Source organism: Aedes albopictus, chromosome 3 (assembly GCF_035046485.1).
Source record: "Aedes albopictus strain Foshan chromosome 3, AalbF5, whole genome shotgun sequence".
NCBI lineage: Eukaryota > Metazoa > Arthropoda > Insecta > Diptera > Culicidae > Aedes > Aedes albopictus.
The window spans coordinates 228,297,373-228,572,372 of NC_085138.1; the positions used below are offsets into that span (position 1 = coordinate 228,297,373).

The 275,000-nt window shown below is 41.3% G+C and overlaps 2 protein-coding genes across 4 annotated transcripts; one reads left to right on the plus strand and one right to left on the minus strand.

Moving 5' to 3' along the window:
* Window positions 1-48,720: 48,720 nt before the first annotated feature.
* LOC134290642 (uncharacterized) lies at window positions 48,721-50,878 on the plus strand. Its single transcript, XM_062857817.1, has 2 exons — window positions 48,721-49,451; window positions 49,507-50,878. The coding sequence occupies exons 1-2, from the start codon at window positions 48,721-48,723 to the stop codon at window positions 50,876-50,878; spliced, it is 2,103 nt and encodes a 700-aa protein (XP_062713801.1).
* Window positions 50,879-61,965: 11,087 nt separating this feature from the next.
* LOC115267440 (optomotor-blind protein-like) lies at window positions 61,966-207,657 on the minus strand. Of its 3 annotated transcripts, none has more exons than XM_062859294.1 (4): window positions 206,129-207,657; window positions 178,732-182,055; window positions 70,460-70,573; window positions 61,966-70,339 (listed from the first exon to the last, which is right to left on the minus strand). In XM_062859294.1, the coding sequence occupies exons 2-4, from the start codon at window positions 179,283-179,285 to the stop codon at window positions 70,105-70,107; spliced, it is 903 nt and encodes a 300-aa protein (XP_062715278.1). In that variant the 5' UTR covers window positions 179,286-182,055; window positions 206,129-207,657; the 3' UTR covers window positions 61,966-70,104. The 3 variants fall into 3 exon arrangements, with proteins under 3 accessions (XP_062715278.1, XP_062715277.1, XP_062715276.1); XM_062859293.1 differs by having other exon boundaries at window positions 206,079-207,657; XM_062859292.1 differs by having other exon boundaries at window positions 205,937-207,657.
* Window positions 207,658-275,000: the final 67,343 nt, after the last annotated feature.

Genomic DNA, 275,000 nt, shown 5'->3' on the forward strand with positions numbered 1-275,000 from the left:
CTTTAGATGCAAAATTAAATTTCGAAATTTCCCCTTAAACGCCTAAAGTTAGGCAATTTCATTTAAAATAAGTGATTTCTATCACAAAAAATGGCTATTTCTTCATAAAATGAATTTTTTATGACTGTTTCATTTTCTGATTAGCTGCATTACATCCTTACCAAGGCTCCACAAAAATGTTGAAACAGGGAATTCACGGGAAGTCCTATTAGCAATTGATTGTTTAGTAGCAATGATTTAAGCTAAATGAGAAATACATTGCAAATTCCTTGAAAGAATAAGACAAAACTAACATTTTCTAAAAAATTAAAAGTCTAAACTCATCTCTAGACATCTATGAATCAGATGACGTAAAAAGTTTAAGATCATTACGACACTTATGAGTTCCTAGTATGGAATTACAATGTAGTACCCGGGTGATCAAATTCACCCCGCTGATCAATTTGACCCCGGTTTACGGTACTTAAAAACCTCTCCACTTGACTGCAAACTCAATATTGTGGCTTCAGCGCTTAACGTTATTTTACGTATAGTTTAGTATTTTCCTACTTTATTATTCAAGATAATTTCGAAAAAAATTGTGAATTTTCGGTACTTGTAACTTGGTGTTTTCAATTAAATTCAAACTCAAATTCACGATTTTTTAAACTTTGTGGAGAGAATAAGTCATTCGTGTTGCAAAAGGATTTTATCAGTGGCTTCTGCAGTATTTTTTACTGATTCCTTCACATATCTCTGCCCAGAATTAAAAAAAAACCTTCCACATATCCTATAGATCTTTAAAAAGTGTTCATAGTTTTATTCAGAAAATTCTTTTCTTATTTTACTAAGCAGAAATTCTTATAAGCTCAAATATATGCGCTTCTCAGATTTCTCCTGATTTTTTTTTCAGAAATCTTTAAGGTACTTTTTTGAAATATTGTCCGCGAAATGCATGAATCGCTAAGGTATAGCTTGATAATCTGAAATCGTTTTTCAAAATTTGTCAAAAAAGCATCCTGGATTACTTCCGGAATTTCGTATGAGCATTTTCTATGAAGGAATCGGTGGAATGCCCGTATAAAATTCCGGAAGTAATCCAGTAAAAAGTACCTTAAAGGTTTCTGAAAAAATCAAGAGAAATCTCTGAAGATTTTTTTAGTAGAGCAGATATATGAGCTCATACGAATTTCTGCTTAGTGAAATTTTCTGCTTAGTGAAGAATTTTCTGAATAAATAGGAACATTGAAACTAAAAATGTTTTTTACGCCTTCTGAGTTGTTTCTGAAAACATCCTCGCAGAAGTTCAGAAGAGTTTGAATATGAAGGCATCTTTACTGCCGGTGGATTGTCCCATGTGCATTTTTGACAATATTGAGATTTTTCAGCTAATGATAATGAATTATGGTGTGCTATTAGATAGGGAAATAAAAACAGGTCGTTTGTTCCGAGACTTGTTGAAAAAATGCAACGCTGATTTGTCACATTCTAAAAAGCGTACGCATAAGCGTCACATTCTATTAAAAGTTCTATAGAACTATATAATCGCTCTAAAACAAAATTTAGTGTTCTAATTCGAACTTTATTGATGTTAGAACACGATACTTCATAGCTGAGGCAATTCACTTTTTTTAACTTTGGACACGATTTTCTCGATTGTCGGTTTTTGCACATGGGACATATATGCGTCCACCGGCAGTTTAAAGGTATTCTTATAGAAACCTTCAGAATACTTGCTGAAAGAATCCCCAGGTAAGTTTCCTGAGAAATTCTTGGAGGAATGGAAAGCATTTTCGGTAGACGTCCTCCTATGAATACCAAAAAGAATCATTGAATGATATTCTGGAAGATTCATTGGAGAACATTGCTTGAGAGATTTCTAGAAGACACTTGCACGGAATTTGTAAAGGTGCCATTTGTTCATGGCGACGGACTGGAACCTTTCCGATCGGAGATATTTGACAATCTCAGTCTTGCAAGGGAAGCTGTTGTGTCGTTTACTAGACGAGTACGCAAAAGCCTATTTGTTTTTGTGGAATAAGAATTTATTCCAATTGCAATCAAACGTGTGAGAAGTGTTCCGGATTTCAAGAGAAATTGTGTAAGATGGATTAAAGATTTAGGTAATAAGACGAATTTTGTGTGTGTGTGTTTAGATAATAAGATAAATTATATACATTATGTATTATCAAATGAATTAAAAAAAAAACTTTGGGCAGTTTATAATAAACCGTGTGCATTCCAAGACCGAGATTGTCAACTTTCTCAAATCCTCAGGGATACAGGGAAAGTTAGTAGGCTGTAGGAATCCTCAGACGAACTACTGGAAAAAGCTTTTTCAAAGCAAAACAAAGAAATTCTTCTGAGAAATTTATGAATGGTGTTTTTGGAAAAAAATGAGAAGGAATCATAAGAAGCAAACTCAGAGAAATGTTTGGACAAATATTTGATGAAGTATTGGAAGGAATATTTGAAAGAACCATCGGAATAGACTCTAAAAAAACTGATACAGGAATCCTAGTAATATTTTTGGAAATAAGTTTTGGAAGAACTGTCAGCTAAAGTTTCGGAAGAGAAGTTTTCCGAAAAGGAATTCCGAGAGGAATGTCTGAAGATTCAACGAAGAAATATATTGAGGAAGAAACAGTTCTAAGGAAAATCTCGTAGAAATTTTTAATAATTATCCAAGAGAATTTTGAGAGAAATCTTTGGATGAATTTCTGGAGAAATCCTTGGAGTGAATTTTGGAGGAATATTGGAGGCTATTTTTAGAGGAAACCTCTGACGTTTTCATGAAGAACTTTATAAAGAATTCTTCTGATGGGAAAATCTTCGAATGAATTGCTAGAGGAGTCATCGGAAGAACTTCGCATGCAATCCTCGAAAAAAATTTAGCAAGTATTGAAACAATATCTTGAGAAACCCTAAGAGGAACATCTAGACGGTTCACCGATATAATTTGCAGAATTTTCGAAAGCTAACCTCGAATGTATTTCTCAAGAAGAAACGTTCGGAAAAAAATCATTAAAATTGTTTAGAGTAATCCTCAAAAAAAACTGTTGCATTTCTCGAAGAAATTGAGGGAGGTGGCTGACTGGCGTTATGTCAATCTGCTGTGCCATAAATGAATGTGACTGAAGTCGCATTCCAGCTCTTCTTATAGTCTGACAGAACTTTGGAACAATATCTCCAATACGAGGTATTAGCGTTCTGATTAACCTTCCACTATGAAGCAATACTGTGGCGTCATCAGCGATCAGCAATAGAGAGACACAGTCCAGATCTGGAGGCATCTTCAAGGCGAATAGGTAGTAGACCAAGTATACTGTCCTGCGGAACAGCCGATCTGGATAGCTTTTAGGAAATAGAGTTAAAGTAGACCCAAGATCGGCTCAACCATGTGGGAACACACAGGATGATGTAGCTGCCTTTTTTCAGATCCGCGCTTCGTGTCTCGCGTTGAGATCACTAGTCAGCTTGAACTGCTTCCACCGCCGAATGAGCTTGCAAAGATCTTATTTCAGAGCCGCCGATGACCCGTCATTGGGGCTTACGGGCGGTAGTGTTTTCTTCCACACCGATGGCCTCGACGAACTTAAGCTGGGAATTCCGCAGTATATGACTGTTTATGTTAATTCGTAAGGCAATGCATACTCTTACTACATCGGAGCAGCAACAGTCAAGTCTTACGAATCCGAAATCTGCGATGATGAGGATCTTAATTGCGTTGAATTGGTAACGCTTAGACCACCAGCAAAGAAGCCTTTCTAAGAGATTCTATTCTATTCCCACCCAAGTAACATTTCGATGACCAATTAATCATGTAGAGGTTTTGAGAACCGCCATAAAACCTTATATATTTTATTTTGGTATTATGGTGGTTCTAAAATCTTTGACTAGAAAATGTTACTTGGGCATAGTCACTTGCGTAGGGAAGCTAGTGTCGTTCTCAAGTGGATAGAGTGTTGCAACTTTGATTTTCCTAGTCATGAAGTGAAATGGGCGGAGCCGCAGCAGCTACTGAGAGGCGTTGTTGGAGCGAGGGCCTTTTCATTACTGCGGTTCACCTGGTTTACGACATCAGGTACCGGCGAGAAGTGCTCTTCATGCATTGAGACAGCAGGAGCAGTAGCTCAATGTTTGAGGCCACGCTAGTTTTTGCCTTTTCCGGGTTTCGACGAATTTTACCTGTCGAGGACCTGGACACTCAAGTATCATTTTTTAGAAGAGGTTATTAGAACTATCATAAAACCAAAATAAAGGATATTAGGTTTTATGACAGTTTTAAAAATATGTACAAGACTAAATGGCTATCAAAATGTTACTTGGACAGGCTTGGAATATTTGATGGAAATTTGTTGAAAACACGGCAAGCTTAGAGACAGATGAATGCAAGGATGAATGCCTCTGTGACGTACTTTTTCAGGTCATACAGATGTAGCTTCAGTAGCTTACTTCCTGTGTATCTTGGAAGAAGAACCCCTGGCGTTTCCTTTTCAGATACTTGCTGATCTCCTGGTATCCGGCAATAACGAAGTAGTGAAAATTAAAAAAAAAAGCTTTAAAACATTGCCTAATTCTTCTAGTACAATAAAGCTTTAATTTTTTAATGAGCAGGAACGTAAAAATGACTTGCATACATTCCGCAAGGTTGCTGAATTGGGGCTGTCCATAAACCACGTGGTCATTTTTTTGGGACTTTTCAAACCACCCTCCCCCCCCCCACCGCGTGGTCATTAGTCCATACAAAAAATTTTATTTGTCCATACAAGATGGCCATAGGCCGACCCCCCCCCCCCCCCTTATGACCACGTGGTTTATGGACAGCCCCATTGCTGAATGTATTGTAAATGCGCAGCTTACCACAAGTGCTATATGAAAACACATTGAGGCATTTTTTCCCAATTACTTTGTAAGGAAAATAATAATATAAAATATTAAAAAGATGGAGAAAACAAAGCAAAATTCTCAATATTTTGCCTAAGATTTCTTGCACAATAATATTTTTTAACAAGCAGTTTCCAATTACTGACGCCATAATTCGGTTCATAATCTCCACAAACGTCTCTAACCCTCGAGCATCAATCACTGCAAAATCAGATTTCCCGGGAAACACTTTCCGTCGTATCATCAGCAGTTCATAAATATCCCTACACTGAATTAAAAAGTATCAATTACCAAAACCAACCATGAATTTGTCCACCGCACCATCCACGACCCAGCACTAAATAAATCATAACTACCTACTGGGAAGGCAGTTCGGAATTCGGATCCGATTCACGTCGTCGGGGACAAGCAAAATCCATAATCACTTCGAGCGAGCGAGCGAGCAAGCGTTCAACAGTGATCTCTCCAGGGACAACACTTAATACCTATGCTTACCGCGAGTGCAATTCGTGTTAGGCAGCACCGATACGATCGGAGAAGAGCAGGAGGATACGAAAAATGGCTCGCTCCAATGACTCTCGGGGTGATCGCTTTGTGCGCCTTCCAACCCGCGCCTCCGCTGTCCTCCACAGCCCTCGCCCGGATCAGAGGAACATCGAATCCAGCTGCTCGGCGGTGGAGGGTTCCTTCCTTCGGACTGACTGGTGGAAATGTATATTGTTTCATCTCGTCATCGCGCGCCGGTCTCGTATCACCACCCGTGAATCAGGTAAAGATACTCCGGCAGCTCCGATCCTACCACCGCACCGCACGAGGTGGACGATGAAATGGAGAACCTATTTTCAATTGCTGCTAATCCTCTCAAATTAGGAAAAGTGTTTATGAAACCGCCGTCTGATCAGGGAGACGCGATAAGGCGGAACATCGGTGCGTGTAGTGTTGGTGGGTTGGTAATCACCACAGTCGGACCCCGTCGATGCCGAATGCGGACGAGAAAGGTTTTCCCTAGAAGATATGTCTATTGTCCATATTAACATAATGTTGTCCGAAGCTTCATGAAGGTTCGTGTAGAAGTTCCAATGCAAGCACAGAATCTTCTAAAGTTTTTCAAAAAGAAGATGTTCCATTGATTAAAAACCTATTTGAATATCTATAATGGTCTGCCAAACTATTGCCTGAACTTCCCTTTTAAGGATTTATTTTTGTATATCTTGAGTTTTTTTATCCCATTTTTATAATTTGCGCTTTCGTACATCGGTCTCATGCATTATTTTTTTTAAATTTTTATATATAGATTTTTTTTAAATTTTTTATATATTTTTATTTTTTTTTCAATTTTTAAAAATACATCAATTTTTGCTTTTAGTTTATTGTTTTTTTTGCTGCTATTTAGGTACATCGTCAAAGAGAAAAGTTCCTTTTTTTCGCGATAATCAGACCCCACTGTAATAGCAGGGCTGTGTCGCCAACGGTGGTGGTGGTGGCGTCGTCGGTTTCCATCCATCGCAAGCATCGTTGGCTAAAGTGACACAAAAAGGGGTTTATTTCTTTTTCTCTTATTCTAAATATATGAAGCGCATCCAAATCTCTGCGGTGTGCGGATGGCTAATTGGTCTGGTGCCGACCAGGGTTGCTGGCTGGTGATGAGAGTGGTAAAATTGGCTGATACAAGCTGGCTAGGATGCCGCCATCACCATGCCGTTTGCTGTCAGAGCGTTAATGTTGTTGGTGATATAGCCGGTTGGTTTTAATCGGCTTTCCGCCTGGGTGGCTTGCAGCAAGCTAGTCGGTTGGGATGGTGATGGTGGTGGTGTTAATTTGAGATTTCAGGACAAATTTGGAACTTTTGGGAATTGCATCAACTCATTACAGATCTTGATATGTGGACGACGATTAGTAAAGGTTCAGTTCTTTGAAATTCAGGTGTATTTTTGCCTAGTGTTCACTGATGAAGAAAAAGCATTCGAATGTCTCAATCACAAAAAAAATGTGAAATCCTCAGGCGCAAGTATGTCCTTGATCATCGGCCTCATTCAGGCACAGTACAAGGCATTCCCGTGCAGAGTGCCTTTTCCAATCCGATACAGGTCACGGTTCGCTGGAATGAACCAATCATATATCCTTCATCTAGACATATACACACACGTTTAACTCAAAGGTGAAATCTGTGCTGCTGCACGCCTGTGAAACCTGACATGTATCAATGAAGGACATTCCATAATTGTCGAAAAATTAATTAATAAAAACCCAGATTAATCCACCTAGTGGTGATAGTGCCTTTCTCGTCGAATATGTACTCATAAACTTTTCTTCAACGTTAGCCAAAATGTTTCTGAATCCTGAAAACACTTTACACTAGCAACAATTTTAACAAAGCCATCATCGATTTTCGAAACTTATTGATGATACATATTCCGATAATATGTTCAACAACAAACAGAGCAGAAAAAGATCAGACCTCTCAGTTGACTGCTTGACCACCTTAACCCTAGTCGTGTATTGGGGTCATTGTTACCCCATTCCATCCACTACGGTAGCGGGGTGAGCGTCAGCTAATGCTTGAAGAAGGTTAACTTTATTCGCAATCACAGATCACTTTGTGATCTTCGCCAATGTTTATTTCAGCACACTTTAGGCTATATTTTATTATCATTGGTAACACGATTCATGTAAAATTTGACCTTCCTTCGAAAAAAAATGCAGAAAATGTAGATTTTCCATTCAAATTTGAATCGCAATGAGAAGAGTGACCAGTCGCACCCAAATTGTGAGCAGTAATTTTAGAAGCATAAGGAGATTGGAGATTGAAAAACTGTATAAGGTTGATGCGATTAAATTATATTTTTATATAAAACGTTGATCCATCCTACTATACATTTACACCACAGGAATCTGAAATGGTGTGATTTGAAGAGATCGCTTTGGTCACGATTTCGTTCTCTCGCATATATGAAGACTTTGATCATTTCTTCATTTATAATCTTACCCAACGTTTACATGCTATCAAAAAAGCCACAATTTCATTTATCGCTTTGACATTTATTTTGTTAACCTTTATAATTCCGCTATTTGATGTGCAGCTTGCACATTGTTTGCTTAAATTTTACGTTTGACTACTTCCGGCGGGACACCTGGAACTGATTCCGGTTGTCTCAAATATGGTCTTAGACTATGTTTTTGTCAACTGTTCATCACGTGACCTGAAAAGCCGGAAATTGATGTGATTTGAAGCTATTTTCTTGCTAACCGTTCGGCAAATTTTTGAAAATACCGCGATTTTATGTATCGCATGCATGGTTTTGGTTCACTTCTATCAAATCACACCCGCAACCGATTCCGAACTACTGTGGCCTGAGACTATTTTCTTGTTGACCGTTCATCAGATTATCAAAAACGCCGCTATGGTTTAGTTCCTTTCTATATTTTACCACTTCCGACGCGTTACTCGTCTTATCACCAGTTCTGGAACACTACCGGTTCTCCCAAATATGGTCTGAGATAATTTGTTGGTTAACCGTTTATCTTGTTACTGAATAAGTCATCGATATGTCGCATGTATTGGTTCTCTTTTGCATTTGATCATTTCTGGCGGGACACCCGTAATTAGTTCCGTAACACACTGATAGGGCTTGCGTCTATTTTCTTGCAACTGTTCATCATGTTACCTAAAAAGCCGTGATTTGAGGTATCGCATGCATGGGTTTGGTGTCACTTCCGGCCCGGAACCGGTTGGGAAATACTACCGATAGTCTCTTAAATAGTCTGAGCCTATTTGCTTGCTAAAGTTTATAGGTTATCAAAAAAGCCATGGGTTTGGTTCAATTTTATATTTAGCCTCTTTCGGAGGGAACTAGTTTCGGCACTACTGACAGTCCATAATGTGGTCTTAGCCTACTTCCTCAATAACCGGTCATCAAGTTGTCGAAAAAGCCGTGATTTGATTTGCCGCATGCAAGAGTTTTGTCAACTTTTATATACGGCCACTTCCGGCGGAACACCCGGAACCGGTTCTGAAACACTACCGGTTCATATAAGGTCTGAGACTGTTTTCTTGCTAACTGCTCATCAGGTTATCGAAAATGCCGTAGTTTGATGTGCCGCATGCATGGGTTTGAATCACTTTTATATATGACCACTTCCAGCGGGACATCCGGAACCGGCTTCGATACACTGCCGGTTCAGATATGGTCTGAGTCTTTTTTTATGCCAACCTTTCATTGGGTTATCAAAAAAGTCGTGCTTTGATATATCGCATGCATGGATTTGGTTCACTTTTATATTTGGCCACTTCCGGCGGAACTCCCGGAACCGGTTCCGGAACACTACCGGTTCAGATATGGTCTGAGACTGTTTTCTTGCTGACTGTTCATCAGGTTATCCAAAATGCCGCAGTTTGATGTGTCGCATGTATGTGTTTGTTACATTTTTATGTATGGCCCCTTCCAAGGGTACTGGTCCGGAACACGTGAATGGCCATAACTCCGGAACGGCTGGACTGATCCGAACCATTTTCAATAGGAGACAATGGGACCAGATTCCGCGTCGAATGAACCGTCGGTCATTAAAATCGGTTGAGGTTTACTGCCAAAAAGTGATGTGAGTTTATTTGTACACACACACATACACACACACACACACACACACACACACACACACACACACACACACACACACACACACACACACACACACACACACACACACACACACACACACACACACACACACACACACACACACACACACACACACACACACACACACACACACACACACACACACACACACACACACACACACACACACACACACACACACACACACACACACACACACACACACACGCGAAGAAGCACCGGAATTTGGTCGTCGGGGCGCCTGTGAACCGGAAGCCAGTCTCCAACCGGAATCGCAGGAGAGACCTCGGCACCTGTCCGGGAAGAAACGGTTTCGGAAGATGTTCCACTGCCGGGGAACTCTTTGTCGGCGTAGGGTAGATCCACCGTCGGGGACTACACGAGTCGTGCGCGAAAAGCTGGAGTGCTCAATGACACAACGGCGGCATGAGGAGGACACCGTTCGGAGCAAGTTAGGAGCGACAAAAAGTGCATGAGCACAGTAGCAGAAGAGCGCATGAGCGCATTGCCCCCCCTGAAGCAGTCGCATATCAGTGGTACCAGGGGGATCGAGGCATCAAGGTGTAGCAGAGTTTTTCCAATCGGTTTTCTCTGCTGGGGAGGTTGGGAGGAAAAAAAAAACACACACACACAGACATCACCTCAATTCGTCGAGCTGAGTTGATTGGTATATGTGACTTGACCCTCCGAGCCTTCTATCAAAAAGTCGTTTTTGGAGTGAACATATAGCCTTCCCGAGCAAAGTTACATAACAACCGGATAACATACTATGTTATCTGATATCAAAAATAATTAACTAAATTTGTTCTCATTGTGGCTGAATAAGCAGGCAACATAACAAACATGATAACAACCAAGTATACCCGTGATACCAATAAAATATCTCATTATGTTATCATCAAACGCACCCTGATAACAACTCCTGTAAATCTATCAATTTTATCCAACTGAAAACATATTTTGTTATCAGAAAGATATTTGCATCGGTCCTTGATAACTAACTTCCGTTGTTGTTGTCGACGATGATGCCCCCAGTTTGACAGGTAATGGTAACATGAACTAGCAAGTTGATAACACAAAATTGTAAAATTTGTTCTGGAGCGAACACTAGTTATCAGTTTGTTACTGCTCAGTTATTGTACTTTGCTCGGGTTTCCAGTACACTTAGTGTACGAGAAAGGCAAAAACTGATAAACTTTGAAGAAGCACTTTCCTGCTGAAACAGAAAGGAATGATTCTGATATAAATCTCTAAGATTTATCCTCAATAGTTATCCATTTACTCGAGCACTACCTGCAACAAGTGCCAAAAATTTCAACTCTAATTACCCCTTCAATTAAGCACAATTTACAGCGGTAGCTTTCTGTATACTTTCCCATGCTACCCAAAAACCGTGCACCACATTAACTTGCCAATTCGTGACCCGAAATAAATTCACCCGAATTCGAAGCATTACCAACGGCACCGCAGAGCAACACTCTCCACCATTACCGAGCTTGATTGCATTTCATTACAACTAACAATTTAGACACCTCTTGTTTTCGACTACACCGAAAATTGTGATCCCCTCAGAAATAGAGCTAATCCACGGGAAAAGTGGCGCATCCTCTACCACCACCTTGCCACAATGTAGCGTGACGATATTTTCTTGAATTAGCCACCGACCGGCAACGAGCAAAAAGACTGGAATGAATAAGTTGTTCGACCATTTCTTTTCTGTGTTTGGTTCGTTTCGTTGAGACTTGGCCAGAAATGACGCTGTTAGAAACAACGCTAATAGAAGCGTTAATTAAGAATAATAAATGTCTTACAAACAACTGTAACATTCCGCGCATCGTGGACGGTGGATTCGATGTGCGATGTGACTCGAAGCTCCATGGTCAATGCGGAACTTCAACTATTTTAGGGCTTTTTGAGGGTTTAGTAGTGTTAAAAGTGCAAGCGTAGAATATTGTAGTCAAATCTACAGTCAGAACCATCCCAAAGGTGCATCACACACATTCAATGAACGTGTTTCTACGTTACAGTAATTGCAGTTTTACTGTTTAAACTTTAACTACAATTTCTTTTTTAATTTATTTTTAAATTTTTCCTTTTTATTATTTTTTTCCATTGTTTTTTAATTTGTTTTCCAAAGAAGGCGCACTTTATCCCGACCACCCCCTCACCTGTTGGTGTCAAAAAAAAAACTGATGAATAACTAGAAAAAGCTGTGAAAATCATGAAACAATGGCTCGAGCTCACACAACAGTGCGTCATCTACACTTACTTTACGTTCAGTGGCGCAGTTCAATCTGCTTAGTTCAGCAGTGTAGTGGCGGGATGGAGAGACCCCGCCAAGAGGCGCCATAAAAATGTATGAATATCAAGATTGGAGCGGGCGCGTTGATGGCGCAAAACGGTCAGCCAGAGCGTTGGGCAGCTAAATATGCCGGCAGCTAGATTCTAGAATGGTAGATCTGAACGCGGATTGTGGAGCAGTTTCTCTCTCTCTCTCTGACCCTAACATTTATGCGTGACCAGACCAGCTAACCAGCCAGAGTTAGACCCGGCCGGTGAAAGAAATATGCGGATCTATTTGTAAATTATTTATGAGGTGGGCATTGCTGATTAATTATGAGGCGGTGTTTGATGGGAGCTGCGGTGGGCATCGTGCGGAGTCTCGCTTAAAGTGGTAAACAGGTGAATTGTATAGTCGGCGATGGTGACTAATTATAAAAATTTGAAAAATCATCTGACAACTTGTTTGTTTTTTTTTTTTGTTCCTTTCGTTCCACGCGGGAGGTATGAACGCGAGAAAATAATTCAAAAATGCTGGAAGGCAGCAGGAAGATCCGTCGCAGTAAAGATGGATATTTGTGTGGGAATGTTTATGATATTAAGGGAGTTTGGAGGTGGGACAACTGCATTAGAGGAAAAACTAAGACTGATGCGGAAAAGAGCCAAAATAAGATAGGTTTTCTTAAAAAAAATTCGAGAATTATAAATTGCCTCTGAAATACCAACAATAATTCTTTGTTTGCGTATGTAAACCTCTAATATTATTTGGAATTCGCAAAGTGAACAAAACGACTAAATTCGTGTATTCGTTTGCTCGAAGAAAAGTCAGGAAACCATATTACAAATGCTGTATCGGCTGAGGTATCGAAAGACCCGTAGACTGCATCCCAAGTCTCCCGAGAAAATTTATAAATTATTTCTTCTTCTTTCTGGTTTGATGGTTGAATGGGATACCGTTGGATAAGAATAATTAGGAACAGATTGAAATGCGTTTGTCTTTAACTGATGATAATTGCAAAGTTAGATGCAAGGAAAAAGTAACAATACCTAGTAACTAACGCAGGGGCGTATTCAGGGATATCTTGATTACTTCGAATGCTCACTTGATCACACCGGCTCTCAATTTGATACATTATCCGATCATCATTCTCAGAGTTTTCAGCGTTAGTACTCTAGGGCCATTGTCCAAATGTCTACTGGTTGATCCTGTGTTTAGATAGCTTCGATATTTAAAGCCCCACATGCTACAGCTACATTATCACGCACAAAATGATGCTTGGCGTCAATCCCAGACAACCAGGAATCGCATAAGGATACACGCTGTACATCGTATAAGGTACTATTTTAAGTCACTATCGCATATATGTACGGCTGATGGACAATTCTCATCGCATATGATGTTATTTTTTGAACTTACTGCGATGTATCTGATAAAATCATATAAGAGTGCAAATTAACTTCTATAATGTATGACTACATCGTAGTAGACGATATTCTGATGTTTTCTTGCGACGAACTTTGCTTATTCGCAAAAGCGTTCGAGTGAACTCGCAAAATGTCAATTGAATTCGCATAATTGCGTACTGCGATGATTATACGACTTCGCTTGGTACTTTTCTAATTATGTCAGTTTAACCCGTATTGGTGTACAAACTAAATCGCATAAAAGTGAAAATAAACTTGTTCAAATATACATACAAACTCGCATAAGCTGGAATCGTTAAAGTTGGCATATTGCGATGTGACATGTAATACAAAACAAGCTACAAAGTCATCATTTTTGTTTTGTTGACCTTATGATTAACAATAGGTGGTGCTAGCAAGAGAAGAGTAGTGATAACTGTGCGAGAAATCATGCTACATCATTTTAATCTCCAAATAGTCTGCCGAACACGTACAGCGAACGGAAACCAAGTACATTCCAACAAGCACTGAGGTGAGTTAGAATGTCATGACAATTAATCAGTGTGTTTCATAAGTAGTGTTTGGTGTTAAGTGTGAAGTACGGCTCGATAATCCAAAGGTTAGTTCGATACTTAGGAGTCAAGATTTTTTTTATTTCGAATTTTTTTAAGTCGCATAAGATGCTATACTACGTCGCAATAGTGTATACCGTGCATCGCATAAGCAGCGATGCCAGATGGTTTTCTGTATCACTCGTTCAAAAATCTGTATCCCATACAAAATTTAGGTGAAAAATCTGTATTCCATACACATGAAAAATCTGTATTTCATATAAATGCAATCTGTACAGATGCTCAAAAATCTGTATAATACAGATAAATCTGTATATATGGCATCCCTGCGCATAAGATATCGCTTCAAGTCATATAGCGTCATTATTTTTCCGTCAATGCGCTCCACTTTTGTACGCATAAGGCACTTTTACTGCATCTTATGCGGTGTAACTTAACCACATAAAAGTACGTATAACCTGAACATAAACTTCATTATACGTGCAAATTGGTTGTCTGGGATATGTTTTGTGCGCTGCGTCTTCAAATTCTTTGCCATGTGAACACAACTTCTATTTTCCTCTGATATGGAGACGTGCAAGCAGATCTTCAAGAATATCTAGTAGCCATGAGAATTCGGAAACTGCTGAGCATAGTACAGCGTACTACATCTCGCTAGACGAGGTTTCCACCGTGGTCTAATTCTTGCTGCACCAGGTTACCGTACGATTTATGTTACAGGCACTTCTTCAGGAGTTTCTAAAGAAATTTCTCAAAAGACAAATCTTGAAAATGGTTCACGGATATCCTAAGAAATTTCTTCCGAAATTCCTCCTGGGATCCATTAAGTGGTTCTATTAAAAATCCATTCAAAGATTGCTGCATAAATATATGCTTGTATTCCTTCGAGTATTTCTTCTAACATTTATAAAGGAATTCTTCCAGAAAATTTTTCTCAATAAAATCTTGTAGAGTTTTGTCCAGGAATTCCCTCAAATGTTTCTTCAATAGACGCAATTCCGAAAGAAATGTTTTACACAAAGATTCACAGATTTTTCAGAAATGCCTCTACGGATTTCTTTTAGAAATTCAGAAATTATTGCATATTTTTTTCCAGAGATTGGATCAGGTATTCGGGGATTTTCGCAGGCATTCATGTGGAAATTTCTCTAAAAAATTCTCAAAAGTTTCTTCTGGCAGTTCATATGGAAGTTTTCGGGATAGTTCCTTCAGGTATTCCTCCAGGCATTGCTTTGGATTTATTCAAACCTTCCTTCAGGTTTTTTTTTTTCGATTTTTTTTTCCAAAGTTTTTATCGACAATTCCTGCAGAAATAACTTCAGAATTCTTATTCTTTTATGGAATTTTTCAAATATTGTTTAAATGAATACCTGCAGAGGGTTCTCCAGGTATTATTCCAAAGAGTCATTCAAAAACCATTTTATCGCCTTCAGTAGTTCTCTAAAGAATCCCTTCGGAATTTTTGAAATATTTCTGCAGGATTTCCTATAGAAAATTTTCCAAGTAGTAGTTTAGGGATTTTTGTGTACAAATCCCTTAAGAAATTGTGTAATGATTTTTTTTCTGAGAAATCCTCAGAGGATCTACAAAGTTCCTCCAGAAAATCCCCCAGGGATTCATCAAGAATTTATTGAATTGTATTTTGTCTACGATTTCCTCAGTTATTTTAAAAGAGATTCCTTCAGAATTTCCCCAGCGGATTTTCCCAGAAACCGCTCCTGATGTTATTTTTTCCTTGCTAATGATGTTTTATTTTATGAAAAAAGGGGTATCTTAAGGTGTTTCTTTTGGTGTTTTTCTAGATGTTACTCGAGGTATTCAATCTGAAGTTGCTCCGTGGACTGAGTGCAGCGCGTGTCTTCGAAAAAATGACAAACTGGAAAGAATACAAGAAGGGCCAACACATGTTTATAAGCACCAGTATCAGTATGCAAAATTTAGAATCTCTGCAGAGATCTTTGCAAGTATTTTTTGTTGGAGGCTAGTCCACCATGGCCGCGCAGGCCATAGCGAGGCTAGCTCCGTCGATGCCTGTTTCTAAATTACAATGAAAATAGAACGCGAGACATCTTCCATCAAACTAGACAGCTGCCGACTGTTTACGTATCTGAAGGTTCGACGCTACCCGAGCGTTCTACGCTACCTAACTTCCAACACTCCTCCTTAGCGTCGCAACCTTCGAAACACGATCACCTCCTCCTGGCTCGAAGCTCCTCCTCACTCCAACGCGTTGGCAAGTGATCCAACTCCGACGCTTGCACCAGCTCTACACCAGTTTCGAGCTCCGACCAGGTCCATCTCCGAGCTCCACCTTCATGTTGTCCTCCGGATCACTCCTCCTGTCGCCAACCTCTTCGTGCAGATGCGACCACCGAGCTGCATCCGATTCAACAATCCTCGAGCTCTGTCCGGTGACTAGCCAGCAGTCATCCAGTTGATCCGTATCGCCAACATTCCCATGGATCCTGTCCTCCGTTGCAGCCAATCCATCCGCCCAAGGATCCCGTGCTGTGACTCCGCGACTTATGCGGTCGATCCTTCTCCCGGTCGATACGTGCTGTAGAACACGCTCCTGGGCCCATAACCTGTTGGAAGCTAATCCACCATGGCCACGCAGGCCATAGCGAGGCTAGCTCCGTCGATGACTGTCTCTAAATTACAATGAAAATAGAACGCGAGACATCTTCCATCAAACTAGACAGCTGCCGACTGTTAACGTATCTGAAGGTTCGACGCTACCCGAGCGTTCTACGCTACCTAACTTCCAACATTTTTGGATTAATCTCTGGAGGAATATCCACAGAAATCCCAGGGAAATTCTTAACGGAATTCAAGGATAAATACTTTAAGAATTTTTTGATAAATCCTTGGTGGAATTCTCAGAAACAAAAATATTGAGGAATTTATGGGAAAAGAAATCCTTTATTGAAATTGTTGGAGAGTTTCCAGAAAGTATTCTTGAAAAATCTGTGGGCGAGCTTCTCAAAAAAAAAATAAATAAATGCATGAAGAAACTGCATTTTGAAGTGTCTGCAAATATCCCTAAAAAAACCTCTTGACATATTTCCAAAGGAGATTCCGTAGAAACTCTTAGTAAATATTTTTGAATAAATTTGATGAAGAATCCCTGGATATATTATAAATGATATCCTTAAAGGAAATTTCTGGATAAACATCGAGAAATAACTGGAGGAAATCCTGAAAGAATCTCTGTATAAACTTCTGCAAGAATCTCTTCCCGTACGTATTCCTGATAAAATCTATGAAGGATTTTAAAAAAAAAACCATGGAAGCTTTTCTTGAGAAGTTTTTGAGAAATTAAAGAGGATCCTCTAAAGAAAACTCCGAAGAAAATTCTAGAGGACATTCTGAAATGAATGGAAGATCATTTATACAAATTTAAAAATAAATCTGTGAAAGGTTTGCCGAAAGGAATTCTTGGTAGATTTTCTATGGAAATTCATAGAGCAACATCAGAAGGACTCCAGGGAAGGTTTATTTCTGGTAATCTTCAGAATGTTTTGGCGAAAATTGTAAAGAAAACTAAGAGTTTTTTTTTAAGGCATCAAAGCAAGAAATCTCTGAGACATTCTTGACAGTTTTTTTTTAATTTTCTGACAGACTTATAAAGAAATACCTGGAGGATTTTTGGATAAATTTCTGAAAATATGAGAGGGTAAAAGAATATCTGAAAAAAAAAACCCGAATGCAACTTTGATAGATATTTAAAAAAAAATCACAAAGGAAAAGTTTAAGGAGGACTTTGTGTGGTAATCCTTGGAAACAATTCTAAAGAAATCCCGTAACGAAACTGTGAAATCACTACAATATTTCTTTTATTTGTAGGGATTTTACCAAAACACCCGAAAGTTAGACCTCAAGAGTTGGTTACTCTGTGAGTTACTTCGAGTAACCTTGATGACACCACTGCATCAATCTGATGGAAATAGTATCACCGACTGCCGAAACGGTCCTGATAGTAACAAGCCGAGCTACTGGTGCGTAGATTTCTTTGTACAGTCTTCTTTGCTTTTGAAGGTTATCCATTCGCCGTAGCGAACCGATTTGCCGTTTTCATCGTCCAAAGCACCAAAGCACACACTTGGATGTGAGTGGTTTCATCTCTCTATGGCAGGTCATTAGCTGCCAGAAGTCGTTTTTCTAGCTTACACGTTTGCATCCGTTCGTCTCTGTCATCTCGATGGGCGATTTTTCTAAATGTTTCGAGTTCATTTGAGGACAGTGGCACACCAGAAGTTACCGGTAGCTATTCGGCGTGAAGCTCACCATCGCTACTTTTAAACTTTCAGTCAACAATTTCTTTTGTAACTGGCATGGCATACCCACAAAGGCTCTGCATCCAAAGATCCGTAGCTTCTCCAAGTTTGGCTTCACTCCTAGCTACAGCTGTGAAAAAGAGAGCCGTTGGACTCCGGTGTAGCAGGTAAACGCTAGTCAACACAGCCTCTCACCACATCCTTTTCGATAGCTAAGAATCCAGGAACATCGTCCGATCCTTTGGGATGAGCGTACGATTAAACCTTTCTGCCACTCCATTCTGTTGGGCTTAAATCCGGATTCCTTTCACTTTGTACCACTTTTTCTGGTTGTTCGAGCTAAACTTCGCACCTTGATCCACCGAATGCTGCTATCGCCATTGCTTCATATTCGCGGAGGCGGAGTCGTTCAAACACTTGAGATTTCCTCTTCATCACCGTAAATGTGTGTAGTCATCACTTCCAGCTCGACTTCCTTTTAAGTATGCTGTAGCGATGACCACGATCTCTTTCCGCAAAGTAGCTTCATTACCGCAAAACAACACAGAAATTCCAGGTTTGATCAGTTTCTAGACCGATATCTAGGTTATTTCTAAATTCCCGTATGTATAGCACTCCGACTCCGTTGATCTTCATTGGAACACCTCTGTTGCTGACTCATTCGATAAAACCTTTCTCTAAACCTTCCAAGGTCTCGCTGTCTTTGGTCATGTTGATGATGATGGGACTTTCCAACTTGTTCAACGTCGAAGCTACATCAGCATCGTTCAAGATATGGTTGCTTCACCCGGAATCTAATTGGAAAACCAATCGTCCGTCACGGCGTCGTGGGTCACTTGGGCGACCGGCCATAATAGCTTCTCATTTGTACCATCTTCATGCCTGTCGAGTGGCTTCTTCGCCCATAACTGTTGCTTCACCACGTCTAGCGTTAAATCACCAAGGTTCTGCAGAGTAGTTATTAACGGGTTGTATGGCTCTGGAAGGTGATAGGCACTGCACAAAGACGACCTAGGAACGGGTGGTTCGACGAGGAGTGCCAGAGGGTAATGATAACGGACAAGAGGAATGTTTCCTGAAGCTGAACACTGGTGTCAGGGACCCGGCAGAGCAGGGAGCTATATATAAGAAAGCATGAGTAGGCGTCCAGAGCCGACCCGATCAAGTAAACGATTGTTTTGACAGCAGTTGGGGCGGATCCAGGGCGAAATCGACAAAAGTGGCGGAACAAGGTGATGACTGCCTTGTAATTGAGCTTGAGCTTGAGCTTGATTGACCGCCCGCAGTTGCTACTCCAGTATCGCCAGATCAACTACACTCACACAAGGAACCAATGACATAGCTGCTTGGGACTAACAGGCATCTGTGTGAAGATTACTGTGAAGCGGCACAGTCCGCTTGGTTGCATAACTTGTAGGCGTTATATGATAGATTGACACTGTGCTGTGATGAAAGTTGGAAGGAAGGGAAACGGCTTTTTTTTTCAATCAATTTCTGGTTCTAGCGATCGCTACGAACATACGAATATACATGAGATGTGTATGTAGGAGAGAGAGAGAGAGTGAGAGAGAAAGTAGATAGAAAGATACAAAGCAGGAGGAAAGGGACGAGCCAGGGATTGAACCCAGGACCTTCTGCATATGAATCAGAAGCGGTAGCCACTAGACCAGCAAGCTCGTCTAGGTGATGACTGCCTTGTAATTCTAGACAAACTTGGGAAATGGACGCCACAACCTTTGCAAACTTCAGCTTCTCCCGACCTTTCTAGGCGTATTTCTAATTATTGGATTGTTTCCACTTCCAACTAGGGTTCCAATCTACTTAGGCAGTGTTCCAAAAGTTATGTGAATTAATTCAAAATTGGCTGAGTTTACCAGAAAAGTGTCCAAAATATAAGTCCTGCCGAGACGATTCCACTTCCCTATCTTTTTTCACATGTCGGTCTAGAATTGATTTAAATTCTAGAAGATGTGTATGAGCAAATAAAAAATGCTTGCTATTTGGAAATTACGCACTTACTATTCAAATAGGTAGAGAAAGAAAAACACAATAAACGAGTGACAAACTGAAAATGAAATAACAAGTAATTTGGGGGAAGTGGCTCTTCCACGTTATAGGCATTGGCGTATCTAGGATTTTTTCCTAGGGGGTGCCTAGGGGGTGCCAGTTTCAGTGGCTTCCATGTTGCTTTATACCCTTATAAAAATAGTTTTCAAGAAAAATTTTAAGATATATAAATACTTAAAATTTCAAAATCAGGATACGTATTTGCATTTTTGGTTTGGCCACAACATTAATGGCTAAAAAGCGTTTTTTTAATTAGTTAAATATTACCACTTGGACATGGAAATACTTTTACAGAAAAATTGTGAGTATGATTCTCAAAACTACAAAGTTCGCACTCGATTATCCTGAGTTCCGTTCTGAAGCTTCACTAACATATTATCAATCCAGTTGAAACCCGGAATTTGGTGCGAGCAAACTTCGATTTTTCTCATCAGGATTGCTCTTCAGGCAATTCCTTTGGGAATTCTTTTAGTGAAGCCTTTGGTAATCCATTCGACAATGACTCTGGGAACATCCTCACACTTTTTTTGAAAATATCTTCGGCATGTCATTTTTTAGGACTTTTATCATTCATGCTATTTGGTATTCCTTCGTCAACTCCTTCGCCAATTCCTCCGAAAACTGCTTCGGAATTTCTCTCATAAATCACTTCTATAATTTTATTGAAAATTCTTCAGACAATTTCTTCTAGTTTTCTTCAGTTTTTATGTAAGGAATTCCTGCAGCAGATAATTTCGGAAACCTTCGGTTATTCCGATGTTACTTGCATTGAACTTTTTTTTGGGAATTGCATCAGCATTGCATCTACAAGAAAGGGCACAGACTGGAGTGTGCCAATTACAGAGGGATTACCCTTTTAAATTCGGCGTATAAGATACTGTCGCGTGTCCTGTTCAACAGACTGCGACCTCTTGAGGAGTCCTTCGTCGGCGAATACCAGGCTGGTTTTCGTGAGGGCCGATCAACGACGGATCAAATGTTTACCCTGCGGACGATCCTAGATAAATTTCGGGAATATAACTTGCAGACTCACCATCTGTTCATTGATTTTAAAGCAGCGTACGATTCAGTGAAAAGAAATGAGCTTTGGCAGATAATGTCAGAACATGGTTTTCCGGCGAAACTAATAAGGCTGATACGCGCAACGCTGGATGGATCAAAATCAAGTATTCGGATCGCGGACGAAGTGTCTACGTCGTTTGTGACCTTGGATGGATTGAAGCAGGGGGATGCTCTTTCAAATTTATTGTTCAACATTGCACTCGAAGGAGCGATTAGGAGGTCAGGCGTGCAGAGGAATGGCTCTATCATCACACGGTCGCACATGCTCCTCGGTTTTGCGGACGATATTGATCTCATCGGCATCGATCGTAGGGCAGTGGAGGAAGCTTATGCTCCTCTGAAGAGAGAGACAGCGAGGATAGGCTTGACGATTAACTCTACCAAGACGAAGTACATGATAGCGGGTAGAGACAGAAGCAGGCCTAGTGGTGTTAGTGCTAAGGTAGTGATTGATGGGGAAGTGTTTGAAGTTGTTGAAGAATTTGTTTATCTTGGAACACTTGTGACATGTGACAATGACGTTTCCCGTGAAGTGAAAAGGCGTATTGCAGCTGCGAATAGGGCCTTTTACGGATTGCGTAGCCAGCTTAGGTCCCGTAACTTGCAAACGCAAACAAAATTCGCTCTGTATAAGACGCTGATTCTTCCGGTTGCCCTCTACGGTCACGAAGCGTGGACGTTAAAGGAGGTAGACCGAAAAGCTTTTGGAGTTTTTGAGCACAAAGTGCTGCGGACAATTCTCGGTGGGAAACAAGAAAATGGAGTGTGGCGCAGACGCATGAATCACGAGTTGTACCAAGTGTACGAAGATGCGAATATTGTGAAACGTATAAAATACGGCAGACTTCAGTGGGCTGGACACGTAGTGCGCATGTCGGAAGAAAGAATAGCGAAAACAATATTCAGCAGAGAACCCGGTAAAGGTAGGCGACTTCGTGGGCGGCCGCGAACTCGCTGGCTGCACGCGGTTGAAGAAGATCTACGATCCCTACACGTTCGGGGAAACTGGAGGAACATCGCCCAAGACCGACGAAGATGGAGCTCTACTATACGCTCGGCATTGGAGTAAAGTTACTTTGTAGCCAACAAGGTATCAAGGTAGGTATTAGCAATTCATTCGGAAATTTTGAAAACTTCGATTATTGGGAACTTCTTTGGTAATTCCTTTGGAAATTCATTCGGAAAATTTCTTAGAGATTTCCTTAGGGAATTTATTTGAAAAAAAAATCTTTGGCGGTTCTCTAAAAATTCTGTAAAGGTGATTCTTCGGCAATTACTAATGGAGTTCTTTTTAAATTTTCTTCAAAAATTCCTTTGATGGTTTCGGAAAATTATTTGAGAATTTCCTCAAAATTTGTTTTGTTTTTTTTTTTTATTGAATATATTTCGGCAGTTTATTTTGAAATTGGTTTTGGCCAATTTCCTTAAAAAGTCATAATATTTTCTTCAGGAATTCCTCTGATAATCATTGGCGTAGCTAGGGGGGTTCCAGGGGTGCCTGGCACCCCCTAGAACAAATTTGGCACCCCCTAGATTTTTTCCTTGACAGGCACCTAAAATTTAAAACTTCACCCAATTCACAACCCCAGTATTTATTATTGGCACATTTAAACAAAACATAAGCAAACCTAAAATTACTGATATGCTTGTTGTAGGTTTTGGCGTTATGGATATTGGTAAGAACATTGAACAGACTTCTCCATGGATTCCTCCAGAAATACCTCTATCAATTTATACAGTGATTTCTCTATGCCTCCCCAATGGATTCTTCAATAAACTTCCCTCAGGATTCTGCTTCTGGTGGGGTTGTACAATGTACATACAAGAAATTTCTGCAGAGATTGAGCAATTTCTTCGGTGATTCTTCTAGGAATTCCTTTAGAGATTTTATTCAGTGGTTCTTCCAGAATTGTTTCATGGAATTCCCTATGGAGGTTATATTGGCCTTCCTCCGGGAATTGTGGCTAGGATTCCTCAAGCAACTCCTGCTGAGATTCTTCCAGCAATTTCTCTTAGAACTCCTTCAAAAAATCTCACTCTTGGTACCTTCAGGAATTCTACTAGGGATGTTCTTCTGGAAATTTTTCCGGAGAATCTCTCTGGGATTTATCTAAAAATCCCTTCGGTGATTCATCCAGAGATTTTTTCAAGGATTTATCCTCTAGAAATTCCACAGCGGATTTCTCCAAAAACTTCTATTGACCTTCTTCCATGAATTTCAACTGTGGTACTTCAGAAATTCTTCTAGAGCTTTCTCCTGAATTTTGTGCTGGAATCTTACCAGGTAATCTTCCTGGAATTCTTGCAGAAATTCTTTTGGTTGTTCTACCAGAGTTTTCTTCAAGGACTCATCCAGGAATTAGTCTAGAGATTTTATCCGAAGATTTCTCCAGAAATTCCTCATGAAATTCTCTCAGAAACCCCATTTGGCCTTCCTCCAAGAATACCTCAAACAACTCCTCCTACGGTTCTTCCAGAATTTCCTCCAGAAGTTCTTACTATGATATATCCAGAAATTCTTGTAGTGATTCATATATGAATTTATCATAGCATAATGGCTGGAATTCGTCCGGGATATCTTCCTGCGAATCCTTCAGAAATTCTTCCTGCAATTCCTTCAGGGCCTTCCTTATATATTCTTCCAGAACACCTCTACCAGTTCTTGCAGGGACTTCTCTAGGTTTTCGAAGGCTTTTCCCTTAAGATGCCCCCAGGCATTCGTAATGGGGTTTCTCTAGAAATTCATGTATAGTTTACTCCAGCAGTTCCTCACAGGATTTCTGCAGAGTTTTCTACAATGATACATTCTGAGAATACCTCCCGAGATTTTTCTGTGATTTCTTCAGAAGCTCTCCTTCAGGAATTTTTATCCAAGATATTTTATTAAAAGATTCTCTCATAATTTTCTCATGGATTTTTTCCAGGCCTTCTCCAGGAGTGGATGAATTTCTCAAGCTTTTTCTACTGTAATTCTTCCAGCAATTCCTCCTAGGACTCCTCCAGAAATACTTACTATAACACATCCCGGAATTCTCCTAGGGATTCTTCTATGAATTTCACCATTTCCTTCAAAAACTTGCTGGGAATATTCAAGGATATCTTCCTAGGAGCCTTGCAGAAGTATCTTCGGTGTTTCCTCCTGGAAATCCTAAAGGGTTTTTTTTCCTGGGATTTCTCCAAATATCTCTCATTGGATTCCTCCAGGAACTCCTCTTGACTTTAGGATATTTCCAGAAATGACCTTGATTTTTTTAGGGATTTTTCTAAATACTCATCCAAGAATTCCTCTTGAGTTTTTAATCATGGATTACTCTAAAAACTAATCATGGTAATACTTCTGGAACTCCTCCTGGCCTTCTTCAAAGAATTCCAGCTGAAGGAATCCCAATAGAAATCTCTATAGGTATTCCTTAACGAATTTTGAGAAAAGTTGGAATTTTCAGAGAAATCCTAGGAGGTATTACTAGACAAATCACTAGTGATATCCCATAGGAATAAACGGGAAAAACTAATTGATTAGAAGACACCGAATGTTGCTAATTGACAAATTGAGAGATGAATTTGTAAAAAAAACGCTTTCTGGTGGGATTCGAACACAAGACTCCGTATTCGCTAGACCACAGTATGGCAATTTCTTAGAGGGTTCCTTTGGCAAGGTTGTTTTTTTTTTATTTCTGTGGTAGTTGTTAATCAGCAATTTCTTTGGATTGTTTTTCTATAACTTTAATGGCTATTCCTCTGAAAATTATCAGCAATTTCTTTTTCAGTTGTTTTGCAATTTTCTCAGGCAATTTTATCGCGATTACTCTATGATTTAATTGTGATTATATATATTGCTTCTGAAAATTGCTGAACTGGAAATTCCGAAATTCTCAACTGGACTTGCTCAAAGAAACCCCTATGAAATTCACGAATACCTTCCTGACAAATTCCCACAGCGATTGCTGGAAAAATTACCAGAGGAATTCCGGAAGAAAATATTGAGGCTTTTTAAAGAAATTGGCCAAACCCAATCTCAAAATAAATTACCGAAATATATTCTATAAAAATTTCCACATTTACAAAAAAAATCTAAAAAATTCTCAAAGAATTTTCCCACAGCATCAAAGGAATTTCTGAAGAAAATTCGACATATCGTTTTCCAAAGGAATTACCGAAGAAGTTCTCAAAGTAATAATCGAAGTTTCCAAAATTTCCAAAGGAATTGCTGATGAAAATCCCAAATAAAATTTTCAATCCAAGTAACACTGGAATTGCCGAAGATATTCCGAAATCATCTGCTGCAGGAATTCCTTACATACTTACTGAAGAAGTTGTCTTAAGAAAAATTATAGAAGCAATTTATAAAAGAATTTCCGGAGTTTTCGATCGACGAAAATCCCAAAAAAGTAGAATGGCTTGCCGAAAAAAATTATGTAAAAAAATGTGAGGAAGTTTCCATAGTCATTGTTGAATGAATTACCAAAAGCTCTACTAAAATAATTCCCTAAGAAATTGCCTGAGGAGTAATTGGAGAATTTTAAAAAGCAAATATCAATAGAATTGCTGACATTAACAAAACAATGCTTGAAACACTACTAAAAATCGGCGAGCCCGGATAAAAACTAACCATAGGGTGTATGGTGAAAACCATTCCTGCACCATAAAGTGTACCAGCTACAATAAAGTGTATTGTAATGAAATGGTTCGCTATACTATACATTTACATTGGATTTTTATGTAACAATATATTATACTGTTTTTCTTACGTTTGAACCATTCACTTTTCCGAAACATTATTTTTCCGTGAATTTTTAATTATTTCTGGTGTTCGATTTGAATAGATCGTATGTTTGCTGTGATTCCTTTGCAGATTCGACCTATTCAAATCGAATACCAGATTTATTCAGTTTAAGATTTTTTCCGTGCTTTGTTTTGTTGATGTTTGTGACTTTTTTGATGCAAAGGAAAGGAAAGAGAAAAAAGTGAATAAGTTGAAACATCAATTTAACCTTTTGGAATCGATTTTTTTCGCCGCTGTCGACGCAGCCTCGCTGGTGTCGAACACGTTTGTTATGCTCGGTTTCATCACCGGGGTCATATATGACCCCTCCGGCTCCAAGGTTAATGCCAATAACATGTTTAAATCAGTGGTAAACCAGATGCCCTAAGAACTGCAGGTCCAAGCAGAGGTCCAAGAGATATGGCGGACGCGAGGGCGGGCTAGGTGTGTAGAGTGCGATGAGAGAAATACGAATGCAATGTAGGCCAACCCGGAAAGATGCAGGTCAGATTACCGTAAATCAGTAGATGAGTTCAACACAGCCTCCTGTCACCGCAATACTGCCCCACAGGAAAATAACGAGCCAACATCTCTGGTTCCCACTTCCAGCCGCCTCGTTGAACACAATAGCGGCGGCTCGGCGGCTTGGTTCCCCATGATAGCGCAACAACATAATTCCAGGAGCAAAAATCAAAAGCGGCGAAACCAATTTTTTTTACCTTTCAAAATCGTTAGTTTAAGCGAAACATGATTTTTAATTTCGCAATTATTTATTTAAAAATGAAGTCGTAATAGTATCAGCTCGTCTTCGTCACGGGAATAAAGTTTCCATAAAATTTAGAATTGTTATTGACATGATGCAGCCACAGTCAATAACCGATCCTGGATTTTGATGCTGACCTCAAAAACATGGCTGCGTGACAGGAGGCTGGTTCAACACTATTCTTTCTGTATTTGCATTTAGGGGAGTTTTCTCCTCTTCTCTCATGTGAACTTGCCTTCGACCACAATCGAATCAAATGCGGTTGACAAACTTTATCTTTGACGTAGACCATCTTTAACATATGGACTGGACTGAACACTGAATGACTTTTAATATAGGTTCGTCTGCGGGTTCGCTTTTTAACCTAACTTATATTTGAATCGAACTTGACAGTTATCTCATGAGTTGTTATGTATTTCAAACTTTAGTCAAACTGGTGCCTCAATATTGCAATAACGGTTAAGCACGCTGTAATGATACTTATGTACCTCGTCACCCACTTCATGCAACTACATTAGTGGGCTAATAACACTTATCGCGCTCGGCATAGTTCCATCATGCCGCTCAAAGTGTTGCCACAAATAATGCTAAGTTTGCAAAACCCAGTTATCTGGCTGGTGGGGCATGGGAGCCTAAGCTTCAACTGTTAATGCAATCAGAGACTATTCAGACTTAGACCGTGGGCGATCCTATATATGAAGGGTTATCCAAAACGCTCTGGAGAATTCCCAAAGCCCATTCTAATAAATCTAATAAGCCTAAGATGCCATTAACAGGAGGAAAGTGGCAAGATAATATAACAATATATGGTTTATGTAATGTAAAACAATTCAACATAACGTAGGAATTCAACATAACGTAGGAACTATTCCAAAACCATTTGATTAAATGAATAACCAGTAGTGAAATTACAATTAAAAACAATTTATTTACGGTACATTTTATTGTTTGAAACCATTCAAGTACCATACAATGTACGGTATATTTAAATCCACGTATCAGTATTTTGAACAATTCATTAACAATAAAATGTATGGTTTTGCAAAAAAATATATATGGAGAAAAATATTTTTTTATATTGTTACGATACTTAACAACCTGTATAATATATTGTAAAAATTTTATTTACAACTCACGGTATGGTGTCCTACATTACATCTTATTGTTTTTGTATTTTTATTTTTACAGTGGTGTCTATTGTAAAAATATGGTTCTAAATAGTACTGTTACAATATAACGTTCGGTTTTTCTACTGTATTTTTTATTCGGGAGGAACTCCCGAGAAAACATTTTCAATAAAAAAAAAACCAAATAAACTCCTAGAGGAATTCCACGGAGTCATGTCAGTCGATCCTGAGCGACCATTTCAAAAATATCTGAAAAAGTTTCACAGTTTTTCAATTTCATATAAATCGCCATTTTTTGATATTAAACCTTCATATTCACTCACGACTAACTTTTCAAAAGGGTGTATGCGAAAATAGTTCTAAAATATTCTAAAAGCTGTTCAGCAAAAACGGATTGTTCGATTGTTATAAATTTTTCAGCAAAGTTAGATAACTAAATGATGATTCCTTAGAAAATATACACTGTAAAAAATTTCTTTTTCTACTTTGAAAAAAAATGATATTTGTCACAAAAACTCAAATATCTCAAAACCCTATCTTTTTACCAACTTCAATTTTTTAGGGGAAATGGCCCATTATATCAGCTATCTACCATAAAATTTTGGTGATGGTAAACTGATAAACAAAAAAGTTATGATATTTCAAACATTTCACAATTTTTACATTTAGTAACAAAAAAAATTTTTTTCTGTGTAAATTATTTCGAGAATTATATTTTGATGCTGATTTTATTGTAAAGGCTACCGCCTGAATTAAACAAGTTGTTTTCATGATACTTTAGTTTGATTATTCGTAATTACTATAGTATCTATTTGAAACTTAGACGCGATCCAGTGTTGTGATCAAAAATATTGAGATTGTCATACTTTTTATTGTACGTGACTGGTGAAAAAATCCCTTGATAGTGTTGAAAAGCTGTTGATTATAAGAAAAATGGAATTGAATTTATTTTTAAGACAAAAGCTGTATAATAAAAGTTTTATATACGCGTATACGTCTAGTTTATCCGCAAAAAAAATCCCTCTTACACACTTATTTCTGAATTGCCTGTTCGGTACTTTTTTGACGAGATTATAACAGCAGTACGATCTCGGTAGTTTCGGTAATCGATTTTACTGAGGCTCAGTAAAACAACTGTCAAAATCGTATGGAAAAGGTAAACAATGCATTTTTGCTGAACGAGTTCGGTGCTCAGCAGTTTTAATCTCGTCAAAAAATTACCGAACTCGGTGGTAATCAAAATTAAGTGTGTAGAGAACAGACTTTATGATCGGAAGAATGCGAGTAACTTCAACAACAACAAATCCATAAGAGGTACATACCACAGACAAACAGACGAAACGCCTAGAACAATTTTAGTGAAAATTCATCGCCCAGTTCACACTATCACCACCTGGTGGAAATGTTTCACGAAACACTGCGTTGTGCAATATCGTCATCAGAAGGCGCTAGTGTGAAACGTCAAACGCAAAGAAAAACGATGGGCGCTCTTCTTGTTATGAAAGCCACAACCAAGATTCAAAATGATCGTTGAAGGCGTGGTCAATGAAAATTTCGTCAGTGTTACGTTTGTTTGTCTGTATACATACCTGACAATGCTCACGAAAAAACAAAAAAATACTACCGCTATGAATATTAAAAATTGTATAGTATTTTTTTTTCTTCAGCCACCAACACCAAACAAGTAAGTTAAAATTAATAAGTGATTTTGTTTATTATAATCTAACGAACAAGATGAACAGTCGCTTTCTCAAAGGTCTTAAACTCAACGCTCTCTTGTAGACCGTTTGATGAAAAAAAAATGTTCAAAAGAGTTACGAAATCTCACCGAAAGCACCATAGATAAACTGAAAGAGACTGGTTATGCCCAAATGTCCACATTGTGTACAAAATTACGCATTTACACGTCCTGCCGTCTAGAATTTGACAAATGAGCCATCTGTATATCATCGGTAAAGCAGGGCGCAGGAAGTTCGAAAACGACAACAACTGAGAAATTGCCATCAGCGACATCTGTTTAAACAATTTAATTACGCCCCTTTTCAAAAATGCCCTGTAATATTCTTCAACATCTATACCCATTTCAATATTTTTAACGTTGCAAAACACGCTTTCAACATTCATCTTGAAGAAGAGGGAAAACACTTGTCCTCAAATGTAACAGCAAATTAATGAATAAACGACTAATGCGCGGAGGGCGTGATAAAATCGGAACATTACGGTACATAGTATATTATATTATATGTATATATAATATATAATAAAAACAACTTGTTTTACTCACGCAAGGCCATTAACAATAAAATCAGCATCAAACTTCAATTTCCGGCCGAAATAATTTACACTAAAAAAAATTATTACTAAATGTGAAAATTGTGAAATGTTTGAATTGTCATAACTTTTTTGTTTATTTTCATGGTAGATTGCTAATACAATGGACCGTTTTCTGTAAAAAATTACGTTGGTAAAAAGATAGGGTTTTGAGATATTTGAGTTTTTGTGACAAAAATGATATTTTTTAATGTTAAAAAAGATTTTTTTCACAGTGTATATTTTCTTAGGAATCGCCATTTAGTTATCTAACTTTGCTGAACAATAAAATCAGCATCAAATCGCGATTCCCGGCCGAAATAATTTACACAGAAAAATTTTTTTTACTAAATGTAAAAATTGTGAAATTTTTGAAATGTTATAACTTTTTTGTTTATTAGTTTACCATCACCAAATTTTTATGGTAGATTGCTAATACAATGGACCGTTTTCCCTAAAAAATTCAAGTTGGTAAAAAGATAGGGTTTTGAGATATTTGAGTTTTTGTGACAAAAATAGATTTTTTTTCACAGTGTATATTTTCTTAGAAATCACCATTTAGCTATCTAACTTTGCTGAAAAATTCATAACAATCGAACAATCCGTTTTTGCTGTGCATATTTTTGAATATTTTTGAACCATTTTCACATACACCCTTTTGAAAAGTTAGTCGTGGCTCTAAATAAAAATTTGATATCGAAAAATGGCGATTTAGATGGAACTGAAAAACTGTGCAAAGTTTCAGTTCAATAGAAAATCATGAATTAAAAATTTTCCTTAATTTTGATGCTGTTGCTTAGAATCGCTCCCTAACGGTATTGCCAAAGAAATTTCCAAAGGATGCGTGAAATGTGCTTAGTACCGAATTCCAAACATATTACCAAATAAATTATTAAAAAAAATGCTGAAGGGGATACGAAGAAATTTGCCAAATGCAAAGAAATTACTGAGAGATTTCCAAAAAAAAAGTCTCAATTGAAATAAATTGCAAAACAATTTCCAAATAAATTGCCGGAAATCCCCTGAGGAATTACGATAAGAATGTTTTGCCGAGAACACAAGTTAAAAACCAGACCTGATTATCTGAATATACGGAGCTGACTGATTACTACAATGTTGGGTTTACGTAAGTCAAAATTTCAGTTTTATGCACCATTCTGTTCACCAGTTATATTATCAATCCAGTCGAAATCATAATTTGGTGCAAGCATCAGAATCCCGAAGAGAAAAATTGAAGTTCTATCGCACCAAATTCCGGGTTTGAACTGGATTGATAAAATGCTCGTGAAGCTACAGAACGGTACTCAGAGTCAGAATAATCGAATCCAAATTTTGTAGTTTTAAGAATCATACTTACAATTTCTCTGTTAGTGTATGTTCATGTCCACGTGGTAGTGTTGCAACTAATGAAACAACAACGCTGTCGCCATATATGTTGTGGTCAAACCAAACATGCAAATATGTATCCTGATTTTGCAATTTTAAGTATTTATAACTCTCACAAATGTTCTTGAAAACTATTTTACTAAGGGTTGTTATTATGCTCAAACAAAGAGTATGTCACGATGAATACAAGTTACACGCAAATTTGTGGATATTTTACAGTTTCCGAGATTTACACTTCAAATAATTGCTCTGAAAATGTATTCTTACGAACCTGATTGTTTTCAATTTATAAAACAAAGTGGTTGTCGCGATGATTGTTAAGTTCAAACTCAAAATGCAAACTCCATGTATTATACGCAATCAAGTTATCAAGTTTTCAAACCTCACGTGATGGAGAAAGTGTTAAATCATTACATTACTAATTACTAAGAAATTGAGGGTGGATCGGTATTTTCCTTTACAAAAAAAAAACAAAACAACCTGGAAGCCACTGCATGAATCTGGCACCCTCTGGGCACCCCCAAGGAAAAAATCCTAGATACGCCAATGCTGATAATTCTCATATGAATTCTTTTGGCAACTACTTTGAAAGCTCCAGCAATTTCTTTGGGAATTTGTCAGTAAGTTTATCGTGAATTTCATAGGATTTTCTTTAACCAATACCAGTTGAGAATTACTGTTTTTCAAATTCTGCAATTTTTGGAAGCAATTAATATAAATACAATTGAATCATAAAGAATTAAATAAAAATCACGATAAAATTGGCTAATAAATTTGCAAAATAACTGAAAAAGGAATTGTTGAAATAATTTCAGAGGAATAGCCATTGAAATTATAGAAAAAAATCCAAAGGAATTACTGATGAAATTCTAATGAAACTTCGGCAGAAATTTTCAAAAAAAAAACCATGCCGAAGGAATCCTCAAAGAAATGACCATACTACGGTCTAGCGAATACGGAGTCGTAGGTTCAAATCCTACCAGAACGCGATTTTTTTTTTTCGCAGATTCATCTCTCAATTTGTCAATTCTGTGCCTTCTAAGTAATTACAAGTTTTTTCCCGTACATTCCTATAGGATACCACTAGAGATTTCTCTAGTAATACCTCCTAGGATTTCTCTGGAAATTCCAACTGTTCTCGAAATTCGTTTAGGGATTCCTCTAAAGATTTCTACTGGAATTCCTGGAAGAAGCCCAAAAGGATTTCCAGGAGTTAAACAGTGAAAAATGTCTTTAGTAATCCACGAATAAAAACTCTAGAGGAATTCCTGGATGAGTCTTTAGAAAAATCACTGGAAGAATCAAAGGCATTTCTGGAAGTATTCTAGGAAAACTGCCTAGAAGAATCCTAGCAATAATGCCAGGAGTAATCCCTAGAGGGATTCCTGCAGGTATCACAGTGAGAATTTCTGGAGGAGACCTAGGAGGCATTCCTGAAATATTAGAAGCAGCAGGAATCGCTTATGGAATCCCAGGAGGAGTTCCTGGATGAAAGTCAACAGGATTTCCTAGAAGATTTCAATAAGAAATATTTAGAGAAATCCCAGGATAAAAAACTTTTAGGATTCCCAGGAGGAAACATCGAAGGTACTTCTGCAAGGCTCCTAGAAAGATTTCCTTGAACAATCCCTGTAAGTTTTTGAATGACACCCTGGAGAATAATTTCTAGAAGAATTCCGGGAGGTATTACAGTTAGAAATTCTGGAGGAGTCCTAGGAGAAATTGCTGAAAGAACCCATTAGGAATTTATGAGAGAATCCTTGGATAAAATATCTTCGATAATTATTCCTGGAGTAATCACCGGAAAGGTTCTCAAAAAGTCACAGGAAAAATCTCAAGAGGTATTCTTAAAAGGACTCTGGGCTGTGTCATTGTAGAAATCGCAGCAGAAATCCTAGGAGAAATAGCTGGACGAAACTATACAGGAATTTATAGAGAAACCCTATCAGGAATGCCTGGGGGAATATAAAGAAAAAATCTTTAGAATACCTAGAGAAGTCCCTGCAAGAATCGCTATAGGTATTCTGGAAGAATCTATAGAGAAGGCCTTGAAGGAATTGCAGGAGGAATATCTGAAGAAATGTCAGGAAGATGTCCCGGAAGAATTCCAGCTATAATGCTAGGATAAATTCGTAAATGAATCACTAGAAGAATTTCTGAACGTATCATAGTATAGTAAGAATTTCTGAAGGAATTGCTGGAAGAACCGCAGAAGGAGTTGTTTGAGGTATTCTTGGAGGAAGGCCAAAGAGAGTTTCTTCAGGAATTCCATGAGGAATTACTGGTGGAATCTTTGAATAAAATCTCTGAAGGAATTCCCGAATGAGTCCTTAGAGAATTCCCTGGTAGGACAACCAAAGAAATTTCTGCAAGAATCCCAGGAAGATTACCTGGAAAGATACCAGCAAAAAAATGCCAGGAGAAGGCTCTAGAAGATTCCGTAGCATAATTTCTGAACTTCCACAATTAGAATTTATTAAGAAAGAATAGCAGGAAGAATCGCAGGAATTGCTAAAGGAATCCCTGCTGGAATATCTGGAGCAGCGCTTTCCAAAATCAGATTTCGTGGTGCCCCCCCACGTGTCGCAGGCTCGCTTTTTCTACTCCTTTTAGCGAGCCTGCAAGAGGCTGGTGCGCCGCGAAAACGGAGTTTGGTAAGCGCGGATCTGGAGGAATTCATAGAGTTCCGGGAGGTATCATAGAAGTTATTTCTAGAGAAATCCTAGATTCAGGAATGCCGGGGATATCCTGAGAGAAGTTCCTCTAACAAATGCCTGGAGGAATACCTACAGTTCTCCTTGAAAAAATCGGTAAAAATATACTGGAGGAATCCCTGGTGGAAGCGCAGTAGGAATCTCTGGAGGAATCTCAGGAAGATTTCCCAAAAGTATTGCAGCAAGTAAGTATGCCAGGTGAAATAAAATAAACAATTCCAGCTGGAATTCATGGAGGAAGGCCAACAGAAGTTCTTGGAGAAGTCCCTTGTGGAATTTCCGGAAGAACCTCTGAAGGAAGTCCTGGATATATCCTTGAAGAAATCTTTGGAAGAATCACCGAACGGATTTTTAGAAAAATCCCAGGGTGATTTTCTGGAAGAATTTTCGAAAGAACTAGAACCCTAGTAGAATTCCTGAAGGTATCACAGTGAGAATTTTTGGAGGAGGTCTAAGAGAAATTGCTGGAATCCTAGCCACAGTTCCTAGAGGAAGGCCAATATAAGCTCCTGGAGGAATTTTATGAGAAATCTCTGGAAGAATCTCTGAACAAAATCTCTGAAGGAATTCCTAGAAGAATCACCGGAGGAACTTATGAAAGGATCCAATAATCCGACCAGGAATTCCTGGAAAAATTCTAAGAGAAACTTTTAATAAGAATTTCGAATGCAAGCCTACAAGAATTGCTGGATTAATCTCTACAGAAATTTCTAGAATGTGCAACCATATAAGAACTGCCTGGAGAATTCTGAGAAAAGTTTATTAAAGAAATATCAGAAGGAATCCATAAAGAAAGCCTAGAGAAATCACTGTATGAATAGATAAAGGTATTTCTGGAGGAATCCATGGAGAAGTCTGTTGATTGTTCTTACCAATATCCAAAACGCCAAGACGTACAACAGGTATATAAGTAATTCTGGGTGTGTTTAAGTTTTTTTCGAATGTGCCATTGATAAATATTGGAATTTATTGTGCGAAATTTTAAATTTTGGTGACTGTCATGGGAAAAGTCTAGGGGGTGCCAAATTTGTTCTAGGGGGTGCCAGGCACCCCTGGAACCCCCCTTAGCTACGCCAATGGTTATAGGATTTCGCTTGGACCTTGTTCTAATAACATGAAAAGTCCAACAACCAACCCCTTATCTGCTGGTATACATACATGAAGCCAAGCCGGTCGGTCCAGTTTACAGCCGGGAAAAACAAGCCTAAGCCCCACGTTAACACGTGTAGGTATGGCTCGCAAGTTCTCACATATTTAGCGAGAGGTATGTATACGTAGAACAAATCGACGAAAGCTACTGCCGTCCGCCGTCGCCACCACCCCACCCGTGTAGTATTCTTCGTAATCCTGTGGTGGCGGTTTTCCAGGTGAAAACAACTCCAGAATAGTGAGTGCATCAGTCATTCAGGCTCGCACCTGGGGCTGCAACGTATAGTTGCAGCGGTGCTGCGCGGCGGCGGCGGCGGTAGCTGACACGCCTTTTAGCACCTAGTACTAGTGCATCCAGAGAAGTACTTGCACACAGCAATTGCAGCGAAGTAACGTGCCAACTGACTGAAGCTTCATTGCACCTTTCTACATTCTAGCTCCATGTACGTGTGGTGTTTTTTTTTTGTTTCAGGATCGCCCTTCGGATTTTTACTCTTCACCACACCCTGCTCCGCACCGAGGACCGAGAACGGAGGACGCCCTGCCTGCCTGCATACATATGGCACTTATCGTATTCGGCCACGCTATCATCACTACATTTTTCAACTTTCAACTTTGTAGTGTCAGTTGCGCTGGATTCGACGCCTTTCCGCGGTCGATTGCCGCGCCGGCTACAGGGGTGCTGACAGGGTGGTATCACACGGCTTCAACTCCCTCCAGAAGACGGAGTAGGGATGTTCTTGGGGTTCGAGGTTGATTCTGAAATAGATTTCAGGAGATACTTGAAGCATTGAAGGGATGATGCAAATACTAAGGCATTTGAACACCCCTACAAACAGAATCGCAACCCGTTCCGGCGCCGGCCGGGGCGGCAGCGTGGAATGATGCGTCGTACTTCAGGGTGGTGGTGGGTGCACTTCGCGAGGGTGTAGCGATAATTAATTTACCTTCCAATTTCTCTTATCGCACTTGCAGGCCATTCATCATTGCGCTTGAACCAACCAGCACAACCAGAACGAACCTTCCGCCCGTGATGGTGCATCAAAGTTTTTTCTTCTTCTTCGTTTTGTTCTTTGCTTTCAATCGAACGCGTTGGGAGTGTGTAATTTCCATTTCTCAATTCGAAGGGGGATCGGGGTGAAATGCGCTCGGATATAGACATAAGAAACATTGCAATTCTGCAATGCTTGGGTGTTCTAGTGGCAACCGTTTGATTCGAGAAGGTCCAGGATACTACAATGTCCTTAATGGAAGTACAGTCGGGTCTCGTATTAGACGCTGCCACCCACTTTACGCCCACCGCGTTTTCCAGGCTGTTCTCTAACCAATTTTGATATTTTTTTTGTATGTGATAAGTCTCAAGTGAGCACTAACTGTACTAAAATATTCAGCTGGATTGGATGTAAAACACCTGAGACATTGCGGTGGACGTAAAGTGGGTTGCAGCGTTTTATAGGCGACTCGACTGTATTTTAGAGGAATTTCAGGGCCGTTATCGGGACCCTAGGCCGTGTTGTAGGAGTTTAATGGTGTTTCAGGAGGATCTTTGAAGACGTTTCAGAGGTTTTCAGGAGGTTTTGGGGGTGTTTTAGCGACATATGGTGTGACAGAGTGATTTGATAAGAAAAATTTCAAGAGACCTCTAGGGAGATTTCTGAGTGTTTGAGCCCATAAGATGCACTGACCCCATGAATTCTCAAACGCCGTCAACCCCCTTCAAATTTTACTCAGCCATGTGAAACCCACTGCATTCCTTAAAATGCACTCAAACATTCCTACGGATCATTCCGAAACCCTCTGGAATGTTCCTGAAAATTTCTAAGTTAATGAAACTTCCTTAAGATTCTGAAAACGACTCAGAAATCCCTAAATTCTTTGAGTTCGTTAAAATCTTCTGAAAATTCATAGAAACCCCATGAAACGCCCCTCCATCTTTTTGTCAAAATTTACTACGTACGGTGGACGTGGCGGTCTTTTCCTGAGAAACTGCCCAGTGTTGTTGGAGAAGACAAGAGCCAATACTAAGAAGCAAAGCCAACGAGCCAAGTCAACTACTGTGCAGCATATAGATCCAGTTAAAATTTCTCAATGAATTCCTCCAGAAATTATTTTATGAATTTTCCCAGAAATATTTATTTGGTGTTCTTTTAGAGTTTCTGAAAAAAAATCTCAAAAGTTCATTCTGAAACTAGCCCACGGGTTTCCCAAAACGAAATCCTTCAGGATTTTGGGGCTCCTTCAGGAATATTTTTTAGGAAATCCACTTCCAGGATTACTAAAAAAGTTTCTTAAAACCTTTTTGAGGGCATTCCTCCCAAAAAAAAAGCTCGAATTTCCTTCAAAAGCTCGTTTTCTGGAATGCTCCCGGAGTTCTTCTAAAAAAAATCCAAAGAACTTCTAGAAATTCTTAAAAGATTTCTTCAAACGAGGCAATTCTTGTAAACATTTTTTGTAGTGTTTGAGTTTTTTTTTTTTTTTTTTGAGAAATGCCTGTAAGGTTTTCCATTAGAAATTTAGAAATTTTTCAATGAACTCATCCAAAAATGGGAAATTCTTAAAGAAAATTTTCAATAGATTCTTTTGAAAGTTGCTTAAGGGTATCTCCAGCGGATTGCTTAATATTTATTAGGACGAATCCTTGACTTTCAGGTTTTTTTTCGGTAATGCTTCAGGGATTTCTCCAAAGATTTTATCAGCAATTCATGTAGAAACAAGAAAGCATTCCTTGGCATTAAAAAAAATGTTAAGAATATTCTTGTATTAATATTTGTAGATGGTTCTCCAGCACTTAGTATTTTTTCAAAGATTCCTTCAACCCTTTTTTTGTTTCTGCTGGATACCGAACAGAAACTTCTCCAGGTAATTACTTGAAGATTTTTGTGTACTAAACCCTTCAGAAACTGTATGAGAAATTCTTATGGAAAATCCTCAAAAATTCAATGGGTAATTTCTTTAGGCATTTTCTGTAAAAATTTTAGAAATAATATCTACAGAAAATCATCTACGACTATCTTCAGTAATTACTTAGACATCTATTCAGAAATTTCTCAAGTATTTTTTCTTTGGAATTAAATGGTATCTTAAGAAGTTTCTATAGGTATTGTTTTAGGCATTTATCCTGAAATTAATCTAGAAGTAACTTCAAAATTGTTATAAGACTTTTTATTCAAGAAGCCATCCATAAAGTTTTTAACAAATGGAGCTTCTTATCCAAAAGCATAGCTTTTATTGGTTTTTCTTCAGGGACTCATTCTATCATTGTTTCATTATTTTTCGTCGAGCTTTTTAAAAAATTTCCGAAAAATTTCTGGAGGAATATCCGAAACAATTCTTTCAGGAACCTCCCATGGAATCCCAGAAGATATTTCTGACGGAACTGCCGGAGCAATTTTTAAAAAAATATTTGGAGCTCTTGGAAGAATTGGCGGAGGGACCTTTGCAGATTTTTTAAAGTTTTGATATATTTCTAAAAAAAAACTCGTGGAAAAACTTCAGGAAAATTCTGTATAAATTCCTGAAATTCCGAAGAAAAAAACTGTAGTAATGTAAGTTCGAGCAGGAATTTCTGAAAAAATCTCTAAAGGAATTTCTATGGGAATCTCCAGTAGAATACTCGTTGTTATTTCAGGAAGTCCTTTTGAATGAATGTCTGGAGAAATCTCAGGGAAATCTTTGAAAGAATCCCAGGAGGAATTTCTGTAGAACTTCATGGCGAAACTTCACGAGAAACCGTTGGTGAAATTCCAAAGAAAAGTTTATTGCGGAATTTTTAGAAAAAAAAATCAAAAGAAATATTTTTATAAAGATAGCTTCTTTCAAGTATTCCTGGAGAAATCTGCGTACGTATTTCTTAAAAAGTTCCTGTAGAAATTTATGGAGAAATGCCTAGATTGGCTCTGGCAAAGATCTCTCAAAAACACTCTTGAGATGTTCCTGAAAGAATTCCTGACGAATTTCAAAGGAAATATTTCTGAAAAAAAAATCTTGAAGAATTTTGGGAAGAATGCATAGAGTTATTCTTATTGAGGAATAACTGGAAGCAATTCTGACAAACTCCTGCCTGAATCATAAAAAAGTAATTATGAAAGAATCTTCGGAAGAATTCCTACAGTACTTCATGGATGATTCCCTAAAAAAATACTGCAGCAATTTTTATTAGAATCTGCAAAGTAATTAATAATCAAATCTAAAGTAATAATCTCAGATCGATTTCTCTAAGAAATACCCGTACGAGTTTTCCTGAAGAAATTTTTGAAGATTTTTGAATGGAATCGCAAGAATAAATTCAATCCATGGAATCCATGGAAATCTTCTCAAAAGAGTTCCCAAAGGAAATAAATAGAATTTCGTTTAGAAAGGTTTAAAAAAAGCGCTGAAGAAGTTTCTTAAAAAAAATGAAGATACCGCTGAAGGAGTTTCCCGAATGAAATTGTGGTGGATTTCAAGACTGAATTCATGGAGTAAATGACAAAGGAATCCATAGAGCAATTTTGAAAAAAAGGAAAATGTTTTCAAGATGTTCTCGGACAAACTTTTTGAGGTACCTCATAAAAAAAATGCGAAGGAATCTACAGGGTAATTTCTAATTCGCTATTTTTTTTTTCTTAAAGCAGTTTCTTGAGAAATTCCTAACTTGAGGCTTTTTACGGCATCATCAGCATCGGCAGCCATGCTGGATATGTGATTCAAAATTTCAAAGTGATAATTCTCAGCCACGAAAGCGAATATTCGAGTGAAAAAGTATCATCCTATATGCTCGCTCGCAGTGATTGTGATGATACTTTTTCAGCTGCGTTACTGCAGAATTATCAGTTTTTTATCACTTCAAAAACCCGAGGCAAACAATCATTGAAAAGCAAAAAGTCAATGATTCGTATGAAAGCTCAGTGATACATCATGACACCTTAAGATTTTTTGAAGAAATCCGTGGATGATTTCATGAACGGATTCTTGTATGGAAGGAAACCCATAGACCCTTTTCTAGTGGGTTTTTTTTGGAATATTTTCTGGGGAAATACATGGAGGAATATCTGGAGGAAATCCTGAAAAATCCTACCTGAATCACTGAAAGTAATTATGTAAGAATCTCCGGAGGGATTACTGCATGATTCCCTGAAAAAAAAAATGCTGGACATATTCCTGCAGCAATTATCATTAGAATCTACAAAGTAATTTTTGAACAAATCTCAGGTGGACTTCTTTAAGAAGCACCTGTACGAATTATCCTGGTGAAATTTCCGAGGTTCTTGTTTTTAAAGAATCTCAAAAGTAATCCCTGGTGCAATTTTAGAAGGAATCCATGGAAATCTTCCCAAAAGAGTTCTAAAAGGCAATTTCTTGAAATTTCGTCTAGGAAGGTTTGAAAAAGGCGCAGGAAAAATTTCTTAAAAATCCCTGGAAATATTTCTGAACTGCTGAAGGAGTTTCCTGAATGAAACCTAGGTGGATTTTAAGACTGAATTGCGAAGGAATCTACAGAGAAATTTGTAATTCTCTAAATTATTACTTGAAGCAATTTTTAAGAAATTATTAACCTAAGATTTTCTGAAGAAATCGGTGGCTGATTTCCTGAACGAGTTCTCGTACGGATTTCAGAAAGAATCTATGGAGGATCTTTTGAGAAAACCCATAGGGTAGACCATTTTCTAGTGTTTTTTTTTTGGATAAATTACAGGAAGATATTCGACAGGAAATTCAGAAAGAAATTAAAAAAGAAATTTTAAATGGAATCCATGGAAGATGTTTAAGAAAATCAAAAGGCATTCGTGTAAGACTTTCTGAAAGCAATTTCTGGAGAAATTTCTAAAGAACTCTATGAAGCAATTTCAGGAGAAATCCAAGAAAGTCTTCATAATGGAATTCTTAAATTAAATTCAGAAATAATCTCTAGTAAACTTTGAAAGGTTTAAAGGAAACTATGCAATATCCGAAAGCGTTTCGGGTGGTGCGTGGTGAAATTTCTTAAAAGCTCCCTGGCAGATTTCTGTAGGAATACCTGGAGATATTGCTACTGGTATCAATGGAGGAATTTTTGAAGATATCCATGGATGGATTTCTACATACGTGTTATCCGCCAGCAGAATTACAGAAGATGGTTATACAGTGTTTTTTTGGGTCGCGAAGTCGTAGCATTATGGATGGTGAAAAGGTTCTAGCCAAGGTTCTAGCAAATGGTAAGAATTGCAGCGGATTGTATTACCTGCAACTGTGATTACCACGGTTCTATTCAGATGGAGTAAATCGTTTTGGTTCTAGAGGAGTATATCAGTGATACGGTGGGGGAGGGGACTACCACTAAAGAAGAGTGTAGTAGCAGCCCCATGGTAAGATGACGAAGACAGCTGCTCGTGATTGTCCATAAATGTATACGCATGAATTGAACATTTGACGAAGCATATCTATATGCTGCTATGCTTGTTATTATTTTGTTCTTAGTCGGTACATAAACCTGTTTGTTAGACGTTTGTTCAGTGTTGGTAAACTTACACTCAAAGCACACTCATGAACCGCTCCTACGTGAGCAAGCTCGCAAGCGATTCCGAATCGTTTTCTCACGCGCGAGAATTTCATGCAAACTCTCGCACTCACGAGTCAAGCGCCGAAATCTCGTTAGCTTGTGAAACGAATCCAAATCAATTTGAACGGCATTCAATGTAGTTGTACGCTAGATTTGCTTTTGTTCTATCATACAATCCTAAAAACTTCGATGTAAACATTAAGAACACCAAGAAATATAGGAATAAGTGAAATCATGAGTCAACTCATGCATGATTTTTTCGACGGTGAGTTTGGCGAGTCAAGAATTGCGCGTGAAACAACTCAACCATGAGATTTGAGAATTTGAGTTTTTACCAACACTGCGTTTGTTAATAGCACTGCTTGTACAAAGTATTATTCCTTCTTATCACGCAATTCAGGGACGGTAATTTAACGGTAGATCGGTTAAGTTCCGCGTAAAGTAGTAGTAAAAGTGTCCACTGCGCTGAGATCCCAATAATAATAATATTCGACAAAAAAACTTAAACTTTTTTCGAAGACACAGTGTGTTATTGTAATTAATAAATAAATATATAAATAATATAAATAATATCATATAAATAAATAAATAAATTGAGAGTTAAATTTGTGAAAAAATACCACTTGTTTTGGTGAGAACAAGTTATGACTCTGTGGCTTAGTTGGTTGAAGCGCCGGACTAGCGATACGGAGTCGTGGGTTCAAATCCCACTAGAACAAGTGGTATTTTTTCACAAATTTATCTCTCAATTTGTCAAATAAAAACACACCGTGACTTCGAAAAAAGTTCGTCTATTTCAGACATACAAGCCGACTGGTATAGCCGGTAAAGGGCAATAAAATTATCTGAATAATAATATTCTTTAGTCATTTTATACTGATAGCCCTCAAATCAATTTGGATGCTAGTGCTAGGCTAATGGAAGCGAAGCGAAATTGAAAATACGCCACTTCAATGAGTGCATCGTACCTCAATAGAAGAACAGGATACATAATCGATATCGAGTGCATCGAGTGCATCACGCAGCTCAACACGTCGATATTTATTTCCGAAACAGACGACCAACTTTTCTTCCCTTCGATGAAAACCCCAGAAAACTCTTCATCGTGCCCATCGAGGGTTAACGCAGCAAGCGATGCACATACGCATACACATATGTGTTGTTCGCTCCTACCGTTCCTTCCAGTTTCGGTTTATGATGATGACGATGATGATGCACAAACATGGCGGTTCGTTCTATGGCAGTCAGTAGGCGACGACCGTACTCATCAAAAAAAAGGGCGCAGGCAGAGATGGCCTACTATGCAAATGTGTATAGCTGGCCTCACACCTCGCCTCCTTTGTGGCCGCAAAGAATCGCCATGGTGCATAACCGACCGACCGACCGACCAACCATGTGTGTTAGTGACGTAGGATGAATCCTGTCGTCGCGTCGGGAAGAATCACGTTGAGACTTTTAATCCAACCAATACCCATGAGTCCCCGGCGTGTGTTGAATTTGCGGGCATAAAGACTTATCTGGGGATGTAATTATCCCATGCGAGTGTGTGAATTATTAATGACTGTCCGTGTGGATGGCGGTGAAAAAGGACGACGACGGCTTGGATGATGACGATGATTATGACACCAGCCCAGCCAGCAGCGGTGAAAAGCGTTGGAAGAAAGGATTTAAGTTCTATTCATTAGCGTTGAATGGTTGGGGCTTAACAATCTTCTGTCCATCGCCGTCGTCGAATGAAAGGATGCCATGGGCCTACGCTCTTGTTTAGAGGAGCTTTGATGCAATTCAATACGATGCCGCCGTCGCCGCCGCCGCTTAGGTCCACGGATGGACTGCAGAAGAATTGCACTGGGATAGGTCGGAGGAACTGCATTTTGCTACGAAAAAAAAGCATCCAACAGACCCTTGTTGTCAAGTAGTGAGAAGGCTTTCAATAATTTATTTTATAACGCCTTCACACAAACGACAATTTGTGAAGAAACTTGCCTTGGGTCATTTCGACGAAGAATGATTTTGTTTGGTTTGAGATACATGAGCTGAAGGAAAGACAACTCACTTTATCGGTTTATCTACTACGATGAAAATTGTATAGGTTCAACACAGACAAAGAGAAGTAACACTCTTCAAAACGGCTTGATACTTGCATTTAACGATCAATTCAAACACGATCCTTCCACCAGAGGCGCTAGTGTTCGATCGCTTTGACGTTCGCCAGTGTACACGTTGCTGAATGATGCTAACGAAAATTACAGACGACATGTTAGAATTAGACAAACGTCAAATCGAAATCCATCATGGCCGACAGTGTCTCGCGCGGTTCTACCAACAGGCATCTCTGAATCCTGATACTTTTAAAATTCAGGCGGTAGATTAGTTAGTAGATAGGTATTCTTCAATATCAAGCTATTGAAAAATAATTCTGCAGGGCCAGAAGCAATTGAACCATTTTAACAGACCTCAAGCGTCAGAGATGAACCCTGAGCAACTAATACCAAAATAAATCCCTCGCGGTCGATTCATTTTTCTGGATAAAGAATCCCATTTTCCAAAGAGAAAAACGAATTGAAATATGTTAAGAAACGACCGAAACCATGCCTCCCCTTCAGCACACCTTATCTATCAGTTCACAATCTCTCAACCGCAACATAGTGCGAACGCGGTGACTGGTACGCATTCGAACCAGGCTGTTTCCATTGCTGACAACATTTTTCACATACTTTCTTTCCCGCTAATTAATAATTAAACAGAGGAAAACCATAAAACTACAATCCCATAAATATGAATTACGACGTCCTTTCCCTTCGGCTAATCACTAAACCACAGCACCCGCCCTCTTTGACCACCAATCATTACGCACCCTCTAACCCGTGCGTCTGCCCTCGCGCTTTTGTGGTTTGACCTTTGTATCCTTGTCACCTCCATCGCCGGGTCGTCGTTCAACGCACCTCCATCTAATAATGAGATGGTAGGTCGGTTGGTCACTTCCGCGGGAACAACCGCTCTCAACCGAAACGCAACTTACGCACGTGACTCGATACCATTTGGCCGAGGTGTTTCCAGTGGCACTTCCGACAAAAGCTGAAGTGCCCGAATGGCATAAAAATGAACTACAATAGCAACGGAAGTTATGCCTTGGGTAGGTCCGTTTGGACTAGAGTTACCACACACTAAGAGCATCCCTATCAGGCGCTCTAACCAAGTGCGCTGATTCGCATGAATTCTGTAGAAGTTGACTTGTAAATAAGAGATGTTCGGCTGAACCATGATCTATTAAGTTTAAGGCAGAACTAACGTCTGTCACGCTTAAGATCTAGATTAGTCTATTAGACTTCCAGATACAAAACAGCCGATATGGATGCTCTAAAGCTAACTCATTTGACACCATCACCATCAACTAAGAAGCATATCTAAACAGCTCGAGACCGTTAACCCAGCTTAGCTCAACGGAATCGTCACCACACCAAAAACTGGACGACAACTACTGGATGACGAAAGGCGAAAAATTTATCGCTGCTAATTTTTACGACCCCGGCCGGCGTCGTTGGAACGCGACAAACGGATTTTTGGGCTGCCTGACTGCGTGTGCTCACCGGAGCGACACTTCGTCATATCTGGCGTCGCCGGAGCTGTAAAAGAGTGAAACGAAATCGGGCAATCTCTCGGGCAGCCCCGAAAAAAAAAAAACAAAAGCTGGTGTTGCTATTTATTAGAATAATGCCGGGTGTTACTTTGACTATCAAAAGGCACGTAACGCGCGGACGCTGCTGAAGGACCGGGGATCGAGGAGGCAGGTGGTTCGCGAGGTGACCTGTTGTTAATGGACGGCCAATCTGAATCAACTGTTTTCTGACGGCGCGGCGACGACGGCGACGGGTGTGAGAAATATATTTATTGCCAAGTGTTGGTCTTTTGTTTCGGAATGTCACATGGCGTGCCGGAGGCGATGGCGGCCATTATCGCTCCCACTCAAGTGCAGCGCCGTTGGACATTTGTTCCGACTCCTGCCTGACGGCAACTGAGGTGTTATTCCAAGGTGGGTAATTAGTTGACGGTGATTCACGATGTTCAGGCTTTGGGGGGTGACGATAATGAACTAATGGCTTCCATTTGGGACACGAAAAGCTGCGGGATATATAGGCTACTACTTGAATCTTGGATGAATTGCCGCAACTGTTTGTATATGTAACTTATTGATAGAAGTGAAATCATTTACTCCATTGCCTAACATCTGTTACCAATCATCTGAATGGAGAACATTACTGTCGGTCATTATGTGTTAGATGGTTCACTTAACAGAGCATTGGTTCAGCTACCTGTGGCGGACGTGGAAAAGTTCGTTAAAGTAGGGAGGATTAAGGTTGGCTGGTACGTATGTATGTCATATGACGTTCCACGAACCACCGGAACTTTGTTTCAGGTGTCTGGAATAAGGACCCAAGTCATGGGATAGCAAAGGCCTTGACAGGAGCAACTTGTATAGGAGCAGCGGTGCCGAAGGCCATAGAGGGCCCAAAGCTGCACGAGTCCATTCATTTGTCTTATTTGTACCAGGAAATTCGTGAACAACAGGCATCCAACGGGATGATCCAAGGTGCCCGGCCTCAAGAATGCCGCAGTGAACATATCACAGTGCAGGTAACGCAGCTGAACCTGAACCACTGTGACGCGGCTCCCATTGGCGTAGCTAGCTTTTTCGTTTTTCTCACTCACTCTCCTAAACTAACACGAGAAAGAGAAGGATGAAAGAGGGGGCACAGGCCCCCTGTTGCATCCCTCTCCTTCTCGTGTTTGTTTAGGAGAGTGAGTAAGAAAAAATAAAAAGCTAGCTACGCCAATGGCGGCTCAGCAACTGCTTTGTCAGGCGGTCGGTTTCTGAGTGGGGGACGGATATCGCCATCCTAGCGGACCCATACCGAGTACCCGCCGGCAAAGGCAATTGGGTCGTGGATGGGTCCAGAAAAATAGCGGCGATATGGACGACGGGTGAATACCCCGTCCAGGAGTTGGTGTCTACTATCTATGAGGGCTTCGTGGTCGCCAAAGCAAACGGGGCCTTCTTCTGTAGATGCACCTCCGCGTTGGCAATTTACGCAGATGCTGGACTGTAAGACGACCGTGCCAACAGGGCGAAGGCCGGTGGTAATAGCTGGTGACTTAAATGCCTGGGCCATGAAATGGGGAAGCCGATTCGCGAACCAGCGGGGTCTAATCCTGCAAGAGACACTGGCCATACTAGATACCGACCTGGCTTATGTCGGTACCAAGAATACCTTCAGTCGGAACGATGCGGAGTCGGTTATAGACGTTACGTTATGTAGTCCTGGCCTGACAAGTAGTTCAAACTGGAGAGTAAACGATAGCTACACTCACAGCGATCACCTGGCGCTACAGAGGGGATCATCGAGGGGCTTTTTCCGCGTCATGATCCTAGTCCTTGGTCTGCTGTCAGGTCCGGATGGACTTCCGAACCTGGTCTTAACTGTGGCTATTACAGAGGCTCCCGAGATGTTCAGGTCTGCTCTGCAGAAATGCCTAGACGAGAGGGTTTTCCCAGAAGTATGGGAGAGGCAGAGTCTGGTTATATTGCCAAAGGCGGGGAAACCACTCGAAGAACAATATGCTTGGTCGACACGGCAGGGAACGTGCTCACAAAGATCATCCTCAATAGAATATTGAGGCAAACCGAGGGTGTAAATGGTCTCTTGAGTTGCCGGTAGTGCTTCCGATACGCTATCCTGCCGGTAACAAAAACCGCCGGGAAAGCACTCAAGCGTAAGAAAAGGAGGATTTGCTACCGTGCAGTAGTGACTCTGGATGTAAGGAACGCGTTTAATAGCGCCAGTTGACCGGCTATTGCGTTTGGGGATACCCGGGCACCTGTTCAAGATTCTCGGAAGTTACTTCTAGATTCGAGTACTACTTTACGACACAGAGGTGGGTCGGAAGTGCTTTCACATAACCTCAGGAGTCCCGCAAGTTTCCATCCTGGTTCCAGTGTTATGGAATGTCATGTACGACGAGGATTTGAGGTTAGAGCTCCCGGTGGGAGTGGAGATTGTCGGCTTTGTTGACGACATTACGCTGGATGTCTACGGAGAATCAATCGAAGAAGCGAAGTTGATTACTAATAATTGGGTTGCATTGGCTTTTCTCGGTGACAGGTTGTATTAAAACAGCGTTTTATACGTTACGCGTTTCGGCCTTCTATTCTTCAGCCTTCCTCAGACGCCTACAATACATTTATTAGATAGTTACAATTTTCGTCAAATTCTTACAAAAAACTATCTAACTATCTAATAAATGTATTGTAGGCGTCTGAGGAAGGCTGAAGAATAGTAGGCCGAAACGCGTAACGTATAAAACGCTGTTTTAATACAACCTGTCACCGAGAAAAGCCAATGCAACCCAATTATTAGATATTGCACGGTGATTACTCAAGTTTATTAAAAGTCAATTGGCCAAGAAAGATGTTGCTAATCAACGAAATTGAGCGAAAGTATGGAGGAGACAGCAGGCGCTCAATCTGGCGCTTTCTGAAGGTGTCGATCAGCCTAGCCAAGTCGAACAACAGGATGAAGTTTTTGCTTAACTGCAGAAGGTGCAAAATTGTCCCGCCATGTCTGAGAACCAAGAACAATCTCAAAATGGACAATGAAGCATCTTGCCGAGAACTGGAGAAAGTGATGTTCAAACACCGAATCCGTCTTCTGAGTGTAATGATAGCTGATACCAAACGTACAATGACAAGTACAAGAAAGATAAAACAAGCGATGAGCCGGAAGATGGACGAAAGGTTCGACGAAAGGGATACACGAAGAATACGTAAGATGGTGGAAGACAAGACAGCAGTCGTGTACGAAAAAGTGAGAACGAGAGAGATGAGAAAAATGTCCAGAATGAAGACGAGCCGGATAACAGAAATGAATGGCGAATCCAATTGGATTGAAAACACGAAGACTGTGGAAATTCCCGACTACTTGGAACGGACTCTCATGTTGGGACCAAATTTCAACGTGGAGAACAACAGAAACCTTCCGTACATCGAGCTTGTGGCAAGTATTGAGAAAAGTATCCAAAACAAAGAAAACGCGGACGAGATAAGGTCGGATGTTTCCAATGCGATGATCAACCACATCAACTATCATCGACAACCCCGTCACCATCCGGAGGAATGGATCCAACAGGATGTCATCAAGAGCCGAAAGTACCTGAAGGAAAACCCGAATCTGGTGATCACACGAGCGGATAAGGGCAGTAAAACGGTCATCATGGAGACGGAAGAATACCACGGGAAGATGAAAACCCTTCTCGATGACGAAAACACGTACAAGAAGTTACGGACAAATCCTACGAACAAGATCGTCAAGAAAATCAACGGTATCATCGATGAATGGCGTAGAAAGGAATATATCGACTTCCGAACCCAAAGAAGATTGAAAGAATCGAGCTGCAACCCACCTCGGATCTACGGACTACCGAAAGTACATAAGGAAAACAGACCACTCCGACCAGTTGTTTCCACGATAGGATCGGCAACCTACAACATAGCCGGATACCTGTCGGACATAATAGGAAATGTAGTCGGAAAAAACGGATTTCCACGCCCGCAACAGTTTCGATTTCGCGAACGAAATAACAGGAGTGCAGACAGAGGAAGGAGAGGAGCTGTTTTCCCTGGACGTGGTATCGCTGTACACAAATGTACCAGTGGACTACGCTCTGATGTGCCTAGAGGAACGATGGACCGAGCTAGAAACCCACACAAACATAGACAAGGAAAGCTTTATGAAGACGGTAAAGGTAGTACTCGAGTCAACCTTCTTCGTATACCAAGGTACAATATATGGACAGACGTACGGAGTCCCGATGGGATCGCCACTATCCCCAGTAATCGCCAACGTAGTGATGGATAAACTGGAACAGGAGTGCATAAAGAACCTGGAGGCGAAACAAATACGAATGAGGGAGTACAAACGGTATGTAGATGATTGCATGTGTGTCGCGAGAAGGGAACACATTCAAACGATCGTAGACACGTTCAACAATTTCCACGAACGTCTACAGTTTACAGTAGAACATGAAGTGGGCGGGAAAATGAAATTCTTGGACATGATGTTAGAACGTGCCGAGAACAAAATTACTACGTCGTGGCTTCCCAAACAACCCGACGGTAGGTATCTGGATTTCAAATCCAAAAGCCCATTTCAACACAAACAAAATACGGCGATCGCGCTCATTGACCGCGCGATCAAAGTATCCTGTGGAGATAAACGTGCGGAAGCACTAAACCACGCGACACGAATCTTGCGGAAAAACCACTACCCCACATGGTTCGTAAATCGCGTACGAAAGAAACGTGTACACAAACACTACAACTGTTTGGAAGAAGCAGGTACGGCAAACCAGCCCCAAAAGTTTGTGTCAGCTCCCTACATACCAAGTTTGAGTGAAAAACTTAGGAAAACCCTACAACGGAACAACATAATCCTAGCCTCCCGACCACGGAACAAAATTAAACACATGGTGTTTAGCCAAATGAAGGACCCGATACCACCAGGGAAGCAGACGAAGGTAGTGTACTCGATACCATGTGGAACCGACGATGGAAAAGTGTACATAGGACAGACGAAACGCATGCTGGAGGTACGGATGGCGGAACACCGCAACGACTGCAAGAACCGAAATCCAAAATCGGGTTTGGCGGTACACACCATCGAAGAGGGCCACGTGTTCAACTTCGAGAAAACGACAGTACTGGAGCGCATCGAAGACCCGGAGGTAAGGATGATCGCGGAGGTATTTCACATAAAAAAGCAAGGCGATCAGCAAACAGTAAACCTCCAACGAGAATGCGGCAATTTTAACTCCACGTACAACGGACTATTGGCTCGGCTTCGTGAGGAACCACGAACACGAACGCAGACACGAACGGCGCAAAACACGAACAGTACCGATAACGAAACGAACGAAGTGCATGCTGAGTAGGATGTTCCCCTGGTAGTATAGTAAGATAAAATTAGTTAATATTGACAGACCAAGCTGTAAGGTCGCATTCAGCATGTTGTAAGTGTCCCCCCTTTTTTGTAAGAATTTGACGAAAATTGTAACTATCTAATAAATGTATTGTAGGCGTCTGAGGAAGGCTGAAGAATAGTAGGCCGAAACGCGTAACGTATAAAACGCTGTTTTAATACAACCTGTCACCGAGAAAAGCCAATGCAACCCAATTATTAGATATTGCACGGTGATTACTCAAGTTTATTGAAGTTGATTACTGCCAAATCCATTAAGGTTGAGGAGGCGTGGATGAGGTCCAGAAAACTGGAGCAGGCTCACCACAAAACTGAGGTGATGGTTGTGAACAACCGAAAGTCGGAGTAGCAAGCGGTGATCAGTGTAGGCGATTGCACTATCACGTCGAAGCGCTCCGTCAAACACTTGGGCATGATGATCGGCGATAAGCTCACCTTCGGTAGCCACATTGATTACGCCTGTAAAAGAGTCTGCACAGCTGTTTCGGATGATTTCCAATAGCTCTGCGGTGTACGCCAGTAAGCGGGAGCGCAAGCCCTGTGGTCGAAATCGTCCATTACAGCGATTAAGTGGCCGCGGAGAGGAAGTCCTGATGGCGTTGCTGTCGTGGTGCCGGTCTACTGGGTTGGATCCGAACCCGCAGATAGAAAAAGGACCCGGTAAGGACGGGGCAAGTGGAGATCCTACTGTTAGCAACCTTCTGGTGCAGCTGATAGGGCCGGAAGGGTAGTGATATCCTTGCCTTCAGCAGATCAGATCTGGTTGCACGTAGGCATCAGTTCTTAAAGTCTGCAAAACAGTTGGGCGCGGGCAAGAGGTTCACTCTCGTTGCTGCAGGCTACGTAGCTAAACTTCAGAGGTCGATGCGCACTAGCCCCTCTCTGAAGTAATGCCTTCTTGATGGTTCTCGAGAGACGAAGGGTTTGGCGACCATAGGAATGTTGTTAAGTGGGTCGAGGAGTGAGTAGTCCTGGCTTTTATTTTTGTTGTAGAAGACGGCCTTAACCCCACACTACCCAGACCTTCCTGTTCGGGTATCTGTTGAGCTTCCTTGTGAGTCCGTACGATAGCGCTTGGACATCCCTGGGCAAATCACCGGTTTCTCCAGAAGGTTCAAGCGTGAGGGATACTAATGATGCTTCAGAGGATTCATGAAAACGGTAAAAACAAATAAGAGGAGTTAGGGGATGACAAAGGGGCCAAAGGAGGTTTTAAAGGGATATATAGAAAAATCCAAGGAAAGACTACGTGGTTTGGCAGAAGGGTACAAGGGAAGAGACCGCAGGGAGATTCACGTAAGTTTAAAAGGGTTTCAAAGGAAATAAGAGTAGTAGTGGTGTAAGAGGAGCACTAATATATTGAAAACTTTGAAACGCATATCAATATTTCTGAAGCCCCCGTTAAGTCTCTTTAAAACCTTCCTGAATCCCCCGTGAAGCCCCCTTCATGAGGGCTTCCAAATCTTCTCAACTCTATACACCGAAAGCCCCTTGAAACGTCCGAAATTCACCAAGGATTTCAAGGGTTAGAGATAAAGGAAGGAAAGGGTGGTGCTGGGATCTATTTATGGTTCTATTTAAAACTTTCTTGAACACACGTTACTGGATCTACATGCGTAACTTCTTCTTCTTCTTCTTCTTCTTTATGGCTCAACGTCCCCACTGGGACTTGGCCTGCCTCGCTTCAACTTAGTGTTCTTTGAGCATTTCCACAGTTATTAATTGAAGGGCTTTCTTTGCCTGCCATTGCATGAATTTGTATCTTGTGAGGCAAGGACAATGATACACTATGCCCAGGGAGTCGAGAAAATTTTCCCGACCGGAACGGGAATCGAACCCACCGTCTCCGGATTGGCGATCCATAGCCTTAACCACTAGGCTAACTGGAGACCCCAATGCGTAACTAATGTGTTTGAATGAAATTTATTCTTGTTGCAGCTATGTGGTGTCCTTGGTGGTGTCAAGTGATGAATTCGATGTTTGATTGAGAATCTCCAAGAACTCTCTTGTGTATAAGTCGCCAGATCTACTAGCGTTCTCAGTGTTAAACATCTTGAATTTCTCATAAAGCTGCCTGAAACGCTTATGGATACCTTGAAACGCCTCTGCACTGCAGTTCCCTGTAGCATACGAAATATACGAAAACTCCCTTGTAATACCTGCGAAACCCACTGAAAATCCTCTGAAACTTCCTGACATGCCTCTCAAAATCCTCTGAAATCCTTGAACCCCATGCAACGTAGATGAGGCCCCGCAAACCTCTGAAAACGAAACCTCTGAAACCCGTTGAAAATTCTCTGAAACTATTTCTTGGAAATCCCCTCGGATGCCAGAGACCTTCCAAAATTCATTAAAAACGCCCCTGAAGCTTCATCAGTAGCGCTTCTGAGCCCCTCATCCCTCCCCAGGAACTCCTTTGAAAACCCTCTGTATCTCCGCATGACTCCCCTGAATCTCCTAGCCACGTGCCCTTCCTAAACTTCTTTGCAACCATGAAACCCATGCTATCTCTGCTACCTAAAAACCACTGTGCGTGTCAGTGGAGAACTTCTGGTGCTCAGCAAAAGATCCTTGGAGATAGTTCATGAAGGTTGTGCAACAGTCAACAAATCCAATTACAATCTCTTTTGTCGATATTGAAATCGATAGTGATCCCCCAAGATGAACATCTGACTGGTCTGTCACATTAGCCAGCAAACTTCTTGGCAATGAACTGTTTCGTGTCAAACTGCCACCGCGGACACTGTGTTCGCACCTACTCACCACAATTAGGCGCCCCTCCTACGGCGCTGCTCGAGAGACCTAATTAGATCTACCGAGGTGCGATAGCGATTTCATGCGGATACAAAATGGCTACCGGTAGTCGTTTAACTAGCGGCAATCATTCACTCGCAATTCAAAGTCAGACACCCACCGCCGTCACGGAACCTGTTCTACCCGAATCACGCATCATATGGTGTGATGGTTACCCTGCTCGTAATGAAATAATTTACAACCCGAAAGAGATCAATCAAAATCTCGGCAAAGCAGCCGGCAGGACTGACTGAGGGCGCGCGGAACGACAAAGAAATCACTCGAGCGTAGCAGGCTCTGACAGCCGCCGCCTTTGGGTTCGTCCGCGTGTCCGTCCGTCCGCGGCCTACTTAGCATTCATCGGGGGCACCTAAATGTGACCATCGTCGCTGCGGCGACCTCAGCCGCGGCCAAATAAAACAGAGCTCACACTAATAATAACATCACACCGCGCGTCACGTCGCCGATCCACATGTGCGGCGTTATTAATGTTAATCGAAGAAGTTTGGCGAATGGAGTGTGGGTTTGCTGAATCCCGATCACCCGGTCACCACCAGCGGCGGCTCGATGAAAGCGTGTCCAAAGATCTGTTTTCTGGACCGACCGACATCGACATGCACGGCGCGTTTGGCGTATCGAAAATTAGCTCGCCCGAACAACTCTCGAGCATTTCGGCGAGCATGGGCGGCGGCCTCTGTTCTTCCAGCTCGATGACATCCCTACATAAATTCGAATTAGCCCAAACGTCACTTACAGGCGCGACGAAGTGTTAAGATCTCGAACCCCAAAGCCAGCAGCAGCAGCAACAGCCGGCGACAGTTTTTCGTTTCTCCGCACTTTGCGTAATGCTGCTTCTTCTGCTCCTGCTGGAAGGAGAATCCGAAAAGAGGAAAACCGAAAGCGACAATCGATCCGATAATTACCATACATTGTTGCATCGCCCATTGAACAGGCGCATCCATACCGCACCATGCCGGACAGCGGCTTATCTGTCAGAACCGATCAAAAACTATCCGAAAAAATCTCCACAGCAAAACGTGCTCGCAATAATCCATTTGTCTAAAATTAGGTTTATTATAGCCAATATTGGAGGCGTCTCGCTTGGAATATCTAATGAGGTAGCAATGTTCCGTATCTCCTAGGGGCCAAGCCTTCTGTGTAGATCCTTCAGGCCAAGCCAACCGCATACTTCATACGGCACACACACGCTACGCAACCATGGCGACCGAGACAACGACGACGAAGACGACTACGACGACGATGGACTTGGCTTGCTTTGATGTCATCCAGTGGTCCGTGTTCTCGGTTAGATTGGCTTCCCAGTGCCGGTGTGAGAGCATAGTTTCTCCCTCACACCACCGACCGACCTTTGTGCGAGATTGCACCCGGTACGAGAACGAACGAAACGAAAACCTTTTCATGTGAGTGCTCTTGCTCCATTGGGAGCGCAACCGGGTCAACCTATTTCCGTTTCGAATTAAAAAGCTACCACTGACTCGACCCGACCCGATTCGTCGCCGTCCAACGAACCTTGCCTGGGGAACAAAAAGGATTCACGCAGTTTTCTCAAGGGTGCCAACTATACGCCCGAGTGGTTCCCGTTTCTCGATGGTGCCGTAATTTGAACACAATTTTCCATCGAGCAGTGTTTGTGCCTCTCTGGAGATGCGAAAATGATTCGGTAAAAATAGGATTTGGGACGTTCAGTTGCGCTGGGCCAGGCCAGCGTTGTCCTCCACTGAAAATGTCACCCACCACATGAAAGGAAGCACGTGACCTCCATCCGCCGTCGTTTGGTTTGGCTTGCAGGAAGGGAACTGAATTTCGCATTCAAGGAACCAGGCGATTTCACTGGTTCGGTGATAAGAGAAGAGTGAGAGCGATGTGTCGAATAGTAAATATTTAATAGATGGTTGCTTTTGATTAATTTTACGCTTTGTTGAGTAATGTTCATCTGAAGCGATAACCTGTGAGAATATTATCTCAAGCTTGTCACTGTGGTCTAGGAGTCGGAATTTTGCTGGAAAGGTGCCAGTACGATTAACGCAGATCTATCAGAGCGTAGGTAAGAGACTAGGCTTCTCTCCTAAGCGAACCTTATCCACACTAGTACCCACACACTAGTGGGGACTTACCATCATTGGCGTTTCCCGCGGAAGGTGGCTGAACTCCTGGTACCCAGGTAGCTCAAGCGGAGAAAGTCTGAGCGTGGCTATGAACACACCTGATAAGCACTGATCCTGCTTCGAATTCAGTCCCCATAAGGGGCTGTCCCAACCCTCAGGTGACCTCCAGCTTGCATAACCCCCAGGACCAATGGAGACTACTTTATTGGCAGGGATGAATATTGGCTTGAAGCGGGAGTCCAATGGAAACTGGAGTATCTACCAGCAACCAGGCACGTAGCGGAGCAGTACCAACAGAGGAAGGCCAGATGAGTAGTGCACAGTAGCCTAGAGGGCACACCGCGAAAATCGGGAGGCGGGTCACGTCATCAGGATGTCGGATAGCAACCCGACTGAAATGGTTCTCGAGAGTCATCCGAGCGGTACAAGAAGACGTGGAGCGCAGCGAGCTAGGTGGGTCGACCAATTGGAGGACGATCTGCGGAGCCTACGCAGAGTACGGAACTGGAGACAAACAGCCATGGACCGAGTAGAATGGAGACGGCTACTACGTACAGCAGAGGCCACCCCGGCCTTAACTTGACCGGTAAGGTAAGGTAAGGATCCTAGAGGGATCCTCTACAATACCGAGGAAGCATCGCATGAGCCAATCCTGAATCCGGTACTTTGTAACCTTTGTAACACGCCGGATTACAGGCTTGTCGAAGACATTGCATACATTTGGGATACCTTTATGGCGTGTCGATAGTGGACAGATTGGACAACGTTGTTTGGCGGCGACTAAACTTGCTGCACTCTACGGAAAAGGCAGAGTCCTAACGGTAAAGAAATTTGAAATAATACAGTGAGCAGAACATGTTCCAAGAGTTGCAGGCCAAACCCGGTGCTGTCAGCAAAGTTAGCAGCGCATTTCTTTCATTAATTCGTGTGTGGTGGAACCTGCCGCAAAATTTTGATTTCTGATCCATAGTAACTTAGGTGGTTAAGGAAGGGAAGCGAATCAATTTGCAGAAAACTGACTGCCCTCGTCTTAGGGTGATGATGCGGTAGCTGGACCATGACAAAAATTAGCCCAAAGTGGATCGAATTTCTCGGTATCCTTGGTCTCATTGATACGGTCAACAACATTCTAGTGTGTCCCTAATCACAATGCCAAAGGGAGCACACATGAAACGCAACTTGAGAAATACTTTCGCCAACTTCAGTACCCTGCTTCTACTGGCTACCATTGCTGACCCTAATTGAAAGACAACAGAGAGGAATCTCCAGCGGGTGCGGCGCTCACAATGACACAAACAAAAACATGTTAAATTTCCCATAGGAAAGCGCAAACTTTTGGGACGCCTTACACACTCACTTCGGTTCCCCGGCCGGGAGCATGAAAGACTGCCGCGCCTGAAGGCGCTATTGCAAATATTTGAATCTGTTTCCACTCATCCCAGAGGAAAAATAAAAAAAGAAAACACAAACCCGAAAAGGGAAGCTCTCTAAAGTGACTGATGAATGATCAAATAACGACGGAGGCAACTTTGCGCTGAGTGTCCCCCTGGTCGTCCGACCGACCGACCAGAGAACAACATCACTACCGCCGTTGAGGAATAGCAAACATCTCAAGTAGCAGCCAAAAGGCACACTTTTGTCCACAACCACGGCGGCGGGACGGGAGGAGAATGACACGGTTCGGTCGGTTGATGACGCCACACCGCACAACACCGCCTCCACACCGTTCAGACAGTTAGTTAGCTGGATAAACCAATATACAACCGATGATGCGATGATGGGTGTTTGAGGAACTGCCGCCACCGACAACGCCGAGCTGCCACCGGGACAAGCAAGTGCAGAAGCAGGATTTGCTTCCAGATTTACCTACTTCAGTCAGTCAGTCAGGCACGCACGGTTCAAACCCACCCGGGCCGGGATGAGATATATGGATTAAATGGATATTTGTTTGACGCGGTCGCCGCGAGTAAGGGTGTCACAAATGGGAATCTGACGACGACGGGGAGATATGATCTGTCAATAGCGGGCTGAAAGATGATTGCAATTGGGGGCCGTCCACGAATGACGATGATTGACGAATGCTTTTTACGGGATTCTTGCGAATAAGAACTTGCAACAACAATGCTCAACTCATGTACAACCGGTAGGTACAATACAGAATAACACTGGGATGTCTAATTTCAACTCCCGCTACGGCATATAATCTTTTGAAAGAGTTTATTTACGTTTTCCGAGCAGAAACATCAAAATGTTGTACAAATCTAAAAACTGTTACTTCATCTATGAAGGCTCTTGGACGGCTGACGGATGTAAAGGATTCCATCCATCGACCCCAACGAGCTTTCTACCGATCAACAAGGGATCAGCGTGCCTCAGCGAACCATTCCTCTGCTCAACAAGGCTACAAGTCAAGGCATTCTACCAATGAGTGGATGATGATCGGTTCCACAAACTGTGAACCCAATCGTCAGCCCAATACCCGAAGTAAAACCGTTGTGCCGCGTGCACCTATGATCCCCTACTCATCGGAAGTTGGAGAACCCGTTATAGATTCAGCTTGTAAATGGCGGTTAGCCCAATCTGTGAAACTTTACACGAATATACAATCATGGCGTACATTTCGGAAGTAGGTAAACTTAGCCGGGGTAATACAGTATACGGGAGAAAATTACAAATGTGACCGAAGGGACGGCTGATTCACGATGTCCTGGAAGTTCAAAATTGAATCGAGAAATAAACCACGGTCAACGACAGCCTCGAGACAAGCTGTGAGTAAAGATCATCGAGACACCAGCGTACCCCACTGACATCATTGCAGGTCGTTGGCATATCCAGAGGCATCACTGGGAAGTGTCGATGTTCTCCAGTTTGTGCCGACCGAAACGCTACCTCGTGGCCAATATACTGGTCCTACTGAACCCAGTCGGTAGACCCTGTCACTTCCGGACGACCCGGACGTAGTGATGAAACTAGGCCTAGGGGACCCTTCCATCTTAACCAACTCCATCTAGTAACGCTTAAAAGGCCGTGGCTTAAATGATAAATTTACCACGCCCTTAAAGACCAGGACACCGCTTAGTAACGTGGTTCATTAGCCTTCCTCGCGGCGGATCTATTTGTGTAGGAGCCAACACGGTCGATTCCAGCATCTTGTAACCCTCAAACTGATACAAAAAAACACTGATCCATGCAGTTTCCGACTCCACAGAACACGTTGTAGTGCACTAACCCACCACTGCTCAGCTCGACAGCTGATCGGATCTTTTGGGACAGGTTAACGTTGACAGAATTCGGATATTTCAGGGATGTGGAAAAAAGACCATGAAACCCCTCAATAAACCCCCTAAGACTTCCATTAACTATCATAAAATTCTACTGAATCTCCCTCAAACCCCTGGAACCTCTTGAATACCCTCAAAATCCACTGAAACGCCTTGAAGATCCCCGCATGGCTTCCAACAACGTTTTGGGGTCGGAGGGATCATAGATTCCAGCGGCCGATGAAACCGAGCATAACAAACATGTTCGAGACCAGCGGCAGCATTGGTGAAATAATCTGACTCCATAAGGTTATAACGCTACTGAAGCCCCTTGAAATGTTCAGAAATCTCTCGAATGGCTTGAAACGCCATAAAACCCCTTCAAAACGCCCTGAAACTCGTGAAGATTTACATAAACTCTATTTTAGATCCATGAAGTCCCCTGAAATCCACTGAAACGCCTAGAAATTACAATAACTCTACTGAAGTTGAAACCCCTGAAGACCTCTGAAGCGCATTGAATTTCAGAAAGATCCCCTGACTCTTCTATAGACTTTCCTTGAACTTGGCTGACGCCCCGTGAAATCCCCTGAAGTGCCTTGAAATGCATTGAAAAGTCTTGGAACGCCTAAAAAATTCCTTAGACCTCCGTAGACTTCCATGCAACTCCACTGATGGCCCCTGAAACTCTACTGAAGCTCTGGAAGACCCTAAGGCCTCTTGCTACTGATAGTGTAAGTATGTCACTCTCGAACTGCTTGAAACGTCATGAAACCCTTCAGAAATCCCCTTAGACACATGTTGGGTTTCATTACCTCTATTAAAAACCCTGTGAGGCCACGTAGACTTCCCTTGAATGCTACTGAAGTCCCCTGAAATCTCTTTAAACCGATGGAACCTTAAACACCTCAGAGCCCTTCATAGACATTCTAAAGCTGTACTGCAGCCTCCTGAAACCCACTGAAACCTCTCAAATTCCATCCGATCCTCATAAAACCCTCTGATACCCCGTAAACTTCCATACCATTAAATAATACTAACGTTGAAATCTATGAAGACTTCTGAAATTCTCTTGAGAACCGTTAAAACTCAACTTTGAAACCATACATTAGCATTAAGCGAATCGTGCAAATTCGTAGGTGGTACAGTCCTAAACCGCTGTTATCAGGGTTGCCCCCTTTCCGTCCGAACCATAGCACAAGGATTTGGACTGACTTTTAGACAAGACTGACGCAATCCTCCAATGGTCGAGCACTGTCCTGGTTACGTCCTTGCGACAGCTGAGGGATGGGAAAGGATGGTTAAATGGACATCCCGTAGACCCCCATAGACTTCCATCAAACTCTATCGATGCCCTCTGAAACCGTACTGAAGTTCTTTGGGAAGCCCCTGAAGCCTTCTTCTAGTTAGGATGTAAGAATGTCACTGGAAGAGACTTGGCGGTTCATCCAGCTCAGTAACCAGATGAGTCTTCACCTGCAGGAATTATGTGCCCCACAAACGACGAAGTAATCGTTCCTGCACTTATGATATATGATCAGAAGTTGGACTTAGAGTATGTTGACCGTGTTCCAGCATCGAAGTTGGAGGAGTAAGTTGAGGTGCTAGTTGAGGATAAATTATAATCAGCACATGAGGAGTCCTCTGGCAAGCCCTAAGTAAATCAGCTACATCATGTAACGACTTCCGTCATCCAAGTAGAGTACGTTCGGCAAATCGCACTGTGACACCAGATAAGAGCCAGAAGGCCGGTTCAAGAGGCATGTTATCCTCCATTTGGGACATTTGTAAAAGGCATTGAGGCGCCTCAAAGTTGGAAAATGATCTTGAACAGGCTCGTGAACGCTGAATCATGAAGATTAATTTCCGGAAGGGAAGACGCACTTAGTAAAAGAGTAGATGGAAGGAGTATATGCAACGATGGTCTTTTTATCTCGAATGTCTTCCTGTCGGCCATCAGTCCGGAGCTCAGCTCAGACCACTTTCCGGTCGTGGCTGAAATTGGTTTTGCGGTATATCGGCATCAGCTGTCCTGACGCGTCTACCATCGAGTTATTTTAATTCTTCAATTACTTAACCTCATTTACAGCTCTTTTGTCCACTAGGACACTGCGTGAGCGATTCCAATTGGAAGCTGTAGTTACACTTTGTACAGTGCTTAAATGTATTCTATTCTAATTCTTCTATATCGAACTGGTTTCCGTTCCGCTGCTTTCACTTTCTACCCTATCATGGTAGAATGATGAGCACGAGGATGTTGATGTGTGGCTGTTGGTTGTTCCGATTGGGGGTCCATTATGAGGTACCGTTCGCCAATGTCCATGTATCCGGGTCCGTTTGAGCCATGGGCTCAGAAGGGGGTTAGTGTCAGCTGCTCTCAGGAAGAAAGAGCAACTTACGAAAGTGCCGAGGCTGGGATCGAACCCATGACCATCTGCTTATGAAGCAAACGTGTGACCAACGGGCCCCGGCCACTACCATCGAGTTGGATGGAATCGATTTCAACAATGTGTCGGCAGCAACATATGCTACGAAGTGGACTCCGAGAGCACGGGTGTTATCGGCCACCATGTTAGTCTCAGCTTCTTCTCCTCGCGGTGGAAGTTGGCCATCCACAAACCTGGGGAAGATCCCTTCCAAAAGCTACCTACCCATCAGCCTTCTCACAAGGTTTGAGAAAGCGATTTACAATCGACTTCTTCCATCAGTCGAAATGAAAAAGGTTCGAGAAACAATTCGACCCGGGAGTAGCTACTCGGTCCCAAACGGGGACTGGCCGAAACCCTAAACGGCTGGTATTGAGCCAATGGTCGCTTCCGGGGTTGGCGCGCACTCAAGGCCCTTTTCCATCTCCCGAATCCCATGGCGTTTGAATAGGGGAAAATTGTCAGCAGTGAAGGGCGAAGCCGCGGGGCAGTGGGCTGCGAACACCCGAAACTCCAGACTTCGGATGCCAGCAGGGACGTTTAGCGAGTGGCAAGGGGTAACACCAGGGATTCCAACCACCACGTTCTAAGCGGCAAAGACTTCACCGGATGGGGTAATCGACAAAATGGTTACGGATGTTACGGGTGGAGACCCAGTAGCGCTCGGCGGGCGATATTGTCTGAAGGCGGTCGGGGGTAGCCACAATATTCAAAAATCACCGTTGAGTCGCTGGCGAACAGGACAAACAGAACGGTGTCGCTAGGTAAATGAGCTTTCGGTGTGGTATAGCGTCGGCCAGCGGTCGGTAACCACAGCTTTCGACAAACCCCACTTTTATCGTTTCCAGGTGGCGTGACGGCTGCGACTCGCATGGATGCGGTGAATCACGTGAAGATGTCCCAGATCGTTATTTCGAAGGGCTTGGCGGATGATTACTTCGGGTCTATAGGATGCCGTTGCCAGACCTAGGAACGGTTGCAAGAGGTCGTGACTAATAAAAGCTTTTAGTAACATAACGCACCATCAACAGCAGAGCTGAAGACAACACAATCCAATCCAATACAATCTTCCAACATCGTCAAGAACTATCTATAACAAGCAGGACATTTCATAAACGGAGGGAACTCTGATGCGTACGAAGTCTCGGCTGGCGTCTCACAGAGCAGCATACTAAGTCCGCTACTGTTCAACATCTTTGCCTCCGAGGACGACTCATTCGTTATCTACAGCATCTACGGTGGTAGACACATCCGTTTGCTGGCATCGAAGCTCCAGATAGACCAGGAAGACCCGTCAAACTATCTCTCCAGCTGGAAGATCTGCATTAATGCTGCAAATACCTAGGTCGCCCTTTGTCTTCACATCAAAACCCCGACAATTCTTATGCATGAGGATGATAAAATCTTTCTCAATGGATCGGCTTGGAAGGATCCAACAAGGATGGCCTTCTCAGCTGGACAATAAACAGCAAGCTGGTTTTCAAGGAACAGGTAGAGACAACCGTTACAAAGTGCAACGCTCTACCTCAATTGTTGTATCCCTTTATCAACCATATGTCCAGCTTGCCCTTCAGGAATAACTTTGCTGTCTACAAGAAAATCATTCTCTCAGTTATTGAAAACGACGTGCCGGTAAGTGAGATACGTGTTAACATATCATCTGAAGCTCCAGGGAGTACGGCATAAGTTCCTTCAGAAGACTAAGAGCGCTTCATGAACGCTTCCAATGAACATCCACGGAAACTGCATCTGTGCAAGTTATACCATCAATATCATTCCCCTGCTAGGTGAATCTCTCCACTTTCTGACTGAGGATGTTAAAATTCTCCACGTCACGTAACATCTGGACGTACCCCAGAATGTGTACAACGCTTATTGCATCTTTTCACGGGCGCAAGAAGTTCAATATTTGCACAGCCTAATGCGTTTACCGCGGCTGTTGTTGTTGTGCTCTCTTTCACGTACGACCGAATCCATCTACTATTCATCACACACTTGATTTGAGATTGTCACCTCTTTAGCATGCAAACCGGTGCAAAGAGGCGCCCATAGAGAGACTGTGGGTTCAGCTCACCCGATGATGAATGAAATTTTCTGCCATCCGAATGGAGGAGAAACAGAAAATCGCATTTGCAAAGGAATGCACTCGAAAGTGGATTATCTACCGGGTGCATCCCTTCCCTGCAGTGCACGCACAGGTAGGTAAGGGCCAATTGCGAAGGTCCTTTGTGTGGTTTTTCGGATCTATCTAAGAAGAGGACCATCTGATGTGCGGGCCTGTGTGTGATTCACCGCCAGATTTAATCCGAACCGAGCAGGATCAAAGAGGAATGCGCAAAGGACATCCAAGTGGGCCTACTACTGTGTGCTTCATTGAGTTGTTTCCCTGAGCAACGACCACTGCAGGCAACGTGGGCTACTGCGATTGACGGGCCCGGCGCAGGGTTGATCACAATACCTACCCACTAGATGGCTAGGTGGATGAAAGTATCCCGAGAAGAAAACTTCTGCGTTCCAGTTTTGAGAGTCGAGTGCCACCCAACAATAGGATCAATGTCCAAATAATATTCCTAATTTTCTAAAATTCTTCATTGTGCTCTTTTCATCTGATCCTTTTCATGTCAGAACGATTCGGTAACTCTCTGGGCTTGTCATGTGTAGTGGGCTAGAAACCGAAGGAAAGAAATAAGAAAGGAACCGCTGAACGTTCGTGTTTTCATGATAGGCGAACTTGGAAGGGGACGAAGACGGTGGCAGCCCCGCACAAGGAGATAAGCAGATATCCTTTTCTTCGGGCTACTGCTGCTGTTGCTGCTGCCGCCGTCGTCGGTGCCTGAAGGAGTCCCGCACAAAGCACTCAAGGTGTGCTCGGTCCTCGAGGGCGCGCTCACCAAAAGCAAAGAAGATCCTGAATGTCTTTTTGTGTGTGCGTCCCCCGCCTCGTTCCACCCCACACCAGTCAGATAAGGTATATCTATGGAATTCATTCAAGCCGACGATGACGACGACGGCTTTCGAAACCCCCGTGGAAGATCATTATCCGGCAAATTTTCGGGGCTAGAAAAACGTTTAAGCGATACGGCCACAAATGTCACTCGTCCGGGGGTTTCCTTTTCAATCGTCGTTGTCGCCGTCGTCGTCGATGTCAGTGAAGCGTTAGGGCTTCTGCTGTCGTCGTCGTCGTCGGATGATGCGGGTTCACAAGCAGTTAATGGGTTGTTGTAAGGGAGTTGTAATTTGGGAACAAGCGATTATCTTGATTTCACCACACCAATCGGTGGCAGCCGGAGTATTTTTTTGGGTTGTTGCTTTGTTCGTTCAATTTATTGATAAATGGAATTAGTGTAGCGTTCTTTTTGTTGTTTGGAATTCCGAGTGTTCGTTGCGCAACTGTCGCTATTGGAGCAAACAAAGCAGGCTGGTGTGCTGGCAAGAAGTGGTCGCAATCGTAGTCAGCTGGGTGCCTGATAAAAGACATCCGCACTGCTGCAGTCATCCAATAAATCATATGAATGTTTGACAGATTGCTTGGATGTGGCCGCTTCCACTTCCGAATCGCGACCGGATTTCAAAGGAATTCGTATTTAGCAGGAAGCGATAGCCGAGACAACTGCATCAACTGCAAACAGTAGCCGTTGCTAACATAAACATTTCATGCCAGGCTCAAATTTGGACAAATACTATCAGCATCCCACTCCCTTATCAGCCCCCATTACGCTGGACGCTTGTATTAATTACATTCGCGGCAAATTTTTCTTTGTTGATCCGACGAAATCTCGTCCTAATGGATCACCGCACCAGCCTCTTCACCAACCAACCTTTTCTTGTTCCCGCACTACCTCTTCGCAACCAAACGCTCGATCATGTTTACTGTAAACACAATTAAGCGCAATTCAAGTGGGTCCCGACAGTCGGTAGCTTTTGTCACCACATCAGGCCAAATAGATTTGTTTGTACGCCGGTTTATATCAGTTCCACTTGTCACCGTCGCGTCGTGGCCGCGTGGCGCGGCGCGACGCGGAGAAGCTTCGACAGCTCCCGCAATACATTGGCACTTGGACGACGAATGTCATCTAAAGACAATCAGCTTTACTTTATTCACACAGTGACGTAGCCGGGAAAAATGATAAGGGAGACCAATTTTGTAAGAATTTCTCCACAACTCATCGGAGGAATTCCTCTCAAAATACCTGAATTCATTGAGCTAACTCCGGCGAATTCCCGGAAATGTCTGGTACTTTTAGGGAAAATTCGCGAAAAGAGTTTGTGGAGACATTCCTGTAGCAACTCCCGGGAGATTTTCTGAAGAAACATCTGGTTGAAATTGTTAAGCTTTGAGAAACCACTGGAGAAGTTTCTGAAGAAATGCCTAAAGGACTTACTGACGCATTTCTAGAGAAAATCCTGGGGAATTTATAGAGAAATTTCTAAGGAACTTCTTGAGATATTCATGAAGAATTTCTGTCAAAAGTCTGTTTGAATTCTGGGAATTTCTGGAGAAATTCATGTAGAATTTCAAAAGAAAATCCTGAAGAGTTTCAGGAGAAATTCATTTATAAATTCTAAAGAAATTCCTGAAGAATTTCTGGAGAAATTCTTAGAAAAATTTCTGGAGAAATTCCTAGAGGAATTTCTGAAGAAATTCCTGGATGAATTTTTAGACTGGATAAACTTCTGGAAAAAGTCCTAAATGAATTTCTGGAGGAACTTCTTGAAAAAATTTTGAAGTAATTGCTGGAGAAATTCCTGGAGAAATTTCTAGAGGAATTCCTAGAGGATTTTCTGGAGAATTTCCTCGTGGAATTTCTGGAGAAATTCTTATAGGAATTTATGGAGAAATTCCTAGAGGAATTTTTTGAACCTTGAGAAAATCCTGGAAAAATTCCTTAAAAAAAATTTGGGAAAATTCCTAAAGAAATTTCTAGAGAAATTCCTGGAGGAGTTTCTGGAGTAATTCCTAGCAAAATTTCCTGGATGAATTTCTGGAGAACTTGCTGGAGGAACTTCTAGAAAATTTTTGGAAGGAATTTCAAGAGAAATTCCTGGAAAAATTTCTGGAGGAATTCCTAGAGGAACTTCCGGAGAATTTCCTAGAGGAATTTCTGGAGAAATTCCTAGAGGATTTTTCAAAAAAAATCCTTGAGAAATTTCTTGAGAAAATCCTAGGAGAATTTCTGAAGAAACTCCTGGAGGAATTTCTAGAGTAATTCCTGGATGAGTTTCTGGAGTATTCCTGGAGGAATTTCCGGAGAAACTTCTGAAGGAATTTCTGGAGAAATTCCTCGAGGAATTTCTAGATAAATTGCTAGAAAAATTTCTGGAGAAATTCCTTGAAGAATATTTGGAGAAATTCCTAGAGGAATTCCTGGAAGAGTTTCTGGAGAAATTCCTGCGGCAATTTCTGAAAACATTCATGGAAGAATTTCTGGTGAATTTCCTGGAAGAATTTCTGAAAAAAAATCCTCCAGGAATTTCTGGAGTAACTCCTGGAGAACTTACTGGAGAAATTCCTGGAGGAATTTCTGGAGAAGTTTGTGGAGGAATTTCTGGAGAAATTCTTGGAGGCATTTCTGGAGAAATTCTTGGAGGAATTTCTGGAGAAATAACTGGTGGAATTTCTGGAGAAATTCCTATTGAAATTCCTGGAGAAATTCTTAGAGAAATTCCTGGAGAAATTTCTAGAGAAATTCCTGGAGAAATTTCTAGAGGAGTTTCTGAAGAAATGCCTCTAGAATTTCTGGAGAAATTTTTGATGGAATTTCTGGAGAAACTCTTGGTGGAATTTCTGAAGAAATTCCTTGTGGAATTCCTGGAGAAATTCTTAGAGGAATTCCTGAAGAAGTTTGTAGAGGAGTTTCTGGAGAAATGCCTGGAGAATTTCTGGAGAAATTCATGGAAGATTTTTTGGAGAAATTTTTGAAGGAATTTCTGGAGAAATTCCTGGTGAAATTTCTTGTGCAATTTCTGGTGGAATTTCTGGAGAAAATCTTGGAGGAATTTCTGGAGTTATTTCTGGAGAATTTTCAGAGGGAATTTTCTGGAGAAATTTCTTGAGAATTTCTGGAGTAATTCCTGGAAGACTTTTCGGAGAACTTCCTGAAGGAATTTCTGGAGAAATTCCTGGAGGAATTACTGGAGAAATTTCTGGAGCAATTTCTGGAGAAATTCCTGGTGAATTTCTGGAGAAATTCCAGGAGAAATTCCAGGAGAAATTCCTGGAGAATTTCCTGGAGGAACTTTTGGAGATATTTCTAAAGGCATTCCTGGAAGAATTACTGGAGAAATTTCTGAAGAAATTCTTGGAGGAATTTTTGGAGTCATTTCTGGATAAATTTCTGGAGAAATTCCTGGAGAATTTCTGAAGAAATTCCTGAAGGAATTTTTGGAGTAATTTCTAGAGGAATTTATGGAGAAATTTCTGAATAAATTCCTGGAGGAATTTCTTGATACACTCCTGGAGGAATTTCTGGATTCCTGATGCAATGGCGGAATTTGTGAAGGAATTTCTGGAGAAATTGTTGGAGATATCCCCGGAGGAATTTCAGCTGTTATTTCTGGAAGAATTTCTGGAGAAATTTCTGGAGGAATTTCTGGAGAAATTCCAAGAGGAATTCCTGGAGAAATTCCTGGAGGGATTTCTGGAGAACTTTCTGGATGAATTTCTGGAGAATTCCTTTGAGGAACTTCTGGAGAAATTCCTGGCGGAATTTAGGGGGAATTACTGGTGGAATTTTTGGAGAAATTTCTGGAGAAATTCCTTATGATTTTCTAAAGAAATTCTTGGAGGAATTTTTGGAGAAATTTCTGAAGAAATTCCTGGAGGAATTCCTGGAGAAATTCAAAAAGGAATTTCTAAAGAAATTCCAGGAGGAATTTCTGGAGAAATTTCTGGAGGAATTTTTGGAGAAATTTCTGCAGCAATTTCTGGAGAAATTCCTGCTGAATTTTTGGAGAAATTCTCGGAGGAAACTCCTGGAGGTAGTTTTGGAGAAATTTCTGTAGGAATTTTTGGGGAAATTTCTGAAGAAATTGCTGGAGGAATTCCTGGAATTTTTGGAATAATTCCTGGAGGGATTTCTGGAGAAACTCCTGGAAGAATTTCTGGAGGAATTTCTGGTGGAAATTTTGAAGGAATTTTTGGAGCGATTTCTGAAGAAATTTCTGGAGAAATTCCTGGAGGAATTCATGAAGGAATTTCTGGAAGAATTTCTGGAGAAGTTTCTGGAGAAATTTCTAGAGGAATTTCTGGAGAATTTCTTGGAGGAATTCCTGACGAAATTCCTGGAGGAATTACTGGAGAAATTCTTGGAGGAATTTCTGGAGAAACTCCTGGAGTTCTGGAAAAACTCTTGTAGGAATTTCTGGAGAAATTCCTGGAGCAATTTCTGGAGAAATTTCTGATGTAATTCCTGGAAAAAAATCCTGAAGGAATTTCTGGGAAAACCTCCTGAAATCACTTCCTTATGATGGTAGAACTCTTGGAGAATATCCAGTATCGTATATGCCGTATTTGTTTATTGGATACATTTGAAAAACTTCTGGAAAGGACTATCCAGGACGCGCTTCGTTGTAAAAAGTGCAACACTACCAAAAAAAACCTCGCTCGTCGTATACAGCGCGAGCGCAGTGCAGTTTCGAGCTCGAACAGGCTGGCCTCCTGAATGGTTAAAACAAGGGAGTTTACTTTGACCCACTCTATATAAAAAGCATGAATGTCTACTCCTGGCCACGCCTATTCATACTTCGAAAACAGGGAATTATATTAATATCTCATGCTCTAATTATGTAATATCATTTGTCACACATTTCATACGAAGTCAATTGATAGAAACAGTTCTGGCTACTTCACTGACCGGGGGAGCCTCAGAAAGAAAACAGACCCGAATATACCAGAAGCTCCCGATGCCTATTCCCTTGCTTAGATTATCGGCTCAGACTATAGAGAACAGTACAAAACGACCAATCTCCATCGCGCGCCATATCGCTGCCGGTTTCTCGGTGGATTAACATTGTGTGAGCACTTTCAAAGTGTCATCGGTGTCAACATTGGTGCGCGCTGAAAGCTTTCATCGAAGGCGGCCTGAACGCGCGCTCGCGAGGATCAAAGGAGGCCGCCTGTGCTTATAGTAAAGACTCTGTCGGCTCATAACGGAGCTATCTCTCCACTGACTGGCTGCTGGCCTGCTTTCAACGCGAGCTACCGACATTACTCGCCGCAGCCGCAACCCCCGGAGGCAGCCTACTCTGTTGCGGCGGTGACGACGACGTTAATATGTCGCACCGATCGAAGCAGGCTCTTTGCCTATTATTTAATGATGACAAATATTATTATTGGCTGTATTTAATCTGCTGTTGCTTTTTTTTTCTATCTGTTAATGCTCATCGACGACCAAGTCAATTGCTCACTTAATCGGTTGATCTGCACGCCACTGCCTGCTCATGGGTGCGGGCAATTTAATGGTGTTTACGCTATGTGTGTTGAGTTGATCGATCACAGCCGAGGGAGCAATGCATGAGAAATTTATTGGCATTCCACAGAAGCTCGTCAGCTAATCGCTGACAGGGTGCAAATATTTAATCTGGAGCTCGAGGTTTTTTTTTCTGAATCGATCTCAAATAAGATAAAAGGGAAGGTAAAATGCGGGCGCTACTTACAAATCCATGCTTATCACTAATGTTGTTGGTCAGTTTCAGCTTGTGAAACGACACCACTTTCTGCATCCACTGTTCACCCGTCGATGGCGAATCCGGATGGATGTACATCCGTTTCGGCATCTCCGGGTCCGCCTTGCCGGCGATCATCCATCGACTGGAAAGAAGCGAGGGAAGGTAGAATGTCAAAATTATGTTTGCAGAGGATAACTATGGGCAATTTTCTTGGATGCTAGCAGAGTTGCCAGTTTGAACGTCTTTCCCGAGGAACACTTACCTATTGTGAAACTTGTACCGGTAGTCGTCCGCCGCCACGATATCCAGTAACAGTATGTACTTGGCTTTTGCATCTAGTCCCGACACTCGAAATTTCATCTGCGGAAACATTTGTCTGTAATAGAAAGAAAACGAAAAAAAAACGGATTGTTAGTGAACTGACTGAGTTTCCAAGTGACACCAAAAAATCATTCCGCGCCAAAATTAGAAATTCCGTCTCGATTATCTCCCGCAAAACAAAACAAAGTCCGAGGTGCGCAAAAACGGTAGCATATCGCTCGCAACTCAAAACGCTTGACGATGTGCCATGTTTGTCTGACCCGACCCCGGGCAATAAATCTAACAAACCGACAGCTTCGCGGCATGGCGTTCCTTCGCATAAACCAACCATGCGGCGCGGCGGTCATTGCGGTGATAACCTGTCAAAAATTTGCCGTTTGGAAACGTAGTCTAATCGCACGCGAAGCCTTGAGCCATGGAGAATTTCGCACCGTGTTATGTTCGGGAAACTTCTTCAGATCATGCCGAATTCGGCAACTGGGTGGGCTGAGCTAACTGATGCACACGGGTTATCTGGTAGACATTGCAAGAAAGAAAGGATCATGGATTAGTCGTTAATAGAATTGATAGCCAGAAGCGCTATCATCCGTTTTGGCTGACCGACCTTGAAATCACTTGCTCTGGTGTCATCCATTAGCTTCTTTGAGATTTTTACTGGAGATCCTTCTGAAGTTTCTCCAGCTGCCGTTGCACTGAGTACTGCGCTGAATTGTAGGTATCAGTAGGTCGGCTACTGAGGCACTTTGTTGAATGCCGATTTATAGATCTTTACCCGGTACTAGGACCGGCGTTACGATTTCCCGTACCCAAGTATAGGTCAGTATCCTTATCAGGAGGGAAATGGAGGCATACGCAGGATTACCAGGATGGCCTCCATGGTCAAATGGCAGCGCGCGCCGGACAGTTCCACCAAAGAAGGTGGACCCATAGGTTGATTCCGAGAGTAGATAGTTGGATTAATAGGCGCCTTGGGGAAGTACACATTTCACCTGACTACACCGTTTCGGGCATGCGGGTTCTTCCGAATGCCCTGTTTGTGCTGGTTTAGAGCAAACGGCGCAACACGTTTTGCGCAATGCATAACCGCATGCTTGCCACATGCGGGGAGAACACAACTCCGGACACGTCAGCTACAGGATGTGGCGCGTGGACTCGAAGAATGGCTAGTTCAGATGCGGTACAAGAGGTGGTCCAGGGGTTCGGAGTCGGCTTCGTAGGTCATACCCGTAGGTGCCCTACGCTCGAAATCGACCCTTACAGCGATTAAGTGGCCGCGGAGAGCCGTTGCTGTCGTGGCGTCGTTCTACTGGGTTGGATCCGAGCCCGCGGATGGAAAGGAATCCCCGGTAAGGGCCGGGGCAGTTGGAGACCCCACTGTCAGCAACCCTCTGGTGCAGCTGATAGGATTTGATGGGTAGTGTTACTTTTGCCTTCAGCAGGTCAGATCTGGTTGCACGTAGGCATCAGTTCTTGATGCCTGAAAAACAGTTGAGCGCGGTCGTGGGGTTGACCCTGCCAGCCTTCCGAGGACAAAGGGAGTGGTGAGGACCACTCGGGAAAGTGGCTAAGCGCCAGCATGCTACCGTGATGGACTCTCCAAAGCGAGTCATCGATGTTCGTTGCTGCAGCTACGCAGCTTACCTTGAGGGTACGATGTGCAGTAGTCCCTCTCTGAAGCAATGCCTTCTTCATGGTTCCGGAGAGACAAAGGGTTTGGCAACCATGAGAGTGCTGTTTAGTGGATCGAGGAGAGAGTAGTCCTGGCTTTTACTTTTGTTGTAGAAGACGGCCGTAATCCCACACTACCCGGTTCTTCCTGTTCGGGTGTTGGTAGAGCAGATAGTTTCATTGAGCACTAGGGCAAGAAGCAGTCTTTATCCCAGTTGGGACGCTACGCCAAGAAGAAGAGTTTCTCTCTATTTACACTGCTATCTCCAGTAATTCAAATAAAAACATATCACCCACTGAACCGCGATAAACGATTAACGATCGTAAGACTCGAATCTGCCTCGTTAACCCTAACTAACCGTGGCCGTAAATCAAGTCATAAACAAAGCCATTTGCCTATAAGCAGTCTCCGATACCCTGGAACAATCTCCGCTCCTGAACTCGCTGTATCAGATTACACTAAATGGGGTCTCTAAGCAGCAGTCGATAATGACGGCAGCGGCGGTGACAACGAGCAAGTGTCAAAACTGACGATGCGTAATAATAAGCGACACTTGACTTAGGCCACAAACCACATAACTTGAAATTACTCCCGCGCGGAAGTGCACTGCACTGCAGTAATCTCTGTCACGCTAGATAGCGATTACGGTTCGTTTCGTTTGGAAGTCCGATCCGTTTCGTTTGGAAAGTTCGTTAGCACTTGTTGACTCTTTTTTTACTAGATCGTAACCCGAATCGGATGAGAAATTCTAGCATAAATTTGAAACTTCAGTAGTATTAAATTTAAACTCGGTACAGTTCTGAATATCTCAATCCTTTGTACGTTTTCCGCATGATAAGCTTTCATCTGTTAAACCAAATTTGAGCACGATTTTGTAACCTCTTGCTTTTCGGACCCCTGCGTAACTGTCAAGAGAGGCCAACCGTTCGTTCGGTGATGATGGGTGTTAATCTGCTTATAAACGAGGAAGATTTGTTTTTAATTTTTCGACACATTCTCTCATCGTTCGAATCAGAAATCGTTAACGAAAACATGCACCACTCAACTGTCGACGCCGACGACAATGTGATGTAGCGAACGGGTGGTGATGATCAGTATGGCATGTCGGTCGGTCGGTCGGCCAGTCGGTACCCATCAGAGTGGTGCAGTTTGATGGATGATAATAAGGCTCCTCTGCTCTGTGTATATGAGTGCGAGGCTCGTTCGTTTCGCCGGATGATTCTCAAAGCAAATAAAACCCCAGTCGGGCGGCAATCCGGGGGTCCCTGCGGTGAATGGGTCTTTGGCATACAGTCGCAAAAAAAGAGGTAACAAGAGCATTAATGTTGAATTAAAACAAAATCAAGCTAATTAATTAACAGGTGAAATGCAGTTTAAAACAGAGTAACAATGCGAATTGCACCTTTGGTGTTCCTTTGTGTTGATCGGTGCAGATTACTCAGCCGGTGCACAATGGGATCGGAACGGGCAAAAACGGATCAAGACATTGATTCAAAAGTTTTGAAAATTAAACCGTATTCTAGAATATTGTAAAACTGTCGAACAAATGCAAACATGATCGTTTGTTCTTCAGGTTACATCAGGGGCTGTTCATAAACCACGTAGACCAAATTTTGGCCATCTCAGAAACCCACCAACACATCCCCCCCCATAGACTTTTGTCCATACCAAAAATTTTGAAATTTGTATGAAGCGTAGAATTAGAGCAGACTCCAATGTCGAAAAGGTATTTACCATTGCAAGTTCGGTACATTGTCTCAGCTGATCTCTCGAATTCATCGGAAGCAGCCGCATACTCATCGAGGTTCCAAAAGAACATGGGTTCAGCGTGTTGTTTTTTTTTGTTTTTTTTTTTTTGAAGGCGTATTCCAAGCAACCAAAAGTTCGGATTCCACTTGAAGAACGAACTCAGAAGTTCAAGTTTGGTTCAATTCCGGTTTCGTTCAACCTTATTCTCCAAAAAAGTTACTCGTGTATTGTTTATGAACTTGGAAGAACATGTACAAGCTTTTAACTTCTCTTCAAAAAAACATTAAAGTCGAAAAAAGGTTTAGAAAGAACTTATGTTGAACTTTAAAACCGAGTTCAATCAAATATTACCCGAACTCATGTTGAACTTTTGCGTGCCTTTAAAACTCAAATATAGTTCATTTGGACATATTCTAACAACTTGAAATCATCCGTTCCGAACTTGTTTCAAACTTGTTTTGAACTTACTACTCAAAGTTCGGATAAATATTAACCTTACCAAAAGTGAACTTCACTTGAACTTCGGCAACAGCGGGGCCAGGGAGAAGTTCTCATTCAATTAAATCACTCGGATATCGAGCACATCAGCCACAGCTTGCGCTAATTTCACAAGTACACTTTGCTTCACTATAATATTTCAACGTGCTTGTAATCAACGCAAAGCATCCGTGTAGTGGCTCAAAGGCTGCCCCCGCAGCGGACAACTGTTCCACCTTGGATTCCGCCGGAATTTTTTTTTTTGATGTGGATTATTTTTCCAGCTTTGCTGGATGTTTACAACCCCGTCTCACTTGTCGCTGCAGCGCGCCGGTAATCGACGCAACCGTAGTCACTGGAAACCAAGCTGAAAACTTATAATCTTTTCTTAAAGTCGATACACTGGTCCTAATTTATTGCTTTGCACTGCGAGCCACAACAAACTGAAAACGTCAAACTGTGTAAGTTCACGAAAAATTCCACGTGAACTTCTTTCGAACTTTCGACTTCAAAAAGTATTCCAAGTTCCAGAAAAGTTCACACGCGAACCTGATTGAGCTCTACTATATGATATCAGCACACCCAAGTAACAATTATACTTTTGTGGCAACCCTGAAGAATTTTCTAAGATTGAATAATAAAACTTAGCAATAAAGCTCTTTGTTCTGCAAATCCGAGATAAAATAGGTATAAACTATCCATAAGACTAATCTAGCCCACTCTGCAGGAGATCTTCAAGACTGGTTTTGAAGACTGCTTTGAAACTAGTTGTATTCATGTACTAACACTGATGATTGGTTATAAGAACTTCATAAAACTTTAACAAGAATAGCTTGAAGCATGTTGATTTTTTAGCTGTCTTTCTAAAAAATGCTAATAGTGCATGATAAATGAAATCTTTTACCTCAGCATTATGCAGATGCGAACTAGTTTTGTTTCATGGATGAAATGTTAATTGAACTGCGAATTAATTTTCATCGAATTGAAATGGCTAATGCATCAAAATTGCCTGACAGATCATTGATGACAGGGAATCAAAACTGTCCGTGCCATACCCACTTGGTCGTTGATATGCCACCCAAAACATACGAAAATAACAAAGCGCCTCAAAAATAATATCATACATTAATATACGAAGACATAAATTTCATATAAAAACAAAAGGCTACGCCACTTTTTCGATTCTTTCTAAACATGGCTGCCGTTCCAAGCAAACAAAACTCATGCAGCCGCCATCAATTGTTATTACCTTTAATCCAAACCACCTCAAAACAATGATGGAACCAAGTCGCCTTGCATGAAATCTACAGCATTTATTGAAGATTGTTTTTACTAGTGATGATCTTAAGGCAGATTTGTTCGTCTTAAATGAAACTTATTCGTTTTATTCAAGAGTAACAGCCTCTGACAATTGTTTGTTTACCTGTTTGGAGCTAGAAAGTTGTTTCTGTACATTTTGCTTCAGGAAGTGCCGATTCTATTATAGTTTTGTCTATTTAATAAGTGCATTTCTAAAACTTACTAGTATTACATCATTTAGCATAAGCACGAGAAGAGTCACAGTAAGTACCCATTTCATTTTCGATTCAAGCTGCTTTGGCCTGTGTGAGTAACTGGCTGAAGGTTGGACGACCTCAGCAAGCTACTCGCATTTTTGATTGGCTATAAAATGAATATTTCGTCGATATGATTACTTTTGAGCACCAAAACGTTAAAATTAACAGTGAGCAAAAATGTTTGAGTGTTTATATTTGCATAAAGAAGCCAATTCATTGCATAATTTATTATAAGGATTGAAAGCTTTAAGAAGTTTTTAAAGGAGAATAACTCAGATGGATTGTACTTGAATAAACAAAGCATAAACTTTTAATAAAGTTTGTTGATGTTATGTGTTGAAAATAACTTCAAATACGTCTTAAAACTTATTATAAGATCAAATGCCTTAGGCAATCAAGTTGTTTTATCCGCAATTTTCAAAATTAACTTGAAGAAAACTTAAAAACCGCATACGAACGGAGATTATTTTCTCTTGATAAAAACAACTATAAATGTTTAATGAATTCTTCATGCTATGATAAAGCTTCCATAAAAATAAACAAATCTAAAAGGAATTTAAATTGTTACTTGGGCATTGAGTAAAATCCCACAGTGCCTAACAAAACACACACGGAGTAGTGGTTAGGCACTGGCTTTCAACGAGGAGAACCCGAGTTCAAATCTCAGTAAGTAAACAACATAAAAAAATATTTCAAGGTATTAGTCAATTTGGATTCCGAATGAACTAATGTCTCTTAATAATAAATTTCTTTTGAGGGCTAAACATTTTTTTTTAAATTTTTCAAAGCTTATTTTTAAGCTAAATAGCGTTTTTTTCAGCGACACAAGTGTATTTTTTGTGAACTCAAGTTCGGTTAATTACTTAAAAAGTGAGCTGAATAGAATGCTATTCATCTTCCTTCGAATAGCTGATTAAGCACAAACATGCTATTTTATCCGAACTTTTGGTTGCTTGGGTATTGCACAAGGTACATAATGCGAATGCTACGTTCACGTACGAGTTTGAAACTGCAGCCCAAAAAATAACGTCAACACAGACCAAAACAAGAAGGAATGACAAACAGGAGTAAAAGTAGACCGTCTTCGCTAGTCTCGTTTCAGATTGGACTGGCGTCGATCCACCGTATCCGGATCAATTTCGGCAGTTGCCTTTAGCGTTTAGCCCTCCATGTAAGACTTTGAAGTTTATATGTCCCCCCATAGATATTTGTCTACGATGCTCACACGGATCAGGTAGTATTGGAAATCAACTTCCCACAGAAGATTGTCCGCCGTCACTCGCCGTACACCAACATTATCATAACAAATATACATATAAGCACTGTTATGCCAGGGATCACCAGCTACGTTACTGGAAAAGATCTAACGTTGCATGTAAATCATCCACTAATGCACTCCGATCCAGATTTTGTATCGTACTGCTTTACTCTTTTGAATGTAATTACTGGCACTGCCTTTGATCAGGAAACCGGTTTCATATAATTCCAACTATTGGTTTCTGGCAGGTTATTATTCGTGGCAACGACGACCTTATGCTCGTCGGGAAGAAACTACTCATAAAGCTAGTCATTCGTAAATCGTCGCAAGATATGGCTGTATCCCTATGTACCGATGCCATCTTTAGCTCGCCTTCCATGGATCCGCATCCTGGAACCCTCGTACTAATAAGCATCTGATCGTTGCCCAAGACAAGGAACGGCTGCAGTTCACTGCCGACTACTTTAGAATCTGTAAGTCCCTTTGATTCTTCCTCATGAACGACGACGTCAACCAGTTCAACGCCCGTATTCTGTGCACCGATGGAGCTTTAAGCCCTACTTTACCAACAACTATTCAACTGGTGTTGGACCTACCATCGAGTCGAGCTTAGCTTTCTAGAATTTACTCACCGTAACACCGTTAACCGCCAATCCTTTCAAACCACTTTCATCAACCATCGTCTTCTCCAAGTTTCCCGCGCACTGTTGAGTGAAACAAACTTATTCTTTACATTTTCCGATTTTGTTCTGCGTCAATCTAAGCAGCACACATGTCGCAAAGGAGTGTCGACAGCGCTGGGTTTGGTTGTATAAGAGCTACATTCATGTAATTTTTACCCAAAGGCAGAATAACTTAAAAATAACTCGAGTCCAACCAAAAACCTGCGCTGTCGACACTTCTTTGAGACATGTGTGTTGCTTGGGAACGAGCATCAAATCAGGACAAAATAAAATAAATGAATTAACATACGTTTTCTACAATAAATATTCCATTTTTATGACGTTAATTGCGGTTTCCTGAAGAATTTCTTCCTGGGAATATCCAAAACCAGTTCAGTTTGTGAATCTACGCGTCCTGATCGAAAAGTAATCAGGAGTGTCGTTGTTTTAACATTTTGGGAATGTATGTAGAACCAAAAGTTATATCATGTGCTGCCACCACCGCTAATACTCCTGGAAGAGCATGAGCTCGACTAGTATATCCAGACGTATGCATCGAAATTGGAGGATATGATCGTCCGGGGTGACAAAAACGCAGAAAATGAAGTAACACAACCGACGTAAGCCCCTGCTGGTGTCGAGGATCCACGATACGCAGCTCGAATGCCTTCATTCTGGACACGCAGTTTCTCAAAGATATCTGGGAAGCCCTGTATTACAATCGCATATTCGGGCATTGCAAGCCAGATGCACTTGGAGCGGGGGATTTTGTAGCTGAGTTTCGAAGAAAATCCTGAATATCGATTGACTGGCGCTTTCCTGGACGATTTGGACCTAGTTTGCCATCTGCTACTGACGTATGTCACTGTGTATTCCGGAGTCGTACCGGCAATCGAGACTATGCTCAAAGATAACCTATCGCTCCAATTTGTGAAATACCCAACAGTCGGCAAGAAAGAGTCGGAAGAAACCAAGCGCCATGGTACAGAACCGCCAACCTTGCCGGTGCCGGTTTGTTTGTGTCGATATTTAATCTTTTAACAGGAGTTCCCCAGGAATTCCTCCAGGAGATCCCAGAACATTTTTCCTGAAGTTCTTAGGCAGTTTCTCCAAATTTAAATCAGAAATTGCTCTCCAAGTTGTCCAAGAATTCCTCTAGGAGTTTCCCGACAATTTCAATACAATGAATTCCTTCAGGAGTTTCCCGCCTATTTTCGCTCAGAATTTTCCGGGAATCCCTCAATTGCTTCCCCAGCAATACTTCCAGGACCTTCAGCAGAAAATCTGTTCCCCAAGAATTCCTCCCCAGAAATTCTCTCCAGGACTTCCACAAAATCAACTTTAGCAATTCACCGGGAAATCATCCAAGATTTCCTCAAAAAGTCATCCAACAATTGTGTATGGATCCTTCCAGGATTTCCCTGAGAATTCTTCCAGAATGTTCCTAGGAATTTCTCTAGGAGTTCCCCAGAAATATTTCCACTAAGCCACCAAAATTTCTTCAGAGTTCCCAGGGAGTTCCTGCAGAAGTTCCCCGGAAATTTCTCCAAGAGCTCTCTGAGAATTCCTGCAGAAGATCCTCGGTAATTTCCACCCGTTCCATAGGAAATCTTGTAGGAGTTTCTCGGAAATTCCGGAAGGAGTTCTTTGAAAATCTCTCCAGGTGTTGCCCAGGATTTCGTCAATAGGTTCTTTGGAAACTTCCCAAGGAATTTCTTGGGAAACCTTGTAGGTGTTCCTCGAGGGTCTGGGATCATTTGAGCAGGGGGGCCTATTTCGGCCACGTGCTGATTATTATTTATTCGATATCGATTTTCTTAAATCCTAGACATCGTATTTTTTTTATTTTCATAAAAATCTGTGATCACACATCTGTTACTGCCCATAACTGCATAATTGTAACATTTGCATTTTTTGCCAATATTGAGTTAATACCGGGGATCATCTCCCAATCATCAGTACTTTCATCCACCCAAATGAACTTTTTAAGTTTGTTCTGCAAAATGTGAAACAAATACCAAGTCGTTTTGTCTCATTGGCTAAAATTTATGAATGTAACCGCATAACAGTCACACTGGAAATACACACTGGTGTCAAAGCGTAATATCAATCATATTTTGGTCTGATAATTTTTTTAACTATTCGTCCAGCATAAAAGAAGAGCTGTAGAAAATTTCATTGTAAAAGGATAAAATTTAAATTATTGACAAATTTTTGAAATTTCGTATCGTCTCCTTACTAGCGCATGTTTCAAACTTTAAACTCTATTTTGTACAATGCCTACTTTTGTCGAATGTGACTGTTATGCAGTTATGGGCAGTGTAGGAGAAAGATGAAAAAAACTGTGTAATTTTAGATAAATCTGTGTGACCTGTGGACGTTTGTGGTTGATGTAACTGCGGTTTTGCGATAATTGAGGAGGAGTAGGAGACCTGGATCACGGTGAAATTTGTTCAGAAGATTTGCCGACTCCGGTACGACAACGGAGAGCATCATAAACATACGCGTTTCCTTAAGTTTTGCAGGAATAATCAAGTTTAGGTTGAACCGTCCCGTACAACAGAATGAGCTCAGCGAACGACTGCATAGGACGCTCGTCGAGAAGGCCAAGGGATGATGAAGGTTTTTGGAATCAACCTGCATATCTGAGGACAGGCTCTGCTGAATGGCTATGCACTTTTCCTCATCGACGAGAACATGAAACAAACACCTTATGGGCGGTGGGAAGCGCCCCGGAAACCAAACGTATCGAGTGTGAGAAATTTCGGCTGTAAAGTGTTATTCTATGAACTGCGGTAGAAACTGGAACGAAATCTTTTTTAGAATCCAGTAGAATTCGCGTTTTTACCAAAGAAGAAGATGAAGAAGTTGCTGGTGATGCATTGGAGATACCGGAAGAAAATCAGTCCGGCGAATTCTTAACGCAAAGAAATAAGTGCAAATAAGTGGAGGAAGCTGCCGATGGGAAACCACATCGATTATGGTTGGCAGGGCATGTTGCGATCGTGCTGAACAATAACGCTGCAAATTCGGTGTTCGCTGATGATCCGGTTGGAACAATAAGAACGCAGAGAACACGATTGGCGTACCATATTCAAATAATAAAAAATAAATTAGTAGAACTCTCCCCAAGTAACACACTTGTCACAGAAGAGTCACGGCGGTGCAGGATTTTGTTGCGCAGAAATCACTGTGACTTGCTGCCAACAAATAAATACTTTCTTGCTAGAAGTAAGTTACAGTGATTTCTGCGCAACAAAATCCTGCACCGCCGTGACTCTTCTGTGACAAGTGTGTTAGGGGCATCTGGGGTAATATGCACTGTCGAGGCAAAATGCACCCCCTTGATTTTTTCAGAAATTATCGGTTTTGGAGCTTTGAAACCTTGCCAGTCTAATAGAACGTCCTTATAAATGAGCACTTGGAAAATTTTACATATCTGCGTTACGTAATTAGTAAGAAAAATGAATTAAATCAAAACGCAGGTTTCTGATGTAATTTTTCCGATCGTTTGTCGAACGATTTGATGGTGAAAACCGACCAAATATCTTAAGCTGTTGTATTTATTCAGTTAATTGAGGGTAATACTAAGCGTAGAAATAATAAAATAAACAGTAATGTACATAAATTATATATTTTAAACAATTTTATTTTTTACTCTTGATTGGGGCAATATGCACTCCATTTGTTGGGGCAAAACGCACCTATAGAAAACAAGCTGTAATCATATCTATGAGCACTGTGTAAGTAATCGCAAATGAAATTGAGCTATTATTCGTCTTAAAACCTTAGAAAACATGCATTTTCTCTAAAAAGGGAAAATATTTATAAACTCGACAGTGCATCTTGCCCCAATGTTGTGGTGCGTCTTGCCCCTTTGTTTGAGTGCATCCTGCCCCATTGTTGTAGTGCATTTTACCCCGAGCATGGGTGCATACTGCCCCGCATAAACATACGAAGCCGTAATGTTGGTCTTCACAAAAAACGTTATTTTCAAAAGCTATACTATATTAAGGCCAAAGTTTTGTTCGAGATCGCTTAGAATGCAAGTATTTGCAATGAATGCATGCAATAAAACAATAAAATATTGTCCTTTTATATGCATTTGGACGCATCTTCCTTAACTGGTGCGTATTACCCCAGAATCCCCTACTTGAGTCTGCAGTGTCATTCTGCTATTCAATATGAAGCTTGGAATTATGACCACAATCCACTTCAACTGGAACCACCGTACGTGATGCGATCAGTAATGGTCAGCTGGAAAGCGAGCTGATTTTGCCTCAATTTTCGCCGCACTTCCCCCGAATCGACGCGAAGAAGACACGATCATTGGGCACAACAGGATTGGGACAGCAGCGGGGGCCCCGCCAAAAGGTTGGTTTTCAGGCGCCTGTGCTAATGAGTGCCAAGTGCATGAGAATTACCGGCCGGTCGGTCTAGAAGAGAATGTGCGAATGTGATTGTATGCAGCACCTCTCTCGTCCCACACCCCTTTTGAGGTTGTTAGCGCAGACCAAGCTGCCATTTGTGGCGCAGAACAGTTGGTGTATTTTTAATCAAATTTTACACTTCGCTGCCGGTTTGCATTGCTACCGCCGTGCGGCTTCCAGGGAGAATCGCAGTCTGGGTTGCAGTGAGAAAGCTTCATCAAAGCCGTTCCAGAGCTTCTGCGGGCCGACGACGTCGACTGAGAATGGTTAGTAACTTGAATATCTGTTGTTTTGCGATAATGATTTAGCTGCAGGAGAGTGTGATTAATTTGTTTGCACTAATTGATAATGATTACTTAGGTTGCTCCGCATCGCGCTCTCTCGCCCTGGCACTGGCAGTAGTTCGGATCGAAGGGAACGCCAACCGCAGAGTACAAAGGTGTTGTCTACATGTCAGCGTAGTCGGTGTTCACATACCTCTAGTATTCCTCACAATTAACATGTCGCCGTCGTTGTGCTCATCGTCGTTAACAGCTTCGCCCAAGTCAGAGAGAGAGACACACACAAGCGTGTGCTGGGCGCACAAATGAGACAGAAGAAGAAGGTGTGCAATTTAACGAGAGTTGGAACGCTTCGCGTCTGTCGGCGAATCCACGTAATTATACGGCAGATTTAGTTCGCAAAGCAGAAGATTCAATTTTACATTTGCAAATGAACAGAGGATTGATTGCTGTCGGAAAGGTAACAATTTGCGAACGATTTGGGCCCGGTGTGACTAGAGGGGGACGAGCGTTGAGATGTCTGATTAAGGCATTATATTGGCAATTTTAACACCTGGTGTAAACAAATTGTACGTGAGAAGTTGAAGACACTGTAATTTTCTCATAAAATGTTTAAAATGAACTACGTATTAAGTTAAAATCAACTAGAAATGCTTGAAGATGCCATTTGGCTATCTATAAGAACATACTAAGCCTAACTAATAATGATTACAATTTATCTTGCATTTAATACATTTGAACCCAGCTGTAATTGTTGGGCTGTTACCTAACGTTTCTGACTTTTTATTTCACAGAATCGTAACTTATTCTGTGGCTTGATTGGTTAAAGCGCCAGACTAGTGATATGGAGTTGTGGGTTTGAATCCCAACAAAACAAGTGATATTTTTTTCACAAATTTATCTTCTAATTCGTCAATTGAAAACAGCAAAAACAGTTTGAACCAATCGAGAACTGGACCTTCAGAATGCTCTTGATAGTCTTGATGATAGCCTGTACTTTTGCTGTTTCGGTTTTTTGGGTCCCATAGTAACACTTATGATACCTTCTTCAAAAACACACATTTATTGATTCTCATGATTTTCCGCAATTTTCCCAATTCATTTCAATGCCAAAGCTCCAAACTTTTTCACTGCTCTCAAGTTCAACTCCTATAATTCCCCGTCATTCTCACCTGCTCCTCCGACCGTTCCGTGCCTATCTCCATCCCAGAATCTCCAAGCCTTACTTTTTCGGGTTATTGTTGTTATTAACGCTATTGGCAGTAATGCTGATATAGTTATTATAGGTTATGAATATTCATGGTCCGGTTAGTCAGTCAGTCAGTCAGCCTGGTCGTGGTCAGTGTCTGGTAGCATGCATTTTTTTGCACGTCTCCTCCCAGGTCCCAGGTCGGGGGCTCACGATTCCCTGCATGGTGTAGGTACTGTGACCACCAAACCTCCACCCTGGCCCGGACATTCCATTGACTTCCCTCGGGGCATTTATCGACTGCTGCGTCCGACCGATGCCCAAGCAGTGGACGAGACAATGACGAGAGACAGACGAACGGACAGACAGAGAGCTTGATCGCCAACAACGTTGTTAGGGCGCTGATGATGACGAGCACGAGGTGGTGTGGTGTAGAAAAACATAGCTTTTTTCTTTTCCTTTTTTTGGAACCATGCACCTTTTCACTTTCCTGGTGCTGTTGTTTGCAAAATTACTCCGATCAAGACGAGCTACCTTCACGCAATTCTACGCCGTGTATTTTGTTTGTTTTTCTTTGGATCATTTTCCGACGCTTTTGGCATTTTTCGGACGTGAGTTCACGAGAACAGTTTGACGGTTATTAAATCCAATCAACACCCAAATATTGGAGCTGAATTGGGTTGAGTTAGAATTTCGATCAGGTTAAGAACTAAACTGAACTGGTCTGAACTTCGTTGTTGTACATAAGAGTGTATTTTTCTCATGGGAAAGCGAACCTCTCACTTCGAAAGTATGAAAACTGCATAGGGTCTGGAACCATTTGGGCAGGAGCATCTATTTTGAGCAATTGCTGCTATAACTCAGTCAATTTTGTACCGATTCACTTGATTTTTGAGCCACGATCAGATACGCACAGTATCTAGCAAGCAAGTGCCCAAAATAAGTGCTTCTGCCCAAACGGTCCCAGACCCTACATAACCCATAAAGTTTATAATTTCCGTAGGCAGAAAATAATTTGAATTTCGAGGAAATCATTGTTTATTTTATCTAAACATTTCGTATATTTCAAGATCTAATGTAATTATCGCCGTCTAATATCAGCACTCCAACAAAAATCACTATATACCAATTCCAAGCATTCCTTTACCATCATTCGCGAAAAAATATCCCATCATGTGAATGTTTCATAATTTGTTGTGTTTGCTTAACCACACACGTCTTTTTTCCCGAATTGTTCCCAAAAAATTATGCTTCCTGCCGCCTGAGGCTACCGTTTCTGCAATCTATTATGCGCGATTTACGTACGCAGATGGGGAGCAGGAAGGGGGACATCGTGTTACCGTAGTTGTAAAGGTCGATCGAGGTGGCGAGGTGAAGGAAAAAACGACGACCCAGAGCCAGACAGCTCAACTGCGCGCCACGCCGCTGGAATTGAGGCTTTCGTCAACGAGACCCAACAACAACGAGACAGACAGTGAACAGTATCTTCCCTGAAGCTTCCTCTCACTGGCCACGACTGCCACTGCAGCACTGCACTGGTTGAGGTACCGGGAGGTCCCAGGTTCCAGAGGTGTAACCGTGGAATCAAGTGCTGCATCATGCACTGGCAGTAGATGCAGAAAAGTAAACCATGCGTTGCCATGACAGCGCCATGGCGTGAAGATGACGAGGTGAGAGAGGGAGCGCGATGTTGTCCGGCGTTTTCGTTCACGGGCGTCGGTCGTCAGGCGTTAGCGCCACGTTGAGGATCCAGGGATGAAGCTGAGTCCATATCAATGTTTTGCGTTCTGCAAATTTATTACATTGAGTTGAAAGTGGTGGGAAAAGGTAAGATATGAAGTATGCATTCTGATGCATTATTTTAATCAGATTTCCAATACAGCAGTTAATTTTTGTGTGTGAATTATCATTAGGAAATGTGACTCGATTGGAATCTTCATCAATTCACTAGACGGGCGCATCTATGCCTTGACTTGACTATCTGCGTCCGCTGTAGGCGTAGAACTGAACACGATTCCACGATCGCAGTGGGTAACTTCGTATTCGGTGCCAAAAACCTGAACAGACAGTTCTTGAGTCCAACCACGTTTCTGTTTGGACGATGATGTCGTAAGACCTAACTAAGAAAGGTATTTGTCGGCAATGTTCATTTCTTGGCACGGAAAAGGCTGAGTATGTTGCGCAATTGTGACCCACTAGCCTCTGCCCAGCAACTTCTATCCCTACCTCCACGTGGTACCGGCTGGAAACTACGAGCAACCTTAGGGAAGATCGGGTAACCAGCACCGCCCGGTGGGAACGTTGGTTGTAGGCTGACAGGGAAGGGCGGGTTTGCTTCTACAAACTTGAGCGTCTGTTTTCCAGGAGAAGCGGCTCACAACAGCGTCTGATCCGCATGGTAGGGGCGGCTGATCAACGTCCGAGGACTCTAAGCTCAACTGTGCACAGAATGTGCATGTTGAGAATTAAGGGTCAATTCCTCAACTTCCGCATAATAAACGTGCACAGCCCACACTCGGGAAGTACTGATGATGACAAGGACGCAGTTTATGCGTATCTCGAACGCGAGTACGACCGCTGTCCAAGCCACGACGTCGCGATCATCATAGGAGACCTAAACGCTCAGGTAGGCCAGGAGGAGGAATTCAGACCGACGATTGGAAAGTTCAGCACCCACCAGCAGAAAAACGAAAATGGACTACGACTCATTGATTCCGCGCCTCCAAAAATATGGCCATACGTAGCACCTTTTTTCAACACAGTTTCCCTTATCGTTACACCTGGAGATCATCACAGTAGATGGAATCCCAAATCGACCACATTCTGATTGATAGACGACACTTCTCCGACATTATCGACGTCAGGCCCGATCGTGGCGCCAACATCGACTCCGATCACTACCTAGTGATGGTCAAACTGCACTTAAAACTCTCCGTCATCAACAAAGTACGGTACCAGCGACCGCCACGATACAACATAGAGCGACTAAAACGAACGGATGTCGCCTCAGCATACGTGCAGAATCTCAAGGCCGTTTGCCAGACGAGGGCGAGCTCGATGAGGCCCCTTTTGAGGACTGCGCTAAATTGCAGTGAAAGCAGCCATCAACGACGCAGCCGAGAGCATCATCGAGTAAGTGGAACGGAATTGACGGAACGAATGGTTCACGAAGAGTGCAGAACAGTTTTGAAGGAGAAGAATGCAACGCGGGCGGTAATACTGCAGCAAGGGATCCGACAGAACGTGGAACGTTACAAACAGAAGAGGAAATAGCAGACCCGCCTCTTTCGGGAGAAAAAACGCCACCTGGAAGAAGCGGAGTGTGAAGAAATGGAGTTGCTGTGCCGTTCCCAAGAAACACGGCAGTTCTATCAGGAGGTCAACGCATCCCGCAACGGCTTCGTGCCGCGAGCCGAAATATGCAGGGATAAAGACGGAGGCCTCTTGATGGACGGACGTGAGGTGATCGAAAGATGGAAGCAGCTCTTGCCTGAATGGCATGAAGAACGTAGGCACGGGAGACCGCGGCAACGGAGGAAACGACGGCGCCAGTGCAGCGGAGGACGAAAATGAACCAACTCCCATGCTGAGGGAAATTAGGGATGCCATTCACCAGCTCAAAACCAACAAAGCAGCTGATAAGGATGGTATCGCAGCATCTGTCTGCACCGGCTGACAGTCAGGATCAGGGAAACCGAACAGCTACCGGAGGAGTGGAAAGAAGGGCTAATCTGCCCCATTCACAAGAAAGGCGACCATTTGGAATGTGAGAACTTCAGAGTGAACACAATTTTGAATGCTGCCTACAAAGTATCATCCCAGATCATTTTCGATCGTCTGTCACCTAAAACGAATGAGTTGTGGAAAGTTATCAAGCCGGCTTCATCGATGGGCGGTTGACAACGGAACAGATCTTCACCGTACGGCAAATCCTCCAAAAATGCCGTGAATTCCAGGTCACAACGCACCTGTTCATCGACTTCAAAGCGGCATACGACAGTTTCGACCGCGCAGAGCTATGGAGAATCATGGGCCCATATAGCCGAGGCAGTAAACGCACGGGTATTCAGCATGACCATGCTGAGGGTGACGGGTTCGATTCCCGGTCGGTCCAGGATCTTTTCGTAAAGCAAATTTCCTTGACTTCCTTGGGCATAGAGTATCTTCGTGCCTGCCACACGATATACGCATGCAAAATGGTCATTGGCAGAGGAAGCTCTCAGTTAATAACTGTGGAAGTGCTCATAGAACACTAAGCTGAGAAGCAGGCTTTGTCCCAATTGTAGCGTTTGTACTGGCATGCACTCTCTATGTTTACATTGAGTGTGTAGATGATGCGAATTGAGCAGTTACGAATGAGCGTGTAGAGTGACAGTTGCGAGAAAAAGTGGAGCGTCGGCGGACGACGGACAGCGGACCTGTGCGAAGTCTGGTGAATCCGGACGACCGGAGAAAGCATCTGAACTGGAGAGCTGGAGTTTGCCGTTGCGAGAGTTGCTTCCGGAAGTGGACCCTACACCAATGAGGACGTTACGCCAAGAAGAGAGAGAGAGAGCTATGGAGAATCATGGACGAAAACGACTTTCTTTGGAAGCTGACTAGACTGATTAAAGCAAAACTGCGTAAGGGTTTCGAGTGAACTTTCTAGTTCATTCAAATCTCGCCGCGGAATGCAACAAGGTGACGGACTCTCATGCCTACTCTTCAGCATTGCTCTGGAAGGTGTGTTGCGACGAGTCGGGCTCAACAGGCGAGGTACAATTTACACAAAATCCGGTCAATTTGTGTGCTTTGCGGACAACATGGGCATTATTGACAGAACATTTGGAACGGTGGCTGATCTATACACCCGCCTGAAACGCGAAGCAGCAAAGGTTGGACAGGTGGTGAATGCCTCAAAAACAAAGTAGGTACATGCTGGTAGGCGGAACCAAACACGACCGGATTCGTTTGAGCAGTAATGCTACGATAGACCTCGGATCCTTATTGACGGCTGACAACAATACTAGCTAGACAATCGAAGGCGCATCATCAGCGGAAGTCGGCCATGCTACGGGCTGCAGAAGACGCTGCGGTCTAAAAAGCTTCACCCACGCACTAAATGCACCAAGTACAAAACGCTAATAAGACCGTTGGTCCTCTACGGACACGAGACATGGACCATGCTCGAGGAGGACCTGCAAGCACTCGGAGTATTTGAGCGACGCGTGCTTAGGACGATCTTCGGCGGTGTGCAGGAGAACGGTGTGTGACGGAGAAGGATGATTCACGAGCTCGCTGCACTTTACGGCGAACCCAGCATCCAGAAGGTGGCCAAAGCCGGAAGGATACGGTGGACAGGGCATGTTGCAAGAATGTCGGACAACATCCCTGCAAAGTTAGTGTTCGCGACTGATTCGGTTGGTACAAGAAGGTGTGGAGCGTAGAGAACATGATGGGAGGATCAGGTGGAGCGTTACCTGGCGAGCATTGGGCGCGACCGAGGATGGAGAGCGGCAACCACTAAGCGAGTATTGTGTCGTACTATTGTCTTCTCTCAAATTTGGTGTTGAGCAAATAAATGTATGTAATGTAATATTCATTTCTTCAGCGTTTTGATACTAAATCAATACACCTTCGTGATGATTTTGGGTCACTCTCTTTGATTTGGAGAAGTCTGTCATCGAGCACCGGCGGATATTCCCTAGTTCTGGTTGGACCATGACTTTCGCACCAGAGGGACACCGGCTACCTGAGGCCCATTTCGATCCAACAGAGTGAAATATGGGGAATGTGATATATCCGCGGTATCCTGAAGGATCAGCTACTGCTAACTGGGTTCTTCAGTCGTTATCTTGCATTGCTTGAACACTCGAGCGCCCTCCAGAATGCGTGTTTCGGAAATACCGAGAGTTCGAGAGGCGTATTGCTAGTAGCCTAGTCGTGTATGCAAAGAGGTCAGTTTCAGAAGAACTTTTTTTCCAATTTATACGCAGAATCGTATCAGCTGATGATCGCTGGCGGGAAGAACACAACTGTGGTAACTGGAATTGGAGATGTCTCAGAGCAAGTGACAAGTGTGTGGTTTCGGTGTCCAGATTAGAGATGGCGATCGTGCTTGAATTAGTGACGTCTAACATAAGTAACTAATTATACAGCTTTGACATGTCAGAGTTTCTTGAATCCCACTACTTCAACCCTGCGAAGCAGCAGTTTTGAACCTTCGTCGGGTGGTCGGTCAGCCCAAGCAGCAACAACAAGCTCCGAATGATGACGGTTAATGATGGCTCAGGCATTCCACCCTGCTGCATGTTTGAGACACTTTGGCTTCAACAGCAGATTATTTTGACCAAGACCACGACACAACGACGGACCCGATGTTGATGATGATGATGTGTTTAAATAAAACAATTTGAATTATCCTGTTGGCCGAGGTGTGCCTTCAGGGCAGAAATCACTCAATCGCTTGCTCTCGTTGTTTGCTGCATGGTCTCTCTTTCTCTGATGGTGTCGTTTACTCGTTTCCAGCAGTAGGGCTGTGCGGTATCCCATTGCTTCGAGGAACTACCAGACAGGGCGCCACACTTTTGCGACTGCTGATCGACGACGACGACAACGTCGACGATGATGGTTTGAATGTTGAAAGGTAGTGGAAGTTGGTTGTGGGGTCACGCCTTACCGTGACGTGGGGATCCTCTGCATTTCCAGTCTTTGGCAGGAGTATTTGTTAGCAGGGTAGGGTACGGTGTTGATCTGAGACAAGTCCGCATCCAAAGCCTTTAAGAGATGCCATTGTTTTCATAACAAGTAGTTTCTAGCATCTAGTTTCTATTAGAAAAATACAAACCAACCAAAGTTAACTCAGGCAGCGTTTTAGTTTAAAATTACTAAAACAACCGCAGCTTCGAATTGAGTTGTACGAAGATAACTACAATCGGAAAGAAAAATGATCCACTTAGGCAACGCAATAAATAAGCTTGGATGTAGAACACCAACCGGCCATGACTCATTCCCAAAACTGCATGTTATTCACTCTCGAACAACCAGAGAGGAGTTTCGTGGAGGCCAACTCAACAGACCCGTAGTCGCAAAAGTTCGCCTTTGTGGAAAATTTAATTAAGATCTAACGTTCGTTGGGATTCTCCCGCAAAGCGATGGTGGTCGAGGTTGTTAGTGACCAACAGCAACTGTTTCGCAGCGAAAAGAGTCGAATATTTCCGACACCAAGTGGTGGATAATTTACGAGCCACTTTGCGCGACGACGGCGGCCGCACAAAAATTTAGGGTTTTCTACGTTCGTTGTCATAAAAGTCAGTCAGAGGGAAAGCACCAAAAATCTCCGGGTGATCCGTCATGGGCTGAAGTTTTCTAGTTTGGTTTTCGCCGGTTGTTTGGTTCCCTTGATTCAGACGGGGGTGGTCAAACCAGTCGTCTTTTCCAACAACCGAGGGAAGAATAATAATCGCCGCTAATTAAAATATTCACCCGAAAAAAAAAAATGGGTGGCCAACGAGAGAGCACCGCAAAACCCAGTCTCGAATGAGACTGTAAATTCATTGATAGAGATAAAAAGGTGTTGAACGATGGTCACTGACCATGACGACTTTGGACGCCTGCGCAACTCGACCGGCAGGCCTTATGACCACGAATCGCACCGAAGCGTCCATGTTTTTTTTTTCAGAGCCATCCCGAGAGACCCGGTTCAAGTTTTACGATCCTCAAACAAACAGTTTCTCGAAACGAAATGGTTGCAGAGCTCTGTTCCGCATTTATGATTTAATAGCTGAAAAAAGATGACTTTAATAGAATTCACAAAACCGAGTCCATCATCGTCTGTCATTACCGGGCTTCTACGCCGTAGGAGAAGGGGTGTGAATCGGTCGTAAAAATCCTGGCCTCGAAGAGCCGCCTGGTCTAACGCGATCAAATTAAAAGAGCATATTTTATACACAATGTGGCCAAAGAGGAGCCTCGTCGTAGTCGGCGTTATCAAAAAATGGCAACAATGGGCATTGCGAATTTCGTTGGGTGGTGGTGGAATGCTATTGACATAATAATGAGTAGTGTTTGGACGTGACTTCGAAGGAAGGAACTGTGATGGCAATTTTGTGCATTTATATTTAGGAAAAAAATATATTAGTTGAAATGTTTGATGCTAAACCCTATAACGCTGCAGTTTGAACAAGACGAAACTCCAGAGAGTTTGGAACACAATAACAAGATAGTGAAAAAATCCGAATCTACTGATTGGATAGATCGGTAATGTATCGACTTCGTTCCGGTAATCATTATCGAACACGTATGTAGTCGATGATCGCTTCAATGTGACCCTTCTGGAACCCTCATTAGTACCGACAAAGCAGCCCTCAATCAGACAGACGAGAGTATTTCGTTGGGTACGTGAAACGGAATCGGCACGACGAAACGATAGCTGCGATTTAAGAGAAGAAGAATGAACCCGTGGGTGGTAATGCTGCAGCATAGCACCCGGCAGAACATGTAATGTAACAAGCAGAAGCGGAATCAGGTTATTGAAAGGTGGATGCAGCACTTTGATCAACACCTGACTGGTACTGGAAATGCAGACTTAAATAATTCAGAGCGGTGGAAGTGGAAGAAATAACTTTGATGCAATAGCGAGTTTATGTTGACCTCCATCCAAGGTCTATATCATAGCTTAAGCGAATTGGACCATCAATCCCACTCAATTGAAAACTTAACCGAGGAATTCACACAAAAGTCATCTTCCTCACATCGGTTCACACCACCATGTGTTCGGATGGTGTGGATTACTTCATATCTCTGACTGATTTCTTCTGTCGCAGTTAATTGCAGCCTACATCCTCAGGTTGGATGGTCAGTCCTACCGTGAGTGAGTGAAACGAGGTATTCCCGCAATGTATCATTACGCGCGTCGGTCCAGCTAATTGGGCTGAATCGTAAATCAATCACCGGCCCACGGTGATTGTCCCCGTGTGTTCGTTCGGTTGTTCGCATATAGGTAAGGCAACCCGGGGGGCACCTATGTGTAACACCCTGCAGCTCGATGGGGACACTGCCAGCCGGGCGGGTTCGGGGTAGACCGCGCGACACGACAGACATTGTAATAATGAGGTGTAGTTTTTGTTTTCATATTTAGTTCGTGGCGTGAGACACGCACGGCTCATTTTCCTCTGAACTCACCACATGGCCGCCTGAAAACGACGGACGTCTAGCTCTAGATTGTGGCCGGAACGGGCCACAAATTTAGAGGGCAGATGAGGTGTCAACGTGCTCGTCGGACAACTATTGACACCTCGGCCAACGGTGAAAGTTGTTGCGAGATTTATCGCGTTTGCGTTCGTCACACAGTCTACCGAGTGCGGTGAGGTTACACATTGGCTTGTTCGCAGGTGACCGAGCTGTAATCAGGTCGACAATCTTCATGGGTAAGTTCATTACCATTCTAATTTAAATGGTATCGCTCAATAGATGGCGCTTGGAAGTTTCCTTGCCCAGTGCCAGCTGTCGGTTCCCTCGAAACCAGGATGACGAGCGTGCCCCACATGAGCAAATCAACCGAATTTAATTGAAGTACAGTGAAGTTTCCCTTAGCTGATTCGCACAGATTTAAAAAACTTTTGAAATTTTGGTAAACATCCTTCTTATGTTGAAACTTGATTTCATTTCGCTTGCACTTCTTTCAAAATCGACCAAGCTAGAACCTACTGTTGTCCGAAGAAAAAAAAACATTATGATGAGCCTAATTTTCGTCGTGAGCTTTCCGATCAATTTCGCAGGACGCACCTCAACCTCGCCCATCGCAAGCGGTGATCGCAAGCGTTTGTCGTTCGTCGTGGAGTTCCGTATTCATCAGAGGGAAGACAGGTAGACAACACCCGAGAAAAAAAAATCGAAAAATCGATGTTATCTTTTGGGGGGCTACGTGTGTTCGATAAACACACAAACATCCACTTTGCAACAGTCTTTGCTCGGTGCTGCTGGTGATGGTGAAGGCGACGACAATTTTCAATTATAATTGATCAAATTTCAATATCCTGGCTGGTCTCGAATGAAGTATGAGCGGAGGAAGGGATGAAATATGTGAAAATTACTTGCGAGAATCAGCTGCTCGGGGGCCTTCGAACGGGTTAGGTGCATTGTGTACTGTAGAGGCTTTCGTCATTCGGTCAGTATGTTAGTAAAGCGCTTAAACTGAGAATGTTTGAAATGGTTAGGTACATCAAGGAGCAGCTTTAGAGACTCGTTGGGATAAACTTATAGTGAAGGCATTTGAGGACAAGAAAAAGCCTTCTAACTTACACAGAGCGAGATATGATAAAAAAGGTTACCATTTCGAATTCAAATGATCATCGTAGCAAAGAACATTAGAATCTTCAATCCAATAGTAAGCAGAAACAGTCAAAACGAAGCCTGAAACAAGAACCATCGATCAGGCATAGACAACTGCAGATTAAGTGCGTCCGTACTTTCTGGGGCAGTCTTTAGTTGTCGGGTCTCTGATCGTCTATTTTTAGGCCTAGCCTATCCTGTCACCTCTTTCCTTGTATGGAATTTAGTGGCCTCCAAAGTTCTTTTATCCAAAATTATTGACGTCAGGTCAGGACCATTTGTGGCGCTAACATCGACTCTGCAAGGTCATGATCACTATTTGGTAATAGTCAAGCTGCGCCCAAAACTTTTCGTCAGTAACAATGTACGGCACCGGCGATCACTGTGATACACAGTCTAGAGTGACTGAAGCAGCAAATTGTCGCCTGTGCATACGCGCAGAACTTCGGCGCAGCGTTACCAGACGAGGGCGAGCTCGATGTGCCCCTTCTAAAAGACTACTGGAGTTGAGAGTACCATCGGGCACTTGGAAAAGAGTCGACGGAACAACTGGTTCGTCAAAAAGTGCAAAGCGACTTTGCAGGAGAAGCACGCAGCGCGGGCGATCATGCTGCAGCATGGCATCCGGCAGAACGTGGGCCGATACAAACAGAAGCGGTAACAATAAAAGAAACGCCACCTGGAAGTAGCAAAGTGCGAGGAAATGGATCTGCTGTGATGATCTCCAGGAACACGGAAGTTCTACCAGATGCTCAACGCATCCGGCAGGTATAAAGATGGGATCATCTTAATTGATGGACATGAACTTATTGAAAGGTGGAAGCAACCCTTCGATGAGTACCAGAAAACCGTGGAAATTGTAGACATGGGGGACAAAAACAACGGAGGAAACGGCAAAATTGCTTTCTTACCAAATGCTTCTTCCAGCCACACGCAGATCACCAGACCAACAAGCAATCACCTTATAAAATCGCAAGCATTAAGGAAAGTGTGTATTAATTTATTTCAGTAATACTTATGATATTGTTAAATCGCCTGCGGGATTGCTAATTATTCGTTCATACGCGACGATTGATGCGTGCCTAGGAGCAAAATGCGCGCTTGCTAACCAGCCAGCTCAGCCATACTTGGTCGTCATACCCTGCAGCAAGCCCGGTCCATTGGAACAGGTTCCTCGAAGATGGGATTTAATAAAGTGTTGATAAATTATAAAATTATATACCTCCGATGGTGAGCAATCTATCTTTATCTACGGCGAGCTATCATCGAGCAGAGCGCAGAGGGTTAATGGGAAAAGAAAAATCTCTCTCTTCATGATGTGTGGTGGTAAGTGATGCTTCTCAGCTCACTCACTCAATCAGGGGACACTAATGCCCTCGGTGTCAGCGCGATGATCATATTGGTGGCACCCCACTTGTGGTGTGGTGCTAAACATTATAATCATCTCTAGGCCAATCCGGTTGCCAGAAGGCATGCTCGGACATTTCCCATGTCTATCGACAAATAAAGTCAACGTTTTTCCGTGTTTCTATCGCCACTCGGGGAGAAGTGCAGCTGCAACCATTTATGAAGACGTTGCTGGTGATTGCGAGCATTTGGACGAGTTGACAGATTCCAACCATGGAAACCTGCATCCATGCAGATGACGGAGGGACAGACAGACAGACGGGCAGTCGTCAAATCCTCCTACTTGCACCGAGTAGTGGAATGAATTTGTTAGATTTTATGACATCGAACGGTTAATTTTCCTTCGATCCAGCTGTATTAGGCAGCCCGTCGTCAGCTTGTTTGCGTGCGGTGCGATAACAAGTGGTTCTGAGGAGCGACGTTCGAAAGTGTCGCGCGTTGTGGAGGTCCCAGGAGAGCAATAACCATTAAGATAAAAGAGGTGCTTCTCTACGACGACGATGGACGAGCCGTAGAGAATGGGAAAAGGCTTCTTGAAATGATAATTTTGTAATAAATTTGTGGTTTGGGATGAGCTGTGTTGATTATCTTATCATTGAGTTTTATGGGTTTGTGCTTGGGGAATCAGTCTTTGGTAGCTATAGTTTTAGGATTCATTAATGTTTGATAATTGGTTACACCGAATTTCCAACATTTTCAGATCAATGCCTACAAATATTACAATACTCGGTACTAGTAGACGAGTCTAAACTTCCGTGAGGTTTCCTGAGGTAATCCCTGTTGACATATCAATAAAAATTCAACCTTTTTAAGGGTTTGCATAATAGTTTTTTGTAAAGCTTCCTAAAGAACTACTAAAAATTGATTGATTGATTGATTGATTGATTGATTGATTGATTGATTTGTCTTTATTGTAGAAACTTTCAGCTATTGGCTATTTCGTCTCTTGAACTACTAAAAAAATTAACGAATAATTTAAGAATAACTGGTAAAATTTTAGAAAACACATGTTAACATGTCTCTTAAAAAACCAGACGTAGTGACTCTTGTTGTAGAATGCAAGAAATATTGTTTGATTATATCCTGATTTGAATCATTTTTGTAAAGCTCGGGTGGATCAATTAAAGGACCTGAAACAATCCATGTATAAAGTCATACATACGCCATGATTAAAACGCGATATCTGTGGAACGGACATGGTGTGATGGTTAAAGAACGTGACTATGACGCCGAGGATGTGGGATCGAATCCCACTTCCGACAAAACACACAAAATGAGAGTTTTTCAATTGGAAGGGAAGTAAAAATGTGGGTCCCTAGATGAACTAGCTTTGGGATAAGAATCTCGTAAATACAGATAAAACAAAAAAATGCGATGCTCCAAAAAATGCCTGATCAACAACAATGTTTCCATCTCGATTTAATTTTACATTATTCGCTAAATTTGGCAATATTTGGTGTTCTGAGAAAATAAAAGTTATAACAAAACAAAATCTAAACAAACTTTGCTCACCTGATTGATCCAAAGAAACATCAGGCAAATTGCCAAAACGGTTTATAACGATGTTGATAGCGGGCAACCAACCAGCCAGCAAAGAGAGGCATAAAGAGAAAGACAAGGAGAGGAAATAATAAACTAAAACTTAAAGAGCTCGAGGAAAACCGGACGCCACCCAAAGGTAGCCAAGGGAGAAAAAAAAACAAAACAGAAAAAAGAGCCGAAGCTGACAGGTGCAAAAATGCCAGCACAACTAATTCCATGCCTTGTTTTGCGCCATGTTACCATCATACATACCATCATGCGCCTTTGCTAGACAACCGACCACGACGACGGCTTCAAGACGACAGCGACTTTGACTCCGACGACGACGTGGGTCAACCTCGACCCGAAAGCAGCTTGAATAATTCTTTAAACAAATAACATAATTTGGGTATTATAAATTATCCAGGTTTTTTTTTCTTCGTGTGCATTTGCTGGTCCTTTGGGAGAGCCCACTTTGTTTCATCCTTCTCCAGACAGGAGACTATGGACGGAGGGAATTGAAGGAATAAAAAAAACGAAACATGCGGTATCCCGATTTCGGACGCATATTACCGAACGATTTACTGTTAATATTAATAATTTATTTAGATATAATTTATCACAATTTGTTACATTCGAAGGGCACCGAGGAGGGCTACAGCGAGTGAGCGATCCTCCATTCGCCGTGTGTCTGCTTTGATCGGTGTGTTCGTGTCGGGGTTGTCTTGTCAGTCTGGCCTGGCCTGGCGGTCGTCTGTCGATCCGTGTCGGCGATCACGAGGATCGATCCAATGTGTATAGAGAAAAGGACGAACGTTGAAGGAAATGTACGAAAGTAACAGCTGGTTTGGGTAAGGCTATAGCGAAATATCTTTCAATCTGTTTCAATGGCTTAGTTTGTTCAATTTCCAATTGAAATTCAGTAGCATTGAAATTCTACATTTATTGCCTTGCATCGGAATCTAATATTCATGTTTTCGCTTGCTAAGAAGAATCTATGATCTCCGTGGTTTATGTACGGTCACTTCCTGAAATTCTACCAGGAATCAAACTGTGCAACTTGCGGAATGTGCAAAACTGCGTAACTATTAGGGGTCATTCGAATCTCGACTGCAACAAGGTGATGGACTTTCCTGCCTACTACACAGCAAATAATTTTGTAATATCCAGGTGCGTAATTTCTGGTGATGTATTCGTTTTCGAACGTAATTTCACTCGGTTACATCGTTTTCCAACAATTATCACACTCACCACGCACACCCTGGTTGGCAACGGAAAGTATCAACAAACCCATTCCAACAGATACCTAGAAGCAGTATCATATTTATCACCTTCCTTCTAACTCGGTGAAATAGCTGAAAGGTAAGAGATACGCCTCACAATCAGCGGATCAGTGCCAATATTTTACTTATATATCGTCCCCTTAATGCTAGAACTAGGTAACTCGAAATTTGACGTTTTTGAGTTGAATATACCATTATATCGAGCTTTTTGAGCTCTATAATATATCCAAAAACCAATGAATTACGATTATAAACGACGAAGATATTCACCATTTTCAAAACTAGGTATCTCAGTGTAGAATACAAGAACTGAGTGCTATAACTAGGTAACTAAGAAAATCATATCTATTTCCAATCGCGCAGGTTAAAAGCTATCGGACGCTTGGACGTGGAAATGTTACTTGTCATTCTTTTGCTAGCAGATTGAAAATCTACTACTGTTTTCCATTTTAGGCATAAAAAATTAAAATGTTTCACTTGTATAGATTTTGCTAAAAACTGTGATTGTTCGTAGACGATTCTTTTATGAACATTTTGAGGTTTCATGTGGTGATATAGCAAATTTCCTAGCAAATTCAGTAATTACACGTTAATGTCAATATGTGAACCCTTTGAAATTTGTATACTGCAACAAGAAAACTGAAAAGAGTGATATCAATAGTGGTAAAAACTGGGTATCTCAGAACATCTCCTCCATTATTTATGTTACATTTTGAGTGCTATAACTAGGTAACTCGACAATTTTTCAACCATTTATTGATTTATCAAAGGTTTAAACCAAAATAGTTCAAAACTTTTTCTTGTAGCAGAGAGAGTAGAAGCTGAATAAGCAATCAATTTAAAAAAATAATTATTTTAAAGGTTCTATACCTTTGGAAAAACTGCATGAACAATTGTACAAATTTTCAAAGTCGTTTTTCTCGAAACTATGATTTTCGAGTTACCTAGTTCTAGCATTAAGGGGACGATATGATTCATCTATCGATCCGGTTCTAGCGATTGCTAGACCCACTCTCAAGCTGCAGCGGCTAATTTGTTGCATGAAAATGATGTAATTTTTTACACCACTTTTACGACGCGACTGATGTGCAGCGAAAATGATGTGATTTCACAAGAATTGTTTTGCTGTGTATTCAAAATCGCCCAGGAAGGTCGTATGCGACGAGCCGGGCTCAATAGCTGGGGTACGATTTTCATAAAATCCGGTCAATTTGTGTGCCTTACAAAGCAGCAAAGGCACAAATTTCCCGAATGGAGGAGAACGTGCCTCTAGAGCCGACCTACTGAAGCAGCAAAGGTCAGACTGTTGGTGAATGTGTCGGACTGAAAAAAAGAACAACCGACAGCTATACATTGCCATCCTCGTGCATCAAGATAGCAGAACAAAAAGCAACAAGTTTGATACAGTATAATAGAATACAGTGAGGCGCTGTACAAAGCGTAAGTGTAGTTGTCAATTTCATTCGCTCACGTAATACCCTAGTGGATAATAAAGCTGCAAATCAGGTTAAGTGATTAAGAATTTAAAAAAAGAACTTCAACGGTACGTCCAGTTGTATGAAAGAGACATATCCCTTTAAAGTCATGAACCTCTTGCTAGCTATTCCTATCTTATCTTATCATGGCATCAGCTAGGTTGCAAACAACGTTAAGTGTAGCGGTCCTGCCGACCGAAGGAAGCATTTCCCTCCCTGTATTGAATAATTCTAAAGATCAATGATCACCATTGATCTAAGAAAGACCCTTTATTTCCCCATGGTGCTCCACGCAATTAGTGGATTACATCACATGTGGATTTCACGGTTATGTTTATAGACCAACGCCGGTTAACCAAGAAACAAGCGATGCAAGCAGAGAGAATGCTTACTGCTTGTTGCTGGTTGACCTGGTGATATAACGTTCTCGCTCCAATGCCGGAGAAATGTTTTTCTTCTAATTTTTGTTTGTCGCCCGGCAGCGCTGACTGAAGCCCAACAAGGTCTCAGTCACGTGGCCGAACTAATGGAGCCAGAGCGGACGACGCCCGGTTTTTCTTTTCTCTTTTCTCTTATTTCTTTTCAGATCGGGAGAATGAGTTCTTGCGACGGCAAGTTAAAAGACCCGCGATTGACGCCGGGGCGTTGTGGTATTGTTGTGGTGCGCGTTTTGGACTGTCCGCGGGGTCCGTTTGCCGGCCGTTTCGACGTCGCCCGTATCGTTTTGGTGTTGTTGGTTCTATGGTGGTATTCTGCGCGAGATTCGTGGAGTTTAGTGATAAGAAAATAAGTGTTAAGAGATAAGGGATTTCTTGGAAAAGTTATAATTACAGAGTTATGCCAAAGTGAAAGTTTGGCGTGTTTTTACGGTAGAACAAAAAGAAATCCGTGGTGATCAAGGGGAACAACCAGTGCCATGACCGCTCACGGCCTACATAAGGAAGATTTGGTAACCCATTCCGGAGAGGATTTTGGTCGTAATCTGATAGGGAAGGGACATCGACTTAGATCTGTACTCGTAGTTGATAAGATTTGATTTCGTTTATTAGTCATGTCGGACTCTTGGAACCGGCAATCGATGCGTTTCAACATCCAACGTTTTTCAACAGACGGTACATAGCTGGCTATCAACAGAAGTTGTACGAGCGGATAACTGAGGTCAACGAAAGTTGTAATCTCAACACTCTGTGGGTATCTCTTCACGGAGCGATGAACAAGTGCAGTAACCCTCCTAAACCAGGATATTTTGCCACAGTACTTGGAGGCCCTACAGAACCTCGAGGATTTGCAGTTTACTGTGTATTTAGATGCGGTGGCTGTTGCCCAGACGCTGGTATTACGGATGCGCCCGCAAGGAGACGGTGAGGTCACACACTCGCATGGATGCGACGTTTGGAGAACCGCTGCAATGTGATCCAAGATTGGTCGACATTATACACAGTACAAGCAGGGCAATCGATCAACGAGGCTAGTTCGTTATGTTGCTGAAATTGTGGAGCCTGCAGAACTACGAGATCTCACAGAAGTCAACATTATGGAGATCCTTGACCCCCATATATAGCGGTTGAATGCTCTTGCGAAATGATTGCGACATTATGGAGAATGTTCGAAGCGAAGAACAAAACCAGATCTTCAACATTAACGAAAGGAAGTTCTACAACTGCATCCGAAACGACAAGCCTGATTATGGACAAAGCCCTCCAGAGATTGACGACGTCACACAGTTCTGGGTCAATCTATTGGAGACCCTGTTTAGCACAGCCATGATGGGATGTGGTTGGTAGAGGTAGACCGACAGTGTAATGGAGTTGGAGACATGACCGCGGTCGTAATAATCGCCTGGATATACGCGAGGCTACCCCGTATACCAGAAATTGGGCTGCACCAAGACCCGACTTTGTGCACATTTTTTATATAAAAAACTTACGACGATTCACGGGCGGATGGTGAAATACTTCAACATAGTGCTAAAAGACGCCACGCAGCGTCTATACGCACGCAGCGCAGCATCGTAATATCGAGGAGGATACAAGCCTTCTGCGATGCCAACGATGCAACCCGCGATGGGAATGTGAAGCACGTCCCTACAAATTACCGATGGAACAGCTGTGTTGCGGTCCAGAACTCTTAGCATCAGTAGGGGGATATTTCAAGGCGATAGCTTTAGTCCTCTATGGTTCTCAACCAATGCAACTATGGCTACCGAATAAAAAGTGGGGGAAGGAGTACAAGAATAACCCACACCTTCTTTATGGACACCCGAAGCTGTTTGCGGAATCAGTACTGAGGCTGTTGCAGCTTGTGACGTTGTTCAGTAACGACATCCGGATGGAAATTGGAATTTACAAATATTGGTCAGTCCATTTTCACCGGGGTCAAGTAGTGGACTTCCAGCTATTTCCACGTCAAAAAACAGGAGGAGTTTTGGAATATGGTTGAAGGCGAAGCGTACAAAACCTCGGCTTCCTGCAACTTAGAGATATCCGCCACACAGCGATCAAGAAGGAACTGCAGGACAAGTTCTTACATCGTGTCAACTGTGCTATGAGGAGCTTTCTGTCAGCCGGCAACAAGGCGAAGGCGATCAATACGTTTGCTGTGCTCCTGTTGACCTACAGCTTGGGGGTGGTAAAGTGGACTAAGACTGACCTCGAGGCGTTAAAACTAGCAGTACGAGTGGCGTTCACCAAGCACTGGATGCGCCATGCAAAGCCGTCCATCGAGAGAGACACCCTGCCACGCGCAGTACGAGGAAGAGGCGTCACCTATATCCAGGCACAATGTGTCTCGTAGATTCAGCAGTTACGGGAATATTGCGTAGCAAGCCGAACCGTCATGAAATGTACCGCACTGTATGTGATGCTGTTCACTGTTACAGTGCCCTGCATCTGGCGCAGAAGGATTACCAGCTGAACTGCGACATCAAGCAGAAGGAGTTGCTTGGGACGCACCCCCATCAACTGGAGCTCGAGCACATCGATAAGGCGGCGTCAAATGCATGGCTGGTGCGTGGTCATCTCTTCTCAGAAACAGAAGGTTTCATAATAGCCATCCAGGACGAGGTAATTCCGACGAAGAATTGTCGGCGGTAAATATTACACGAAGACGTGGAGGACCACACTTCCGCAGTTCAGTGGGGGAAACGATCGAGTATGTCGTTGCGGGCTGTTCAGTGTTAGCTGGATCAGCCTACCTTGATTGTCACAACGAAGTTGCCAAGATTGTGCACAATAGAAGTACAAGTATATATGTCTATTTTGTGCACCAACAGCTTGCTTTAAAGCAGAACTTACTCGACAGATTTGTACCCTACTACAAAAACCAGTCGGACCCGGTTCTGGAAAAAAGTTGAATAAAGCTGTACTGGGATCGTGAGATCGTTACAGATGACCTCATTCGTGTCAACCGACCCGACATTGTGGTTTACGACAAAACTATAAAGCGGGTAATCCTCATCGACATCGCCGTACCGTTAGATCATAACGTCCAACCAACGTTCTCCGACAAGATGACCAAGTACCACGACCTAGCGGAGGAGTCGAAGCAAATGTGGCATCTGGAGGTCGTCCGGACGACCTCTCGGCAACCGAAGTTGTCCCTAAACCTCGCCTAAGGTCCCCAGACGAGATGGAATGTTTCCAGAAACCGGATGCTAGTGTCAGGGACTCGGCGACAGAGCAGGGAGTGATATAGGAAAGTGAGAGTATAGTCAAACAACGAATCCACCGCAGCATAAAAAGAGAGCATAAGTTATTCCCAGGCGCAAGAGGGTATGGAAATGGAACAGAATGATATACGGAGAGTTTATGATATTGTCAAGGCGTGCCGAGAAAGTAGCGCCTTCTCACGTCCTGTAAAACAACCGTGATGGAAACTTGCTGTCAGATAAAACAATGATGGCTGCTAGGTTGAGAGAGAACTTCGGGGATTTGTTGAACGGTGGAAATGGAAGATAAACAGAATTCGAATCGACGACGATGGACAGGGTGTGGAGCCACCAACGCCAGACGAGGTCCGGACAGCCATTAGAGGGCTGAAGAACAACAAAGCAACTGGAAAGGACGATCTCCCGCCCAGCATTTCAAGCACGATAGTGAACAGCTGCATCAACTCTTATACCGTATTGTATAGAAGATATAATTCGTCGGCGAATATCAGGCGGATTTTTGTGCGGGCTGATCAACGACGGGTCAAATGTCCACCCGGTGGCTGATTTTCAATGAATTGCAGGAGTAAACTTGATTTCAAGGCGGTAAATGATTCAGTGAAAAGAAACGAGTTATGGCAGATTATGATTGAACATGGTTTTCCGGCGGAGCTGATTAGACCAATTCATACGACGCCCGACGGATCAAAATCTAGTGTGCAGGTAACGGATAAAAATTCTTCATCTTTCGTAACCTTAGACGAACTGAAGCAGGGCGATGCATTCTTTAACTTAAATACTGTTCAACATAGCACAATACTAGAAGGAGCGATAAGGATAGCTGTGGTGCAAATGAGTGGATGTAGATCCATTGTGTCGCATATATTTCTGGGCGTCGCGGACGATGTGGACATCGTCGGGTCCGACCGATGGTTGCAGAGACGTTCATACGTTTTAAGATGAAGACTGTGAGGATTGGACATACGATTGACACCACAAATATCAAGTACGTGACTGCTCAATGTCGGTTGATTCGTCGGGTGACGAAGTGGTTCTAGGTGGTGCAAAGTTTGATATTGTGGAATTATTTCTTTATCCTGGTACTCAAGTGGCGTACGATTATGATGTTACCCGAGAGGTGAGAAGATGGATTGCGGCTGCGATTCAGGCCTTTTTCGGTCTGAAAAATCTGCTGAAATGCCGTACGCTGCGAACGAAGACAAAACTCGCGTTGTACAAGGCTCTGCAAGATTCAGGAAGGTCGCTTTATACGGCTATGAATCGTAGACATTAAGGGATGTTGATCGAAGAACCCTTGGAGCCCCTGTGAACAATACTCGGCTGTAAACTGGAGGACGCCATCTGGCGGTGTCACATGAGGTACGAATTGTACCAAGTATAACAAAGAGATGGATATTGTGAAACGAATAAAACACGGCGGACTGAGGTGGGCTAGGCATGTAGCTAACATGTCGGAGCAACGATTGGCCTAGGGCCGAGATCGGTGGAGGCGAATATTTTATTCGGCGTAGACTCACCGCTACGAGTTGTAACCTATCAAATAGCAAATAAGTTCGAAAATCACTATGGCACTAAAGCAATTCCAGTTGTAGGTATATCGCTCCAGTTTGTATGAAAGTGAGCGCCACAACAATTACTGATCGATCTCAAACACGACAGCTACATAGCAGTAGCTACCAGCAGCTCGCAAACGATCTCCGTGCAAAATCCCTAGAACAACTGTTGTGTGTTGTTGTTGCAGGTCGTCTGGTCGACTGACTGGCTAATAACAAAAACACATCAACGATAAATCATTAACGTCGTTTTTAATTTACATTTAAATTGCGATATAATTACGTGTTTGTGTATCTGAGTGGATGTGTGTTTGGGGGGAGGCGTTGAAAGCTGCCCGGGAAGTGAGAAATATCTAATGAATAAATGCGCACCCTCAGTTAGATGGGTTGCTGCCTTACATCACAGCTTGGTGGATGAATTGGATGGGAGCCGGCAGAAGTGTGCACTATTGACGAATGCGACCGGACTGCCGGTGAATGTGGAAAAACAGCTTCCTACAAATGACTGGAGATCAGCACTTTGACACCTCGTTTGTGGGGTGTTTTATGTAGAATTTGTGTAGATTGTTGTGACAGGTTTTGTGAGGGAACAGGTTTTCTAGCTGAATTCATCAATATGAGTGCTGAAGTCAATCGCGGTTGAGGGTGTTGTGAAACTCAACGGAGTGCACTGGTTATCATACCAATTTGATGAACTTTTGTAAAAGGATTACAGCCCATTACTTTGTAAACGAAAGTTCAAGGCAGTAGCCCAACTAGTGACAAGTCATTTCCGCACTAGCTTTGACGAAACAGCAAAACACTACAAAACGTCCCATCAAATCGGAAGCGTGGGAAGCGCATTCAAAGTTCACCTGATCCCCCGTAAAAGCCGACCGCCCGGCCGACGACCGGCAGCAGCAACAGCAGCTTCGAGGGTATCGAATTTCATCTTCCCAGTCAGTCGTCGTCGGGTCGAACGGGACTCGTCTCTCAATGGGCCGCGAAACAGCGGAGACGACGACGACTACGGATGGCCTGTCTTCAAGCTTGTTTGTCTGTCTCGGTCTCGATGACGCCAAATAATTAGCTTAAAATGACCATAAATCTCTCATTTATTTCCTTCCTCGGGTGGATCGGCTTGGTTGGGGCCACATGGCATACGATACCGTTGCTGTTGATGCGGTGGTGGTGGCGGTGGGGCTTCTCACGGGGTCGATCCACCGTCCATCCGAAAACCCACCGCTATTGAAAGGTGATCATTGCGTCTTCTTTCCGTCGTCTCACGTCTTACTACTATTCTACGGAACTAATAAACCTTCGGAAGATTTGTTTTTGCCCGACTGCTCCGGCCGAGGTGCTGTAACGAAACGGGAAGATTGCGTTGATTGGACTCCGTGACGAAGACGGCGACGACTATGACGCCGGTGATGATTATGCCGGAGAGGAGCGAGTTTTCATTCATAAATACAGTGTTCGGAGCTGCTACGACTCACAAAATAATTAATATTCAAATGAGCGATCCGCCACCACCGCAGTCAGCCGTTCATTCACGAGAAAGTGATTATGAGCTGTCGGTGATATACGATGATTTTTTGGGTGGACGTTTGGATATCCGTGAGATTTTGTTTCTTGGTTTTTATTATAATTGTGAGTAATGATGCGTGCATTTCCTGATATTTTTGGAAAGCAAGTCATAAAGACCATTATTTTTTCCAAGCGTGACCATTGCGATATAAAAAGTTATACCAAGAGTCGGGCGTTGTAGCTAGTTGAGATTTTCAACCAATCTGGACAATTTATTCGTTTCACAAGCTGTAATTCAGAATCCGAGAACTTCAGAATCTGAGAGCCGAGCGGTAAAAGACCAGATCTTTACCTTAGTAGTCGTACCTACTATGGGCGAGCACCCCAACAAATTAGTTTTAAAAAGAGTTACCCCACACCCATTGTACCATATACAAACTACTTTTAAGACCGGTGATCCTCCACCATCTTAAGATCTGCAGGCACTTTAGAGTCTTTGAGCAAAGCGCGAAGGACACTCTTCGCTGGTGTGAAGGAGAACAGTTTGTGGCGTCGAAGCATGAATCACGAGCTCGTTGCATTCCACGGTGAACCCAGCATCCAGAAGGTGGTCTAAGGGGGAAACTGCAACTGTATCCACAAATTGCAAAATCTGAAAATCTGGCTACATGATCTCTAAATTTCCTCTCTCACTTGACCATTGCATTGTGGCGTCATATTATGGCAAGCTACATTGTGAAATCATCCTCAACAAGGCATCACTAACCACACACCCGCCACGACGATCGCATATAATCATCAGCACGGACGAGTCCAACAATATCTCCTTATGCCAACAAACAATTTTCTGACCACTACTGTTCAAACCGCAGCCGTTCGTTCATTGCCGTCCTGCCCAGTCAGCGTAGTCCTCTCGAGTCTCGAGGGCCCAGCACTGGGCCTCGACCCAGCACCACACCACCTCCTAACAAGATCGGCCCGCGGGCTGATCGCGTTTTCTCCTGCCATCCGAACGAGCAACGCAACCAGCAACGTTTGCTTCCTAGCGAGGGAAGATGTATTTTCGAAATATAAACAAAACACCACGGAACATGTAATTATGATCTCAACAGTCAGGCACCCAATATTAATAACGATAATGTAGGGTTTTGTTTTCGCTCGCTCGCTCCCTCCTGGTTCGGTCGTCGTCGCCGTCGTTCATCATCGACGACTGTCTGACGACGGCAACGACCAGGCCATCGAACGGGCTGAGCAGGGCTGGGACCTTTTGGGAAGGCTTCAATTTTATGGTTCCTCGTTTTCGGGGTCCCATCCAAGCGCGCGAGAGGAGGACTGCTCCGAGGGTACCAATTTTGTGGTGTTAATAAGATGGAATGAGATCGTTTCAATAAATTTTGCTATCCTCAATCCGGGGCTGATGGAAAGTTTTTTTTGCTGTCGATTTTTGGTTGCCCCTTGGCATGAGATGAAATATAGGCGAGATGATTATGTCAGAGGTCTTGATGATTTTTTGGGTGCGTATGTGTGTACGATTCCGGGAAATTCAAATCTCATCGGTAAACTGATGTGTGTTCAGGAAGTGCCTTGGTGCTGGAGGATCTGCAATCTGTTGCAGCTGTAATTCTGTTTGAAGCAGAGGTGAAGAGCAGCTTTTGAATTTAAGGTTATGTTAATTTGATCCAAAGAAAAAAATGAATAAAATAAATTCGAACAAAAAGTACTCTAGAAAACGATCCATAATTTCTTGAATTTTCATTTTTGTCTGACCTTCCACAAAATTGAACAAAATCGTAAAGATCTTCCACAAAACATTATCGTAGAGAGCGCAAAAGTTTGTTGTCTTCCGCAGTTCCACGACACGGACACACTTGCAGCTTAAACAGGCATCCAGTGACGAACCGTCGAGGGTAGGGATTAATTCCAAATCCGCGTCACGGAAGCCTCATCCATCGAGTTATCACAGATGCTATTGACTGCGTACATCGCATAGACGATGTCAGCACGAGTACATTGCGCCAAAAATGGCAACCCACCCACTAACTCGCGATACGATGCACCATACTCCTTTTCCTTTTCATACATAGATTGGATCTGCAGACTCATCCCTTTCGAAAGCCGATGATTCTCTTCAGCTGGTGTCGAACTTGGATTACAGTTCAACATGCTGAACTTACGCAACAGGGTTGAAATAAAGGTAGAATGGAACGAAGTGAGGCCTACAAAGCTGGCACTGAACAAAGAGATTAGGGCACGTAAGCGGGCGTGCTTGTAGCGTTTTCACATCTGGCCCCTTCCTGGGGTACCGGTCCGGATCACCTAAATGGCCATAACTCCGGAATCGCTGAATCGATCCGAACCATTTTCAATAGAAAACAATTAGACCAGATTCCGCGTCGAATGAACCATCGGTCATTAAAATCGGTTGAGGTTTACTGCCTAAAAGTGATGTGAGTTTTTTTGTACACACACATACACACATACGCACACACACACACACACATACACATACACAGGCAGCAGGGCAGCAGGGACGAAAGTCCTGGGGCCTGACGCACTCCCCCGCTTGCGAGTCAGCCGCGTAGTCGCCGGCTAAGAATAGGACTACTAACCCCAATTCAAGGTGTCAAGCGACCCGTGCTGAGGAATGAGTGATCGAGGGGGTGAAAAAGATGCTCGGAGTCTGTGGGGTACCTGGGCGTGCCCCCCCCACTGTAAGCTGTCCCTTACCGCGTTAATGCAGGGCTCTAGTGTGGTGGACCTTATTTCCCGTGTGACTCGTGGGATGAAAAAATGAGCGAAAATTCAAGAAATCAAAATTTAGGTGGAAGTAGTGGTGCGATCAACCCCTTCGCAAGAAGTGGGTTGATGAGATCTCCGACAAGGAGAAGTGAGGAGATAGGCGCTGGGAGTTGCGTACGCAGCTCAAGCGTGGGTGCTCCAGTCCACTTCCCGGCAAGCCAGCCGGTGGAGGTTATGGACGGAGCGTGATTGTTGGGGGCCGTCAACCGAGAATAAAGGACGGTCCGCAATAGAGGTGGCTGAGCAGCAGCTTGGCAAAATCATCGACTTTGCGTCCACTAAGTCGAACATAAGCAAGGACCTGAAAACGGCCTTGCTTCGACTTAGGGCGTCGATCGACGATGCCAAGCAGGAGCACGCGGCACTCGCGTTGCTGACTGCTGCAGCAGCGGAGCCTGCAAAAGAGAAAGTGCCGAAGTTTACCCAAACGAAGGCCTTCTCCTTCGCAGGAAGTCCGAATAAGGCGGAAGCGACTGCTCGCGACAAACGGGGCAAGCAATCGCAGAAGCGGGCGAGGCAACCATCAGGCGAGGAGCTGTCTGGCGGTGCTCGCAAGGCCAGGCGACTCATTACCCCGAAAATCGGTAATAATGCCGGAAGGTCGGACCCTAGCCAGGGTTCTCGGAAAGCTGGGAAGGGTGGGCCTGAAAAGGCTGGCCCGTCCCGGAACGACGGGAACAAGGGGTTGCGACCGCTGGTGGGCCCTCAGCAGCCACAGAGCAGGGCGATCCAAGGGGAGGACCCCCGTTGGACGAAGGTAGAGCGGAAGAGGAAAAAGAAGGCGAATCCGCAGGTAGTAGCGCAGGACGCCAAGCCAAGGCGTAGGAGGGCATGTGCCAAGCGCGAGAAAGGCGACGCGATCGTCACCAAGACGGAACAGTCCAAGTACTCGGACGTCTTGAAGATGATGCGAAGCGACGCCAAGCTTGAGGGTCTTGGAGCCGACGTACGCAGTATTAGACGTACTCGTACGGGCGAGATGATCCTGGAGCTGAAGCGCTAGAAAGAGCACAATGGTGCCGCCTATAAGAGGCTGGCAGAAGAGGTCCTTGATAAGGGTGTGCAGGTGAGGGCTCTGACACATGAGGCGACTCTGAAGGTCAAGGACATTGATTAGATCACCAAAGTGGAAGAGCTCGTCACGGCACTGCGGCAACAGTGCGATGTGCAGGTGGCCGCCGCAGCCGTTAAGCTACGGAAAGGGCCAGCAGGGACACAGATAGCTTTGGTTCAGCTACCTGTGGCGGACGTCAAAAAGTCCGTTGAAGTAGGGAGCATAAAGGTGGGTTGGTGTGTATGTCACCTGCCATTCCACGAGCCACCAGAGGTTTGCTTCAGGTGTCTGGAACCAGGACACAAGTCGTGGGACTGCAAAGGCCCCGACAGGCGCAAACTGTGTAGGCGATGCGGCGCTGAAGGTCATAAGGCCCAAAGCTGCACGAGTCCGCCCATCTGCATGATCTGTACCGGGAAATCGAACAACAGACATCCGATGGGTGGTCCAAGGTGCCGGGCCTTCAAGAAAGCCGCAGTGAACAACAAATCACAGTGCAGGTAACGCAGCTGAACCTGAACCACTGTGATGCGGCTCAGCAACTGCTTTGTCAGGCGGTTTCTGAGTGGGAAACGGATATCGCCATCATATCGGACTCATACCGAAAACCCGCCGGCAACGGCAACTGGATCGCGGATGGGACCAGAAAAATGGCGGCGATATGGACAACGGGTAAATACCCCGTCCAGGAGTTGGTGTCTACTACCTATGAGGGCTTCGTGGTCGCCAAAGTAAACGGGGTCTTCTTCTGTAGCTGTTATGCGCCTCCGCGGTGGCCGATCGAGCGGTTCACGCAAATGCTGGACCGCTTAACGACCGTGCTAATAGGGTGAAGGCCGGTGGTAATAGCGGGTGACTTTAATGCCTGGGCCGTGGAATGGGGAAGCCGTTTCACGAACCAGCGGGGTCAGATCCTGCTAGAAACACTGGCCATCTTAGATGTCGACTTGGCTAATGTCGGTACCAAGAGTGCCTTTAGTCGAAACGGAGCGGAGTCAATTATTGACGTGACCTTTTGTAGTCCTGGCCTAACAAGTAGTTCGAACTGGAGAGTTGATGATGGCTACACTCACAGCGACTACCTGGCGGTTCGCAACAGTATCGACTACAACAACAGCAGACAGCGGATAGAAGAAGAGGCGGTTAGGCCAAGGCCAAGCCCTCGCAGGTGGAAGACATCATACTTCGACGAAGGGGTATTTAGGGAGGCGCTCCGCCGTGAGCGAAACTTGATCAGTTTAGACGGCGACGAGTTGGTAGCGGTGCTCTCACGTGCGTGTGATGCGACCATGCTTAGGCGAGTCCACCCTAGAAATGGGAGGCCACCGGCTTACTGGTGGACCGACGCGATTGCGGACCAGCGCTGCGCCTGTCTACGGGCTAGGCGGCGGATGCAGCGAGCACGATCAGAGGAAGAGCGAAACGAACAGCGGGTGGTGTTCGCCGCTGCAAAAGCCGCGCTTAAGTCCGAGATAAGAGCAAACAAAAGGGCCTGCTTTGAGGGTCTCTGTCATAGTGCCAATACGAACCCGCACCCGAAAGCCTACAGGATCGTTATGACCAAGGCGAGAGGTGTGATGGCTCCTACAGAGCAATCTCCAGAGATGTTGGAGGGGATCATTGGAAGACTTTTTTCGCGTCATGATCCTAGTCCTTGGCCTCCTTTTGTAGGACTGCCGGGGACTGGGGCTGGCGATGAGGAAAGGGTCACCGATGTGGAACTTGCGGGGATAGCTAAGTCCCTTAGCGTAGGTAAGGCCCCAGGTCCGGACGGAGTTCCGAACCTGGCCTTAAAAGTTGCTATTGCAGAAAACCACTTGAAACGCTTCTGCAATTCTATCAAACGTTCTTCATACACCCTGAAACTCGCTTAAATGACTCTGAAAAAACCTTAAAATGCTCATCAAAGTAACTTGAAACGTCCCTGTAATCTCCTTAATACTATTGAAATGTCCCTGAATTCCCCGTAATCCCATTAAAATGTCAGCAAATCTAGACAGAACGCCATTAATAGGCTCCTCAATGAGGAAGGGAGGCTCCAGTGTATCTGACCACAGGAGACTACGTCTCGATGTAGGTCGGTCGAAACCGTACACCTGCGAACCTGTTCATGTGCTCTGCTTTTTCTTCCGAGTAAAATACCATAACTACGATTCATTGCGAAGCGCCTTTATCCTATTTCCGGTATATGGTGTGGTCCGCTATGTTCACTATATGAATTGAAAGATATATTTGATTTAAATTTTTGAAAACAAATAGTCAAAAAGATGTCTGAAGGGACCCAGGTGAAATTCCTGAAAACAATTCCAAATGAGTTGCCGTATAGATAACTCATTCCTGAAAACCTAATCGGCGCTGGAATACCTGAAGAAATTTCACAAGGAATCCATATGACGATGGGTATTATCGGCAGGTTTGTTCTCTTCGTCATGGGAGGTTTTTGTGGGCCGAATTGCCTGAAATTTGGTGAAATAACTCAGCTTGGTTGGAAAGGATTTGAGGCCAACTCTGAGACCTACAGGAATTCTTGTAGAACCTTCCGGAGGAGTCCTGAAGAAATCATCACAGCTTTTTAAGAAATTACGGAAGGAATTCCAAGACAAACTGTTCAAGAAGTTCCTGTAGGAGCTGTCGCTTAATTTCTGAAAGAATTTTTAATTCATAAAATATCCCAAGCAACACACATGTTATAATACAGTTACGACAGCGCAAGTTTTGGTTGTATAAAAGATTATTTTACGTTATTCTAACATTGTGTTAAAATAACGTAAAATAAACTTCTATACAACCAAAACCTGCGCTGTCGTAACTTTTATATAACATGTGTGTTGCTTGGGATGCTCCTGAAATAATATCCACTGGAAATCCTGAGAAAAGTTTCGAAACGTATTGCCGAAGGAAATTATAAAAAATCTTCAAGCAGTAGCCAACATATTTTCAAAAAGGTAAGTTTGATAAAATTAAAAAAAAATACTGGCAAATTCTTGAAGAAAGTGTCTAAGGACTTCCTAGCCTATAGGAAACCCCAGAAAGATTTCCGAAAGAATTATTTTTGTATTTTTATTGAAGCAACCTCCAAGGGAACTTCTACGAAAATTATTGAAGAAAGTTAAAAAAAAAATAGCAGAGCATTATCGCAAAAATTTTTGGGAGAATCTTTTAAGGGAATATCCTGAAAAACATTGCGAATGCAGTTTTAATCTATTTATGTGCTTAGTTTTAAAAGAAAATGGCGCAAGGATTTGTGAAATTGCGATTTGGAATTTCTCAAAGAAGTTATTAAAGGAATTCCTCATGCAGCTGCTGGAAGAGTTTCTTGAATATTTGACGGAGGAATCCCTAGAGAAGTTGTACAAAGAATCACTTAAAGCACCATTTGGAGGAATCATTTGTCGGATTGTGGATTGTTGGATACAATAATTGGAAATGATGAATTTTTGGTAGAATTTCCCGGAATTCATGAGTAATGTGTGTACTGTTTAAAATAATTTCTTACCAGTCAACTGAAAAGATGCGCAAGCTATTTCGCAAGTTCCAGTGAAATTTTTCTAAAAGCGTTTTTCTAAGCGTTTTAGAAATTGATGCAGAAAAAAGTGCACGAACTTTTGTTGATTATGTCTTATCTTATACGTGACGTTAAACAAATAAATGTTTGAAGGCATTATATAAGATCATGTTCCGCCATAGTTATTGAGAAATGATCTACCACAACTAATATCATGGTTAGGGCAATGTATCGAAGCACCAAAATGAGCATCCAAAATACAGAGCTTCCTCATTTCCCAAACAAACTCTCGCACAAGCCCCCTTTAACATTTCCCTCCATCACCCAACCCTGCACCGGGAGGTCGATCAACACCTCTCATAAATTTCCCACCCAGAAGGCACCCAGACGCCAGTTCCCATCTCCATCATCATAATCATCGTCTCGGACGACGCCGGCCAGATCGTGCCTCGCCGTTCATTCCTGTCGTTGTTCCTGCCCACTCGAATCCTCCCCAGCCGATTCTTCGTCGTCTTCCCGGTCAACGTCGCCATCCGTGGTCGTCCACGCGAAAGATCCAGACTTTTCCCGCGAGGCCCATCCAAGACCACACCAGCTCGGCTCCGAAACGGGTTTTTTCGTCTTCCCGTCCACGGACCCCTCACGACCGCACGAAGGAAAAACCAACAGACGAAAAAAAAACTAATCGGCATCGTTACTCTCCTCCTCGCGAAATGACGAGTGAAAACGAGGGAGAATTAATAATCGTTCAATTGCCCCTTTGCTCCTCGGGAGCAACGGCTGGACGGCGACTTGGGGACGTGACGTAGCTTTTGGAGTCTGTGTGGATGGACCTCACGCACGAGGAGGAAATCGTAACTAATCTCGATTTTATGACGTCTTCTGGCTGTTTGAGTCCCTTCATCTCTGTGTGAGTGTGCGCACGTTTATTACTTATTTATTTTATTACTATATAAGGGCAATCATCTCGGTGTGGCTTCGTTCGGGGATTATGACGTCCGATGATGGGTGCCTGTTCCGGTGGTCAAAGAACCTGCCGGCCGTCCGGCTGCTGGCCCACAAATGGGATTACAATCGTCGACTTAATTATTCATACCGAAACGAAAATGCTACGGCCAGCCACGGACAGCTCTATTCAGGTGGAGCCACAGCCTCACCTGATTCTAACGAAGATCATTTCACGCTTCTTTGAAACAGGGCGGTTGATTGGAAAAATGAGTTGTTTCCCCGGCATGAGAGACGACGACGGCGATGACTGGAGAACACAAACGTTCAAAAAACGAAACCTGTCGAACGGATGAACAGCTCAATAAAGGCCCTTCCGGAGATCATTGAAAAATGGGGCTGAGGGTACGGCGTGTGGTATGTGGGAACCGGGTGGAACATTGGTTCCAAATTTAAGCTTGTTTAAACGGTCATTTGTTTACGGATTATTCGGTGGAGGTGATTGATTTGTGAAGTTGAAGTAGCTTCCTGAGACATTGGAATTCGGAAACCAAAGGAAAGTTATGCTTGAGCACCGCTGTCTGGATTGTGTTATTGAACCATTGGTTCCATCTCAACCTCCCTAATCGTTACAGCGAAGAGCGAGGAAATGGAATTGCTACTTTTCAAGATACCCGTAAGCTCTACAAATCCTGCAAAGGCTTCGTGCCGCATGCCGAAATGTGCAGGGATCAGAACGGAAGGCTCCTGATGAGCGAACGTTAGGCTGTCGAAAGGTGGAAGGAGCGCTTCAATCGGATGGCGCGGGAGACGCCGATGCTATATCAGGCAGGATTCATGGTTGCAAATGCTGCAACGGATCAGATGTACGCCATCCGCCAGGTGTTGCAGAAATGCCGCGAATACAACGTGCCCACACATCACTTGTTCATCGATTTCAAATCAGCGTATGCTACAATCGATCGAGAACAGCTATGGCAGATTATGCACGACTACGGATTCCCGGATAAACTGATATGATTGATCAAGGCGACGGTGAAGTGCTGGCAGAATCTTCGAGAAGTGGTACACTGAAGTTTTTTTTACGACCGCGTAATTAAAGAAAAACGCTTTGTTCAAAACAAATCGCTTAAAAGAGTCAAGTCGCGGTAGGCGTGAATAAAGACTACAGGTTTCAAGGAGCTTTTAGTGGCGTTTCAAGGAATGTACAAGGCGTTACATGACGTTTCAGGGAGGATTTAGAGGAGTTTTAGGGGGTTCTACCATAGACTTAAGGACAAACTTCTTAACATCCCGCTTTAACAGTGCATCAAAACTTCAAACGCACAAATCTCAAGAAGCAAGCTTCACACAACAAAGTATTCTATTATTCTGTTCTTGCTCACTTGTAATAAGTATAAAACAAGAAGATAAGGTGCGCTGGTTTTGTTTGCGAAGAGATTTGTGCCCTCGGAATCGTGAGTAGATGCCAAAGTCGGCCATTGTGGCGGCCATGTTGGGATTCTAACAAGTCTGTCCTTAACTCTAAGACATCCAGGTCAGGAACAAATTTAGTTCGATTCGTGACGCCACTCGCTCCCCCAGTAAATTCGCCCTTCCTCAATTCGCTTGAAGCGGCGCCTTCAATTGCCAATTCGCTTTATGCTTTCGCCCCTCCATCAAAGCAAACCAATCAAACCAGCAATCTCGTTGTCAGGGTCAAGTTTTTGTTTATTTATTTTATGTTTGAAAAAAAAAATGGACTGTCCAATGTCCAGAACCGTATTTTCCGCAGAAAAATGTTGGATAAATACCGGAAATGGCAGTCTGTGAAGCACAGATATCGGGAGTGTTTGGGCTGTACTAAAACTATATTAAATACGATGAACGTGTGTGTCATGAAAATCGTTTACTTCAGTTCCCACCGATCAACGTCTGTCAGTACTTCTCAGAGTGATCAAAGCATTGCCTTTCATCGGGTTCTTCGGCAAGTGACTCGGATAAGGTGACCTCAAGCCGCGTCTTTGGAAGATCTCACTGCGGGCACTTCATTTGATCGTGTATCAATAATGAGCCTTATCCCCTCTTCTTTCCTGGGCTGTCGAGGAGTTGGTGGTTGTGTCCGTCAATAAATGTCGGGACTCGGTCAGCGTAGTTGATCCGACAAAAAAGCTCCGTCAGAACTCTCCCTTTAACGTAGTTCTTGCCTTATCAGCCAAACCGTAAACCCGTTCAAATCTATCGAACCAGTACATCTCGCATGAGCCATAGCACAGACTGAGACTAGACCGCCGGACCGACGTTTTAATGATTTCTAATTTGACAAAAATCTTTAACCTAAACAACATTTACTTTCATTCTTCACGTTCAAGAAATGAAAGAAATTCAATGTAATTTATTTCTTTGAATTTAGTCTCAAGCCACGAAGTCCGAAAACGCCCCGGGAAACCGAGATTTGAAAGAGATTTTCGATTCTATCGTGGAAGCTTCCGTTGGCTGAACTGCAACATGACGTCTACCCACATCTCTTTTGGACGCTATCTTCTCCTTGGTTCAAAGCTTATTCATGCCATTTAAATCCACTGGTTTTGCATCAAATGGAGCTTCAGCCACATCATTGATTGGTAACAACGCTAAAAGAGGAAAACCTTGGATAATTCATCTAGAACTTCATGGAGATCTGTTTAAAAAAGTTATTTGAAGAAATTTTAAAGTTTACTCACTTGTATGTCATTCTGAACGACTGAAGAAAAACACATTGATTGACAGTGAGAAGCGTCAAAAGCGCCGCCTCCTTGAGTCCATTCAAACATTACGTAGTGGGGGATTAGGCTTATTGAAAATTGATGTAACTGGGGTCATGGGCGAATTGCCAGTCCCGTATTGATTGTTGGTTCTACAGTGTTTCAGGTGATTCCCAAATGTTTCAGGTGGGTTTTAGGCGCGTTTGAAAGCACTTCATGGCGTTTCAAGTAGTTACAGGATGTTTCTGAGAGGTTTCGGATGCGTCTCAGGTGGTTTTAGGATGTTTCAGGTGAGCTGCTAGTTACAGAACGATTCAGGGTGGTGTCAAAGGCGTTTGAAGGGATTGTCCGGTTGTTTCAGGTGGGCCTGAAATACATCCGAAATTTCCGATAGAACCCCTTAGTCATTGGCCTCTTTTAGTAGGACCACCGGGAACTGAGGCTGCCGATGAGGAGAGGGTCACCGATGAGGAGAGCGTCACCGATGAGGAACTTGCGGGAACTTCAAAATACTTAAGCGTAGGGATGACGTCAGATCCAGAAGAAATTCAGTACCTGTCCTAAACAGTAGCTATTGTAAAGACCATACCGGGAGCCCCTGAGATCTGCTGTGCAGACATGTTTGGGCAAGAGGTGAGCTGGAAGGTACTTACAGACTGATGTGCCTGAAGGTTGCAAGCGCATACCGTACCGTGTCACACGACGCGCTGTGCGTCATCACTGGTATGGTGTCTATCGGCATCTTTATCAGGAAGGACATGGACAAGGGGGAGTCGCTGAGCACATCTTTACTTGCGCCAATTATTTTCAGTGTGCCACCGGGTATTGAATTGTGCCTCAGTGTGCCCCGAAGTGCCACTGCTTGATGATTCAGATTTTGCTTGGCAACTACCAAGACAACCAACTGTTTGTTTTCATTTCTAGTCATTTGTTAGGAAATTTCTAGTAAGTGTAAATACTTGCCGTCTATTTATCCGATGATCGAATTATTACCTGCAAAGAAAGAGAAAACATTCATTAGTCTTACATCTTCATTCTGTACGCTATATGGTCATCGATTGAAATGATCATAACCATTCCGTGGAACAAACTCGGCATTTCCCTTCAATATCCCTTACTCTGAGGATTAACTCGTTCAAACAAACATCCAGCTTCTCCGACTGGGATATCACAAAAGGACTACTCGACAACCAGTAGAATTAGCAAGACAGCCGTATCTTTACCGCAATCCTCAAGTGGGCACTGACAGACCGCCAATAGCCGTGCGATACAAAAGAAGGAAGAAGGATAACGATTGCGGCAATAAACTCCGACCGCAAACAAGATCCAATCCATCGTCCCTGAAACGGCCACCGACGAACAGATGTTCAATCCCCGTTGTCATTTACGTTTTGTGTTCTACATTCGACCCTTGTACAGGAGCCTGACCGGTATTCCGAATGATGCTGGCGGTGGTCAAAATTGTGATGGACCCATATGATCGTATCGAATGTCGTCGGCGTACAAATTTGTTCGATTAGATAATCATCGGATGAGCGGCGGCAATTAGAATAGAAAGAAGAAGAAAACTGGCTGTGAATCGTCAACTCTATAGCAACCTTGACTGCCCCGAGACAGCTGTCAGCGCTGTGGAGCTGTCGCTGGAGTAGGCATTTGACGTTTCGAGAGCCAATCGAAATTCCGTTACAATTCCGGCAGTCACACACACTCGAGGCGCGTCGTCGCCGCCGCAGCGATCATTATTCCCGACGAACAATCACAATACCATCCGTCCATAAAAAAAACCGAAACCCTTTGTCGCCCGGTTCCATTCATAGACCTATCCAAACAGGCACAAGTCGAGCACGCCGCGCCGCACCGCTACCGGCGAAAATCCACAAATCTACATAGCTACACAGCACAGGCCTTTTGATTCCCGTTCCGAGTGTGCGTCCGTCGCGGTCGGTCATGGGCACCGCGTCTGCGCAGCAATTTGGCTGTCGGCAAATATCAGAGGCCTCCGTTCAAACAATTTGAAAACAATAAATAATATTTCAAAACTAGCCCCGTCGCCGCGTCGTCGAGTCGAAGGAACTGCTGCTGCTGCTCAGCAGAGGCTCATGCGTGCGCCTTCGTCCGGGAATACAGCGACGCACTCGAACAAGGGGAGAGAGTCGGGAAGGTAAGATCGGCAATAAAAAAAAAATATCCGTACCTTCAGCGACGTGGTGGAAAGGAGGTGCCTTTGTGCGGAAACGCACAGTAAGCGAGATAGGTAAGTAACGTCTTGAAGCGTTTTGCCTAGCCCTACTCATCCGGCGTTATCGGCGGAGCGATCGAGCAAGTGATTGAACGCACAAGAACAGCTGATACGACACGGCACTCGTGAACGTCGGGATGAGCCGGGGTTACGCAACAAGAGACAGATTTATCAGATGTTGGCTCGACTGTGCCATTGTCCTCGGTGGACCCGACCAGCAACAACCGATGGCACCGCCGCCGGTTACTACATATGAACAAGACAAAACGTCGCAGCTCTTCACCCGCATCGACCTTCCCTCGCTGTGCCCAAATTCAGATTCGCAGGGAGTTTGCTGCTCGGTAAAGCGAAGGAAGCGGTTAATTTCGGCAAACCGCAAATCATAACCGTATCATCTTTCTATCGAGCTTATTATTTCAACATGAAAGGGGCAGAGAGAGAGAGAAAATACGAAAGGTTCAAACGGTTGGGCTAGGTACTGCAAAAAATAAACAAGGGAGAGGTAAAAGGAACTGAAAACTACTTTTAATGAGCGCCGGCTTCGAGAACTTTTATGATGTATTTTCCCTTTCAGTGCAGTTCTGTGCAAAAATGTCCCTTGCTCAATGGTAATTTGCATTAGCATAGGACATATATCCGAAGAATGGCATTGCGGAATAGATGCTTGATGGATGTGAGACCAAACGTTGGCGAATATCGCATACCTTTACTCATTGTATTCTTTATTAACTAGATTATTAGCTCTATGCTAGATCATGTCATGTCAAAGTTCTAGGACGCCATACCACATTCAAGTTATATAAGGGGTTTGTTTCCGGTCTTGAAAGTCAGCCGTATAACACTATTGCAACGGACAATCAGAGATCTGAAACGGTACGGAAAGTCGGTACGTGGAACTGCGGAGCTTTTAACGCTACACAGTGGGACGAAATCAAAAAAAGTGGGACATGGGTATTTACTCAGAAACTATTGGAATTAGCGTTATGTGGTCTTCTACAATGTTTCTTCATTTTACAAGTACTTTATGTTGATGTAATAAAATTTCACTTAAGGGTGGTATACACTTAGATAAAAAAAATTAACTTTTTTATTTTTCGTCAAAATTGAAAAATGTCTAAGAAAACATTGTAGATAATGTATTTAGAAGAAACTTTGTCGAAGACCAAAAAATTCTATCTCGCAGTTTAATAAAGTTATAGGGCAAAAATGGTGTATATGTCCCTTAAAATCGATTTTTTGAAATATCTTTTTAGAATGAATTTTTCCAGTTTTCCAATGTTCAGGAAAGTTGTAGATACTGCAAAAATACACATTTTTTCTGAAGACAGCAAATGGCTATCTTTTCGTTTAAAAGACTTAGGAATGTTTTTCTTACTTTTTTATACCAACTTTAGGGGGATAGATCATACAGAATAGCGGCTATTAGCAGCTAATTTCCACGTTATGTTTTGCATGAACTTTTTCAATTTATGTATCTTGAGATTTGAACACAAATACCCCACTTAACAAACAGTATGTTTAAAAGTTTTTTTCATTTTATTTTTTTTTATTTTGCCTTTGATCTGCAAAGTTGTAGATGCTCAAAAATACATGGTTTTACCAAATAGACCAGATTGCAGAGCTCGATTATGTAAAAAACATCAAATCCTGAGAACTAATAGGAATAAAGACAAATTGAAAAAACAGTTATTTGGAGATAATATTTTTTCTACTACCGCGGTTGGCACAAGAAGGTGTAGATCACAGAGAGCACGATGGGCGGGCCAGGTGGAGCGTGACCTAGCGAGCATTGGGCGCGACCGAGGATGAGAGCGGCAGCCACAAACCGAGTATTGTGACGTACTATTGTTGATTATGTCTTGTCTTAAATGTGATGTTGAACAAATAAATGTATGTATGTGTGTATCACTTTTCTCCTTCAAATCAACCTTAAACTAAACAGTAAGCAGCTCTGACCTTTGAATATTAGATTGGTTTGAAATCACTTTCAAAAATTACACCCTGACACTCACTGACTGATCTCGATATATCTAAATAACCAGAACACCGCCTCCAGAAAAGTTGTTGCTTATTTGGGCTTAATAACTTTGCTGAAGACAACATCTTTGTAAGTCCTCAGCAGGGAATGAAATTATCAGCAAATTGAGACGAAAAACAGCGCTTTTCGAGCAACCGATTTTTTCTGTTTTTACTTTTCCTATGAGAAATGTTTATCGGTCGTTGCTGTTTGTCCCCGATCAAAGATAGCCGAAAACTGGAAATCGCTCTTTTCATTTTCGCTATCCAACTTTATCGCCTGCAAAGTTACCGCGATAATTATCAGAAGGCAAATAACAAAAATTTGCCGCTAACGGGATTCGAACCTAGACCCTCCACAAAAATGTGTATGAGCGCGCACCATAACCACACGACCACATAAGCTGCTCGAGAGGGAACTGAAATTTTATACATAAAAGCTACAGTCATTGACGACGGCACTACGAAGAGGCGAACTAAGAGCAGAAAGCAAACCAGTCAACTTTTCATTGCGGATGATAATCGATTTTCGGCGCTGCGGAATTAGCGAGAACACATTCTCGGGAGAAGCCCGGGTCTGAATTTATCGCACGTCTTTTTTCGCCGATAATGCGTGTGAGAGAGTTTTCTACAATCGCGATCATGATCGATAATTTCATTCCCTGGTCCTCAGGATTTGGAGATATTGAGGTCAGTCAATGTGATGCAATATTGCTGCAATATTTTTTGTAGGTCTATACTTATGTCGGGTAGTGTATTTCTATGCATCTACAACTTTACTAATCAAATACAAAATAAAAAAAATGTTTTGAAATCATCTTTCAAACATAATGTTTGTCAAGTGGGGTATTTGTGTTAAAATCTCAAGATACATAAATTGAAAAAGTGTAGTGAATCCCGCTCGATCCCGTTATGTTTTGCATATGTATCGAAAGGGTGTAAGTTCATGCAAAACATAACGTGGAAATTAGCTGCTAATAGCCGCTATTCTGTATGATCTATCCCCCTAAAGTTGGTATAAAAAAGTAAGAAAAACATTCCTAAGTCTTTTGAACGTAAAGATAGCCATTTGCTGTCTTCAGAAAAAATGTGTATTTTTGCAATATCTACAACTTTCCTGAACATTGGAAAACTGGGAAAATTCATTCTAAAAAGATATTTCGAAAAATCGATTTTAAGGGACATATACACCATTTTTGCCCTATAACTTTATTAAACTGCGAGATAGAATTTTTTGGTCTTCGACAAAGTTTCTTCTAAATACATTATCTACAATGTTTTCTTAGACATTTTTCAATTTTGACGTAAAATAAAAAAGTTAATTTTTTTATCCAAGTGTATACCACCCTTACGTGAAATTTTATTACATCAAAATAAAGTACTTGTAAAATGGAGAAACATTGTAGAAGACCACATAACGCTAAATCCAATAGTTTCTGAGTAAATACCCATGTCCCACTTTTTTTGATTTCGTCCCACTGTGCGCTATCGGGAGCACCCACATACTCTCCGATCTGCCCAAGGACGGCGTACGCCCCATCGATTTCGCTGTCTCCATTCTCGCTGGCCATTCGTAGTCCCTTTTTTCAACTCTGTACCCCTTATCGTTACACCTGGAGATCATCAGAGCAGACGGAATCGTAAAACGACCACGTTCCCATTGATGGACGGTACTTCTCCAGCGTTACCAACGTCAGGACTTATTGTGGTGTTAACATCGACCCTGACCGCTACTGGTGATAGTCAAGCTGTGCCCAAAACGACGTACAATACCGGTGACCACAGCGGCACAATCTCACCCGCGAGGCAACGTTGCCAGATGAGTGTGAGCTCAACGTCGTCCATTTGAGTGCTTTGCCGTTCTACGCGTAATTTCCCAATGTGATATGGGTATCCAGCAACTGGAGTATTGAGGATTAAGCACTAAATTGATGTCTGAAGTAACTTCATTGACTTCCGCTGCGTTTCCTGTGCATTAAACATACCGTCGGAAGTAGTGCGCTGAATATAGCATCAGGTTTACTATAGAGCGCACTACTTCCGACGCTTTTTCTAACGCATAAAAAAGGCAGCAGAAGTCAATCAAGTTACTTCCGACACCAGCTTGGTGCTAAATCCACAATAAAGTAAAAGCAGCGATAAACGTCACAGCCGTGAGCACTGTCGGGTACGTGAAATGGAGTCGACAAAAAATGGTTAAACGTGGAATGAAGACGCTTTTGTAAGAGAAGAACGCAGCGTGGGTGGTAATGCTTCAGTATGAAACCCGACGTAACGTGGAACGACGTAAACAGAAGCACACATGGCAGATCAACTTAGCAATAGGAGTCTATTGACGAACTATCATGTTATGATCGAAAGCTGGAAGCAGCGCTTTGACAATCAACGGCGAAACGAACGTTAGAACGGGGAATTCAGATAGCTGAGGAAATGGCTGTCAGTGCAGCTTATGTTAGAGTTAGTGTTCTAGGATTGTCAACTAAAACGTTGCGACCGGTAGACTATAGTGCGACCCATTGTGGATAAACGGAAAAATAACAGCGACTTTTGAAGACATACCAGGTGGATTGGGCAGAGTTGACCACGGCTCTATGCCCTACACAGGTCTCGGATGACCTTTACACTGATCAAAGACACTCACATGATGGCTACAGCAGGAGGGTAAGCCACGACCCCGTCTTTTACGACAGAATTGACTTTGGCTGGAGGATTAGGCGTGTTACCTCAGTTTGAAGATTGTTGACCAGATGGTGGAACAGAGGTGACGAGGGTCGAGCCTCACGAGAAGGAGCAAACTAGCCGATTAGTAACCAGACAGATATGTAACATTCAGACACTGCTCAGGGGATATTGTCCAACCAACTCTATGCACCAGAGTTCTAGGCTTTGGACGAGTCCTCTAAGAAGAGCAGAGACAAGAGGAGGTAGCTGTGCGTGAAGTACCAGCGTAGGGAACCCCCCGCTAGAGCAACTGGAGATTTTATGCATGGAGCGTAATTAATGAGAGTCAGAGCTGGCTTTTGTGACATGGAGGTAGCTGCGCAGCCACTTGATTCCATCATTGAGTTCGCGTCCTCGAAGTCGAACATCAACAAAGGCACTTCAAGCAAGGCTTGATGAGACTTCGTAAGTCGATGAAGGCAGGTCCATAACAAACTTATGAAAACTGCGACAGCAGCAAGAGAAAGTGACGCTTTAAGTACCGAAGGCTACTCAGGCAGAAACCTTCGCATCCGCAAATAGCTCAAAGGGTACCCCAGACGCAACTGTTTACTACAAGTAACCGCAGAAGCGTGCGAGGCAGCCGTCAACCCGAGCAGCCATTAAATAACATTTCAATATTACATTTTGTTGTGGAACAAGTTTGGCTATTATTGTATTATTGAGAGTGTACAAATACTTTTTGATATTGCTATCAAAACTAAAACAAGTTTTGAAATAAAACCTACGGCATTCTACACCGTTATTTACAGCATTTCGTGAGTGAAGGAAAGCAACTGCATATTCACTCATCAATTTGTCTTCCTCTTCCATTTATCATTACATCCTATCTGAGACAAAGTACATGCCCACTCACTGGCTAGTATTCCGTGGGAAAAAGTTTGCATAATGCACCAGAAAAATAGTTTAACGATTTTTTGAAAAGTTAAGAAAGATAAGAGGTGTGGTATATTACGTGACATGGAGGTGCTGTAATGTGTACAAAACGAAGTCCCTGTTGGGCGGCGCGAGGTTCTGCTAAATTTCTGAAATTGACTGAGTTGTAACTGAAAAGTACCCAAAATACCAGCCACTGCCCAAGTGGCGCAGCACCCTACATACATCAAAACGAGAACATAGCAGTCTCGGGAAAGGAGGAGCTACGAGGCGGCGCTCGCAAAGCCAGGAGGTTGTTAACTACGGGAGTGTACGACAGTAATGCCGGCAAGTCAGACCCAAGCCAGGTGTCCCAGAAAGCTGAGTGAGATTGAAAAGGCCGGCCTGTCCGATCTAAGGGAGCAGAGGGTTGCGATCTTGCGTAGGCCGTCAGTCATCGCAGATTACTGCGGGTCATGGTGGGAACGCCCCCAGCACTCTAGTGGACAAACAGATGAAGGAGAGGGAGAAGATATAGGAAAATGAGCTTATGGACGGTAGGTGACAAGCGTGACAAGGCGGCGTAATCAAGAGATGAGCCTAAGTAATCTGAATCATTAAAGGTTATGAGGAACTACGCTAATCTCATGGATCTTGGAGTCGACGTACGCAGTATTTGGTGTATTCATAGAGGCGAAAATATGTTCGAGCTCAAAACCCGTCAGGGCTCCACCTTTATGCGTCTAGTGGAAGAGGTACTTAGTGATGGTGTCGAAGTGAGGACTCTCACCGCATAGAAGGTCAAAAACTTGGACGAGATCCAAAGCGAGGAAGCGGCAACAGTGCGATGTGTAGGTGACCACCGCGGCTGTTCGTCTAAGGCACTTCAGGGACACATGTGGCCTCAGTTCACCTACCTGTGTCAGACGCTAATAATATTGTGAAGTAGGAAAACTCAAAGTTGGCTGGTTTTTATGTCCACTTGGCATACACGAGCCACCGGAGGTGTGCTTAAAAGGTTTTGAACTGTAAAGGCCCTGACAGAAGCAACCTTTGTAGGCAATGTGGAGACGAAGGCCTTAAGGCGCTGGGCTGCACAAACCCTCCCAAGCATCTGATTTGTTCCGGGAAATCCACGAACAGCATGCATACGACGACGTGGTTGATGGTCCCCGGTATTCAAGAGAGCTTCAGTTAACAAGTCACAGTGCAGGGAAGCACTTGACGCAGCCAAGCAACTGATTTGTCTGGCAGCAATTGATTTGCAAGTCCGTCATATAAATGGGAGATTACCGATGTGCTGGAGGACTCAAGCTATTGCGAACCTACTCCGTGCCTGATTACAGACTAGGTGACGGATGCAGCGGTTACGCACTCAAGAGGAACGGGACGAACGACGGGTGACATTCATGGCTGTCAAAGTCGTGCTCAAGACCAAGATAAGGGCAAGCAAAATGCCTGCTATGAGGGTCATTGTCTGAGTACCAATACGAACCCGTAGGGTTATACCTACAAGGACTTAGGTATGGCGGCCCGGCGTGGGGCACCGCGCTAAGTAGTAAATGCTACCGACGGAAGCTGGAAAGTACTTACAGGCTTATGTGCCTGAGGGTTGCGAGCGCATACCGTACCGTGTCACACGACGCTCTCTGCGTCATTACTGGTATGGTGCCTATCAGCATTCTTATCAGTGAGGACATGGAGTGCTTCGAAATGCCCGACATAAGACGCATACGCAGGACTGCCAGGATGGCCTCTATGGTCAAATGGCAGCGCGCGTGGGACAGTTCCACCAAAGGAAGGTGGACCTATAGGTTGATACCGAGGGTAGATAGTTGGATTAATAGGCGCCATGGGGAAGTTACATTCCACCTGACACAGGTCCTTACAGGTCATGGTTGCTTCCGATGCAACGTGACCGTATTAACACAATGCGTGACCGCATGCTTGCCACATGCGGGGAGGACACAAACCCGGACAACTTGGTCCAGAGGATGTGTAGGGATGAGTTTGGCTGGAACGCCGTTTCAACGGCTATCACCCATATCGTCTGGGAGCTTCAGAGATGCAGTGCAAGAGGTGGTCCAGGGGTTCGGAGTCGGCTTCGTAGGTCATACCGGTGCCCTGCGGTCGAGATTGACCCTTACAGCGATTAAGTGGCCGCGGAGAGGAAGTTCGGGTAGCGGTGCTGTCGTGGCGTCGGTCTACTGGGTTGGATTCGAGCCCACGGTTGGAAAGGGGTCCCCGGCAAGGGTCGGGGCAGGTGGAGACCCTGCTGTCAGCAACTATCTGGTGCAGCTGATAGGGCCTGTAGGCTAGTGATAACCTTGCCTTCAGCAGGTCAGATCGGGTTGCACGTGGGCATCAGTTCTTGATGTCTGCAAAGCAGTTGGGTGCGGGCGGGGTTGACCTTGCCCACCTTCCGAGGACAAAGGGACCGAGGACCACTCGGGAAACTGGCTAAGCGCCAGCATGTTACCGTGATGGGCTCTCCAGAGCGAGTCATCGATGTTCGTTGCTGCTAGGCTACGCAGCTAACCTTGAGGGTGCGATGTGCACTAGTCCCTCTCTGAAGCAACACCTTCTTGGTGGTTCCGGAGAGACGTAGGGTTTGGCGACCATAGGAATGGTTTAGTTGGTACGAGGAGAGAGTAGTCCTAGCTTTTACTTTTGTTGTAGAAGACTGCCTCAGACCTACACTACCCTAACCTTCTGTTAGGGCGTCTGTTGAGCAGATTATCCCCCTATGGTTTAGAAGGAAAAAAAAAATACCTACAAGGTCGTGATGGTGAAGATACGAAGTCTAATAGCTCCTCCTGAGCAGTCTCCAGAAATGCTAGAGAGGATCGTCCAGGGGCCTTCCTGCGTCATGACCCGAGCCCTTGATCCTCTTTGGTAAGTTCGTTAATGAGTGGGGTGGGCGAACTTACAGCGAATGCAAAATCCTTTAGTGTTGAGAAGACCTTAGGTCCGGATGGAATTAGAAACCCGACCTTAAAATAAGCAATTCCAAAGGCTCCCGAGATGTTCAAAAATGTCTGGACAAGGGCGTCTACCTAGATGTTTGGAACAGGCAGAGTCTAATGGTATTGCCAAAGGCCCTACCCTACCTGTTAAAATATTTACTAGGCACTTCCATGAAAGACGGAAGTAAGTGTTCAGTAGATCCATTTTACCTCGCAAAAGGGAACGATTAAAATTAAATGAATTCAGAATATATTCCTAACGAGTTGTTGTCGAATCATTTCAGTGATAAAACATAAACCCCAGACTAAATGTACCCAACATTGTGGCAACATTTTACAGCCGCTTTAATGTTGCTTCTTCTACATATGAACCAGCTGTCGATCGGTTCACTAGCTTACAGGTTGTCGTCAGTCTACGTTGCCGGTGCTGTCAACGCAGTCATTCCATTTGAATTTATTAGAACTGCGAGACGACGGCGCGGTCTATACGACCACCGCCACGACGTTCGCTCATTCGGTGAGCATGTACTTGCAGCACCACACATAGGTATAAGTAAGAGATTTCCTCAATAAATTACGGGCAATGATTGCGCTGTGGCGGTTGACAGCCTCCAACTACAAGTCGTCAGCTGTGCGTTGTGCAGTGCCTGTTCGAAGTGATTTAATTGCAAGCAAATCATGTAATGTGAGACAGCCGATTTGCTACTGCTTCCAGTGCGCGCGGTGAGCCGCAGTGATGTGAGTGTTTTAAACTTTTTTGTGAGGAATATTTGTCGGAGATGCTGGCGGCAGCTTTACTTTTTGTGAGTATGTAAACTGCGATGAATTCACTTCTAACAATACACTTAAGTTACACACGAAGGGAACTTTATGATGAAGATTCCATGCAGTATCGCAGCACATATCTCATGCACTCTTTTGTCATCACGAGGTCGCTGACCTTTGGTAATGAACTGACTATTGCTTTGCAAATAAACTCCAACAACCACGTATTCAGCTGCCACGAAAATGTTTACTACAATGATATAAATTAAAACGTATGAAAGTCTTTCACACTCTGCACAACTGTAACACAACTGTATCTCTCCGGACGGCATATGGGCACCACGTTCTGCTACACAAAAGCGTCCCTATCCCAATCTCGACCTAGTCAGTAGAGTCAGTCACCAGGAAAGGATGAGAAGCCCAAAGCGGAGGAAGCCCAGCACTGAAGTGAAGGAACTTAATTATTATGCAAGGGCGTTAAAAATGTTTAATAGGCAAGAAAATTTCCCGCCACCACTCACACCCACGGGACTCACCCTCCAGTACCGGACCCCAGCCAGGTCCGATGGTCCCCATCCAACTGGTGAAAATTCCCGTCCAGACTCCCTCTCTTCTCACTGTCGTCAGCGTCACACAGCTCAGCTCAGCCGGTAAAAAACAGGAAGATGCGGCTTTTGTTTTGCAACTAGAGCCACTTTGCCACGGTCGCCGCACCACGACCACGGTCAGGAAATGCAATCCTCCGTTCCTCACCGCAGTTCAGTGCAGTGCAGTGAATAACCTCTTCCACTCTGACTGTGTGGGTATATAGGTGTGTGCAACGAGGTGCTAGAACGAGCCCTTACAAGGCGCACACAGATTACTCATACATACATTCGCAGCCGAGGTGGTTTGTTTTGAAATGGAAATTTTACGTCCTCGTTGTCGTCCATCCCTTCAGCCTTCAGTCAGTGTTGGCATGATTCTACCATTCTACCCCTACTGTATGTAGGTAGGCACATCCATTAACTTTTCCAAGTGGAGCCTTCGTCCTTCAGTTCGTGCGGCGAAAGAGTTTTTCCGCGTAGACCGCGACGACACCGCCGTCGTCGTCGTCTGCATCTCAATGGCGTTTCCGCACTCCGCACAGTGAGATGCAGTGTGGACAAAATGTTGGGGTAACGTTAATAATATGCACTGTTATTTTCGGGATTTTGGGAGGGAGGCAGGTTCATTCCAAGTCTCGGCCAACAGGACGATCCAGAAGGATTGTATGAAATAGCTATCAGAAGAGTCTTAAATCTCGGGGACGTGTTCTTGCACCGATCGGATGGCTCTCGAGAACCATTTCAGTTGGGTTGCTATCTGGCATCCTGATGACGTGATCTGCCCACCGTAGCCTTCCGATTTTCGCGGTGTGGACGATGGTTGGTTCTCTCAGCAGCTGATGCATTCGCTTTCTCCAAGTCCCGTCTTCTTTCTACACTCCGCCGTAGATGGTACGCAACACCTTCCGTTTAAAAACTCCAAGGGCACGTTGATCCCCTGCACGTAGAGTCCATGTTTCTGCAAAGTCTGAAGTGAGTTCGATTTCCTGCCACAATGCGGCTCTGAATTTCTCAGCTGGTGTTGTTGTCGGTGGTCAGCAGTGAGCTCGAGTACACGAATTCCTAAACTTCCTCGATTTTATCACCGTCGATAGAAATTCGGGATGGCGGACGCGGTAATTGCTCCCCAGAGCCCTTTGCCATCCTGTACTTTGTCTTCGACACATTAATGACTAATTCGATTCGCCGGGCTTCGCTCTTTAGTCAGATGTACGTTTTCGCCATCGTCTCAAATTTGCAAGCTATGATATCAACACATGCAAGCTATGATATCATCAGGGGCCCATATAGCCGAGGCGGTAAACGCACGGGTATTCAGCATGACCATGCTGAGGGTGACGTGTTCGATTCCCGGTCGGTCCAGGATCTTTTCGTAAAAGGAAAATTTCCTTGACTTCCTTGGGCATAGAGTATCTTCGTGCCTGCCACACGATATACACATGCAAAATGGTCATTGGCAGAGGAAGCTCTCAGTTAATAACTGTGGAAGTGCTCATAGAACACTACAGAAGCAGGCTTTGTCCCAGTGAGGACGTTACGCCAAGAAGAGGAGAGGAGGATATCAACACAGAGAACAGACGTCTATCTTCGCTTTCTGCCTTGTATAAAGCTTTGTAACGGTCATTTCAGAGTATGTGGTTTGGTTATGCTTCCGTTGCGCGGCGCTAGCGTTCCATCACTTACATTGTTGTGTTGTCAAATTTGTTTCCAGTGCTCGCCGTTTTTGGCCGTTTGGCGCTCGTGTCGCTTTGTGGGGTAGTGTATTTTAACGATGAACACTGCCATCGTGGGGTCAAATCAACTTAATGTGTGGGGCAGTCTCCGTTGGTGGCGTTGAGGTACACTTAAATCCTTTACACACGATTTCGACGTATTTTTGTTCGAGCATAAACGTCTGTTCTCTGTGATATCAATATCATCAGCGGGACAAAGCAGCTGAGCGGACTTTGTGAAAATCGTTCTACTCGTGTTTGTCCCCACTCTCCTTATTACACCCTCTATAGCAATTTTAAACAGCAAGCACGAAAGATCACCGTAATCTTCTGCGAGATACGAAGAGGCTCGAGAGTGTCCCTAATACTCGAACTATGCACATCACTCGATCCATCGTCGCTTTGATCAATCGTATCAGTTTATCCAAGAATCCGTATTCGTGAATAATCTGTCATAGCTGGTCTCGATCGATTGTATCATACGCCGATTTAAAATCGATGAACAAGTGATGTGTGGGCACGTTGTATTCGCGGCATTTAAGCAACACCTGGCGGATGGCGAACATCGCCGTTGTCCGTTGTAGAGCGCTCACCAATGAATCCAGCCTGATATTGCCTCACGAACTCTCTTGCATTCGGCTGCATAAAATTTGAGAGAGAGTCTCTTGTAGGCAGCGCTCAGTAGTTTGAGCGCGCGATAGTTCCCGCAATCCAACTTGTCGCCCTTTTTGTAGATGGGACACACGATAACTTGCGTCCATTCTACCGGTAATACTTATTCCTCCCAAATCTCGGTAATGACCCAGTGTAGTGTTCTCACCAGTGCTTCTCCACCGTATTTTGGAAGCTCGATTGGTGGCGCTTCTAGTGGCTTTATTGTCAAGCGGCCAACCTCCTCCTCAATTTCTTGGTGGTTAGGGGCTGGATGTCTTTCGTCCTGTGCACGTACTCTTATATCTGTTACCACGCCACCTTCAGTGCTTGCAACGTCGCCATTGAGGTGCTCATCATTTTGTGTTTATATGGAGTTTTATATTTACGAATGAAAAATAACCGCAGGTTCAAGCAAATCGCAGCAAAGCAAACGCATCATTCCATTGAAAGCAAGCGACAGACAAAAGCATTGTGTAAAGAATTTTCTTCACTGAAACGTGTTGGTGTGAGTGTCTCCTCGACAAAATCATAGGAGTTTGGGGCGGGAATTTTGAGGAGAGCGAGAAGAGGGTACTAGATCAGAATCGTCGAGAATTAGATGAGCTCGAAAAGGCTTGAGCCTTAAGACCGAAGTCCTAGACGTTGCAAGGACACAGAAATAACTTCAATGGATACATATGTTTTGTCCATCGCACCAATCCCCTGATCCCACTGTGCACCACTAGACCTGAAAGCAATATTCGAGACTGAAGCATGTGTGAAAATGTGTCTACCAAAGGCTAATGTGAGATGTGCGCTATTGTATCTCGCTGCATTCGAAAATGTAGGCCAAGGGAACATCGTCACCAGCCAGCGCAGCGGCTGGGCTGGCTGGAGTGTTGCGATGCCCCATTCGGTACGGGGATATTGCATCCACCGCATAGCCAAATTTGCCCGGCCTATTGAATATGAGAGAATAGTCATCATCGGAATTGCCGGAGGCGCATGAATGGAATCCGCGCGGAAGCCGCACCCGGCAAATCTCCCGCACACCACGTGCGTGTGTGTGCGCTCGTTTGAGTTGAGTGTGTGACGGCGGGACGGACGATAGCCCAGCCAGAAGCAGACGTGCATCAGCCGCTGCTGAATTGTTGGTTCGGTAGGCAACCACCTGACGCCGCCGTCGCCACCGCACATTTCAGAACACAAGAATCATACGCGCCGCGCTACGCCGCGAGTGGGTTGTGTAATGGTGGGAGGGCTACACGAGGGGTGTGCAAACATGAATGGCAATCAATAACACTTTCGCTCAGCGCGGAACAGCGGCAGCAGCAACAGCAGCAGTAGCAATGCACTGACACAGTAGGCTGGAGAGTTCCCCAAAGCGTCGTCGTCGTCGTCGTCATCGCGACCCAAATGTGTAGGTGAGTCTCTAACTAGGCGCATAGCCTGCTTCGAGTGCACTTCCGCCAAACTGTGTGCGAAATGGAACCACTGATATGCGGGCGCGCGAGATCCTGACTTGGCAAACAAACGGCTTGACTCTGCGGCTTGGATCCGTTTTTTTTTTTCTCTTTGCTGTTCGCGTAATCAGGGAGGTGCGATAAAATCAACAAATTATTTTATGCATTCATGAATTAATTTCCACTTTCTCATTCTCGCCTCCTCGGTCGGGACGGGCCGGTGTGTGGCTTTTGATGTGCGGGTGCGATTAATATGTGTGCCAATTGGGAGAGTGGGATTAAGGAATCCCCTTCCGTTTTCGTCGTCGTCATCGTCCCGTTTGATGATTGCGTGGATTACGCGGTGGTAGGGGAAGGAACGGGGCCGGTGTTAGCGCGACAGGAAAAGTGGATTATAATTTCCCTATAACACGAAAGACAATGATGGCTTTTCTCGCACACTCGTTTTGCTTTGATGCAGGCTGAGCGGAAAATTGCATCGCTAAACGGATTTACGGGAAACGGACAATTTCAGCAGGGATTATGACAGCCTTAATCAGCAGTCCTCAAGTCCGGCATAAGCGGCGTGTAAATTTGATTATGGTGCTTAGCGCTCGTCGTCACTTTCATCTTTTTTTTTATATATCTGGCTAAGGCGATAGTCAGTCAGTGTCATTACATGGATAGCACAAGAAAGGAAGAGTTCTTTTTGTATGTAGACCACTTGTTCTCGTTTTTCAGAATTATGCAAATCACCACCTCTCATGTGAACGAGCCTTACCGTTTACCATGAAGCTATATCTACAATTAAAGTACCACAACGTTGAAATTTGCTTTGAAGATTCCTTAAACATAATCAATAACTTTATTACATATCAGCTGTTTTGTAACAACTCAATACCCTAAATGAAGGAATGACATAAAAGTGATGATCCATGTATCCTGAGTCCTGACCATTTTAGATAACAACTTTGGATGACAAGGATGCATTCCTTCCACGTGCAGCTCAACTGGAACGATAATCTCTGCATCCCTTGCGACTGCAAATCGATTCGAAGCACAACTACAGCTATGAACGAAATCTACCCAGACAGAGGTCTTCGTACTCACGGGTGGGCCGAAGGACACGCCAGATGCGACTGATTACGACAAGCAATCGTAGAAGCGTGGGAGTCGTCAGGAGAGTTGCTACCAGGCAGTGTTCGCAAGGCCAGGAAGCTGGTCACCCCGAGAGCAAAGGTCAGTAATGCCAGCAAGTCGGACCCATCCGCGACGTCCCGGAAAGCCGGGAAGGGTTGGCCTGGAAAGGCCGTCCCGTCCCGAATCAAAAGAAGCAGAGGGTCGTAATCATTGATAGGGCCTCAGCCATCACAGGTTAGGGTGGATCATGGGGAGGATTCCTTCTGAACTCTAGTGGACACGCAGAAGAAAAGAAAGAAGATAAAGAAACAGGAGCTTTGAAACACCAGCACTTGCTTTGGCACGAGAAGAGTGACGCCCTCATCATCAAGATGGACGAGTCTACGTACTCAAAGGTATTGAAGGTGATTAGAAGCGAAATCAAACTCGTAGATCTGTGAGCCAACGTACGTAGTATGCGACGTACTCGTACAGGTGAAATGAACCTAGAGCTCAAGCGATATAAAACCCTCAAATGCGTTACCTACAAAAGTTTGTCGGGAGAAGTCCTTAATAAGGGTGTCAAGTTGAGGCCTGTCACCGCGGAAGCAACTCTAAAGTTCAAAATACGGATACGGTAAAGCTCGTCACGGCACTGCGGCAACAGTACAAGGTGTAGGTGGTCACCGCAGCCGTTCGGCTACGCAAAGGCCCATCATGGACCCAGAAAGCCTTGGTTCAACTACCTGTGACGGAAGTCCGTTAAGTTAGGAAAGCTCGAGGTGGACTGGTCTGTATGAGCGCTGGGAGCACGCGAGTGTCTTGAACCGAGACCCAGGTTATAGGACTATAAAGGTCCTGCCGTGATCAAATTTTGTAGGCGATGGTAAAGGTCAGAAGGTGCTAGGCCATGAGCGTGATGTATTCCGGGAAATCTGCAAACAGCAAGCACCGGACGAGAGGTCGAATTTAATCGGTCTTCAAGAAAACCTCTGCTGCCAAGTCACAGTGCAGGTATCGCAGCTGAACCAGAAGCACAGTGACTCAGCGCAGCAACGGCTGTGTCAGGCAGTCGCTGATTGGGGAACGCATATTGCCATCATAGTGGATAGAAACCGAGTAGCCACTGGTAACGGGAACTGAATTGCGGTTGGGTCCAAAATGGCGGCGATATGGACAATGGTTAAATAATCGGCTCAGAAGTTGGTGTCTATATCCTACGAAGGCTTCGTGGTCACCAATATCAACGGGGTCTTCTTCTGTAGTTGCGGTGCAACTCTGCGGTGGTCAACGGAGCAGCTCACGCAAATGCTGAACTTTATGACAGCCGAGCTGTCTGGGCGAAGGTAAGTGATTATAGTGGGTGACTTCAATGCCTGGACCTTGGAATGGAAAAGCCGTTTCACGAGCAAGCGGGTTCAGATCTAGCTAGAAGCACTGGCGATGCTTGATGGCTTATTTTGGTTCTAAAAATACTTTCAACCAGAACGGAGCGGAGTCGATCATTGACTTTTTGTAGATTTTGCAACACAGCGATCACCTGGTGATTCTCTACAGTATCGATTGCAATAAGAGCAAGCAGGGGTCTCCAGTTAGCCTAGTGGTTAAGGCTATGGATCGCCAATCCGGAGACGGCGGGTTCGATTCCCGTTCCAGTCGGAAATCTTTACTCGACTCCCTGGGCATAGCGTATCATTGTACTTGCCACACAATGTACAAATTCATGCAATGGCAGGCAGAGAAAGCCCTTCAATTAATAACTGTGGAAGTGCTCTAAGAACACTAAGTTGAAGAGAGGCAGGCCAAGTTCCAATGCGAACGTCGAGCCATAAAGAAGAAGAAGAAGAAGAAGAGCAAGCAGCAAACGGAGAAAGGGATGACAAGGCCAAGGTCAACTCATCGTAGGTGGAAGACATCATACTTCAATGACGAGTTATTTGGGGAAACGCTGTGCCATTAGCGAAGCGATGACCAATTGGTAGCGGTGCTTTCGCGTGCATGCGATTCGATCATGCCTAGGCAAGTCGACCCAAGGAATGAGCTTATGGGAGTTGATTCGAACCATTGAGAATCTGCGCTGCGCCTGTGTACGTCCTAGGCGACGAATGCAGCGAGCACGTACAGCTGAGAAGCGAAATGTACATCGGGCGGCATTCGCCGCTGTCAAGGTCGCTCCTAAGACCGTGATAAGAGCTAGCAAAAAGGCCTGCTTTGAGTATCTCAGTAGGCCAAGAGTGGTTAAAGCACCAATACGAACTCGTGGGGTAATGTCTACTTGGTCGCGATGACCAAGACAAGAGGTGGCTCCTACCGAGCAGTCTCCAGAGATGCTGGACAGAATCCGAGTCCTTGGACTCCTTTCGTTGGGCTGCTGAGGACTGAGGCTGGCGATGAGGGGAGGGTCACCAATGAGGAACTTGCGTGAATTGCAAAGACCTTCAGTGTAGGTAGGCTTCAGGTCCGGACGGCGTTCCACCATTGCAGAAGCTGCTGTGATGTTCGGGTCTGCTGTCCAGAAATGAGTGGACAAGAGAATCTTTCCAGACACGGCTTGATACGGCGGGGAAGGCGCTCAAGAGAATTATCTCCAACAGACTGTTGAGGTACACTGAGGGTGTAGATGTTCTGGTTATAGGGTCAGATCCGAGAATGCGGCTTGGGAAATGATCCCCGTAAAGATCCGGGGTAGACGGAGGCCCCATATCGACAAGTCTGCGGTGTAAGCTGATACAAGGAATGCTGTCACAGCGGAGTGTTTCAGTTGGCGTGTGTTGAACCGATAAAAAAATCGTTTTTCTTCTACTATCGATAAATGTGGACGTTACGTAGTCGGGTTCGCCGGGTAGGATATGATGATCGGACGTAATATTGGTGCTGCGTTTGTGCCGCACATTAAGATGGCTTCATCTCCATTTTCAGTTGGTATGCAGATACGGTCGACATGAGTCTCCGCGAAGCTGCTTCACACATACTCTGTAATCAGCATTGTAAAATACTGATGTTAATTGAAAACAGCATTAAATCTTTGTAATCAGTAGGAATATTTCAATTTGAACAGCTTTCTAGCGCAACTTTTCTCTCGAATGAAATTATAACTTTCCAGTTAGGTACAATAATGCTGTACGAGAAAGACAAACCGTGTGACTGTTCGTCATCATCATTTGCTCACATCGTCGCTCGCACACCATAAGAACACACATCCCAGAACAAATCCCATATTGCTCATTACTATTCCTGCAAATTTCAGGTGAACCAACTCGGGATTTGCATATGTGAGCCCGACACAGTCGCCTTCGTGCGACTCCTGCTGGGGGCTGAGGCTAGAAGTTCGCGCGAGGAGGTTCCAACAGCAATGTGGAGATGTATGTGTGTCGCAAATCCAGGTCTCCGGTGCGGTTCGGCATGTCGTCGGTTTCCTGCAATAGGGGCACAACTCAAAATTTGTCATTTTTGAGATTTTGATGGCAAATTATGAAAAACTATGTAAAATTTCATCTCACAAAGACCCGTTCCAAAATTCGTTGTGAAACGCGAGATTTGGGCATTTTCACCAATTTTCCGCAGTAAGGGCACAACTCAAAATCAGTCAACTTTTTCAATAGTCGTTGAAAAAATAGTTGTCAAAAATTCATGAAACAGATAGTCCTTCAGCCCCTTTCAATGATACAACAATCAAAATTTGTTTACTTTTGTCAAATGATGAGAGAAATAAGTGAATTTGCAGGAGGTGCTTCATGATTGCCAATTTTCAAACGCTTATTCTGAAAATTCACATTTTTTGAGTTGTGCCCCTATTGCAGGAAACCGACGATGTCCTCTGAACTAACGGATGCATCCAATTTGCGTTCGTCGAAGAAAACAGAACCAGTGCGCGATTTACTTCTGCCTTCAGAGGTTTGCTCTTCCACAAAAGGAAATTATATTATTCTGTAGGTTTACCTACATGTGCACCGAAGATTTCATTTTTATTATTGCATTCTATTTGCTGCGTTTTCGAATGTGCCGATTTGAATAAGCTTTAGTGGAGAGGTAGAGAGGCGGCGGTAAAAAGAACAAGTTACGACGACGACGACAACTAACAACTGAAGACCGACGACGGACCACGAAACGAGAGACGGGGAAAGAAGCGAACCTAGAAATCATAAACGATCATGTAATTGTGATGGTAATTGGGCAATTTTTTGCACGATAAAAAAGCGTACTGTGTGTGCGACGACGACGACGATGACTTGGCTCTTCGGCGATTCCTCATCCACCCGCTGTCAAACCATCATCGCACCGTCATCGTCGTCGTCGTCATCGTCATCAGCGGGAGTGCAGTCCATACAGGAATACACGAGTGCATTCTGTGCATATATGCTCGCTCACACATTATGCACCATCGAACGAGAACGGCTGCACATGACGGTTGCATACTAATGCACTGTACTGTTGGTGGGATGAATGGATGGACGGAGGAGATTTCTATATAGGAACGACGAATATCGGTCAAATAATCAAATTTCAATGGAGAAAAGACTGAATCACAAATCGTATGGATTTTACGACCAATTCTCGATCAGTGTTTGTTATCGTGTCTTACTATGGGATCTTCACAAGGCTGTTGGCTGATGTTACTGAGCGTGTAAAACGCGACATTAATACCTAAGGAGGCGGCCTCTTCAGCACGATGTAGGCAGCGTGGACCCGGTAAGACAGCCTGCTGAAACCTTTCAATTAACAAGAAAACCGAAAGTAGAACAAACGGATTGATTCAACGCCTCGGCAAGCAAAAAGGCCTGCTTTGAGGGTCTCTGTCAGAGTGCCAATACGAACCCGTGGGGTGACGCCTACAGGATCGTTATGGCCATGACGAGAGGTGTGATGGCTCCTACAGTGCAATCTCCAGAGATGTTGGAGGGGATCATTGGAGGACTTTTTCCGCGTCATGATCCTAGTCCTTAGCCTCCTCGTAGGACAGCCGGGGACTGGGGCTGGCGATGAGGAGAGGGTCACCTATGTAGAACTTGCGGGGATAGCTAAGTCCCTTAGCGTAGGTAAGGCCCCAGGTCCGGACGGAGTTCCGAACCTGGCCTTAAAAGTAGCTATTGCAGAGGCTTCCGAGATGTTCAGGTCTGCTATGCAGAAATGCCTGGACGAGGGAGTTTTCCCAGATTCTTGGAAGAGGCAGAGCCTGGTACTATTGCCAAAGGCGGGGAAACCACCCGGAGGCCCGTCGGCATATAGACCAATATGCTTGATTGACACGGCGGGGAAGGTGCTCGAAAAGATCATCCTCAATAGAATGTTGAGGTTCACCGAGGGCGAAAATGGTCTTTCGAGCAACCAGTACGGCTTCCGGAAGGGGAGGTCCACCGTAGACGCTATCTTGTCGGTTACAAAACCGTCGAGAAAGCACTCGAGCCTAAGAGGAGGGGAATTCGCTTTTGCGCGGTAGTGACTCTGGATGTAAGGAATACGTTTAATAGCGCCAGCTGGTCTGCTATTGCCGATGCGCTCTTGCGTCTGGAGATACCGGAGTACCTGTACAAGATTCTCGGAAGTTACTTTCAGAATCGTGTACTAGTCTACGACACGGAGGTGGGTCGGAAGTGCTTTCACATAACCTCAGGAGTCCCGCAAGGTTCCATCCTGGGTCCGGTGTTATGGAATGTCATGTACGACGAGGTGTTGAGGTTAGAGTACCCAGTGGGAGTTGTGATGGTCGGATTTGCCGACGAACTTACGCTCGAAGTGTACGGTGAAACGATCGAGGAGGTAAAGTTGACTACCAACCACTCGATCAAGTTTGTGGAGGCGTGGATGCGGTTCAGGAAACTGGAGCTGGCTCACCACAAGACAGAGGTGTCGGTTGTTAACAACCTGAAGTCGGAGCAGCAGACGGAGATCAGTGTAGGAGAGTGCACTATCCTGTCAAAGCGCTCCGTCAAACACTTGGGCGTGATGATCGACGATAAGCTTACCTTCGGTAGCCACGTCGATTATGCCTGTAAAAGAGCCTCCACAGCTATTGCGGCACTGTCCCGGATAATGTCCAATAGCTCTGCGGTGTACGCCAGTAAGCGCAAGCTTCTGGCTAGTGTTGCTACGTCCATACTTAGGTATGGCGGCCCGGCATGGGACACCGCGCTAAGTACTAAATGCTACCGACGGAAGCTGGAAAGTACGTACAGGCCTATGTGCCTGAGGGTTGCGAGCGCGTACCGTACCGTGTCACACGACGCTCTCTGAGTCATTACTGGTATGGTGCCTATCAGCATTCTTGTCAGTGAGGACATGGAGTGCTTCGAAATGCGCGGCACAAGAGGCATACGCAGGACTGTCAGGATGGCCTCTATGGTCAAATGGCAGCGCGCGTGGGACAGTTCCACCAAAGGAAGGTGGACCCATAGGTTGATACCGAGGGTAGATAGTTGGATTAATAGGCGCCATGGGGAAGTTACATTCCACCTGACACAGGTCCTTACAGGTCATGGTTGCTTCCGACAGTATCTACACCGTTTCGGACATGCGGATTCTCCCGAATGCCCAGTGTGCAATGGTTTAGAGGAAACGGCGGAACACGTTTTGTTCGTGTGCCCGCGTTTTCGCACAATGCGTGACCGCATGCTTGCCACATGCGGGGAGGACACAAACCCGGACAACTTGGTCCAGAGGATGTGTAGGGATGAGTTTTGCTGGAACCCATATCGTCCCATATCGTCCATCGTCACCCATATCGTCTGGGAGCTACAGAGGAGGTGGCGCGTGGACTCTGAGGGTGCGATGTGCACTAGCCCCTCTCTGAAGCAATACCTTCTTGGTGGTTCCGGAGAGACGTAGGGTTTGGCGACCATAGGAATGGTTTAGTGGGTACGAGGAGAGAGTAGTCCTGGCTTTTACTTTTGTTGTAGAAGACGGCCTCAGACCTACACTACCCTAACCTTCCTGTTAGGGTGTCTGTTGAGCAGATTATCCCCCTATGGTTTAGAAGGAAAATAAACACCCCCTCCAGCCTCACATAACCCTTTAAAGATTGCGCACTGTTCAATGAGCACTTACACAGTTATTTACTGTGAGCTTCCTTTGCCAATGAATATTTAGCTTGTGGCAAGAACTTAGATGCTCTATGCCCAAGAAGTCAAAAAAATTCTATTACGAACCTACCATATCTGAACCTACCAGAAATTGAACTTCTTCAGGACAAAGCCTGCTCATCAAGTTCTGTGACCACTTCTACAGTCATAACTGAGTGCGGTCTTTATCAATTGACCATTTTGTATTCATACCGTGAGGCAAGCGCGTTGATACTCCATGTGTCCAAGGAAGTCTAGGAAATTTCCACTGCGAAAACTTCCTGGCACGACCGATCCTTTTACCGTTGCGCTATATAGACGCCCCTTGAGCTATCCCATGGCCCCCCATTTCCCTTTCATGTCAAGTGGCCGAAATTAAGTACTAAACGAAATTCATCGTTCCCCATCCCGATCTCGAAATCCACACTCAATGCAGTGGCGGCCCCAAAACTCCAAACTCAAACACCCGAGCGAATAATTGCTGAATTTGACACCTTCAATTTTTTTTGTGACTGCACTTGACACCGCACAAAGATGTCGAAAAGCGAGCATGGCTGGGAGGTGGGAGCACCTACCGTCGTCGTCGTCGTCATCGTTGCCGTCAGTGGGAGCTGTAACCACCAGAGTGCAGTGGGGCGCAGGGATCCATCTCCCATTCTCTGCGCGTCTTTAGAAAAGCGGGAACCGTTTCAATGGTGTCAGCTTCTGGATAACACTCTTGATGATGCTTTTTCTCCCTGCTGTACTGTGGGTGGAGGATAGGCCAGCAGCGCCGCACGATAATGGAAGTATGGTGCATCATCATCACTTCAGCTTGTGGGGTGACTGAGGGGGTGGTGTGAGAGGGGAGGCGTTTTAGGGAGGAAGAAAAGAAGTGCATCACCGTGGTGGTATTGAATGGGTGACGATGAAGTGCTTTGGAGGTGATAAGATGCAAGCTTTTGCTCACGTGATTTATTGTTGGAGGTGTTCTGTATACACTTTTTTGAGTGTTTGATATGTTGGTTAAAATGTTGCAAATTCTAAACAGCATATCTGTTTGCGCTGTTTTATTCTTTTTAGCATTGTATCTCTTCTGGGATAATGGCTTCTTCTCAATTAAGTTTTGAAGGTGCTCTTTTCCAGTTGTTCCTCTACACCTCTACTTGGCACTTTTATCGTTTTGGGGCACATATAGCCACACATGTAAAGGCGTGAGTATTCAGAACGACCATGCTGAGTTCGATTCCCGGTCGGTCCACGAACTTTTCGTAGTGGAAATTTATTGACTTCCTTGGGCATAGAATATCTTCGTGCCTACCACACGATGTACTGCACTGTGGAAGTTACGGTGTGTGGGCTCGATTCCCACTCAAGGCGGATAAAACTTTTCGTTGAACGGAAAATTCTCCATTGGGCCACTGGGTGTCGTATATGTTGGACGTTATCTAATGTAGGTTATGTATATGTATGTTAGTTACAGCATCTGACAGAAGACGATGTTTAGTATCTTTTCTTTTCAAGAAGAACTGTTATTTTTAGCACTCGAACCTTAGAGGCAGTCATTGGCAGTCCTTAGGGTGTACACGAAACCATATCCAGAGAACTAAAGGTATTTTAAGAATCGTTTCTTTTTCAATCATTCTGGAAATAGGATCTTCACTCTGCTTTGCTGCAGAAAGTACAGTATTCATTTAAGTAGTGGAACATAACACAAAAAAGTTCCTGCGAAAGTCTCACCTGCTCGAGCCCACCCATTCTGCCCCCACGCGCCATCATCGAAACAGGGTCAAGTGATTATCGGAAATAAAACCGTTTTTAATTTCATTTACTACTTCACCGCCTGATCCCGCTTGTTGCACTGCAACCTGCTTATCCAAAGTGCTTTTGCCCACCACATACGCTGGGCAAAATGCACTTTCGCTCGCTCACACGATGATGACATCGTTAAGTTGTTGATCAAAATGAGCTGATGGCATTATGGATTATCTTCTCACAAAGTGGAGCGCACACTTTTCGAACTGGCTTCGTACTGTACACATGAAGTTATTATCCTGGCTCGTGTGGACGGGTGGTGGTGATAGCCAGCCATTACCAGTGGCACGGTGAAGAGTTGAGCTTATCATCACAGCAGGATTAAATCAATAAATTGTTGAAACAAAAGCCATCAGCGCGCGCTTTCAGCTTTCATTATTTGACAATTACGGCGGCAAAAAGGATCGTTTAAATTCTTGAATGAGATCAAGTGTCAATTTCCAAAGGCTGATACAGTGTCAAATGTGCTTTTGAATATACAATTGTTAATTTAAGACTTAGATATCACTTTACTTAACTGCTGACAGTAGAACTCGCTTAAGACGAACATCCGCTTCACAGTGTTACGTGCAGCATGTTTTTTCCAAGGATAATTCCGTCCATTGCAACTTTGTATCGAAGAGATGGTAGCTCGTAGTTTTCTAGCATCATGCATTTTGGCTTATCGTGCTTGCGCTGTTTTTACGACACAGAAGTTCAATTTATCCTCACGATCCACTTATTTCAGGTAGTGACTTAAAACTTGTGTGAAGCTTCTTGGATGAGATCACATAGAATTCCCAGGAAAACTCCTTCAGAAACTCTGTGAGGAAAGTCGTGAGCATCTTTTGGAGAAATCTCGGGAAAAAATCCTGAGGAATCCCTGAGAGGAATACATGAAACAATTGCGGAAAATTATTCAAGAGGAATCTCGAGATAAATTCTAGATGAAATTCCGTTACTACATCTGAGAAATATCCTGAGCGAAACTCCTATCCTGATCCCGGGTTAAGTCCTTGAAGTAATTCCACCAAACAGAACACCTAAAAAACGCAAGAACTTCGGGGGGAAACCTCGCGCGGGACTCTGGGAAATAGTGGGAAAACATGGAGGAAATTCTCTTCAACAGGATTCTTGTGAAAAACCCCAGAAGAAATTTGTCTGAATTCAGGAAGCAATCCCGAAAAGAATTGTCCAAATCTTGGAAAATAGTGGTATGAATAGTATGAAAAATTCAATTTGAAAAATACCAAAATTCAGCATTTCTTATGGTAGAATGTCTGGATGAATTTCAACCTCAAGATTCATCCGCGTGCAACTGGATTTTGCAAAATTGGCGATGAACTCCTCCCAATTCTAAAGTGCAAAATTCTAGGCGTCCCTACGCCTTTTGATTAGGCAAACACGCCCTCCCCTTTTCCCTTTTTATTATACTGACGAACTTCTGGAACTTCTTCTCCAGATCACTAGGAAATCTTCTTCTTTTACATTTCCCAGAGCCATGAGTAGGAAGCTGGAAGAGTCTGGGAGCACCAAGATGAGCCGTGGAATCTGATAACTTCCGGACACGGTTGTTTCAACTTTCTGCTATGTTCTTACAGATCGTCCAACTCCGGCAGATGTGTTCGCATGTATGTACGTGTTTTCATCCGAAAAGTACCAATTGCTTCTAGATGATAGCTAAGCTCACTGCAGACTCACTTACCTAGACTGCCTCCAAGCTGGTTCATATTAACTTTGACGTAACTTGGACCATTTCGAGACTCTTGTTGGACAGACTGTTCACCCACCAACGCCTTGGAGATCCATTGGTAATAAATATAGGTAGCTTCTTCAGCAATACGATGCAGAACTGGCTGTGGTTTAGTAAATTGGAGAGTGTGCAAGTGCTCTCGATGAAGTTCAGAAATATGCAGTTGCTCGCACATACCTTCCAACTGCAAGTTCCATTTTGGTGCTGGGAGTTCGCCAAGAATTCCCTTCCTACTCTTAGTTTGCAAAAAGGTACCTCCCAATAACGTAATGAAAAAGAACTGTCGAGCCTCAGCCAGGAAGTATATAACCAGTATGATGAACAAAAGCCTTTAACCAAGCAACAAATGATCGAAAGCACGAAAGCATGAATTTCTAACAAGAATCGCTAATCTTCAACAGAAGAAACTACTAACTACGTACGGTGCTGAGCTCCCAATGGTAGTGAAGTGGGTCGAACTGAAAGATTTCCGTTCTGGATGAAGCTCCGCGATGGATATTCAATTGTGAGGCCATACATAGAAACATTGATTTGTTCAACATCTTGTCTTAATTAATAATCAACAATAGTCGCCACAATAATCGGTTTGTCACTGCCGCTCTCCATCCTCGGTCGCGCCCAAAGCTCGCCAAGTCACGCTCCACCTGGTCCGCCCATCGTGCTCTCTGCGCTCCACGCCTTCTTGTGCCAACCGGATCAGTTGCAAACACCAGCTTTGCAGGGTTGTTGTCCGGCATTCTTGCAACATGTCCTGCCCACCGTATCTTTGCGGCTTTGGCCACCTTCTCGATGCTGGGTTCGCCGTAAAGTGCAGCGAGCTCGTGGTTCATCCTTCTCCGCTACACACCGTTCTCCTGCACACCGCCGATCGTCCTTAGCACGTGTCGCTCGAAAACCCTGAGTGCTTGCAGGTCCTCCTCGAGCATTGTCCGCATGGGCGCATGTCTCGTGCCCGTAGAGGATCACCGGTCTTATTAGCGTTTTGTACATGGTGCATTTGGTGCGTGGGTGATTTTTTTTTTCGACCGTAGTTTCTTCTGGAGCCCGTAGTAGGCCCAACTTCCGCCGATGATGCGCCTCCGAATTTCGCGGTTCACGTTGTTGTCAGCCGTCAGTAAGGATCCGAGGTAGACGAATTTCTCCACCACCTCGAAAGTATCCCCGTCTATCGTAACATTACTACCCAGACGGATCCGGTCGTGTTCGGTTCCGCCTACCAGCATGTACTTTGTTTTTGAGGCATTTACCACCAGTCCGACCTTTGCTGCTTCACGTTTCAGGTGGGTGTACAGATCTGCCACCGTTCCAAATGTTCTGGCAATAATGTCCATGTCGTCCGCAAAGCACATAAATTGACCGGATTTTGTGAAAATCGTTCCCCGGCTGGTGAGCCCGGCTCATCGCTTCACACCTTCCAGAGCGATGTTGAAGAGTAGGCATGAGAGTCCATCACCTTGTCGCAGTCCCCGGCGAGATTCGAATGAACTGGATAGTTCACCCGAAACCCTTACGCAGTTTTGCAAACCGTCCATCGTTGCTTTTATCAGTCTAGTCATCTTCCCAGGAAAGCCGTTTTCGTCCATGATTCTCCATAGTTCTGCGCGGTCGATACTGTCGTATGCCGCTTTGAAGTCGATGAACAGGTGATGCGCTCAGACATGGTTTTAACGGCATTTCTAGAGGATTTTCCGTTCGGTAAAGATCTGGTCCGTTGTCGACCAGCCGTCGATGAAGCTGGCTTGATAACTACCCACGAACTCATTCGTTTTAGGTGACAGACGACGGAAGATGATCTGGGATAGCACTTTGTAGGCAGCATTAAAAATAGTGACCGCCCTGAAGTTCTCACATTCCAAATGGTCGACTTTCTTGTGAATGGGGCAGATTACCCCTTCCTTCCACTCCTCCGGTAGCTATTCGGTTTCCCAGATCCTGACTATCAGCCGATGCAGACAGGTGGCCAACTTTTCTGGGCCCATCTTGATGAGTTCAGCTGCGATACCATCCTTACCAGCTGCTTTGTTGGTTTTGAGCTGGTGAATGGCATCCTTAACTTCCCTCAGCGTAGGAGTCGGTTCATTTCCGTCCTCCACTGCATTGGCGTCGTCGTTTCCTCCGTTGCCGTGGGCTCCCGTGCCTATGTTCTCCACGCCGTTCAGGTGCTGATCGGAGTGCTGCTTCCACCTTTCGATCACCTCACATCCGTCCGTCAAGAGGCCTCCGTCTTTATCCCTGTATATTTCGGCTCGCGGCACGAAGCCGTTGCGGGATGCGTTGAGCTTCTGATAGAACTTCCGTGTTTCTTGGGAACGGCACAGCAGTTCCATTTCTTCACACTCCGCTTCTTCCAGGCGGCGCTTTTTCTCCCGAAACAGGCGGGTCTGCTGTTTCCGTTTCTGTTTATAATGTTCCACGATCAGTCGAGTCCCTTGCTGCAGCATTACTGCCCTCGCTGCGTTCTTCTCCTTCAAAACCCTTCTGCACTCTTCATCGAACCATTCGTTCCGTCGATTCGGTCGATTCCGTTCCACGTACCCGATGGTGCTCTCGGCTACGTCGTTGATGGCTGCTTTCACTGTACTCCAGCAGTCCTCTAGAGGGGCCTCATCGAGCTCGCCCTCGTCTGGCAACGCGGCCTAGAGATTCTGCGCGTATGATGAGGTGACATCCGGTTGCTTCGGTCGCTCTAGGTTGTACCGTGGCGGTCGCCGGTACCGTACATGGTTGATGACGGAGAGTTTTGGGCGCAGTTTGAACATCACCAGATAGTGGTCGGAGTCGATGTTGGCGCCACGATAGGTTCTAACGTCGATAATGTCGGAGAAGTGCCGTCCGTCAATCAGAACGTGGTCGATTTGAAATTCCGTCTGCTGTGGTGATCTCCAGGTGTAACGATAAGGGAGGCTGTGTTGGAAAAAGGTGCTACGTATGGCCATATTTTTGGAGGTGGCGGAATCAATGAGTCGTAGGCCGTTTTCGTTCGTCTGCTGGTGGGCGCTGAACTTACTAATCGTCGGTCTGAATTCCTCCTCCTGGCCTACCTGAGCGTTCAAATGTCCTATGATGATCTTGACGTCGTGGCTTGGGCAGCGATCATACTCGCGTTCGAGCTGCGCGTAAAATGCGTCCTTGTCATCATCAGTACTTCCGGAGTGTGGGCTGTGCACGTTTATTATGCTGAAGTTAAAGAATCGGCCCATGATCCTCAACATGTACATTCTTTCGTCGATCGGCCACCAATCGATCACGCACCTCTGCATATTACCCATCACGATGAAAGCTGTTCCCAGCTCGCGTGTGTTGCCGCAGCTCTGGTAGATGGTATGATTACTGCTAAACGTTCGCACCATGGATCCTGTCTAACACACCTCCTGCAGCGCTACGATGCCGAACCCGCGGTCCTTCAGTAGATCGGCGATTATGCGGGTGCTCCCAATGAAGTTGAGAGATCGGCGGTTCCACGTACCGAGTATCCAATCGCAAGTCCTTTTTGTTCGCTGGGGTCGTTGCCGTTGGTCTCGGTTCGTATTATTCTGTTGCTGATTTTCCGTTACAATGGTTTTTTACGGCTGGCTCGTAGGGTCTGACACCAACCCCCTACTTTCCGGAGGACCATAGTGCACAGTTAAGCTTAGAGTCCTTCCCTGGCACTCGGACGTAGATCAGTCGCCCCTTACATGGGGATCAGACGCTGTTGTGAGCCGCTCCTCCTGGAGAACAGACGCTCAGGTTTGCCGAAGCAAACCCCCCCCCCCCCCTTCCCTGTCAGCATACGACCAAAGTTCCCACCGGGGTTGGTTACCCGATCTTCCCTAAGGTTGCTCATAGTTTCCGGCCGGTACCACGAGGAGGTAAGGATAGGAATTGCTGGGCAGAGGCCAGTGGATCACAATGGGATCTGAATTGCGCAGCATACCCAGCCTTTACCGTGCCAATTGTGAGGCCACCATGCATGAATTATGTACCGCAGGCATCTATTGAAGCATACCTGTTGTTCTCAGTGCTGATATACGCCAGGTTTCAATGGCGTACAGCAGCGCAGATTTCACGTTTGAGTTGAAAATTTGGATTTTGGTGCACCGACATTTCTGAAACTCGCAAAAGCAGCGCTCGCGTCCTTGTAATGGTCGATCTTGGTGCCGCCATCGGCTGCCATTTGGCTATCGAAATGTTGGAAGCTTTCAACATTCCTCACTTCTTCTTAACTGCTTGGACTGCCCCTAGATATTACTCTAGTATTATATCATGCTAGGCAGGCCCGTGCACAAAAGTGGCGCCAAGGGAGGGGTTTTCCCCTGTTTCGGCAAAAGGCGGAGGGGCGCCTAGTGTATGAAGCGCCGGTAATGGGAGGGGTTTAACCCCCAAAACCTTCCCCTTGTGCACGGGCTTGATGCTAGGGACTATATATAGTAGAGTAAACATAGATACGCGGACATTACTGAGTGAAATGTTTCAAACGTGTGAATAATATTTTTCAAGAGTGCGACTTTTGAATATGAAGTCATGTTCGTTTGGATACAGATTTTGACAGTTCGTTTGGATACAACGGATTCATCTTCGCGGATCTAGGGTAATTGATCCGATCATGGAGGAGTTAAGCGCTGGGTTCATGTTTAAACCACAATTGTATCGCCCCAAGCAAACTTTTTACATGGATTGAATTGAAAATAATAAAATCCATCCTTAATCTACGGGAAAATAACGAAATATTGCCACTTTGATGTTGTTTAGAGCATTTTATTCGTTTTTATCTGAAAGAACATTGTGTTCCTAATGTTGCGGTATTTTGTTCCTATTGTTGCGGTATCCCATTGAAATCATATGGGATACCGCAACATTAGGAACACTACCGCAACAATAGGAACACAGCAGCAAACACATTTAGGAAAATATTTTTTTAAAATAGGTTTTTGGGCAAATCTTAAGCAAACAAATGGTGCAATCTTATAATTTAAGCACCATACATCTATTAAAAATACCTTTTGGTAACATTTCAGTCGAAAAAGTGCTCAATTGCCATTACCGCAACAATAGGTACTACCACAACGATGGGAACAATTACCCTATATTTACTCTACTTTCTATACTAGGGACTACAAAACAGGAATTTTTAGTGTGTGAGTGTTTATGGTCATCTATTTGTAGGCGTTAATGGCGTTTACTACATCAGGTTGCATATCAATGTTGCCCAAGCAGGAGAAAATAGCTGAAGAATACCAAACTCAGGTATGGAAGACCGAATACCTACAACCTGAATGAGGTATTAGGTAGCCCTGCATAAGAGGTAAAATACCTAAACTAATAACTGGTGTATACATATTCTGTGCATAACGCGTGAATAATGACATCAGGTATGGCAATACCTAAATAATAATCGGCGATTTTTCCATATAAATAGCGATTTTTCCACCAACACCAAACCAATGACTCGTTGAGGTATTTTATCAATACCAACAAAATACCAAAATTAGTTATTTTCAATACCAGGATAACCGACCATTACCTTGTCTTGGTATGATACCTGACTTTGATATGCTGCAGTTATGTGTCAGTTATTCGTTCCTGCTCGGGTGGGAATGGTATAAAAGTGATAATTGTAATCGTTGTCCTACGACAGACTGCGTGAGCGTATACAACGGAGTTTGTACAAGTTAATGCGGATGTTGGAGTGTTTGGAAAACGGGTGTGTGTGATAGATAGTTCACGTTGGTGCATGGATTCCAGACGTAAAATGATATATTGTTTGTAGTTTACTGTGATGATGATACGACACAGTTCGCTGGTTGCATAACTCGTAGGCGCGATTGACACGGCGGAGGGAAGGAAACCGAGTTATTCAACCCGTTTCTGATTCTAGCGATGCCTATGAACATGAGTGGTGTATATCGAGACGAGGGAGAAAGCAGATTGAAGTTTGGAGAAAAGAGGTGTGGGTCAGAAGTTGAACCCAGGAACTTCTGCATAAAAATAAGCAACAGTAGTCATAGGAAAGTGGAAGCATCTCGGCAGGGGTCCTATTTTGGGCAATTTTCTGCTATAACTCAGCCATTTCTGAATCAATTGACACAATTTTTGGAACGCGATGAGATACATATAGTATCTAGCCGTGTACAAAATTTCAAGTCAATTGGTTTGGAATTGACTGAGTTATAGCGAAGAGTGCCCAAAATACCGGCCGCTGCCCAAGTGGTTCGCTACCCTAGTGGATCACCAAGTCCATTCTGTGATCGATTCCGAATATCACCAGACTTGACAAAACCCAAACCAGTCGAGAGTTCATTGTGCATTTGACTTGCAAGCAAATGCAATTGCGTGAAAAAATAGCACTTTTAATGTCCAAATCCGGCTCGAGTTCCATTCCCACACACGGGAGTCCTTCTGTGTCGGCCACGGTCTGCCAGGAGCACTCAAGTGCCAAAGTTACATTAAATTGTTACTCGCGCTGCTTGCGATGCATATTAAAATTCATAATCAGCATCGTTTTAGCTCCTACTGCTCATACGTTGCTGTTTGTGCATTATTAAATTTATTATGATACTTTCAGGCATTTCTGTCCCTCTTTCAGCACCTCTCCGTCTCTTCTCTCCTTGCTAAGAAAGTCACGAGTGGGGAAAAGCTTAGCTTCAGGCTTTACAACGTCTGCGCGCGTATTGTTTGGCTTATTTATTGGTCTTGAGTTTAGGTTCCCTCTCCCTGACTGTCTCTGAATGGCCAGGCCATCCTTGTGGTGACGTGACGACACTTGTGTGTCTTAAACTGAGGTGACTTCGAAACAATGACTTGAATGAATTTTTAATTGAACCCCATCGTCGTCGGATGGCTTTGTATTTACTGTCGACCACGAACGAACCGAACGAAGGCGCATCCCCGCGCTGCGCTGCCCGGCTGCCGCCACAACAATAAGTCATTAATAATGTTATTAGAAATATATTAAAAATTTTATATTAATATAAAATATGAATATTTTATCGGATTGAGCTGGTGTTCGAGAGTAGGCGGGGGCTGACCGAGGGCGGATTTCCCATCACGAACTCGCATCGCGCTACATGCACCATCATTCTGAACTTGTCACCATAAAGTGCAGTCTCTAGGTCTGCGCATGTTTCGATTACTTACACGGTGATCTTGGCTGCGTGTGGTTAACCCTTTCGCTCAGGGACTTTAAATTTGTTTTTTCTTTAAAGTTCCTTATTAGATAGTTACTAAACAATAACCTACACATCGAGATGCTTTCAGCTAAATTTTGCTGAATGTTACCGAGCTGAAGGGTTTAGCATTTTTTTGATGAACTATCGGCAAAATTTGCTGATTTTCAGCTAGATGTTGTTGGTAATGATCAGTAGATTTTACTGAACAAATCAGTAAACTTTGCTGAATTTCCGCAAATATTTTTCAGCTCGGTAAAATTCAGCGAAAAATATGTAGGGTGTTAGGTGCAAGTTTACAATAAACTTCGTAAGGTCTATGTCGAACAAATTAAGCCGAAATTTTCGAAGTAAACTTTGTCCGCGAGAAACAACATACCCCGGGTTCATCAAAGGGTTATACGCATACAAGTGATGGTCGTCGGGTGTCGTCGTCACTCGGATGAAGGCTCATTAGAATTCAACACGACCGGTGAGGTGTGCGATTGACGCGAGAGCGTGTGCACATTTTATGCTGTTCAAGCGTGAAGAATGTATGCCTACGCGCGCTAGCTGCTGCTCACCCCCGTCCATCGTCGCCATCGTGCATTCTACACCTAGGGGCTGTCCATAAACCACGTGGTGATTTTTTGGAACTTTTCAAGCACCCCCCCCCCCGCGTGGTCAATAGTCCATACAATTTTTTTTATTTGTCCATACAAAATGGTCATTGGCCGAACCCTTCCTTATGACCACGTGGTTTATGGACAGACCCCTACTGGTGGTGTTGAACACTTGTGGTCTGCGACATGGAGGAAAATTGAAGCTATGATTTGAAGATGTGATGGTTTTTCATTCTTTGTCTACTAATAGATTGTAGGATATATTTTGCAGCAGAATAACGATATAATAAACGAAGAAATTTAGGTTGATATGTTCTAAAGTGTACTGGGTGAGCGTAATGGACCCTATTCAAACGATCAATCCTCTGTCTGCCCCTGTCTCTATTCGTTATCATGTATTTACGAACTAAACTTTTGGTTTAAATTTGTTCCCCTTAATAATTAGTACATGTTTGTTCCTCTTATCTATGGTATATACCCGATCAGAAAGGCGTAACAAAATTATAACCGATTGAGTTATTTATTTCAAAGATTTTTCGTAACAGAATGAGTTATAAAATTCGCCGGTTAGGTGTTAAAATAACAAAATATATAACTATAACTACTCTAGTCATAACATAATTATAACAGGTCTTGATAGAATTTTATAACAAGCTTATAACAAAATGAGATATAAAAAATCAATCAAATTATATCACATTTTGTTATAAATCAGTTGTAAATATATTGGGAAAAAATTAAGTAGTGTAAAAATTAACTCATTTTTTGGTTATCAATTTTTAGAGTGACATTTTATTTTTAGTAAAAAGTTACTGGCATCAAAAAACTTCTCCACATAGTATACATAAAACCCAGGGATTCGAACCTAGGACGGCTGGAACCTAGAACAGGAGCTCGTCGTTTTTACCAGTGAGGCCATCGCAGCACTTGAAGTGAGGGGCGATATAAGCTGAAATGGTTCTTCATATTGGTAGCTCCTCTATAAATAGACTCGCTGATCCAACATACCGGAGAGGAAAAGTATGACGTCACCATATCCAGTTATGACGTCACCATGCACGTTACTATAGCCCATTTAGTCCCTCAGCTTCAATGTCAGGCGCGCTTGTTGTGCACTAGAGCCAGCGTTTACTACTTCGTAGCTGGAGCCCACATCGCTGTACCTACGCGAATGGACGTCACACGAAACTGTTCTTAACACAGTTGATAGCAATTATATCTTCGTGTTATTAACTAAGTTGAACAGATAGCTAATGACTTTCAAATAGTGAAAAGTGTGGAACTAAGCACCAGTTGTGCCAGCGTTTATTGAAATATTTAAAGCGTTTGTTACGCATGTTTTATTCCATTATTATTTCTGCAAAGTTTTTCAGTAGTATTATGGCGCTTAAGTGGTGAATGTTTCGGTAGGAATATCCCTTAGAGGAAATTATGAATGAATTTTTAAAAGGTTAGAAAAAAGCATTTCCATAATAAGTCATTGGTGTTATTGTCGATAAAATTTGTAAAGAAACCTTTCGATAAATACTTGAAGTAATTTGTTTTCGAACACAGATCGTTCAGGAAATCCAAAGGGATATCAAAACACTTCGTTTCGCTGTTGAACTAAATATTTTATTACCTCTAACAAAACAACTACACTTCATTTGGTAGTACATAACTATTTCGATCGGCAGATATGCATACACAGATTATCTATGCGGAAAAAAGCTGTAGTTAATTGTAGTGATATTGACAACAGAGACTGAGTGACCACATACTAAGAAATTTCGAAGAAATTGCAATTGGATTGAAAAGTTTAACTTTAAAACTAGAACTTAACCCATATCCGCCCAGCGTCCTATTTATAGGACAGATGCCCCGAACGCCCAGCGTCCTATAAATAGGACAGTCCTTTGGATGTGAATATCTCCAGAATTATGCAAAATTTTAGAATACTTTCTTCAGAGAAGTTGTTCTCCACACCCATACCTTGCTCATAGTGGACAATATAGTATGTGACTGGTTCACTAGGTAGCGTAAACGATGCTGCAAAGAATGCATATTGTCACGATCTGTGAGCATCATTTCCAATGCGAAAAAAAGTTATTTCCCTGGAATCTTGACAATGATTAATAATTTACAGTTCATTTCTTCGGCAAAGTTGTTAATCAATACATACAAAAGTCGATGTATGTATGATTGTATGTTTATATGTTTGTGAATCGTACACAAATTACGTAACGCTATAGGGGGAGGGGGGAGTCTAGCGTAGCGTTACGATCCATACAAAATGTTTTGGGCTTTCATACAAAAAGCGTTACAAGGGGGAGGGAGGGGGTCTGAAATAATTGATTTTTGCGTTACGTAATTTGTGTACCATGCCTTGTATGTTTGCCTATTTGTATGTTTATATGTATGTATGTATGTATATATGTATGCCGGAACATAGGCATAACTCTGAAATGCGTCAAGAAATTTCAATCAAATTTGGTATACACATTCCATAGGATGTGGAGGTGGTAGCAAGGATATTTAAATTCAAGATGGCGGCTTAGGTTTCAAGATGGCGGTCAAAACTTCAGAATATATGCTTTTTAACGACAATGCTGCTTCGGATACTATGCAATATGGGTATCTATCGATCGGGATTCACAAGTAGAACTCAAAAATGAATATCCGACGCCATTTTGAAATCAAAGATGGCGGACCATATCCAATATGGCGGCCATGAAATGACAGTTTGATCTATAATACCATGCAATATGGATATATCTATCGATCGGGCTTGATGAGTAGAAGTCAAAAATCGATATTTTACGCCATTTTGAAATCCAAGATGGCGGACCATTTCCAAGATGGCGGCCACGGGTTGGTAGTTTGAGCTATGATACCATGCAATATGGGTATCGATCGATCGGGCATGATGAGTAGAAGTAAAAAATCAATATTTAACGCCATTTTGAAATCCAAGATGGTAGATTATATCCAAGATGGCGGCCACGGAATGGTAGTTTGATTCATAATACCATGCAATATGGGTATCTATCGATCGGGCATGCTGAGTAGAAGTAAAAAATCGATATTTTACGCCATTTTGAAATCCAAGATGGCGGACCATATCCAAGATGGCGGCCACGGCATGGTAGTTTGAGCTATGATACTATGCAATATGGGTATCTATCGATCGGGCTTCATGAGTAGAAGACAAAAAACGATATTTGATTCTGTTTAGAAATCCAAGATGGCGGTCCATATTCAAGATGGCGCCACAGAATGAGAGTTTGAGCTATGAAACCATGCAATATAGGTATCTATCGATCGGGCTTCATGAGTAGAACTCAAAATGAATATCCGACGCCATTTTGAACCCCAGAATGCCGGACCATACCCAAGTTACTGGCCACGGAATGGTAGTGTGAGCTATAATACCTTGCAATATGCGTACCTAAAGGGTAGATGATAGGGTAGCGGGTAGAGTAAAAGCTGGAGCAGACGGTCGGGTAGAGAGTTTGGGTGAATGATAGAGTAGAGGGAGTGGAGTAGAAGGTTAGGGTAGAGGATAGGGTAAACGGTAGGGAGAAGGGTAGAATAGAGAGTAGGTTGGAATAGAGGGTTGGAATAGAGGGCAAAGAAGACAGTAAGGTAGAGGCTAGAGAATAGGGTGAAGAATTGAGATGAGATTAGATGAGCTGAGGTTCTTTTTTGAGATACCTTCAGGAATTCTTAAGGCCTTCCTTTCGAGAATCTTCTCAGGTTTATTCCCGAGATTCCTTTAGACTGCCTCCGAGATTGCTGTATGGATTGCGCCGGAGTTCTCTTCGGAGATTTTTGCAGGCGTTGTTTTGGAAAATCCTGAAAGGATTCTGTTAGTTTTTCTTTTCTGCATTCTTTCAGGGTTTTGTGCTGGAATTCCTTCAAAGATTCCATCCATGATTCCTGCTCTTATTCGTTAAAGGATCCCTCTCGAAAAAAAAAATGAAAATATATATGTTTCTTCCAAGGTTGTTTTCAGGCAGCCCTAGATCATACAGATATCTTCTATGGTTCTTGCAGGAATGCCTGCTCAGCTTCTGACCGGCATTCTTGTCATGATATCTCTAAGGAAAACATCAGGTATTCTTTACGGGATTCCTTCCCGTATAACTTCAGGGATTTCTGCCAGAATTGCTTTTGAAAATCCTGAAAGGATTCTTTCAGAAATTTTACCCGGCATTCTTTCACGGATTTCTACTGGAATTGCTTCACAGATTCATTTTAGTATGCTTTCAAAGTGTTCTGTCGAAACATATTCAGAGAATCCTAATGGAATTCTTTTTATGAGCCAGGATCCTCGCTCGGGATTTAAACAGCAATTCCTCCCGGGATTTCTTCTGTGATTATTTCAGGGAATCAAGCTTTCAGTTGAGATTCCCTCAGAACTCTACCAGATATGACTCTCAGAATTTCTTCTGTATATCCTCCTGGGATCCATTCGGGGATTTCAAATGATCTTTTCGATGTAACTTTGATAGTGCCCAGAATAACACCATAAAATTCACATATTGTTCACGAATAAACAATCATGGAGTAGTACAAACATAAGTGGAGAAGCCGTGTAGAGTATATCTGGTTGAAATTTTATATCAAAACATGGAATGATCATGAACCTGGGCGTGTTAGTAGAATACCTGTAAATACGAGACACCGAAGACGACCATATGGTTGAGGTCGAAATACGTATCTGTCAAAGGAGACAAATTAAATGGAACAGTACTTAATACGTGCTGAAGGAAAAACTCAATTACTTTATTAGAAATAATTATCTGTGTAATATCTAACTTCTAAAGTATTTTAACGTTTGCTTATGCCACACATAGTGAGCTCTCTTTATTTGATTTGTTAAAAAAAATGATAAATGTTGAACACTGCAGTCGAAACTACATGAAATTGCAAGAACCATGCATTGCATACCTTCAGGCGTTTTTCGGGTTATATTTCTGCCCCAATTTATAAGTCCTTTTTCTATTGTTTTTGAGTAATTATCATCTCTTTCACTTGTTTAGAGCTGTATTGTATCTACACGGGTCAGATTATAATGATAGCGTAGAAGTTGTGCTGAAATAGAACTTGAGAAAATTATCAGATATTGAGGACCTACAATGAAGAATTTTTTTGGAACTACACCATAGACTTCCATTTTTTTTATCAAATCATGCTTATTTTATTGGAATTTGACCTTTGATAACAAATTTATTTGAAGATTTAAATTGTGAGACACCTTGGGCGTTAACGGGTTAATTAATTACTGAGATCTTTCAGAATTTCTAATGGATTTTCCCTGATGGAGAATCCTTTAAGGAATTTATGATGCATAGGTTGAAGTAATTTGCTAAGAATCTAAGTAATTTGCTGTCTTAAAGAATCTCCCTTTTGGATTCTCTGAAGAAATTCTCAAGGGAGGAAATGTATGTTGAATTTTAAACTTAAGTTAAACCTTGCGGGAAATCCCTATCACGAATGATATGTATACTGTACAATTGAATTCATATTAGTTGAGAGCACCGACAGATCAAAGGCGACATGATCTGGTCGGTGAAATATAATTGGTGAATTGGAATGTATTTTCGTGTTCTATGCACTAGTTTACAGCATTTTTGAACTCGGTGAGCTGATGATCATTTTTTTGCGTTGAATCATGCCCTAAGTTCGAAAACGTGAAGGAAAAAAATTACAGTAGAGCGGAAATTTTTTCGACTTTCCATACAAGGTTAATGATTTGAAGTCGATTTTTGTTATATTTTAAGCAAAGTCGCTCACTTCACACATCTGATTCTCCGTAATCAATGCTCCGATTGAGCTGATTTTTTTTACTATAACTCGCCTACATATGATATGTCAAATAAACGTTGAAAAAGAATTCTTAAATTGTTTTTTTTTTTCTAATTGGAAAAAATACATTTCTTCACATATTTTTGGAAATTTTGCTAAAATTTAAGGATATTGTCCCAAAACTCGCCAATATATTTCATCAATCTTACGCAAAACCTGCATTCAGATGATTGAATGGTATTGTATTCAGATTTTAATTTATAGAAAAAGATTTGAAATTGGTTGAACAAAACGTAAGATATTTGAATTTTAGTAAATTGCATATTTAAAAAACAAATGTAAAACTCGATGTTGAACTAAAATTCAAAAACTTCTCTACTTATTTTTTTAAGCGCGGTTTTGAAATCAGCGATAAATTGTACTTCAAAAATTTTGGTCGGTGACAGAAGTTCACGACTTTCCTTTTATTTTGTAAACTAGTTGGTTCGTAGGAGTAGTTTACTTGGGATCCCAACATGTACCTATATGAAATAATCTTTCAACAAATCCTTGGGGCAAAGTTCTTTGAAGAATTCAAAGAGGAGATCATGGAAAAAATCATGGAGGAATTGTTGTACAATTCCTTAGAGGAATTTCCTTAGATTCGGGGTAATCGGAAGAATACGTGGAGGAATTTCTTATGGATTTTTGCAGAAATTCCTGGAGGAATACTTTTAAAATTATTGGAAAAAATCTTTAGAGGAATTCCTTGGAGGAATTACCAGAGAAATCTTTAGAGTATTTTTTTGTAGGAATCATCGGAAGCCTTTCTTAAGAAATCCTTGGAGAAGTTGCTGAAGAATTCTACAACCACAATTTCTAGAGGAACTCTAGGGTAAATCTCTTTAAGAACTTTTGAAGAAATATTTGAATATTTGACTGGAGGATCGTCAGTAAGAATTCACGTAGGAATCGTTGAGAAAACTCTCGGAGAGATCTCTGGAAGAACTTCTAGTGAGCTCCCTAGAAGACCTACAAGAGAAATACTTTTAATATCTTTAGAAATATTCCCTGAAAGTACTCCGTGGCCATCCATAATAAACAGACAACCTGTAAGACATGTACAAAATCATGTAAACAAATGTAAACGCCGCGGTTCAATTACATATAATATTTTCCACTTGAGAGCCAAGGACTTCTCGACAACTTCGCTGATGAGTGATGATCCGAACTTCCTAGGACAGCAGAATAATGAGATTTAACATATCAAATAGCTCGTAGTAGTGAAATTGTGCATAAAATTTTACACCATTCGAGAATTTCAAGAATCATGAACAACTTTGCTGAACATACGAACTGTGCAGGTGATCTGGATCATAAGATAAAATTACCCAATATTATCACGTTATGGTGGAGTTGGTTACTTCATTTTCCGCCTTCCAAAGTCATAAGCTTTCTGTACAAATTTGATGAAGACATGAGCTTTTTTAGTAGTTTATATAGTAAAGGATACACAGCGCAACATTTTTTTGTCCCAAGAGTAAACTTATGTGTCTCCGAAGGATTTTGGGCCGCTGAATCCGAATCCGGGCTCAGATTTGCTCCAACACGTCACAATTTTGAGCTATACCTCAATTCATAGGGCAAGATATGCGATTTTGGGCTTTTTTGACTGCAAGCCTTTAAGCATGGAAATATTTTTTTAAGCAATCAAAATGTTAATTGGTCAATTAACATCTAAATTAACGACTCATGCAAAATATTTCGTTTTACCTAATCAAATTCGATAGATTTAAGCATTTTATGTTAGTATGAAAACTTGCATGCAACTTTTGGAGGGTGGCTTGAATGGGAAATATCGTACCTAACATAAATCGTTTAAAACTATCAAATTCGATGTGGTAGAACGAAAAATTTTGCATGAGTCGTTAATTTAGATGTTAATTGACCAATTAACCTTTTGATTGCTTAAAAAAATATTTCCATGCTTAATGACTTGTAGTCAAAAAAGCCCAAAATCGCATATTTTGCCCAATAACTTGAGGTATAGCTCAAAATTGTGACGTGTTGGAGCAAATCTGAGCCCGGATTCGGATTGAGCGGCCCAAAATATGTCAGAGACACATAAGTTTGCTCTTGAGATAGACTAAAAGTTATTTTTTTTACGCTGTAACATCAACAATTGTGAATTTTCTAAACACAATGGCGCCATACAGCGGATAATTTACGCACTAAACACTACCAATAAAAATTGATTAGTTACACATTGCATTTCAAAACATATTACTGAGTTTGTTACAATGTTGATGTAATGATGATCAAATCACATATTCATTTATTGTAACTGACTTTGTTAGAACCTTGAAATAATACAAACAAGTTTTCGTACCGATTCCAACAAATATATCTAAATATAATAAACCTTGATATAGATATCAACCGTTGATATAATTATGTTATGTTTTTGTTATGCCTTTCTGATCGAGTATCTTCCAAAGTTCTGTTAAATTTTAAATAAGTGTTTCTCCTACAGCACATTATATGAACACATTTTGCACCGATCATGCTACTTAATATTGTTTACATCCAAAACGAACACAACTTGTGCTCGACTCATATATCTGATACAAATTTTTAGCAACGAAATCAATTGTTCAACCATCTACAATTCTCCCAAATTTTATGCACACCACGAAATGGCTCAATACGGGTAGCATCCCGACAAAATGGTCGCCAATCATTTGCACCTTGCTGCTGTTTGGCACTAACATACTCTTCTGAGTGGCTGCCATCGAAGTACCAAATTTAATCTACCATTAAAAGACCAACTGAAACAACTACATAAAACCCATTCGGTCAGCTTCAGAGTCATACACACTTTTAGATTTATTGCTCCCCCTTCTCATCGTAACGCCGCCGCGCACCGTAAGAAAACCGAACGGGCGCGGTGGCGGCGAGCAGACTTTATTGGTTTGGGTAGCATGTCGTCGTTGGCGTACATGACGTCGTCGTCGTACGCGCGTTTAGTTAGTTAGTTAGAGTCGGTCGTCACCACAAACTTGTTGGTAGCAATCCATAAAATCATGCCAAAAACACATTCACAAACCACCGCGCTTCTCGACACCACCGCGCACCACGGACGGCGGACTCGATCGGTGGACGGGACGTGCGTTTTTGGCTGCCGAAACGTAAAAAGCCGTAATTAACCGGCTTAATGACGCAGTTAAGTATGGGGGGTTTGTATCATTTTGGGGTGCTGGGATGAGTCTTTAAATCAGAAGAATTATGTAAAGTTCTTGGGGAAAGGCAGAAATATTCTACGTTCGATGCATTTTGAAATTGGACAAAAAATAATCTAGAAAATAGCTATTTTTTTTCTAATTTCTTCTTCTTTGGCGTCCCGGTAGGTAGGGACTATGCCGGGTATGTTCCTCTGTTCAGTGTTCTGGTAGCACATTCAAATAACTGTTTTAAACTGAGAACCTTTTTTGCCTATGACTCTCTACCCAAAAAAAATTGAGCAAATTTCCATTACGAAAAGTTCTTGGAACGACCGGGAATCGTACCTATCAGCATAGTCTTGCGAAATTACGTGCGTTCACTATTTCGGCTATATGGGCCCTACTTGCTCCAAATTACCAAAGTGATTCTCTAGCAAATCTGAGAGAATTTTTCTGTTTTCCATTATATTACGGTTATACTAACAGTAACTATAACTAAACAGTATTTGTGAGCGTTTTTAAAAGTATGCTCGGGAAACGTGTATGGTAGTCGAATCAAAAGCTGACATTTATACAAATTATCTCATATATCCGAAAGGTCCACACCCCAACATACACTAAACTGGTGCTGATGATCAACGACAACGACCACTAAATCTAAACACCGAAACAAACGCTGTGGTGATGCATAATGTCCAGTGGACTAGAGAGATATGATTTTATTTGTGCATTCCCAAGTACCGTCGATGGGGGTGACAATGGGTCTGGGGGGTGAGATTGGGTCAAAACGGAGAAACATAAAATTTGAAATAACTCGTCAACTATCGCTAATTTATATTGAAAACTTTATATTATTTCAAAGAGGATATGTTTTTAAACGTCATGATGCAGAATAAGATGTTTAGCAATAATCGTTTTTTGTTAAATTTGTGGCTAAACTTATGTGATGAAACTACTATTAAATCACTCTGAAAAAATTTCTCCTTCGCAATGTTCCACACAAGCACCTAACCATAAATTTTCTTGTAAGTAGTTAGCTGTAGGTATTACCTAGTTGATGCAACGAAAAAAAGTGGGCTGTCAATGCACTTTTTATAAAAAAAATCAATATTTTCGATCCTATGTCTAAATATTAAGAATGGGGGTGAGATTGGGTCAAGCAAGTTATCGACTGCACATAACCTTAACTAAAAATTCAACTTGTTATCCAGTCCCCATTTGACTTTAAAGTGGTGCCATGTTTACCGTATCTTCATAAAAGCACGCTTTTTTCGAAAATATGCCGAAGAAGCGTCAAGCGAGTGTGTTCATACGTTTAGTGCCTAAAATCTTTTATAAAAATTTACCCATGCGTTTGGGCAGCTCCTCTAATCATCATCTAGCCTTTAGTGTACTGCATATTCGTTTAAATGTTATTGCGAGAGAGGGTCTAATAATGTGAAATGTTGTATAACATAATATTTGAACGACCCTCTATCTTGAGAGGCCAATGATCATGTACATATAAGTTTATAACGGAGGGCTTGGTTTAACATTTCTTATACAGTATACTAAAAATATCATTTTTTTTTTTTCAATCAATCTTCCAATGCGTCCCTCCCTCATTGTAATCTTCCTCCCTCCTCTCTTGGAGATTGAAAATTTAAATGGGGATGATTATGGTGGCTAAAAATGGCGATACAACAAACAAACGTTATTTTATCTAATTTCAACCATTTTTTCGGTTGTATTAGCCCTTTTAGGTGGATTTATCATCTTTTAAAATTACCTAAATTTTTATTCGTCATAGTTACATTGTATTTTAAATAGATTCACTAGATATGATCAATAAAATTAACTTATATTCTTAGATAGGTGACTTCGAATACTTTGACCCATTCTCACCCCCTCTAAGGGGTGAGATTGGGTCAATTTTCAATCATTTGTAGTTTAGTAAGTAATTCATATAATGTGATACTTTCTTGCTAAACTTTCATTACCATATAGAAGAGTATGCATACTAAATAAAAAGTTATTCCGACTTCAATTTCATTTGTTATTTAACAAACAATCTTTGAGTATCCTTTTTTGACCCATTCTCACCCCCAACGACGGTAACACACATGTTATATAAAAGTTACGACAGCGCAAGTTTTGGTTGTATAGAAGTTTATTTTACGTTATTTCAACACAATGTTAGAATTACGTAAAATAAACTTTTATACAACCAAAACTTGCGCTGTCGTTACTCTATTATAACATGTGTGTTGCTTGGGTTTTAATGGGACCGACCGCGACATTCAAAGTAAAACTGTCGGTCTGTCTGTCCCGCAATCGGGTGGGAACGCCGGCGATGGCCCAGGGATGGTCGTTATCTGTGTCTACTAAAACGCTGCGCTTTTGCGCTTGGCAGGAGCGAAAGTCACTAAACTAAGCAACTTAAATGCCATGAAGCGTGGCGAGAATTGGAATGTTTACTGGGTGGAAATGATTTTCCCATAGAGACAACGCGATTTTAGTAGGTTGTTGGGGTTGTAGACTAAAAATGTGCCACTCTCAGGTGGTGCAAGCATGTAAGAGAACTGAATATTATTTTCTATGCTTAAGTTTAAGTTACACAAAATGTTCAGTAAGAAAAAAACACGCCATTTGTGAGTCGATATTTTTCAATTTGGAGATTTCTATCCAGCACTGGATTTCATAAATCATTTACTTAAGCATCAACACAATTGACTTCTTTATCGGATTTCGCGCGTCAAATTTGGCTGACATTTTCAAGATTTTTGGTTCCCGGGAACCTTTTCAAAAATAAATTTGAAGTTTGTTTGGGAGCAATTCGTTGGCCTCGTCGAGTTATGGACTGGGCGAAGCTATCAAAAATGATATAAAAATCTCTTTGAAATTTATTTTAAGCATTAAAATAAAGTTGTAAAAATCTGATATAAAAATCGTAGTGGATCAGAAAAAAAGTGCTCTTTTGAATCAAATTAGAGAATCCAATTGAAAGATTATTGAAGTAAAAAAAGACGTCAGTGCGCCAAATCTAAAAAAGAAAATAATCGTGGTGTATTTTACTGATATACAGTTTGAGGACCACTATATTATATTCAAATACATACTTCAGATTACTTACTTCGGTAAAATTTTACTGGGGGTTTCAAATACTGACTGCTCGATCATTTTTACAACAAAAATAATCAGTAAACGAATAAAATGAAGATCTGTCAAAGTCTACCGAAAACCCCAGTAATTTTCATTTGAAAATTTTATTGACTTTTCAGGTAATTAACAAGTTGCATTCACTACACTGATAATTTTATTTTATTTCATTCATTCGACGCGATTCATTCAATTGTTTTTGCTTCTAGAACAAGCATCCATGAACGATTTTTTCTCTTGAATCGTTTTCGAAACACCAAATTTTACGACAATTTGGTCGGAGGAACAAGACAATCCGATCAGGAGAAAATAGCTGAAGAATAACTAACTCAGGTATGGAACACCGAATACCTACAACCTGAATGAGGTATTAAGTAGCCCTGCATAAGTGGTAAAATACCTAAAATAGTAACTGGTGTGTATTCTGTGCATAACGCGTGAATAATGACTTCAGGTATGACAATACCTAAATAATAATCGACGATTTTTCCATACAAATAGCGAATATTCATAATTGAATAATACCTCAAGCAGTCCTCAACACCAAACCAATAACTCATTGAGGTATTGTATCAATACCTACAAAATACCAAAATAAGTTATTTTCAATACCTGGATAACCGACCAATACCTTGTCTTGCTATGATACCTTGCCCAGACAACCAGAAATCGCATAAGGATGTACGCTGTACATCGTATAAAGTACTATTTTAACTCACAATCGTATATATATACGGCTGAATGACAATTTCCATCGCATATGATGTATTTTTTTTAACTTATTGCGATGTATCTGGTAAAATCATATAAGGGTGCAAATTAACTTTTATAATGTATAACTACATCGTAGTAGACGATATTCTGATGTATTATTGCGACGAACTTTACTTATTCGCAAAAGAGTTCGAGCGGACTTGCAAAGTGTCAATTGAATTCGCATAATTGCGCACTGCGATGATTATACGACTTCGCTTGGTACTTTTCTTATTATGTAAGTGAAACTCGCATTGGTGTACAAACTAAATCGTATAAAAGTAAAAATAAACTCGTTAAAATGTGCATACAAACTCGCATAAGCTAGAATAGTTAACATTGGTATATTGCGATGTGATATGTGATAACAATTGAAGAGATGCTGTTGGAGGGCCAAAAAGCTACAAGAAAGTTAACAGTCATAATTATGGTTACAAAATAAGTTATAAAGTCATCATTTTTGTTTTAATGACCTGATAATTTAAAATGAGTGGCGCTAGCAAGAGAGAGGATGTGATAACTGTGTGGGAAATCACGTTTCGGCATTTTGAGCTCTAGATAGCGCACGGAAACCAAGTGCATTCCAACACTAAAGTGAGTTAGAAGGTCATGAAATTTAATCAGTGTGATTCATAAGTAGTGTTTGTTGCTCAGTGTTAAGTGTGGCTCGAAAATCCAAAGGTTCTTAGTTCAATACTGAGGTGACAAAAATTGTTTTTTTTTCGAATATTATTAAGTCGCATAAGATGATATATTACGTCGCAATAGTGCACACCGTGTATCTCATAAGATATCGCCTGAAGTCATATAGCGTTATTATTTTTCCTTCAATGCACGTATAGCGCCTCCACTTTTGTACGCATAAGGCACTTTTACTGCATCATATGCGATGTAACTTTACCGCATAAAAATACGTATAAAATGAACATAAACTTCATTATACGTGTAAATTGGTTGTCTGGGTGACTTTGGTATGCTTCAGTTATGTGTCAGTTATTCGTTCCTGCTCGGGAAATGCGTCAGACAAATTGTGAGAATCCTCCCGTTGCCCTAACATGCGTATCTGGCACCGATAACGATGCCTGAAGCCATTTTACTACGGTACGTACAATTTGTTGCATATTTTGAGACATTACTTACACTAGTCGGCGAAAACGCAGGCGCGGATATATTTCGGGCTGATATCGAATGACGACGATTCATGCTGGCTACTGAAACAGAATTCCTGTTGCCGTTTGACAGCAGCCAGCTCGCAGAAGACCAGTCGAATGTTTATGTTTCTATTTCGGGAAAGCTTGGTAGAAAAACAAGCATTACCGAATGTTGGTATACTTGCGTTTACTGGGTTTTGACGGTGTCCAGCAAAGTACAAATAATACTGTGAGATCGGTTGCTGCAGATGCAATACTCAGTAAAAAGTGAAGGTCAGAACTTTTTGTGGTGATACGTTATATGCTCTTCAATGTTGTTACACATTGCTCCTTGCTATTTAGTAACTGATAAGAATAATTTTTGATCAATTTTACCATACAGTTGACATCAATATATATCATATAATCATAATAAAAAACAATTTGTGTTATGACGGTTATCAAAACCTCTAAATTGCTAATTGGTCATCAAAATGTTATTAGAGAGGTATACAAAAAAAAAATAAGCAACGTGTTTTATCCATTATTCAAAATAAAGATTGAGCCCAAAAACTTGTTTTACTCAAAAGATAATGTTTTACGTGTAAGATTGATGGAAACTGAATGTCTTTAACCCTTCTCAAAGGCAAAAGGTTATTGCAACCAAAACAAATTGCGAATACTCCATAGAAAATAAAAAAAGCGCTCCATAAAGAATGACCATATGTTCCATGAAAATGTGAAATGTTACCCATAAATTATTGAAAGCGTTCCATACTTTATTAAGAATGTACCGGTAAAACATATTTTTTTCTCATTAAAAGAGAAATATTGCACCAATAAATGATACTGAAATGCTCCATAATAAAATACAAATGCTCCACAGAAAAATTCAAATGCCCCATAAAAAATTAAAATTGTACCCATAGAAAATTGAATATTGCTCCATATAAAAATTAAATTGCACCATAAAATATTTAAATTGCGCCATAGAAAATAGACAAATCTCGGATACTTATTCAAAACGACGTATCAACATAGGATTTGCGTGTATTATACGTCGTTTTGAAAAAGTATCCGAGAAATGCTCCATAAGTATTATCAAACTGCACCACATAAAATACAATTAGCTCCATAAAAAAAAATTACAATTCTCCATAACTTTAATCATTTGCACTACTAAAGCAGTGCAATGTAAAGCAAGTCAGCCCTGTTGAATTAAATTATGAGAATATGCTATCTATGGAAGATTTCCATTTTTTTCATGGAGCAATTCATGTTTTCTATGGTGCAGTTTGATAATACTTATGGAGAATTCTTTTATTTTCTATGGTGCAATTTCAATTCTTTATGGTGCAATTTAATTTTTCTTTGGAGCCATATTCAATTTTCTATGGGTATAATTTTAATTGTTTATGGAGCATTTGAATTTTGTATGAAACATTTATATTTTATTATGGAGCATTTCAGTATTATTTATTGGTGCATTATTTCACTTTTAATGAGAAAATTTTATGTTTTACCGGTACATTTTTTATAAAGTATGGAACGTTCTCAATAATTTATGGGTACCATTGCACATTTTCATGGAACATATGTTCATTCTTTATGGAGCGCTTTTTGATTTTCTATGGAGCGTTTCTATTTATTTATGGGTGCAATAAAAAGGCTGCCCTTCTCAAATGGTAGTCAAGATGTTTTTTTTTTGTTTTTTAATTGCACAGGATAATGCTAATAAATCATGCCCGTTACGTTCTATTGGATTCTGAAGGGATGCTGGGACCATTACTGTATGAGTTTGCAAGAAACACGCTAAAATGATGACATGAAAATGTTGTGAGAAAACATTGTTTCCTTAAAAGTGTCCATGTTTAGTTATACTGTCTTTCTAAAGAAAATATTTAATTTTTTGAAAAATGGGCATATTTGGCAAATCGGTTTTGAGTTTTTTAGGTACTTTTTACGTGTACATAGGAATTGATTTTTTAATTTTATTATTGTTTTTGCATGAAAACTCAGACAATTTGCTAAAAGTTAAAAAAACACAACTCTTGTTACATTGATTAAAAATATCAGTCAAAAAACTTTGTCCCATATGGAATGTTAGTATTGAGAAATTTTGAAAAAAAAACAAAGAATACAAAGTTGCTTCAAAACACAATGTCTTCATACCTACAAAGTATTATTGGATTTCGAGAGGATGCTGCCAACCCTAAAGACGAGTTGGCGTAAAAATCGTCATTTTTTTTTTTTTCAATTTAGAATACATGCGGAAAAAGCTGTCTAAACATTGACGTTAATAGCATGTTTTAAGTTCTCGTTTATGTTTCTCATATCATATAATTCTGGTTGGAATCGGAGGATTTCCCCCACAATATAGTATGCGGCAGGAAAAAATGCGAAAGTGTTTTTTAACTTCGAACCTCATTTTCGTCCCTTTGACGTTAACCACTCTATGTTTCAACGTTCCATGATGTCTAACACGCTTGTTTTCTGAAAAGTTAATTATTTTTTTTCCCATTCTGACCACTAACCTTAACAGGACAGCGCCTGAAGCTGGAGATAATCAAAATTTTTGAACCACAGGAAAGTAAACAGGTCGCTAAATTTCATATTTCATAAAACATTTTTTTTTTTAATTTTCTCTACAAAATCATCGTATATATATGTACATAATTATTTCATCTAGTTTGTGAAACTTAATGGTTTTGGAACAGAATGGGCTGCTTTTCCATCGAATTTTTATTTTAATATTTTACTTTTTTAGCCATTTTTTTATGACCATTGGGCGCGCAGTTTCTTGATACCCACTTTTTAGGCATACATTATCACATGTTAAACAACAAATAAATTCATTTTAATTTTGTAGTGCTAGAATATAGACATTGACTGATACACTGTCATGAAACAGTAGTCCAAGTTCGTGTTAACCACCCCCCATTACCGACTCTTTTTAGACTAGGCGCCCCTCCGCCTTTTGTCGAAATTGGGGAAAACCCCTCCGTTGGCCCTCCTTCTGTGCACGGGCCTGCAGTAGTCATATATATATATGCCATATTTAGCGTGTAATAGTGCCTTGAAATTTTCGCATTTTTTCCTGTCGCACCCTGTAAGCAGTTTTAGTTTAACCATGCACAATTCAAAATTAATTAAATTCCAACTATAGATTTACGTGATTCGATAGACTGTTGGCAATTTACAACGACAAATCAAAACATGAACATGGCTCAAGACATGGCTTGTTTCAGGAAGGCTTAAGCCTCTTTAGAGTGGTAATTTTTAATCGTATTCTTGCTATTCCATCTTTGGTTAACGTTGCATGCGAAAACCATTTTTGTTGATGTGGGATATACATGTGGGAATTCTGCTACTGATTCAAAAAAAAATATATTTTAACTCGTTCAACTCGTTGGATTCTCGAAGTTTTTCATTATTTTTTTCCTGAAACTATCAAAAAATTAAATTAAATTGCATTTACCATAAATGCACTACAAGATTTTGAAGAAGATACTGAAACATTTGAACAGATCAAAACCTTTTTTTAAGATAACTTGAAATCTTTATGGAATTTCAAGGATTATGGTATGAAATATATGCAAGTCAAGGACAATTTTAATAAAAAAAAACACTTGTTTCACATTTCAGTATGTATATCCCATTTTTGTGACTGCCTCAAACATGCAATTACATACCATTGGTCCCTTATTCCCTTTAAATCAGAACCTGGATAGTTAGAATATTTGTTTTGGTTCACTTTGTCAACCGATACAAGCAGATATTCTCATTTTTTGTTAGATTTACAGATGTATCTGAAAGGTTTTCCTGACTTCAGGCAACTCTCAGTCGAGCTTAGAAGTTTATGTGAGTGTTGTTTTTTTTTTCGACAAAAGAACTTTCTACATTATTTCGTCAAAGTCTTAAAAATCATAAAATATATAAGTATTTTTTCTTTTGTTTTTGAAAAAAAATATTTGAGATATTTGGCCCAACACTCTTTGGCTGGTCTGGGGGGGATAAAAATAATTAAGCATTTAATCTGAAAAATTTTTAAAACTCATCGGATTTGTTAAAGAACTTTCACCAAAACCCGAAATTTTGATTCATCTGCCCCCTTAAAATGCAAAATCCAGTCAAATTTTTTTGAAGGGGGGGGGGGAGACAAAAAGTCAAAATATAATTTGTATCAGCCTTATCCATAATGTTCTTCTGTTCGATGACCTGCTGTAGTAACGTATTTGAAGTATTTGAACTGGACAAAGTAAAATCAGTTCAAAACACACTCGGAACTCTAAATGACGTCTTCAAATTCAGAAACCAAATTTTCAGTTTTTTTTTTTCAGACGTTCAGTCGATCAAACGAACATCGGTTTTTTTTTTCATCAAACTGATTGTTGTTAGACTGATTGTCTTGGTTCATCAAAACTTCAACCAGTCTGAACTGAACATGCCTCAGAAAGTGTTTCGATAGAAAATTAAACCGAAATCCAAATGAATAACCAAAATTTGAAAAGATTTAAAAACGACTTGAAATACACATTCAGGGAAGACAAGTCAATGAACTTTGTATATCTTAAGTATTCATTTGATCAATGTGTATTTTACACAAACTATGTAAATAATTAAAATACAAATTTACTGAGTGGTTCAGAATAACGACGCTTATTTTAGTTAGTTTTTACTTTTAAAATAAATTCAGAAACTGGAAAAAGGCCAAGACTCATTTCGCCTTAAATTTTTCGAATAAATTTAAAGAGGATTGAATAGAATGAAAATAAATAAAAAAATACAAAAAAAAAAAGAAATCAAGAGCCAATTTTGCACTCTTATTTTATTTTTATTTTTTAAATAAACAAAAAAAAACAAAGAGCAAACTCATTCTATGAGAATATAAACACTAGTGTAACTTTTTTTCTATTTCAAACATTTAAAAATGAGTCATTACTTTGGGGATTTCAACTTTTTTGATTGGAAAACGTTTATCAGATGTTGGACATAACATTTTTAAAATCAAAACATACATATTTTGAGAAAAATTTTAAGTTTTAAAATTGGCAAATATCATATCTGGCAACACTGTATCACAAAAAATAATATTTTTTTCTGGATTTCCTGAACGGGTTTCTTTAACCCTTCAGGACGCGCACAGTTGTAAAAAGTACAACACTCCCAAAAAACCTCGCTCGTCGTATACAGCACGAGCGCGGTGCAGTTTCGGCTGCTTGATGGCGCGCGTCCAAAAATGTTAAAATAGCCGAAGATCGAATATCCGAGGGATGATCTGATCGGCACCAAAATTTGGTTGTTTTCTTTTTCCATTCCCGAGCAGGGGGGCATACCTTACAAATACCATGCGAAGAGTAACATGTGCTCTAATACCCAAAATTTTTATTGCTGCGTTTTTCTACGAAATGTTATGATAACATCACAGATATTTGAGCAGAGTTTGGTATTGATGTAGTATTTGTTGGTTTAGCAGTGAAATTAATCGAAAAACAAGATTAACCATTACATCATGAAGTCATCGAATAAAGGAAACATTTAATAACAAGAAATGTTATCAGTTTGTTATACAATAACTTTGAGATAATAAATACAGCACTTGAAATTTTAGTTATGCATTCATTATTGAAATAACAAGACTTATTATTTTCTAGGTGTTATTTATACTAAATTTCAGTATTCGTTTTTGTTATTTTGCCTCTTATTACCACCTAACGAAGGGCATATCAAGGTATGGTAGTATTTAAGATAAATACCTTGATATTGATCGATTTTTTAATTTTTTTTGAACCAATGTTTCAGCTAAATTTGATTCAAATTCATGATGGCCGATTGCACGCGGTCGGTCACTTGGCGCGGCAAGACCCAAATTGAAAATAATAAATTGACAGACTGTTTTACAGGATAATAACAGAGTAATTAATTGCCAATATTCAAAATGTTTCCAACAAGTTCTGACGACCAAAGATCGGCCATCTTTTGCTTTCGTTTGCCTACTAGAAAAGACTATGAGCTTAAAGAACAGTTCGCGTATGTACAATATTTCTTAAACTTGTTTATCCCCTCTTTGATTGGTAGCTGTGGTGAAATGTGATCACCCAGGAACAACAATAATAATAATGAGTTTGTATTCATAAGAGTCAATACAAACATATGAACCAATAAGGATGATTTTTTTTGTACAGTTCCGGTGAATGTAGAAATAATTACGAAAATGATCAAGAAAGTATAATAAGCACTGAATTTATATGAGATGGAAAGCAATTCAACGCGAGAACAATTACACCAATCTAGAGTACTGTTTTTCTAAGAACCAAGCAGCTGTCAAACCACCATGATTTGGCCAAACAAAGTTTACCGTGATATCAAGTATTCAATAAACTTTGTGTAAGCACTCTCATCGCTTCAAACACTCCCATCATACACGGTGCTCAGTAAGTTCGGATACACCATATAACTTGAATTAATTTCACATCTGTAATTCAGATTTTCAAACTAAATGTATTTATTGAAAGGTCATATAACACTGATCAAATACAGCATATGGTTTTGAAACGACTTTTTCTACTTTTTTATAAGCCTTAGATGTATCTAATGTTTGTTAGCTCCGGCACGCTAGAATAATTTTCGAAAAGTTGCTCATGCAACAGAAGTCTAAAACGTTGACTTTTGAGTAAACATCTCACTACACTAAATAAAAATAACTTAATTAATAGAAAAATGCTTTACACAGCTAATTCAGTGATAATAATACGACGATAAATTTGCAAGTATAGTCAAATTGTGCTTGTTTCTATGAAAAAGGCAGAAATACATTATATAAAGCAACTTTTGGTCAAAATTTGCCACAAGCGACTCAATTTTGTCAGCTCCTTTTCGGAACACATTTTTTGCTCTCCTCAAAAACTGCAACAGTTTTTCAAGCATTTTATACCTCTATGTTCTGCATCTCAGCTCTAGTTTGATGATAAAAATTAATAAATTGCATAAAATCCCGAGCAAGAATGAATAACTGTCACATAACTGGAGCATACCAGAGTCAGGTATCATACCAAGACAAGGTATTGGTCGGTTATCCAGGTATTTAAAATAACTTATTTTGATATTTTGTAGGTATTAGTGCAATACCTCAACGAATTATTGGTTTGGAGTGAAAGACTACTTGAGGTATTATTCAATTATGGAAAAATCGCTATTTGTATGGAAAAACAGCCGATTATTATTTAGGTATTGCCATACCTGATGTCATTATTCACGCGTTATGCACAGAATATACACCAGTTATTATTTTAGGTATTTTACCTCTTATGCAGGGCTACTTAATACCTCATCCAGGTTGTAGGTACATATTCGGTTTTTCATACCTGAGTTAGTTATTCTTCAGCTATTTTCTCCTGCTCGGGATGTAATGAGAGCAAAAAGTTTGTAGCAAAATGTGGCTGACAAAATTGGGTCCTTACTGAATAATCAAGATTTGGAAAAGATAATTCTGAGTTACATTAAGATATAATGCAGCCTGGTTTTTTACAACAGAAAAATCATTAAAACAGGTACAGTGACAATTTTACAAATTTCAACAATCAAGATAAAATTACTCCGTACTTCAACCAATCTGAATCTTATAGATCATTCCGTATGGTCATAGTTGCAACCACTAATGCTGAGGACAACAACCTAATTTGATTCATCTGAACTCCATTATTCAATGAAAACCATGCGAAATACCAATGAAAGACTTGCGTGCCAGCCGAAAGGAACTAAAAGGATAAAGGACAGTTTATTTCAAAACATGTGCTGTATTTGATCAGTATTATGTGAACTTTTGATGAATACATTCACTTTGAAAAGCTAAATTACAGATGAAAAAAAAATCAATTTGATTGTGTATCCGAACTTATTAAGCACTGTGAATCTTTTTTTAATGAAAATTACTAAATCGTTTTTATTTTATTTTATTTTTTTATAACGGAGTAATAATTTTAAAATCGACCGTCATATACAGTTGAAAATATGAACATATTTTCTCCTGATTATTTTTCTGATCGAAAATATTTATCAGTTTTACAGAAACCATTTTTGAATGAAACTTCGAAAAAAAAATGGTTTCTGAAAAATTGAATAACATTGTGCAACAGAAAAAAAATCGGGAGATGCCTTGAATCTTCCACTTGACTGTCAATGGATATTATGAACGATTTGAAAGCATTGCTCAGTTATTAAAAAATCTAAAAAATGAAGAAATGCCACAGAGAACAGACATCCAAGCTAGAACAAATTTCATTCAGAAAGTTGTGTAAGGATTCGAATCTTCACTTGAGTGAGGTTGCAAACCAATAGACGATTAAAACACAGACGCCGCCAAACACCATATTGCCACAGTCAGAGGTGAATTGAAACATTTCAAGTGGTGAATTGAACAAGTATGAGAAATTAACCGATTGCAGCGTCACAGTATTGCCACTTGTGTTGCCGATTTCAAATGGCCGTTAAAATCCTTACACAGTTTCGGAACTGGACTTGGATGTCTGTTCTCTGTGGAAATGCATCAAGTTTTGCCTTAATGGGAAAAATTAACTTACGTTTTTTTTTTTCAATCCATTCAAAAATTAGTTTTTGTTCTACATTTAAAAAGACTCAATTTTTTGTGTAATTATTTGAAAAAGTTTCTTTATCTATGGATAATTGTTTGTCCCATTTTTATTTGAGGGTTTTGCTGACTGCTTGTCAAATTTTTCCTAATTATATTTTGTTTTGCGGTTAGGTAGATGCTTTGCAACAGCTTTTAGTTTCTTGGTAAAAACGGCTTTTTCCAGTCGCAGTTTCAGAATACAGAAGTTATAAAACAGAATAATCAGAAGCTTGATTGAACGCCTTGTAATCAATTAATAAATTTTCTTAAGATTAGGAAAGCCAGTTTTTCCGATTTTTTTTCTCAACTACAACCAACATCACTATTCAGTGGTATTTCATAATCATGAAGAATGAAAATGAATGCACTATTTTATTTGCCAGATTTATTTTCTTTTAAGATTTCAGCAATGCCTCTGCCTTTTTCAATATTTAAAATTTTGTTGTTTTATGCCGTTTTGAATTATAGATTGTAAACTTAAGTAAATAAAAATGCCTCATTGAACGATAGGTGGATCAAATAAGTCAATAAAATATTGCAAGTGCATAAAATGTAAGCAAACAAGCCCTTTTTATTGTAAATATTAATCAATTGGTTTTCTCGTGCGAAATTCGAACCTGTATCTTTGGAGAAGGGATGCCATATATACAGATTTATCTGTATCCCGGGCAGAGTTCAAGTACTGACAATCAAATTGTGATATTGGTTTGTTTGAGATAAGAGGTAAAAGTACTGAAAATAATAGCAAAAAATTGTTCTTGAACCATCTAACCAATAGCAAAATATGATATTTGAAGATCAATCAAATAGCTCACTGCTATTGGTTAAATCTTACCAAGAGCTAAATGTGCTAAGATGATGATGTTCCAGGAGTAAAATTGAGATATTATTTGCAGTACTTTTACCTTTTATCTCAAACAAACAAATATCACTTTTTGTTCTCCATATCAAAATATGCTATTATTGAGCTTTTTCCCTCTGCTCGGGATTATACAGATTTCTGAGCATCCGTAGAGATTTCGTTTTCTATGAAATACGGATTTTTAAGCTAGAGGGGCTGTTTTGTTTATGAATGGAATGATGTTTTTTCACCCAAATTTTGGATAAGATATTTCAAAATAGCGAATCAGATTTTTCAAAAAATCATCTGGCATCCCTGCTTTGCAGACAAGTGCTTCAGTAGAGATACTCAAGTTTATTTTTTATTTTTTTTATATTGCTACAATTTCGGAATTTATCATTACGGATAACGGAAAAAAATGTTGCAAAATTGTTATGTCCTTGCCACGCATGTGGCAACCCTAATCCCACCTAATGCATCTGACAGGAGCCAACATCTATCGTGTATCCACAATAGAATGCTTTGTGGATTCACAAATGTTTACATACAAGATGTTTGATTCTCAAAAATGGCGGCCTCGCACCCTGGTGGTCCTTGCACTCTAAAACTTCTGCAATTTCACATAAAGTATTGATAAAATTACTTCATGAGTATTTGTAGGAAAATGTTAACAACGGCTAAATTAAGTGATACCTATGATATGTCTAAAAATCACATTGCTTCTTTATTTTTCATCTTGATCGAAATCTTAGCTCGAGATAATGGCTAAAAAAACAGTATTGTAGCTTTGTTCTAAGCACTCGGCATGACATGTTATTTAAATTGATTTTTAATCAAACTCAACGCAAAATTGCTCCTATTATTCTAGTTATTTTATTGTGCTGAAAGTTTGATTGTAGTTGTGTGTTATTTTCAATTCAAAACTTGGTATTTTAAATATTGTCATTTTTGGGCCTTTCTTGAAAAAAAAAAGAAAATATACTGTGTTTGCTGTCGGAAAACTTCTGATTGATACTTATATTTTGAACCGGTCTACACTGCAATTTAAGATATTGTTTTCACTGCAATTCAAAATACGAGTTTTTTTTTTATAAATAATTCCTGGTTGTAGTAGACGTTCAGTTGGAGCAAATGGTTTGATTGCAATGATTTTTGCAGTAGGGTAATTGATCCGATCATGGAGGAGTTAAGCACTGGATTCCTGTTTGAACCACAATTGTATCGCCCCAAGCAAACTTTTTACATGGATTGAATTGAAAATAATAAAATCCATCCTTAATCTACGCGAAAATAACGAAATATTACCACTTTTATGTTATTATGAGCATTTTATTCGTTTTTATCTGAAAGAACATTATGTTCCTAATGTTGCGATATTTGTTCCTAATGTTGCGGTATTTGTTCCTATTGTTGCGGTATCCCATTGAAGCCATATGGGATACCACAACATTAGGAACACTACCGCAACAATAGGAACACAGCAGCAAACACATTAACGAAAATATTTTTTTAAATAGGTTTTTGGGAAAATATTAAGCAAACAAATGGTGCAATCTCATAATTTAGGCACCATACATCTATTAAAAATACCTTTTGGAAACATTTCAGTCGAAAAAGTGCTCAATTGCCATTACCGCAACATTAGGTACTACCACAACGATGGTATCAATTACCCTAATCGCTGTCAAAATGGTGGATTGTTGACGTTTGTTAGGCATTGCAATTAATAAATTCCACTCCCTAAGTGTAACGTTAACATGTTGCGGTTTTCAAACGTCTACCGTATGTCTCAAAATCTCTAATTTTGTATTGATTATTTTTTTAAGCTTATACTTGCTCTGAAGCTTTTAATTATTTTATTATACAAACGTATAAAAGAAAATTTACGTGAGACGTAAGTTTCATTAGTTAGACGTAAACATTAGATCAGCTCAAATTAAATAAAATTACTACACACAAGACTTCTCAGGCACAGTACATGGAACATTTAGGGCCAATATTGCTTCTAGCGAAAGATGGTCTCGGTCTCCACACTGCACTGGAAGTAAACTGTGCTCCAGCATAAAACAGTTTTGCTGTTTACAATCTGAATTTAATAAATTTATGCAAAATAAAAACTTGATCGAATTTTGATTACACGAATTGTGATCCATTTTGCTTATACAATTATTTTAGACCAAACATTTTTCATTCAAGAGCTGGCCACAACATCGTTCTAAATGCCGACGGCACTCAAAAAACCCACTTCTCACGTATCCCCTTCACTTGCACACGACATAATCTCACCGTTTCTTTACCCACAAACATCAACCAAAAAAACTTCACTCACCTGCCACTCTTGGTGATGACCATTTCCGTCCCCAGCTTGTGGAACTTTTCCCACAGTTCCTTGCCCTCCAGGGTAACCTTGGGATCGTCGACGACGCCGTCGTCTTCCGGCTGCAGGGCTCGCAGTGGCCGCATCGCAGGATGGTGCTGATGGGCAGCGACGGCCGCCAGCACAACGTCCTCGGCCGTCGTGTAGGCGGCTCCCAGCGGATGATGTGCGTGCGGATGGTGAGGAGGTAACTTCGGCAGCAGTGCGCCCGGATAGAGATGCGGCGGTGGTGCTCCGGGAGCACCCGATAGGGCCGCCAGCGCTGCGGCCGGAAAGTACGGCGAGTTGGCAGTGGCAGCGGCACTTGCGGCGGCGGCAGCTGCTGCGGCAGCACCGGCACCAGCACTGGGGGAGTTCTGTCCTTGGGGCGGAGAGCCCGCAGTCAACAGCGACGACACGCTGAAGTCAGTGGGTCTCGGTAGCTGCAGGAATGGATGATAGGCCATTCCCTTCGCCGGCCTACTGAATTCGTCAGATTGGAGTAATTCTTGACCGTCGTATCTCATTACAACATCACCGAGAGGTCGCACCGCGTGTGTTGTCGTCGTCCTGTGGCCTTCCTCACTCCGGCTAGCGTCGGCAGTTTTCACCGTTCTTCACCGTTAGCACTGTTCACTGATTTTCAATTCACTTGCACTGTTTCAATTTTTCGCATTTGATATTTTGTTGCCCAATTTGTTGCAATCACACTTTTGCAATAATTTTCCTTTTTTTCTCAATGTAACTTCACAATACGTTCACGGCGATCAGTTTCAATCGATAATTTATGCATGATAATTTGTATCTCTTCCGTCACTTACACTGTGTGCGGCCGTTTTTTTTTTCCTCTGGGACTGAGCCAGATAGCATTAGCGACGGCCGTTGGTAGTATTTCAATTTGCCCCAATTAATTATTAATCACTGTTCGCGTTTTCGCTAAACGCTGCCGTCGTATCGTGCGAAAGCCCCCGCGGTAGTACTAGATCGATACAAAGCGAACACTTTACACTCACACTCTGGGAGGTCACAGTTTGCTTGCTTTTCTCCCAGCTTCTGTTGGTTTATCCTGTTTTCCACGAAATTTCGAAGCACCACTTTTGGGAACAACCGCGGATGATGGTTTATGATGGCTGAGAACACGCGCGAGTCATGCAGCACCGTAGGGCTAATGGGGGCTACGCCACCGGAACCAAACCGCTGAAGCTACCGCAGAAACGCGCGCGCGGAGAAGGTCGTAAAAAGTGCGTGCCGTATCGTGAATTACCGTGACACTCTCGCACACCCACAAAGCAGCGCGCACGGTGGGCACAGTGATTTCAAGCACGAGAAGTGGGGGCTACGAGGGGGTTGGTGCTAGTGGTGGTAGCTGGTGGGTACGCTCACGGCGCGGGGGAGGCTGCGAGAATCACACGAGAGCGAGAGAAAAAAACGAAACAAAAACTACAACAACAACAACGATGCTAACTTCACGCCGGCCGTGTATGAACTGGTTACCGCTGCTGCGACAAACTAAGCGCTTGGTGTCTGGTTTTTGGTGTCTGTAATCACACCTTTCGTGTTGAGCTGGTGTCGGCCGCACCCCTCTGGCCTCTCACTCGCACTCGCACATACACACACTCGGACGCGGGGCTCGCAACGGTCAGGCCACTCCCTCTATTTTGTGTGATAATCGTCGCGGATTGGTGTGTCGCAGCCAATCGGTACACTAACATCGAGGGGGATTAGAGGCAAAAAGTCTTGTGTGAATTTGTCGTCGTCGTCACCAAGAAGAGGACAAAAACCGGTCTCGAGGATCTGCGGAGCTATGAAGACGACCTTTCCTGGTGTCGTTGGATTAGTGTGTGGTGTGAACAGTGGACTGAACCCTGGACGTGGGTCGGAAAGGGGGTGATTCCGATTATCACAGAAGGTTTTGACTTTTTTTTTTTCTCTTGCCTCTCTGCTCTCAAGTACTCTTGCTAGCGCTTCTTCGTCGGTTCGCTTCAAGGCATTACCTTGTGTGTGTGCATTCAAGCAGTTATTTATTTTCTTTTGACGCCGTTGTTTATTATTCTTTCGAGCTCTCCCCCTCTTGGACAAGTTGTGCAACTGTGGGTGTGTGCGTGCTTTGGGACACTCTTTCCTAGGTGATGATGCTCTTATTTATTCTCTCGTGTGGTGTTGCACCCGCGGTTGACATACTCACACCAGCTCGGGTGAAATGTAATTTGATATAATCTCGCCGCACCAACACCGAGGCAGCCTTCCGTTCACGCTATGATGGGTGCAAAAAATAAACCGAACGTCGAGAAATATGCTTACAATTTATGCGCAATAGAGACACTTTTGTTTGGCGCTTCGTCTTTGTCAGTCTCACAGTCTTCTCGTCGTCGGTGCCCGTGTGTCAGTATCTGTGCGGTTCGTCCCTGTGACAACACTTCCACTCGCGTTTCCCTGTAGGTCTATGAAGTTATTAGAGGATTTTTACACTCTCACCACGACGATGACGACGGCACCGAGTGGGGTATATTTGCACTCACGACTCATCTTCTCTTCCACCCCTTTCGTTTCGCCAGAAAACCATCATAGAGAGCTGTAGCTATAGCAGGCGCTGGATGGTTGGCTGGCTGTGGTGCGATACAGTGGTGGAATCGACACTTACATTTCACCACCTCCACAACGTTGATTTTCTGCCCACTGCCACCCACAATCGACCGCCGGCGCTTCTGGGTGGTGGGAGTTGTAGACTTTAGTAACGGCAGCTGGAGCAGCAGCGGCAGAAGCACTAGTGGCATTACCCACACCCGCAGATTGGCGCAAAATTTACCAAATTCATTATTACACTCGAAGCTGTGATTTTTCTCTCCGTGCGTGCGTGAGGATATCGCTTCGTTACTTTTTCTTCTTCACCCGGACCGGGACTTTCTCTTCCTCCGGTATTTGTTCTTCCTGCGGGCTAGCCGGAGCTTCCCCGAGAGCGAAAAAAAATGGGATGTGAGTTTTTCGCTTCAGTTGAGCTGAATTTGTCCGAAAACAATTTCGGGCTTTATTGATTTTTTGTCTGTATCTTCACTACACTGCTTCTTCGATTACAACACTCTAGTTTCTGCTAAACGAACGGGAATTTCTTCTTTTTTCTCGGAAAATTTATTGTTCGACGATATCGTCTTAGTTCTTCTTACAACACATTTCCTCCCAGACTGGAGGCAGCATCATTGTTCCCCGGTTGGAAGCGAAGAATTTCTTCCACCGATTGATTGGATTTTTTTTCTCTTTTCTGCTATTATTGTACGGTCGGTACGTTGTCAGCACTTCTAGCTAGGGGTTGAAGTAGAATTGGTTAACTGATATGCAACACAATGGATGGCGCAAAACAAACACGTTCAACGTGCGAATCGATTTCAAGGTGTTCAAATGTAGTTACTTTGACGAGGCAGATGCGAGTTGCTTTGAAACTCAGTGTAATTTGAATCATAATATGTAACAATCTGCATGGTGTACTGATACATTGCAAAGAAAACTAAAAAGAGTTCTTTCAATTTGGTTAAAGCTGTACATAATTAGGCGAAGCGCACGGGTATTCAGCATGACCATTGACCATGCTAAGGGTGACGGGCTCCACTTCCAGTCAGTCCAGGAAGTTTTCGAAAAGGAAATTTCCTCGACTTCTTTGGCCATAGAGTATCTTTGTGCCTGCCACAAGATATACTCATGCAAAATGGTCATTGGCAGAGCAAGCACTTAGCTTATAGCTGTGTTAGGGCTCATAGAACACTGAGTTACAGGCTTTGTTCCAATTAGGGCGTTACGCCAAGAAGAAGAAAAAGAAGAAAATTTGGCACAAGTTCAAGGTTTTTGCCTCCGTTGTATGGTCCAATGACATTTATACCAGTGAAAGTTTACTATTTGAAGGTTTTTCGGACCTGTTTGTAGTTGATCATCAATATGCGAAAGGTTCAACTGGCTAAGAATAGCACTACGGACCACCTGTGCCAGTGGTAAGAGTCTAATAGTTAGGTGACCATTATTTCATGGTGGCTTGTTGCTTTATGCTTACTTTGCCTAAGAAGTCATGGTTAGGGAGTCCCATAGAAGGTGTGGGGGGTTTGCAATAAAAATGTAATCGCAAACGGAGCCTTTGGAATACCACCGTACCCTCTACAGTATTTTGCTCTAAACGTAAAAATAGCGGATAGAACAATCTGTTTCTCTGAGTCTCAATCTTGAGGTTAAATAATGGCAGGATTATGAAAACGTCATTTTTTATCTGTATTAACGAGATTTCTAGCCCTAGGCTAGTCCATCTTGGGCCCCTCGCTTTACTTCCCTTCCGAAGGAAGAACTCACATTTTGTGAGTTTGTCGGGAGTGGGATTCGATCCCAGGTCCTTTACGTGATAGTGACGGGCTTTAACCATCACACCAGGTCCACTCCACAAGATGTCATTGATTCGACTAAATGTTCACCTAAATGGTTTTGCCTTATGTGATTCATACAGTGTATTCTGAGTATCCTCGCCTTTGGCGGTTTGGAGTCGTCCATAAATGACATAGCTTTTTTTAAGCGATTTTTAATACCCCCTCCATCTTGTAGCATTTCGTCATAAATTTGGGTACCCCCCCCTTGAAAGACGCAGCTTGTTAAACAACACCCCATTTTTTAAAAATCCTCCCTTTTTAATTCCTCCAGCGCTTGCTTCTGGAATTTCTTCAAGAATTTCCTTTGGGATTCCATTTGAGATTTCCTCCTTTTTGTATTCCTTCAGGGGTTCCTTCAGAAATCCCTCCAAAAACTCCTTCTGGGGTTTCTTCTTAGATTCCACCAAAAGTTCCTGCTGAGATTTCTCCGGGAGTTGTTTTTTTTTCTAAGGTTTATCCTAAGTTTATCCATGATTTCCTTCGGGAGTTCTTTCAATGTTTTCTTCTCCTCTGTACCACCAACAGTTTCTTCGGACATCTCTTCAAGGATTGTAATCGGAATTTATTTTGATAATCAATCAGAACCTCTTTCTGGGTTTTCCTAAAGAAGTCTCTTTCGGAATTGCTCGAGGAGTTGCTTCTTGGTTTCCTTCAGAAATTCACTTAGATATTTATTCCGAGATCTCTGCAGGAAACCCCTTCGGCATTCTTCCAAAACCCCTCCAGAAGTTGCTTCTGGGATTCCCCGAGCACTTCCTTCTAGGATTTATCCAGGATTGTTTTCCCGGGACTCCTACAGGAACCTTTTCCGGCATCTCTACATTCACCCCTTCCAAGATTCCTCGAGGATCTTTTAGAATTCTGTGGGGCATCCCTTTACGGATTCCTCCCATAGTTCCTGCTGGAATTCTTCCAGGATTTTCTTTCTTAGATTTCACCAGGAATTCTATCTGGATATCTTCCGGGGTTCCCCAAAAGTTATTTTCGGGAATTCTTCAGAAATTCCTTCTAGAATTCCTTCAATAATGTCTTCCGTGTTTTCTTCAGAAATTGAACCAGGAGTTTCTTCTGAGACTCTACAAATAGCTCCTTCTGAGATTTTTCCAGGAGTTTATTCAAGATTTCTCCAAAAGTACCATCTAGAATTGCTCCATAAACTTCTTACGGGATTTCTTTTAGAATTTCTCAATGATTTTCTTTCAAGATTCATCCACGAGTTTCTCTAAAGTTCCTTGAGGGATTCCTTTTGAGATTCCTCCAAATCCTTTTGGGATGTTTTCAGAAGCTTTTTTCTGGGATTCATAGTAGGAATTCCTGTGAAAATATTATCCTTCTCCTGTTGGAAAAAACCTATAAAGAACACCATGAGAAATTCCTCAGAAAGCTGCTAGAGGAGCTTCTTAAGAAATTGTTGTAGGAGTTCATGGAGGAAGTCCTGTAGAAACTATATAAGGAACTCCTAGAATAATGCCATAATGCCAAAAACTTAGATTTTTTTTTCCTTTGCTACCTTAGCGGCATGCAGTGCCCTTGCAGGGCACTATAGGAAACTATTGGTAGTGAGAAGCATTTGAGCGAAATTGATTTTCATACACATTATTCTTTCATTATATTCATTATGCTTTACGTAGAATTTCAAAACCATTTTCTCAGATACAGTTGTTGCGTCCGATTGTTTTATGAAAGGAAGCCGGCATTTTTGTCCATTATTTGTTATTTACATTAATGTGATGGAAAAAATAGATCATGCAATATATTTCTTTTTTCAATTTTTTGGATAATGATACCTACTTAAAACAAGTAAAAATTTCACTAAATACGAAATACTTTTTTCCAATGAGCTTAGTAGAAAGCTACGTAGCATATCATAAACCCCTACCCCCTATCGTCACACTTCGTCACAAAATCACAAACACCCCCCTCCCCTCCCAAAAAGCTACGCCATATATGGACGACCCCTTTCCGAACGATTCCGACCTGGTTTTATTGCCACTGGACCTTAGTGCTGTAATTGTAAAGAGTTTAATATTGTCTAGTTTGGGTAGTGGCTACGGTTAGAATAGCTCAGATCAATTTTCAACATAAAAGAACAGCAACGATCAATTTGTATCAATGTAGACTTATGCAAAATGATGCAGTCCAAGTGCCTTTAATCCAAGAGATATTTCTATCTAGGAAACCATATAAACCCGGAGTTTGCTATTTTCAGAAAAATGAAATGGAAAACTCGCGTGCCATACTTCGAGCATGTGTACTTGTCAAAAATGAAATCGTTGCTACACTCATCTCCGAACTAGCTACCAGAGATGCATGTGCTATCAAAATTGATGTGTTTCATAGTAATCTTAACAGGAAATACGTCTATTGTTCGGTGTATTTACCGCATGATGAACCATATACGGATACTTTCAAGCAAGTCATCACATACTGCACTCCAAATGACCTTCCGCTAATTGTTGATAATGATGCTAATGCTTACCATATCATCTGGGGCAGCTCAGATAATAACTTGAGAAGCTCTAGTTTGATGAAATATTTAAGTAGTACAGATCTTGGATTACTTAACAAAGGCAACCACCCAACTTTCATGGTATCTGTTAGAGATGTTGCGGGTTTGTGCATCGGCTGAACAAACCCGCAACATAATCAACAACGGTGATGATCCATATAGAACAATATCTGTTAGAGAGGAGGTGTTAGACATAACGCTTTGCTCTAGCAGAATAAGCCACGAGTTGACCAATTGGCATGTGTCAGATGAAGAATCTTTATCTGACCATCTCTAAATTTTTGTGCACTTGAATGTTACTTCGCAAACTTTGCGTTTCACAAATCCCCGGTCAACGAACGGGGATCTCTTTGCTGATTTGGTTGCGGCCAAATTTCATGGATACTCATCATCCATTGACACTCCAAGTGATTTAGATGATGCCGTTGATACTACAACGGCCTCCATCATGGAAGCTTTCGAAGAAGCTTGCCCTCTACGGTCTGTGCAGACCACAAGAGGAACCCCTCGGTGGAACTCTGGTCTGGCGAAACTCAGGAAACAATGTAGAAAGAGATGAAACAGACGACGTTCGGTTGGTTCGGAGGCTTTCAGGTCGGCTCGCAAGGCCTACAGGAAAGCTCTCCGGTTTGCTGAACGATCCGGCTGGAAAAACCTTTGTACGAATGTTTCTAGTTTGAGTGAAGTCAGCCGATTGAACAAAATCCTTGCGAAATCTAAGGATATCCAAGTGAACGAACTTTGTTTGACAAAATGGCCTCTGATGAGGAAGTTCTGGAATGCTTACTCAGTACACTCTGCGCGGATGTGTAGATCTTACATCTTCGTAAGAACCTGATGTCTTTACTTGTAGTTATGATTTTCTGGCATCGGCCCGGAATATTGTAACTATAGAATCAATTGAGTGGGCACTAAATAGTTTTGCGCCTTTCAACTCTTCTGGGGCAGATGGGATAAACCATATTTTGCTTAAGAAGGGATTTGATGATTTCAAACATGTTTTAAAAAAAAAACTTGTTTGCAGTTTTGCCATAGGGTATATGTATTCCTAAATCTTGTCGGGATATTACTGTGAAGTTCATTCTGAAAAGGCTACGGTGGGCGGGTCACGTCATCAGGATGTCGGATAGCAACCCGACTAAAATGGTTCTCGAGAGTCATCCGACCGGTACAAGAAGACGTGGAGCGCAGCGAGCTAGGTGGGTCGACCAAGTGGAGGACGATCTGCGGACCCTACGCAGAGTGCGGAACTGGAGACAAACAGCCATGGACCGAGTGGAATGGAGGCGGCTACTATGTACCTCTGCCACCCCAGCCTTAGCCTGACCGGTAAGGTAAGTAAGTCATTCTGAAAGTGGGTCGTACGTCGTATGAAGAAGCAGAGTTTGAAACCTATCAGTTTAACCTCTTTTCTTCTGAAATGCTCAGAACGCATAGTCGATTATCCGTGATGTTCATCTGGTCAGCCTCTTGCCTGTTCATGTGAACCAGCATGCCTACCAATCTGGAAAGCCAACTGTGACTCTTTTATCTAAAGTTGTTTACGACATCCTGGAAGCATCCACTCAGAATCAATCTTGTTTGGGTCTTCTCTTAGATATCGGGAGTGCTTTGGGCAACGTGCCTTTCAATGCCATATTGGAAGCCGCACGGAGTCATGGTATATCTCCAAAGATTTCCAATCGGATTCAACAAATGCTCAAAAACCGACATCTCATATCAACATTGCGACAAACAGCGATTTGTGGAATAGAGTGTTTGTGGATGCTCCCAAGGAGGAGTCTTGTCACCAGTTTTGTGGAATCTGTATTTGTAGCAGATACCCCATTGAGGCAACTTCATAACTGCGGTTGTTTTACTTATGGTTTACCGACGAGGGTTCGTGTTGCCAATAGGGTTTTTCGGTTAATCCTAGTAAAACATGCAAACATGTCTCTCTCTCTCTTCTTGGCGTAACGTCCTCATTGGGACAAAGCCTGCTTCTCAGCTTAGTGTTCTATGAGCACTTCCACAGTTATTAACTGAGAGCTTCCTCTGCAAATGACCATTTTGCATGCGTATATCGTGTGGCAGGCACGAAAATACTCTATGCCCAAGGAAGTCAAGGAAATTTCCTTTACGAAAAGATCCTGGACCGACCGGGAATCGAACCCGTCACCCTCAGCATGGTCATGCTGAATACCTGCGCGTTTACCGCCTCGGCTATATGGGCCCACATGTATTGGTCTTCAAAACCGGACTGGCGACCTTTGCGTTTATTTAAATCTGAAATCTATGTGGCTGTACGGGTATTTTTTTTTGTAGATGTTCGACTGAGAAATTTACTTCCTTCCAGATATTCGGGTATTCTTCAGAGGTTAGTTTCGAGTCTTGAAGAAGATCCCAAAATCTGGATCGAAACGTTGGTGATGAGATAAGCAAATCATCGCTTTTCTTTGACTGAAAGCCGAGATTCCCCGAGAAAGGAATGAACAGGTAAAATATGTTGGAGTCGTTCTTGATTCCAAACTTTCTTGAAAACCCGATATTGAGTTCAGAATCATGAAAGCTTGTATGGTCTTCGGGCAATGCTTGCGAAACTTTGGTTGAACTTGGGGTCTAAAACCCAAGTATATCAAATAGATTAAAAAAATCCATTAACATTATTAACAATTCGATGAACTTTTAAAAATCACGTCTGAAATATTGCTCAAAAAGGATCAAAAGTTCGCATTTAGATACTTGTATTAACAATCTCATTACTAGAACTACAAGTCACACATTCATCTTGAAAATAACTGATCCTGTTGTTAACGCTATGGACGAAACGTTTGTTATTTCGTGGAAGTACTTAACAAGGCAAAGCTACAGTAAATAACGACGCATAGTACTACTCTGTCTCCCTTCTACGGGAAGCTGTTTACTGCAGCATGCTGGTGGCTGGATTTGGAAAGTGTAAAAATGATAGACAAAACGAATCGGGTGTCTGAAACGTAAACAACAGGATCCAGTTCGTGTAAAATTAATGAGGTTATGCCATTCGCCGATTGATGAACGGTTAGTACCGGCATTTTTTTTAGTTTGTTTTTCCGCGCATTATTGAGAAATATTTAGTTAACGTCTTGATCCACCCATTCCTTCTACTACCCATTGAATTTGTATTTCCTTTAATTCCCGTCTGTAATCCAAATGTTGAATGCTTGCTTAAGCTAGCTCATCATAATGTTGGACGATTCTCGCTAATTGTGGAACGGTTCAAGCTTTGTTCGTAATTGATGACGTATAACTTGACATAAACCAATCATTGAGCAGTTTTTATTTTGGCCACCAAATTCAACATAGACCAACAGTTATCCGATGTGGGTCCAACATTTGATAAAATGTGACCCGACGTCCGATAATTTTGCACTCTGTCGGATTTTTTTCTGGGTTTTTCGTGTTTTGTGCCCAGTTAGTCATTTGAGTGACAATTCTTTCAAATGACAAGGAATTGCTTCTCATTTGAAGAGAGCTCTAGTGAACTGAAATCGTTTCATACATGACTAGATGCAAAAAATGACTGAAAAGATTTGACTAGTAGCGAAAACGACTGAAGAAAAGAACGCCTCTGAAAGTCCCTGAAACACTTCTGGGAACCCATGGGATTAACTCAACCCTCTAGAACACCCCTGGAACGACCCTGAAGTCCTTTGAAAACCCGTGTATCGCATCTGAGCCCCCCTGGAATGTCCTAAAATACTTCTGGAACCCCCTTAACACTCTGAATCCCTCCGGAACAGGCTTTGAACCCCTTGTAAACCCACTAGATCATTCCTGAAGCCCCCTGGAACACCGCAGAACATCCCGGGAATGCCCTTGAAACCTCATGAAATGCACGGCTAGTTCGAGTGAAAAAAAAAGGGTGGTCATGCGAAAATTATAGGTTATGCCAGGGTTCAATACTTGGATCCTAGATGCATAGTGTGATAAGAAAAACATGTTCCAAGGTTGGAACGAATTTCTCTGCCCCGCTTAGGATGCAGGCAGAAGCAACAAGTTCTATTTTAAATTACAATCTCTCATATTTTATTTACGGAGGAGAGACAATTTTCATACTATTTTTTTTTTTGAACTTATTGCGATATATCTAATTTAGTCATCTGAGTATACAAATCAATTTATATAAGGTATGATTACATTGCAATAAACGATATTCCAAAATCAATTCCAATATTGAGACGGAAAAAACTGGTCCGCATATGCGTGCGAGCGAACTCACAAAGTGTCAGATAAATTCGCATAATTACGTACTGCTATGATTATACAACTTACACACTGAGTTTTTTCCGAGCTCGGCTGTGCAAATCTCGGTTTCTGAATTTTAACCGAGACTCTCCTCACAATATGGTTGGTTGCTTGGCAACAAGGCGTATTATACTGATTCTCGGCATATGTAAACTGATCTCATGAGCTGAATTCTCGGCTGTGCAAAACTCGGCATTCGTAAGTCAAGATTCGGCATTCTAAATTAAGTGTGTACCTTCAAAGTTTATCTTATTATGTCAGTTTTACTCGTAATTGTGTATGAATAAAGTCACATAAATACAAAAATAATGACGCTTGAGTAGGGTAAAAACACTAGACTTCGGCCCCCTAAAATTCTGTTCTAATCTTCGCCACTACTTTAAAAAAAATGGAAATGTACCGAGTTTGACAGCTCTGCCATCCTTCTGATTATTCCCTACATGATTTTCATTCATTTGTTAAGGACACGATTGCTAAAGTACAGAGATGGCCACTACAATGAATGGCCGCCTGACAGTTAGCTAGAACTGATTGAGCACGAATCTGGAGGCTCATGTAGACCTAAGTCAGAGCAACCAAACTAAAAATCAAGTCGTTTAGCGACTTAGTGGATTTGAAAAATGTTTCACAGTATACTCGCAGCTCTGGCAATATAGTGTTTTTTTATGGATACTGAACTCTTTCATAGATGGATTTGACCTATGTGATGAATCTACCTACAAGTGAGATGAAAATTCACTTTGCTTATAAAATAAGTTATGGTATTGGCTTCATCTGCAGTCTCCAGAAAACTGTTAAAACTCGCATAGTTGACGAAAGCGCCACTGCAGTTTTCAACACACATTCTGACCGTTCATAAACCACGTAGACCGAAATTTGGTCATTCTAGACCACCCCTCTCCACTCGTGGCTTATTCAGAGATTCCACCTCCTCCCCCTGAAATGCTACGTCATTTAATAATGATTCATTAGCATTCATTTATCGTTTGGCATGCGCAAAGATACACTCCGTGGCCAAGGAAGTCAAAAATATGGCTATTACGAAAATATTTTGATCTGATTAGGAATCGGGCCTAGGTCACGTCAACAGTTGATCTTGCTGAATACCCACATGGTAATCGCTTTAGGATATATTTTCAAAATTGCAGAGTGAAGCTCTGTAATCAAAAAAACTAATGTGAATTCATTTGGAATAAGCTACACCTCAGCAAATGTTCAACCGTATTTATTTGGCGTTGGATTGCGTATTTTGAGCGTATTCACGGTTGATCAGCAAACGTACGCCCATTTAATTGTTCAAGGCGAAAAGTACTTCCGAGAACTTCTGGAAGAATTCCGTAAAGCATCTCTATAGGAATTCCTGAAGATATCCCATCAGAAATTCCTTCAAATACTCTTTGAGATCTCCCACGAGGATCTTTTGGAGGAACCCTTGGAGAAAACATATCCCTGGGGAAAAACAGCATGCATTAATTAAGGCATCTCTAATAAGAATCCAGAAAAGAATCCTAGCTGAAATTTTTAGAGGTATTCCAAAAGATTTCTTAGAGGAATATCTGAAAACTGGAGATGTTCTAGGCAGAACCCAAGAAGAAATTCATGAAGGAGTTCGATGAGTTTCTAGAGGAATCCCAGCATATTCCAAGTGAAATTCCTGGAATAACTCTTGGAGAATTCTGGGAAAATTCTGTTGAAAAGCCTGGCAACATTCCTTCAAAAACTCCAAGCATTCCTCCTGACATTTCTCTAAGGATTCTTCTAGGCGAACTTTATACGATTCCTAACTAAATTCTTTCTGGAATTCTTCCTGGGATTACCCCACGGATTGCGCCAGGAATTTCTTGAGGGATTCCTCCTGTGATTTCTGCAGCGGTTTTCCCAAAGATTCCTCTCATTATTTTTAGATTTGTTAGTATTTTATAGTGAGACTCGTGTCCTGCAACAATTGTTGTAGAGTTTTGTGAACCTAGGTTAAAATAATTTTTTGAACAAGTCTAAGTGTTTTCATAAGAATATCTTATGATTTTTTGCGCAAGTTGTTGCAGGTTTCCATCATTATTTTTCGCACAACAAACGTATTTGAGTTTATACGTGAAAATAAATTACGCGTTCCCACACGAACTGGTTCCTCGGATAAAAAATTGAAAATATTTGTCTTGTAGAAATGATGAACATAATAATCAAGGAGGTTGTAAACTATTGAATATTTGTTCGTTTGGAATTCTAAGATTATTAGCAAAAACGTCACAGTTTCTAATTCGATTTTAAACCATTTTGATTTTTTTAAATATCCTTTGAACCTTTTCCAAAGTATCATTTCATATAATGAAGTAGTTTTATGTTTTTCAGTTTTATTGAAATAAATCGTTTATTAAAATACCATGGCAGCACACATCCCAGGTAACATTTTGATGGCCAATAAGCCTTGTAAAGGTATTCAGAGCCGTCATAAAACCTAAACACCTTTAATTTTGGTTTTATATTGGTTCTTACTAGTTTTAGTTGTATGATAAACCTATTGTCGAATATTGTGTTATAACAGTAAGTTTAATTGAATTGCTTCAATAAATTTAATCAAGCACTTTTCCAGGGTTTCTCCAATAATTCCGCCATGAGACAGAGCACGATTGCTTCATAGTTCCTGGATACTTCCCTACAGGTCCATGCATAGAATGGATGCTAAGGGAGGGGTTTTTCGTAAATTTGACAAAAGTCGGAGAAGCGACCAGTTTATTTCACTTGTGTAATGGGAGGGGCTTAACCCCGAAAACCTCTTCCTTGGACATGGGCTTGCTTTCGTATTATATGCTATAGGTTTCTGGTTACAAGCAATTTTACTAGGTTACTCGGGAATGGCACGGCTGCATAAATTGAAAAGCAACCATTTATATGCATTTTCAACTTCTTGCGTGAAAAATTAAAAGATGAGTCACAAAATTGAATTCAAGAATGGTTGGTAGGCGACATAGGACTTAAAGAAAGACAATTCACACCGTCGTCAGCCGGAAGCTGTACTGACTGAGCATTATTAACACAAGACAACGGACAACAGTTAAAACATTTAGTATATTCCCAAATCCTGGCGGGATATTACTATAAAGTTTATTCCTAAAGTGGGTCGTGCATCGTATGAAGAAGCAAAGAGTTTCAGAGCTATCAGTAAAAAACAAAAAAAAAAATAAAAAAAATAAAAAAAAATAAAAATTAAAAAAAAAACAAAAAAAAAATAAAAAAAAAATGAAATAAAAAATAAAAAAAAATAAAAATAAAAAAAAAATTAAAAGAAAATAAAAAAAATCAGTTTGACCTCTTTTCTTCTGAAATGCTTAGAACGCATTGTGGATCATCACATCCGTGATGTTCATCTGGCCAACGTGCCTCTTCAACATGGTGGAGTCCCGTAGCCGTGCGGTTAGGGTCACCAAGCTTCTAATCGCACCATGATGTGGGGTGAGGGTTCGATTCCCGCCTCGGGCGATGAAACTTTTCATGAGAATAGTTTCTTCTCCGTATCCACTGGTGCATGCTCCGTGTGTCCCTTGTCTAATGTTAAGTTTTCATTCAGTCTGTACAGTAAGGTGGCTCACACTTATATGAAAAGAAAAAAATTCGAAAAATGCCAATTCTTACCTCCTAAATCAGTTGTTTTGGACTCCCAGAAGCTACGTTCAAAATTTGAGCAAAATCGGTTGAGCCTAAGGGGGCGCTCAAAACGCTTGAAGTTTGTATGGGAAAACTTGGCCAAATGTATGCAGAAATTTTATGTTTTCGAATTTTGCCGCTAGGTGGCGCTGTAAGCGTTCAATCATCAAACCCTTTGGTATTATTGTAGGTGACTATATGCCAAACAACTTTGTCGAAGACCGCAAAGTGGTCCAACGTCTGTGAAAAAAGTTATACCCTAGGAAAAGTGAGGATAAACTTTATTGTTATTTTTCCAATACATGTAAAGGAATAATATCAATAATGAAATCTCAATAGTTTGCCTCACTTTGCCTAGGGTATAACTTTTTTCACAGCCGTCGGATCACTTCGCGGTCTTCGACAAAGTTCTCTGGCATATAGTCACCTACAATAATACCAAAGGGTTTGATTATTGAACGCTTACAGCGCCACCTAGCGGCAAAATTCGAAAACTTAAAATTTCTGCATACATTTGGCCAAGTTTTCCCATACAAACTTCAACCGTTTTGAGCGCCCCCTTAGGCTCAACCGATTTTTCTCAAATTTTGAACGTAGCTTCTGGGAGTCCAAAACAACTGATTTAGGAGGTAAGACTTGGTATTTTTCGAAATTTTTGTTTTTCATATAAGTGTGGGCCACCCTACTGTACAGCCTTTGGCTGAAGACGGTGTCCGCGTCTTTTCCATGCCTACCAATCTGGTAAGTCACAGTGGTCTTTTACACAAGGTTGTTTACGATATCGAGAAAGCATTCGCTCAAAAGCAGTCTTGTCTGGGTGTTTTCTTAGATATCGAGGGTGCCTTTGACAACGTGCCTTTCGATGCCATATTGGAAGCCGCACGGAGTCATGGTATATCTCCAATGATTTCCAATTGGATTCACCAAATGCTCAAAAACCGATATCTCTTCTCGACATTGCGTCTAGAAGGGATTAGGAAAGTGAGTGTTTGTAGGTGCCCCCAAGAGGGAGTCTTTCCATCCCTTTTGTAGAATCTCGTAACAGGTACGCTACTGATGCAACTAGCGGCATAATAACGGTTTTCCTACTTATGGTTTTGCCGACGACTACCTAACATTGTTAGTTGGTATGTGCATCAGCACCCTTTTCGACCTGATGCAAATCGCCCTTCAGGTAGTTGAGGGTTGGTGTCGCCAATATGACCTTTCTGTCAATCCGAGTAAAACATCTATTGTCCTTTTCACGGAAAGGCGAAACCGTAATGGTGTTCGACCTTTACGTCTCTTTGATTCTGAAATAAATGTGGCTGAACAGGTAAAGTACGTTGGAGTCATTCTTGATTCCAAGCTTTTCTGGACACCTCACATTGAATTCAGAATCAAGAAAGCTTGTATGGCCTTCGGGCAATGCCGGCAAACCTTTGGTACCACTTGAGGTCTAAAACCCAAGTATATCAAATGGATTTACACAACTGTGGTTCGGCCAATATTTTCTCATGGATGTCTTGTGTGGTGGCAAAAGGGCGAAGTGAGAACGGTCCAATCAAAATTAGGCCATCTCCAAAGGATGTGCTTAATGGCGATGTCTGGAGCGTTCTCTTCAACTCCCACGGCAGCGCTCGAAGTTCTCTTTGACGTTGCCCCACTACACATTCATCTCAAACAAGAAGCACTTTCTTGCACTTACCGGTTACGGGTACTCGGTCTACTAGAGGAAACTCCTGTGAATCGCACATCAACACACACCTCGTTGTTTTCACTTTTGGTGAATTGGGACAAAATTGTTCTTGCTCCAAGTGATCTTACAATTGCTTGTAATTTTCCATATAGGACATTTTCCACGAAATTCCCTTCCCGGGAAGAGTGGACGTCTGGTTATCAGGAAAGAAGTATTTCAGACGGCATCGTACGTTACACTGATGGCTCCTTCTCGAAGGTCGAGCAGGTGCTGGTGTTTATTCTCGTGAGCTAAGGCTGTATCAGTCTTATTCACTTGGTAGACACTGCACCGTTTTTCAGGCCGAAATCTTTGCTCTTATGTGCGGAGTGCAATCAGCACTTCAGCAGCACGTGGGAAAAGTAATATACTTCTGTTCAGATAGCCAGGCTGCTATTAAAGCACTTGCTTCGGCCAACTCGAGGTCGAAGATTGTTATCGCTTGTCGAACTCAAATCGAGGAGCTGAATTCAGCAAACGCTGTTCACCTTCTATGGGTACCTGGCCATTCTTCCATCGCTGGAAATGAATTGGCTGATGAGTTAGCTCGCACTGGAGCATCACATGACCTCATTGGCCCTGAGCCAGTTATTCCGATATCGAAGTGTTGGGTAAAGCTTCAGATTCACACCAGTTCGTATTTATGAAGTGACCGATCCATAGCGAATTCATTGGTAAAGATCATACGTGCCATCTTGTAAGGTAATTGTGGGGGCGAGAGCTCTCAAATTCAATGAAATTCACATGAAATCGAAACAAAAAAAAAAGATTTATCGGAGAATGAAGATATACCGCCGCGCTATGACACCGCCACCCAGCAACCGCGATCTGCGACTTTTTATAGTAGCTCATGTTGAACGAGATTGTATAGTAAAGTTTCCCCTGGACGTCTAAATTCATACACTTGAACACTTTAGTTTCCGCGGAACCACAATACGGTTTTCAAATTACGCACTTTGTGTTAGGTTGTTTCTAGCATATGAAATGTTGTGCGCATTAACCCTTTCGCGCATCGGGCAAACAAAATAGTAGCGAAAAACCCATCCGGGAAAATAACTTTCCTCATTTTAAATAATGGTTGAGTAGCTATGCGTACGATATCAAGTATAAAGTTATAAATATCGCGCGCGGATAATGAAAAAAAAATAGAATCATACATAATATGAATTGTATGATTTCTCTCGGCAGCCGGCTGCCGGGAGAGCTCACACGTTCTTGGTTCCATAGGTCACATCACTAACCAAAGGTGAATCCTGATCTATGTAACTGTTCATCCTTCCCACATATAATACCCCCTACCCGTGGCAACCGTGGAGAAGCAGAGGTGATCTCGGTCTTTAGTAGCAGCGGTTGTCACACCATCATCCCTTCCCCTCCCCGATGACCGTAAGGACGTGGCCGGCGCCGTTATTGACTCAATAAAATACTGAACTCTCAAAAGTGCACATTGAGGATGGTTGGCTAATCCCAGGCCCTATCCTTTGGTTCCCTGTGCAACTTTGATTGTTCTAGTCAATCACGGAGTAGCAACTACGAATTGTACGGTCATCATGCTCATGCTCATCATGCTATCGAAGTGTTGGGTAAAGCTTCAGATTCACACTTGGGCTGCCACTCAGCACAGACAATACTGGAATAGTTTGGAGTCATGTCGTCAAACCAAATTGTATTGTACTGAGCCATCTCCAAGGGTGACGAAGTATCTTACAAATCTGTCAAAGCAGAATTGCAGCATTCTGGTCAAAGCATTGACTGGCCACTGCCGACTCAGCTATCACATGGCGAATATTCAGCAAACTGATTCATTTGCATATGATAGCTGTGAATCCGATTATGGAACTTCGTATCATTTGATATGTAACTGTCCAGTTTTTGCGCAACTGCGTTTCCGAGTATTCGGTAAACACTTATTAAGTGAAACTGACTTCAGAAACCTGAATCTTCAGGATATTCTGTTGTTCTTAACCCGCTGTGGTAAAGAGCTATAGGCTCTCTTTCGCTTTATGCGTTATTACAGTGCCCTTTTCAGGGCGCTGTTTGAACCCATTGTGGTACGCTTGTGCGTTAGTACCCTCTTCCAGGGTATTTTTCCTATTTCCCTACCTGTCTCTATCCCCATCCAAATGCTTTTCCCTCAGGTAGATGATGAAATAGGCTGTTATTTTGGCGATGACACAAATGTCCCAAATTGAGGATAACGTGCCTCTGGAGCCGGCCTTCTGATACCTGATAATAGGACTTAAAGAAAGACAATTCACACCGTCGTCAGCCGGAAGCTGCACTGACTGAGCATTATTAACACAAGACAACGGACAACAGTTAAAACATTAAGTAGTTACGTTGAGTATTTAATTTAATAAAAAAGTTTCTTTAGAGTGAGTATAGAACCCAAACTCTGAGGCATACGATACGCCGAAGCTACTGACGACGCCAACTACACGAGCAGGAGAAAATTGCTGAAGAATACTTAACTTAGGTTTGTAAAACCGTTAACCTATAACCTAAATAAGGTATTAAGAAGCCCTGCATAAGAGGTAAAATACCTAAAATAATAACTGGTTAGTATTCTGTACATAACGCATGAGTAATGACATCAGGTATGGCAATACCACAGACAAACAGACGTAACACTGGCGAAATTTTCATCGACCACACTTTTAACGATCATTTTTAATCTTTATAGTTGTGGCTTTCACAACCAGAGGCGCCCGCATCGTATTTCTTTGCATTTGACGTTACACACTAGCGCCTTCTGTTGACGATATTGCACATCGTAGTGTGTTGTGCACCATTTCCACCAGGTGATAATAGTGTGAAATGAGCGATGGATTTTCACGAAAATTGGCCCAAGCAACACAACTAGTTATAATACTGTTTATAATTCACATTTAATACATAACCTGCTGTATTTTCCTTGAATTATAAACTTTATTTTAGACACTTGTATACTCAAAACAGCGCAAAAAATGGCGGCTTATAAAACATCTTTCAAGTTGTATAACATGTACTGTAATACTCTTATGGTACCGTAAAACGGGGTATCATTGATCAGCGGGGTAACATTGATCGGCTTGACCGACCTCAAGAAATGCTCCAAACAAGCATTTTACATTGAACCAGTTTCTGCAATCGAATGGTATATCGAAATCTGCTATCATTTAGCTATTAAATGACATGCAATTCATGAAAATTGAATTTCATAAACATTGAAATAAATCGATTTTTCCATAACTGTGTTTCGTAACGCAATGAGATACATTGTCAAACATTCATGCTTGGCGTGAATACTAGATACAACATGGGTTTCGAAATCACTGTTTTACTTCAATTTGATATCCTAGAGTTGGATTCGATAAACGAAACTTTTATGAAAAAGCTCTTTTTTAATGAAATATACGATTTATTAAAAGTAGGCTATCAATTCCTTAAGCTATTGCCTACCTTTAGGCGTTATTCGCAGTTTAGAGGATTTTAATCCTAAAATAACCCAAAAAGTACATAACTTGTAAGAATTTGAACAACATATTCGAAATCAGCGACCCCGAATTTAGTTAGAAAGAGTACTTTCAACACAAACGAACATTGATCACTGACATGATCAATGTTACCCCAAATCAACAAAATCAAAAATTAGATTAAAAAGCCTATTTAAACATGTTTTCAAGTTTTACTAAACGTTTTCGAGTAGCTTAACACATACTCAGAGGGCCAGTACTTGTTTTAAAAATATAAAACATGTAACGTTTGCTTTAACAAGATAATTATTTAAGAAAGATCGAAAATTCTGATCAATGTTACCCCGGATTACGGTACTAATATTTTCAATTTATTTAGATGTTAAAGGCTACTGCTGTTATTAATTAGTCCAGAAACAGTTCAAAATACTCGTTTTATACTAATACATTCATGTGGTTGGAAATAAGCATTTTTCAACCGATATAGCTTGCAGAATTCTTTTATATAACATATTATCAGCAAAAATTGAAATCAAGCTACATGACTGAAATATGACTTGGAGAAAACATTAATATAACAAGCTTAAACGAACATATCTAAACTGTCATGGCAAATGACAGTAAACAAATATTTAAAAAAAAAAAACATAATTATATATTCAAAGTGCTTCTTCAATCCAAATATGTTCAGCCGAATGATGATTTCGATAATTGGATTTTTTTTTCTAATTTGAATGACTAATGAAGAAACGGTCATTCTCAGTAACGGTACAACTGTTTCACTTGCAGTTCAAGATTTATGGTGAAACTATTGATTATACTTATCTATAACAAATGCGCTTCAGGGTTGAGTTGAAAAATGAAATGAAAGTAAGCCAAATTGTGCAAATTTTCTTTGATATTTTTAAATCCATTCACAAAGAAACAATATGGCAGACTTTTTATTACGCTTACAGTGCAGTTGAAAAGTTTCATGAACAACTTGGAAATGATTCGTTATTGACTATGAGAGACTCAGAAGAAATTCGATTTAATTTTAAACTAAAAACCTTTTTTAAGAATACACTGAAATATCACAGCAAAATCCAGTTTCTCCATAATCTATATATAATAATTCATTTATTCATATTTTGAGTCGGTACTGTACTCTAAGCCGCTTTGCAAACAACTCCGCATGAAAAAATATCAAAACAATTATAATACGTATTGAAAACATATTTTCAACATATTCACAAAAAGGTTATAATTCCGTTTTGTGATGAACATTAAAACATCAATATAACTAAATTAGAGCTTCTGCTTTTGCGAAAAATAAATATCGAAACGTCAAAACTTGTTGTTGTTATTCGTCTCATCTTTGTAGAGTGTTACTAAGAAATGAATTAAGCTAGTACATTTTGTATGATAAAAGTATAAAATAGTGTCTCCCGAGTGAAAATTGTAAATTGCATGGCATCAAGTAAGGCAAGCTGCCATCAACTGAAAAGAGTGCAAGTTAACTTGGAGCAACGAGCGGTCTTGTTTTCTCTTGCATATGTCGTGATGAACATTCTGCCTCATTGTATCCGCCTCAAAACATGGAAAATCTAGTTTCATTGAGACCTTAATGAGTTCCCATTATTTGTTTTTATAGAAAGAGACGTCTTTTTAAATAATGCAGACCCAGACATGTTGAAAACTGAAATTAAATTTCGCAAAGTGGGATGATGCTACGTAGTAAACAGTGATTGTTTTCGTTCTTGGATTGATTTGATGTGTTTATAGTTTTAATTGTGTTACATAACTGTGCGATCAAAGTGTTGCGGGCATGATGAAATTGCAGATATTTTGTTTGGCTGCTTGTTATCGAACAACTTTATAAAGACTTGGTTATAACACTAGATGTTTTCTAATTCGTTTATAATGCAATTATATGACATGTTTCTGGATCATTATTTTTCAAGATGTTTTCTGTGTTACTTGGGGGTCTATGTGTTACGTCTGTTTGTCTGTGGCAATACCTTAAAAATAATCGGCGATTTTTTCCATTCCAATAGCGATTTTTCCATAATTGAATAATACCTCAAGCAGTCCTTAACACCAAACCAATGACTCGGTGAAGTATTTTATCAATACCTACAAAATATAAAAATAACTTATTTTTAATACCTGAATAACCGACCAATACCTTGTCTTGGTATGATACCAGACTTAGGTATGCTGCAGTTATGTGTTAGTTATTCGTTCCTACTCGGGTAACACAGATACGTGGCTTACTGTTTACTCAGGTAGCGAAGAACATCTAACGAATAACACATTCAGTTATTACTAATTGATTTATTGAAGCACAAAAACTTATATTGGTTTGATTGAGATAAGAGGTAAAACATTTGAAATTTTATCGAAATCTAGTATGGAGAAGTGTTCGATAATAATGTTCGATAATGTGTTCGATTGTAATGATATTACAAGATCAAAGTAATAAGAGAAAAGACTTGTCGACCTTTTCCCTCGAAAATAAAAAAAAATATCCGCAGGCGGCGATGGTTACCACTCATCTGTAGCTCGCTGTTGTGAATATTGGAGGATTAAGAGCATAAGGTTCTTCGTTGCCACAGCTCAAACAGGAGGGGCACATGGTATTTCACTAGCATCGAGCCATCTCTATGGGTGTATGTGTTCCATTTCGTATAGAAAAACTGATTCTTTTCTTATGTAGAAATGTTCAGATATTTTGACGAGAACAAAAATTGATATCATATCACTATGAGTTATTCGTGCGATGTACCTACATTTAATCTTTGCATAACACGTTAAAATCACATAGAACTGAGAAAAACTCGTTTTAAGCCTAGCCTTGTTTCCTTCTCTACGGACAAGTTTAATAAAAACACAAAGTGAATTCATCGGCATAGAAGTGTGAAGTATGAACAAAAAAAATCATAAACATTCAATTTACTTAAACTTTTTTAAGAAAAACTCTAGTGAGACTGTAATGCCGATAAATCCAACCATTTTCTGGATTTTTTTCGGCATGTCATGCGAGATTTTCATTATCAGCTGTCCCATGTCAAATTTGTCAGCATGAACTGTTTGATGTTGAATTTCACAGATGATATCAGGATTCCGGAAAATGTTCAGGATTCCCTCAGAGATTCTCGAGAAGCTATTTTTATGCGTTTAAACTAACAGTAGGATAGCTCTTGAGAAAAAAAAAAATGAACATGGGACAGCTTACGATGACAAAACTGAACATGGGGCGAAATGACTTGATGTTATTTTCATGGAGTTTCTAAACACCGGGTATGCCAAAAAGAATTGCTCAAAGAACAGCAAGCCAAATATATAAAAATAAGTTTGAGTATGTCGAGAGTGAGATTCGATCGCAGGTCCTCGACGTGATAGTCATATGTTTTAACCATCACCCCAGGTCTGCTCCACACCCAACGAAAGTTTTTGGAGACAAATAACATTGATAAACTAAGATTTTTTAAAATTGATTTTTCATACATTACTACCTGACTTGCCAAGCTGCGGTGATTTGACAACTTTTATGGTCATTGCAGTACCACATTACAATAATTATGGTTCATTCATTCGTGAGCTTTATTGCCTCAATGGGAATTCAAACTATTTTTTTTTTATAGAGAAACCGGGACTTGTATAAGGAGCGTCACCGATGTTTCATACAATAGGCGACCTTTCTTTCCAAAAATAGAAAACATCTCTCCCATGTAACTTTTACTGTGCAGGGAACTGCAGAGATAATAATATTTATTCATCTTAATCATCGAGATGTTCAACCCGGGACTAGTTCTTTATCTTCTTCTTGTTCTTAGAGTAGCATTCTAACTGCAACCAAACATCCTTTCAGCTTAGTGTAAGATGAGCACTTAAGAATTCTACAGAGCTTCCTCTGCAAATGACCATTTTCAATGTGAATATCGTGGGGTATTCACAAAGATACTCCATGCCCAAGGAAGTCTAGGAAATTTCTTCTACGATAAGTTCTTGGACCGACCAGAAATCGAATCTGGTAAATAGCGCTTTGCAACGAAAAAAATCTTCGGCCGTGCCACTATTTACAAACTAGGAATACAATTGCTCATTAATGTTTACAAAATGTAAGTGTCAAATCAAAAAAGGTACATATCATTGACCGTTGAAAACCCCTCCTTGAGACAATTTTTGGCTACGCCACTGTACGTAAAAAACTATTCTCACGATAAGCTTCATCGCCCGGAGCGGGAATCAAACCCTCACCCCACAGCATGGTGCGATTAGAAGCTTGGTGACCCTAACCACACGGCTACGAGGCTCCACGAATTTTCACATGAGGCACTGAATTTTGTTGAGGACTACTTGGATCACTCACCTTTGGGGATGATTAGTGGAAAAATACCCGGATTTTTCACGTTTCTGAAATGCTCAACCTATGAATTGCCATGAGAACAGCAAAATTCCTGTTCGATTTTCTCCGCTCATGGATTTTGTTAGATACGGTGTTAAGTAAAGTTAGGCTTGAATGCAGTAACATGTTGTATCAACCTTTTCGGTATGTTTGTTTTACAATCTGTGAGGTGATCTGAGAACGTTACAAAAGCCATTTTTCACAAAATTGGCCATAACTCAGCAAAGAATAAAAAGTACATTCCAAAAATTTCAGCGATCACAGCTTTAAAATCACCATCTCAAAAAAATTTTTTTGAAAATTTTCCGCAAATTCGGGCATAGTTTTTCCGGCTTTTCTTTTTTAATTTTCTAAACGGTGAACAATTTTGTGGAAAACTTTTTCCACATCATATTTTTTTTTTGATTTATGAGAAAATTTGCTTTTATTTTCGTTAAAAAAACTTTGTTTCTAGGATGCTTCGTTCTTGAGTTATGATGTTTCAAAGTAAGTAGTGTCAGAGGAAAATAAAAAAAAAAACACATGAGTTTTCCGGGAGAATGGGTGACCCTGATTTTTTCATTTTTTTTTTTTTTTTGTTCATATACCATGAGCCCTGCCTGTGGAAAATGTTTTAAGAAAATCAGAGACCTTCGGCTCAATTTGTACGATAATATAAAAATCCCCTTATGCATTATTTTTTTATAATTTTTTCTTACAAAGCTGAATTCATTGTATCTAAACAATCTATTGCCACTAGGAGCAGCTGTAACCTCAGTGTGTTTATTTGTTTTTGTGGAACCTTGATTGTGGAATATTGTAGTTATTCTGGACATAAAGCAGTGCAAAAGTTTTATCGTTTCGACGAACGGTAGATATCGCTTGTTTCAAAGGAGATTATCAAGGGCGATTTTTCACAATCGGAGATAGAACTATACATGAGTCAACTGCTGTGTTGAGTGTGCCATCATAAAATATAGGGTATGTGTTCCATCAGTAATCTCACGCTCCCATATTCATCCTATTCGAAAACAAGCGATTACGGCACCGATTGATTCCGTTCTTTTTGTTTGCATGCGTGCTCACTCCTAACAAAAAATACAAAAATAAGAAACAAAACAAACAACGCTTCAATCCTTTGTTTTTCGTAGGATGAAAATGGGAGTCACATGCTTAATAAGGGAACCAGTACCCTACCACGCGTACATATTCTAAGTGGATAATAGCTTAGCACAAACACAAAAATGGAATAATAAAAGACTCTTTAATTTGATTTGAAATTACCAGATAATAGCACGGACATAGTTAATTATCATCTTTTGAAATTCTAATAGCGCTAAAACCATCATCCTATAATGTGGTGCAATTAAACGCTTTGTGTCCACACGGTTACGATTCTCTACTAATACGTAATGATTTTCAACAAACCCTGAATAAACGCAAAAAAATGTATTAACAGTTACCTGCGAGAGTCACATTGGAACACCTTGAAATCGATTGGTAAGTTCATTTTGAAAAGGACGAAAATATAAATATTAAAAATTTAATATATGTTGTCGGTTTCGTGCAAGAAGGGCACGTTATTTTTTATTTTTTTTTGTCTGTATTAACGAGATTTTTAACCCTAGGCTGGTTCATCTCGGGACCCACGCTTTACTTCCCTTCCGAAGGAAGAACCCACATTTTGTGAGTATGTCAGAAGTAGGAATTCGATCCCAGGTCCTCGGCGTGATAGTCTTGTGTGCTAACCACCACACCAGGTCCGTTAACTGACAAAGTGTTTGCATTTCGAGCTAAATGTCAGGATAAGTTGCATTTTGAGTGTAGGAATTAGTACCGTAAAATGGGGTATCTTTGATAATGCGGGTAACTTTGATAGTTCGGCTGGCATTATGTAATTTATCTTATAACTATGATTCCTTCAACCAGTTAAGAAAAAGATAAATGTAAATCAATTCTATACATATGAAAGTTCATCTTAGACGTATTTTCATTAAAATCTAGTTTATATACAACTTTTTGGACAAAACATAAAAATTGTTGATGTTTTTGTCATTTATCAACCCCTTCAAACAATCTGCTATACGACTTCGTTACAACTATTTTTTCAATGAATGGACTCTTATTCTCGATAGATTCATCATAGTAGATTCCAAATCTGGCCTTGAATCTCTTAACGAAATGTGTTTTTACGAATTGGAAGCAATTTTGTAAATTGGGATATTAATCTCCATACATTGATAAACGCCTAAAAGTATGCAATGCCCTTGTAATTTCATGTAAATAAATCTGTGTTGTTCAAAATTTGTTAATAAAACATTAAAAAACTACCCAAAAGAAGAAAACTAACCATGGATAGCATGTAATCATATGTTAATGTACCGTTAAGCATTTATTATTACAAAGATAATGATTTTTGATAGCTAAATTTATTGTGTTTTGCACTCAATACTCCAACTCATTTTTATATGTAGAATTTAGTAAAAAATCAATGTTTTGATATAAAAATTCTAAGTAATATATTCCACAAGCCTTCTCTCATCATGTTCATACTCCTAAGATTTAAATCTGTGATTATTTTTTTTAGATTTGATGTGTTTTTAGGGCATTATCAAAGTTACCCCAAAATGAAAATCTGGTTTTCGGTTTTATGAAAAACTAATAGTTATCCAAAATATTTCAGATTGTCGAATATTTTAATTGCAATTGATAACTGATACCCCAGTACTTGTTTTAAAAATATAAAACTCTGGGAAATACTGTTACATGTAAAAATATTGAGAAAATTCGCTGAAAAACTATCAAAGTTACCCCATTTTACGGTACCGTTGGAAGTATTTTTGTCTTTTGTAAGATGAACTTTACTGCGCAATTAGGCCCCTAAACTGTTAGATTTAATCAATTGTTCACTTAAATTTCAATCGCACCCGCAGACCCTGAATCGCAATGAATGATGTTTGCTACACACTTTCCGTTGATTCCCAATTTATTGGTTCCGCTTCGACATTTGATATTTACTCGTTCACTACATTTACGCTGTTTTCCACACATACACATCCGTACATGCACATGCCGATGCTTGTGCCTGTTCTGTTTTGGAAATTTTCATCCACACTTAATTTCCCTTTTCCGCGAACTTTTCAACTCCATCTTTAATTAACTGCACAACTGCCCGATATGGCGGCGGATGGCTCTGAACGTTCTGAAGCGCTCGCACTTGCTCCGCGGAGGTTAATTAAAACTAGACGCCCGGTAAACACACCAAATCGTGACCGACCGATCCGTATCAGAGTTTTCCCAACCGACGTCCGCGGGGATACAGTTTCACACTCGCACCAAATGTGTCACGACTGGCCCAGCGCCGAACTCCCAGCTCGGAATGTTTTGTTTTTCTTCCCGTGCGGAGCGCCAAAGCTCGCTGTTGGGTTCACCAAAAACCGAAAATCCCACACCAAACCCAAACGCAGGCGACGACAAGCGACGAGCGACGAGCGAAATTGACGAAAACGCGCCGGCCGTACGTACGAATTTCACACACAAAACTGCGATCTGGTCAACGCGCGCCGCCGTTGGTGTAAACGGTCCAAGTGAAAAAGATTTCCATGCAGTTTCGTACGCGCGCGAGGAACAGCCAGCTTATGTGTTAAAATGTGTTGCTTATGCTGTTGAGTTTTTTTTTTTGCTGCTGCTGCTGCTGTCGTGTGTTATTGCTGTTATTATTGATATTTGTGCGGTGCGCTTATGTCACGAGAGAAAGAGCGCAAAGGCGCGCGTGAATCCACCACACTACAGCAGTCAAGGCTCGCTATCTGCCCTCGGTGCCCACCGCCGCAGCCAACCGCGTCGAGAAATTTTAGCGACGGCTACTGAGCTGAGACGACACGGCAGAAGAACAACGGAACAAGATTCTCCTCGTACTCACGGCTTTTCACCGAGCTGGCATCGACGACATTCGACGACGACGATCACGACGGCGACGACTCTATACGATGACTATGATGACGACCTGTGCGGACGTGGCCGTGGCGAGATGACAACGGCACGATAAGTAGGCGCGAAGAGAGCGCGCATAGAAAAACTCTCCCAATACGACACGGTCGGTGTTGATGATCCGACACGCACGCGGTGGCACTGGCAGCGGCAGCAGCAACGCAGCGGTGGGTGCTCCTTCGTATGTTCAATTATAGCACTCCCGCAGCATCCACGGCCAGGGCACCCCAACCAATACCCACTCCACCGATGCGGTGTGGTGCGCCCAATACCAGTGCACGCGGGGCGGGCGGCTGTCGCTTCAAAGTCAGACAAACATTGAGATGACAGCAGCGCGATTACCGCTCGGTGGCACCACACCGGCAGCATGGAGCGATTCATCTCCCGCGATGGTTTCCCGTATTCCTAGTTTGTTGAATCTTGGCTTGAGCCATATCCAAAGGCAGCAGCCCTACAGCATTGGCTCCCGGTTCCCGTCCTCAGCGCTCGGTCGCATCGCATGAAGTTATTATCTAGGAGTTTTTGCTAGGAAAACACACAAAAAGGCTCCTCGCTTGCCCTCCAGCGTGGATTCACAACAGGGTTGCCATGCGTGTCAAATTCAAATTCAAAGTATATCTTTTGCACTGCTTGTAATGAACGAAGTGCAATTTATAAATATGTTTAATTATGAGTATGCTGGCCCATAACGTGAACATCAAAGGTACGTTACGACCAAATATTACAAGATCAATTTTATTGCTATTGTCTTCTTGGTTTCTATTCACAGATTCAGACAAAAATGTAGGGCCAGATCACAGTCGGTTCTCCAATAACACGGTACAATCCCCAAACAATCAATTTCGTTGTACAAGAGTGGAACAAACCAATCTTAAGTAAACTTTAGCTTAAGAAACTGTTATACAGCTTGTTCTGTTTTTTGGGGACACCTTTCAAACGCGCTTTAAACGCATTTCTCAGCGGCATCATCGTCATGACGAGCAAGTCACCATCATCAGCAACAATCATCACATTTCGTGTCTTAGATGATAGTGTTGGAATAAATGATAACCTTTCTTCCAAATTTCAACTGAATTAACTTACCTGTCATGACTTGAGAGTTCGCTGCCCCTCCCAACTGACAATCGCAATCCTCAAACAAGTATGCATGCTGAATTGTTGCTTTATAATAGTAATGATTGTTGAACTAATATTATGCTGTACATATTACTGTATAAACGCATTTTCAATTGAAAAAATAGCCAATATTCAACATTTCGTATAGGTTTTAACAATGATAATTTATAACACTTTTCAAGAGTTTAATAAGTTTTCTGTTCGACTTGTAGTAATTCCTTTACAAAATAGTTTAACAAGACCTTTTTCTGCTTCTAGTTCAGTTTATGTAAAAATTAGCATATGTGTCTGTATAATTTGTTTTTCACAAGTCATATAAGCGCTATCGTTTCATCATTCTTCGACTCAGAATACAAAATGTGAAAGACGTTATTTTTACTGAACAGCAGCTGAATTATTGTGTTTTTTAGTTGTTAACCATAATGTTGTGCTAATTTACCACTGCTGAATAGGATCCGATGTGTGACCATTATTAAACCACGGGAAGTTTTTGTTTTGATTTGAGCGCTTCAATTCATTATCTATGGTGGCGCAGATAGGAAGGCAAGCGTGTGGCAATCGACGGGTCTCGAGTTCGAATCTTGATTTAAGCAAATATATTGGTAGTTATTATTTCACAATAGTCATTCACAGCATAAGTGCCAACCGTGAAAATTGAAAAATTTTGCATTTTATTTATTTTTAATCATTTTTGCTTAAGCTGAATAACATCTTTACTATAACATTGTAAAACGTTTTAAACAACAAACAGTTCAGTTGGTACATAACACGTTTATAGTTTCTCCAAATTTGCGTAAACAAAACCCGAACAAAGATTGTGCCTGAAAATTATCTAAAACTTATTCAGCATCATGCTGAATTAATTCGTCGTAAAGGTGCTTGTAAAATGAGTGATTGTTAGTTGGGTTGTAACATATTTTATTCAAATGGACTATAAGAAGTTCTTAGAACCATCATAAAGCCAAAATGAAAGGTGTGCAGTGTAATGACAATTCTCAAAATATCTACAAGATCAACTGGTCATCAAAATGTTACTTGAGTGGGGTCCGTAGAAGTCGTCTCCGTTCGATTCGGTCTATAGCTGTGCGTTTCCAGTCACGCACTATGCGAAGGGTCCGCAAATCTTTCTCCACTAAATCGATCCATCTAGCTAGCTGCGTTACACGTCGTCTTATATCAGTCAGTTTGTTCTGGAGAACCATTTTTATCGGGTTATCTTGCTACATCCTGGTGATTCGTTTCGCCCGCCGTAGCTTCTCGATTTCCGCTGTGTTGGTTCGTATTTTAGCTGATGCAGCTCGTGATTCATTCGCCTTCTCCACGCCCCGTCTGCGTCTGCACCCCGCAGCTTGAAAATTATAGTCCTTAGAGTAAATATCCATAGAAGATTGCTGGTCTTATCAGCGTTTTGTGGATGGCGACAGTGAACTTGGTTCAACCATACAGTTTTGCGGAGTCCAAAGTAAGCTTGATTTCCTGCCACAATGCGTCTCTGAGTTTCTCCGCTGGTGTCGTTGTCGGCGGTCACCAGTGAGCACACGAATTCTTCAATTGCCTCGATTTCATCATCGCCGATAGAGATTCGGTGTGACGTCCTAGAGCCCGTTGTCATCATGTAACTTGTCTTCGACACATTAAGGCGAAACTGGAAGCAAATCCTCACTTTTTGGTTTTTGATTTTTTATTAAATAACGAAGCAATATTTTCAAAATCGGTTTTCGTGCACATGTAGAGTATGGATCAGGGTATCTTCTGATTTTTTACGCGGTAGAAAATGTTTTTCGTTTTTGCAGAAACCATTTTTGAACAAAATTTCACTAAAAAATGGTTTCTGCAAAACGAAAAACATTTTCTACCGCGTAAAAAATTCAGAAGATACCCTGATCCATACTCTACATGTGCATGAAAACCGATTTTAAAAATAATGCTTCGTTATTTAATAAAAAATCAAAAACCAAAAAAATGAGAAAATGCTTCCAGTTTCGCCTTAATGATTAAAACGATTCGCCTGGCTACATCCTTTAGTTGGATGTACGTTTCTCAAATTTGCACGATGAACTTCTTGAAAATCGAACCGCTCTTGTCTATCGCGCTCTTGTTACCATAGCCCTCTTCGGAGGGACTCGAGAGTGTCTCCGGTACACGAATTACACACTCCCACCAGTACTCCTTCACCGTATTTTAGAAGCTCGCTTGGTAGTTGATCTGCTCCAACGGCTTTGTTCAACAAAGTTTGTTGTTTTTCAACCGGCCAACTTTCTTCTGAACCTCTGGAAGGTTAGGGGCCGGAAGTCTTTCATCTTTCGCTCGTGCTTTTGGATTGGCTGCCGCATCACCTTCGTTTCTTGCAACGTCGCCATAAGGTGCTCATCGTAATGCTGTCGCTACCTCTCTACCACGCTCGCTTTGCTTGTGAGAAGATTCCCGGGATAATCCCGTGATCCAGCATTTTTAAGCCAGCCGCTAAATGCCACAACAGACACTGTTTGAGCCGCATCTTCTTAGTGGACAGACGCTCGGGACGCAGCTCCTCAATCTAGCTTAATTTGAATTAAAAGATAACTGGCTGCACATAACTCTTAGCTGGTCGTCTGACCCGTGAAAGCATGAAACAGGAACTTGTTAGGACCACAGCAAAGTGAAACGCTCCTTTCTGGTTGTCTAATCACCATTTTGTCGCCTAAAAATCAACTGAATTGGTTCCAAATCCTCATCAACATCGTAATCCGTCACATGGCCAGGGGTAGCGCCAGTATCCCTGTTAGGTAACATAACCTTAGCCATACGACATACAATCCAGTAATATAGACATCCAGAAGCCCTGAAGTATTTGGTTCAACTTAATCTTACTAATGCATCACATTGGGAGCAGCTTGCTGACGTAGTGTACGGTTTGGGTCAAAAAATGACCCTAATGCACAAGAAGGGTTAGCGAAAACAAAAGATAAACTAGATGTATTAAAAATCGAAGACTAAGGTTAATTAATGATAATGAAGAATTTCAGTACAGAAGTTACAGCAACCTCTTTCCGTAAACATGGCGAAAGGTGGTCAGTCCTTTGTGACCACCACGGTTACTGAGACTCGTGGCTACAGCAACCGGCATTTAAGGTCGCACGGGACGACGTGTAATTTTTCGTATTTTCCCTGTCTTTCTAACAATTTGCCTCGCGATTTTGAAGATGCAAATATCAGTTTCCACTGCACTGACGTAGCTGAAACTTTAGTCGATTGTGTGCCGCAAGTGAGCAAATGGACGATCAAATTTCTAGCCAATAATATAAAGTAGAAGTTTAGATTTGCTTCTTACTAACAACAGAGCAATGGCGGACGATTCAACCACCGTCCCGTCCGGCCTTAACTGAACATAGAATGAGGCCGATGGCATCGAACTATCTGGTAACTGGTGCTGACTTTCGCTGAAGCAAGTATCTGTGAAGCTTGTGTATTTCGTGAGATTTATTGACGATCATACCCACATCGCTGTGCTGTATCCGATGCGAAGAAGATCTAAGCGCAAGTCCCAGGAATGCAAGGCTATGTCAGCAGCGAAGTTTGGCTTTAAAATTTCAAGAAAAACGGTGGACCAAAGAAGTGAGTATTAGCATGGGACACGCTTGTATGGAAAAAATAAATCCTCGCTCCAGTCGACTTTTTAGATCCCATTTAGGTCCCATATGAACTGTACAAAATTTCAGCGCAATCGGTGAAACTATAATTTAGCGCAAGCGGATCAAAGTTTTCATAGGATTTACTATGGGAAAAGTTACACTTTGAAACAAAAAATCCTAGAGGTCACCCTTTGTCCCCTTAATTCAAATCGATCAATGCTTCTTGTAGGAAAATCATTTATGAAACTTTCCTTCGAAGACCGCAAAACGATTGGATGCTTGTGGAAAAAGTTATTGATTTATTACCGATTAGTGATCCAACGAACGGCTTTTTGGTTTATTTTATCAGCAGCACTGCTGCTGCCGTTGTTGCATGGGGTGGCGGGAGGCATCACCACCCCCAGAAACAGCAGCAGCCAAGGCAGCAGCTACAGTGCTGCTAATAAAACAAAACAAAAAGCCGTTCGTTGGATCACTAATCGGTAATAAATCAATAACTTTTTCTACAAGCATCCAATTTTTTTGCGGCCTTCGAAGGAAAGTTTCATCAATGATTTTTCTACAAGAAGCATTGATCGATTTGAATTAAGGAGACTAGGGACGACCTCTGGGATTTTTTATCTGAAAGTGTAACTTTTCCCATAGTAAATCCTATGAAAACTTTGAACCGCTTGCGCTAAATTATAGTTTCACCGATTGCGCTGAAATTTTGCACAGTTTATATGGGACCTAAATGGAATCAAAAAAGTCGACTGGAGCGAGAATTTGATGTTTGTCCCATACTAGTGAGTATGGTACAAACGTATGGTACAAACCGAACTGTGGTGGGGAAGCTTTGGGCCATGTTGATCGATGCACGCGTTGCGGCCGGAGGCGGTTCTCACCGCACGCTGTCTATAATATCAATCGAAGTCCGACTGCTGCAGTCAAAGACTGCCATGTCACAGACGATAATTCCTGCTGAGTCATAGTAGACTCGCATTCAGGCTTTAAGAACTTTCTGAGTTTGGATACCAAGCTTGTGCTTGGATTCCTGGACAACAATGGAAGAAACAGGATGACAGAAGCCGGGATTCTTGGTGCAACCGCAAGTGTACCTGCAGCATGAAAGAATCGATCATGAAGTGTCCATTCCACAGGAGCGAATGTCGTATAAGTGGATCGAAGCACGGTAATCAAGCGTCAGAAAATCTTGAGCGGGCCGAAGCAGTCTCCACGCTGCTGGGATGAGCGTTCAAATGGTCAGTTGCTTAACATGGGGTTCACTAGATCATGCAACGATTACTGCCTATACATGAAGTGCAAATCGGACGACCAACTTCTCATTATTAGCTATGTTAGTGATCTACTGATTCGAGATGACAGAATGAGGTGAAGCTAATGACCTCGGAATGAAGCTATCCTACAACAACTATGACAACGGAACACTCCGACTTTGACGAGAGTCAAGTAAGAAAGATTCTACAACAATTCCTTCTGCAAGGAACATCTTTTACGATATCTCCAGCAGTTTCTTCACGGGTTCCTCCCACAATTTCTTCTAGGACTTCTTCAGGATGATCTTGAGATTGCAGCTCAGGAGTTCTACCTGGGATTAATCGGGATTTCTTCTGGAACCATTCCACAAGTTATTTTCGGGATTACTTCAGAAATTCAAAAGACTCGACGCTAGACAAGAACTTGCATTATCGCTCTGCACTTGTTAAAGGGTTAAGAATTTACCTTTGTTGTCGACTGGTTTCTGGTGTGATGTTACCCATCCTCGGGTCAATGACCGACTGGCTACGTCGACTTATCGAACGTTGTTCGTACTCGTCCGAGATAAAGAAAATTCCGTTGATCTTCGACGCGTTTACCAGACCAAAAAGACCTCATCTCATCAATGGCGGCATCGTGTTTGATATGGACATAGATCAGGCATTTGGATTCGAAACCTTTCTAACTTCCTTAATCAGCTTCGCATTTTTCCAAATTTTTTTTTTCCAAAAATCATAATTCCCTCAGGATTCCTAGAAAATCCATCAAACAGGACAAATCTCGGAAGGAATTTTAGAATAATATGCTGGAAGAATCACAGAGGAAACTTCTGAAGGATTCTTAGAAAGAACTGTTTGAAAAATCCCAGAAGCAACTCCTGAAGCAATCATGGAATAAATTTCTGGGTACCAGAAGGACTTCTTGAAGAAATCTCAGGAAGAATTCCGAAAGGATTCCCTGAAGGAATTTCAGGACAAGCCTAGAGAAATCTCGAAAAGGATTCTAAAAGAAATCTTGGGATTTTTGGGGGAATCCCAGATGAAACCTCTTTAGTAATCTCAGAAGAAACTCCTGAAAGAATGCCAGAAAGCACCTTTGAATGAATCCGAATGAAACCCCTTAAATTAACTCTTAGGAACTCCCTGGGGAGTCCAAAAATAAACTCTTGAAGGAATCTATGAAGAAATGCCGGGAGAAGTCGCGCAAGGAATTCTTGAATGCCGATAGAGATGGAATCCTCCTGCTTCAGAGCAAGACAAGAGAACAAAAAATCTGCACAGCGCTCCCACACCCAAAGCAAGAGCGTTTTCTCTCGCTTCGATTCAGCTTCCTGCTTGTAGCTTGAGACTCCGAGAAACGTGTGGATTGGTTACACAAAAAAGTGCGTTTCCTCAAATTTGAGGCACTTTGTGCACGCCGGGAGTTAACATAAATATGTTTATTTTTTTTTTGGTTTTTATTAATGCTAATTCTACACTCAAATATGTTTATGATAATAAATCAATTATTAACAAGTGCACAGTATGTGCACATTTATGTTATGCCCAGCGTTAGGGATGCTCACTCATTCTCACGAAAATCGAATTCTCCATCAAGAAAATCTGGTTTGCGAAAACTCCCTTGCGAAGAGGTGAACGAAAAAACATGTTCACTCACTCGGAGCTGCGAGATTTTCGATTGCTTCGATTGCTCGATCATATTGTCTTTTCTTGACTCCTATGACGACAACGATGGCTTTTATGGATCAAATTTATTCCCTTTTCTGTGTAGTTAGCGTGGTAGTGTGGTTAGAGTGCGCGTGTCGCGTTTGATTTTAGTCATGTCCCAGGTTCGAATCCCGTGGCGACCCCAATTTTGTTAATTTGCTTTGAAAATCTTCTCGTGACAATTTTGTGAGTGAAAATTTGGCTGAACGAAAAAAAATTATCCGCTGGTTGAAGTGATTTTCAGTGATCATTTGTCGTCACTCTCCAGAAAAGTAGAGGGAGCGAAAAGTGCTCCTTCTGCAAAAAGGTGAAAATCAACTGTCCCGCTGGCGTGAGAATAGCGTATTTCGTATTACTGAAACGAAAATTACGAACCCTGGATTAAGTGGCAATCAGCGAGCTCATACTGTGGACAACGCCATTGAAATCATCGACCAACTTACCGGGTGTCACAAAAATGAGGCAAAAAAAAGTTACACTTTGTGTTGGATCTAGTGGCCTAACGTTTCTCTTTTTCTCGCTCCCGTTTTCTCTTTGAGCATCGCTTCCGCGCGAACGACTTCGGAAGGAGCGCACAAAGATAAAGAGAACAAAAACGTCCATTTGAGGCACACTGCGGGAGCAAATAACAAGCCTGAATGCCGACAAAGTTGTTCAGCACAAATCGTAAACAACAAGGCCACGGAACGTCATAGGCAAAAAAAGTCCTGTCTGATTGGATTCGAACCCACGACATTGTATTCGCTAGACCGGTGCTTTAACCAACTAAAATATACTTTTGTGTCACATTTAATGTTTTTGTTGAACGTGCACGGTAAAAACTAAAGCTGCCCAAAATAATACTTTCTTTTTTTTGTGTTCTGCATACAAGATCAAAATAACAAAACTTGAGCTCAAGCTTAATTGACCGCCCGTGGATGCTACTCCAGTATCGCCGGACCAGCTACACTCACACAAGAAGTCACTGAGATTTCTGCCGGGAACTAGCAGACATCTTTAGTGTGTGAGTGTTGGTGATCTTCTATTTCGGACGAGAATGGCGCCTGCCACGCCAGGTTGCCGGTCAAAGTGGGGAAGGGGAAGGAAGTAATGATCGCAATCTTTTGTATCCACAGCAGACCGAATATACCTCTCTGCGTCTGCACAAATTCATGCGGATGTCGGAGTGTTGGTGGGATATGGTTGGCAGAGGGTTCACACATTGGTGCGTGGATGCCAGGCTAAGGTGATAGACTTGTGTGATACCATGAAGCTAGCGACACAGTTCGCTTGTTTGCATAACTCGTAGGCGTTTGTAACAGATAAAATTCCATCTGGAACCATCTGGATAACAGTGAAATAATTTTCAATGACGGTTTTTTGACTTAGAGGAAGAAAACTACTTTTGAATAAATGATGATTGCTGATAACTGAATGATGCTTATTTGAGCCTTAAAACACTACCTCTCGGGAGTTCGTCCGAACTGCAACTGGGCCAACGGGGATATCTTTCAATGAACGCAAGACAAATATATCTTATCAGATATCCTTTTACCAGAAGAACAGTGTTAGCTACATGGGCTGCTCTAATTTTGATGACTTTATGTAACTTCTTGCAACCTTCTGGCTCTGATATTATGGGATGCCCCCCAATGGCGAGACAATCCATATACCTCAGACAGAATCGGGGATGTCTGTTCCTTCAACAATTCGTACATTGCTAATATTTCCTAAGCTTTCTCTATCCTGGCTTCGCCTAAAACAAAATCAAGGAAATCATGCTTGGGTCCAACGGTATCATTGACGGAGATCAGTAGCGCATGGACTAATGATCCATACATCTTGACCTCCTTGAAGATAGCATTTCCGCAAATTTTGAATCTTTTGTCAAAAATGGTGTATATGTTCTGTAGCAATTCTACTGTTGTGTTGTTAGAAGTGCGAAGTGTTCAAGAAGTCGATTCCAACGTTTTTAAATAGTTTTTAGGACGGATTATGCTTCCACAAAGACTTTTAAAACGAGACTTTTTAAACGAAATTCCCTGAAGAAGATGTAATACACACCGAAACATCGGATGAGAAAGAATATCTGATCGGTTGATTACAATTGCGACTACCACCCCGAAAATCTTCCCAGGTGTTAAAAATACCTCAAAACCGTAATCCCTGCAAAGCTCCGGAGCCATCAATTTGGCATCACTGCCTCTGAACAGAAAACGCTGTCGTGCAAGGGAGTGGGGCGCCCGTACAAGGAGAGAAAGGGAACCCAGCCTGGGTCGCCTGATATGGGGGAAATTATATGTGACAGCAATCTCCGTGTCGATCGAGGCGCCTTTGGCAGCCGCCGAAATCTGTATGTATTTCTACGCGCGGTGAGGACTACCATCTATGTGTGCTTTGGAAGACACTTTTTTCTTCTGCCGCGCTGCCTGCTTGCCTGCTGCCACTGCTCTGTGCTAACGGAGGGGAAAGAGAGCGAGATTTTTTCACCTCGCTCATTCTGGCACTTCTCCTCTAAATTGCTTTTATTTTAAAAACACGCCTCTACCATTAAAACACCATCATGTCGGGTGTGTAACTACATCAAGAGACAGCTGGATGTGTTTGTGATATCTCCCGCTACCAACACTGTTGCGTTGAAGTCGTACAATACTGTGCGAGAGGTTCAACGACATCGGACTCACCGCTAGTCAAAGCGAGACAACAAATGGTATCTTCGAATGAGAAGCGCTCCAAAATGGAAAATGCAACTTCAGAGTTCAGATATACGACCGAAGGCATAGAGATGCTTTCACAGTTGATGCAGAAGCAACGGATGTCATACACAAAAGGAATCCGCCGCGCTGCATGCTTCAGGAACCGCTAGGACCTGGACTTGTGCCGAGTTCATTGCTTAATCTGCTTCCATAGCTGCCGGAAGACGAGTTTTAAGCAAGGGTGTCGGCGCTCTTCTCTATTCACTGGCTGCTACGATGTGCTGTTTATGATTCAGCAGACGGGCTACTGCGATCGGTGTGCGTATGTGTGTTGGATACTTGGAGCGAGCGCCGCGCCGCCACACGCAAAATCAGATCTCTAGTGCTTCTAGTAGTGACGAGATTGGGGGTGGTATAGTTCTACGGTGGGTTGCTTTGATGGAATGGAGCCCGGAAAAGTGCTTTGTGTGGAAAAATCTCGACTTCAATGGATGTAGTGTCAGCATATGCCGAATGAATGTTGAATATGGTTCGACATACCTACCTTGAAAATGTGGCAGCCAATGATAAATCTGTGATATTCGTATCTTGATTACAGTCATTATGATTGCTTAATAGTAGGTGTGAAATTATCACTGTATGTTTGTCATTAAATACAACGATATTATTGGCGATAGGAAATGTTTTGACATTCCTTGAATACATTTATCATGTTTGAAGGTTTGAATATTGAATGGTAATGTACTCAAGTTATTTGCATAAAATAATTTTTGTAAAAATCATCATGTTTCAAAAAAGAAATCGTGTTCCGCTATTCAAATCACACATTTTTATGATGAAAACAACCAGAGCAAAGTCTGAGAGAAAAATTATAACTAATGGTGTATCAGTAGGGTAGAAGCTTCTGTTTTGGCCAGCCCGGAGTTTTGGCCATAGTGCGGTATTCAGCCTGTTATGATCTAAATCGGCATAAATTGATTTTTACTAGTAGATTCTAATATATATTATGCTGTGAAAACCATGCATTTTGATTAAAAACTGGAAGAAAAAATATTTTTTTTTAAAAACCAGCTCCCACATATCTATTTTGGCCAGGGTGCTACTAATTTGGCCACTCCCATAAGAAATACACATGATTGCATGATTGCATACACATGAATACACAAAACTGTGGCAATGCTTCTATTTTGGCCAGTGCCACTTTAAATACGAAAATCAAGTAATAGTTCTATTTCTGCATTTTTCTAATAAAGTATAGATCGAAACCTTTCATTTAACATATTGGTAGTTTTCATTGGATTATTGGTTATTTTTATAAAAATGATTTCCCATAGACTGACCAAAACCGGTGCCCGCACCCTATTGCAAATTTTGACTACTCATGATGTTCTCGTTTTGGTCGTTTTCGTGGTTAAAACTTCAAAAAATGAGAGATTGAAATGTTCCTGTAACAGCAAGTTAAAAACAATTTTTACTTTCAATGATAGCTTATTTGTAAAAGTAATGCAATAAAAATTAAAATCGAGAAAATGTATGTTTTTTCGGTTGGTTTGTAATAAAAATGCAGTGGGGCAATTGTATGAGTATTGATATACTATGAAAACAGCAATCTTCGCTTTAATATTTGTGAATGCTATTGCCTTGTTATTCTACAAAATGTTGAGAGATCATTACAATAACAATTGATTTTTTTTCAAATTTAGAATAATGTATTGATTTTTTTTTGATTTTAGGTATATGAAAGATCACTTTTTTCTCAGCCACTATGATTTTTCAAGATTTTAAGAACTTAATTTTGATACCTAAAATCAATTACAAAGATTTTTTTATATCACCTTTTGATAGCCCCACCCAGTTCAAAATGCATCGAGGGGTGATTCGACAAATCGCTCACATACAAATTTCAAACTGATTTTTGAATAGGTTACCGGGCACCAAAATTCATGAAAATTTGGATTTCATGGTCATGGTTTGGCATGAAGATTCAGAATATGGAATTATCTCAACACCGTTAAAGAAGCCAATTGGAGGTATTTGAGCATTGTTTAGTATTGTTATGGCATTTGTTGATTTTACGTAAAAATAACGTAAGGACAAGTTTTGCTATTAAGTCATGGAGCTATCAAATAAATGTACAATTTTAAAGTACACTCAAACCTCCATTTAGGTAGGATCCATTTAGGTAAAATCTATTTAGGTCCCTCCATTTAGGTAACGTTACCTAAATGGAATTTGATTGTGTTCAGATCAGTTGGAGTACTTAAGATTAGGTATACGGTTCGTTTACGGGAAAGAAGTAGTAAGTGGTGTTAAGGGGATATGGGGGGAGGGGAGGGGGATGTAATGTTGAGATATGCCCCCTAACCCCCCCTTCCATGCAGTGTTGAAAAGTGCCAGTATCCAGCGTCATTTCCAGCTGAAATTGAGATAAGCATCCTTCCATCATTCAATTGATATCAGCTCCAGCATTGATGACGTCAAACCCGACATCAACCTATCATTCACCTGTTTTTATTTTGGCCACCAAACCCAACATAGACCCAACAGATGTTCGATGTTGGTCCAACAATGGCCCAACATGCGATAAAAATTGACCCGACTTTGACCCGACATTCAATAATTTTTCAGTCTGGCGTAATTTTGCAGGGTTTTTCGTGTTTCGTGCACAGCTAGTCATTTGAATGACAATTCTGATCTAAGACCCTCCAAATCCCCCGAAAACGCCCCTGAAACCCCTCCCCTCCTGAAATTTCTTGAAAGTCATCTGAAACTCTCTCCACATGACCCAAACATGACATCCTTTAAATCTCCTAGTAACTCTCCCTTCTTAAACTTCTTTGCAACCTTGAACTCCATTTAGGTAATGAACTGAATCCATTTAGGTAATGAATCCATTTAGGTAAAAATTCTATTTAGGCAGTCCCGACTCGTTACCTAAATAGAGGTTTTGGTGTAAGACATGTTATTACTTTGTTATTCAATACTTTTAATACCAAATACAGTACTTGCAGTTTTAGATATGATATTAATTGCAGCAAGACTTGATACTTTCTCGGTGTTATTCATACAAAATAATGGTATTCATTACTGTTATTTTGCTTTGTAATGATACTATTTAACATTAATACCTTGGTATGTTATGCTGTTGTAATTCTTTTCTCAAACGCATTAGACTTTCACACAGATTATATTACGGAAGTAAATTGACCCTACCAATACTCGTGCCTCACGTTGGGCGCCACTATAACGGAAACATGATGAAGCACTACAAATGCACATTAGAAACATGACATATTATAAAGGAACACTACAAATGCGTAGTAAAATAGTACATTACATTTGGACAAACATAACTCAAAACATAATTTTCGCCCTGTTACCCTAGTGGATAACAATTTCTTATGACAGGATGACGAGGTTTCATATTTGTTTTTGGTCCGTCAGTCAGTCCTGTAACAGTGTTTTATCTGCCAAATTGCCTATTGTTTGCAGCATTAGTTCCCTTCACAGCTTGAGTTTTTTTTTATTCTTAACCATTTCATTTCATTTATTTAGTATTACATCAAATTCAAGATAAAACTGAATCAACAATATTTCTCCATAATACACGGTTCGTGGCTGCCGCTCTCCATCCTCGGTCGCGCCCAATGCTCGCCAAGTCACGCTCCACCTGGTCCGCCCATCGTTCTCTCTGCGCTCCACGCCTTCTTGTGCCAACCGGATCAGTTGCAAACACCAGCTTGCAGGGTTGTTGTCCGGCATTCTTGCAACATGCCCTGCCCACCGTATCCTTCCGGCTTTGGCCACCTTCTGGATGCTGGGTTCGCCGTAAAGTGCAGCGAGCTCGTGGTTCATCCTTCTCCGCCACACACCGTTCTCCTGCACACCGCCGAAGATCGTCCTTAGCACGCGTCGCTCGAAAACTCCGAGTGCTTGCAGGTCCTCCTCGAGCATGGTCCATGTCTCGTGCCCGTAGAGGATTACCGGTCTTATTAGCGTTTTGTACATGGTGCATTTGGTGCGTGGGTGAATCTTTTTCGACTGCAGTTTCTTCTGGAGCCCGTAGTAGGCCCGACTTCCGCTGATGATGCGTATCCGAATTTCACGGCTCACGTTGTTGTCAGCCGTCAGTAAGGATCCGAGGTAGACGAATTCCTCCACCACCTCGAAAGTATCCCCGTCTATCGTAACATTACTACCCAGACGTTTGAGGAATTCACCACCAGTCCGACCTTTGCTGCTTCGCGTTTCAGGCGGGTGTACAGCTCTGCCACCGTTCCAAATGTTCTGGTAATAATGTCCATGTCGTCCGCAAAGCACACAAATTGTCCGGATTTTGTGAAAATCGTTCCCCGGCTGTTGAGCCCGGCTCGTCGCATCACACCTTCCAGAGCGATGTTGAAGAGTAGGCATGAGAGTCCATCACCTTGTCGCAGTCCCCGGCGAGATTCGAATGAACTGGATAGTTCACCCGAAACCCTTACGCAGTTTTGCACACCGTCCATCGTTGCTTTAATCAGTCTAGTCAGCTTCCCAGGAAAGCCGTTTTCGTCCATGATTCTCCATAGCTCTGCGCGGTCGATACTGTCGTATGCCGCTTTGAAGTCGATGAACAGGTGATGCGTTGGGACCTGGTATTCATGGCATTTCTGGAGGATTTGCCGTACGGTAAAGATCTGGTCCGTTGTCGACCGGTCGTCGATGAAGCCGGCTTGATAACTTCCCACGAACTCATTTGTTTTAGGTGACAGTCGACGGAAGACGATCTGGGATAGCAATTTGAAGGCAGCATTCAAAATAGTGATCGCCCTGAAGTTCTCACATTCCAAACGGTCGCCTTTCTTGTGAATGGGACAGATTACCCCTTCCTTCCACTCCTCCGGTAGCTGTTCGGTTTCCCAGATCCTGACTATCAGCCGATGCAAACAGCTGGCCAACTTTTCTGGGCCCATCTTGATGAGTTCAGCTGCGATACCATCCTTACCAGCTGCTTTGTTGGCTTTGAGCTGGTGAATGGCATCCTTAACTTCCCTCAGCGTGGGAGGTTTATTTCCGTCCTCCGCTGCACTGGCGTCGTCGTTTCCTCCGTTGCCGTGGGCTCCCGTGCCTACGTCCGCCACGCCGTTCAGGTGCTGATCGAAGTGCTGCTTCCACCTTTCGATCACCTCACGTCCGTCCGTCAAGAGGCCTCCATCTTTATCCCTGCATATTTCGGCTCGCGGCACGAAGCCGTTGCGGGATGCGTTGAGCTTCTGATAGAACTTCCGTGTTTCTTGGGAACGGCACAGCAGTTCCATTTCTTCACACTCCGCTTTTTCCAGGCGGCGCTTTTTCTCCCGAAAAAGGCGGGTCTGCTGTTTCCGCTTCTGTTTATAACGTTCCACGTTCTGTCGAGTCCTTTGCTGCAGCATTACCGCCCTCGCTGCATTCTTCACCTCCAAAACCATTCTGCACTCTTCGTCGAACCATTCGTTCCGTCGATTCCGTTCCACGTACCCGATGGTGCTCGCGGCTGCGTCGTTAATGGCTGCTTTCACTGTACTCCAGCAGTCCTCTAGAGGGGCCTCATCGAGCTCGCCCTCATCTGGCAACGCGGCCTCGAGATTCTGCGCGTATGCTGAGGCGACATCCGGTTGCTTCAGTCGCTCTAGGTTGTACCGTGGCGGTCGCCGGTACCGTACATTGTTGATGACGGAGAGTTTTGGGCGCAGTTTGACCATCACCAGATAGTGGTCGGAGTCGATGTTGGCGCCACGATAGGTCCTGACGTCGATAATGTCGGAGAAGTGCCGTCCGTCAATCAGAACGTGTTAGATTTGAGATTCCGTCTGCTGTGGTGATCTCCAGGTGTAACGATAAGGGAGGCTGTGTTGGAAAAGGTGCTACGTATGGCCATATTTTTGGAGGCGGCGAAATCAATGAGTCGTAGGCCGTTTTCGTTCGTCTGCTGATAGGCGCTGAACTTACCAATCGTCGGTCTGAATTCCTCCTCCTGGCCTACCTGAGCGTTCAAATCACCTATGATGATCTTGACGTCGTGGCTTGGGCAGCGATCGATATTCTTAACCACTTAACCTATTTTACTGCTCTTTTTTCCACTAGGGCACTACGTGAGTGATTCCAATTGGCGGCTGCACTTACACTTTGTAATGTACACTCCCGATCAAAAGTTTGGGGTCACCCCCTCAAAAACATGTTATTATTTTAGGCCCAAATCTCCGCCAATTTGCGTCCGATTTCAAAACTCTAGGTTTCATTCAAAAAATAATAAGCCAAAGAAACTTCGAACGATTTAAAAGATTTTTCAAAAAAATTTCGCACTAGTGCGAAAACGCAAATAAAAGTGCGCGATTGCATCCAATCGACTCGGTGTCTTCAGAGCACTTATTCAGCAGACATCGAAGAATTAGTGCGCTGAAGACATCAATTTGATTTGATCCAATCGCGCAGTTTATTTACGTTTTCACACTTATGAACACTCAGTGCGCAGTCCAGTGGTGAACTAAATGCGGTATACACTACCCGTCATAAGTACGGACTCACAAAAAGTATTGCAACAATATTGCATCACCCTGACTCACCTCAATATCTCCAATACCTTAGGACTTACAAAGATGCTGTTTTCAGCAAAGAAGTTATTCAGAAGCCCAAAATCAACAACTTTTCTGAAGGCGGCATTTTTGTAGGTGTTCTGGTTTTTGAGATATCGAGGTGAGTCAGGGTGATGCAATATTGTTGCAATACTTTTTGTGAGTCCGTACTTATGACGGGTAGTGTATATCAGTATGCATTTTTGATCGGTTTTATCTCAACGGAGCAGTGCTAAAAATGTCATTTCGACATATCTAAATTCAAACAAATCCAGATCATTTTAGAAGCTCAACCTGAGAATATGGTATATGAAAAACTTGTGCGGCTAGACCAGCTCTACAAGAAAGTCACGGAAAACCGATCTTTTTCGAATATTTAAGATATTGCAAATTTAGAGAAAACTTTCCGTTTTACGGTGGATCAAAAAGCTACCGCAGCTGTCAGTCTACTGATTTTCACTGAGTTATCATCGATCTACCCTAGCGATGCCTTGGATAGCCTTGGATACGACGCCGATGATCATTGTTTGTTATTGGTTTTCAGTGCAATTCACCTTGCAAGCATACTTTGATTTGGCATTCAGTTTCAATGATGGTATAATTTTTATGGCTGCGGTAGGACTTTGATAGCTGCGGTAGAACTCGGCGGCTACCGCAGAGTGGAAATTTTTCTGAAAATCCGCAATAAATTTCTCGGACTACCTTCAAAAAATGCCAATGATATTCATGGTGAATACATTTACCTTAAATATTAAAAAAGGGGCGGTTTTTCTGTGACTTTCTTGTAGAACTGGTCTAGCCGCACAAGTTTTTCATATACCACATTCTCAAATTGAGCTTCTAAAATGAGCTGGATGTGGTTGAATTTAGATACACTCCCGATCAAAAGTTTGGGGTCACCCCCTCAAAAACATGTCATATTTTTAGGCTCATATCTTCGCCAATTTGCGTCCGATTTCAAAACCCTAGGTCTCATTCAAAAGATAATAAGTCAAAGAAACTTTGAACATGATTTAAAAGAAACTTTTTCAAAAAATTTTGTTCGTAAACTTAATCCAAAGTTGCCAAATTTTCTAAAAAATGAATATAAACTTAAGGCAGAGTCGCTGGATATTGGGTCGACCAAATTTCAAGATGAGAGCGGTAATATAACCCATTTTCTATTAGCTTACAAGTGCTTCTTACAGAACTTAGCTAAAAAATCTAGACAAAAAAGTTATTAATAAACATAACTCTTCGTGTCATCGATCAAAAATTTGGGGTCACCCCTCAATATGATGTATCAGCCAAAAGTTTGGGGTCACTTTCGTAAAACATGGAAAAGTGATTTGGTGATATCTTTGTTAGCTATAGTTCAATTTTAATTCTTTTCGGCTCATTTCAAAGATAATTAGCTAAATTTACGTTTGATGTCTTTAACTTAACGTATTTAACGATTTTTGTATATAAAAATGTTATGTAAAGTTAACACATTTCACCACACTTCAAAAAATGAGGCAAGTTTACGTTAAGTTTTAGTATGTAAATTTCAACAAATATGTGTGGTTCAATGTCTATGCAGTAAGTATCATTCATTTTGTTTCAAATAATCCAAGAAGAATTAAAATTGAATGAAAGATGACAAAGATATAAACAAATCACGTTTCCATGTTTTACGATAGTGACCCCAAACTTTTGGCCGATACATCGTTTTGAGGGGTGACTCCAAACGATGACATCAAGGATTAATTAACTTAATAACTTTTTTTCAAGATTTTTTAGCTAAGTTCTGTGAAAAGCAATTGGGTTATATTACCGCTCTCATCTTAAAATTTGGTCGACCCAATTTCCAGCGACTCTGCCGTAAGTTTATATTCATTTTTTAGAAAATTTGGCAAGTTTACATACATTTTTTTTTGAAAAAGTTTCTTTTAAATCATGTTCATAGTTTCTTTGACTTATTATCTTTTGAATGAGACCTAGGGTTTTGAAATCGGACGCAAATTGGCGAAGATATGGGCATAAGAAATGTTTTTGAGGGGATGACCCTAAACTTTTGATCGGGAGTGTATTCTATTATATTCCTATTCTATTATATCGAACTGGTTTTGCCTTTGTGCTGCTTTCACTTTTCTACCCTGTCCTTGGTAGAATGATGAGCACGATGATGAAATGATGTGTGGCTGTTGTACCTTTTCCAGTCCGATTGGGGGTCGTCCATTATGGGTTGCCGTTCGCCGATATCCAATTATCCAGGTCCGTTTGAGCTATGAGAGCTCAGAAGAGGGTCAAGTGCCAGCTGCTCTCGGGAGGAAGAGCAATTGACGAAGTGCCGGGGCTGGGATCGAACCCATGACCATCCGCTTATGAAGCGAACGTGTAGTCACTGCGCCACGGGCTCCGGCAGCTTGAGTTTTGTCAAGGAATTTTCAATCCTTAGGGGGCATCTCAAGGGACATCTTGGTTCAGGTTTTAATACGAGACGTTTACATTTTGATTGCCGTGATAGAGAACGATTCACTTATCTGTTAACCCTCTAATACCCAAATTTTTGATTTTGATCTAAATATCATTTTTCGTCATCTAAAATCAATTTAAAGATGTTTTGGAAGATGATTCTTTTTAATTCTCGATTTCGTGAATTTCAGTTTTTGATTTTTCTAATTTTTATTTTTGAACATCCCCACACTTTTATATTTTTCCTGGAAGCCAATTTGGGGAACGGATTTTTTGAAATGAAATCATTTTGAGATTTTACGATTATTGTTGAAATATTATTATTTTAAATTTTTTTCGCAGAAAATTTTATTGTCCGTGTAATTTGAGGGAAAATAATTTTAGAGTGTATTCGATTCCCTTAAACTATTAAACAAGGATAGAATGATTTGGGAAAAATTTGAAATATGTTAATTGTAGCGATTCAATACAAAATAAACAATGATTTCTAAAAGGTGACTAAAACATCAATTTTTCAATGATTTTTTAAAAATGTCAATACGCTTTAAAATACACCAAAAACCATTTTGAGTTATACAGAACAGTCCTAAATATCAGCCAAAAATATAAAAAAAATGATTTTCCACGAAACAAAAATTACAAAAATGCTCAAACTATACCCCGTCTAAAGGCGGGATTGGGTATTAGAGGGTTAATTGATATTTGCCATCGACAGTTTAGTAGGAAAATCCACCGAAAATTCATGCAGGAATACCCTTGGAAGAATTCATGAAAGAATTTCTGAAAGAATGGTAAAAGGAATTCCAGAATGAGTCCTTGGTGTATTTCCCGATGGAATTAGTAAAGTAACCCTTGGAGAAATTCGTAAAAAAATCTGTTTTCGCACATACAGCGTTCGGGAAGTCCGTGACAATATCGGTCACTACAGAAAACATTTCGTTTCGCGGTTCAACTAAACACTTTATTTACTCGAACAGCACAACTACACTCCTTTTGGTCGCACGAAGTGTCGATAGCAGTGGTAATTGATTGATTTGCTCTCAGTGGTAATGTATCTCTGATTTACTTACTATTTAACATAACCATTTCGATCTGTAGCTGGGCATACATAGATATTATATGCGAAAAAAAGCTGAAGTTAATAGTCCATTTTACAAACTGGTTTTATGAATGAAATTTTGACAGTAGGTAGCGTCCTAACCCGTGAAAACCAATATCATCAGCAACATTGTTTTTTTTTCTTATCTGTATTAACGAGATTTTTAGCCCTTGGCTAGTTGATCTCGGGACCCACGCTTTACTTCCCTTCCGAAGGAACATTTTGTGAGTTTGTCGGAAGTGGAATTCGATCCCAGGTCCTCGGCGTGATAGTCAAGTGTTCTAACCATCACACCAGGTCCGCTCCAGCAACATAGTTGTCACTTCGTAAAATGGCTCATTGTAGTGATGCATAGCGTACACTGCAGAGAATAAGTGACCACGTGCTAGGGTGGCCCTTGTATCAATTATTTGCTACTAGTTCATACAAAATCCTCGAAGGAATTTTGAGAAATGCCCTTGAACAGTTTCTGGAGGAAAGCTTGAAGGAATTATTGCTGCAATTCTGTTACCGGAATTCTTGAAGAAATATTTGAAGAAATTTCCTTGCAAATTCTTAGAGAAATCTATGAGAATATTCCAAAAAAGAATACCTGCATGAAAACCCGAATTGATGCATCAATTCTTGGGAGAGATCCTGAAATATTCCTTGAAAAAAATTGCCAAAGCCGAAATTTTACTGGAGGCATTTCTAAAGTAAACATTGGCAGGAATTCTCTGAAATATACATTTAGCTAAATAAATCAACTGCGGGAATTTCTAAAGAAAATACAAAACCTATTTCTCAGCTTGATATTTTATAAGCTATTCCGCAGTTATTAACCAGGAAATTTCCTTGCTAATGACCGTTTTGTATTTGTACATCGTCAGGCACGAAGATGCACAAGGAAGTCAAGGTGGAATTTCTGCAGAAATCTTTAAGAAATTTCTGATACTCTGGCACTCTGTGAGCAATTTTGGAATGGGTTCTGGAATAAACATTTGATTGAATATTTGTAGAAATATTTGAAGCATCCTTGAAGGTAATTATTAGAAGAAATTTTTGAAAAAAAAAAAAACTTGATGTAATAGTTGCAAATTTACGAGAAAGAATCCTTAGAGGAATTCTTGATTTGTTGAAGGAATTTGTTAAGAATTTTCTAAACAAATCCTTTTTGGAATCTCTGGAGGAATTCTAAAAGGAAAAATAACGTAAGGACAAGTTTTGCTATTAAGTCATGAAATAAATGTACAATTTTAGACATGTTATTACTTTGTTATTCAATAATTTTAATACCAAATACAGTACTTGCAGTTTTTGATTTGTTAATAATTGCAACAAGACTTGAGACTTTCTCGGTGTTATTCATACAAGATAATGGTATTCATTTTTGTTATTTTGCTTTGTAATGATATTATTTAACATTAATACCTTGGTATGTTATTCTGTTGTAATTCTTTTTTCAAACGCATGAGACTTTAGCACAGATTATATTACGGAAGTAAATGGACCCTACCAATACTCGTGCCCCACGTTGGGCGCCATTATAACGGAAATATGATGAAGCACTTCAAATGCACATTAGAAATATGGCATAAAATTAAGGAACACTACAAATGCGTAATAAACTAGGACATTAAATTTGGACCAACATAACTAGTGACCGTTTTGTATTTGTACATCGTCAGGCACGAAGATGCACAAGGAAGTGAAGGTGGAATTTTTGCAGAAACCTTCGAGAAATTTCTTATACTCTGGTACTCTGTGAGCAATTTTTGAATGGGTTCTGGAATAAATATTTGATTGAATATTTGGAGAAATATTTGAAGCATCCTTGAAGGTAATCATTAGGAGAAATTTTTGGAAAAAAAAACTTGATGTAATAGGGTGACGATGGATATTCTCGGCAAATTTGTTCTTTTCGTCATGGGGGGTTTTTGTCGGCCAAGTTTCCTGAAACTTGGGCATATCATTCAGCTTGGTTGGGAAGGATGTAAGGCCAATTCTGAGTTTAACAGCTTTCAAAAAAAACTCCCATGACGAAGAGAACAAAACTGCCGAAAATACACAATTTCCCCTAGTTGCAAATTTACGAGAAAGAATCCTTAGAGGAATTTTTGATTTGTTGTAGGAATTTGTTAAGAATTTCTTAGAGAAATCCTTTTTAGAATCTCTGCAGGAATTCTCATTCCTTAGATGATTACGTGGCAAAATACTTGAAGAAATTTCCGTTGGAATCTTTAAAGCATTTCTTGTAGGAACCATCTTACTTTGAATATCTCCAGAAGTAATTCCTGACTCCATGGCCATACCTGATAAATAGACAACATCTAAGATATGTACAAAATCCTATCCTTACTTATGGCGTATCTACAATGATCGATTTCACTTCGTCGATTTTCGCTTTGGTTAAAATCTTGGCCGGCAAATCATTATTGGTTGTTTTTGTTGCTTTAGATCAGTGGTCACCAAACTGCGGCCCTCGACCAGGTTTTGTGCGGCCCGCGAACTGATTTTGAAATGTATTAGAAAGTGGCCCTCTCATAGATACCATAACAAAAATCAGAAATTTCACCATATTTTAAAACTTTTATGAGAATGAATATTAACAACTGAAATTTTGCCAATATTATGGAGAGTTTTTCAAAAGAAGTTAGATTTTTAAAGTTTTAGAAACTGTAAAAAACTACTTTTTTGAATTTTGTTCCGCAAATATTCGAAATTGTTGTTAAGAATGGTGTCTAAAATAATGAGTTTAGGCTAAATTTAATGTGTTTTCTGCCATAGATTTTGGACTTGTGACAGAACTCATAATTTGTTAAATTTCACGAAAATGATATTAACCTTTCAGGACGCGCGCCATCCAGCAACCAAAACTGCACCGCGCTCGGGCTGAATACGACGAGCGAGGTTTTTTTTTAGCAGTGTTGTACTTTTTACAACAGCGCGCGTCCTGAAGAGTTAAAAAAATTTCCATTTTGTTTTTATCGGTGAAAAAATCCTTTATGTTCAGCATCAGCACTTCTACCAGGAAACTATTCCAATAAATATTACAGAATTGTTGCTACAATTTTTCTTAAAAGGAAATATTACTCAAACTTTCGAAATTTGGTTAAAAACTTCAGTACTTTTGGAAATTCCTCTTAAAATATCTATTTTAAATCTGCTACAAATACTTGCACACATTGCTCAAAAAATCATGTCTGCAGGTTTTTCTTCATTGGCTTCCTAAAAATTACGCAGGAAAAACTTCATCAAAATCATCAAGGATTTTCACAACAGTATCTCAAGACAGTTTTTCGGAATTTCGTCCGAGAACCCTGATACCCTACAAATCATTCTGAAATTTCTCTTAATCTACGTAAAGCCCCAAAAAACTCACATTTCAGTTTTTTTTAATAAAGGGTTTGATATACTTTTCAGAATATCTGCAGAAAGAAACTCCATTTGGAAATTTGTCAAAACTGGATTTAGTGATTTTACAAGAAATTTGTCTGTGTTCGTAGCTAGGACTTCCACAATTCTGCACTTATATATCCACAATTTTCTCAAAGAAACCCATATTGTTCCAACCAGCGTCGCCATTGCTTATTTTTAATATGAGTTTTAAGTAATTAGTCTAAAATAGTTTGCACAACGGTCTTAAAACCCCTATTTTTAATTCCCTACGATTTTCAGGATTTTTGAAGTAAAATCTCCTGATAACTCCAGGTTGTTTAGTTCTTTGCTCTTGATCAATATTTTCAAAAAATCAAACAAATGGATTTTGTGTTGAATCTTGTAAAGTGTTGAAAATAAGCTCTTGAATGCCTTGCGGCCCGCAGTCTCTTTTCAAAATTCATTTTTGGCCCGCAAAGATAGATAGGCTGAGGACCACTGCTTTAGATGCTAGTCCCGGTCGTCCTTTACTGAAACACACCGAGAGATCATCAGAATATTGGTCATATTTCACGGAATAATCCGAAGAGAAAATCGATGAAGAGAAATCGATCATTGTAGATACGCCCGATATGCTGAAGATAAATTCATTGACTACTTGTTCTGAGTGATCATCCCCTCTAGGTTTAATAGGTAGTTCCAACGAATTGTACTTTATAAGCAAATAATTTCGTTTTGTTTGCTCATATAATACCCAGAGATTTGTCCATCTTTAATTCATAGGCTGTTTGGCTTTATTTAATCGCTGCAATGATTGCAGTTTCAAATGACAATATTTCAATGTATGATCCATCCTTCCTCTACCCATAGGCTGTTCTTTCAAGGAATATTGTTTTCTACATTTAACTTGAATGAATAACATTACTTTCTATTATTTATGGGCATCTATTTCGAATTGCAGTGTGGTAATAAATTGCTGCATATAAGCTATTGCATGTTTTAGTAAACACTTTCCTATCTTTCTAAAATGATTTTTGTTAAGTTGTTGAATTTTTTTTTATCGGAATTTGATTCGTCGTCGTTTTTTTCTGACGAATTCTGATCACTTTTTCAATTCTTTCAATTTGTCTTTAGTCTATTTTACCTGCAAAACGGTGAGTCGATAAGGAGAGCGTCCAACGTAGCTCAGGTCCTCGTTCCTACCTCATGCTTCCACGGGTCAAACGATGACAAAGACCACCAGCTAAGAGTTGTGTGCTTAGCTGGTAGTGCAGCCTGGGCACTGTTGTCCTTCTGACTTCAGCTAGATTGAGGAGGTACGTCCCGAGCGTCTGTTCACCAAGGAGGTGCGGCTCAAACAGCGTCTGTTCTGGCATCCAGCGACTGAGTAAGAAACGCTTCACCTCGCCCAGCTAGATCCAAGGTGGTAGTCCCATCAGCGTGGTCGTCCCAGTGTTGGGACGTTAAACAGAACTGGCAAATGGCCCTCCGACGAGACAGGAGTGTTGACGTAGGCCCAACATGCCACCCGTACAAATCCCCATTGCGTCCAATAGGCTGAACTTTTGTGGCATGTCCCGTTTTGATATTCGCATCTGGCCAGCTAATTACCATGTGTCAAGTAATCAGCTACTGCCACGACGCGTCATCTCCCAGTCAGGTGCAATGGAATTGATAAACTCCAAGACCTTCCCGGGTTCTGCAGACCAGATCTCACTGGGTTGCAAGCAAACACTATTTAGAAATCTTTGCCTCGGCGTGTATATAGCACCACAACTGCGAAGCAGATGTTCAGAGGTTTCACGTTCCGTATTACAGAAACAACAGATATCACTCTGAATATGGCCAATATTTTTCAAGTGATACCTGCTCGGGCAGTGTCCAGTTACTAGGCCAGTGTATGTATTATGTACATAGAGCTCTCTTGTTGAGCTATAAGAGCTTTTTGGTTTTATAAGCATTTGGTGTTGAGGCTTTCCACGGACCAGTACGAATCCATTTTAACCGATGTTTTTTAATCTACTTGATATTTTTGTATACTATTACTTTTTATGTGAGAAACCATTTTTTCATATCAAAAGTTCAAATTTGGTCTCGACTAACTTTCAAATAGGGTCGATGAAAAAATGGAACAAAAACAAATAAAAAATTATAACACGGAAACGGCGAGTTTGCGTGAATTGTCATACACTCTAAAAAATACACAACCGAAAATGTTCAACGCGCCATAACTTTTTTGTACATTTTTTACCATTATGAAATTTCTACAGATTGTAGCTAACAGAATGAACTTTATTCTCACAAAATATCACGAAGGTAAAAAAATAGCTTTTTAAGATATTTAATTTTTAGTAACAAAATTCAGTTTTTTTAGAAGAAAAACTAAATAAATTTTTCAATGTGTATTTTTCTGAGAGCCACCATTTATTAATTTACAACTTTGCCGAAGACAGTTTTCCGATCGAACAAGCAGTTTCAGTGATATGATTTTTCATTTGCATGTGTTCCATTTTTTTAGGCCCTATTTGAAAGTTAGTCGAGACTCCATAAAAAGTTTCAATATGAAAAAATGGTTATTTATATTGATTAGAACAGCTGTGCAAAATTATATGCAAATCAAAAATGCAAAATTTAAAAAATGGTTTTTTTTTTGTGCTGCTTCGTGGAAAGCCTCTGTTATAAACCGTTTTGACTGATTGCAAATTTTTGACATCTTCCATAGGATATCACCCTCTGCTCAGCCCAGCTTTTCAGGTCCATTGTAATTGTACAATTTGATATACCACAGAATGGTTCTGAGCCAGCAATCTGTAAATTTGAACCACTTTTAGCAAGCTCGTCTGTCATTTCATTTCCTTCAATGCCACAGTGACCTGGAACTCAGTATAAGTTTACTGAATTCCCTTGGCACAGCCTGCGTAGTAAAAGAATGCATTCCCAGACAAGCTTTGAAGTACATTTGTAAGTGCACAATGCTTTTAGTACAGCTTGACTATCTGAGAAAAAAACAAATATTTGCATAACTGTATTTTCTCTCAAGGCAGATATTTGCGCATTTCAAAATAGCAAGAATCTCTGCTTGAAACACCGTAGGATAGTGTCCCATCGCCACTGAAATTTGTATTCCAGGGCCGTAGATTCCTGCTCTCGTTTTCATTCCAACTTTTGAGCCATCTGTATAGAATTTGATCGATCATTGACGAGCAGTGGGACCTCCGACTTCCCAATCTGCACGAGTTGTTTCGTGCAACTTGTAAGGAACATCATGGTTCTCCACTGGTTTCATCCAGTCTTTAATCATTTTCATTACTTTTACATTTACCACATTCACCTTAACTTAAAATCGTCAGTAGGTTATGCAAAGCCATCCTATTTGTTATGCTTGAATATGTATCCTATAGGAACCATGGCTTTGTTATACTAAGCTGATTGTTAGGTAACATCATTCACCCTTTAGACAATAAGCTAAACATCTTCGGAAGCTGTCATTTCCTTGCTTCTCATTATATTATTATTCTTCTTCTTTTTGGCGTTAGGTACCAACTTAGACAAATCCAACTTTTTAGTTATATGAGCACTCCCATAGTTATTTGGTGAGATGGTTTTGCAAATAAGTCATTTGGCTTTCGTATATCATGTCGGTGGTACAATGACTTTATGGGCACAGGGAAGTTATGAATATTTTCGTTATGAAAAGCTCCCCTGCCGCTTTTTCGAAGAAATCTTTACCGCTTTAGCATCGTGAACCCTATAAGAATAGATGAAGAATTGATATCAACTTTGCGATACCTCAGCAAGCACTAATTTAAACTTTCAAAACAATTCTAGGTGCGGATGCAGCTCTTTCGTATTTACTTGAAAACAACAAATATATTGATGCTTATTTATCTGCACTCCCGCCTTGCTGTTCGATTCTATTTATACGAATCGATACCAATTTGCATCGGGTGAAGCTCAATTAAACTCACAAACAGCAAGCCTCTCGTAGCCGTAGTATAGTATAGTAGTAGCGTTAGTGTGGACTTCTGTCAATAGCCGGCCACTGTTTACGCAGGCATACGCAAGCTAGGAAGAAACCATACATCTGCTCTGCTATCGGTGGCCTGTTGTTATCGGTCCAACCGTGCCCGGACCATCCGCCGTGGCGCGTAAGAATATGGGCTCAAGCAGGTTGGCTAAACAATGGCCGCTTCGGATGAATTCCAAGCTCGCAAATCCAACTGACGGTAGGATGGCTGGCCAGGTCTACGATTCTATTGGTGCTAAACAGGACAAGCAAGAAGCCCCATCATCACCCACAGGGTGTGTGCTCCAATACGCCATCCACCGCACTGCCGGTGTGTACGTTCAGCGTTCAGGTCATTAGTTGTTCATTATTCACATGCACTAAGCAAGTCCGCCGCATGCACACTCTATGGCTGCATATTTACACGCGGTCGAGGGCTAATAGACAACATCCCGAAAGGTGCGCTGATCGCAGGATTACAATACAAATAAGTATGAATTACATATGGTTGAACGGAAGGATTAATGTGCAAACATCCCTCTTCAACATTGTTGTTCATTCTGACTACGGTAGACCGCGTCGAAGAAGCATTATCAGTGTGAAAGACGAGCTGCACTCGGGTAACTTTGTAATATTTTATTAGCTAACCTGCTCTTGTTATTGTCATTTATACTGATAAATTAGTGCACGTTTTCTTTTAGAGCTCGTTGATTCTGAGCCTGTTACAGAACTTGGCGTTCTGTAATTGCATAGCACAGTGATTTATTTATTTCCTTTTCCTATCCATTTAACTGTATATTTTTTACTTATTCTCACGATTATGCGCTTTTGACCGCGTTTTGCGTTATTGAATGATATCAAAACAAACATCTCTATCTTGCAAGTAATTCTTCAGGACTATTACGTCAAGATAATCCTCCTCAGGAAGAGTTGGTGAATCAATATACAGGGGGTGGCCAAAATGTTTGGGATAGGCAACTTTTTTTCCTCTCACAAAAAAGTTCAATGTGCTGTAACTTTTCATAGAGTGCATCAAAAATTCTCGAAGTTTGACGGTTTGTCAACCAATTATATGTGCATCATTGGTAAAAAATGTGAGCTTATTTGGTTAATCTTTCGCGAAGCTATAACCGTTTTCGTATAACACTTTTTTCAGACAGCTTATATTTGAACTGTCATATCTCCGAAACCAGTTAACCGAATTGAATGAAATTTAGAACGTTTATCAACAATATATTAGTGCTTTACAAGTTATTAAAACATAGGTACTTTTTAAACATTTAAAAAAGTAATCATGGATTGACACTTTTTGGATTTTTCTCGAAAAAATGTATTTTTTTCCATCAATGTTATCAAATTTTAGTTTTAATATCCAAAGGAATTTTACTTCTGTTCTCGAGATATCTCTCATCGGATATAGGTGAAAATGTCGAACCGGTATAATTTAATTCGTCGCGAGAAAATATTACATTTTATAATGTCACATGAAGTATAAATATATTTTGATAAACGTTCAAAATTCCATTCGAATCGGTTCTCTGGTTTCGGAGATATGACAGTTCAAAATAAGCTGTCTGAAAAATAGTGTTTCACGAAAACGGTTTTAGCTTCGCCAAAGATTAAGCAATCGAGCTCAAATTTGTATAAATGATGTACATATAGTAGGTTTACAGTATGCGGCAGGAAAAAATGCGAAAGTGTTTTTCAACTTCATACCTCGTTTTCGTCCATTTGACGTTAACCAATCTATGTTTCAACGTTCCATGATCTCTAATAGGCTAGTTTTCTGAAAAGTTAATTGAACATTTTCCCATTTTGGTCACTAACCTTTACAGGGCGGCGCTTGAAGCTGAAGACTATCAGAATTTTCAAACCGCAGAAAAGCACACAGGTCGCTAAATTTCGTATCTGATAAAACAAAATGCTTAATTTTCTCCACAGTATCATCAAATATATGTACTTATTTCATCTAGTATGTGAAACTACATGGCTCTGGATAAGTGTGGTCTGGTTGTTCATCGAATTTAAGCTAATTTTGTTACTGTTATAATCATTTTGTTTAATGACCATTGGGCGCGCAGTTTATTGATACCCGCTTATTATCACATGTTAAACATCAAATATGCTAATTTTTATTTTTCAGTGCTAGAATATAGAAATTGACTGATACATTCAGTGCTAGAATATAGAAATTGACTGTCATGAAAAAATAGTCATATATATCCCATATTTAGCGTGTAATAGTGCCTTGAACTTTTCGCATTTTTTCCTGCCGCACCCTGTATCTCAATAACTAAAAAACATACATATCTAATTTTTTGATATGTTACGCCAAATTTCCTGAATTTTCAGATAAAAATATAAAACCAGGGTACCTCTTTGGTCCCAAGACCATGAAAACGTGAAAAAACTAATAGGGTAAGGGGCTGTCCATAAACCACGTGGTCGTGAGGGGGGGGGGGGGGGGGTTCGGCCAATTGTATGGACGAATAAAAAATTTTGTATGGACTAATGACCACGCGAAGGGGGGGGGGGGGGGTTGAGAAGTCCCAAAAAAATGACCACGTGGTTTATGGACAGCCCCTAAGGGAGGTATTTTGGACCGCTTTAGGAAGTGGATGAACAATTCAGCGAAAAAAGAAGGTTCCCACTTCTAAATATGAATAATTTCAGTAGGCATTACGTAGATCAACATGTTTTCTGTCGAAAAAGGCCAAACAAAACTCAAAATTGATGTAGTAAATGCAAGTAATATCAAAACTCCTGAAGGATCTCGGGCTTCTATTTTGGACCACCTGACTTCATTTTGGACCACCAATTTAAACTTCAATTGATTGATAAAATGAAAACCACCTCATCAAAAATTTTAACATAGTTAAAACTAACGAAATAAAAAAAAAATACGGGTCTAATGATTTCCGAAGAACTTCAAGCCCACTAAGTTTCACGACAATCGGAGATGCACTATATCGTTTTTCTATGGAATGGCTGTATATATTTATATATTCACACATTTCAACAAAATCCATTTTCTACACATTTTTTGATACGTTTTTCGTAGCTCATCAGTAGCAGAGAGGTACGATCTAGTGAAGAAGAAGGCGCTTCGTTTCAATTGCTTTTCACCTGATCTTTAAATTAGTGCGTGTCGTGTTTGTGGGCAGAAGCACCATACAATGCTACACCATCAAGCAAGCATGTATCCAAATCAATCACAAGCTCCGAAACAAATCCAAAATCCACCAAATCTCAAACAAACGCAAACTCAGAACACTGGAAATCCACTAACGGTATCGAATCAGCCGCCTCCGCTAGCCACTCCGGTCGTTTCAGTTCCCGTTGCTCCTCCGTCGCTCAGTTACTGCTCCACTTCCTTGGTTGTCAACGTCTGCAAGATTCCGTCAACGGTCCTGCTGCAGACAGCTTTAGAGTAGGTCGTCAATTCCAGCGGATATCTTGGCGGATATCTACTGTGGGCCAGAGCTCTGCGACATCCTGCCTTGCAGTTGAATATCATCTCCGAACGATTGGTTCAGCGGTTGCAAGCATGGAAGGTTAAGGATCATCATGTCATCGGTGGAATCGGAGGCTCCACGATGGTAGCAAACCGTTCTGCAGTGCTTAATATTCTGTCCCACTGCTTGACTTCAGTAAAGATTTAAAGATCTACATTCTCGGTGAGATAACACGCGATCTTCCGTCGAACTCCGCGGATGTCTCTAATTGAGAATGGCCGTCCGATATCGCACTTGCTGATTCGAAGTTCCACGAGCCAGCATCCGTGGACACGGTCATCGGAATGGAGGGGTATTATGATCTACTTTTGGAAGGTCTTGTTAAACTCGGTTCAGAAAAGCCTGTCGTCCAGAAAACCACTCTAGGTTGGGTTGTCTACGGCAGAGTGGGCTTGTGCCAAACTCTCAATCGTACAGTCGCCGCTCACGTCTGCAGTACACTTTCTCTTGACGATTCGCTGGCTAAGTTCTGGGAAATTGTGTTATGCCAGTTATCAAGTACGATGTCCACCCAGGAATCGACCAGTGAAGCTTACTTCACGGCAACTACCACCAGAGACGAGAATGGTCGATTTGTTGTGGCATTGCCCAAGAAGCCGGAAGTCTTGAATCGTCTAGGAAAGTGCTACGAGATAGCCAGCTTCGGCTCCTTTCGCTTGAGTGTTACCGGATTCGCCGAGTACGTCTGTCTCTTATTTACTTCCACATCATTGCGTGGACAGGATACCTAGCTTAACTACAAAACTTCGCGTCGTTTTCGATGCGTCGTCTGTCACTGAACCAGGAATTTCCTTGAACGACGCATTGATGGAAGAATCCCTAGAGGAATTCTGCGAAGAATCCCTGCAGAAATTTCTGGAGTAAACCATTGAGGAATTCCTGGAGAAAATCCTCAAGAAATTCCTTGAGAAATTAAGGGAGGAATTTACGGAGGAATCTGTGGAAGAATTTCTGGAGTAGTTCCTGGAGTTATTTCGAAGAAATTTCTGGAAACCTGCCTGGAGGAATTTCCGGCGGAATGCCCGGAAGAATGCCCAGATGAATACCTGGAGGGATTCCTGGAGAAATCCCTAAAATAATTCCTGGAGAAATCCCTGGAGGAGTTCCTGATAGAATGCCTTGAGGAATCTCTTGGAAGAATACTAAGATATTTGATCAAGATCTAAGAGCCTTCTTAAAGATTTTTTTTATTTCCTCAGCAACAAAAGCGATGCCTCAATTACTGTTTATAGAATTCGTTTTAATGGTAATAAAAGCTTTGCAATTGGGGATTTTTTTTTATTATCGTGCTAATTGGGCCGAAGGGTCTCAGATTTTCATGAAACTTTTTTCCATAGGCAGGGCTCATGGATATATGAACAAAAAAAAATTGAGAAAAAATCAGGGTCGTCTATTTTTCCGGAAAACTCAGGTAAAATTTTTTTATTTTCCACTGACACTACTTTAGAAAAATCATAACTCAAGAATGAAGCATTGAAGAAACTAAGTTTTTTTTTTAGAAAATGAAAGCAAACATTTAAAAAAAATATAAACTGAATAAAGTTTTCCACAAAATTTTCCACAGTTGAGAAAATTCGTAAAGAAAAGCAGGAAAAATTATCTATGCCCGAACTCGTGGAAAATTTTCTAAAAAATATTTTTGTGAAGGTTATTTTATAAGCTTTAATCGCTGAAATTTCAGGAATGCACTTTTTTTCGTTCCTGAGCTCTGGCCAATTCGTTGAAAAAGGTCCAAATGTGCTATACAAGCCTTTTCTTTAAATATCATAACTCAAGAACGAAGTATCGTAGAAGCAAAGGTTTTTTGCCTTTCTCGTACACCAAGGTGTACCGAAAGGCTATATGTTCACTCCAAAAACGAAAATTTGATAGAGCCTCCGGAGGGGTCAAGTCTTATATACCAATCGACTCAGCTCGACGAATTGAGGTGATGTCTGTGTGTGTGTGTATGTGTGTGTGTGTGTGTATGTGTGTGTGTGTGTATGTGTGTGTACAAAAAAACTCACATCACTTTTTGGCAGTAAACCTCATCCGATTTCAATGACCGACGGTTCATTCGACGCGGAATCTGGTCCCATTGTTTCCTATTGAAAATGGTTCGGATCGGTTCAGCCGTTCCGGAGATATGGCCATTTAGGTGTTCCGGAACGGTACCCCAGGAAGGGACCAGATATGAAAATGCATCAAACCTATGCATGCGACACATCAAACCACGGCATTTTCGATAACCTGATAAGCGGTAAGCAGAAAAATAGTCTAAGACCATATCTGAACCGGTAGTGTTCCGGAACCGGTTCCGGGTGTCCCGCCGGAAGTGGCAAATATCAAAGTGAACCAAACCCATGCATGAGACACATCAAACCACGGCATTTTCGATAACCTGATGAGCGGTAAGCAGGAAAATAGTCTCAGACCATATCTGAACCGGTAGTGTTCCGAAACCGGTTCTAGGCGTCCTGCTGGAAGTGGCCAAATATACAATTGAACCAAACCCATGCATGCGGCACATCAAACCACGGCATTTCCGATGACCTGATGGACAATGAGCAGGAAAACCATCTCAGATCATATCTGAACCAGTAGTGATCCGGAACCCGTTCCGGGGTTCCCGCCGAAGTGGTTAAATCTGAAAGAGAAACAAACCCGTACATGCGTCACATCAAATAACGGCTTTTTAGATTACCTAATGAACGGTCAGCAAGTGTTTCGGAATCGGTTTTGAGTGGCCGGAAGAGGCCAAATGTAAAAGGGAACCAAATCCAGGCATGTGACACATCAAATCGTGGCTTTTGCGATAACCTGATGAACAGTTAGCTAGAAAATAGCCTTACGTCACTGATAGTGATCCGGAATTGGTTCAGAGAGTCCCGTCGAAATTGTCAAACCCTGCATGTGACACCATCAATTTGCAGTGTTTTTGGTTAACCGATGAGCAGTTAACAAGACAATAATGTTAGACCATATTTGGTTCAGCCGGTAGTTACCCAGAATCAGATCCGGGTAGTAAAATGTAAAATTTAACCAAACCCATGGATGCGGTACATCAAATCACGACCAGTCTTGTAAACATTCGACACTTTTTACTACCTTCATTTCGTTGCCGCAGTCGGGTGTCAGTCGGCTTTATTACATTCGTGCGCTATCGTTACCTCTTACCTACACACAACACGAGCAGTAGAACGAAGACTGATCACGACTTATCGACAACCTGATGGAAAAATAGGGTCAGACCACATTAGATTCCCGGTAGTGTTGCGGGTTCAGCTGTGGCTTCGAAAGTGGTTAGAAGTAAAAGTGAAGCAAACCCATTCATGCGATATATCAAATCGTGGTGATTAGGTAAAGGTGAATAAATAGCAATAAAATATTCTCAGATCATAATTGGGACAACCGGTAGTGTCATGGTCCATGACTCATGGAATCAGATGCGGCTATCCCACCGGAAATTACCAAATATAAAAATGAACCAAACCCATATATGCGACACATCAGATCGCAGATTTTTTAATAATCTAATGAACGGTTAGCAAGGAAATAGCCTTAGATCACATTAGAGACTAGCTGTTGTGTAGCAGAACCAACGTTCATGTGAAAAATTAAATCGTGGCTTTGTTCAATGGCCTGATAAACATTAGGTATGAACAACAGTGACAAATAGGTCTAAGTTCTCATATATGAGAACAAAATATAGACAAAACTAAAGCGATCTCATCAAATCGTACCATTTCAGATTCCTAAAGTGTAAAGTTATAGCAGGATTGATCAACGTTGAATGGAAAAATAAGAATTTGATCGCGTAAACAGAAGATGGTGGCTGTTTTAAGGAATTTTGAGCTCTAAAACTATGTAAAATAAGTGTATTTGGTATGGGAAATTTGTTTGGAGTCCACCAGAGTATCCAAAATAGCGGTCCAAAGTCCAAGATAATGGCCCAGTATTCAAGTTAGTGCCTATTTTATAGGATTTTTAATTCTTGCATTATGGGCATATTTTGTATGAAAATATGTCCAGAATTCAAAATTTGTAATCAGAAAACCCAAGCTGTGCGCTGTTTCACAAGGTCTGCAATATGACTATAGTTTGAATGGGGAAGAATGCCGGTCTTCGTCCAAAACTGATAACCAGAAAATCATAAACGACATGCCAAAATTCAATACGGCGACTATTTTATGTAATTTTAGGTGCAGAGTCCAAAAATGAATACCAGAACATCCAAGATGGTGTCTCAATGTTCAAGATGGCGGTTAGTTTAGTTGGGGTAGATATCCGGAGTCATAAAATGATGACCGGAAAATCTAAAATGACGTTTCAAAATTTTGCGGCTTCATGACACTTGTTTGGTTTGAGTTTTGGATCGTTGTCTTATATTTTCTGAATATTGGATGTTATGCTAATATAAAATGTATCCATATTGAGTAGATTTAGCAAGCAGTTTTCATTTTGTATTCATGTCAATGTCATCTACATGTCCCTCGAGTTTTGTTGAAAGGATATTTTAAAGCACGAGAAAGGCACCATCACCGCTAGGTGGATTAATTAGGGTTTTTTTAGAAAATGAAAGCAAATTTTCTCAGAAATAAAAAAAAAATATGAAGGGGAAAAATTTTTCCACAAAATTTTCTACCGTTGAGAAAATTTATAAAGTAAAGCCGGAAAAACTATGCCCGAATCCGCGGAAAATTTTCAAAAAAATATTTTTGAAAAGGTGATTTTATAAGCTTTGATCGCTGACATTTTTGGAATGTACTGGAATACTGGAATACAGGCATAGTTTTTCTGGCTTTTCTTTAGGGGCCGTCCATAAATGACGTAGAATTTTTTTGACACCCCTTCCACCTCATAGCCTATTTTCCCATACCTAATACATGGCTCGTAGAATTATCCGAGACTCCCCCCTCGCCCTTAAAATGCTATGTCATTTCAGGCCAAACATGTCTAAAGGTCCTATCTGCAGAAGAGAGGCTCTCTTTGGTTTTCCTCTCTCAGCTATCTCAGCTGTTTATTTATATTATGATTGGCTCCTTGCATTCAACGATGGTCAAAACAATCGTCTTTTGATTTGTACTGCAAAAATAGGGTGACAATGGGTATTATCGGCAGGTTTGTTCTCTTCGTCATGGGGGGTTTTTGTCAGCCAAATTGCCTGAAACTTGGCCATATAATTGAGCTTAGTTGGGAAGGATTTGAGACCAACTCTGAGTTCAATATGTTTCAAAAAAAACCCCAAAGACGAAGAGAACAAAACGGCCGAGAATAGGAAATTTCCCCTAGTTGGAAAGTGTACCATTACATTGCAATAATTGAAAGAGAATGTGACCAATGAGAGCCTCTCAAATGCAGATAGGACCTATTGAAATGTTTGGCCTGATTTATGGACGACCCCTTATGAATTTTCTCAACGGTGAAATATTTTGTGGAAAACTTTTTCCACTTCATTTTTTTTGAATTCCTGAGAAAATTTACTTTTATTTTCAAAAAAAAAAACTTTGTTTCTACCATCGTTCTTGAGTTATGATTTTTAAATAAAAGGCTTATATAGCACATTTAGACATTTTTCAACAAAATTGGCCATAACAAATTTCAGCGATTAAGCTTATAAAATAACCTTCTCAAAAACATTTTTTTTTTTTTTGAAAATTTTCCACGAGTTCGGGCATAGTTTCTCCGCCTTTTCTTTACGAATTTTTCCAACTGAGGAAAATTTGGTGGGAAACATTTTCTAGTTCATATTTTTTTATTTTTTAATTTTTGATTTCTGTGAAAATTTGCTTTCATTTGCTCAAAAAAAAACTTTGTTTCTACGATGCTTCGTTCTTGAGTTATGATTTTTCAAAGTAAATTGTGTCAGACGAAAACAAAAAATTTCCCCCTGAATTTTTCTCAATTTTTTTTTGTTCATATATCCGTGAGCTCTGACTGTGGAAAAAGTTTCATGAAAATCTGAGATCCTTCAGCCCAAACCGTACAGTAATAAAAAAAATCCCCTATGGGGTCATCCATAAAGTACTTCATGGTCCTAGGGGGAGGGAGGGTTTGTGGAAATGTGACAAGCAATGTATTAAGTATAGGAAAAACGCATACGAAGGGGGAGGAGGGTCAAACATTCCCAATTTTAGCGTGACATACTTAATGGATGCTCCCTATTTGAAGGTTCGAATCGGCTAAAAAAACAAATTAGTTTTGGTTATATGTGTTTAGAAACGCTTAAAAAATTATGTGGTTGTTCTTATTTCGCGAAGAAAACTTTACAATGTAAGAAACTTTATCTCAGTTAAAATTATGTGGAAATGGATTTATAGATTTTTCCCAGGTTTTGATGAAGGCATTTCCTAGGCAACATGTTGAGAAAACAAATAGGATCAAAAGTTGTATAATGTTTGCTTTCAGTGATAAATAATGTTGAAATTCTTAAAAAAAAAAACATCTCTGTGCTAAGGCAAATTGGAAGCATGAAGTAAATTGTTAGAGAACTTATCCATTCTCCAAAATATCATGACAATTGAGAGAAAATGTTAAAATATGGAGCACAATATGCTGTATTCTGAAACAAACTGATAGAAATCATCAGAATAGTTCATTTTTTTTTCAATAAACAAAAGTCTCCAGTTAGACTAGTGGTAAAGGCTATGGATCACCAATCCATAGACGACGGGTTCGGTTCCCATTCAGGTTGTGAAAATTTCGGCTTTCTGGGCATACTGAAGTGCTCAAAGAACACTATATCGAAAAGAGACAGGCGAAGTTCTAGTGGGAGCATAGAAACACGAAGAAGAAAAATTCCTAGAATATACGGTTAATTAATTATATGTGAGCATGAATTATTCAGGATATTCTCAAGAAGGATGTGATCTGGAATAATATAATCTTTGTGTTGGATTTCTTTACACAAATTAGTTGAAAAACTGTAGTAATGGCATTATTAACTAGTGTCCAACATTGGAAACTTTGTATGTTTTGGATTGCGTTTCCTTTTTAACGAGGTGCGTAAAAAGTAATGTAAATTGAATGTGCTTGAAAAGGTTATTTAGGCTACAAACGACTTTCTTTCAGCAAAGGATCATACATTTATTCAATAAGATTCGCTATTAAAAATGAATGTTTATCTTTACTTGAATGTTCCCAAATTCACAAGCCCGCAGATCAAACCAAGTTTAATTTCCTTGCTGTAGGAAATTGAGTTAAGGCTGTGTAAACATAATGCGGGATGTAAATCGATAATTCCGACTGCGTTCCAGGCTCCGGCTTCCCCTTGTAGTTCTTATGTCATGCCTTCCTTCGGCTTCAGTCATGGCTGAAAATCAAATGTTTGGGTTGAGCAGGAAGCTCGTAGCTTTCCTACCCTCATCAGTCCTCTTGATAGCAAAAGCGCCATTGCCAACAACCAACTCCACACCGTCGTCAGAAGAGCGGCTGAATTTATCTTACTCTTGCGCGTAATGCGTGTCGAGGAGAAAGTGCCGGAAAAGTTGTTTTGAGTTTATGTATTTGCCTCCTCGCCGAGTTGAATTATTTTGGCGCGGCATTCTATGTACCATGGGAAACATGTTTGCTAGTTAGAAGAGTTTGCGAAAAAGCTTCTGCGAATTTAACGATTCATTTCACCAGGAAAAAAAAAAATCAGCAACAGTGGCGTCTTACCGGGCGGTAAGTAGAACTAATTTTGACCTTTTTCAAGTGGTCATCGCGAGTTCCTGTGTTGGAACAACAAGGTGCAATTATGTATGTTTAATGGCATTGTAATTATATACTTTAACCCTCTTCGTGTCGTCTCCTTTCAATTGGGTGCTCTGCTCACCTTGCTCGACTTGAGTGTAACATTGTATTACACCATAAGGAACAGCATTGGAGAAGTGATTGCGAGCATGTACTTTTGTTCTACGGTGTCATGTACCATAATATAAAAATGTAACACTTTTGGCTTAAAGTGTAGAAGCAACTTGTTTACACTTGGGAGCTTGAACTTTTTATAAAATGATGAACTTTAGGATGATTGTGCAAATTCTTTCTAATAAACAACGAAATAAATTCTAAAAAAAGCATTTATATGGACCAATCATTGTTTCGTAACTTTTATTAATGAATTATTTAAACACTTATCAGGACATCTTTTTAGGTTTAAGCACGGCATGACTGTTGCCGAATTATTGCGAGAGGCCTTTTGAGTAGTCGCCGCACACGGTACGAGTTCAGCGTTTGTACATAGCTCTATACCATCTATTGAATAGGCAGAGAAGATGTCAACAATGAATCAGCATATAGCGTATAGCTGCACTTGAACACGTTTAGTATTACTGCTTTTTAATTTTATTAGTTACTGCTTTATACTTTGAATTTATATTATGTACTAGAAAACCTCACATGAAGTGACTCTTGAATTATGTTAAATTAAGGTTGGTACGTTACAATCAGATAAACGCAGCGCTCTAATGATGTTATGAGTTAAGTGAGTGATGGATTAAAATGCATCTTTTCAGTTTATTTCTAAGCTAAAATTCACCGCACAGTTTAAGAACTACGTACACTTCGTTATTCGGTACTACTGAATTGCATATTACCATAAACGTGAGTACCTAATGTTTATGTTAAAACATTATATTGAACAGTTCATTTGTTTAGGTAACCTAGCTTCGTGACGAGGTCCATTAGGAACAGAACTGTGTAAGACGACTAAGAAGAAACTAATTTGTGAGTACATATAACTTGAGTTCTAACAATGCTCTTAAATAAACTATTTTTAGTCGAGTTTACGGACTACAGCCGAACTGCGAAACAGTTTTTTTCTTAACAATAGGGGTACTCACTAAACAGATTAAATAAGCGGAAAATCATGACTTACGCAGCAATTTAATCTGTTTAGTGAGTACCGTAATCCGGGGTAACATTGATCAGAATTTTCGTTCTTTCTTGAATAATTCTCTTGTTAAAGCAAACGATACATGTTTTATATTTTTAAAACAAGTACTGGCCCTCTAAGTATATGTTAAGCTACTCGAAAAAGTATTGTAAAACTTTAAAACATGTGTAAATAGACTTTTTAATCAAATTTTTGATTTTGTTGATTTGGGGTAACATTGATCATGTCAGTGATCAATGTTCGTTTGTGTTAAAAATACCCTTACTTACTAAATTTGGGGACGCTGATTTCGAATATGTTGTCCAAATTCTTACAAGTCTTCTACTTTTTAAGTTATTTAAAGATTAAAATCCTCTAAACTGCGAATAACGCCTAAAGGTAAGCAATGACTTAAGAAATTTAATGCCTTCTTTTAAAAAATCGAAAATTTTATTGAAAAACAGCACTTTTATAGAAGTTTCATTTATATAATTCAACTCCAGGATATCATATTGAAGTAATACAGTGATATCGAACCTCATATTATATCTAGTGTTCATGCCAACCATGAATGTTTGACAATGTATCTCATGGCGTTATGAAACACAGCTTTGGAAAAATAGATTTATTTCAATATTTATGTAATTCAATTTTTATGCATTACATGTCATTTAATAGCTAAATAATAGCAGATTACGATATACCATTCGAAAGCAGAAACTGATTCAATGTAAAATGCTTGTTTGAGCATTTGGTGAGGTCGGTCAAGCCGATCAATGTTACCCCGCTGATCAATGATACCCCGTATTACGGTACCCCTATTATGATGATTAAATTTTATTATATTTTTCTCGGTGAATCTGATACTATTCAAAGAAGGAGGGAGTAAATAAAGTAATGGAAGAAACGGTGGATAGAATCGCAAGTGTGCGATGAGAGAAGTTGAAAATTAACAGAGGGCGTACAATCACAACGACGGCCTCTTTGCCTAACGTCCCGGTTTTGAACGGCTAGGTACTAGTAGTTCACTAATTAATCTCGTTTCGAAAAAGATCATTTGGACACAATAGGAGCATGCGAGATGAAAGCGCGAAAAAAATCAAATAAGTAACTTTCGCTCGACATGAATCTCTGAACAAGTGTCACCGATCGATAAACCCAAAGGAAAGCCAATCAACATTTAACAGATCACAACCACAGCCACGAGAGCGGCTGAGACCTTCGAAGCATATGCTCTAACGGACCCGGAAATTTGGATATCGGCTAGCGGTAACTCATAACGGACCCCAAATCGGACTGGAAAAGGAACAAGAGCCATACATCAACATCCCCGTGCTCATCATTCTACCATGGACAGTAGGGTGGCCCACACTTATATGAGAAACAAGAATTAAAAAAAATGCCAAGTCTTACCTCCTCAATCAGTTGTTTTGGACTCCCACAAGCTATAGCGTATACGTTCAAAATTTGAGCAAAATCGATAAAGCCTAAGGGGCGCTCAACAAGCTTAACCCATATCCGCAAAGCGTCCTATTAATAGAACAGATGCCCCGAACGCCCAGCGTCCTATAAATAAGACAGTGAATATCTCAAGAATTATGCAAAGTTTTAGAATACTTTCTTCAGAGAAGATGTTCTCCACACCCACTATGAGCAAGGTAGTAGACAATATAGTTTTTGACTGGTTCACTAGGTGGCGTAAACGATGCTGCAAAAATACATACCCAGCAAACCGCAGATCGTAATTGGAAGTGCATTCGTATCGTATATCTCGCTGTCAGAAATCAAAATCGTAAAAACCATTGAATCTTGTGATAAAATATATCAAGTACAATTGTATATAAATCGATGCTGCGATTTGTTTCGGAGTAAGTTTGTTGTGTTTAGAGCAAGTCTCAAATAGCGCTAATTGAAGTCGTCGCTGTTTGCATACGCTTACAAGTCGTATATAATGTTGGATAAGTTTGGTTGAGAATCGTAACGACTTAATGAAAAATGATGAAATGCGCGCTTCCCGGTAAAAGATCAATACACTGTAGTTATAATCTTTCTCATGGTGTACAATATTTAGCAGGTGATATCTTCCGGAAAACTGACAGTTTTTTGATGACGTAATTCAAATCGTTCAGAGGCGATCTAGTACTTCACATCAATTTGATCATGTGAAAAACGATTAGAATGACGTCACATGTTTACATCCAAAATGTATGTTTACATAGGTTACTAGCCTGCCTTGTGATATTTATGCCGTGATCTTTCTGAAACTGTGGTGTGCTTAAATCCCATATCCTTGCTCCCTAGCTAAATCTGTTATTAAAATTAAATTCAGAGCAAGAGGCTCTGTTCGAACTTTGGCCCCGCGACGAGGTGATTGGGTGGTGTTGGCTGCAGAATGAAAAAAAGCATCCCACTTCCCGAGCAGGAATGAATAACTGATACGTAACTGCAGCATACCATAGTCAGGTATCATACCAAAACAAGGTATTACACTAAAACCCCAATTTACGCTCAAAACGGGGGGAGCGTAAATTGGGGGAGCGTAACTTGGGGGGAGCGCTATTTGGGAATTAGTGCGTAAATCGGGGGAGTGTTTTATTTTCAATTTTATGATTAGTTTGTGAAGATCGAAATCATAAAGTTCCTAACCTGTGAAAAGGTTATAAGTTATTTAGTAACAATCAATAATTTAGCAGTTTTGCTAAGTTCAGTGGTTCCCAACCTACGGTCATGGGTCACGTGAATATCTCAATAACCGATAGTACAAGGAAGAAGAGCAAATGTTTTACGGATTGATCATCCCAAGGATCAGTACCTCTGGTATAGATATGTTGAAAAATCAGTGGTTTCCAATCTATGGTCACGGGCCACGTGAATATCTCAAGAACCGAAAGTACTAGGAAGAAGAGTAAATGTTTTACGGATTGATCATCTCAAGGATCAGTATCTCTGATAAAGAGTTGTTGAAAAATCAGTGGTTTCCAATCTATGGTCACGGGCCATCTGAATATCTCAAGAACCGAAAGTACTAGGAAGAAGAGCAAATGTTTTACAGATTGATCATCTCAAGGATCAGTATCTCTGGTATAGATATGTTGAAAATTCAGTGGTTTCCAATCTATGGTCACGGGCCACGTGAATATCTCAAGAACCGAAAGTACTAGGAAGAAGAGCAAATGCTTTACGGATTGATCATCTCAAGGATCAGTACCTCTGGTATAGATATGTTGAAAAATCAGTGGTTTCTAATCTATGGTCACGGGCCACGTGAATATCTCAAGAACCGAAAGTACTAGGAAGAAGAGTAAATGATTTACGGATTGATCATCTCAAGGATCAGTATCTCTGATAAAGAGTTGTTGAAAAATCAGTGGTTTCCAATCTATGGTCACGGGCCATCTGAATATTTCAAGAACCGAAAGTACTAGGAAGAAGAGCAAATGTTTTACAGATTGATCATCTCAAGGATCAGTATCTCTGGTATAGATATGTTGAAAATTCAGTGGTTTCCAATCTATGGTCACGGGCCACGTGAATATCTCAAGAACCGAAAGTACTAGGAAGAAGAGTAAATGTTTTACGGATTGATCATCTCAAGGATCAGTACCTCTGATAAAAAGTTGTTGAAAAATCAGTGGTTTCCAATCTATGGTTACGGGCCATCTGAATATCTCAAGAACTGAGAGTACTAGGAAGATGAGCAAATGTTTTACAAATTGATCATCTCAAGGATCAGTATCTCTGGTATAGATATGTTGAAAATTCAGTGGTTTCCAATCTATGGTCACGGGCCACGTGAATATCTCAAGAACCGAAAGTACTAGGAAGAAGAGTAAATGTTTTACGGATTGATCATCTCAAGGATCAGTACCTCTGATAAAGAGTTGTTGAAAAAACAGTGGTTTCCAATCTATGGTCACGGGCCATCTGAATATCTCAAGAACCGAAAGTACTAGGAAGAAGAGCAAATGTTTTACAGATTGATCATCTCAAGGATCAGTATCTCTGGTATAGATATGTTGAAAATTCAGTGGTTTCAAATCTATGGTCACGGGCCACGTGAATATCTCAAGTACCGAAAGTACTAGGAAGAAGAGCAAATGCTTTACGGATTGATCAACTCAAGGATCAGTATCTCTGGTATATATATGTTAAAAAATCAGTGGTTTACAATCTATGGTCACGGGCCACGTGAATATCTCAATAACCAATAGTACAAGGAAGAAGAGCAAATGTTTTACGGATTGAATATGCCAAGGATCAGTACCTCTGGTATAGATATGTTGAAAAATCAGTGGTTTCCAATCTATGGTCACGGGCCATCTGAATATCTCAAGAACCGAAAGTACTAGGAAGAAGAGTAAATGTTTTACGGATTAATCATCTCAAGGATCAGTATCTCTGATAAGGAGTTGTTGAAAAATCAGTGGTTTCCAATCTATGGTCACGGGCCATCTGAATATCTCAAGAACCGAAAGTGCTAGGAAGAAGAGCACATGTTTTACAGATTGATCATCTCAAGGATCAGTATCTCTGGTATAGATATGTTGAAAAATCAGTGGTTTCTCATCTCATCTCATCTCTCATCTCTCATCTCTCATCTCTCATCTCTCATCTCTCATCTCTCATCTCATCTTTCATCTCATCTCTCATCTCATCTCTCATCTCATCTCTCATCTCATCTCTCATCTCATCTCTCATCTCATCTCTCATCTCATCTCTCATCTCATCTCTCATCTCATCTCTCATCTCATCTCTCATCTCATCTCTCATCTCATCTCTCATCTCATCTCTCATCTCATCTCTCATCTCATCTCCCATCTCATCTCTCATCTCTCATCTCATCTCTCATCTCATCTCTCATCTCATCTCTCATCTCATCTCTCATCTCATCTCTCATCTCATCTCTCATCTCATCTCTCATCTCATCTCTCATCTCATCTCTCATCTCATCTCTCATCTCATCTCTCATCTCATCTCTCATCTCATCTCTCATCTCATCTCTCATCTCATCTCTCATCTCATCTCTCATCTCATCTCTCATCTCATCTCTCATCTCATCTCTCATCTCATCTCTCATCTTATCTCTCATCTCTCATCTCTCATCTCTCATCTCTCATCTCATCTCTCATCTCATCTCATCTCTCATCTATCATCTCTCATCTCTCATCTCTCATCTCTCATCTCTCATCTCTCATCTCTCATCTCTCATCTCTCATCTCTCATCTCTCATCTCTCATCTCTCATCTCTCATCTCTCATCTCTCATCTCTCATCTCTCATCTCTCATCTCTCATCTCTCATCTCTCATCTCTCATCTCTCATCTCTCATCTCTCATCTCTCATCTCTCATCTCTCATCTCTCATCTCTCATCTCTCATCTCTCATCTCTCATCTCTCATCTCTCATCTCTCATCTCTCATCTCTCATCTCTCATCTCTCATCTCTCATCTCTCATCTCTCATCTCTCATCTCTCATCTCTCATCTCTCATCTCTCATCTCTCATATCTCATCTCTCATCTCTCATCTCTCATCTCTCATCTCTCATCTCTCATCTCTCATCTCTCATCTCTCATCTCTCATCTCTCATCTCTCATCTCTCATCTCTCATCTCTCATCTCTCATCTCTCATCTCTCATCTCTCATCTCTCATCTCTCATCTCCCATCTCTCATCTCTCATCTCTCATCTCTCATCTCTCATCTCTCATCTCTCATCTCTCATCTCTCATCTCATCTCTCATCTCTCATCTCTCATCTCTCATCTCTCATCTCTCATCTCTCATCTCATCTCTCATCTCTCATCTCTCATCTCTCATCTCTCATCTCTCATCTCATCTCATCTCTCAACTCTTATCTCTCATCTCTTATCTCTCATCTCATCTCTCATCTCATCTCTCATCTCATCTCTCATCTCATCTCTCATCTCATCTCTCATCTCATCTCTCATCTCTTATCTCTCATCTCATCTCTCATCTCATCTCTCATCTCTTATCTCTCATCTCATCTCTCATCTCATCTCTCATCTCATCCATCATCTCATTTCTCATCTCATCTCTCATCTCATCTCTCATCTCATCTTTCATTTCATCTCATGTCATCCTTTCCTAACCCTCCATCCTATCCTCTACCCTCCCCTCTACCCTACCCTCTACCCTAACCCTCTACCCTACTCTCTACTTTAACCCTCTATCCTAACCCTCAACCCTACCCTCTATCCTATTCTCTACTCTATCCTCTACAATAAGCCTTTACCCTACCCTCAACGCTAATCATCAACCCTACCCTCTACCCTACCTTCTCTTCTACCCTCTACCCTAACTTCTACCTTACCTTCTACCCTAACCCTCTACCCTACCATTTACCCTACCCTCTTTTTTTACTCTACCCAAACTCTCTACCGTACCCTCTACCCTACCTTATATCCTACCTTCTATCCTAACTCTCTACCCTACCCTCTACCCTACCTTTTGCCCTACCCTCTACCCTACCTTCTACCTTTACCCTACCCTCTAACATAACCCTTCACCCTACCTTCTACCCTACCCTCTACTATAATCATCTACCCTACCTTCTACCCTAATTCTCCATCATTGTCTCTACCCTACCCACTACCTAACCCTCTACCCTACCCACTACGCTAATCATCTACCCTAACCCTCCACTCTACCTTCAACCTACCCTATCTTCTACCCTACTCTCTACCCGAACCCTCTATCCAACCCTCTACCCAACCCTCTACTTTAATCCTCTACCCAACCCTCTATCTTACCTTCTACCCTAACCCTCTACCCTACCCTCTACCTTGCCTTTTAACCTGCACTCTACCCTACCTTCTACCCTACCATCTAACATTACCCTCTACCCTAACCATCTACCCTGCCCTAACCATCTGCCCTACCCTCTACCCTAACCCTCTATGTATCATATGTATCACATGTTACTTGTTCCCGAATACCTAAAACCCCAATTTACGCCTAAGGAGCGTAAATTGGGGGAGCGCTATTTGGGAATTAGTGCGTAAATGGGGGGAGCGTTATTTGGGAATTAGTGCGTAAATCGGGGGGCGTAAATTGAGTTTGGCGCAAAAGAAGTGAGCGTAAATTGGGGTTTTAGTGTAGTCGGTTACCCAGGTATTATGAATAACTTATTTCGGTATTTTGTGAGTATTGATAAAATACCTCAACGAGTTATTAGTGTTTCGAAATTTATTGATTTTTTTTCGGTGAAAAATACTTTCCAAATCGTTTTGGCATAACGTTTCGGCCTACTTCATTTTGGTATCATCAGATACAAAACGTTTGTTCTCCACCACTGTGGTCTATCTGTTTTGTGTTGAGGACTTCTTGAGGTATTATTCAATTAAAATCGCTATTTGCATGGCATATGCATATATGCCATAATCGCCTTTTATTATTTAGGTATTGTCATACCTGAGGTTATTATTCACGTGTTATGTATAGAATATGCACCAGCTCTTATTTTAGGTGTTATACCTCTTATGCAGGGCTTCTTATTACCTCATTCAGGTTGTAGGTAATCGGTTTTCCATAACTGAATTTGGTATTCTTCAGCTATTTTCTCCTGCTCGGGTTGCCTTGCTCATCATCACCTGGCCGCTGATTATGTTTTGGGACTGGAAATATTCTCTCTACCAATAATGATATTCGAGCAATCTTTGAGAGTGTTCATAGTTACCGAAGGAAGACAGTTGTCCCACAATTATTCCTACATCCTTTTCCCGCGACGACGACGTCGAAACGTAGGGGTAGGCGGGGCATAATGAGCAGGTGGGGCATAATGAGCACCTTGTATTTTCACTGTAAATCTTCAAATTAACAAAACAAATTGCTTGATTGTAGCCTAATTATCTAAAATCCAATGATTTGATGGCAAAATATTAGTCAAAAATCCGTTTACCTTGAAAAAATAATCGAAATGCGTAAAGTGGTCATGTACTGGAAAAATATTATAAGAATCAGGCGCCAAATTTCCTGAATTTTCTGATAAAAATATAAAACCAGGGTACCTTTTTGGTCCCGAGAGCATGAAAATGTGAAAAACCTAATATATTTGCATATTTTATAGTATAGCCCCTTTGACGTATTTTTCCTGAAAACTACAATTTAATAGCTTTCAAACAAAGAAAATGAAGTTTAAAATCGGTCAAATGGTTCAAAAGTTACGATTTTTTGAAAATTTTTAGTTTTGAAAAACCTTAATTTTTTGGACCACCCTAATGACGAAATAAAAAAATACGGGTCTAATTATTTCCGAAGAACTACAAGCCCACCAAGTTTCACGACTATCGGAGATGCACTATATCGTTTTTCTATGGAATGGCTGTTTATATGTTTGTACGTACATATGTATATACAGGGGATAGACAAAATGATCGGGACAGGCAAAATTTTCACTTTTCAAAAAATGTCCAATTAGCTGTAACTTTTCGAAAAGTGCATCAAATATTCTCAAATTTTCACTGTAAGTTGATCAACTAGTTGTGTATCAGTGGACAATTTGGAAAAGATCGGACTATTCTGCACGATGTTATAAAAATTTTAGAAAGTGGTAGAATTGTCTGATAGCCAACTTTGAGCTGATATATCTCCGGATTCAATGAAATTTTGTCCATTTATGACCTATATAATAAGCTCTGAAAAACGTTTGACTGAATTTGAAATTATTAACAAGAGAAAAAGTTATAGCGATTTAATTAATTTTATGATTTTTTTGTTAATTTGTCCATTTTTAATATGCATCCCATTACTGTTTCAAAGAATTGCTGCCTATGTTGTTACTTTCTTTCAAAACATATCTGTATTCAAGACAATTAGAGGGAATTTAAATGAACTATAATTAGCATCTTTAATTTTGAAACGATGATGAAATTTAAAAAAAAATGTGTTTTACCAGAAAAATAATCAAATCGTTATAATTTTCTTCAGTGTTAAGAATTTTAAGTTAAGTCAAAAGTTTTTCAAAGCTAATTATATAAGTCATAAATGGTCAAAATTTCATTGCATTCGGTTCATTAAATCCGGAGATATAGCAGCTCAAAGTTGACTATCGGATAATTATACCTTTTTCTAAAATCTTTATAACTTCGTGCAGAATAGTCCGATCTTTTCCAAATTTCGTCCACTGATACACAACTAGTTGATCAACTTACAGTAAAAATTTGAGAATATTTGATGCTTTATTTGAAAAGTTACAGCTGTTTGAATTTTTTTTGAGAAGGAATAATTTTGCCTGTCCCGATTACTTTGTCTATCCCCTCTATGTATGCCGAAACATAGGCATAACTCTGGAATGCGTCAAGAAATTTCAATCAAATTTGTCATACACATTCCTTAGCATGTGGAGGTGGTAGTTGGGGTATTGAAATTCAAGATGGCGGCTTAGGTTCCAAGATGGTGGTTTAACGGCAATCCTGCTTCGGATACTATGCAATATGGGTATCTATCGATCCGGCTTCATGAGTAGAGCTCAAAAATGAATATCCGACGCCATTTTGAAATCTAAGATGGTGGCCACGGAATAGTAGTTTGAGCTATGATACCATTCAATATGGGTATCTATCGATCGGGCTTTTTTTTTTTTTTTATGACCCTCCGCTCTCCCCCACACCAAAAAGCTCAAATTGAGCCCCCTGGTAGTGGACACTCAATTCACAGCCACTGGCAACACAACAAAATAAAAGAATAAAAATAAATAGTTGTGGCTGTGAACAATTTATTAACAAAATTCTGGAAGAGAGTATATAATTCAAAATATTTTTAAACAATGTGCTTCTAGTGGATATTAAATCCTTTTAAAGAAGCACGGTAAGGAAACTTAAAACTAAAATTAATCTTAAAAGATACTAATTCTGTTTGAAGACGGTAGGCATACATAATGTGGGTAAATATTTTGCCTTAGGAATGTTTTAACGTTAGTTTTGAAAGATAAATAATTAGTAATTCGTTGAATGTTTCTAGGAAGGGCATTAAACTTGGAAGGACCGGCAAAAGTAAATTGTTTTTGTCCGAAATTGGAGTATGCTCTAGATCTGGAGAGAAAATTCACTTGCCTGGTATTGTGAATACGAGGAGTCATATTTAGCGATATGTTATGATGTGTAGTTGGATTGAAAAGGATATTGTGAACCATTAGCAAAGTTTGCTGATCACAGATTCCTAAAATTGGTAAAGCATTATGAGCAAGTTCAGTGTACAAACGAATTGTCGGAAATAAGACTGGTAAGTTAAAAATAATTTTGAGACATCGGTTCTGTATTGTCTGCAGTTTTTTGAGTTTTGACTTACAAGCTCTACCCCATGAAATAATCAAATAATTTAAGTGAGAATGAATATGAGTAAAATAGAACAAAAGTAAAACTCTTCGAGGCAAGAAACTACTGACTCGTTTTAGCACACCGCACATGACCGAAGTTTTATTAGCAACATTATTAATGTGATGATCCCAAGATAATGTGCAATCAAGATGGATACCTAAGTATTTAAATGAATCAACACTTTCTACAATGTCAGCACCAACTCTAAGAAGAGGAGTTCTAGGAGCAGATTTCCTCGGAGATCTGAAAATCATATACTTGGTTTTTTTTTAAATTTAAGGAAAGTAGGTTACACGAAAAATAGTTTTGCAGCAATCGAAGATCCTCACTCATATTAGAAGTTATAATTTCAGGATTTGTGTTCGGGTAAAATAATGCTGTGTCATCAGCGAATAGCCTCGGAGTACCATTCAGATTGATTTTACAAATATCATTAATATAAATAAGAAAAAGCAGAGGCCCAATGTTGCTCCCTTGAGGGACCCCTGTACCAATTTCTTTGAATGAACTTCTTTCACCGCCAAATGACACCTGTTGCTTCCTATTTGTCAAATAGCTTCGAATAATGTTATTAGAGACTCCTCTAATTCCATAAAACTCAAGTTTTCTTAGTAAGATGTCGTGGTTCAAAGTGTCAAATGCTTTCCTTAAATCAAGAAACAAGGCACCTACAAACTTTTTAGAATCTGTTTCCTCGAGTATATTGTCAACAAGCTCAGTTATGGCAATAGCGGTACTGCATCCATGGCGAAATCCATATTGCATGTCATATAATACACTGTTCTGATCGAAAAACTTTATCAACCGATTAACTAGAAGTTTCTCTAATATTTTGTTGAACACCGAAAGTGTAGATATTGGTCGATAATTATCTACTAGACATCGATCTCCTGATTTGAAAACAGGTATTACTTTAGCCGTTTTGAGGCATTCAGGGTATGACCCTGTCTCGACAATTTGATTAAAGGAAGCAGAGAGAATGCGGGAAAATGCAACAACATTGTTTTTAATTATTTTAGTCGGTATGCCGTCAGGACCAGGACTCTTGTTAAGTTTTAAATCATTTATGAGGAGTGTAACTTCGTTGATTGATGCTGGCTGTAGAAAGCATGATCGGGAAACAGGGCTCAGGAAACGAAAAGGGTCCCAGTGGTGTCCGGAATTTGGCTAGCCAATTTGGAGCCAATCGTTGAAAAATGCTCGTTGAATACCTCACAGATCTTATTATTGTCAGAAATACACTCACCATCAACAGATAATGTAAGTTCCGAGTTAATTTTTGATTTGCCTAAGATAGTATTAATATTTTTCCATAGTTTTGAATGTGTCGTATTATTTAATAAACTTTCATAGTATCTCTTTTTTGTTTGTTTTTTCGCGACGTCTAACTTATGTGAGACGTGTTTGAGAAGTTCGGCTAAATGAGAATTATTAGGATATTTCCGACATTTTTTTAAATAGTTATTTTTTATTTTAATAAGTGACCATAGCTCAAGATTCATCCAAGGGCAATGAGTACCTTTGATTTTAACTGTTTTCGTTATTGTTTTGGTGCATTCAATTAATAATGCATTATATTTAGCTATTATATTACTTAAACATTCATTCACATTTTCTACAACATCAAAAGTATCTAAGAAACATTTGAATTCATTATGCAGTTTCTCATGATCAACAATATTTTTTGACAACACAACTCTATCTGAGTGACAACTCAATTTAAATTCAGATAGGATAAGAGAGTGATCGCTTACATCATTCAATATTGTATGGTTACTGAGACGGTGGGCATCAGCCATTTTACATATAACATGGTCTAAAATATTGGAACTTACAGGTCTGGTGATGAATGTATTTGCACATAAAAAGTTATAGGACTGCAGAAGGTATTTGTACTTTAACACCACATTGTTACTCGACATATTGACAGGTACATTGACATCTCCAAAAATTAAACATGGATGATTTCCATTGATACTGTTGAGCCAGCTTTCAATGTGATCGTAAAACATATTAAAATCAAAAGAAGGGGGACGATACACACCATGAATTACACATTTTCCATCATTTAATTGCAGTTCGACAGATATATGATGAAACCCATCATGAGAAACATTTTCAAGGATATTGAACTTTATTGAGTCTCTTATATACACAGCCAAGCCTCCAGATGAAGCGTCACGGCAGGAAAAAATACTGTTGAAACCATTTATATTGTACAATGAAGTGTTACCGGCCTTGATCCACGTTTCTCCCAGGATTATAACGTCAATAGGTACAGAAATATGATCAACAGACAAGAGAATACTATCCAATTTATTCAAATCATTAATTCCACGTACATTCCATTGTAACACACGCAATTTTTTAAAAGAATCTTTCACATAGAGCAAATTAAAATCATCGATATGATTATGAAAATAATTCAAAGGCTTATCCATTTCTAATATTTATTGAACAACAGTACATGCAAAATACAAAAAATAAAAAATAAAAATAAACTTAATCTAACTAACATTCTTCTTCCGTTTCGGCGAGGGCGATTCATTCAGAACGACTGAGTAACGATGGATTACATGATTCAAATCATCTCTGTTTTTGATAACATCTGGCTTAGAGTTTTCGTCCTTTTTAACAAGAATCGCTCCTCCTCTTCCCGGCCAAACAAACTTTATTTTAAACTTTTCTTGATATTCCCGCATCTTTCGGAGAAGTTCCATCGAGAGAGGGGTCAATTCATCTCTGATGCTAACGGTAGTAGGTTTGCCATTCACAAGGAAATTTTCATTGATGGTTGTGGACACAATTTTCCCAAGCTTTTTTTTTCGCGGAGAGAACATGTTCTTTTGTATTCACATCTTTGAATTCAATTTGGATGGGGATCATTACATTAGATTTATTGCTGACATACAATCTTGTGGCTGAAACTACCGAATCGTGTTCCAAATGCGCGCCAGTTTGAACAATGGTTTTGTTGGCAATTGCCAAAACGTTTTCGTTCGCTAAGTAAGGTAACCCTAACAATACTGCATTTTTAGAGACAATTTTACGATCAGATCTATCCACATTTGATTCTAGCTGATTTACAAACCTAGTTAGTTTCGAGTGAGACTCTGTTAGCTCATTAACTCGTTGTTTCAAGCATTCATTTTCGGCTTTGAGATCTTTGAAGTCTGATACTATGTCATCAAACTTCGCAGACAAAAAATCTTGGTATTTCTCGATAGCAGCAGTTACAGACCGAACCTCAGCTTTAACATTAACCATTTGATCGGCTACGACGCTAGAAATCGTTGCCTTAAGCTCAGCAGTCAGAGTGCTTATCATCGACGAATGACTAGTCTGCATTTCCACAATCCGTTTGTAAATTTCTGAACAATTGCTTGTACAGAAATACGGATTCCCTCTCATACGATTTATCGCACTTCCAATTATGTTCCTACATTTGAAGTGCGCACAAGAAAAACAGTACATGCAGGTAATTATCTTATTTCTATCCGACTCTTGTTTATTGCACACCACACAGCAAATCGATTCATTATCCATATCGACAAGTGTATCAAACGGACGACTGAAAAAAGAGACAGACATTCAGAAGGCAAATTCACTTATAAACTTCAAGGTTCAAAACAATTTGTCCACTATTTTGGCCAACAAGCAGTCAGTTGTGATAGTCACATAAACTGTAGTAACTTTCAAGCGGGTATGTGAGGTTCAAGGTATGAATTAACTACTGGTAAGATGATCATTCATTTACGATCCCATATGTTGTTGCTCAAGCAAACCACAATAATCCGTTCTATGTATGCCAAATCAATCACTGTGATACTGATACCCCTTCTATCGACACACACTTGTTAGACAGAGTGAATTCTAGTATGCCACAAGGGGACCAACAGATGTGTGCAAACTGATGTACTAGACTTGTTCGGGCTCAATCGCTATCCAGCATGTGCGTCACAAAATCAAGCATTAGAAGAGCAATTCTCACCACTACCACCAACAGCAACAACAGCAACAACAACAATGGGTGAAAAAAAAAAAACCGATTGTAACAGGATCAAGTTTGAGGCTCTTAAACAATTCTTTAGGGTAAATCATTTAGCAGAGATCCAATTGCACATTTTGCAGCAGAGCTTATCCACATGCCTATCTTTCGGTTTTTTGCTGAATCAATCGTTTCTCCGACCACAGCCTCTTCTATATGCACCCGAGTTGTCTGAGCACAACCGTGTATAGCGAAGAAGGCCCTTGCCTTCCACGATCGAACCACTGTGTGTGCAAATTGACGTACTAGATTAGCATGAGATTGTAGCCTAGCAACTTTTGCACTACAGATCCAAATGATGAATAACGATTTACCTCACAACAACAACCACAGCAGCAGCAACATACAACTTGATCCATATACACGTCAGCAACACCTCAGTTGAAAATCTGTTTGGGATGTTGGGAAAATCGCTCAATCAACATTTACGAACATTAAGACGCTCGATCAACATTTATTCACTAGTTGCGGTTAAGCTTGTCCACAAGTCTTGACTAAGGTGTTTGCTAAATTTATCAAAGTATGCCCTCCACGATGATCAAACTAACAAATGTGTGTAATTTGACGTACTAGAATGCCATCGGGGTATTGCTATCACGACTTGGAACCCGGTAGTTGAGATCACCACAACAGTAACACCACTAACAATCAAAAATTATCTTAACACCGCTATCAATGCTTAGGCTTAATGAGTAGAAGTTAAAAATCGATATTTGACATTTTGAAATCCAAGATGGCGGACCATATCCAAGATTGCGGCCACAGTATGGTAGTTTGAGTTTGAGGGTAGGAAAAAGGTTAGGGTAGAGAGTAGGGTAGGCCACCAGTTCGATGTAGTACAATTAGAAATAGAATACATTTAGGCGCTGTACAAAATGTATGTACAGCTTCCAATTGGAATCGCTCACGCAGTGCCCTTGTGGACAATAGAGCTGTAAATTAGGTTAAGTGATAGAAGAATAAAAAAAAAGAAACTCCAAATTATATATACCTGAGGGTGTCCAAAACATATATTTGGTGTCCAAAATGCAATTCTGACAGGTGATTGGAAATTGTGATTTTCTTAGCTTAAAATACTTTCGTTAAGGTTTTTATGCAATTTACTATCATAATTTCTATTTTATATAACTCATTTTGGTATCATAATGGCCATTTTTTTCGGTTCATTATGCAACTGAAATGAGTTGCATAATGAAAAATGGTTGCATAATGTTCATAATGCAACTCATTTGGGTTGCATTATGAATATTATGCAACTCAAATGAGTTGTATAATGAAAAAAAATCATTGCATAAAATTTTGTATGGAACTCATTGTAAAACTCGATTTTTTCAGTACTCTTCGTACTCGTAATGTACGACTCGTGCTGAAAAAATCAACTTTTTGCAACTCGTTACATAAATAACTATTGTCACCAGGAACGCAAAGTACAATCATAGTATAAGCGTATCAGTAACTTTGCAATATAATTAATTACTTTCTAAGGAAGCTAGGGGACGATTTTTCCAACGTTGTCCTCAGTCTGTCCAAAATACATGAATTACCCTAGGCTTCAATTTTTATCGTCAAATCATGCTTATATTATTGGATCTTGACATTTGATAACAAATTTATTTAAAGATTTAACTTGTGAGACACCTCGGGCGTTAACGGGTTAAAGTTTGTGTGGGAAATCGTGGCCAAAGGTATAACTTTTTTCACAGACGTTGGGTCACTTTGCGGTCTTCGACATAGTTGTATGGTATATAGTCTCCTAAAAAATACTAAAGGGTTTGAAAATTTAATGCTTACAGCGCCACCTAGCGGCAAAATTCGAAAACTTAAGATTTCTGCATACATTTGGCCAAGACTTCCCATACAAACTTCAAGATTGTTGAGCGCGGCTTTATCGATTTTGCTCAAATTTTGAACTTAGCTTCTGGGAGTTCAAAACAACTGATTCAGGAGGTAAGACTTGGCATTTTCCATTTTTGTTTTTCATATAAGTGTGTTGATTTTCATAATCGATACACTATCGATTTGAAACTTGAAACGTGATTAAAGAGTGTATCGGAAATTAACTATAATTGTTCAAAATGCTCATTCTCGAAGCACGGATGGTTTTTTATTCCGGTTCTTCTATGAAATCTTTACAATACAGCCAAGTTTGGAACAGCTTGAAGAAATTTGGAAAATGTTTAGTATTATTGAATATGTGGTTCTATAGCTGTTAGTACACAGGGTCAAATATTTGTCCAAAAAGAAACCAATGCTCAAACATCTTGTTTGACTCGATCAAATTTTCATTAGTGTCAAACTGATGTTGTTCCTTGTCAAATATTTGACCCTGTGTATGTACTACTGGCCTATGTGTGCACCACACAAAATAACAAACTGTACAAAATGCATTTTTATTTTTTTTAAACGTTTCAATAATTTGTAGCGAAAAAAAACTGAACGGGGAAAATCTGGAAAATAATGATTATTACTAGCAGTTATGTGCACATAACATATCACTCAATACCGGCTTTTAAAATTCATATTTTGGATAGAAAAACCTCCAACACTTAGAAAATGGTCTATCCCAAAAAAACACCTAGTGGTCTGGCAGCACGGACGACAACCGTCACAATGCGATACAGAATCCAGTTAAGGCAATCTGACAGACTGTAAAACAATTGTCAATTGTATACGGCATGATCGATCGTAGCGTTCATCGCGATAAAGTTTAATGCGTGAACTATATGATATTTATTACGGTTATTTCGGGTGAAATGATAGTTTTGTAGAACACTATCTAGATACTTTGATTTGCCACAAATAGTGTATGCAGTACCTGTGAAATTATTATTGTTGAATTATCCGTTTAATTGGTAACATCGATGTGGTACTCGATAGATTAGGTTTAGCTTATATTAAAATCGTATTACCCATCAGGTCTGCTAGTCGGCAAATCTCCTAGATTAGAATGATATTTTCAACGTACGGATACCGGTCAGGTATGAAGTGTCTAAATCTCGACGAATTGTATTATGGAACAATTATGATTATATTGGATTTTTGGCTTAGGTGTTATCGACGTTCCAATATTACCATCGTCCGGCTAGAGTCCATATAGCCGAGGCGGTAAACGCACGGGTATTCAGCATGACCATGCTGAGGGTGACGGGTTCGATTCCCGGTCGGTCCAGGATCTTTTCGTAAAGGAAATTTCCTTGACTTCCTTGGGCATAGAAGTATCTTCGTGCCTGCCACACGATATACACATGCAAAATGGTCATTGGCAGAGGAAGCTCTCAGTTAAAAACTGTGGAAGTGCTCATAGAACACAGCTGAGAAGCAGGCTTTGTCCCAGTGAGGACGTTACGCCAAGAAGAAGAAGAAGAAGGCTAGAGTCCAGAGCCGGTTTGGAGAAAACTAAATGTATGCTAAGAAATACCTGTTTGGGTAATTTTTTTTAGCTTTGAGCTGCGCTAACTAAACGCTTTCTTCACCACCGAACACCTACTTTTTGGTCGAACTTCGATGTTCTGTTTAAAATATCTTCAGAGGTTATAAAATTCCGTTCTCTGGCGAAACTACCTCTTCAAAAAATTTAAATAGGTACATGCTCAATTGAAAAACAAATGCGAATTTTAACATTATGAATTTTTAATTTGCATAATCGTTTTTTGAAGACGTATAAAAAAGGGTTCCTCAAAAAATGATCTTTTTTCATTTTTAGGAATTGCGATAAACTGCGGAGGATTTTTTTTTTTTGATAAAAATAATTTTCCTATATCATGATTATTCTGGAAAAGAATACATTTTCGCTAAACAAGAGAAAAAATTGAAAATTTTGATGATCGTAGTAGGCTTTGCCGCGAACTGACGTGTCTGTTTTTGCTTGTCACGTTTATTTTCATGTTTCTCGTTTCCGCGGATTCGACTTTGAAACGGAATCTACGGGAGATTTGCACCAGATTTTTTTATGTAATCAGTGCATATTTAATAGTGTATGCTATACGAGGCTACTTTTTATTCTGCAACCATTGCTGGAATGTGATCATTTTAGTGTTTTCGACAAATGGCAACTGTTACGTACAAAGTGAGGCAGGAAAAACTGTATGTGTGACTCAAAATGAGTGCAAATCTGTGAAAAATTTTGTAATTTTTGGTCTAAAAAGCCAAAAAAGGTCTAAAAGCCAAGTGAAATTTCCCAGGAAAAATTGAAACCGCGCAGGGAAGCGCATTTTTGACTTGTGCAATTATCGGTGCTGTCGGCTCCAGGAGTGCTCGGTGGCTGTGGGTGGTAGCAGTTTCATCGATTCTTCGGGGGCACAGTTTTTCGGCGATTGTTTTCATATGTAGGTGGCGCGTTTCTCGTCAATCGCTTCCCCTTCCGCTTCTTGCCGAGGTCAAGAACACAGCGACACTTTGTTTATTAAATAGAAGATATTGCGTAGGATGAAAGTTATAGTTTTGTTCAGAGAGAAACGGTTGATAGCGCTGTACTATCCGTAAGGGATTTAATTTGTTTGTGTGTGTTTGAATGCCGCAGCTTGCAGCTTGGTCAAAGTCGTCGAAGTCCTGAGCTTGGTGATTAACGAGTGGTATTGATGTAGTATTTGTCGGTTTAGTGGGGGTGGAAGCTCAGGTAAAATATTATCTCCTGGGCGCCCATTAAAAACACCACCCCCGGCGAAGACTGGCGCTCGAGCCCAGCTATTTAGCACTGTAGTTGGAGGAAATGCCAATGCAGAACCCGTAGCTTCCGGGAAGGTAAGCCCAGCTCCCTGGGTTAGTGGGTTGGTGTCAGGCCCTGCGAGCCAGCCGTAAAAAAGACTAGCACCGGAAAATCAACAAGAGAAGAATGCGAACCGATACCAATGGCGACGACCACAGCGACGAAAAGGGACTTGCGATTGGAAGCTCGGTACGTGGAACTGCAGATCTCTCAACTTCATCGGGAGCACCCGCATACTCGCCGATATACTGAAGGACCGCGGGTTCGGAATCGTAGCGCTGCAGGAGGTGTGTTGGACAGGATCTATGGTGCGAACGTTTAGAGGTAATCATACCATCTACCAGAGTTGCGGCAACACACGTGAGCTGGGAACAGCTTTTATAGTGATGGGTGACATGCAGAGGCGCGTGATCGGTTGGTGGCCGATCGACGAAAGAATGTGCAGGTTGAGGATCAAGGGCCGATTCTTCAACATTAGCATAATAAACGTGCACAGCCCTCACTCCGGAAGCACTGATGATGACAAAGACGCATTTTACGCGCAGCTCGAACGCGAGTACGACCGCTGCCCGAACCACGACGTCAAGATCATCATAGGGGATCTAAACGCTCAGGTAGGCCAGGAGGAGTAATTCAGACCGACGATTGGAAAGTTCAGCGCCCACCAGCTGACGAACGAAAATGGCCTACGCCTCATCGATTTCGCCGCCTCCAAGAACATGGCCATTCGTAGCACCTTCTTCCAGCACAGCCTCCCGTATCGTTACACCTGGAGATCACCACAACAAACGGAATCGCAAATCGACCACGTTCTGATTGATGGACGGCACTTCTCCGACATTATCGACGTCAGGACCTATCGTGGCGCTAATATCGACTCCGATCACTACCTGGTGATGATTAAACTGCGCCCAAAACTCTCCGTTATTAACAACGTACATTACCGGCGGCCGCCCCGGTACGATCTAGAGCGACTGAAGCAACCGGATGTCGCCACCGCATACGCGCAGAATCTCGAGGCAGCGTTGCCGGACGAGGGTGTGCTCGATGTGGCCCCTCTAGAGGACTGCTGGAGTACAGTGAAAGCAGCCATCAACAACGCAGCCGAGAGCACTATCGGGTACGTAGAACGGAGTCGACGAAACGATTGGTTCGACGAGGAGTGCAGAGCGGTTCTGGAGGAGAAGGATGCAGCACGGGCGGTAATGCTGCAGCATGGAACCCGACAGAATGTGGAGCGATACAGACAGAAGCGGAAGCAGCAGACCCGTCTCTTCCGGGAGAAAAAGCGCCGCCTGGAAGAAGCGGAGTGCGAGGAAAAGGAACTGCTGTGCCGTTCACAGGAAACACGCAAGTTCTACCAGAAGCTCAACGCATCCCGCAAAGGCTACGTGCCGCAAGCCGAAATATGCAGGGATAAGGAAGGGAGCCTCCTGACGGACAAACGTGAGGTGATCGAAAGGTGGAAGCAGCACTTCGACGAGCACCTGAATGGCGAAGAGAATGTAGGCACGGAGGACCAAGGCAGCGGAGGAAATGACTATGTTGGTGCAGCAGAGGATGGGAACGAACCAACTCCCACGCTGAGGGAAGTTAAGGATGCCATCCACCAGCTCAAAAACAACAAAGCGGCTGGTAAGGACGGTATCGCAGCAGAACTCATCAAGATGGGCCCGGAAAAGTTGGCCACCTGTCTGCACCAGTTAGTAGTCAAGATCTGGGAAACCAAACAGCTACCGGAGGAGTGGAAGGAAGGGATAATCTGTCCCATCCACAAGAAAGGCGACAAGTTAATGTGTGAGAACTTTCGAGCGATCACCGTTTTGAATGCCGCCTACAAAGTGCTATCCCAGATCATCTTCCGTCGTCTTTCACCTAAAGTAAATGAGTTCGTGGGAAGTTACCAAGCCGGTTTCATCGACGGCCGGTCGACAACGGACCAGATCTTTACCGTACGGCAAATCCTCCAGAAATGCCGTGAATACCAGGTCCCAACGCATCACCTGTTCATCGACTTCAAAGCGGCATACGACAGTATCGACCGCACAGAGCTATGGAAAATTATGGACGAGAACAGCTTTCCCGGGAAGCTGACTAGACTGATAAGAGCAACGATGGACGGTGTGCAGAACAGCGTAAGGATTTCGAGTGAGCTATCCAGTTCATTTGAATCTCGACGGGGACTACGACAAGGTGATGGACTTTCCTGCCTACTATTCAACATCGCCCTGGAAGGTGTTATGCGACGAGCCGGGCTCAACAGCCGGGGTACGATCTTCACGAAATCCAGCCAATTTGTCTGTTTTGCGGATGACATGGATATTATTGCCAGAACATTTGGAACGGTGGCAGAACAGTACACCCGCCTGAAACGTGAAGCAGCAAAGGTCGGACTGGTGGTGAATGCGGCTAAGACAAAGTACATGCTGGTAGATGGGACTGAACGAGACAGGACAAGCCTTGGCAGCAATGTTACGATAGACGGGGATACTTTCGAGGTGGTAGAAGAATTCGTCTACCTCGGTTCCTTGCTAACGGCTGACAATAACGTGAGCCGTGAAATACGAAGACGCATCATCAGTGGAAGTCGTGCCTACTATGGGCTCCAGAAGAAACTGCGGTCAAAAAAGATTCACCCCCGCACCAAATGTACCATGTACAAGACGTTAATAAGACCGGTGGTTCTCTACGGACACGAGACATGGACGATGCTCGAGGAGGACCTGCAAGCACTCGGAGTTTTCGAGCGACGGGTGCTAAGGACGATCTTCGGCGGTGTGCAGGAGAACGGTGTGTGGCGGAGAAGGATGAACCACGAGCTCGCTGCACTTTACGGCGAACACAGTATCCAGAAAGTGGCCAAAGCTGGAAGGATACGGTGGGCAGGGCATGTTGCAAGAATGCTGGACAACAACCCTGCAAAGTTGGTGTTTGCTAACCATCCGGTTGGTACAAGAAGGCGTGGAGCGCAGAGAGCACGATGGGCGGACCAGGTGGAGCGTGATCTGGCGAGTGTTTAGCGTGACCGAGGATGGAGAGCTGCAGCTGCAAATCGAGTATTATGGCGGCAAATTGTTGATTCAGTATTATCATGAATTTGATGTGAACTAAATAAATGAATTGTCGGTTTAGTAGTGAAAATAATCAAAGAGCAAAATTTGCTATTATCATGCTGTAATCGAACAAATGAAACATTTAATAAGAAGAAGTATTATTAGTTTGTTATTCAATAACTTTGGGATAACAAATACAGCATTTGAAATTTTAGGTATGCATTCATTATTGAAATAACAAGCCTTGTTATTTTCTAGGTGTTATTTATTCAAAATTTTGGTATAAGTTTTTGTTATTTTGCCTCTTATTACCACCTAATGAAGGGCATATCAAGGTATGGTAGTATTTAAGATAAATACCTTGATATGTTATTTCTTGTTATTTTCTTCTGCTCGGGTTTACACATCCCAATTTGGGCAACCTGCTTCTCATTTTAGTGTTCTATAAGCACTTCTACAGATATTAGTTCACTTACTTGTTTAGATATTTTTTTCGTTTTCTCTTTTCAAATGAGTGTAATCACTTTTATACATTTATATTACATCCTGTATGCATATGCTTCGTCAAATATGCGTGTTTCGACTACCACTTGTAATCTTCCTCAGTATCAGTTATTCAGCAGGTACAAATGCTGATAACACTTATTTGAAATACTATTAACGTTTTTTCGCGTATTTGATATTTGTCTGTTCTCGACTACCATTCTTCCATGAGTATGAAAATTTGAACAACCGTGAGTACCATAGGGCACTGCACACCGCGATTGTTAAGCTTATTTTTTCCAAGTCTTCGACGTTTCGTGGCATTGATTTTGATTTTGTTGATTTTTCGTGGCCTTATTGATTACGATTTCGAGAGTTCCTTCTTGGTTTCTCCATTATTTTTTTCCAGGATTTATCAGGGAGCTCTTTATGAGATTCTTCAAGAAATATATTTCGGTGTTCCTTTAGTATTTCCCTCTGGGATTCTTCCAAGAGTTTCTAATATTCTCAAATAGGTTTCATCTAGGATTCCTTCAGGAGTTATTTCAAGGATTCCTCCAGGAACTCTTTCCGGTATCGCTCTTGAGATTGCCACCGGGATTTCTTCAGGAGTTCCGTGATTCTTCCAGGAATTTGTTCCTAGTTTCCTTTAGGAATTCTTTCTTGGATTCCTCAGGAAGCTATTTCTAGGATTCTTCCAAGAATTTCTTACGCGATTCTTTTTTAATGAGGTTTCAGGATCTCCTTCCGAAATTTCTCCAAGAAACCCTCCTGAAACACTTCCGGAAGATCCAGAAATACATAATCCACTTCAACAATTTCTTCCAAGATGCATCAACTATTTTTATCTTGGACTCCTCCAAGAGCTCCGGGATACCTCCAAGAACGCCTTCTCGTGGAAGAAACTCTTGAAGAAGTTCAGAAGGAGCAAACAATGTTCAGAACATCACGGCAATAAATATTTCAGAACAAAAATCATTTTGGATGCTGCTACTTCAAGATGTAATTAATCTAGATCGATTTCATTATATCTAGCCTAGTTAGGATGGTTCTAGATAATTGTAATTAAATCAATAAAACTTCCCAGAGACAAGATGTATGAGCTCTAAAAGATTTTTCCAATAAAGATAAGATCCTAAATAAGCAAAATTACGTAATTTTTAAACGGACCTCAGGATATGTTATTTTCTAGGAATCCTGATGTTCTAGAAATTAAATTCCTTGATTTGAAAATGATACGCGTGATTGGATCAAAATATCAAATTTTCGAGTTATGGTCAAAGTTGTCATAAGTGGCTGAAATATTAGGCCAATGTACGGTACACATACCTTATAAATGTATTAGGGGGATTCACTTAACAGCGTAAACTGATTAAACTTCGCGATCACCAAGGCAATCTTTGATTATTTCATTCGAAAAATAATGAAACATTTCGAATCAACAGAAAATCATGGCTTACGCATCAATTTAATATGTACCCCTATTGATATTTTAAGGACAATTCAAAAATATAAATAGGTTTTTGTGCCTTCTTGAAAAATATTTCAAATGGAAATCACTCAATAGGCTTTCCTCTATCAACATTGTGAGTTGAAATAAATATTTTATTTAATACAAATATCGTGATATTACGAAATTTGTACGCAATAAATATTTTATTTAATACAAATTTGTGAGATTACGCAAATCACTCCCGACAAATTGACAAAATGTAAGGGCTTCCTTCGAAAGCGAAGTAAAGCGTGGGTCTCGAGATAAATTAACCTAGGGCCAAAAATCTCCTTAACAAAGAATTGAAAAACATTAATGATTATGAAAAGGCAATGCATAGGGAAAAACACTTTTTGTGCAAAAAGGCTGACAAAAAGGATGAAACCCTAGAAAAACGGATCACCTCAGTATCAGAGTAAACATTTGAGTAAATGAGATTTAGCAGAAGAAGCATATCATACAAATATGGTAGAATACGGATTGCTAAACAATCATTCAAGGGATGTCTTCTGTAAATTGTTCTTATATTTTTTTGTGTGAATTTATGACCAAATTGAAAAAAAGACAGAGAATACTAGCTTCTCAGTATCTAAAATGTGGGCTACCATTCCTCGAACACCAACAATAAAAAAACACTTCTAAAGAATGCACCTGGGAACTGCGTAAGATGATACTCGGTACCGAAATCCAGGTGCGTAATTTCTATTGACGAAGGTTCTCTCCTAGAAGCATCTGTTTTTCCCTATTCATAAAATCAGCGTAACTTAGTAGCACCCGCAGCATTCGATCGATCCCGTCGTCTCCTACAGTTCAGTGGTGTAAATTTGAATGCATCACAATTTGCTTGAAAACTCAATCCTCCACTCGTCCGTATGCGTGCGACCTACCAGCACATCACCACCCATTCAACGTCCGCTGGCTGCCACAACCGCGAAGATAGCTTTAATAAAACGAAAGGAACAAGATTACAATTATGATTCAATCTTGAGCAGCATTAATTCAATTCAACGAATTTAGGGTAGGAAAACGTCGAAAAAGAGAGAGAAAAAAATGAGCGTCCACGCACGAACGCACTGAATTTTGAAGAAGAGACGCAGAGAGCTGAATCGACTCTTGGTGGGAGAGTACACACGCTAAACATATGTTATACACTTCGAGTTTGGAACTCGAAGATAGATTGAGCTGAGTGAGTGGTAGCTGTTTACGTACTTTCGTAGCATCGCAATCTGTGCAAACACTCAACCTGCTTCTTCCACGTAACTCACCCTACTTGAATGATGTAGTCTGATTCTACTTTTATCACTGAAAGGCAGCAAAAGTGCACCTATAGGACAGTAATATGTGGTGCTCTGAGTGCTGAGACCCCTTTGACAGTAGTGGTACGCTGTTGCCAATGTGACCTCGGCTTTTGTCGACAACGAACGCACACACTGTTCAAGGGGGTGGGGCCAAGCATAAGATAAGTGCACTCTCATAAATTATGCTGCACCACTACACCCATTGCGATCAATTTCGTGAGAGAACCCAAAGAATGGCGCGAGAGAGCACCCAAAGGATAATAATGAACGATGGCAGTTACGAATCCTGACACAACTTTTGACAGCATTCCATCCAAATGGTCTCCAGAGAGAAGTCAGCGTGATAGTTTTTCATTTATTTTATTTCGTCAATTTCCACTCCAGAATATAATCACAGTTGCAACTTTTGCAAGATCTTTTGCAGTTCAACCGTCCAAACACTGGTTGCAACAACCGGCGATACACACCAAAAGTTATAGGTATTACGACATTTTTTTTATTACATACAATCCACGTGAACGGAAATTGAAACAAAAACATCGCTTTTCTAGTCGGCGATCCTTGTTCGAGTTTTTTCTGCCCTTATTTTGCCGCGAATCGCTACCGACCGTTTCGGGGAAATAAATTTTTATCAGTTTCACTTGGTGGTCGGTGTTTTGATTTTTGTGCTCTTTGTTTTCGTTCGGTTGAATAGTTGCGGTGTGGTTGGGCTGCATTTGGTTATGTGAGTTTTTGGACGTCTGCTTATCGGCTCGCTTTCTTTTGGCGAGCTCGGTTTCACTGGAAGTGGTTTGACCTACGAAAACTGGCGATCGCCACCGATAGGTTTTGTGTTTTAAATTAAAATTGACAAATTTGGCATTATCTTTTCCATTTTTTGTTTCGTTTAATTTCAAAGAAATGGACGGATGTGGCCGTTGCAACAAAATTCCAATGAAAGCCTTGTCACGGCGTATGTTAGCCATACATGCTTGATAAAAATAAAGAAAAACGTGGTATGAATGATACTCCTACTTTCACAATACCGACAGAGTCTCATAAGAAAGTTATTGTTTAGTGTCATGAAAGTTTTTGTTCGTTGAATGTCGAAAAGTTCTGGAAAAAATTATACATTTCCGTGAAAGATAAATCTACTATAAGAAAAATAATCATAGATTCTATAAGTTTTTTTTCCAATAGCACTTAAGCCTTAAACTCAATAAAATTGTTTATTTTCGAAATGATTGGCAGGATTTGTATTTTCCTGGGCATTTTTTTTTTAATTTTTGTAATTTTGAGATAAATTTTTCGTGAAATTTGAAGTAAAATCCAAAGAAACACGTATTATAAAATAGACGAAAAAATGATTGCGACAATTTATGGTAAACGTTAATGGCTTTAAATGGCTTGCAAACGTAAGAAGAAAAAATCACAACACTGCATGAAAGATTAAAAATTTTCTACAAGAAAAATCTCCAAATGCTTCGTGATTCTTTAATTGTTTCATCATGTATTCATTTATTAATTCATCCATGTAATTATTTACCCTGTTTGATTGATTTTGTTTTATTTATTTATTATTATTTTTATTTATTAAATAGCTGTGAGTAGACTGGATGTGCTAAAAAATAAGCATTTATAATAAAAATAAATAAAACCTTATTGAAAATGTAAGAAAAGACACAAGAATTGATAAAAATTAAGGTGGTTTTATCAAGACGAAAAATTTAGCCTGTAGGCTTGTAGTAGATTGTGAAGAGTAGAGACCAAAACTTTAAATTACATTATTATCATTTGGCTTATCTTAATCAAGCTTAAATTTACCAAACACCGTATCTAACAATATCCACGAACGAAGAAAATCGAAGGGGAAGTTTGCTGTACCCAGGGCCGGATTTACAAATGTGGGGGCCCTCGTTTTAGAGGATATTTTTTTTTTTCATTGTAGAAAAATCCAGAAAATTTGGAAAAATCTTCCACAAATCAGGGTTGTTATTGAAGCTTAATAACTGTAACTAGAAAAAAGGCATCCACTATAAACTAAGCATAACAGAGATCCGGATATGAAAATCTAGTCTGAAGACGATTTTAAACGAAATTTTATCAAGAAAATAAGGCTTTATCCGAGAGTGTTCATAGTATTAGATTCCATTGATCAAGTCAAAATTCATGAGAAAGTACTTTAAGAATTTAAAAATAGAATTAATAGGAGACATTTTCGATAAATTTCAGATAAACTTTATAGCGCTATCTTTGGGTCGTTATTGCAGAATTTCTTGCGAAATCATAGATGAAATCTATAGAGTTGCT

What these genes read in the sequence shown, in the direction of transcription:
- LOC134290642 (XM_062857817.1), top strand. Translation starts at nt 48,721, where the DNA reads ATGGTGGAAGACAAGACAGCAGTCGTGTACGAAAAAGTGAGAACGAGA. An exon ending in TACAACATAGCCGGATACCT is followed by an intron (nt 49,452 to 49,506) that starts GTCGGACATAAT and finishes CGCCCGCAACAG; the next exon opens with TTTCGATTTCGCGAACGAAA.
- LOC115267440 (XM_062859294.1), bottom strand. Translation starts at nt 179,285, where the DNA reads ATGAGATACGACGGTCAAGAATTACTCCAATCTGACGAATTCAGTAGG. An exon ending in GTCATCACCAAGAGTGGCAG is followed by an intron (nt 70,574 to 178,731) that starts GTGAGTGAAGTT and finishes TTTCTATTACAG; the next exon opens with ACAAATGTTTCCGCAGATGA. An exon ending in CGGTACAAGTTTCACAATAG is followed by an intron (nt 70,340 to 70,459) that starts GTAAGTGTTCCT and finishes GCTTCTTTCCAG; the next exon opens with TCGATGGATGATCGCCGGCA.